The following is a 288,358-nucleotide window of genomic DNA, read 5'->3' on the forward strand; positions in this document are numbered from 1 at the left end:
TCCTCACCCCAGCTAAGGCAGATTGGACTAGGAGTAGATATTGTCCAAGCCAGACTAATTAGTTTTCATCTCTTTTATTATCATTCCTAATATAAAAACAAGACTTAAAAAAGGTTAAATCAAATGTCCAGTTTTCTATCTTGCAAGAGGCAAAACTTGGATTTGTGTCCAAGACTGTTGAACTCCAAAGCCTGCTGCCTTGCTGCACAAATACATATGCTTGGTCTTTGCAGGTGAATAGGTCAAGTTCTAGTGGACATGGCCTTGGCCTAGAGGAGGGTCTCCAGGCTGGCTTGGCATCAGAACAGACATTGCCTTTCCTCTGTGTGCCAGCTTGTGTTTACATGACCCAGGCAACAGGACCAGCGGCGTTGCATGAGCAGCTAATGCATCTGGGCAGTCATTGCGAAGGGAATGGGTTTGAGTTGTAATTATCAGAGCTGAACTCTAGACCAGGGGTCTCCAATCCCTGGGCCTCAGACCGGTACCGGTCTGCGGCCTGTTAGGAACCAGGCTGCACAGCAGGAGGTGAGTGGCGGGGTCCAGCAAAGCTTCATCTGTCGCTCCCCATCGCTTGCACTACCACGAACCATCCCCCCCATCACTCGCATTACCTCCTGAACCAACCCCCTCCCTCCCCAACCCTGTCTGTGAAAAAATTGTCTTCCACGAAACCAGTCCCTGGAACCAAAAAAGGTTGGGGACCACTGCTCTGGATGAGAGATGTACCTACAACATGTTTCTAAAAATAGCCTTGATGGTGAGCAGTTGATATGGGGAAGATATCCCTTTGGTTTTAAATTATTTTTACAACTGTAGGTAAAGCCTCAAACCCTCTAACCCCTGTGAACCTTTGTTGGATACAGGTTAGTTATCCTTGACTCAAATAAACAGCCCCCAAGTAGAAGCAGATACACAAAAACTTTTATTAAGTGGAAGTTAGACTTCATGGTAATTAACCAGTTACAAGTGCATTTAAATGCATGTGTGTGGACACCGTAGAAGTCAGAATGGTCTTCCTGAAAGTCCAGTGTTCTGGCTCAGCACGTGCCAGTGCAACCCAAGGTAGAACCATACACGCAGGAAATACAGGGCAACGATGACGTCAGACTAGATTGCAACACCATATTCATTGTTACAGCTAAGCATTACAGAACATGAAAGTCCAAAGACCAGAAGACTATTACTAAAGTGATTCTTACTACAGACCTTTACCTCTACTTAAATGCTTCCATAGGACCAACGTAGCAAATCCTCAACTCTGGGGGGACAGCACCATTTCTATATTTTATGCTTAAATGGGCCACAGAAACTGTAAACATTCAGTGGTCCTCGTGATACCCATTGCAGGTAGATGCCAGCTGTCCCCTTGGGAAAGTGCAGTTTAGTTTAACTGGTGTCAGCATTTTATATTGTAAATCTTCCATCTGAAATTTTTCTTCTCTTTCAATTAGCACCAGTTTATTTGAAATAGTTTTCCTGGTGTTAAATATTTAGGAAACATTTTTTGTTTAACCAACACACAAAGTCCCAAACAATGGAAAGCAAAAAACATTCAAAAAGTTGTTTTAGAGAACAGCAATTAGAAAAACAACATCATTTAAACATTCGACAAATCTATGTACAAGGTGCCCAAAGCTGGCAAGGAGCATGGCTGAGGAACAGTCACATAAAAGGTTTATTAACCTGAACCTCGTCAGGCTGTATTTACAGTCGGATAGGTATTCAGAAATGTAGTATCAGAACATCTGAATTTGGCTAAAAATCATATAAAAAGACACATCCCCACCCCCAATAACTTCTAAATAGGTAGCAAACATATTCAGTATAACCACAAGTACCAGGTTTAGAAGTGTGTTTTTCCATATTTTACATACAAACAGCTGAGAAACTATCTCAGTGGACACAGAAGAGATCCAGAATGGCAGAGAAACGGAGTTCTTTATTTCAACATTGCCAGATGAAGGAAAAAAATTTTTTTCATGCTGAGTAATGTAGGAAAGTACTGATTAAGGAGCAAAGATAAATTATTAGCAAAAAATGTTTCATGGAAATACAAAATCTAAAGGAGGGCTGAAGAAATGTGTGTATGTTTTATATGGACTTTCCAAAAAATACAAGTAATGATCTCCAAATAATTTTGAAAAAAAGACCAATGATTTTGCTTTGCTGGACAATATTTTTATGTCTTGTTCTTCAAAACTATATAATCCAAACCCTTTGGAGAATAGTTTTTTTCCCTTAGATTGTGACTTAAAACACAATAGACACAACCTATGCCCTATTCATCCAAGGCAATACTCATTAAACTTCATGTAGTTTTGTTTGCTTGTTAATCCAGTGTTACTAGAACAGTCACCTCTAAAAAGAACTGGGCCCATTTTCGTAACAGCCCACATTTCCCATTTCTGCTGAAGAAGTAAAATATAAACCATTTCTCCTTTATTCACCTTCATGGCTGAATTTGTATAGAGCCTGAAATTTCAATGCACTGTCTTTAAAACTATCAGCTAGAACTATATAGATGGAAGTCCTACAACCCCATCATGATATGCATTCAAGTGTGTTTTGAACAATTTTCAGTTGTGGTAAGTCTCTATGAAAAAAATTGACTTGGATTGGATACAAAATAACATTATTCTTTGAAAATGCATAGTTTGTAACTTTTTACATTCATTCACTAATATTAAAGACTTTTGTTAAGCCAGTACTTACCTCCAAATGGCGGTAAGATTGCATTTTGAAAGATCTCTAAAAATTGGAGAGCATTGCCTCATTGCTTTTGAATTAGTGCCCGATTCCGAGTTAATGCTGGTCACGTTAACACCCGCATCGTTCAGGAAGGGCTGCTTCTTCTGTCTTTCTCTTTTTTGTTTAGCAGGCACGAAAAAGCAATGCTTTCTACTCTCAGCAATTTCCAATAAATACCCCATTTTAGCTATTTTATAATTTCATTTTAATAGGTTAGATTTGGTGTAGAAAACAATTTGAAAGATGGCTTAATTCTTAAAAGTAGAATGTTTTTAAACCCTATCATGGATGAAGGACAACAGAGGTTTTGTATTGACTGTGGTTCTCTCTCTCCCCGGCTCCCTCATTTGAAAAAGATGACCGCAGGCCACTTGGCTGTTGTATTTGATGATAGTCACAAACCCTTTGGGACCTAGCGATTTTTTCTTATCCTGAGTTCTTCCTCTAAGTATATAGATTTTGATATATGAAACACTTTGGAAACTACACTAGTGTCTGGTTATTCCAGAGAGCTTATGTTTCAATGGCTGACTATCGCCCAACCATTAATTATAAAAATAGGAATTTAAGGTCATGTTGTAGGAAAATACTGATTAATGGCATTTTTAAAAAACGTGTATGATCCGCATGCCTGGGTTATTTTACACCCAGGACATTTTCAGTTATTGAAGTCACAGAATTAGTATATTTGGGGGGATATTGAGTTCTTCCCTAAAAACCTAAATCTTTTCTAAAGCTTTCTACCAGTGATCACAGAGGTTCCCCCAAACAGTCGGGATACTTTGGAAGAAGAAGCTTTGCTATCATCACAGGGCTTGGTCAAGTCACAGTCATTGCTTTCCAATTAGCAGAGTGTAGGGGAAAAGGCATAAGCAAAGCAAGCATTTGTAATCTGAAAAGTGATGCATCTTTTTTCTTTTTTTTTTGGCCGCACTGCACGGCACACAGGATCTTAGTTCTCCAACCAGGGACCAGGGATAGAGCACATGTCTCGTTGGAAGAGCAGAGTCTTAACCACTGGACCGCCAGGGAAGTACACCCCGTGATGCATCCGTTTGTTTTTTTTTTAATTTCCCTTGGGTGGGAGTAGTTTATGGATTATGCTACACTGTAGATCCCTGAGGGGTAATCCCATCTCTGGAGCCACTGGCCCCCAAAGCTCTGCCTGTTTCCTTTCTGTCTTGGCCATCTGTGCCCAAAACATGGGAAGGGGGCTCCACCAGGGTGAGAGACACGTGCTTCACAACACGAGCAGATTGGAGGAGTTTTCTCTTTGCATAAATATAAACTTAAAACAATTATACCCTGCAGGAGCCACTACCTTTTCACATAATAAAGGTCAATTCCATTTTCATGCTCTGTAATCCTGGGCAGAGGTCAGGGCCTAGAACAACGAATGTGAAGTTCTCTTCCTCTGCCCTGATCACTGCATTGGCTTTGCTCTGGAGGGGACTGGTGGGGTAGGGGACTTGGGAGGGGGGCTTTGAGTCAAAGTGAAAGGATTAGGTATCTGCCTTGTCATTCTTTATCAGTTAGTCTGACCAAATCTTTTGTGATGAGTGTGACAGGTTGTCTGCTGACCGACCTGCTCTCTGAATGATCACCGAAAACTGTTCAAATGGAAGCATTTCCCAGAAGGGAGTAGCCTCATAGACGAAGCCTAACATACCAGTCCCGGTAATATTTATTCCCTTGGACCTTAATTAAGAGTGAGAAATCAGGAACACAGAAGCAAAAATGTTTCATCCAGCACTTCTGGAAGCAAACATACATGACAGCATGGCCTCTGGCTTGGGTGGATAAAGGCAAAGAGGAGAGGGTAACATTTTACTAGTGAATTCCAGGTGGATGCCAAGATGGGAAAACAAGACTAGTAACTAGAATGGGAACTGTCCTTTCTCTCCCTTAACGCTCAATTTCTTCTTCTGAATGCTGGTTTTTCCTCTTTAGTCAGAGACGTAAAGAGAATTCAGAAGAAAATAAATGAGCCACTTTTTTTTTTTTTTTTTAAGAAAATTAGGTTCTTTAATGATAGTGCTCTTGCCTTTTTCAGAAGTTGTTACATGCTCCCCTGGCTAATTTTTCTGAATTAAAAATTTAGAGAATTGCCCCTAGTAAGTATGTAAATGTAATGGTTAATCAGACTTGAGAATTAATTTTTAACACTTTCATAATATAAGTAAAGGGGATCTTTCCTTTGGAAGCTGGCAGTTAATTATGTGGATGGTGCTCAATAGGAAGGAATATTTTTGAAAAACAAGGACTACAGTTTAAGTGTTGAATTCATAATCTCCACCTTCTTTCAAAAATCTATAGTTTTTTTTTTTTTGAGTGGTAGCTTCTTTCTTCTTCCCTAGACCTTGGGTCCTTGGAAGTCCTGCCGCTGTCATGGCATTGGTGCTTACCACTGCAAAACGGGCTTCTTTTCCAGCAGAGGAGGAAAGCTCACGGTTCCTTCCTCTAGCACTGTATTGCTTCCGAAACATAATAAAAGTATCTTTTATCGAAAAGCCTGTTAATGAAGCAGGCGATGGGCCAAAAAGGTTTAGGCCCCATGACTACACTTGTGAGGGGCTTTACCCTAAACTCAGGATGTGAAACCTGGGAGCTGATGGGAGAAGGGGAAGGTGAAATCCGTTCATGGACTGGTCAACCTTTTAACCACTCACGACGACAGAAATCTCAGGCACTGCCAGTGTTGTTGTAACTGTATTCATATTTAAACTTGACCTAACCATATTACCGGGTTGAGCTGACAGTGGTTTTCAACTTGATCATTACAAATTGTAAATCTGAGCTGTTTTCAAATTTGGGGGCATCCATATAAGTTTACATGGATAACAAATGTTGAATGCCAGTGGCAAAATAACTGTTTTCCAAGGAGTCAAAAGTTTTACTCAGAACATTGCACCAGCTAATCAACTCCTATAATTAATCACTTAGTTGGAATTTAGGGAATAGGGATCTGGTAGGTACCCTAAAGGGATAAATTCGGGGGTGATTGAGTGTGCATTTGACAATGCGAATGAGTGGGCTTTATTTCTGTGCTGAAGTACCTGGGTTGTAAGGATGGGTGAAGAACATGGGTCCCTGGGTCTTCTCAGGTCTAGAGTCATTCTGGAAGACTGAGGTCTGAGCGAGCTCTTTCACACGCTCTTTCCCTCCTCCCTCCAGGCAGTAATGGGGTCGAGTCACAGGTTGAAGACCACTTGAACCAGGTTGGCCTTGGAGGTGGTGATGGTGATCTTAAATATTCTTATTTTACACTGGGTTCTAGGGAAGGTCAAATGAAGTCATGTATCTGAAAGAGACATACTGTCTTATATATGTGAAAGGGTTAGTGATTATCCCAACACCATCAGGACTCTGGTGTAAGACACAGTCTAAAGTCACTTAGTTCATCCAAATGAAGGAAGCAACGTCTAATTTTTTTCCATGACACATTTATTCCCATTTTGTCTTTGCCCTCGGGGAAAGGTGTTAATGTTTTCTACGTGGAAAAACTCCATTTTGAGGTTACTGGACACTCTAAAATACCTAAGTACCTACCAGTTCTGAAGCAAGGATTTTGCCATGTCAGAGGTGAAACAAAGGAACTTTTATCCTGGGATGCAAACTTACGAGGCAGGATGGAGTGGGAGAGGGTGTGGAAGGGTTGGCAAGGGGCTTTGGCACAAGAAGGCAATGTGTGCTATCTTAAACTGCAGGGGCTCCTGGCTGCCTTCTCCAAAGGCACAAGGCTGTTCTTTGCCAGCCCTCATCACAGTGGTCACGGCAGTGAAAACAGTAAAGAAGTTAGGATTACAGTCATTCCATGCTTTGGGGCCTGGCCTGGGCACGCCAGGAGGCAGAGTGACAGCTGAATAATGCTTCAGTATATTTTGATCAGAGACAAGGCTAGTTTAAGGATATTGTGTTTTTGTCTTCAAGTCTTCCATGAGAATGATTTCTGGGGAGAACTGGCCTCTTTCCCTTCTTTGATTTTAGTTGCCCAGATGGTACCAATGTGTGAGTTTGTAGGGCTGATGGAAGAACTTGACCTGATGGCTCTGGAAGGTGAAATCTGCTTTTCCCAACAGTTGAAACTGGTGGCCAAAGGCTGCATCTGCCCACATACACGTTTCTCTTTGGTCTGCACACGGTTGGCCAAGAATTTGAGTTTAGCTCAAGTGTCAGGTGACATTATATTTCCAAGTCAGAAGATCTAGCAGCCCCAGGCCTGATTTCTGCATGGTTCTGATTGTCTAGAGCTGGGATCCCCCTTTAAAGGGGGTGTGTGTCCTCTGGTTCACCATGATCTCCGTCATTCTTTAGGGTCCTTCTTCTGCCTGATCTGAATCGCTCATTTACAGAATCTGCCTGTTCTTTCCAAGGCATCTGTTTAGAAAGGATTAGGAGGCTTCTATTTAAGTAGGAAGCAAGACTCATTTGGTTCAAAACCATGCAGCAATAAACACTTCTTGGGAACTTTTAATGCCAACATTAGAGATATTCCAAGAGAATGAAGATAGAGGTTTGGGCTGCTTCATCTCAGAGATGAGGCTGTATACATTTTCCCCTAACTCCATGCATTTCTAGTCCTCATGTGTGCAGATCCTAAAGCCTATTAGAAAGCAAAGTCAGAGTGACCCTCTGACCATCTTATAGGGGTTGCCCAACGGGTGTGTGACCATTCTATCCCAGCTTTTCTTTTGATGTTATCTGCATACTTGACTAATTAGTCTAGCTTTTGGATTACCAAAATCTTAGAAAGAAAAGATGCTTTCTTGCTTTAACAGTGAGTGGGCTAGAAAAAACTGTAGAGCATTATGAAATGGTTTTGGCAAAGCTCAAAATTATTTGTGCGGTTAATCAACTCTCCATGGCTGCCTTCCTTGTTTCCCGACTCTTGGGAATACAGTGACTTTCTGATCTCAGACTTGCCTGTCTGTGAATTCTTCATGTGAAAAATCAAGCACTTGTTCTGGTAAGGAATTTAAAGTTATTTAGTTAGTGCTGAGGACAAAATTATTTTAAACATCACTGATCACCTAAGAATTCTATCTTTGGGCTTACCCACCATGATTTTAGAAATTTCCATCAAATGATACTTGCTAGTTAAAAGCAGCTTTGTGGTTCTGGTTAGGTTGAGGAATAAGTCTGTCCTTGTGACAGGAATCTATCATTTTACACTAAAGAATTTACAAGTATATTTCTCCCATTGCCTATAAGCATATCTATTAACATTTTAAAGATTTAAGATACATAAGATGATTCTTGAAGTTTTTTTTTTCCCCCCAAGATACTTTGAAAACACACTGGTAAAGATAAAAGGGGTAGCTGTTGCCATCTTGATTCTCTTGTAATAATCTTCCAACTGATCTGCATTTCTACCCTTGCTGCAGAGGGTTAATTGAAAAGATATGCAGCAGAACGCTTGCTTAAAAGAGGCATAGCCCTTTGTTTGGAGAGCAGGAATTGCTTATAATATTAACACTTCCTGTCTGGTAAATTATTGTATTTTAAAAAATAAGCTACAATGTATAAAACCAAGGTCATTTCCCACAAAATGTTCATGTTCTTTGTGATTACAAAACACTGCATCTTGTAAAATATTTCCAGTTCTGTTAACTTGAGAAGTACTAATGCTTATTATAAAAGTGTCACATCTCTCAGAATTGTAGAAGCCTATGCAGTATATTTCTTGTCTTATTTGGAAAATTAAGTTATAATTACTATTGTATTTAAGATTACATTTTGACATAACACATTACCATTGTGATTCTCAGACTCACAAGAAAAGTTATAAAACATGAGATTGTCTTAAAAAAAAAAAAAGAAAAGGAACTATTTACAAAACAGGACCAGAAGTAAAATTCCCGTTTTGATTTCTGGTCCTATGATAGATACACCTTTTAAAGCATGTATATCATTGATTGGATCTGGACTTTTTCAAAGTCAGTCACAATGAGCAAACCAGTCGGTTTTAAATGCATTTTACACTTTCTTGCTCTAGTGGTGGGCATTACCTAGTGATACAATTGGTACCTAAAAGTGCTAAGCTCGTTTTATTTACTGACTTCCGGTTTGACTAGTTACAATGCAAAAGACAGAAGGAAACAGTTCCGCTCTGGAGGAATTCCCACAGGTATGGGGAACAGGGAAAGCGTGTATGCTGCTGGTTGGGTTATTTTCTTAGAGAAATGAAATTTCCAGTTGACCCGTGTGCCCAGCGCTTTCTCCAAAACGATCCACATCCTCATCCATATTCATGAATCGTGCTCTGTTTCCACTCATTTGTATGCACAAATTCTTCCCTGCGTTCATACAGGTCAGAGCTACAGTTGATGTGGTTGACAGAAATTCTACAGGGTCATGAGAAAAAGCAGCACCTTGTCCACAAAAGTCCATGGAAGTTTGCTCCTTAACCTGCTGTTAAAGTAAATTGCACGTCTTTCACGTCCCTCACCTATAGAATTCTGTGTACAGCTAATAACCAGTCATCCAACTGGCTGATTATAAAAGGGAACACCAAGGTGTCATATTCATAATTACATTCACAAACAGCCTTACATGAGTCTGTGAAAACCCACCAGGGACTGTGCTGTGGTTCAGATGTCAGCCTTAGAATGCAGGTCTAAGAAACAAAGAAACTGTTCGTTTCATAGAGCATTCCTCCACACCTCAAAATGTCGGTCCTGTCCAGTTCATGGCAATTTGTCTTGAAATGGTATCATGTTCATTAAAAAACAAACAAACAAACAAAAACTGTTCTGACCAGAAAAGATGCTGGAGATCATAAAAACCTTTCTAGTCTCAGGATCCTCCAGATCTATTTTTCACATACCCTTTAGTTTTCCCTGAGGAAAAGAATATTTTTTACAGTATTTTGCTACTATTCTCAAGGTATTCTCTCCCATATGTACACGTTCTGTCACTTTTCTCTAAACATTCACAAGTGAATGCTGCGCTTTCCTTTTCTACTGAAGTCGGATGAAGCCGGAAATGGGTTTTAGCAGTGCCGGCTAATTCAGAACCCAGGGCTGCTTTCAAGTGTGGCTTAGTGTGACACCAGCAACAGTGGACTTCAACGTAAGTGATCTTGAAATTTGATAGGGGCCATGTCAGTTTCAGAAATCTTTTGCAACATACATGTCACTATTTTTTTTAAAGTTTTGTTGGAGAGCCCAAGAACTGTAACACACATCGTATTGAAAGTTTTTATCTGCAACACAGTGATGCCTGGACAAAGAATCGTCTCATAAAGGGCACCCACCCTGTTGGTGCACGGAGCTGCTGACAGGCATGCACATTCTTGCTCAGAAACCCACTGCCCTCTTCCTGACACTGGCTTTTGCCAAACAAGGGAGAAGTCTTCCCGGCAAGTGAGGAGGAGAGCAGTCTGTGCCCACCCGAGATGCGCACGGCAGTCCTGCATCCCTGGCCTGAGTGCTTCCCGCAAAGGAGCTCTCTCCTTGCTTCAATCAGCTGCTCCCAGAGCGGGAACCTGGCAGCTCCCTCGGAGGTGCCCAGGGACAGTCACCACCAGCTGATCAGCTCTAGGATGGTGAGCCCGAGCCAGGTGTCCACAGCCCTCCTGTATCTCCTCTCTGGCTCCCCACCCACTTGCTACCTGGGTGTTTCCTCCAGGTTGTCACACTGCCTCCCATAAATTGGTTGCACATTCTCTGAGAAGAACTAAGGCTTAAAATCACTGTTCTCTGCCGTGCAGCTACCTGGAGAAGCCTGTCCATCACCAGGAAATGCCTTCTTTGGAGAGAGATGAGAAATCTTTTCTGAAGGAAAGGGTAACGGGGAGAGAAAAGTCAAGGGCTACCACATGCCTTCTTCAGAAAGACTCTGGGACCAGAACCCACTGCATTGCCGTTCCTCTTCCACAGACATGTGCCCGTGATGGGCAAGGCTTTGGTTAAGCAGCCACATGCCCTGGGGCTTCCCTTCCCACCCATACTCCCCTCCTCCTGCCAAATGAACACCGAAAAGAACGTGGTACCACAGAGAAGGCATAAAACAGGGACTTCCCTGGTGGTCCAGTGGTTAAGATTTTGCCTTCCAATGCAGGGGGTGTGGCTTCAATCCCTGGTTGGGGAGCTAAGATCCCACATGCCTTGGGGCCAAAAAACCAAAACATAAAACAGAAGCAATACTGCAACAAATTAAATAAAGACTTTAAAAATGGTCCACATCAGAAAATCTTTAAAAAAAAAAAAAAAAGAGGAGGCATAAAACAAATCTTGGACTTAATTTGGCACTTCATTTAGTTCCAAAATGTAACAAAATAGCTCTATATATTTTCTTATTTTAGCATTTATAATCAGTGCTGTATATTGCAATTTGTAGCTTTTTGGGTGGCTTAAAAGAAGTTTCATTCCTTTTCTTCAAGGCCAGGCAGGTGAAGCCTGGTAGTTCCCTAGTCATTACATGCCTTGGTACAGGGAATCAGTGTCTCTGTGCAGGAAGTACTGAGGGTCTGTGCCCACCTCAGAGCTAGAGAAGAGGACACACAGAGCCCCGGGCTGGCCAGCAGAAAGGAGCCCCGCGTGAGTGTGAGATGCAGAGAGTGTGTGTGAAGAAGGCTTTAGAAAGGAGAAGAAATCCCAAGGAAGCTGCATCCAGTTCTACCCTTTGCTTGTATCGGTGCACTGGCTAATACCCAGGTAAGGACTGAGCTTGGCTCAGCCAGGTCAGAGCCACAGAGCCTCACTCTAGGACTGCTCCACAGCTACCATCTCTCCCTCCTTGTGTCCCAAAGTTCTGGGAGTAGGGGATGGATTTAGCCCCTCATCACTTTAATCTCTTTTGATTAGTGACTTAATCCAAGGATCAAGGGCCATGGAACTTTGCTGAAGAGAAAACCCGCTGCTCCACTACTGCACCCCAACCATCACTGAAGTCCATGGTGAGCCTGCTGAAATGGCTGACCAGCCTTGGACTCACCGTGGCCACTGGGCAATCCAGCCACAGTGCAGGGCCTTCTGGACCAGGCCAGAGCATCACCTCCCAGCAGAGATGCTTGTGGGTGAAGCGACAAGACACCAGGGAGGAGAAAAGACAGGCTGGGGTAGAGGATGCAAATACGTTTCTGCACTTAAAAAACCCTTTCCTGGCTGACTTTGTTAGTATTCAAACATACATTATAGCTGGTGCTGTACTGATTGGTAATCACGATGTGATATTAACTGAAGCTCTTTCTTTGCTCTTAAAATAAGTGTTTTTAAAGAAAAAAATAAATGAAGGAGGAAAACAGGATCTCTTTCAAGGAATAATGCTTCAAATGTCATGTGAAAGTTTAAAAAATAAAGTTGCCAAAATACATGAATGCACAGATTGCAGATGTTACACTGTAGAACCTCCTTCTTTTTTCCCTTGATTATTAAAAAAAAAAAGAGGATAGCTCTTACGACTAGATGACTTCTTTCTACTCTTTCAAAAAAAAAGCATATGTACAATCTCTAAATATATTAAACTTTGCTCTGTGCAATTTCATTTAACATTCCTATGGCTGATCCTAGGCCCCCGTCCCGACACAGTGCATCCTATAAGGTGCTCTTACTTCTTTGCATAGGTATAGGAGGAATAACTTTAGCAGGGCAATCAAGAGTAGGGTAGACAGAGAATGAGCTTATTTATAGGGCTTGACAACTACTCCCCTGTCCCCGCACCACTACCACCAAGACAGACAAACAAACAAATACCACGCTAGAAAGTCTAATAAATGGAACACAGTGCAAGCCCTGGTCCTATTAAATTGAGAGATTCCTATACCAACACGCATTTTCCTTTTGGTGTTCTGTATGTTCCCTTCTGAGCAAATTCTTAATGAATAGCTCCAATATTTTGATAAGAAAAATAAAGGTTTGGACCTTCCTTTTCCCCATATAATCTTTACATTGTTCATTAACCCATCTCCCGGACATGCTAAAGCATAAAACCTATAAAAGTGCACTCAGAATGGATGTTGACCTCACATAACTTTCTGAACAGATGGGGACGTGGAGGCTGTGCTCTGCTGTGTAAATAAAGCACACCTGCCGGGATGGTCTGGCGTTCTCTACCTTTTCTGAAAACAGTCAGCGGTGGCGTTTTGAGGGAAGGAAGGCCTGATGAGCCACTGACCTGGCAACAACTGTCAGATAAGCAGTGACGAAGAGATCCGAGCTATGGCTGGCGTCGCATCCCTGAAGGAAGCTTTGAGGCTTACCCAGGTGGCAATGCGTGCCAGGTCTTGAGTGCATTGTGGCCGGGAGAGAGTGGGCCAGGCCACCCCTCAGGGAAGGCTTCCGAGGAAGACTCCCAGACGTTTCCCAACAGTGACAGCGGGATGTCCTGAACTCAGCTGGGGCTGAAGTCTGCTGGTGATGTCCATTGTCAATCTCTTTTCAAGCTTATGCCCTCCTGGGCCCTTCAAGCTAATAGCTCTACCGTGGTTCAGTTTGGGGCCATTCTTTAAAACAAAACAAACAAACAAACAAGACATAGAAAAGATACCCAGACTGCTGCCGTTTCCTGGCAACACATCATGATGTGTACTGCTCCCAGAAGTCCAATGGAGAACAGGCAAAAGACTATTCACAATGAAAACAGGTATCGCTCTTTGTACAAATGCTACTGAATAACATGTAGCTTTTTTTTTTAAGTGTCAAAAAAAAAAAAAAAACCCCAAAAACCTCAGAAACGACATTATCCAGAAAGGTTATCAAAATGGGCTTCCTTTCCAGGAAAAATGGGCTTGGTTGGTTCGATTGCTACAGAAGTCCACAGTTTTCAGAGCTAGACATACAGCAAAAAAAAAAAAAAAAAAAAAAAAAAAAAAAGTTGATTTTTGAAGGAAAAAAGTAGTTACAGCTGCTCTCGGCTGGGTTCTCAGCAAGAACAGTGAGGGTGGTGACCTTTTTTGTTTTTTGCTGCGATTTCACCAAGGTTCCCGGAAGTGCCTTCCCTGGGTTTCAAGTGTGTTTTTTTCAGAAGGAAAAGCGCTTTCCAACACCCTCAGCACAAGTCAAGGGCAGGAGGGTCTGGGCGATGATCAGGGGCCTGTGCATTAGTCAATGAACCGCTGGCAGGCCTTCTTCCAGCGGCAGGCCGTGCACCACATGTCACGGTTCTCCATGCCGTACACCTTCCGGCACTTCTTCCCCTCTCCCCGGGGCTTCCTGTAAGACAGGCCAGGAAACAGTATTCAGTGTGAGGGATTCAATGGGCATTCTTTGGAGGGCTCAAAATCCCTGGAAAAATCTAGAAAAAGTTAGGAAACGTAGTAGGGGGTCTCTCTAGGTTCAGCCATTAACCTGTGTGGGATGTGTTCACAGCCACTACACTGAACTGTTAACATTTGCTACTTATAGTACTTCCAGAACTCTTCAGCTTCTATTTGTCCATTTGTAGACGTGTCCATTTGGGCATCTCCATAACATTGAATTAAATGAGTAAATACAAGAAATACCAGTAGAAAGCATTATTCTTTCAAGTTTGTTTTTTTTTTTTTCCCAGTACGCGGGCCTCTCACTGTTGTGGCCTCTCCCGTTGCGGAGCACAGGCTCAGCGGCCATGGCTCATGGGCCCAGCCGCTCGGCGGCATGTGGGATCTTCCCGGACCGGGGCACGAACCCATGTCCTGCATGTCCAGCGGGTTGGTCCCGCTGCAATGGCAGGCGGACTCTCAACTACTGCGCCACCAGGGAAGCCCTCAAGTTTTTAAATATGTACTTTCAAATGCTCTCTTGCTTCTCAAATTTCTAGTCTTCTGGTTAAGGGAATCCTGGTGAGGTCCTCCTTGATCTGGATTAAAAACTCTATTTTGTACTTCATTTCATACAGACATTAATGCAACATGGCTTTAAAGAGACCCTGTAATCAGCATTACCTATTCTGCAAGAAAATTTACTGTAAACTGTGACCCCAGAAAAATAACAAATCTTTATCAAGAGTTAATAGATGGGGAAAATCATGGGAACAAAAGAAGGGGTGTTTCATCCATTTCAGGGGAATTTTATGAAGATTGTATCTCTGGTTTCTCTTTTCCTCGCTGTTCTATTTTTCAGTTAATTCCCTGGAGAGGAGGCGTGTGGGGTTTCAAGCAGTCATACCTTAGGCTGACCGTCCCTCTGGGTGGGGAGGACAAGACGGTGTGAGTGTGCTGTCTCTGCTCTCCTGTGCCCACCGGGTGACTGTGGGTTGGTGACACCTAGTAAGCACATGGAAAACAAAGTTAACGGGGCAGGCTCTCCTCACCATGCATTTCGTTAGCCTTTGCCACGTGGGCAGGGGTACCCAACCATCAGACACGGAGAGGCTGTGCTTCCTTCACAGAGACCACATGTTAAAATGGACGGGGTGATGCTCATGGTGGAATTTAAAGGCATCCCCCAACAGAAAAGACCCAGCAACAACGAATACTTTACAAATCTTCATGACTTCACAACATCTCTGCCTTCCCAGTTGCCCATTTTCACTTGAATATTTTAAACCTTAAAGCATATTCCTATTCCAAGCCTCATCCGTCTCTCTTTTAAAGAAGAAAAGAGGTTTAGAGAGTTCTCTGAGATTATACAGCTAGTCAGTGGCAACACACAATGTGGATCTCAGCCTTCTGTTTATTCAGTTGGATCATTCACAGCCAGTAAATAAATGGCTTCTTGCATAAGACGTCCACATGGCAGACTCTGGGGTCTGAACAGGGATAATGGCAAGAAGCAAAGATCCTGAGCAAATCAAGAATGAACGTCAACCTTGTAGTACTTACTGAGCATCCGCTATGTGCCAGGGTCACTGACAACAGCTTTACTTTCACATCTACCCCATGTGATAAGTACTCACCATTCCTAGTTTATAGATGAGGAAACCAAGCCCAGGAAGGTTAAATAACTTGCCCCAGGTCATGGAACTTGCAATGGCCAGGGCTGTACTGAGCTCTCCCTGATGCCAGAGCATGTGTTTAACCCTCTTATGCCCCACCTCTCAGTCGTAATGATGGGAGGGTCCCCTTTGTTCTCCATTCCTCTTGCATTTCTCACTTATTCTCTTTGTATCACCTGCTCACCTAGCACTAAATATCTTCCCAGCAAATGGGATTCTCAAAAGCTACACAAAGCTAATTTTATAACAAAAGATAAATGATGTTTCAAGTAAATATACAATACTTCCATACGCAAAAGAGCAAACATCTAATAAATTGATAAACTTAATCACTTAGAAGCCAACATGACCACAGAAATACCAGTATCAACCAACAGTCATGGGAACATTCCATAGAATTGATTTTCTCTAGTACAGGGACCAGTATTTTCTATTTTCTTTCAATGTAAAGGAATGTACATAAGTGTTATTTTCCTAGTCATTAATTTAAAAAAAATTAAACATGTAAGAAAAAAAAAACCTAACATTTTAAACCTTTTTTTTTTTTTTTTTTTTTTTTGTGGTACGCGGGCCTCTCACTGTTGTGGCCTCTCCCGTTGCGGAGCACAGGCTCCGGACGCGCAGGCTCAGCGGCCATGGCTCACGGGCCCAGCCGCTCCGCAGCATGTGGGATCTTCCCGGACCGGGGCACGAACCCATGTCCCCTGCATCGGCAGGTGGACTCTCAACCACTGCGTCACCAGGGAAGCCCTAAACCATTATTGCCATGAGTCTCATTTATTCTGTACCATTGGTCTTTACTTTTTGCTAAAGTTAGGTGGATTGAGGGCCAGCAGAGGTGAGTGACATACATAATTTTTTAAAAACCAAAGCTTTGGAGTTCAGTGTCTGCATTTGATGTGGATGGATATGTAGGTTCTTCCAGAAGCAGAATCCCCACCTCCCACTCCCATCCCCCATCCCATCGGGACCAGGATGCATATTAGCACAGTAGAAGGAGTGAACGCTTCAGGGTTTACTACCATTGTAGATGATCTAGAATATGCTCATATGACTTGTTTTAAGTGCTCAGGACAATGAAAAAAAAATTTTTGTTTTAAAAATTAGTGTAGAATTTGTAGAATCCCAAGAGTACCTCTTTATTCAGTCAGAGAACTGGAAATGTTTAGGTGACACGACAGTGACACTGTTTCCATTAGCCAGGGATAATGTGGAAGATTCTAAGTTTTGCAGAATTGCCATACGTCAATTTTGTGTGGGGTGATATGAGATTATAAAATGCTCTTCATTCAACAAATATTTGTTAAATACTTAGCATGCCCCAGGCACTGTTCTAGATTGTGGGGATACAGCGCTGAACAAGATAAAGTCTCTGCCCTCATGGAGCGTACATTCTAGTGGGGAGATAGACAATAAGTACAAAACAAGTAAGGGCATTTTAGTGATAAGTGCCTGAAGAAAATGAAACAGGCTACCAGGCCAAGCGTGATGGAAGGAGAGGACATATTTGTTCAGGGTGGTGAGGGAAGGCTTCTTGGGGAGGTTACCTTTGATCTACAGGGCACTCCGGGGAAAGGGGGCGGGCAAGGGCCAAGGCCTCCCAGGTGCAGAGTGCCAGTGGGGCCGGAAGACAATGCGTGGGAGGCAGGAGGAAGGCGGGAGGACAGGAGGTGGTGGGTTCAGGTCATGTCTTGGAGCTGTGATGAGGAATTTGAAGGTGATTCTAAGTGCAAGGGAAGCCAGTGGAGTGTTTTAAGAAAGTGAGACATCTGATTAATGCTTTACAAAGATCGTTCTGGCTCCTTGGAGAATGGGTTAGCAAGAGCCTGGACAGGAGCCCCGAGGACCACTGAAGAGCCTTTTGCACTGTTTCAGGAGAAAAATGTACTGGTGATTTAGATGAGAGTGTGGCAGTGGCGGGGAGAAGGGGCTGGATTCGTATCCTGTAAAGGCAGAGTCTGGGACTTGCTGATAAATGGGATATAGGACAGAAAATAAGAGGACAAATCTTTCGATGAATCAAGCATGCCTCCTAGGTCCTGGCCTGAGAGGCTGGAGGGATGGGGGTGCCACTTAACTGACATTAGAAAACTGGTGACCTCATAGGTTTAGGGGAGGAATGAGGGGCAGGTTTGGACCTACTGCAGGAAGAAACCTTCTCTACCTTCTTTATTTCTGCTAACGGCTTTCTTAAGTCTGGAGTTGAGGGCACACATGTTTTGTGTCTAGTCCTGTCTGATGGCAGCCCCTCCCGTTCTACAACAGACCTGGGTTTCTGCAGGTTGCAGCATAGTGGAAGCCAGGATCCTGTTCACACACCAGCGTGCGGCTTAGTTCTGTGGGAGGATCAATATCCTCCCGCTATCGATCGGGAGCTTTCCTGGAGAATTTTTAATAGCAAGACAATCATGTTTTGGCATCTTATGTTAGCTGGGGCTGAGGCTAGGGGGAGACGGGCATAGGCAGCCAACATTTATTCAGTGCTTGCAAATGTGAAAGGCCACTAGGTTATTTATACTCTCTTTGAATCTTCACCAAAAAGCCTGCAAACTAAGCACTATCTGCATTTTGTAGGTAAGACAGTTTAGGCTTGGAGCAGGGAACTGGCCTACATGCATCCCAGAGTTAAAAGTAGTATCAGGAATTATCAAGAGCTTGTTAAAGTACCTTCCCCTGTGTTAGCTAATTTAATCCTCATGATAAGCTCAGGATAAGCATCGCTATCACTTCCACTTTTTAGATGAGGAAATGGAGAAGTTAAGGAAGTTGCTGAGGCCACGCAGAAAGTAAATGGCGGACCCAGGATTTGAATATGGGCTGTCTGACACCAGCCGACCTTGGAACTTGGTTCTGAATGGTGTTAAAGCCCTGCTTTTTCTCTCTTCCATCCTGCCTCAAAACTGATGGCAGTATTGTGTGCCCTGGAATAAAGCCCTGGAAAACATGATTTGTCTCTTTCTCCCAGTGGCCTACACATTCCAGAGTTATTTGTTTTACATCTTAACCATTTTTTTTTTTCGCGGTACGCGGGCCTCTCACTGCTGTGGCCTCTCCCGTTGTGGAGCACAGGCTCCGGACACGCAGGCTCAGCGGCCATGGCTCACGGGCCCAGCCACTCTGCGGCATGTGGGATCTTCCTGGACTGGGGCACGAACCCGTGTCCCCTGCATTAGCAGGTGGACTCTCAAGCACTGCGCCACCAGGGAAGCCCCATCTTAACCACTTTTAAGTTCTATTTGGGGACATGCTTTATAAAGCATATAATACACTTAGAGAGAGTACTGTATGGTATTATTTCTAAATAACTAAAATGGGCTATTTGCCTGTAATTTGTCTCCTGATTAGGTGTGACCTCAGAAGAGTTTAAAGAATTCTAAATTATAGTCTGCAAAAATCGTGGCTAATTTTTCCCATATGTTGAGTATATTTGTGTTATATGAGTCAACCCCAGATACGGAGCATCCACTTTCTCTGCCCCCAGTTTTACAGTAATGGGACGTGTCACAGATAACAACACTAGGAAGTACAACATAATGTCAGCCAGTGCCAGGCATTGTGTTCAACAATGCAACGATACAAGGTGGTTGTCGTAGAGCTGAGTCGAAGGCATTGCTTGAAAGAGGTCCTATGACCGGCTAGAGGTCACGGCTTGTAAATGCCAGTCAGGACTTGCCTCACACCAGAGCATTAATACAGATGTTGTGTCCTTCTGTAAATATGTTGGAGAAATTTCTTTTCTTTGTGATTTTCTATCCCCCAAATGGGGGAAAAAAAAAGAAAAAAGCCCCTTGTCTCGGTTTTAATCTCTTCTAACAGAATATTCTGAACCCTCCATCAAAGTGTTAATAAAAAACAAACCAGCTAAAAAGCTAACAATTAAGAACTACTATTTCAGGTCTGGAGACTGTCTTTCTGGCCTGAAGCCTCTTGGAATGGCCCTTGGATAGCAGGTTGATTAGCTCTTATTTGCTTGCATGGGGTCTATTATGGACTGGATTTTGTGTCCGCTCCACCCCCCTTCACATGTTGAAGCCCTAATTCTCAGTGTGGTTGTATTTGGAAATGGGGTCTCTAAGGAAGTAATTAAAGACAAATAAGGTCCATAGGGTGGGACCCTGATCCAATAGGATTAGTGTCCTTAGATGAAGAGACACCAAAGGGCTCTCTCTCTATCTCCCTACCCCCTGAAAAGAAAAGGCCATGTGAGGACATATCAAAAAGTTGGCCCCTGACAAGACAGCAGGAGAGCCCTCACCAGGAACTGAATCAGCTAGCACACTGATCTGAGACTGCTGGCCTCCAGAACTGTGAGAAAATAAATGTGGGATGTTTAAGCCACCCAGTCTATTATGGCAGACTAACACAGGGGCCAAGAGCTCTCAGCTTTCTGCCATGAAAAGACAGGGAAAGAAATGGAGATAATTAGGGGTCATTGGGGAAAAACAGGTCAAAGAAAGCAGTAATTAACCATGGTCTTCTCCCTACCCCTATGTCCATAGCCTTGGGCTAGAAAAGACTGAAACATTACATTGGTGAATATGCGATTGACCTTCTGGGCTATACACCTCCGGGAAGAGGTCTTACCCAGGGAACTTATTAAAGCCCCAAATTCAGTAAGTCCAGTGTAGGCAAATGAATAAATAAAATTCTTTAAACCTTGGGATTTCACAGAAGGAGATTATTTCTACTTTCTAGGAAGCATACAAAAGCATCCCCTCTTCAATACCAGGTCTCAAAGACATGGGAGAAAAGGAAACCTTAAATGGGGTTGACAAACTCAGAGTACTTGCTTTGGAGTACAACAAGAAAGGTGTTCTTTAATGAGGATTTAATAAAATGGCAACTGCTCTGTTCTTCAGTTTGGATAAAGTTGAAGCCACCACTAATACTAGTACCTTATCATTTAAAACTTTTAGAGCTTCTGTCTGAAAATCCTATTACACGAATTTAGGAGGTGGGGATTCACAGGTTCTCAGAGTCAGCCTGGCTCCCTGTTTTCTAGAGGCAGGACTAGCACCCCTGGAGAATTCAGGGATGGCTGCTGGCACCCAGCCAGTGGACATATGACAGTCCTATGCCTGGGTGGTGTGGAGTTGTGAGATCCAGCCCCCTGTAGAAGGGGGCGGACAGCAAACAGCCAGTCTTTTTCTTTTCTTTTAAAAAAAGCATTGATAGAGAGTAGGGCAACATGAAGAACACTTTTAGTAGTAAGCCTCCTTGTCTTCCTTCTAGAATTAAACAAAAGCCTTCGAAAATGGCAGCTCCCTCCATCCCCTTACCTTTATTTTTAGATAGCAATGGCAAGCCTGACTGCTGAAACAGTCTAAAACCAGATAGATTGGGAACTCTCTGGCGAAAGGATAAATTAGATGCTCCCATAGGATTTTAGTGGGATACCTAGTTAACTCAGTTACTCTATGTACTTTCTGTCAAAGCTCTAGTCCAGAACATCCCTGGTAAGCAATCAAGAGCAAAATGAGGGACTCTGTCCACAGTGTCCACAGAGAGAAGAGTTTTAGAATTTCACTGTTGAAAAACCAACAAGAGGAGGTATCCTGGCTGGTACCCTACCGTGAAAGACATTTAGGAACTTTGGAGGACACGGAACTAGTGAAATGTCAGAAAGAGAAAAACAAATATCGTATATGAACGCATATATGTGGAATCTAGAAAAATGGTACAGATGAACCGGTGTGCAAGGCAGAAATAGAGACACAGATGTAGAGAACAAATGTATGGACACCAAGGGGGGAAAGTGGGGGGTGGTGGAATGAACTGGGAGATTGGGATTGACATGTATACACTAATATGTGTAAAATAGATAACTAATCAGAACGTGCTGTATAGCACAGGGAACTCCACTTCACTGTACAGTAGAAACTAACACAACATTGTAAAACAACTATACCCCAATTTAAAAAAAAACAACCACGCAGCGTGATGTCACACTATGCTTCAGAAGGAGATGATTTAATTAATAGAACAAAGGGGAAAATATTCCATTTGGGCTGGTCATAGAGGTAATTTGAAAGGACGTCTGAACTGGGCTGTTCTGTCTACACACTATACTTGTTTTTACACCAGATGAGCTCTAGGGGGATGCTCTTGAAAATTCTGCTCAAATCAAAGAAGGGAAGGAACGGAATTTAGAACAGCAGGTCTCTGTCATTCTGCGATTGTAGCTGCCTTGCTGGCTTAGGGTTGTCTCAAGTGTCCTGTCGAGAGCCACTCTGGGTCTTTTTATGTCTATCCAAAAAAAAAAAAAAAAAGTCGCCAAAAGGGCTGGTTGTTTACCTCTGACACCCACCTTAGGGGATCACTGTTCCTGCCAGAAACAAAACTAATACCTACATGTCTAAGCTATTCTTTTTCAATGTTTACTAACAGGGCATTCATCGTATTCTTGCTTTTTGAGAACTACCAGCAGTTCCACTCTTCGTGAAGGAGGCACCTTTCATAATTATTCCAGAGCCATGATCCTGTTTAAAAATCCTATTCTAGGAGTATTTTCTGGAAGCCACAAATTCTCGAATTGCTGCCAGCAGGATGCTTTTTATTGTTGACTACTCCTCTAGGGAATTTAATAAATATTCATTGACAGAGCACAGCGTAATTGACTGAGCCACTTTCATTTTTATCAGCTCCACAGGAGGCCTTGGTATTTGCTGGAAACCTCTGGGAGTTGCCAGTGGTTGCAATAAGAAGCTTTTGTGAGGTCCTTAGGGAGAGGGGTGGAGAGGAGAAAATAAGGTTAATGTCTATTATCATAAGCCACTTCCCTGAACCTTATCAGGAGTTATAAACCCCCTTGGGCATCAGCGGTATGGGGGTCTATGGATATTCTGTGATAAGCTATAAAAGACCCAATATCTTTTTAAATGAATAGTTAAAAATCAAGCACATTCATGCTGAGTTTTCAGACAGTAATCATTTACTATATCAAATCAATTCTTATATACTACTTAAACCCGATGGCATATTTCAGCACTCATTTATTTGCAAATTACCCCTCAGCATGGACTATTCAGGCTTTGGAAGAAAAAAAAGTGATTTCAATTTCTACTATTTGAACTTGCAAAATGACATACCCACAAACAATAATTTCAAAGTCAAATCTTATAAAGTTACTCATAATGATAAGTGCCATTTACGTATAGGGTCTCTTTCTTTTATGTTCAGGGTCTGAGTTCAGCTATTAATTTTATAAAGCCTTTTGGAAACATACAAATATGCCACCCACACAAAAAATCTTGATATATTTCCAACAAGTTGTTTATCAACAGATGAAACTGTCTTTTAGTTTCTAAAATTCCAGTCAAAACACCTTTTTACAAAGAAGTTGGGCCTGTCTGGACCACGAGACACCTCGCTGAGTTTACAAATATCATAAAAAAAAAAAAAAGAATTCTTCTGGCATTCCAATTTTCGTCTTTTTCTTGCATGTTTCTACAATTTGTTCTCTAAATGTACGTTTGGCTTTGACCAGATTTCTGGCTTTTTGCTTTTCTACTTACTGGAATGCCTGTGAAGGTAACTGGAGGAGACTGCCAAGAAATGCTGAAGCTGCTGCCATTGGGGGTGAACTTGGCCGATCCTGGAATGTTCACAGGGGGCGTGGCCTGTCAAATAGAAAACAGAGAAAGTTGTTGTGAAAGAACATTTCACCTCAGAGTCTTAAGCTGTCATTTCCAAAGTAGGGCCTCAGAACTAATCTCAGTTATATTAATGACTAAATTATAGTAGCAGGAAATTAAACACAGTCAAAGAGAGTAGCTAGAGATAAACTTTTTAGCTATCTAAGCAATCGAAGGTATAAAAGGAGAAAGTTTTTGACTACCGATTTCTGAAAAGAAATTTGCTTATACATACATATACCTATTTTAGGACATCTGTGATATACAATTCCTCACTATCAAGTTGGGAAGTCACTTTTTTTATGCAGTGATGGTAGATTGTAAATTACAACACTTTGGGAGGGTAATTTGGCAATACATATAAAAATTCTTAGCGTTCTGTATGTTAGCTATTCCACTTTTAGAATTTATTCTCAGGAAATGGATATAAGGATGTTCATTGAAGAACTATGTATTATATTTAACAAAACTGGAAACACGTGTCCAATAATAGGGAAAAGGGTAGATATATCATGATATAGCCACGGAGCCATTAAAAATGATGTTGAAGAATACTCATTGGCGTGGGAAAATGTTCATGAGATATTAAGTGGAAAAAACAAAGCATAGTGAAAACAGTATTACAATAGATTCCATTTTTTAAAAAAAATGAGTATACATACACACATAGAATACTTTTGAAGGACATACCAAAACTATGAACCAAGGGGCTTTCTTGTTGTTGGGACTAAGGATGGATTTTCTTTCTTTGCTTATGTTTCTAATATTTTTATGCTGAGCATTTATAATATCTGTAAACAGAAAAATCCCAATATTGTGAATATATGGTTTGGGAAGGAACTCCTAGATCCCTTAGTGTGTGTTCCAACTCTCATTATATAGATAAGCAAAATAATTTAATTAAGTTGGTTCAAGCCCACAATTTCAGACCTAAATGCAACACTGACAAACAAGAACAAAGGAATGAATAATTCTTTTGACCGCCGTTAAGAAGAGTCAGGAATGAAAGTTATTGCATCAACTAATTTAATAATTAGCTCTATTCCATTGCTCTTGAGTTGAAGTCTACTAAATAAATGGCTGAATTCTTCCTCTACAGCTTTAGTTTTTCTACTTTTATACATATAGTTGCTAGTGACAGTGGTTTTGTAACTGGCACCATTGGAAAATATTTTGGCAATACATAGCTGTTCATGTTATATCCTAAGATTCAATAATTACTCTTCTGGAAATTCAAAGAAAAAATAAAGCTACCGGCACAGAGATATCCTCTGTAGATTTACTGATGATAATTAAAAAGCTGGATAGACTAAAAAGTAGATCCCTAACAAAAGAATGATTAAAACAATTTAATGTTTTGATTTAATTGAATTTGGTTGTATATTCAGTTCTATGGAAAGTGTTTATAAAACAAGGGTGAGAGAACACAATTACAAATATGTACAGGAGATTTTTTTTCTAAAAAGTTACATAAGGTGGTTGATAATTATGGGAAAATTTTTTTTAAATTTGAGTGTATTGAAACTTTACTAAATCAACACTTAAAAGAGTTAATAATTGCTGGGGGAAAAGGAGCTTTAGCCCTGTCCTGTATTTGCAGGATTTGTCTCTAAGGTCTTATGAGACTTTGGAGTGAAGCAGAATCCCCTAGAAGGTCTGTTAAACACAGACTGCTCAGCCCCACCCTTCCTTCTGGTCCCACAGGTCTAGGGCAAACCCAAGAAATGTACATTTCTAACAAGTTTCCAGGTGATGCTGACACTGTTGATTTGGGGAACACTGACAACCACAGCTCCAGTCTGAGAGAGTTAGTTACCAATTCAGAAGGGAGTGCACTAAGTCCCAGACTGGGGTGCAGGACGAAAGTGGCACTGTGTCAGCACTTTTCAATTCTCATCTTTTCACTTATTTTACTTTTTATTTAACAGGTACTTATATCATGTGCCAGGCACCCTTCTGAGAGATTTACAGTATTAAGGATTTTAATTCTCATAACAGCGTCTCAGGGATCGGATCTTCAATCAGTACTGCAAAGTCCAAGGACCTATAGGGTTTCATCTGTGCAAGATCCTGGCTTTAAAAGGAGAAAAAGAAAAAGCCAACTCTGCTACTGGGCTCTCTTGGATGCTGTTTTTCCACTGAGTTATCCTTTACTCAAGAGGTCAGAATGCTACTGCTTTTGGTCAGGAGTAAAGTGATTACTCTCACGGCCCCTTGCCAGTCACCTGGTAAGCGTGGTCGGTGTGCACGAGGTAGAGGGTGGTGGGAGCAGAGCGGCTCAAGGGTGTCATCAATTTTGTCTCAGTTTTGGCACAAGGAGTTTCTGTTCTGCTGGAATCTGGGATGGGGAAAGTAGGAGGCGAAGCCAGGGACTGGGAGGGCGAAACCGGGGCCAGGCTGCTCAGTCCGTCTGCCACCGAGTCTGTGTTGAGCTTGATCTCAGTGTAGTAAAAGTCTTCTTCTCCATCACTGTAGTCAGACTCCCCAACACGCCTAATGCAAAAGAGAGCAAAACAATCCTACTCACCCAAGCCATTTTCTTGCCTTGAAATCTGGCACATCACATGCTGTTCCTTCTGTCTGGAATGCTTTTCCTCTGTTCTGTCTGCCTGGCAAACTCTTACCTATCCTGCAACACTCAACCGTCCACTTCCAGGGAAGCCTTCCTTGACTTCTTAAAGCAATTTATTCAATTAATCAACCAATCAATCAATTATTCAACAACAATTCATTGAGAGTCTACTATGTCCTGGCTCTTTTTTTAGAGTCCCACTATTACAGTGAACAAAACATAAATAGACTCTGCCCTGATGGAACATACAGTCTAGGGGGAGAGGCAGACAAGAAACCCATAATGGAACACATCAAAAATAATAAAATACATAGGAATAAACCTACCTAAGGAGGTAAAAGACCTGTACTCAGAAAACTGTATGACACTGATGAAAGAAACTGAAGACAACACAAACAGATGGAAAAATACACCATATTCTTGGATTGGAAGAATTAATATTGTTAAAATGACCACACTCTCCAAGGCAATCTACAGATTCAATGTAATCCCTGTCAAAATACCAATGGCATTTTTCACTGAACTAGAACAGATACTTTTAAAATTAGTATGAAAACACAGAAGACTCCAAATAGCTAAAACAATCTTCAGAAAGAACAGAGCTGGAAGAATCATGCTCCCTGACTTCAGTATAAAGCTATAGTAATCAAAATTGTATGGCACTGGCACAAAAACAGACACATAGATCAATGGAAAAGAATAGAGAGCCCAGAAATAGACTCACGCACTTGTGGTCAATTAACCTGTGACAAAGGAGGCAAGAATATACGATGGAGAAGAGGCAGTCTCTTCCATAAGTGGTGCTGGGAAAACTAGACAGCAACATGTAAAAGAATGAAATAAGAACACTCCCTGGGCTTCCCTGGTGGTGCAGTGGTTGAGAATCTGCCTGCCAATGCAGGGGACATGGGTTCGAGCCCTGGTCTGGGAAGATCCCACATGCTGCAGAGCAACTAAGTCCGTGAGCCACAACTACTGAGCCTGCATGTCTGGAGCCTGTGCTCTGCAACAAGAGAGGCCGCAATAGTGAGAGGCCCGTGCATCGCCATGAAGAGTGGCCCCCACTTGCCGCAACTAGAGAAAGCCCTCACACAGAAACGAAGACCCAACACAGCCAAAAATAAATTAAATAAATAAATAAAAATTAAAAAAAAAAGAAAAAAAAAGAACACTCCCTAACACCATATACAAAAATAAACTAAAAATGGATTAAAGACCTAAATGTAAGACATGACACCATAACACTGCTAGAGGAAAATATAGGCAGAACACTCTTTGACATAAATTGTAGCAATATTTTTTTGGATCTGTCTCCAAGCAAAGGAAATATAAGTAAAAAATAAATAAATGGGACCTAATTAAACTTGAAAACTTTTGCATAGCAAAGGAAACCACTGACAAAACAAAAAGACAACCTATTGAATGGGAGAAAATACTTGCAAGTGATATGACCGATAAGGGGTTACTATCCAAAATATATAAATAGCTCATTAACACAACCTTAAAAAAAAAACAACCCTATTAAAAAGTGGGCAGAAGATCTGAATAGAGTTTTTTCCAAAGAGGACATGAAGATGGCCAACAGGCACATGAAAAGGTGCTCAACAACACTAATCATCAGGGAAATGCAAATCAAAACCACAATGAGATATCACCTTAAACCTGTCAGAATGATTATCATCAAAAAGAACAAAAATAACAAATGTTGGTGAGAATATGGAGAAAAGGGAACACTTGTACACTGTTGGTGGGAAGGTAAATTGGTGTAGTCACTGTGGAAAATAGTATGGAGGTTTCTCAAAAAACTGAAAATAGAACTACCATATGACCCAGCAATTCCACTCCTGGGTATATATCTAAAAAAAAAACAAAACAGAAATTCAAAAAGATACATGCACCCCAATGTTCATAGCAGCATTATGTACAATTGCCAAGATATGGAAGCAACCTAAGTATCCATCAACAGATGAAGGATATAGAAGATGTGAGATACACACACACACACACACATACACACACACAGACACACACAATGGAATACTACTCAGGCATTAAAAAAGAATGAAGTTTTTGCCATTTGTAACAACATGAATGGACTTGGAGGGTATTATGCTAAGTGAAATAAGTCAGATTGAGAAAGACAAATACTGTATGATATTACTTATATATGGAATCTAAAAAATACAACAAACTAGTGAATATAACAAAAAAGAAGCAGACACAGATATAGAGAACAAACCAGTAGTTATCAGTGGGGAGAGGGGAGGGAGGAGGGGCAGTATATGGGTAGAGGATTAAGAGGTACAAACCATTATGTATAAAATAAGCTACAAGGATATATTACTGTACAATACAGGGAATATAGCCAATATTTTGTAACAACTATAAATGGAGTATAACTTTAAAAAATTGTGAATTACCAGAATGTACACCTGTAACTTATATAATATTGTACATTGACTATAACTCATAGAAACTGTAAACCCATAAGGAAATAGACATTTAATACATCAGGTAGTGATAAATCCCAGAAAGAAAAATTAAGCAGCATTAAGAGTGTCCTTAATCAGCATAAATGATGGGGGCATCATTTTAAATACTGTGTTCAGAGGAAGATTCTCCGAGGAGGTAATATTTGAGCAGACGTCTATATGAGGTGAGGGAGAAACCCATGTGGGAACCATGTGGGAAGGATGCACAGAGTCCTGGGGTGGGCCGTCTTGGCACTTTCCAAGAAGGGCAGAGAGGCAGGTGGCTGGTGCTCGGGGCACCAGGCAGAGAGTAATGAGAGAAGAGTAGCAAGGAAGCCAGAGGCAAGATCGCCCAGGGCTTTGTAGCCCTGGGGAAAGACTTGGGATTCTGTCCTGAATGTGATGGAAGCTTCTGGGGATTTTGAGGACTCTAAGTTACTTTTTATTTTTATTTATTTTTTATTTTTAAAAATGGAAGTATAGTTAATTTACAATGTTGTGTTAGTTTCAGGTGTATAGCAAAGTAATTATATATATTTTTAAATATATTATATATATATATATATATATATATATATATATAAAGCATATATATATTCTTTTTCAGACTCTTTTCCATTATAGGTTATTACAAGATATTGAGTATAGTTCCCTGTGCTATACAGTAAGTCCTTGTTGTTTATCTGTTTTATATACAGTACTGTGTATTTGTTAATCCCAAGCTCCTAATTTATCTCTCCCCAGTTCACCCCCTCTCATGCTATGCCCTTTGGTAACCATAAGTTTGTTTTCTAATGCCATCTAATGCCATTTGTAGCAACATGGATGGACTTAGAGATTTTCATATTAAGTGAAGTAAGACAGACAAAGGCAAATATCATATGCTACCACTTATATATGGAATCTAAAAATATGATACCAATGAACTTATTTACAAAACAGAAATAGACTCATAAGTTACTTTCTTTTTTTTTTTGGTGGTACGCGGGCCTCTCACTGTTGTGGCCTCTCCCGTTGCGGAGCACAGGCTCCGGACGCGCAGGCTCAGTGGCCATGGCTCACGGGCCCAGCCGCTCCACGGCATGTGGGATCTTCCCGGACCGGGGCACGAACCCGCATCCCCTGCATCGGCAGGTGGACTCTCAACCACTGCGCCACCAGGGAAGCCCCATAAGTTACTTTTTAAAAGGATCACTCTGGCAATTGTCTGGAGAGAGAATAGAGGAGAGGAGGGCAAGAGGGGTGGGAGGCCAGCGAGCCGACTGTGGAGCAGTTGACAGTGGCCGGGCAAGAGGTGGGAGGTGGAAGTGACCTGAGCTCTCAAATCGGGGAAGCATTTTGCACGTTAGGCGTTAGGACTTAATTCCAAACTGTTAGATCCTCTGAGCTCCCTGTGAGGTGCGTTCAGTTTATTTAGTTCACTTTATGTAATGACTTGGTACATTTCTGTAATTTTTTTTAAACCCCTGTCGCCTCCCGAAACTGATTCTCTAGGGCTATGTCTTGTTCATCTTTGTGTCACACCACACAGATCAGCGCATGTGGCCTACAGTAGGTGCCTATTAAATGTTGAATGAATGAACGAAGGAAGCTGATGTTATAGCAGTGATTCCCAGCATGAATTCTGGAGTCGGATCTCCTGGGTTAAAATCCTGACAGCTTCTAGCTGTGTGTGTGATTTTGGCAGCCCGCACCCTTATATAAAATGACGTAGCACAGCTGGCCCTCCGTATCTGTGGGTTCCGCAGCTGCAGGTATGGAGGCCTACTGCATACGTGCTTAGAAGTGTACCGCACACATAATAAGCACTGAGTGCGTATTAAATAAAAATAAGGCTGATGTTAAAAGGCCTCAATGTTGGGACTTCCCTGGTGGTTCAGTGGTTGAGAGTCCGTCTGCCGATGCAGGGGACATGGGTTCATGCCCTGGTCTGGGAAGATCCCACATGTCGCGGAGCGGCTGGGCCCGTGAGCCACGGCCGCTGAGCCTGCGCGTCCGGAGCCTGTGCTCCACAACGGGAGAGGCCACAACAGTGAGAGGCCCACGTACCGCAAAAAAAAAAAAAGAGTAGACCCCGCTTGCTGCAAGTAGAGAAAGCCCACAGGCAGCAACGAAGACCCAAGGCAGTCAAAAATTAATAAATAAATTTATATGTATAAAAAAAAGCCTCAATGTTTACTATCACCAGGAAAAATATCTTCTAGTACTTCCACAGTTTTTCTCCCTGAGACATGGAAAATTGTACTCTTCCACAGAAAGCTTTGCATAAAATAACTGTCGAATAAATAACATTTATTGGATTTATGAATTTCTAGGGAAATGGTGCACATCTGGCCACTTGGTTTTATGGGATAGCCTCTGCACATCTCCCTTCCCTGGGGCTTCCCCAGATTTCATGACCACATCCAGCAGGCGCAGGACACTGACTCAGAATAAACTTTTTTCCCCACTTACAATCCCTGTATAGAACTTAAAATCTCCCCTTCTCCTCGGCCTTTCTGTTTAGCCACATCGGCGGCTTCTCCCAGCCTCGTTCCGTTTCCCCTGAGGTCTCAGGCTGAGGCGTCTAGGGAGGTGTCTGCGCCGTATCAGGTCAGGCTGGGCTTGGCTTTCCTACAAGCAGAGCATGGAAGACCCCAGAGAGTGGGCTGAAGAATGTGTGCCTGTTCTATTCCTGTCCCCACTTCCTCTCCAGTAAAGGGCAGGCCGAGTTGCTACTGGCTGCCTGAGTGCCACTAATAGACACACAGGCCTGGGGGAAATTGTGTGTCCTACACGGGGATAAATCAGGATCAGCCCCTGGTGTATAAGAATGGAGTGAGACTTAAGAGAAAAACAGTGTACTTTTTATACTGGCACGGTGTGCACTGCAGCTACATCAGATGCAAGACACATATTTGGGGGTTCTGGAATGCCCCCTTCTTCCCCTAGTTCCCACAGCCAACACTCATGAAAAATGCCCCATCCTGCTACAGTCACATCATGGAGGACATGGATTAAGGCAAAGGCGGTCCCCTTCCGACCCCTACCCAGGTCCGTGACAGCTTCATATACATACAGAGCAGCCTTGGAATCCTGCTAACCCAGGCCCATGCCTGTGCGATGGCTGGCAGGGATGTGAATCCTAATTCACCAAGGCAATGTGAAGCACACAGAGTAAAAAGGGAATCCCAGGGAAGTGAATACAGCAGCTGCACGTTGAATTTCACCCACCATGAGAGCACCCCGGAAGCTCAAAGGAAAATCCTGTGATGCCATTTATAGTCTATAAATACATATATGTGGCATGTGTTTCTGTGTAGTGCTGACTAGGATTCGAATCGTTGGGCAGAGGGACTTTAAAACAAATACCCCAGGTCCTGATTATAGCTTCCAGAAGCCCTGCCTAAACCTTTAAAGAACTCTGAGCTAGTTACTCTGTGAGCTGTGCTGACAGTGAGGTTTGAGGGGAGAAGCCGCAGGATCTCCTTCTCGAAGCCTTTAGGAACAGGAGCGCATTCTGCCCCGCAGTGGTTCAGTGTGGTGTTTCCTGGAGGATGAGGTGGACCCTCAGGCTAGCGGAGCAGACACCCTTCTTTGCTGGGCCACACCCACGGCGCTTGGTGACTTTCCACGTGCTGAGCCCTGGAAGGGTCTGGCTGTGTCTCCAGCATCCCAAGCCTACAGGTTAGGGAGATAGATCTCTGCTTCTCTCCAGTCACTGAAGAGGCCAATCCACACCAATCAGCAAAATCACCTTAGAACCAGTTCTTGTTTTCTTTTTCTACCACTTTTTTTTTTTTTATGGATGATGCATTCCCTAAATTTATCCCTTGCTGGGCAAAGTGACTGTAGTGTTTATTTCTCAACACTCATCTTTTTGAAAGGGCTCCTCTGTGTCCAAGCATTTTGGGGGCTGGTCATGTATTTGGATTTGCCTTTTGCACACTGGTTATGACTTACAGCTTCTCAAGGTCTCTTCTCAGTCCCAGATCCCTGGACAAGAAAAACCCAGAGACTAAAGCACAAGGCAACTGAACTACCATTGTCCCTCTGGAGTGGCCCCCTAATCCCTGTTGCTAGAAACTTAGTTTCATCTTTCCTTAGAATGGTTTTTATATAACACAAGGAAGTGTCAGTTGTACAAATAAAGGACTTATTTCGGCAACAGAAAATGATAGAGCAGGTCATCAGGCGTCATAAGAACAGCAACAGCAGCACTGATTGTCACTGTGGTTCTTAAACGCTTCTCAGGTTATATCTGCCTTTGAGGCTCAAAGTCCATTGGGAAAAAAGTGCACATCTAATTTTACAGACAATTTCAGGGGGTTCAAGGACCCCTTACCCTACCTTACCCTACCCTACCCTACCCTAGTGGTCCATCTTTTACAAATTATTCTAACATACATTTTAGTTTTGACCCTCACACATGCCCCTGCAGGGCTGATATTATTAGCCTCATTTTCAGAAGGACCTGAGGCTCCAAGCAGTGACTTGTTTAATACACTTAGTGCAGCGGTCCCCAACCTTTTTGGCACCAGGGACCAAAGTTTCTGGAAGACAGTTTTTCCACAGAGCGGGTGGTGGAGGAGGATGGTCCAGGAGGTAATGCGAGCGATGGGGAGCGGCTGTAAATCCAGGTGAAGCTTCACTCACTTGCCCGCCGCTCATCTCCTGCTGTGCGGCCCGGTTCCTAACAGGCCACGGACTGGTACCAATCCTCGGTCCTGGGATTGGGGACCCCTGACTTAGTGAGTATATCAGGGAGGCTTTACAAATTTAAGTCCACTTTCTTTCCACTTGGCATACTGGCCTATATGATCTGCAGTGGGCATCTCCATGGTGATTAGGAAGATCAAGCTGGCTTAGTCCCTAGTCCTGTGTTCAGAATTTTTAAGGCACAGTGTGGTGTGTAATTCTGAGTGCAAGTGACCCTGGATCGAACTGATGGAGATACGCCAAGCTCTGAAGGGAGGGCTGCCTTACCCAAGATGAATGGTCCGGATGTGCTTCTGGATACCCACTGCAGTGCTCAGAACTTTCCCACAGTTTTTCCAGAGGCATTTGAACATCACCTTCATGGAGTTCTATAAATGGGAGAGAAAGTTACATTAAAATGAAAACTAACCCAACAATTTTAATTTTTTCCTTCATTAGAAAAGTAGCAGCATCCCATTCTCTTGACTGTAACTCAGCACACCATTCTAGGAAACGCCCTGGCTGGTGAGGATCTCGGTGACCTCAGAGATTTACTTGCATCCTTCGTGAATACTGAGCCCTGCTGGAACATTTAGTTCACTTTCATTAAGGTGGTCACAGTGTCATTTAGGCATTAATGACAGTGTCTAACATTCACTGAGCACTTACCATGTGCCAGGTGCTAGTCTAAGAATTTATCTCACTTAGTCCTAAAAGATGGATGCTATTATTATCACCATTTTACAGATTCATGGAAAGCTTCAGGAAAACTTGCCCTGTCTATGAGCCAGCTTCCAGCAAAGCTGAGATGTGAAGTTTGGGAGTCTGGTTCCAGGAACCACTCTCTCCACCAGGATACAGTTCCATCTTCTCTTACAAGGACCTCAGAAGTTTTCCAAAACAGTCCAGCACAGTGATTGAGAGCACCGATTCTGGACTGCCTTTCTCAAGTCCTGGTTTCCTTATTTATCAAGTAGGAACAATAGCACCTGTCTCATAAGGTTATTATGAGGATTAATTATGAGGTCATGAAAGTGAATCATTTAGCGCAATACTGACGGGAGCAATTATTCAACCAATGGCAGCTATTATGGTCTTATTATGATTATACTTCCCGGAGTGAATTTGACAGGGAGTGAGTTCTCTCCAGGGAGGGTGCTTGTCGTTGGACTGCTGTCTGTTTGCTAATTGTTTCCATGGGCACGGTGACAATCACTTCCATGTACTCACCAAGCCCCATCTCGTTTTCGCCTGGGAACAGACTAGACTTCACTTCCCAGCCTCCCTTGCAGTTAGGTGGGGTCAGGGCCAGGGGAACATGGGCAGAAGTGACGCACATTCCTTCTAAGCCTCGTCCCTAAACTACTTCTCAATGTCACCCAAGCCCGCTCTGCTGACTAGAGGTAGGGGATACCCAGGGACTTAGGGGACAGTAGAACCACTAGATCAGAGATTTTTAAATTTTCAATATTTAAAAAATGGAAGTATAGTTGATTTACAATGTTGTGTTTAGTCCTGCTGTATAACAAAGTGATTCAGTTATACATATATATATATATATATATATATACACACACACACACACACACACACACACTTTTTTTTTTTTTTTTTTTTGCGGTACGCGGGCCTCTCACTGTTGTGGCCTCTCCTGTTGCGGAGCACAGGCTCCGGACGCGCAGGCTCAGCGGCCATGGCTCACGGGCCCAGCCGCTCCGCGGCATGTGGGATCTTCCCAGACTGGGGCACGAACCCGTGTCCCCTGCATCGACAGGTGGACTCTCAACCACTGCGCCACCAGGGAGGCCCACACATTCTTTTTTTAAAATATTCTTTTCCATTATGGTTTATCACAGGATATTGAATATAGTTCCCTGTGCTATATAGTCAGACCTTGTTGTTTAGATCAGGGATTTTTAATCTTTTGTTTGCCATGAACTCTTCTGGCAGTCTGTTAAATTCCATGGACCCCTTCTTTTTTTTTTTTTTTTTTTTGCGGTACGCGGGCCTCTCACTGTTGTGGCCTCTCCCGTTGCGGAGCACACGCTCCGGACACACAGGCTCAGCGGCCATGGCTCACGGGCCCAGCCGCTCCGTGGCATGTGGGACCTTCCCGGACCGGCGCACGAACCCGTGTCCCCTGCATCGGCAGGCGGACTCTCAACCACTGTGCCACCAGGGAAGCCCCATGGACCCCTTCTTGAATAATGTTTTTTAATGTTTAAAATAAAATACATAGGATTATGAAAAACTGCAAGAGTACTGAAATAGCTATCAAAATATTTAAAAATTTTGTGAAATGGTAATATATGTACTCTTTAACCCATTAAATAACAAGATTTTTAAGTGAGTCTAGTAACTACCATAATCTCAAAGTAGTGTTAAGCATAAATGATATTTCATGATATCTGCTAAAATTGTAAGGTGATATGAAAATATCCATGATTTCTATTGTTACTAAAGTCACAGGTGGCATTAACATTATTGTGGTTTGATGTCTTCGATCATAATTGCAGGAAATGCTAAATTATAGTTAAAAGATTCATGACAATAAAGATATACTTCTTCTCCCACCCAAGTTCACAGACTCCCTGAATTCTGTCTACCCCCTTTCTGGGACCTGTGGACTCCAGGTTAAGAACCTCTGTACCAGGAGGAAGGGGCCTGGGTCCCTGAAGGATTATGTGGGGCAGAGACACCCCTTCACCACCCCCACTGACCTGATCGGATTGTGACATGAGAAGTCCTTTACGGGGTTAAGCCACTGACGTTTGGAAATGGGTTGTTTCAACCGTAAGCCTACCCTGACCAATCAACATAACAGTCATGACACCTTCCTTGAACTGACAGAATTGATGTAGCTTTGTTTACAAGTCTAGTAGGATTTCTGCCCTCAAGCCCTGTTCTAGAAAGCAATCATTTACACATTTAGAGGATGATTCATCAGCTATTATGATGGGATTAATATCCTGATCCAGCCAGCCACCCCCGCCCCCGCACCCAAGTCTTTCTCTAGGTTTCTCGATTGAAACAAGGTACCTGGCAACTTCCCGGAGTGAGGAGTATCCTGTGTGTTGGGAATGGTCACTTTCAGCGTGGCAAGTGGCACATGGCCACAGTCTGCTGGGAAAGATTAGTGACAGCAGAAGGAGCTCACACCTCCTGTGGGCTTCATGAGCCCAGTGGCCTAGGGGTCCCAGGGGCTCTGGCCAGGTGGCCATCATTCCTGACACAGCAACCTAGCCATTCCCACTGTAGCTCCCAGGCATCTCAGACAGCCTGCCTGTGCTCCCCGCTGCAATGGGCGGTACTGAGCTCTAGGAGCTGCAGCAGCGAAGAGATGGAGCAGAAGGTGAGAGGGGGATGTGAAGGGAGCTGAGAAGCAGAGACACAATTAGGAGACTTTAAAGTACATGATCCTGATGCATCGGTGTTTATTCTAAGGAGACAGTTCACAAATTTCAGGCTGCCTGATCTCCTTGAGCCACTGATCCAAACGCCTGAGATGTAAGATGGGCCAAAGGGGGAGAGTTTAAATCTTGCCCTGCCCCCCACCCCAACCCCAAGGTTCACAAAAAAGAATTCTGCTTGGTGTTTTTTATTCAAAGCATATAACAACTTAACAGTATTAATGAACAAATCCTCCCCCTAGGAGTGCTTTCTGCCCATTTTTCAAACAATGAAGCTATACTATTAAAAATTATCTTCCACTTAAGGGAATTAATGACTCAAACCAAAATTACAGGTATCTGAGAGTCCAAATATCCATCTGGAAATGAAGTCATGATAGATGAAAACACTTTCTGATTCATTCCAAGCCTTTTTGCTGATGGTATTCCTTTATTCATTAAACCAGGTAGCTATTTAGCAAGGAATATTCCAGTGACTTCTTTTCTTTCCAGAAAGAAAAGAAGCTGTTCTCCAGGAACTTAGATCCTAGTGGGAGAGAGAGAGAAATGATAATAAATGATGATTGTTTCAGGTATGGTAAGGTCACTGGAAATGGGAGTGGGCTGCGTTAGGTCAGACAAAGCCTCTAGAAAGTGACTTCTGAGCTGGGACCTGAAGGTTGGAGAAGAAGCCGGTCGTGCTATGAGCTAGAGTTTTCCAGGCAGAGGGAAGAGTTAATGCAAATGTGTGAAGATGGGGAAGAGCTTGACATATTGTAGGGCCAGAAAGGACAGTGAATTTAGAGGGAAAGGAGAGAGGCTGTGATCTGTTTGAAATAATGTGGAGAGACAAGGAGGGTCAGCTCATGCAGGGTCTTGTAGGTGAAGGTAAGGAATTTGGATTTTATTCTAAAATAAAGAAGCTACTGAAGGGGTTTAAGGAGGGGAACGACATTATATGATTTAGGCTTTAAGAAAACATCACTCTATTCTGGGGAGAGAAAAGTAAGGTCACCAGTGTGATGCTCCCACAGATCAGAGAAGAGGGTGGCTGGAAGAAGGTTTGGGCAGTGAGAATGGAGAAAAGTAGACACATTCAAGATCTATTTTGGCACTCTGTAATGGCCTATATGGGAAAAGAATCTAAAAAAGAGTGGATATATGTACACGTATAACTGATTCACCTTGCTGTACACCTGAAACTAACACAACATTGTAAATCAACTCTACTCTAATAAAAATTTTTTTAAAAAGATCAATTTTTGAGGCAGATCTAACAGTACTTGCTGTTGGGCTGCGTATGAGGAATGTTAAAAGGGGCGGTGTCAAAGATGACTTCTATAGCTTTGTGAGTTGTGGTTCTGTGTGGGATATGCTAATGTTGAGATCCCTGTTATTGATCAAGAGGAGGTGGCAAGTAGCACCATGGATCTGTGAGCCTGGAACTGAGGGGAAATCAGGGCTAGAGACGTACATTTGGAGTCAGGAGCTGAAGGATTTCTTAAAACAGATCTGGGTGAGATCATCTAGGGAAAAAAGTGCAGCTAGAGATGATGAGAAGGCCCAGGATACTGCAGCATCCAATATTTCATGTAGGAGATTGAGAAAGAGCAGCCAGAGAGAGAGAGGGTGGGGAAAGTAGTAGTAATCCAGACAGTGTGGTATGACCAGCACAAATAGAAGAAAGTGGTTTAAGAAGGGATATGTGACTTATCCAGTATCACTTGATGATTCCTACCAATTAGTCAGTTAGATCAAGTCTTTTGAAATTAATATAATAGTACTACACAACGTTTAGAGCCAAATTCATTCTACATCTTAGGAATTTTGTGGGTCAAACTGCTGATTGTTTTAGGAAATGACAATCACAGTTTTTTGTTTTGTTTGTTTGTTTGTTTTTTGCGGTACGCGGGCCTCTCACTGTTGTGCCCTCTCCATTTGCGTAGCACAGGCTCCGGATGCGCGGGCTCAGCGGCCATGGCTCACGGGCCCAGCCACTCTGCGGCATGTGGGATCTTCCTGGACTGGGGCATGAACCCGTGTCCCCTGCATCGGCAGGTGGACTCTCAACCACCGCGCCACCAGGGAAGCCCTACAGTGGTATTTTTGTGCCATAACAAGTATTATGTATAACATTCTGTTCCTAGTCCTTGCAATAATATGTCAAGCATTTACTTCTTGAATTGATTACTGAAACTTGGTACTGATTATAGAAAAATAAATGTCATTGGTATAACTCCTTTCCTTAGTTAGGAGGAAATAGCTGGTATAGAGGTATCGGATCCCCCAAATACAATGAAGCTGACCAACATCCTCTCTAAATCCCTTGGAATTTGGAGCCCTACCGATTGCAAGTGTTTGTGTGTCATCTCATCAATTACGCCCATACTTTTTTGGGCCCCTGCTAAGGGCTCCAAAGAAATCTGTTGCCCAAAGAAAATTAGGTAATGGAAATGAAGAAAAATGATCAACTTTGTTTCCTCCTTGCTTTTCTCTTTTGCCCGTGGGGTACCACACCACCCCTTCTGATTCCTTCTAGCCCTATCTACACCTTTACAAAGAGCCTCTTCATTAAACTCTTCTCAATTACCCCACTTGAGAACACCACCAGCTTCCCCCAGGACCTTGATTGAAATGGGGAAAAAGTAGGTTATAAAAGAATATAAATATTATTATATATTTGGGAGGGTATGTAATACAAATAATTACATGGTAGAAATTGCATGGTAGAAATACTGGGGAAGGGTATCTTATTTTTACATTAATTTCCAAACATAAAAATTACCCTATTTTAAATTTAAAATGAAAGTCACCCTATAACACTTGTTTGATTAATTTCTGGAGAATAAAAGTATACTAGCATGAGCACCTAACTTTAATGAAATCAAGTGACTTCTCTCTACCTAGGTGAAGAATGTTCTCCGTCGAACCAGAGGCCCCTTAAATGGTGCTTAAGTACTTTTCAAAGTCCCCTGACTACATCCAATGGAGACAAATCCTTTGTCTACAGACTATTCACTGTTATGCTAAAGGAAAGCCAGCCATGGGAGGAGGAGAACAGGGGAAAAAATAGCTAAATAAACACCCAGATTGCCACATGGATCCAAGCTTGTCCAAAGAGGCCAAACCAAGCAAAGCTGCCGGTGGAGTTGCAGCCTCCAAGTCTGAACGTGCCCATCTGTGCTTCAGTCCTGGCTTCTCCTCTCAGCTCAAATAGACGTTCACAAAGCTGGGATGTCCGAGGTAGAGAGAGGTCACTGTCGGTTGGGAAGCACAGCGTGCTAGGGTCCTCCACACATCTGCCTGATTAAGCTGAAGTTCCTGGCAGTTATAAGCAGACTCACGGAATCTCACACATGCCCAGTGTGACATTCACAGCAGCATCCAGGAAAGCTCTTTAGAACCACCCAACTTTGGCCTTGTGGGCTACGTACGATGGCTCGAAAGAACTTCCTGGGGATTCATCACTTTTGCAGCAGCTTCCAGAATGTCTCTCATACCGACTGCTTTGGGGCTATAGGTTTCCTTCTTTGGCCAAGAAAGATCTTTGACCAAGGCTTCCTTCTTCATCTTCTCTCTGCTTCCCTTTCCATGGCAAACATCCATGCTGGGTTTGAATTATTTCATACTCAGGGTACATGGAGTAGTTTCTATTTTCCTGATAGAACCCAGACTGGTACACAGGACTGACAAGATGACTGCTGAAGGTCACCTTCAGTTCCAAGAGTGCAAACACAGCTGGATTTTGGGAGTGTTATATGACACGTCCAGGGATAAGTTCAATTACAGCTATATTCCAGGAGGTACATAAGCATGACTTTGAGCATCACATGACCAGTTTACCAGACAGCTGCCTGGAGTTAGCATCAAGTTGCCTTTTCTAAGGCAACTGAGAAGATCCTGAGGTATGTTTTATTTGGCGATTGGTGTGTGTGTGTGTGTGTGTGTGTGTGTGTGTTGGGATGGGCGAGGGGTGGACACTCATACATCCAAGCTTCCCAGAGAGAAGAGGGTCCAATTATCCTGCACAGGTGAGTGTGCTGTATCACACATGCTTCCTCAGCCTGCCTTATGGGAAGCCACGCCCCTGGCAGAGGCTGTGCAACAGCTCTTTCAGAACCAACACGTCTACTCAGACCTTCAGCAGGTTCCAAAGGCTGATAAATGCTGTCCTAAAAAAATCAGTAACCGTTTAGAAGTTGTAGGGATTCCAATTCTTTTCTTTACTGGGAGAGCAGCCTTACACCTGTCACCTCACCACCTTGGGACTTTCTTTCTTTTTTTTTTTTGCGGTACGCGGGCCTCTCACTGTTGTGGCCTCTCCCGTTGCGGAGCACAGGCTCTGGACGCGCAGGCTCAGTGGCCATGGCTCACGGGCCCAGCCGCTCCGCGGCATGTGGGATCTTCCCAGACCGGGGCACGAACCCGTGTCCCCTGCATCGGCAGGCGGACTCTCAACCACTGCGCCACCAGGGAAGCCCGGGACTTTCTTTCTTTATTCGTAAAACAAGAGGACTGAACAAGATTAGTGATTTTGGATCTGTGAGGTGTGTAGGTAAATTCCAATGTATACCAAGCAGGGATTAAACCTCTCTCACCTGTACGTGCCATTTATAGATTCTGTGGTAATAAAATTTAAAAATAACAAAAAAGATTTTTGTAAATGGAATAATACAGAATGTATCCCCTTGGATCTGGCTTCTATACCTTAGCATAATTTTTTTTTGAGATTCACCCACTGTTCCTTATTTCAGCCATTAGTTGCCTTTTATTGTGGTGTAGTATTCCGTTTTATAACGTACCACAGGTTTCCAGTTTGGGGCGGCAATGAATAAAACTGCTATGAAATTTGTCTGCAAGTGTTTTTGTGGACATGCTTTCTTATCTCTTAGGTAAATACTAAGAGTGGAATTACTGGCCCATATGGTGAATATATATTTACCTTTATAAGAAAGTGCCAAACTGCTTTACAAAGTGGTTGTACCATTTTTCATTCTCAAGAGCAATGAATGAGAGTTCCTGTTGCCAACATTTGGTATTTTGTACACCAAAAAGTGCACACTGTATGATTCCATTTTCAACAGGCAAAATTAATCTCTAGTGACAGAAGTCAGGGCAGCAGCTGCCTGTCTGGGTTGGGGGGTGGCATCTGAGTGAAGAGGACACAAGGATCGCTGGCCTGGATCACAGTGGTGGTTACTCAGGTGGAGACATTAGTCAAAACTCACTGAACTATACATTTAAAGCAAGTTCATTTTATCATGTGGAAATGATACCTAAATATAGAGTAGATTTAAAATGATTTCTAAAACCACAACAAAAGTATTCCTGAAATAATAGAAATCCCTAGTCATTATATATTTTCTCGATCAGTGATTTCTAAAAGTGCATCTCACCTTTGGGGACATCTGTACATTTCCAGACATGATCAAGCGGTCCTGTAACTTGGAAAGGTTGAGCCTGGGCTTGGTGATTTGTGAAGTCTTTCGAGCTCCTGGACCACACACTGCCTGGCAGACTATTCTAAGATGCTGTCATTGAATTGCCTAGATCTCTCTTCTTTACCCTGATCCTCCCTGAGGTCAGTCAGCTCCCCGGCTCTGGCTGGCAATGCTGTGTCATCACCGTGAAACCCGTACAGTGTGACCCTGAGCTGCTTTTCTTAGCACCGCCCTCCCCAGCAGTTCTAACAGATGGGTCTATTTCTGGAGCAGCAGTTCTTCTTACAGAAGGCACTTCTCTGCTCAAAATTAGTGGGTTAGGAATTAAATCCGTGCAGAGACTGGCAACAGGCGTATTCGTGAGGGCCTTGGGGGTCTGTTTCCTTTCCGGAGCAGTCATTCACAATGTAAAGTGATTCACTGCTTTCTGATTCTGAAAGACTGAACACGGAGAATGGAGCAAATGATTAATTCTACTGTTTACTGTTTACTACTGTACAACTATGACCGAAGCAGCTTATGTGAACTGAGCTGTTTTTTCTCTGACTTGAGATTCTCTCTAGTCCACAGGTAAAGTGGTTCATGGTCAAGACACCTGTGAAATAAATGAAAATGATGAAGGCTGGAATTTCGTGATTGCCTTTGATTTGTGCTGATGTTCTGAAATGCAGAGTCCTGAGTCAGATTTCCTCACAGGGCCCTGATTTCTGCCACTGTCACTGATTCCTTCACCCCTCACCTGACATAGTCTGGTCTCTTCCATTAACCCTAAATAAGCCCAAGGCGGCTGAGATGGCCGAGGGGCTGCAGCGGCCCTGACCTGGTCAGGATGGGTCAGGTTGGAGGATGGAGGCAGGCAGCCTTCTCTCTCCACACCCACGGTTCTCAAACTCCATTCGGTCTGTTGTCAAATGGGTAAAAAGGAAAGCGAAATATTAGCAGCCAGCATTTACTGCTCACACATCCTCACAACAACTTGATCAATATGGTGCTATCATTCTCCATATTGTACAGATGAGGAAACTGAGGCTTAGAGAGGTCAAGTGATTTGCTAAGGTCACACGAGTACGGCAGCTGGGGTGCTAATTCCAGAGCCCGAACTGTTTTATCCTGTTTAGCAATGGACAAATCCAGAATCTGACTGAACCAGGAATCTGACATGGAAAGAAGCACGTTAGTAATTAGCTATCAGCCCCTCTTGATTTTCTACAGGTCGTCAGGAATTGATGGTTAATTCTTGGCCTTCCAGAGAATTGTTTTCTCCCAGACGCCCGGAGCGGCTGTATTTAGGGCCATTCCACCACCTTGTGGTCATGATGGGAACTGCACCTTCCCCGTAGTCCCAGAATCCTGGCTCGTACGACCAGGCTTTTCTCCGAGCAGCTGCGAAGTACTGTCCGTCTGAAATTCCAGAGGAAAAATTCTTCTAGAACGGGGCTTGACGCAGTTGACTGGCTGATCTCCAGAGCCGGGAGAAAGAAGCCTTTCATTTCCCCTCCTCGCACCCCCCGTACCTTGGCTGAAGGGCCTGTTAAGAGCGATGGGCGCTTCCTGCGGGAAGTCGCGCCCCCATCAGACAGCCTGGAGTTCCGCTCTCTGTCTTCAAGTTCTTTGCGAACCCTTTGCACCCCGCTCCCACCCTGCCATGTAATGTTGGCTGTAGCTGGGTCTGTTTTCTCTCCATGTTGTTTTCTTCTGGGCGGCAGAGGGAAATGTGGATTCCTTCAATTCATTTGCCTCAAGAGTTTCATCTTTGCTCTTTCAACGAAACTGATCTTATTTCTAACACATTATAAGCTACAGGATTTTGGGCAATTCACATAACCTCAGTGAGACTCTTCTGCTCAATAGGGATATGACTCGGCCAAGGATTTTTGTGATGATTAAATGACATGCTGCGTTTAAAAGCATTTTGTAAACTGTAACAAAATATGCAAATGTAGTTATTGTCGGCAATTGTTTCTTGCTTACTACTGAGAGTACGCGATAACGCCTTGTCTAGGCAATGAATCTCTCTTCCTCTTTACACAAGTGGAACAGGGATCACGGAAGAGGTGACAGTGAGGAAAAGCGATAAGGAGTTTCTGTAATGAGGAGGAAGATCAGAGTCATTGCTTCATAATCAGTATAGGGTATGCCTCCTCCCCCTTTGTTTCGGGGTCCTAAAATGTCCATTACAAAGTTGTTACATTCCAGTACATGGGGTTTTAGGGCTTGTAAGCCCTTTCTACTTATGGCTGGTCACACTTAATCTTCATGATTGTCTTGAGAGAGGTTTGATAATGCCTGTCTGCCTGTTTGACAGATTAAGAAGCTAATGATGAGAGGGATGAAGTGTTTTCCTTAAGTTCTCAGGGTAGCAAAGTTGAGTTGAGAATGTGGATCTTTTGATTTCCGATCAGGGCTCCTTCATTTACCACTTACATGTTCCCTCTTTATAATAAGGAACAGGGGCTTCCAAACTTTTTTGGCCAGGAGCCACAGTAAGAGATACATTTTGTACAGTAGACATGTAAGTGTACAACTGAACCAAAGCATCAAGAAACAGTACTTATCCTGATTATGTACATTGCACCCTATTCTGTCCTATTCATTAAAGATGTGCTGTTCACAGCTCATTAAACCAATTCACAACCCACTCGTGGATTGAGACCTGCAGTTTGGAAAATACTGATCTAGAAGGTTCTCAAACAATCCCCACAGGATACATGACCATCACAACTGCCCCTGGTCTCAAATGGATATTATGAATCTGAGGGAATGAAGAGGAAAATAAAATGAATTCAGAAGGTTTCACCAACTAGAACATATTGCCTAATGGATTAGACAATGAACTCTCAGAAATCTTTTGAAATATGATTTTTAAAACTCTAAAATAGCTGCATTACAGTTACTGTGTTTCTACCACATCGTGAGCACAGCATTTACCACTCATAATTATTATTGCCTCTTTACACATCAGTGTCCACCCACCCAACTTTCAACCTTGAAGGAAGGGGCTACGCCTTAATCTCAGGGCATTGAGCACTGTGCTTGCTGGGTGCTCAGTAAATATTGGTTCACTTAATACATTAAAAAAACTGAATTGCAACCATCCTACTTTCCTGTTACTCTCACTATTCAAAGAACCATTAAGTTCAAAAGGCAACGACTAAAGTGGCAGGGAGGTGGGTGTGATGAATTGGGTGATTGGGATTGACATGTATACACTGCTGTGTATAAAACTGATGACTAATAAGAACCTGCTGTATATAAAAAAAAGGCAATGACTTGGTCTATGTAAAATCCTCTCGTTAAAAATTAGGGACTACGAGCTTCATCCGATTGGTATTACGGCGGGCAGGGGGGAATCCAGAGGGAGAAGTCATAAAGAAAGAAGGAGGAACTTGGTTTTCACTCGTTCATGCATCCCTACTACCCCGACTCCTGCAGAGTGTGTCTGTGCCCTTCAAATAAATGCCACTAAGTAATAATTTTTTTTTTCTTTTCCCTTGGTGACTTGACTATCCCCTAATCGAGTTGAAGCCTACAGACCTTAAATACGAGTCTGACTAATGCAACCTAATTGCGATGCAAGAGTATGAATTTTGGCTCGTGGCTAGAGTAGAAAGGAAAGGCTGTGATGGGCCTTCAGCAGCGCACCTTACAAGCATCGGGGGTTCCCTGTGTTGTGAGTCCTTGCCACAAGGCTGGGCCACGCTTGATGAGAGCCAAGGCCACACACTCTGAAGGCCCCAGAGAGAAGGTCTGTGCAGCCTGAAGCAACAGAACAAGACTCCGGGTCCACGCAGCCGTCTTGCCTACGGGTTCCCACTGATAAAAGTGCCAGCCTCTCTCCCCATCTAGTCAAGCGAAGACGCAGTGTCTCCGGGGACCCACGGGTTGCCGGAACAACTCCAGGCCCCCTGCCCAATGGACTGGAGTGTAAAACAGCAACTCTTCATGCCACTGCCTCCGGGAAGGATAGCAGACTACATTAATGCCCTGTTCTCTGGGCAGAGAGAGTGCGTACACCACCGCCCCTGCTACACATGCTACGTGATGCTAAGAGAGACGCAGGGAGGGACGGTGTTGGATCAGTGCCATCTCTTTGTTTTTCTCTTTGAAATGAACTGGGGGGAAAAAAACGTTGCACTGCAATCCTCAGGGTTTTCTTTGGATTTTTGTTTGTGAATAGTCATTAATAATGAAGCTGCCAATTGCAAATTAAAAGACTAATATATAATAACAGTTTCATATTTACATGGAGTTTAAAAAAATGTTAGAATGTTTTCTTAGATAGAGCAGTAGAATTTCTTTATTCAATGAAACAGAAATGCTTTTTAAAATCGTGAGTGAACATAATGATTTAAATGTACGTGAAGAGAATGAAAAGAATATGAGTTTTTGCTTCAGCCAGACCTGGTTTGAATGGCGGCTCAGGCCCTTCCTTACCCGCAGGACAGAAGAGAGTTAAATGTATAATCTCCCTGGTCCTCAATCTCCTCCTATCAAGACAGGAAAATAATACTTACCGTACAGGACTGCTGTGAGGATTAAATAAAAGTGTAATCAATTAATTTTTAAAATCAATTAATTAGACCTATTTTTTCACTTCTAATTTAATAAATCTATAATTTGGGGTATATTACTTATATACTACATACGTTTATATGTTAGCTTTCATGTATATTTCACACCTGGTTTTATAAAAGTAAGATGCAAAATATTCTTTCCAACAACGCTTCAGGGCTCAGTGAAGCAGAAAAGAGAAAAACATATTAATTTTATTTTACAGATGAAGAAGTTAAGCGCCAGGAAGAGAGTGAGTTAATTACCAAACCAAGCCTGAAGTCCAATTTTCTGACTTCCAAATACTGGTAGGTCCCAGGTTATCTGATGTTAACTCTTAACCAGTGCAGCAACTTACAACCAGGGGAGAGGATGGGGATGGGATGGGGGGAATGCGTCCTTGGAGGAAACATATTAATATTTTAGTCGTTTCTATTTGTCTTTAGCCACGACCCTTAATTTATTTTGAAACTTCAGAGAACATTAGAGGGGAACAGAGGCTGTTCCTGTTGAAAGGGGCGTGGGTTGGAGAAGTATCGAAATCACCACCCCGGGATCAAACCCGCCCTTAGAAGGCGGAGGGAAAGCACCGTCCCGCAACTGAAACCCGAAACCAACCTTTCGTTTCCTGGGAATGGGCTCGTCAAAGAGAAGGTTGCTGGCCTCCGCCTCGTCGATGCCATCGTCCGGGGGCGCGGGGCTGCGGAAGGGCTTGAAGCTGTCGGCGGACAGCGGCGGCGACGGCGTGGACGGGTTGGACTGGTCGCTGGGGGCGCTCCAGCTCCAGTAGCCGCTGCTGCTCGTGCTGGAAGGCACGCCGCCTCCCTCCTTCCACGATCCGCTCAGGCCCTCTGTCCCGTCACACAAGCACAGCGTCAGTACCCAGTCCCGGACCCCGGGGAGCCCAGGCATGGGTCAGAGGGGAAACGGGGGCCCGGATTCCATGCCGGTGAAGGCACCTGCAGCCCACTTGGCAGTTGGCAACAGCTGCGCATGTACGTTTTACTCTACTTATACTTCAAAAAAAAAAAAAAAAAAAAGCCTCATTATAGTTTATAAACATTTATTTTAGCCACACGATAGCAGGTTTCTCTAAGAGTTTTCTGATGGGTGTTGCTTTGTGCAACACTAGTTCTTTCGGATGAGAGTGGAGATTACATAAAAACGAGGGAAAAAAAGATGTTCTGGTTCCCTAAGTTTGGGAAGACCGGCTTTATGGACTGTATCCCTAAGGGGGAAGTCATTTGCGGTATTTCCCCACACCCCACACCTCCGCATTTTAATACTATAAAAGGAATTTCTTATAGGACTGTGATTCTTGGAATACATTTATAGAAAGAGTTAGTCTAAGATTTAAGAACCTAAGAGAACGCATTTCTGATTAGTTACCTAAAGCCGTTTACCATCCTGCTTTTTATAAGAAATAATCATTCCTTACATTTGGTGTGTGTTTTACATCTTACAAAGCTTATTCACACAATCTCATGCATTCTCACACTATCTTTCAGGGTAAGGATTATCATGCCCCTTTTACAGACAAGGACCCTGAGTCACCAGGAATTGAAGTGATTTGCCATTTCACCATGATTAGTACATAACTTGGACGGGCCAGGGCCCCAAACCCTGGTATACCAGTTGGCCTTCTTTCTCCTTCAGGGCTGCAGGCCCTGTGTTGTGAGCATCCTCGCTTCTCTCTGGCAAAGCTGAGATCGTAAAAGAAGTTATTGGTAATAATTACTGACAAGATTGGTGTTGAATTTTACCTTTCCACTTGTGGGGGAAAACATAATGAAATGCTTGCTAATATAGAGAGATCTTTGCCCAGTTTGAATGTCTTCAGGGGGCTCTTTTAATCACAGAAGATTTGCTTTACTTTTCAAAATGCCCAATCTTAATTAGCATTTGTATAAATTCGACTTTCTTTTTGGATAATTTCTTCTCCATATTAATGCACATTTTGAATATATTAAAACTATATTTTAACTCCAAGGAGGAAAAAAATCCCAAAATGACTCATTAAAAAAATGCTGTTAACAACTGTGTAATTAGTAATGAAGTGAAGACAAATAGCAGACTAGCATTCATGGAAAAATTTCTCAACTACCTTCACCTAATTACAGGCTTCCAGAATATTCCACAACTTATGTCAAGCAAAAAGTTCAGTTAGATGAATGAAGTTTTAAGTTGAATAGCAGAAGTAAGTTGACCATCTCCTTAAAGCCAGGCTCTAACAGAATTACATGGTCATTTATGCAGGCTCACACCTTGACAGCAGCAACAAAACCAAAAACCAAATCAGCATCTCAGTCCCTGTAGTCTACACAGAGACTGATATACTCCCTGGACCCGAGTTGCCTCTAATAAATAAGAAAGCTCCATTCACTACAATATGAATTCAAGAGGAGCCCAGTGTAAGGCCTTAGGTAATACTACCTGGTGTGACAAACTCACGTGGCAGGCCCAGGAGGCTTATAAATATATCACAGCATAAACTTGTAAATAAGACAAGTTCATAGTGCAAGATCTGTAATCATGTGAAGTATGAGGAACTGAAATTATTTTGAGAAGAAACAATTGTTACAGTGTGGTTACACTGCTTCATGCTAATGCCAAAAGTTAATTTGTTTGTTTACCTGTGAATTACATTTCCTTTAGAAACACTATTTAGGGACCTCCCTGGTGGTCCAGTGTTTAAGAATCTGCCTTCCAATGCAAGGGACTGGGGTTCGATCCCTGGTTGAGGAACTAAGATCCCACATGCCGTGGGGCAACGAGCCCATGTGCTGCAAATACTGAGCCCATGCACTCTGGAGCCCACGCACCACAACTAGAGAGCCCACGTGCCACAACTACTGCACCCATGCACTGCAACGAAATATCCCGCGTGCCGAACTGAAGATCCCAAGTGCCACAACTAAGACCCGACGCAGCCAAATAAATATTTAAAAAACAAACACTATTTAATCAGAAGGACCATGGAATCTAGAAATATATTTTTCAGAAAATTTTTCAGAAAAAAGTCAGAACCAATTCATAATATTTTTTAGAGAGCAGCGTCTCCTTATCTTAAACATGTGTTTGCTAAAAATGCAGACAGGCATTTTGCTGAATCTCACCTTCTTTGCCGACCCACATCCTAACAAAATGATCCTTTTCCAGCACAGTAAAGGATCACAACAGTTTCCCAAAATTCACTGATATACAATCATTCTGGAGATAATTTTTATTTCTAAAGTAAAAAAAGCCTTCATTATCATAAATTGCTTCCCCTTTTTAAGAATTTCCTCCCCTTTGCAGAATAAATGAGAGATATCAGAAATTTGGGATTACTATTTGGATAGTTATTTTTTAAGTCATAATGAACACTTTCTTTATAACTATGCTAAGAAAAGTTTGTACTGAAGAAGCAAAATGTTTATTTTGAGTCTAACATTTCAATACAAAGGAATATTAAAAATGTTCTCAAATTAAAAATATTCAATGGTAAAAAGAACGGTTATATCAAAATTACTGTTTTCCCCCGAGGATTCCGTGAAATTCTGTAATTCCTTTTTCCTAGAATAGGTTTTGGGGATGACTTCACTTTTGCTTTTCCTATCATCTTTCTTTAGCAGCTTTGCCAAGCTGAGAGGGACATCAGGAGAAATCATGCTCATCTCAAGAGCACGGTGTCTACTCTGTGTGAGGAGGTGACATCACCCCAGCTTGAGGTGAATCATGACGGTGGGCACTCCTGATTTCTGGTATTGATCTGAATTCCCAGTATCTTGACCATTCTTCCCACTTACAAATGGATTGGAGTAAGTTTTGGTGAGGATTCAGTGGATGCTCCACAAATTTATTTTAACACCTCCTGCTTACAACCAGATTACGGGTGAACCCTAGCTCTAGCTCATCATTGACTAGGCTGGCTTTTGTGAGAAGGTCTTCCCTGGCTGTTAAGTTCCATCCAGCGGTCCCAGTGCATTACATTCACTGAAGTGCAATACGGCTTCTGCCATGGGCCATCCACTGTGAATGCTCTTGCCAAAGCCACCAAATTCTTCGTGAGGCAGAATTGAGTCCTTCTCATGCTTGACCTTCTGAAGCATCAGATGTCACTCCCTGAAACAAGCTTTTTCCTTGGCTTTCATGAAGTCACACTCTCCTAATCTCTGCTTCTCCAGTTACCCCTCCCTCCGCCTCTTCCTGGGTTCTTTGTCTTCCGTGATGAGAAGGGTCACCACTTCCCTCTTAGCCACCTTCTCTTCGCCCTCCACTTCTCTAAAACTCTCTCAGGGTCATTTCATCTATGCTCATGGCTTCAAAATGTTGCCTTCCAATTCCACAGCAGCCCAGACCTCTCTCTCAGGCTGCACCCAGATCCCCATCAGATGCTGCCTCTTGGATGATCCTCAGGTACTCCCCACTAAACGTGTTTCAAGCTGGACCTACCATCTTCTTCAGCAACCCCACTTCTCGCTCCAAACATTCACTAACAGATGTCTTCCTCTGCCTTTGTTCCCCATCTCAGGGAATGGGCTTCCTTGCTGAGGCACAGCAACTTCACAGAAGTCACCCTTATCACTCCTCCTCCTTCATCCTCTCTGTCCATCACCAACTCCTGTTGGTTCTGCCTTTTTCACATTTCTCAGTTATGCCCTATATGCATCCACCCTGTGACCACCAAGATTCAGGACACCCACATGTGTTTTTTTTTTGTTTATTTTTTGTTTTGGCCAGTAAATCCAATTATAACTTTCTAGCGCCTAAATCATTTAAGAGCTCTCCTATAGCCTCAGATGAATGTCCAAACTCATAACCAGGCATACATGGCCCCCTGATTTCCTGCCAGGCTCTCCAACTTCATCTCCTACTGCCCTCCTGATTTATCATATTGAATTATGCAAGTCAATATTATATCACGACTAAGAAGATCTGGAATCAGGAAGATACAATAGAATTTCAGCTCTGCTCTTTACAAGTTAATTAATCCCCAAGTGCCTCAGTTCACTCATCTGTAAAACAGTGATAACATCTCATAGAATTGTTGTGATAAATTACATGAGATAAAGCAAACTTAGCACTTGGCACATAGTAAGTGCTCAATAAATGCTAGCCATTAATACAGCTGTGATAGTCTTCCCCCGCCCCACCCACAGAGACTGTACACTACCTGGGAGTATGGACACTGTTTCACTGATGTATTCAAACCATCTATTATGGTACCTAGTAAATATATACTGAATGAAAGAACAGAGTAAGAAGCCGAGGATAATGCTTTTTCAAAATATTGAATCTTCAGAGCTCTTTGATCCAACTCCCTCTCCAACCAAACAGAAAAAAAAAAAAAAAGCTGGGGAAGTAACTTCATTAGACCAGTCTCCATTTCCCTGGGGGAAAAAGGAACACAAGTTCTCAAAGACGTGTTTTGGAAAGGTGATGGGGATCCATAAATGTGTAGTGAAAGGATGGATGCATGAATGAGATGCAGTGGGGTCTTTGGGATGATGGGGAGGAGGCTGATAGCTCTGGGGTCCACTTCTCCCGCATTTCTCCTCACTTCCTGCTGACGGGTGAGCGTTAATTGTTCACTGTGTGTGACAGGAATGGGACTCCTCAAAGAGCAGCTCTGCTCTCGGTGTCAGAGGGTCCTCCCCGTACCCCAGCCTCACCGTTCTGCCGCACAGGAGGGCTCCGAACCAAAGGGCTGGTGGACAAGCTGGTTAGTACCATCGCTGCTGTCACCTTGTCCATGTCCAGTTCCTCTGAGGATTTCCTGGAAAACAGGGAGGGGCATTGTTAACTGTGCTCATTCTGCACCTACCATGCCAAGGACCACGTGCTACCATACACATTTACTCCTTTAGCTTGTCCCAATGAAAACCCAGTGTTCTGTTAGCTTTATTGTACAGGTAAGGAAGCCGAAGTCCAGAAGTCAAAATCATATAGTATCAGGGGACTTCTGTGGCGGTCCCATGGTTAAGACGCTGCGCTTCCACCACAAGGGGCGCAGGTGCCATCCCTGGTCAGGGAACTAAGATTCCCACATGCTGCGCGGCGTGGCCAAAAAAATTAAATTTAATTTAAAAAATCTGATTTATTAAGAAAATCCTACAGTATTAGGAAGTGATGGTTTCATTCACTGGTTATTCATCTAACAGGTGTTTACTGAGAGTACAGTACTGGGCTACGCACTTCTAGGCATAGGTGATGCATGGTAAACAACACACAAGGCTGGTGGGAAGAGACACAAGGATCAGTAAACAACCAAAAAGGAACAGAATAATTTCTGATAGTGACAAGTGCTATGTAGGGCACAGACAGTTTGACATGACGATGGCTGTGGGCAGCTGCACTTATTGGGGTCAGGAAAGGTTCTCCAAGAAGGTGATGTCTGAGGTGAAGTGTGAAGGGAGGAGGGGAAGGGGAAATGCAGCAGAGACAGCTGTGTGAAGGCGAAGCAGCAGGAATCAGCACCGGATATCTCAAGAGAGACCCACTGGTGTGAGAAGGAGAGAGTGGTGCCAAGCTGGTCTTGTGGGGTCGTGTGGCCATGGAAGGTGTTTCAATTTTATTCCAGGTGCAACAGGAAGTCCCTAGAAGCCTTGAAGCAGGTCTAGTGACATAAGATGATTAATATTTTTAAGTTCATGACCCGAGCTGCTATATGGAGAGCGGATTTTAGGGAAGGCAGAATAGAAGCAGGGAGGCCAGTTAGGACATGATTGCTAGGAGCCCAGACAAGAGGAAACAGTGGCATGGACTAGGTTGGGCGCAGTAGCAGGTGGTCTGGCAGGACCGGCTGCTGTACTTGGTGTGCAGGGTGACAAGAAAGGCAGGCACCCAGGTCTTTGGCTTGAGCATTAACTAGGGCCATTGACCGAGACGGAGAGAGTGGAGGAAAACGCAGTTAGGGGTGTATAAACTCCAGTGGTCTGCTTCACAACACGCTACTAAAGGAAGGCTAGGTCAGGGGGTAGTTACCATGTGGTTAGAGTGAAGAGCCACTGAGAAGAAGAGGTTACTCTGGATCATTAATCTTGGCCAGTTAACCCCGAATAAAGGTTCATCAGATAATGGTCACCGTGAACTGCAGCCAGCTGAAGCTGATTTCAGTAAAGAAGTTAATACCGAGGCAAAAATGTATGCAGTACCTTGACGTCAGACCAATTGTACCATCTCCTGAGAGATGAACATTTCGAATAAGGGAACAGTTGAAGAAGCACCAGAGGATGAATGAGGCCTATCGACAAAGGAATTGACACTTTGACAAATGTGGCTTTCATTCACAGGTGTGCTGTACAATTTGTAAAAGCAAGGAACCCTTAGAGAAACTTGATGGCACTGCTTCACAACAACAATGGGAAAAGAGATTCCTGAATTGGAGAGAAATCAAATGGTTCCCAGTTTAGGTGGGTTGGATTAATTTCAACATGAAGTTACAAAAATTATTACAGTTTGGATCTCTGATGTTCACCATGGTGCTGAATTACTAAGCAAAGCATCCTCTTTCAATCTAAGGTACCAAAGATGGGAATCTTTGAAATTTTCTTCTATAGTTCTTCTCAAAGTAGGTTAAGCTCTCTCTTGGCCAACTGATCTATCAAAAGACAAATTACTTGTTTCAGAGAAAAATACTTCTAGAAAGCGAGCTTGAGAGCACACAGTGAAATTTATTGCACAGAAGTATTCAAGAAAATTTCATACACTTAGGGGAGAAACTACTCACTCATTTGGCATACCATTAAAGGATTTTACAGTATCCACAATTTATAAGATCCTTGTACTTGGGAGTAAAAGTGATGCCATCTCCCCCCGACCCCCAGAAATGAGGGCTCCTGAAACAGCACCAGGGAAAGAACTTAAAGCACCTTAAGGTAACTTCGAGTGTTTTATGGCTCAACCTTCCCATGTAGTCATGGTCACAGGGGGACTGAGTTACTTGGGGGCCTTGAAGGAGAAAGGCTTGCTACAGAGACTGTTCTGTAGATGGTGGGGCTCCTCTGACCGGCTGCCGGCCCACAGCCCAGCTGTCAGGATCACTCCAGGCTGGCGGGGGGCGCACCTGAACAGGCTGCGCTGCCATCTCTTCAAGGACTGAGTTACAGGAGCTGCTGACTTCTCTTTCCCACTGTCAGTCTTCTCCTTCTCCTTTGTTAACAAAAGGTGTAAGAACCTGGAAAAGAGGCCCATGAGCCTGGCACAGGGAAATGGCATGACTTTGTAGGGAGAAGGGCCCCTCGCCACCTGCCTGATCCCTAATGGGACCTGCTATACAGTCATGGTTTTCCTCTCTTGGTTTCAGGGACCTTCATTTTTCCTTCCTCAATCTGCTCTGTAGCTTCTTTGATTTTTCCCATCTAACATGCACATTTTGTTTTAGACTCACTGATAACTAACTCAAAAGCTGATTTGTGTGTTCTTTAAATATGGAGATCAATAGAGCACGTATCATTACAAAATATGCATTTTTATTTCACATTTCCAAAAGCTGACGTTTCAAAATAATTATTGCCTGTCATAGAGCAGATTTCTGATGAAGAGTAGAAAGGGGAATAAACATTAGTATAATCAGAGTGTTTCTGAATTTGGATTACCTTTAAGTTTCCCATTGGCATTGGAGTTTGCTAACAACAACAACGAATCAAAGGAATACATTGCTAATGATTCAATTAGCTTGTATTTCTCAGGAAGTATTTTTATCATGCTACATGAAACATTATCGGATGATATGGCCTTGTGCTGAGTTGTGTTTTTGTTTTTATCTTTAATTTCTTTTGGTACAGTACTATCTAATTACTGATTCATTGGTGCTGTAAATTCAAATCCTTATAATCAAACACAAATAGATGATATACAAAGTAGAGTTTGTTACACTTTGAGAGAATCGCTACAAAGGCCTTCTGGTAGATTTAGAGTTGTTGAGGCTGGAAAAAAATCACTGGAGGTGATACTACATATTCTCTCCTAATTTGACGTTGAATTTGAATCTACTGTTGAAAACCTTACTAATCACGTTTACAAAAGGTTGAGACCTTTTTCAATTCATCTTTTCTCTCAGACTTAGTTGAGTATTATGGGACTTAATAACATTTAGAATTATTTTTAAAAAATACTAATATTCATTGTTACTCTATATGTGATTTGCCCCTCAGGTTGACCTGGCTTCGATGGATGAATAGGATTTCAAGAAGGGAGAATCACATTTCAGGCAAGGAATTAGGCAAGTCCTTGTCTTGTAATCCACTTAGGAGTCCTATTTGGAGGATAGGAGATGAGAACACAGAGGCTGGGCCAGTTCATGGGGCCTCATGTGCCAGGCTAAGTGGTTTGTCATATTCTTGTAAGCACAGGGAAGCCATTGAACCTTCATGAACCTGGGGGAGAGATAGATGATCAATCTGTATTTTAGAAAAGGGTCAAAATGGAAAATGTAATGGAAAGGGAAGAAGCTAAAGGTAGGCTGTTTAGCTATTTTTAGTTAAATCATAATTCAAACCCAAAGTAATAGACTAAGAGACATCTGTTGCTCGATGAACAGATAGCATTTAGTCTTTGAGGACAGACTCCCTACATATCCGCAAAGGAGGTGTACTGGGCCTCTCTGGGAGAGGCCGTAAAGGTAATGGTGGAGAGCACAGACTTTGGAATGAGTTAGATCATGTGGCTTCAAATCCACTCTGCCATTACTAGCTTTGTGACCTTGGGTAAATTACTTAACATCTCAGAGTCTCTGTTTCTTTATTAGAAAGAGGAAGATAAAAATAGATCTGTTGAGAAGGTTAAATGAGAAACCGTATGCAAGCACAAGCACACAGCCTCACTACAGTAAGGGTTCCATGGATGTTAGCTATGATTAACCTTCAAGTTCATGAACAGGCCCATAGCACATAACCCCACAGGAAAGAGGAAAGTGTTAGGTTACTTCACTTGTTCTTCTTATTCAGCACCAACACGAGCAGTTGTTACTTTTTTTTTTTTTTTTTTTTTTGCGGTACGCGGGCCTCTCACTGTTGTGGCCTCTCCCGTTGCGGAGCACAGGCTCCAGACGTGCAGGCTCAGTGGCCATGGTTCACGGGCCTAGCCGCTCTGCGGCATGTGGGATCTTCCCGGACTGGGGCACGAACCCGTGTCCCCCGCATCGGCAGGCGGACTCTCAACCACTGCGCCACCAGGGAAGCCCTACTTTTCTTTTTTTGCGGGGGTAGTGTAGGGTGGCTTGTGCTGGTGGTGTTATTTTTCATAAAGACACAAACTTCACAAGAGTAAGAGGTGGCAACTGGCCCGGGGAAGAGCAGCTGCTGGGTCCCTCGCTAGAGCTTCACGTTGGAGCCTTGGCAAGGATACAGCTCATGACATCATGGCTCTTGAGGACGGTCCACAAGTTGCCAAAGCCTTGAGTGCCCATTTGGATTTAATTTTGAAAAACTTTCTGCTTTCAACCCTCACTCTTGCAGTAGTAGCTGTGCGCTCAGAGCTCCTTTAGTTCCTGGAAATACAGTCTCAAGAAAATTCGGCAGAGTCTCTGCCCTCCGGAGCTCTAGTCTGTTGGAGAACCAGACTTTCATCGGATACACACAAATAAATGTAAACTTACAGACGTGACAAATGCCAGGAAGGAGTGGATGGCTTCGGTGCTCCTGGCTAAGGGGAGAACTCCCGGCTCAGGGGGACTCGAAGGGGCATTGGTGTTGCCTGTCTGAGGCCGTGGGCGAGCCCCGGGCTGGGCAGTGCGAGAGTGCAGGCCAGGCTGCCGTCAAAGGAATGACAAGGCCGAGCGGGGTGGCCCTTGCACAGGTAGGGCCTGTGGAGTTGTGTAAGGCCCTTATCTTAAAGGCCCTGGGAAGCACTGAATTGCTTCAAGTGGGGTGGGGTTGGGAGAGGTCAGGTCAGCTTGGGGTGATGCTATCAGATTTGCTTTTCAAAAAGCTCACTCTGGCTGCCATGTGGAAAATGAGTTTCTGGGGTTTGACAACCGATCTTTTATCAGAAGAATTGATTGCCTGGTGACTGTGGCAGCAGGTTGCAGAAGGACATCACCTGTGACATAAAGAGGCAGTTGGGGGTGGGGTGTGCAGCATCAGGGGACACGGCCCCGGGCCTGGGGTCTCCCGCACGGGTGGGCGCTGCCGGTCTGGCCCCGAGCGCTCGGCCGTGGCCTGCGCCGAGAAGCCCGGCTATTGTTCACGCCACAAGAAGCACTTTTCTTCTTTTGATAACACTTCATGCCTGAATGCCGTCTGCTTGCAGGGTGCATACAAACACGGTCTCCCCTGGCTAACCCACCAGCTAAGAGAGAAGTGTTTTACACCCGAGAGAGCCATAAAAGACATTTATCTGCAATTAAAGCGTGGTAGTAATAAACGGAAATCAAAATGAAGAATACATTTCTTAGATTAGCACCGATCCAGTTCCTTAGCAACTACCAAAATCTGCTGTCTAGACCGAGTTCAATTACTTTTAAAACTTGTGGTAATCTTCGAACAAGGAATAAAATCTGAAAATAAAGTCTCTTTCCCTAGAGAGGCCACAGTGACATCCCCAATCTTGGAATTCTGGGAAAGCTTTTCCTGAGAGTTTGGAAAACTGGATTCAGTAACTGTTAAACGTGATTAAGCACAAAAACTTCATTTTCTTTCTAAAGGGATCTTGTAGCAAAAGTGGTCAGTGTTAATGCCTCCAATTTCATTTCAGCTGTTGTTTCCTTTAAGACTATAGGGAAGATTAGAGAAGCTGCCTCCAGTGCACTAAAGTGTCCAGCGGCCTTGATTAATAAACGAGACGGAAAAATCAGAGCAAACACATCATAACAGGTAAGGCAACATAGGCCAGTACTTCTGAAACGACCTGTGCAGAAGGATTATTTTTAAGAAATTTCTAATCTGTCATGGATCAATACTTTTGTAAAATACAAGGGAAGAAATGGGCTGTGGAAGATGCGGCCACGTTAAATTTCTATGTACATTTCTAAACTGCTGCTTCCTCTCAATTTCTGTACCCAGCTCACTGCGGGCTGGTAACGGAGTGCAGACCGGCACTGATCCATGGACTGCACGTTGAGTACGTGGAACTAGGCAATTGCCTTTTTTTTTTTTTTTCCGGTACGCGGGTCTCTCACTGTTGTGGCCTCTCCCGTTGCGGAGCACAGGCTCCGGACGCGCAGGCTCAGTGGCCATGGCTCACGGGCCCAGCCGCTCCGCGGCATGTGGGATCTTCCCGGACCAGGGCACGAACCCGTGTCCCCTGCATGGGCAGGCAGACTCTCAACCACTGCGCCACCAGGGAAGCCTGAGGCAATTGCTTTGATGTCCGTTTCACTTTGCCTGAACAGGCGGCATCCAGTCCGGCCCCTCTGTCCCCCACTTGCCGCTCTGGTCCTCTTGGGCCCCTCCCACCACCGACTTCTCTCTCTCGACCCTTGTCACTCTGCACCCTGGGCCCCGCATCCCACTGTCGATGATCCCTCACCCTCTCCCCTGTACTGTACGTGGGCTCTCCTCTGAACTTACTCCTCTCTTCCCCTGGGGTTACTTTTCCTGTCACCCCCCACTGACATCAGGAGAGGATGCTGGCTTTTGACCTGCCCCCTAGGAGCCCATCCCTCTCACCCTCATGCAAAAACTCCTGGGTTTCTGAGGCTCAGCTGTGCAGTCCTCTCTCTCTTCCTATTTTAGCCATCACCAGCCTTTCCATCAGCACCTCCCTCGCCTAATAGTCATCGAATATTTTGGCACATAAATTATAGCCATTATTTTTACCTTGCCTGGAATTACAATCTTAGGAGATCTATCGAAAGCACCCACTATCCTAACTTCTGGCCCCTTAGCCCCCAAAACATTCAGCAGAGTGCTGAACTTGAGGGAAAGACACTACAGTCAGATAGACTGAGGTTTAATCCCCAGAAACTCCATTTACTAGCTGAGTGATTTTAGGCAAATCTCGTAGCTTTGTGCAGCTTCATTCCTCATGTATAAAATGGGAATGATAATAATACTGACCTCACAGGGTTTTGGAAGAATTAAATAACATGTAAAATACCTGACATATACTAAACACTCAGTAAATAATAATAATTATTATCATTATCCTTTATCCAAACTCTTATTTCAGTGAACTTTTCTCAGGTTAAAAACCTGACTTACACCTACTGAAGTATTTATAGGTGAAATAACACGGAAACTAGGATTTGCTTTAATAAACTACAGCCTCCCTCTCCTCCATCCCCAAAAGTGATATAAGATGGGCAAAGTGTTAGTACTTGTTGAGGCTATGAGATGGGTATTGAGGGATTCATTAGACCATTCACTCTACTTCCATGTAGATTTGAAACTTCCACAAGACAAATTAAAAACAAGAACGCAAACCTGGATTTGGGCCACATTTGTTATTTCTCTCCCCAAGCCTCACACTCCCCTGCCCTCTAGCTCACACTGCCTTACCGCCACCACACCTGCTCTCCTGCCCCCAGAGACAGCCGGGCTCTTGCTTCTTCCGATTTCCCCCAGGTTACCAGCCTGCCGCTGTTTACCCCTTCCCTATGGTTGGGTCCACTAGTTGATGCCCTGGACGCATCTTTCATCAGCATCCTGGAATCCCTGGCCTTTCTAGCCTTTTGCTTCACTGGCCCAGAAGAACCAAACCCTGGTGGGATCCTCCCTGGCTGCTTTTTACTATCCTGCTGGGGCAGCCAAGTGCTGATGGAAACCACCAGAGACCCTGCTGAGTGGGTCCAGCCTCAGCATACACCCCACCGGTGCTTCTCCTCGACAGAACCTTCATCTGTCCTTGGTCAGCACACGCTCCATCTACACGCAGGATTATCCTCTATCTTCACCTCTCTCTTCAAGGTTCAACGCCTGCAAACCCATATAGCAGATACTCTTTTTTCTGCCAATACTACACTGTTTAAAAAGTTTTTAAAAAATTTTTATATAATTTTTAAAGGTTACACTCCATTTAGTTATTACAAAATATTGTCTATATTCCCCATGCTCTATAATACATCCTTGAGCCTATCTTTTTTTCCTTTTTTTTTTTTTTTTTGCAGTATGCGGGCTTCTCACTGTCGTGGCCTCTCCCGTTGCGGAGCACAGGCTCCAGACGCACAGGCTCAGCGGCCATGGCTCATGGGCCCAGCCGCTCTGCGGCATGTGGGATCTTCCCGGACCGGGACACGAACCCGCGTCCCCTGCATCGGCAGGCGGACTCTCAACCACTGCGCCACCAGGGAAGCCCTTTGAGCCTATCTTACACCCAATAGTTTGTACCTCCCACTACCCCCTGTATATTGTCCCTCCCCCCTCCCCTCTGGTAAACACTAGTTTGCTCTCCATATCTGAGTCTGCTCTTTTTTTTTCGGTTATATGCACTAGTTGTATTTTTTAGATTCTACATATAAATGATATCATACAGTATTTGTCTTTCTCTGTCTGATTTATTTCACATAGCATAATGCCCTCTAAGTCCATCCATGTTGCTGCGAATGGCAAAATCTCATTCTTTTTTATGGCTGAGTATATTCCGTCGTATACATGTACCACATCTTCTCTATCCATTCATCTCTTGATTGTCCCTTAGGTTGCTCCCCATATCTCAGCTATTGTAAATAATGCTGCTATGAACACTGGGCTTCATGTATCTTTTTGAATTAGTGTTTTTAGTAAACGGCAGATACTCTAACCTCCTACATTTTAGAGAAAATGGAGGCCTCCAGGCAGGACCTCTCTCCCACTTTGCCTCTTCACCTCCTTTCCTCAGCCTCACAGGTGGTTCAAGTGTTGCTTTTCCTGCTTGAAGCCATGCCTCCACCTGTGCCACCTTCCTCCTCCTCTTCATCCTGCCCCTTCTCCTGTGCCCCCTTTGCTTTTTCTCAGTCCACTAACATGCTTAAGGGTTTCTTCCCACCTGCGCTCAGGGACACTGAACGGGAATGGACGGGGTAGAACAGGAATGAGGACAGTGGTTGGAGAACACAAGAGACAAGAGACTCTCAAGGAGGGACAGGCTCACAGCATCAGAGGAGGTGGAGACCAAGCCCATCAGGACCAGTGGGTCCCCCGGAACTAGCAGCCGGGAAGTAGCAGAGACTTTAGCAGGAAAGGAAGTGGCATTGCTGAGGGTTGAGGAGTGAATGGTTACTAGGAGGTGAGAAATCGGAGGCAGGGATCGTAATCGACTTTTTAAAGCAGCTTGGCCATGATGGAAAGAATTTCCTGGAAGAAGTTAGAGGGTCTTTGTTTTTTCTTCAAATGAATGGAACTCTAGTCCACCGAAATGCTGACAGAAAAGAGCCAGTGGCATGGAGAGGTTGGACAGTAAGTGGACAAGGTCTTTACTGAGGCTGCCCAGAGCGGGGTCCTGGGCTCAGGTGGAATTCACTTTACACAGAAGGAGGGGCATTGGTCCCCTATAACTGGAACGACGAGAACAGAGGTGGCCTGGGCATAGGCACATGAGTAGACATGGGGCTTGGGCACTTGACGATGTCTCTTTTTGGAGCTTTCTGCTTTAATTCCTTCCTCAGAAGCAGACATGTTTCTCAGTGGGGAGTGGGGGAGGGGACCCTGGAGGGCTGAAGGTTTGACATCGCTGTTAGGGGTAATGGGACAGAAAACTGAACGGGACACCCAAAGACGGGCAGCAGGGAAGGCTCTGCTGAGGTTGGAAACCTTGATCCTCTCACGATGGTGACTGGAGGCGGGGGTGGGGGGGCTGGGAGCTGGAGAAGGGGTGCGTGGGAGCAGCTGCTGGCTTTTCCTGGGGGGACAACGAAGAGGTGTGCGAGAAAGTGGGAGGTTTTGGTAAAACTGCATTTGGAGAGAATGCCGTGCGATCTTGGCTGGCTTAGGAAATGAGTGAAGGCTGGAGGGGACCAAAAGATGGGAGAGCAAGTGGAGAGAAACCAGAGCTCTTAATGAGGTCTGAACACATGTGTGGTGGGAGCAAAAGAGAGAAAGAGCTGGAAGAACAGGAGGTTCTGAGCAGGACGGGAATACCAGAGATGGAATCCCAGAGAGAGAGAAATCCTGGGAGATGGCAGGGCCAAGGCTCAGCTGCAGGAGAAGAGGGCAGAGGTGGGGGAGGGGTGGAGGTCAGTGCGTCGTGAATGGTGAGGCCACGTATGTAATGGTCACTCATGTCATCCAGGAGAGGAAGGCTGTGAGCAGGTGGCTCAAGCTTTTACTAAAGGGTGAATGACCAGGATGTCTGGAGAGTCAAGGAAGGGGATAGGTGGAGGGCCAGCAGGAGGTTTACAAGAGGGCTCAGGCGGTAACAGCTTGCGGACAGCAGTGGCGATGCAGAGACATACGCTCTTGGGAGGTTCCCACAGCCTTCAGGATAAGGTTCAAACCCCTGTGTGGGAAGCAGGTGGCCCTCTCTAGGGGGGTCTCCCCATCTTGTCCCCATTTCAGCGCAGGTGCGCTGCAGGGCAGCTCCCCACTCGCAGCAGTTCTCCACAAGAAGACGCACCTTCCTCTCCGTACCTGTGCACAAGCTACGCCCTCTGCTTTTGGAACAAGCTTCCTCCCCTTTCCACCTGGCCTATTTCTCCCCACCCTGCCATCAGCAGCTCCGTCCCACTCCCGGGAAGCCTGCTGACACCCGCCTAGCCATGCCAGGTGCCCCGCTGTGTCGTCTGGATTGCTTGGGCTCACTCCTCCCCCGTGAATCACGACTCAGTCTGGCATCTGTTTCCAACATCTAGCATGAAACCTTGCTTAAAATAAATTTTTTTTTTTTTTTTTTTTTTTTTTGCGGTACGCGGGCCTCTCACTGTTGTGGCCTCTCCCGTTGCGGAGCACAGGCTCCGGACGTGCAGGCTCAGCGGCCATGGCTCACGGGCCCAGCCGCTCCGCGGCATGTGGGATCCTCCCGGACCGGGGCACGAACCCGCGTCCCCCGCATCGGCTGGCGGACTCTCAACCACTGCGCCACCAGGGAAACCCTAAAGTAAATTCTTGAAGGGTTTTGGGACAAACTGGCGTTCAGTAGTGGCGGTCGGCAGTGGCTGAGGGTCGGCAGCGGGCAGCACAGAAAGCAGATCGGACGAACTTCTGCAGATTTCTTCTGCCCACTCTCCCTCAGCTCATTAGACCCGGTAATGCATTCAGTTCCTCGTGTGGAAAACAATTTCTCAAAAATTCAGCTATTAAATAAATCATTCACATGAATTTTCTTTCTTTTTTTTTTAACTGGTCCTAAAAAGATGTTGGCCTATCTCTGCAGAATTGATGTGGTTCGTGTCTGGGCTCATTCTCCTGTATTCACCAAGGCTCGCAGACCCATCTGTGAACTCTGGAATGGCAGCAATAACATTATTAAATAATAAGTTCCAAATCCCCGGAAAACAGTTCCGTGTGATTAGCTGGACTTCTGGATGTGAGCAAGCTGCGGAGTGTAGCTCCGTGAAGCGTCGTGAACACCCCTGGATGGCCTTCTTGCTGGGCAGGTTTGGCGCTTTTGATTGCAGCCAACATGTTCTCCTGGGAGCCACGAGGCTGGTCTTAAATCCACGCAGTTTTCTCCGAACACAAAGCCTTCTGTGAATATGGAAGTGCCCTTCTGGGATGGCCCTTTAGGCAGCAGATGATAGAAGACCAGAGGGCACACATCAAATCCCCTCTTGTAACCTATGTGTGTGTGTGTGTGTGTGTGTGTGTGTGTGTGTGTGTGTGAGACTATGTGGGCTTACATCCTGTGTCGGTCTGTGCGTGAGTGTCTCTCTGTGTGTCTGTGAGTATCTGTGAATCTGTGTGTGTATGTGTGTGTGTATCTTTGTGTCTGTGTGGGTTGATGTCCTATGTGGTTCTGTGTGTGTGTGTTGATGTCCTATGTGGGTCTGTATGTGAATGTCTCTCTGTGTGTCTGTGAATGTGTGAGTGTATATGTGTCCTGTGTGTATATCTTCATGTCTGTGTGGGCTGATGTCCTGTGTGGGTCTGTGTGTATCGCTCTGTGTGTCTGTGAGTATCTGTGAATCTGTGTGTGTGTGTGTATATCTTCGTGTCTGTGGCTGTGTGGGTTGATGTCCTATGTGGGTCTGTGTGTGAATGTCTCTCTGTGTGTCTGCGAATGCGTAAGTGTATTTGTGTATATCTTCATGTCTCTGTGTGAATATCTCTGTGTGTCTGTGAATGTGTGTGTGTGTGTGTGTATATGTCCTGTGTGTGTGTTTATCTCCGTGTCTGTATCTGCCTGGGTTGATGTCCTGTGTGGATCAGTGTGTGTCTTTCTGTGCATCTGTGAGAGTGTGTGAGTGTGTAGCTTCGTGTCTGGGTCTGTGTGTCAGTGTCTACATGTGGACTCGTGTGCACTCTGTGCACAGGGGAGGAGATGGAGGGAGTTGCAGATGACCATGGCCCCAGACACTGTCTCCTGCCCGGGGCCTGCCGGTCTCTTTCTTCCTGGCCTCTGGAATGGCAAGGTCCTTGCTGACTCTTTACATCCCATGAAGCATCTGCCTGCTACTCAGCAATGGCCAAAGCAAGGTAGTCAGACTGTCTGGAAAGGGCTCATGGATGTTTCAGCCAGCTTCTGGTTGGGCTGCTGTGGGCCGTCAGCTGGTCAATCCCTGAGTCCTGGGAGCACCTTGTCGGGCGGGGCCTGCCCTGTGTGTAGAGGCAGTTGGGGCCCAGGCTAATGGGTTTGAAGCCCCGAGTCATTCAGGCCATCTGCGGGTTAACAGGCTGCAGGTCCAACATCACAGCTGCCCTCAAGAAGAAAACTGGAATCACAATTGCATCTCTCACTCTTACTTTGATGTCCAAGTCGGGTCATTCCGGAATTTCTGCTGGGCTTAATTATATTATTGCTCCGAGGCCTGAAATCCATTTAGGTCTCAATAATGTAAAGAACTTCTAGCTACATTTATGGTGATGAAAGTTATTTCACAAGGGCAGTTGGGAGAAAACAAATCTAGTGTTTTCTGGTTTGCCAATTAAGGGGGAAAGAGGTGATTTTTTTCTCTAGCTTTCTTTAAAAAAAATAAGGTTAAAAAAGACTGTTTCTTATTTCTGTTACTTCTCCTCTTTCATTATGGAGACATTATTATGGTGACATTACTATGGTGACATTTTTATGTTGGCAACAGGCCTAAATGTGGGCTAGGAGTGACCGCTGTTGCCATCTTACCTGTTTTTCCAAAGACAGAGGCTTATATTGTTCCCAACCAAGCCGCCCCAGCAGGCTTCCTGGGAGTGAGAGAGGGAGACCCCCCAATGGGAGAAAGCAGCTTTGGAGCTATCACTGCCCACGTACTGCAGGCACTGGGGTACCTGCCCTGCCCTCCAGGGGGCGGCTGCTCAAGCTGGGCAGAGGAGAGCTATTAGCAAGTCAATGGGCTAATCCGCTCCCCTGCTCTAGGCTAAGGGGGAATTTGGGGCTTGTTGTTATATTTTAAAATTTTGGTTTATTTCATGTTTAGCCTGTGTGGGACCTGCTTGCAGACTTCGGCTACACCTGTGGCAGGACTGGTGCCTCCACTGTCTTATGCTATAAAGAGGGGACAAACTGGTATGGGTGTAACTGAATTAACTCCTTTATAAGCTGCTCAAGTTCCAGATTTGGCTTAAAAAAAGAAAAAAATGTTATCTTTTTTTTTTCTAAACTGCATCTTCTTTCTAATGATAGCTAATATTTATTGAGCATTCCCAACGCAGATGATTTATGTACATTATTTTAAATTGTCACTTAAATTTATTGATGTTACTGCCCCATTTTACAAATGTGGAGACTTTGGTAATTTTCTAAGAGCACTTGGCCATTCTGCTAGCCCTACCTTATTCCAGTGACCCAGTGGGGTCTTCACACCCCACACTAATGCCATTTTCATGGTCTTCTTTATAACCTTGTTTTAAATTCAAGACATGCTTGTCATCTTCTATAATTGAAATGTATTTGTGAAGTTAATGCAATATCTTTTAGAATATACATTTTTTTCTGTATTACACTTAAAATTATCTTAAGATAATCCTTGAAAAGGATTTCTTTTATATACATGGGTGATTCCACATTAATGAGAACATAGAATATAAAAGTTGAAGTTGACAAAAATAGATTGAATTTAAGCTTTTTACTCCTATTTTAAAAAGTGTTTTGCTTTTAAAAAGATTCTCTATGGACTTTCTTTAAATAGAATTCTTACAATATTCTTAAAATGTTTTGAATAATTAAATTTCAGTTCAACTTATCTACCCAAATTCTAACCCCTACCCAAATAAATACCTGTTTTATACTGTTAGGTTAAACCATATGAAATTGCTGATATTCACTCTTTTTTAATGTACAAATGTGGTAGTTTCATATGATAGTTTCAAGGCTAGAAGTGAACCAGTTTATCCTCATTTTAAATTGACTGTTTCAGATCAATGAGCCAGACAGTGGTTCTCTTTCCTGAGGTATGTACTGTGGGTAATTTTATTTCTGGAGTTGGCTTTTATTGAAGATAATCTCCTGTTAATATAATTCAAACAAGCTTCAATTCAATGTCTACTATGTGCAAAGTACTGCTTTAGGCAGAATTCCTTGCCCCATACCTTGTCAATGTTCTACATGAGACACTTGGAATGTTGAGATTCTGGGAGATGAGTGGAAGCATCTACACCGCCCTCCAGAGGATCCTTATTCACACACACACACACCAACATCAGTGGCTCTGTTTCCTGTGTTCTCTCGTTTATATTTTAACCATCTTAAGGTTATATGTTTCTGTCAATACATACAGCTATTATTTGGTGACAGATCAATTCAAACTGTCAGTTAGGTATCTTGTCCCTAGAAAATGGTAATCTATCATTCTTAAAGTGTTTATAACAGTACAATCTAAGCACTATGAAACCAAACCTATTTATTGAACACCCAAAGGCTGAACAACTGCACATTTAGCTGTGTATACTCCATGTACAAGGAACATGATTTCCCCAAAGGAATAAGCAGGAGAAACTGATACAGTCAGGAACACAATGCAAAGGTTACTGCTGGACATAACAGCAGATCAGTAACATGGCTGGATGGCTACTGGCCAGGGCATATCCAGTTTCCTGTAATAAGAGGTGGATGAATACAGGTTAGTAATGCCAAACAAGGCTTAGGCTGAAGCCACGAGAAGTCTACAGTGCAGGGGAAGCAAAGCATTGTAGCTACTCTTTCACATTTCTTCTGAAAACAATATAAATGGCTTATGAGCCTAGGATGCTGGAATTAATATTTAATGTAAAGAGCATTACTGAAAACAACTGTATAGCTATCAGGTATAAATAATAATTTCCACCTCTGCTGGTAATTTTTCACTCATTTAAATTGTCATACGAGCACAGCAGCAGTTTATAGGTGCACTTACTGTAATAGCATGTTGATTAAACTATGGTGGAATTACCCATTCAATATATCTTTCAATTCTGTGCTATTATGAAGTTCTAAATATTTCACATACAAATAGGCCCCTATTAGTCAACAGCTCTGTGGTTACCTATCTGTCTTTTTTCCTTTTTTTTTGAATCATTAGGAAGGCTTAAAAATTTGCTTTTCTACATAGTTGAAATGAACCAATCATCTTATGATAAGGAATTAACATGCATTCGGACAAAGAATCTGGATTTATTTGAAATCTGATGAGAAAATGAGCCAATTAAAATGATTATAAAATTATGGAGAAAAACCCTTTCAGTATGACACGTCACTGACTTCATGGACATTTCTTTTCTCACTTGGTATGCTATTTCTACGAAGGTTCAACCAGCACAGACAGAAATAAGCACCCGCTTTCATTCGTAGGCAGGTACATCTTCTAGAAGTTCAGAGGGGTAGTAATAGCTGCTCTGTCAGTCTGAGTCCTCCCAGAAGCAGTCACCAAGACAAGAGCAGCTCTGTAAGTGACTTACTAGGGAAGATGCCTAGGAAGGGAGAGGGGGTGGGAGCTTGAGAAGGCAGGGGAGCCTGCAGGCCACCCGCCAGGTCTGACACCTGTCAGCAAGGAGTGAAGACAGAAGGACTGGCTAAGAAGTACTTTGGAGCAGTTCTAAGAAAGTCTCAGCTCAAGCTGATGGTGCCCTGAGCAGAGGCTGCCCGTTAGAGAAGCCCCGTGTCAGGCAGAATGACCCAGCTCTAGGAGCCCTGCTGTGCCGGGTCCTTGGAGAGAAGCAGCCCAGGGGGAAGCATGATCTTACCAGGTGCGGCAGATTCAAAGCAGTGGCAGCAAGAGGCTGGCCGGCAACTGTGCTCCCTGCAGCTGCAGCTCCATTTTGAAAGGAGATCTGAGTGGAGTATTTCCATGCCCTCCACAAGTACTATTTCTTTTCGGTGATTATGCAATTTAACACAGGGATCTTGTTTCTTTCAGACAAAGCTCGAAAATCCCCAGGTTGGACACCTCCCCTGAGATACATTCCTTGAGGACCAGCTGTCTACCTATGTGTTTTTCCTGACCAGGCATGGGTTATACTTGCTGTCATGGTACAGAGGAAAAAAGACAGTCAAGTTAAATAAAGCATCTGGGAGGATTTCCTGTCTCCAGAACTGTCCAAAGACCACTCTGATATTTGCCTAAAAGTTACCTTTAGTATAACTCCTCTGGATTGTGGTCCTATAGGGTCAAACCCAGGGTATAACCTACCTCCTTAAATAAATCATAATATTTAACATTTATGCAGCACTTGCTATATGCCAGCCGCTGCTCTAGGCTTTACTTTCATGAACTCCATTAATCCTCATAATAAGTCTATGAGGTCAATACTATTATTACTCCCATTTTTTTTTTTCTTTTGCTGTACACGGGCCTCTCACTGCTGTGGCCTCTCCCGTTGCGGAGCACAGGCCCTGGACGCGCAGGTTCAGCGACCATGGCTCACTGGCCCAGCCACCCCGCGGCACGCGGGATCCTCCCGGACCGGGGCACGAACCCGTGTCCCCTGCATCGGCAGGCGGACTCTCAACCACTGCGCCACCAGGGAAGCCCTATTACCCCCATTTTTAGGGATGAGGAAACTGACGCACAGAGAGGAAAGGCAAAGTAAGTGGTGGATACTGCATTCCCATCTAGGCAGTTGGACACCATCGTCTGTGTTTCTGACTGGATGTTCGTGTCCTCCCCAAATTCTTCTGTTGAAGGCCTAACCCTCGATGTGATCATATTAGGAGGCACAGGGTTTGGGAGGTAAGTAGGTTTAGAAGACGTTATGATGGTGAAGCCCCATGATGGGATTTGCGTCCTTCTAATAAGAGTAAGAGACACAAGAGCAAGAAGGCAGCTGTCTGCAAGCCAGGAAGAGGGCCCTCACCAAGAACTGAATCAGTTGGCCTCTGGATCTTGGATTTCCCAGCCTCCAGAACCGTGAGAAGTAAATGTCTGTTGTTTAAGCCACCCAGTCTCTGGTATTCTGTTAAAGCAGCCTGCAAAGGGGTTTCTGGACCCAACTCCAATGTGTAAATGTGGAGGCTTCCCCACACCAGCAAGCAATTCTCAGGTGCCAGCAGGGTGTCTGAGAATTCAACTCAATTCTGACGCTATCTACCTGGGCTAGAATCAGCATCCACAGGTAAAGGGCTCAGTCCCACAAGACCCCTCCAACTCAGGATGCCCACTGCAAGTCCAGGGAGTTACCTGTGTTTCTGACTAACCGGCTACAGACTGGAGGCTCCCATGACTCCCTCCTCGGGTTTGATTAATTTGCTAGAACAGCTCACAGAACCCAGGAAAACCCTTTCACTCACTAGATCACTGATTTATTCTACAAAGATATTAGAGGATCTGAATCAGCAGATGAAGAGACACATAGGGCAAGGTATGGGGAAAGGGCACAGAGCTTCCATGCCCTCTCCAGGTGTGACATTTTCCCCAGTTTCCACGTGTTCACCAACCTGGAAGCTCTCTGAACCCCCATTCTTCTGGGTTTTTATAGTGGTTTCATTACATAAGCACAAATGATTACATTTTGACCCTTGGTGATTCGTTCAACCTCCAGGCCCTCTCCACTCCCTAAGGACAGGGTGAGACTGAAAGTTTCAACTCTCTAATCACATAATTGGTTCACCTGGAAGCCAGCCCCCGTCCTTTGCTAGGATCCAAAAGTCATCTTTCCTGAAGCATTTTCAGGAGCTGAGGATGAGAGCCCAGATATTATTCCATTGCTCTTCCTGCTCAGGAAATTCCAAGGGTTCTGGGCATTGTGAGTCAGGAACAGTGGATGAAGACCAAATATGGAAATTGACAACAGTCCTGATGACAGTGACAGTTTTGATAGTAGCCGCGGTGGCAACAGAAGAGAATAGTGGCAAACAGCAACAGTCTCCTGGATAGTGGGACTAAATAAGAATAGAGAAATCCACTGTGAATGGCAGATCAGGTGTACACTCTGAGTCAGGAAAGAAAAATGGATATATACAGGTGCACAAGATTTTGTATATTATTTCAGTGAATCGATGGATTCCTTGAAATCGATCCATAGCCTCCAGCAGGTTAAAAACTCACCGTTTAAAGAAACTTAAGAGAGAACCTATGGAGCTCAAAATATATAACCTGTCTTTAAATGGCCCTGTGCTAAAGGGCAGAATACTAGTATAAGTATTTTATAAGAAGGAGTCCTGGGGATTGTGGAAACCACCAACTACTGAGGCTCAGATTTTTTATCTTTTATGCTGGTGAAAGTAAAAGAGGACGGCCACAGAACACTAAGCAAATGACATGACTTCTGCAAAAGCAAGTTACGCCTGATGCACCTGTTATAAATCCTTGAGGAGACGATTATGCACATGGGTAGAGGGGAGGTGGTGAAGGTAATAGTTCACAGCCCTCCATCTTCCCTACTGATGTTTAGCGATAGTATCTAGTGGGTTAGACCACACACGGCTTCCAAACCACTTCAAGTTGGCGGCAGTAATTATGCTGAAGGTAACCCCTTCAGTCTTTAAAAATGCCTTTAGTACAATTCCACCTCATGGACTATTTTTAAAAAGTGGAGTTATCAGGGGATTCAGGGAGCCTTGTTACGAACAGAGAACCAGCTTAGAGACAGGAAACAAGGTGGAAATGAATGGGTACCTCTCTGCATGGAGACATGTTAACCACGTTCCTGCGAAGCTGCTGCTTAGACCATTTTATAAATGATCCGGACGAGGGCATAGAAAAATGTTTGGATTTGCTGATGATCCTGACTTCTAGTTGATAAGGATGGATTTCAGAAGATATGTTAAGATTATGTTAAATAGACAAAAACATTGGTACATGTGAATGTGAGAAACTGCAAGGTAATAAATGCATTTAGAAAAAAAAAGTATCACAAACTTCCAGGCATATGAGATCTGAGCGATCAGTTACAACCCACAAGAGTTTCCTGGGATTAAATGATAGAATCCACTCAAAGGAAAACTATCTCGGGGTCAGCCAGTCCGACCTGTCATCTGAAGCCACAGCCACCTTCCATAGCATCCCGATCGCATGAACTCTGACCCCTTGCTCTCAGGGTGAGGAACTCCTCATGCCCAGAGGGAGCCCCTTCTTCATTCAGACAATTCAACGTTTCAGAAGTTCTCCTTCATGTTGAGGCAACGCCAGCCTTTTCCTTAGGTAGCTCAGTGTTCCAGCATAACAGAGCGCAATTCTGATTCCTCTCCCACATAAATGTCACACAAATTTGAAGAACTAGAATGTGTCCTCTGTTTTTTTCTTTTTTAAACAGGTTAAACATCCAATATGTCTTCAATGTTTTCTTCGGAACAAGTCTAAATGTCCTCATTATTGAAGCTGCTTTTCCTTTGGTGACATAGTTTTACTTTGCTCCTGTCCTATGCCCAGGACTGAATTCAGTATTTCAGGCAGGATGTGACAAGTGCTCTATGAAGGGGACCTTGTTCCAGGGGACTCCCTTTTGGATAACAGCTTTATTAAGATATAATTTATATACCACAAAATTCATGCTTTTAAAGTGTAAAATTCAGTATTTTTTGTGGTTTTTAGTATGTCTACAGAGTTATGCAGCCATTACCACTTCCAGAACATTTGCATCATCTCCCAGAGAAACCCCATACCCATTAGCAGTCACAACTTATTCCCCACACTCTGGCAACCACTAATCTTTTCTGTATAGATTTGTCTCTTCTGGACGTTTCACATAAATGGGCTCATATAACGTGATCTTTTGTGACGGCCTTTCTTCACTTAGCATACTAATATTTTCAAGCTTCATCCATGTTACAACCTGTATCAGAACTGTATTGCTGAATAATACTCCATTGTATGGATATATCAGGTTTTATTTATCCATTCATCAGCTGATAGACTTTTGCGTTGTTTCTAATTTTTGACTATAATGAATAATATTTTTATGAATATTCCTATCCAAGTGTTTGTGTGGCCATATGTTTTCAATTCTCTTTGGTATGTACTTAGCAGTGAACTTGCTGGGTCGTATGGTAACTCCATGTTTAACCTTCTGACAAAATGGAAATGACAATATGTTTTCCATACCAGCTGGACCATTTTATAATTCTACCATCAATGTATGAAGGTTCCAATCCTCCATACCCTCCCCAACACTTGTTATTATCTATATTTTTGATAATAGCCATCATAGTGGGTGTGAAATAACTTTTGATTTGCCTTGCCCTAGTGACTAATGATGTTGAACTTCTTCTTTTTTTTTTTTTTTTTTTTTTTTTTTGCGGTACGCGAGCCTCTCACTGTTGTGGCCTCTCCCGTTGCGGAGCACAGGCTAGGGACGCGCAGGCTCAGCGGCCATGGCTCATGGGCCCAGCCGCTCCGCGGCACGTGGGATCTTCCCGGACCGGGGCACGAACCCGTGTCCCCTGCATCGGCAGGCGGACTCTCCACCACTGCGCCACCAGGGAAGCCCTAAACACCTTTATGTGTGCTCAATTTCCATTTGTATACCTTCCTTGGAAAATGTCTATTTAAGTCTTTTACCCTTTTTAATTGGGTTGTCTTTTTATTATTGTGTTGTAAGAGCTTTTATAAATTCTCAATATTAGACCAGGATCAGATATATGATTTGCAAATATTTTCTCCCATTCTGTGGGCTGTCTTTTCACTTTCTTGACAGTGTCTTCTGCAGCACTAATGTTTTTAACTTTGATGAAGCCCAATGCATCTAATTTTCTTTTGTCACATGTGTTTTTGGTGTCATACCTAAGAAACCATTGCCTAACTCAAGGTCATGAACTTTACTCCTATGTTTTCCTCTAAGAGCTTCATAGTTTTACCTCTTACATTTGGTCTTTATCCATTTTGAGTTCTTCTTATTATTTTTTTTTGCAGTACGCGGACCTTTCACTGTTGTGGCCTCTCCCATTGCAGAGCACAGGCTCCGGATGTGCAAGCTCCTTGGCCATGGCTCACGGGCCCAGCCGCTCCGTGGCATGTGGGACCTTCCCGGACTGGGGCACGAACCCGTGTCCCCTGCATCGGCAGGCGGACTCTCAACCACTGCGCCACTAGGGAAGGCCTTGAGTTAATTTTTTTATATGGTTGAGGTATGGGTCTAACTTCATTCTTCTGCGTGTAGATACTCTGTCTCAGTACCATTTGTTGAAAAGACGATTCTTGAATTATCTTGGCTCCCTTGTGGAAAATCAATTGACTGCAGTGGGGGACTCATTTTCTAGTAATGATATTGGACATTTGCTTTTCATACTGTTGACTCATACTGAGTTTATTGTCAACAAATTCCTATAAGTGTTTCATAGGTATTGCTGTGCAGATGGAAATTGGGGCCCAGATGAGAGACTTCATCTCTATTGCTCTTAAATGTCACCTTTTCAGTTCAGCTGGTCATTCCACTAAGTTGAGAGCGTTGGGATGTGGAGTCTGATGTCCCTCTCAGGTTTGCATCATCTGTATCATCAGTTATTCAGCTCAGTCATGGAATATTTAATAAAGTTCTTATCAGGCAACTGGTCTAGGATGGTGAAGAAGACAAGGTACCTGCCCTCATGGAGGAGGCATAGAGAAGACGGATAACACAGAAGTAAACTAACAAGATAATTTCACATAGTGAGCTTCTTCAGTAAGGGGTCATTTAGGGGAATCTCTTTAATTTACAATTGCTTTTGGTTGCAATTATGCCTCTGCTATCATCTTAGAAGCCAGTTATGTCTAAATGCCATTGCTTAAGATTCATTTCAGAGAGTGGTGCACTTTGAGAAGGCCCTCCTTGTATCTGATGTGGATATGAAGGAGAATATCCTCTCTGGTATCACTCAGAAGGGCACATGGCAGGGATGGCTGGTCCACGAGCCTCACTCAGCAGAGTCTTGTTTCAGATTCTAGAAGAATACGCTGCAATCCTAAAATGACTCCTTCAAATCGTTATATTAGAGAGGGCCTGATAATACTGCCGCCACTTTTTCCTGGATAAATAACTAGCCGACTGGAGCTTTGGTCCAACTTTTTTCACAGGCAACCACAATACTACAAGCATATTCTTCCTCTCTGTGGAAAATACCACTTTGCAGGAAGTTTGTAGAGTCAACAGAGAATAATATTTGACTTAGGAGGAAGTCCTACTGAAGCTAATACAAATGAGATATACAGAGGGAAAACCTACTCCTAACCTCTCTCACCTCTGGGATGAAAGTCTATCAGTACTGAAGAATAACAGCCTTGTCCCTAGAGCTGAAAATAATACCTGATGCATTCAACAAATATTTGTTGAACAAGCGATGGAATCAAGGAAAATTTCTGCACGTTTCAAAACTCTGGCCTCTTCTGTAGGTTCTCGTTCATGAGACTTTTTTTTAAATTAATTTTTATTGGAGTATAGTTGATTTACAATGTTGTGTTAGTTTCTGCTGTACAGCAAAGTAATCAGTTATACATATACATATATCCACTCTTTTTTAGATTCTTTTCCCATATAGGTCATTACAGAGTATTGAGTAGAGTTCCCTGTGCTATACAGTAGGTTCTTATTAGTTATCTACCTTATATACAGTAGTGTGTATATGTAAATCCCAATTACCCAATTTATCCCTCCCCCCACCCCTTTCCCCCTTGGTAACTATAAGTTTGTTTTCTACATCTGTGACTCTATTTTTGTTTTGTAAATAAGTTCATTTGTACCATTTTTTTAGATTCCACATATAAGTGATACATATGATGTTTGTCTTTCTCTGTCTGACTTACTTCACTCAGTATGACAATCTCTAGGTCCATCCATGTCACTGAAAATGGCATTATTTCATTCTTTTTTATGGCTGAGTAATATTCCATTGTATATATGTATCACCTCTTCTTTATCCATTCATCCGTTCATGGACATTCAGGTTGTTTCCATGTCCTGGCTATTGTAAATAGTGCTGCAATGAACATGGGGGTACATGTATCTTTTCAAATTATGTTTTTCTCTGGATATATGCCCAGGAGTGGGATTGCTGGATCATATGGTAGCTCTGTGTTTAGTTTTTTAGGGAACCTCCATACTGTTCTCCATAGTGGCTGTACTAATTTACATTCCCACCAACAGTGTAGGAGGTTTCCCATGAGACTTTTTTTTTTTTTTTTTTTTCGGTACGCAGGCCTCTCACTGTTGTGGCCTCTCCCGTTGCGGAGCACAGGCTCCGGACGCGCAGGCTCAGCGGCCATGGCTCACGGGCCCAGCTGCTCCGCGGCATGTGGGATCTTCCCGGACCGGGGCACGAACCCGTGTCCCCTGCATCGGCAGGCGGACTCTCAATCACTGTGCCACCAGGGAAGACCCCCATGAGACTTTTTAAAAGTTCATCTGAGTATCAAGCTTTCTGTTTTTGTTTTTGTTTTTTCAATTTTGTTTTTAAATTCCTTCTTGATTAATGGACCACTGACTACTCCCAAGGCTCTAAGAGGGTATTAGTGACTGTCTGGGAGCTTTTGGTACCTTTAGACAATCTCTTTCCATGAGATTACTGGATGCTATGAATGGTCTCCTCTGGGCACCTTTGATCTTTTTCTTCCTGGCTTCACATATTTACATCAGCAGTTTTCTGCAAGAAAAGAGGGCTCCAGAACTCAGTTTCTCTTATCAACCACTGGTTTCCATTTGATTGATGTCATCTCATAAAGCGCAATTGTGAATAGCATACCGGTCCCACTATAGGTCACATAAAGGGGATGGCGATAGGAGGCTGATAGGGCCATGACTGTGATATTTCAGTAAGGATATATTTTGTTTAACACAAAATCTCTCTATTGCCACTGATCTTTCTTTTCTGCCATTTTGCCTCCATGCACACAAGGAGAAGTCAGATTTAATATTCATCAATTCAACGGATTCCATGGAAACAATAGTGATTTCTAAGATGAAAAAGAATTATGGATGCGTGCTGATTATACTTCCTGGCTGCAAAAACCAAAATTCTGACTCATCAAATTAAATTACTCATTAAAGTACAGGCCCAAAACGCATACCCTGCATTCAGGTACTGATGTCTATCAGGGCAGGGAATGAGATAATATCGCTAAAGAAGAATTCACTCCCCTGCTCTCAAGGGCAACAGTACAGGATGCATTTCTAGGATCACTATTAATTTATTAAGCCCACACAAGATGTGAATTAAATTTGACCTTGTCCTTTGTTTTCCATGAGACTATCTGAGATTCACGTTTTTGCGCTCCCCTAAGTGAGCATTTCATTCTTCTTCTCACGACAGGGGCACTGAGACCCCATAGGAGGGCTCTGTGGGCTTCAGAACAGGTTCCTGAGGGCACAGTATTTTGGGGACAATATCCCCAGGCAACAGCTCATTTATGGCAGTGATTTTCCTATTTGGATTAGAGTGGCACACTCCTAGGCCCTCCGTACTGTGGCTTCAGACTTCTGTTTTGGGGGGATGCGGGGTTACAGGGGAGCATAAGGCCCAAGGGAGGGGGTGAGGCCAGAGGTTCATCCATGCCCACCTTTCAGAGTCTTGCTTACAAAATTGATCTAATCCTGTATTCTCCTTACCTTCATGCACATTAGATTCCTTTGTCTAGATGCCTAGCTCCATCCCAGACTAATTAAATCAGAATCTCCAGGGTGGGCCTTGGGGCACTGACATTTTTAAAACTTCCCAGGAGACTAATGAGTGGCTTAGGTTAAGAACTCCTGAGTCTGATTCAGGGGTTAACAGATGAGGAAATCCTTGTGACAAGGGGCTGGGGACTTCTACCAACTCCTTTCAGAGGGACTCTCTTGATATCATTTAATTTCTTTCCTCTTTCATTATAAACAGGAACAGGAGCATTAAACCAAGTCACATGACATATTGGAATTATGGGAGTTTAAGTCCAAAGGCCTTGTTGGTGCTTATAGGTCAAAAAACTTTAGGATTCTCTCCAATACTTAACAGGATCCATATCCTTCTGCCAAGCCTGCTTTCTAAAATACTTCTGTCCCTTGATTGGGTCAAAGGAGATCAGATCAATTAAAAACAAAGCAGTGACTCACAGAAGACATCTTAGTTCATCTGAGACCCTCTACCCTTGGATCACCCAAAGACATCGTCCCTTACTTAGTCTTCTAACCTCTGGAGCCAAAGTATTCAAGAAGACATTTACCATCCTTAAACACGACAGCTGATACCGATTGCTCTCAGGAAACTTACTATGTCAGGACCTGATTCACAGGAGGAGTTTTGGGACAGATGTCTAATTGCATGTCCAGAAAACTTCAACTAATCCATTTTGAGTCATTTAATCTGTTTTTGTTCATAACTTAGCAATTTCAAGCAAAAGAGCTACATTTTTGGCACTGGTCTCTGTTCTGTACCCTTAAGATTGCACGTCTGTTCCTAAAATCTGAAAACAAGAAAGAACTCAAGAGACTATTCAAACTGGGATTACAATATTCATCAGTTTTATCTACTGAGGGCGCTTTATATTAAATTCTACATGGTAGGCCTGTGCTGTCAGGAACAATACCTAAGTGCCAGATCAGCGAGATTTATTACTTGCTGTTATTCACTGTCAGCTTCTTCTGATGGTTTGGTTTATCTGCCTCAGGGAAAACTAAGAAAGGCCAATTAAAACACTGCTTAAACTTTATCACACATCCATTTTTAAGTTGCAAAGGCATTCCATACTCTTTAAATAACTCCAGCAGTTAAAGACTCTCTGAATACTTTTAGCTAATGTGAAAGCCTCCTTGGCAGGGAAAGGTTTAAGCAGAAAAAATATATGTGAAATGTCTTAAGTCCAACTACAGTCCACCCATCATTCCATAATTCTTGCCTTAACAGCAGGGCTGTTACTTTTCATTGTGAGATTCAAATATCCTGTTGCACATTATAGAATTGTCTCCTTCTTTCTCATGTATTTATAGGGCTGAACTTGCATATAAATGTTTTAGAGTGCATTATGTGCATTTTTCTAGTATAATGCTTCAGAGCATGCACAAAGTTGCACATGGTAAGAACCAATGAACAACAAATTCTCAAATGAACTTGGGTTCTGGAATGTTTACAAACAGCTAAACTGTACCTGCCTTGCCTTTGTTTCCACCTTCCAATAATCCCTTGTTCTAGCCACCCCCGAAAGATTTTTCATTTGCTTATTAAAGTCAGTGTTGGGCTTCCCTGGTGGCGCAGTGGTTGGGAGTCCGCCTGCCGATGCAGGGGACACGGGTTCGTGCCCTGTTCCGGGAAGATCCCACATGACGCGGAGCGGCTGGGCCCGTGAGCCATGGCCGCTGAGCCTGTGCGTCCGGAGCCTGTGCTCCGCAACTGGAGAGGCCACAACAGTGAGAGGCCCGCGTACCGCAAAAAAAAAAAAAAGTGCACAAACCCCCAGCTTGGCTTATCTAAATCCTACCCACTCTGTAAGGTTATCTCAAATTCCATGTTCCTCAGAAAGTGACAACTGATTCCCCAGTTAGAATTAATTACTCTCTATATTATGCCCCCTGACACTTAGAACTTCTTTTATATTATTGTGATAGTTTGCAACATTCTTCCCAGCCCCTCGCTTTTCCCTGTGTCTATGCCCTTTTTGAGCTGACACTCTTTTCCCTCCTCTAGAGGTCGAGCATTCTTGCTCACCCCATTGTTTTGGGTGTGTCCGTTCTGAACCTAGGCTTCAAGGGCCATTGCAGGTTTCCATTCACCCCTGTGGCACTTCTGTCATCGCTGTGAGAAGAACACGCTCTGGCTAACTTGCTGGTCCAAAGAGCATGAGAGTCACGTGGAACAAACCTGAACTCAACCTGCAGATGGACGCCCAGCCCTACCAAATCCAGTCTAGACCAACTGACCCTCAGCCAACTTACATACAAATGAGTGAGGATATATAACCGCTGTTTCAAGCCACTGACTTCGGGGTGTTTTGCTCTTTGGTATTGCTGTGCCAACAGCTAGCTGATATAGTTTTTGTATTTCAGCTTTTCATGTACACAGGTCTGTTCCTTCCGGTAGGCAGGAGCCACCCTCTTCATCTTTGTATTCTTTAGCGACTCAGATTCTTGCACCCGGTGGGCGTTCTATACGTTGTTGCCGGTTTCAATTAGATAACAAACAATTTATTAAGGTTTAAAATCAACAGAGGGAGCTATTGGTTATGATGTCTTGATTATCATCAAAGACTACCTAGTGTGCCTCGCATGGCGGTACCAAAACAATTTAACAAGCTTCCGTGGAACGCTTCCAGGAAAGATCAAAGTAACAATAACTACTGATTAGTACACAAATAACTCTTAGTTGCCAGGCCGATAATGGCAGGGTTACTCCTTTCACAGTGTGACATAGGTCAATTATCACAAAGCTTTAAGGAGCTGGGACAAAGGAGCCACGACTTGTCTTATAAATTGCAGATTTGGGGGTCTCTGACGTGTGCTCAGAAGGGTTTCTAGCTTCCACAGATCTTTTTTGGTGGGCGTTTTCTTCCTTTTCACTAAGGATTTTGGCTAGTTCATGGCTGTTTCACTCAAAAGAGGTTTGTTTACCACTTTGTTTTTAGGAAATGTGTTAGGTGCTGAGGGCTGGGAGAAAGCAGGTCACCGTGGCAGCTGACATAAGTAGGTTACTGAGTACTTGAGCAAGGAGCCGACTCCAGACTGAGAACTGGGTCTGCCTTCCAGCGCAGACTGGCTTCCATAGAACCGACTGACTCAGGAAATCTCTTAGCTTACTTGACATGGAGGGAACTCGTACTGATGGGATGCAGTCATTGGTCGAGTATTCTATACACGCCGTCTCATTTCATCCTCACCCTAATACCATGGGAAAAGGGAACAGCTTTATTTTTTTATTTTTTCAATTTTTTTTTTTAGATTTTTTTGTTTTGATGTGGACCATTTTAAAAGTCTTTATTGAATTTGTTACAATACTGCTTCTGTTTTGTTTTTTTTTTCCTTTTTTTTTGCGGTACGTGGGCCTCTCACTGTTGTGGCCTCTCCCGTTGCGGAGCACAGGCTCCTGACCCGCAGGCTCAGCGGCCATGGCTCACGGGTCCAGCCGCTCCGCGGCATGTAGTATCCTCCCGGACCGGGGCACGAACCCGTGTCCCCTGCATGGGCAGGCGGACTCTCAACCACTGTGCCACTAGGGAAGTCCCTGCTTCTGTTTTCTGTTTTGGTTTTTTGGCCATGAGGCATATGGGATCTTAGCTCGCCGACCACGGATGGAACCCCCATCTCCTGCATTGGAAGGTGAAGTCTTAACCATTGGCCCGCCAGGGAAGTCCCAGGAAGAGCTTTAAAGATGCTAATTTATCCAAGGCTGAATGAGTATTAAACAGTAAAGCTCGGGTTTGAATTCAAGTCTGTCTGTCTGCCTCTAAAACCCATGCTCTTCCCAGGACACCACTGCCTCCCATTGTGATCCCTGGTGCCTTCTTCTATCACCAGATGTGACTCCTTGGATAGCAGCCTCAGCCCAGGTTGTCTCTGAGGTTTTCAAGCCCCCTACAAGGAGATGTATATTTCTGTGCTCCACCTTCACTGGAAATCAGCCCTTAAGTCTTTCAGACCCAGCCACCAAGCCACTTTTGGCTTTCCTTCCTTTTTCCTACCAGTTCTCAAAGTTTCACGGCCAAGATCATGCAGGTTATGAAAGAACTTCCTTTTTATACATGTTTGTACATAGGAAATGCTAAAGTATGAGGTGCATTTTCAAGACTAGTTAATAGTCTCTGTGTTGTGGCCACAGGGACTTTCTATATAAATTTCTTCCTGTATTAGTCCAGAATGTTCCACTTCAGTAGCTCAGCATGGAGGAGGCTAAGTGTCTGGGTGAGGAAAGGAGTCAGTCATTCTCCTGCTGTCTGTGGTCTTTTCCTTTCAGCCATATGTAGCAGCGGCAGTAAGAGCTGCCAAAGCCATGAGGGAGGAGGGGAACCTGCAGAAAGCTCTTCTCATTCCCCTCAATGGTAAAGTAGGAAATAGAAGGACAGTTTCCATCAGCCCTATGTTCTCATCCAGAAGGGAAAACTTAAAAGCTGGGACCAAAATCCTGCAATCAGCCATTCAAGGTTAATCAGCCACTGCCCTTTGGTTAGTCTCATCAATCTCTGTCAACCAACTAGTCAACAAGGGAGTTAGTGAAGTCATCAGTCAGTCAACCAGACAATCAGATGCTACTGGGCCAGGCAGGGGTCAGGCATTTACAACACAAAGGCTGATATTCGATGCCTCATCTTCTAGGCCCTGCCAGGGCACCTTTCACAAAGTATGTCCACTACCCATCTTGTATCAGTTTTCACGTATTTGATTGTGGCTCAGTTGCTCACACCTTCTTCTTGACTATAAGCTCTGTGAAGGACCAAGCACTTTCTTTTTTGATCCTTGTTCTATATCCAGAGCCTAACAGAGTCTGGCCTGTAGGTAATGCTTGAATAGAGATTTGCAAATTAAGTGTTAAATTTTGCAAAAACTAAATTTACTTGGAATGATGTAACTTTAAGGAAATAGAAAGAGGAGGAAGCTTGAGCTTCCTTAATATAAAAAGGAAGGAAATATGCAGATGTTACAGTCTGAATATCTTAGGCTAAATGAAGTCAGGGAATTAGGGAAGGCATGGAAGGTGGCGTAGAAGAGGAAAGAAGTGGTCTCAGATGCTTTGTATTAGAAGTTGCACTGGGGTTTGTCTGTTTAATTAAAATATATTGATATTTACAGTGTCAACCATACTCTGTGATGTGCCTAAAGGTACTCTGAGAATATTTTTTCGAAAGGCACACTAAAATGAGAGGAATAGATATCACTCTGGGCAAAAATCAGGAGGACTTGTTCAGAGTTGCAGAAAACACTTTAATATCCATTTTCACCAATAAATCACCAATGATTTATTATGCTTTTGTAACCAAACTGACTAAGCAGTTTTGGGACACTAAGAGATGCCCTGCATCATTCCTGACTTGTAGTTTCTAAAATAATAACCATAGGTTATTATTTAACATTTATGGTCCAGTGGAGAACCACTTAACATGCTTGTTCGATCAGTTAATCAAGAAAGCTTATTAAAGGGGAAAATCATAAAAGTGTTATATATGGACCTTATACATTTTATTTTTAATTCAAAATCAAGATCTCTGCGTTGAGGCTTGCTGATTAAGAACGTAGACTCTGGATCAATACTGCCTGGTTGTATCACTATTAGCTGTGTGATCTCGAGCAAGTGACTTTCTCTCCATCTGTTTCCTACCTGTAAAATGGGAATGAAAAGCTATCTACCTCGGGTTTGTTGTGAGGATTACATAATGAACACAAACAAATTAACTAGGACAGTTCCTGGCACATGGTAATCTCGTAATAAGTGTTAATTATCGTTGCATAAATCATGCATTGTATAAAATATTTTGTTGTGATTTAAAGGGAAACAAGAATGTAAGGACATTTACCAAGCAAGAGAAGTGCCTAATTTAAAGATTTTTCCAGTCTTCTATAACGTTTCGTAGCACCTAGTTTGTCATCAATTCTTAAAGCAACTTGCCTTTTTCAAAGCAATCAACTTCGTTTTTATAGAAGTGATTTGTTACTACAATCCTTAACTTGTATGTACATCTTCTACAGCTGGTCTGAGAATATATTTGCTATTGGGAAGGGTGAGTTCTTTTTGTCTGTACCCCAAAGCGCCTTCTCCCACTTTATGAAAAAAGGCAGCTTTTCATCTGTTTTCAGTGTGGTAAGACCTCCTAGGTGGCGACTCGAGTCAATTAGAAAAATTAGTGTCGGGTGTCAGAAAAAGTGAATGACTCTGTTTATTGGATTTAAAAAGTTCTTTTGCAATTCAAGTGGTTTCCAGTTCTTTGGTTTCAAGAGAACTGAAGGAGAACCTAATCAAGTTAGATCATCAAAAATAGTTTTTGATGATACAGTGCTGTGATATTTGCCACTTATCTCACTTGAAAGCAATTCAATTCATTGAGTGACACTGATATAATGAAACCCTTTTTCTTCCCATCTACCTGTGTGTACAAGTGTTTTTTGTGTTCACATTAAAAATGAAAAATGGGACTAAAAATGATGCTGAATAGTGTCTCATTATAGTAATATGTAATATTTATCCACAGATAAATATTTTTTTTTAAAATCCTGTATCTCATTAGAGATGCAGTTTTAATAAAATTTTATTTTTATATTCACTTGCTTATCAAATTTTTAGTGTGTTGTGTTGGTTAAATGTGCACTACTAATAATTTTAAGTATAGCTTATACCAGACAAAATGTTAAGTACTCAGAATCATACAGTTACACGAAATGTAAACTATTTTAACTTAAATTTATATATATATATATATATATTTTTTTTTGCAGAGAATTATGGTAGGGTGATCAATAAAAACCTTTAAAGCATAAATATATTACATTAGGATAAAGTTCTGTGGAGAAGGTGGAATGGAAACTGAGTTAAAAAGAAAAGGAACAAGTAGACTTTCTGCCAGTTAAAAAGTTTATTTGTGTATTGTGAAAAATGGATGATGGTGGAATCAAACCTCTATGGTATTTAGATTTTATTGGATATTTTAAAAGTCATGCTACAGTTTTTTAATCAAAATATCAATATTATTATTTAAATTACTAATCAAGTTAAATTAAATTCCTACTTAAATCTATTACGCACAATTTAAGACGTCAACTTTAAAATGTGTGAAGGGTGCACAGTTTTCAAAATTCTCTAAATTTTGCTCAGAATTCATGAGCAAGAAGTTTTGAAGACCATCATCCCGAGAGTAGCCTGTCAGCTTTGAGTTTTCAGTATCAGAACGAAAAACACTGGTTAATCCAGGGAGTCAGTTCAAAGACATTCTACAGTTCTAAAGTTTCAAAAGACCTTTATCATCATTACTTAGTTATTAATGAGGGAAATGCTATTTGGTGGTGACTCACACCCTGACTCTTACCAGCTTTTACACTTCCAAAGCCATTACAAGCCTTTAGGTGGAACTGTATTATATTTTGCATGTCCATAAAAATAGGGCTGCTTTGAAGATTCTTAGAAGGGATTGCTTTTAAATAATATTGTACCATCATCAATAATTATCTTGTGATTTTGGAATTTTCATTTTTTTCTCTCCCGTGTTATTCAAAGTACTTTCAATCAATCGGTCTTTAACAAAGCCTGATGAAATATGTAGGAGGTAGTCAGAAAAGGGTTAAGTGATCTTTCTATAGGAAGTCAAAGATGGTGTCAACAGAAAATCGAATAAAACCAATGACTCTTCTTATTTATAAAAACATTCTGGATATAGAATAGCAAGGCCATATTAATGACTTGCTATTCCCTTTCCAAGCTGATGTTAGGTTTGGGCTCATTCAACCATATGCAAATACATAAATATATATATATGTAAAAGACAAATACATATCTGCAAAATGGCATTCCCCAGGCCCCCTTCTAATTTAATTTTATGTACTCTCTCTGGCTGGCTTCATCCATCACCATGGCTTTAACTCTCAATAATCACTGATGATTTCCCCCAATATCTCCTGTCCAGATGTTCTAAAACTGTACTCCCGTTGTGCCCTAATGGAACCTTTGTCCAGTCAGTTGTAGAAGCCAGAAACGTGGGAGCTGTCCAGGACTTGTCCCCCCTTCTTGACCCCTTAGACCCAACTGATCCAACCTTTTGTTGATTTTACTTTAGAAATAACCCTAAAATCTGTCTCCCATTTTGACATTTCACCACCACCGCTTAATATTGGCCCTTGTCCATCCTCCCAAAACGACAGCCACTTAACCGGTCTCCCTGGTCTCCATGTCATTCAACCTATTGTCCCCAATGCCATCCAAGCAACCTCTTCAGAAGTTAAATGGAATCGTGCCATTCTAGATCTGAAAAAATTTCCAGTGTCTCTCCAATGTTTATAATTTGAATTCACGTTTCTAAGTACGTGTTATAAAGCCCTTCATCATCCGCCCACTGTCTGCTTTTACAGCGACACTCCCCAGCTTTTAGCCCTGGGTCATTCCAATCCCCTTTCTTTTCCCTGAGTACACCATGCTTGCCTTCATCCATTCCTTCAACTATTTATCCAGGGCTTCCTCTGTGCCCATCACAAGTCAATGCATGGGGTCATATGAGTGCAGACATGACCAAGTCCCTGTCCTTACAGAGGCTATATTCTGGGCTTTTTTAGTCCATTCCTTTGCATTTGTCCAGTTTTCTTCCTGGAGTGCTCATTTCCCACCCCTCACCTGTCTAGCAAACTCCTACTTTACTTTAGGACTCAGCTATTCATGAGAAGTCTTGGAAGGTTACCTGGAAACTCTCACTCACATCTACCCTTTGGATAGTCCTTCTTCAGGAGATGAACTCCAGGAGAACATGGGCTTTCCTTGTGTCGGCTGCACGCTCAGTGCCTAGAACAGTGCCTGATATATATTGGGTTTTTAATAAATATCTATCAAATACATCATACCTACCAAAATACCTATCTAGTTATGTGTTTCTACCTTGAGACCGTGAGCTGTGAGTTCCTAATGGTCAGAACTTATCTAATTTTCCTCTTTACCTCCACTGCTTATCACAGTGCCTGGTACACTGTTAGGAGTCAATAATGGTGAATATAGGCCATACAGATTTACATGAAGAAAACAAAACAAAACAAAAAAACCCAAAAGCACTGGGAAAAATGCTGTGAGGGGTTAATGTTATCTAACCTCTGGAGTGGGAAGGGAGAGTGGGGTGTAAAGGCTAAATCCCAGAACTCTAGGAATAAGACACGGTGTTTGTGTTACAAAGTGGTAAGGAGACACACATACATACGACTAGTTAAAAAATACTGGGGTGAGGGGCTTCCTTGGTGGCACAGTGGTTGAGAGTCCACCTGCCGATGCAGGGGACACGGGTTCGTGCCCTGGTCCGGGAGGATCCCACACGCCTCGGAGTGGCTGGGCCCGTGGGCCATGGCCATTGAGCCTGCATGTCTGGAGCTGGTGCTCCGCAATGGGAGAGGCCACAGCAGGGAGAGGACCGCGTACCGCAAAAAAAAAAAAAAAAAAAAAAAAAAAAATACTGGGGTGCTTCTATATGTAATTAGAGGTTCCAGCAAAATGCTGTGGTAGCAGGGTGGCACTCAGGAAGGTTACTTGGAAGAAAAGCCAGCCCTTGAAAAGTTTCCTTAGGTTAGCATCACCAGACAAAACCTGGGACTCTCAGTTAAATTTGAATTTCAGATAAACAGCAAATAACATTTTTGTATTAGTATCTCCCATGCAATACTGGGGATATACTTACACTAAAAATGTATTCATTGTTTATCTGAGATTCAAAATTAACTGGGCCTCCTGTATTTTTATTTACTAAATTTGGCAACTCTGCCTCAGGTATGTGGAATAGCTTGAGAAGAAGAGCAGGGATGGAAAAGCACAAAGAGAATGGCCAGTTGTCCAACACAGCTGGAGTCTTAGGTATATGGGGGGTGGGGGAAAGAGGACGTTATGAGGGATACTGCTAGGGAAGGAATGAGGCCAGATCACAGAGGCTTTGAGTGACCTTGACTTGTCAGAGAAGAATATGATGTCATCCTGGGAGCGTATGTTCAGCAGTGAGAGACTATATCCTTTATGAAAAATAGAGCATACACATAAATTTTTGTGGACATAACTCATGCCTCCCTGGAGATGTACTGTAACACTGATTATATGAATTTTAAACACATCAGGAGTCAAACAGAGCTTCCCCTTAAATGGAAAAAGATGTATTTTCTGAAAGTTAAATTAAATGTTTACATTTAACCAAGAATAGCTATTGGCAATCTGAACGTTAAAATACTTTCCAAATAAATTTCTACTGTATAGAGATTTACAGACACTAAATTAAGATGAAACAAGCTAGTATCTGCAGCAAAAAGAATAAATTATGATATTGTTTATACACTAAGTGTTGGTTTAAGTAAGATTTTAAAGTCATATGCTTAGATACTGAGCACATTAAAATACTGGCCGTCTGAATCACAGATATAAAATTAACGACTAAAAAATTAACACATATTCATTATTTATTTAGTCATTCTAACCAACACAGAGTCTCTTACTTTAAGACAAATCATTCAGATTAACAATCAACAAAAACAAATTAGTAATCTGTTTTGGTCCTACTGCATGAATATCAATATCTGTGTTTATTAATGTTTGAAATATAGCTCTGAAAAAGCCAAGAATTCACATATTTAGAAACGCACTGAGGAACATTTTTTTGTGATTTTTTTTAAGGTAGAAGAAAACACTTTTGAATAATTGTGGAAATTTGAATATGGACCGGACATTAGATGATAATAAGGAATTATTTTACATTGTAGGGTTAAATTAAAAATAAAATCCTTTTCTGTTAGAGGCGCACACTCAAGTATTACAGGTACAATGATATAATATCTGGGATTTGCCCTTAAAATACTCCACTTGAAAAGAAGACGTGTGGGACTTCCCTGGTGGCGCAGTGGTTAAGAATCCGCCTGCCAGTGCATGGGACACAGGTTCGATCCCTGGTCCTGGAAGATCCCACATGCCGCAGAGCACCTGTGCCCGTGTGCCACAACTACTGAGCCTGCGCTCTAGAGCCCGTAAGCCACAACTACTGAGCCTGCGTGCCACAACTGCTGAAGCCCGTGAGCCTAGAGCCTGTGCTCTGCAACAAGAGAAACCACCGCAATGAGAAGCCTGCGAACTACAGCGAAGAGTAGCCCCCTCTCTCTGCAGCTAGAGAAAGCCTGCATGCAGCAACGAAGACCCAATGCCAAAAATAAATAAATAAATAAAATTTAAAAATTGTTAAAAGAAAAAAAGAAAGGGTGGGGAGTAGATGAAACAAAGCTGCCAAAATGCTGATGATTGTTGAACTGGGGTGATGGGTATGTGAGGGGTTGAGCATATGATTCGATTTCAGTGTATGTTTGAAAATTTCTATAATAAAAGGTAAACAGGTCTTTTTCATGAATGAATAATTTCCTTGGAAGTATATCTTATAATACATTTACATCCACCTTCCAATTTATATTTTAAATATATATATTTGTACATATATATATTCTCTTGCAGTGACTAGTTAATAGAGCAGTTGAACATGTTTATCTTATTAATGATCGCTCATAATTTACTGAGTACATTCCATGGACCAGGCACTGTGCTTAGTGATTACCATGCAATATTCATTTAATGTCTGCAGCAGTCTTTTGATCTAGTCTTCACTATTATCCCCGTTTTGTAGGTGGAAAACTGAGGCTTGCAGAGGTGACAGTTCTCACTGTCCTAAAGATAGTGCATGTGTCGGTATTGAGATCCAGGCTCAGGCTACCTGACTCTAAAGTCTGTATGTTTAACCCTTCCCTATACTGCCAGGTAGATTAGCAGGAGTATAAATATACTCACAATACATATAATAACGAAAAGAAGGGGAAATGGCTCGCATGTTTCGCCCTTGCCACAGCTATGGCTCAGGGCCAGACTTGTGATCCTCTCAGATGCAGCCGGGGTTCAGCCATAGATCAAGCTGTTCTGTGAAGCAGAAAAGTGGAAAGATGCTGCTCTAGACAAAGAGAGGCAAAGACAACCAACACAAGTCTCTTCTCATTGACAACTGTTCTGCAGTTGTGTGTGTGTGTTCTTTCTAAAGTAATACAAAATGACGAAAATGCAGTTTGCCTTTTTTTGTGCCTTCTGATGCCTGATTATATTTTGCAGGACTTCACCTCCCGTTTTAAATCATTCATCACGCAGTGCCTCTTGTGTGGCGCAGGCGGCAGTGGGTGGGTGGGGCGGGCAGCAGGGAGAGGCGAGTTGGAGGACGCACATCCCGCAAGTGAGGAACCGGTACAGCTGCAGCCCCGTGAGACCCCGCCCCATGAGCTCATCCCCTGGCAGTGCAAATTAGGATGACGTAATGTTTCTGGAGAGCTCCTTCAGCCCACCACAGTGGGAGCGCTCTTGCTTCTCCTGAGCTCAGGAAAAATTAGCATCGGTATTTCTAGCTGTTCCTGAGGAAATGGCATTTTATTCAAAGGTGTCCTGGGAAACAGAACACACTGCCTGCCTTAGGATCAGCTTCTGTGCCAAAGGAAAACAGAGCTTATCAGTAAATAAGTCACTGATTACTGCCCTTATCAGACTAGGAAGGTAAGCGGCTTTCTTCAAAAACAGGGTCCAATTAAAATGGCAAGAGATAGTCTCGGTGTTTCTTTAAAGATATTTTAGCCGAAGAGTATAAAAAGAATAACCATAGCAATAATATTAAATAATAGTAATAATCATTATCATTTATTTAGCTCACTGTATACTAGGAACCGTACTAAATGTTTTATATATGTTATTTAATTTAGTCCCTATTACAACCTTACAAAGTAGGCATATCCCCCATTCCCTCCCCCCACTCACATACACACATATATACACTTGAAACATGAGCAAACTGAGGCCTGGAGAGGTAGGTAATTTGCCAAGGTCAGACAGCAGCAATTGGCAAAGCCACGGGATTCCAGTCCAAAGCCCATATTGTTAATCACTATGCTACCTTGCTCTTTAGGCCCCAGGACAGGCCCATGCATGGTACTATGTAATAACAACTCAATAAAATAGAGAAGAGAGGATTGTTTCTCCCAAGAAATCACAGGCCAAAGCTGGGGCATCTGCCATGCTTGGCATTTCTCACCTCATTAGACACCCCATCTTGTAAAGGGGAATGGCGGGGAGAGGAGTATTTATTAAGAACTTACTGTGAAATAGTAGAAAAAATATATATTCATCTCTGCCCCTGGTTCCTAGCACAGAGCTCCTAAATCCCTTGGAATTTTCTGGGTGATAGGAGTGTCTTTTGCTCTAATGGGGTAACTCCTGGTGGGCTCCTGGGTGGGCTCCGGTCACCAGAAAAACCGAGCAATGATTAGGAGCTTGAAAATTTCAACCCTACCCCCCAGTCTCCAGAGAGGGGACGGGCTGGAAACGGATTTAATAATTGATCATGCCTATGTGAAAATAAAAATCCCCCAAAGTTCAGAGAGCTTCCAGGTTCATGAACACATGGAGATACTCCTCACCCCGCCCCACACACCTTGCCCTGTGCATCTCTTCCATCTGTATCCTTTATCTGATCCTTTTATTTATTTATTTTTATATACATTCTTTTTAAAATTATTCTTTTCCATTATGGTTAATTACAGGATACTGAGTATCCATTTCATATATAAAAGCCTGCCTCTGCTGACCTCAACCTCCCACTCCATCCCTCCTCCAACCCCTTCCCCTGGTCCTTTTATAATAAACTGGTAAACAGTAGGTAAACTGTTTTCCCCAAGGACTGTGAACTGCTCTAGCAAATTCAGTGAACCCGAGGAAGCGGTTGTGGGAACCTTTGATTTGTAGCTGATTGCTTAGAAGTACAGGTAAAACCTAGATTTGTGAGTGGTGTTGGAAGTAGGGGGGCAATCTTGGGGTGACTGAGCCCCTTGCCTCACTTCAGGTGCCAGTGGAGGAGAAGCAAGAGTAGACAGAGAAGGTGGGATGAAAACTACTGAAAGGAGAGGAAATGCGATGTGGCATAATGGTTGTGTGTAGGGTTTGAGGGCCTGGAGGATTTAGGTTTGGGTACAAGCTCTACTACAAAAGTTCGGTGGCCTCGTGCAATAGACTCAAAGGCTTTGAGCCTCAGTTTTCTTATCTGTAAAATGGGGGTGATAATACACTCCTCATTGTGTTATTGTGAAGATCAAATAAGATAAAGCACAGTTCTGAACCTAGTGCTTGGTGTGCTCAGTAAAGAGCAGGGCAGGATGACTAAGGGTAGAAACCTAGAATCCCCTTCTTGGTGCTTGAAACCTGGCGTCCTCTTGGTTCGCAGAGAGTAACCATGTTTCACTGGATTAAGTGGGAACTGATCACTTTTCTGTGAATTTGGGGGAAGATTTTTTCCACCAGAAACACTTTCACTCCCAGCCCACTCTCTTCCAAGCATTTTAGTTCCAACACTGGTTGCAGTGTGGAAGCATCACCCAGTTGGCAGGTAACTGAGCACTTCAGTTCAGCTGTAGAGCTGATCACTGAGCAGAAGCGCTCTGGGGGATGCCAACGGAACACAGAATCTATACACTATGTGTGAGATTTCATTAAATCTGGGCTGATTAGGTATAATGAAATCTCACACATGGAGAATAGATTTTGATTACTACAGGAACCCCCCCAGAGCCAGGATCAAATTTCTGATCAGCCCTATAGCACAGAATCACCTGGAGGGCGACTTCTTATCTGTGCCTAAGATACCTGTCTATAAAATTATATGACCACTTCTAACACCTATTAAACTAATTAGGCAGCTTGATTTTTAACAGCACCAAAATCTGTGCCATAGGGTGCCAGAAACAGAACATTCCTGGGGAGATGCACTAAGAAAGGAACTTTAAGCTTCAGTCACATGGCGAGGAAGTAGACTTAAAAAATGTAATTCCTATGAAAGCATTTCTTCTCTTACACTTAAAGGGAGAAGTACACATACTTCCAGAAAATATTGTTTGTACACTTCATGATATCTGAAATCACGCTGTATTGGTTTAGCAATCCTTCATAATAGTTGTGGATGTAGCTATTTGTGGTCTCAGATGATAAAGCATAATAATTACCAACAGTAAAAAATGTACTTTAATTTCTAATTACAAAGGTTAGATTTATTTTCTCCAACTGTGGGAGCGTCTCCTTCCCCACTATTTTAAATTGGATGTTTACAAACAACATTACTTCTGAACTTTGCCCTGGTACAGTGAAGCTGGTGGTTTATACTAGGACGAAGTCAATCTTTGTAATGAAATTGAAAACCGTCAAACAACATGAGTTGAATGCATTACAAATTGGGAAATGAAAGGTGTAATATGGATGCCTCATACACCCAAGTTTTTTTTTTTTTCCTGTACGCGGCCTTCTCACTGTTGTGGCCCCTCCCGTTGCGGAGCACAGGCTCCGGACGCGCAGGCTCAGCGGCCATGGCTCACAGGCCCAGCTGCTCCGCGGCATGTGGGATCTTCCCGGACCGGGGCACGAACCCGTGTCCCCTGCATTGGCAGGCGGACTCTCAACCACTGCGCCATCAAGGAAGCCCTGCCCAAGTTTTTTAATTAAACTTTAAAGAAACAAATAGAATCATATAGTTTGATAACTGAAACTGACTTCTTAAGACACTTATTTTAAATGCTCTTATATTTAGAGAAAAACAAGTTCATCTGAGGATTTTTTTTGAACAAAAGAGTGGCCAGTCTAGGAGACAATGGGTTAAATCCAATCTGTTTTAAGGTAGTTGCTTCCTTATGACAGCCACCCAATTACTCGTTAAGCTGGAATGGCCATCTGTCCTTACCTGTCATGAACAAGAACCAGATTCTGTCTCAAAATGGACAGCATCCTCTAAATGGACACTCCATACCAATCCCCCCAACATTTTGGGGGCTTGATGTTAATCAATTTCTATTGTTAAATTCTTGCCATCACTTAAAATAATTGCCATTTGAAAACAACTAGTAGAAGCAAAAGTAGCAGTGTTTCTAAACAAAAGAGTCAGGTATATGTCAAGTTAACTGTTGTTGATACAGCATGGCCAAGGAATGGTGTCTGTGGTTATTCAGATACTCAGTTACCACTGTTATACACATGGTCAATTTCTAACCAACTGGATTACATGATGATGTATTGAACCCCCCAAATATAATAAATACATCATAATGTTAAAAGTGAGATTCTGATGGGATTTCAATACTTCAAAATCATTTTCATAAATTTCAACTGTCACTGCTTTCTACATGTATGAAAGTACCAGTTAGTAATAGTTGAATGCTAGATAGCTAGATAACATCAAGTTAATGAGAGTTTTATTCTTTGTCATAATGTACATTTTCCCTTTATATAGTGCTTCAGGCTGATCCAAAGGCTAATAACCAAGGACTAGGAACAATTAAGAATGAAACACAAACAATACCAGACTCTCACATCATATTAAGGCAGGACTTTTCCAAAATTATAAAAATGAACAACACATTCAAACCAGCAATAATGTTTTCAAACAGAGGCTAAAAATTTTAAGCAAAGACCAATTATATGTGCATATAGTGTGGGAGAGACAATGGTTTTGCACTTTTATCCTGCTTGGAATTCATAGGGCTTCTTGAATTTGTACCTTGATATCTTTCATCAGTTTTGGGAGATTCACAGTTGTTATCTCTTCAAATACTTCTTCTGCCTTAATCTCTCTCCTCTCCTCTGAAAATCCAATTACATGTCATATCCATACCCCCTCTTCTGGATTTTCTATTCTTTTGTTTCTTTGTATTCTATTCTGTTCACTAATTCCCTTTCCCTGTTTACTAATTCTTCTGCTGTGTCTACTCACGGTAGCCAGTTAACAAGTGGGCCCTCCAACCCCCAAAATTCTCACCATCTAGTGTTTACACCCGTGGGTAGCTTCCTCTTACGTTAGATCAGTGCTGATCTGTATGACCAGATAGGTATGACAGAATATCATAGGGTATATCAGAAGTGGTGGTATGAGACTTTTGAGGCTAGGTCATCAAAAGCATTGCATCTTCTGACTCATGCTATTGGGTTTCTAGTTCTGAGGAAAACCAGCCACCATGTCATGAGGACACTCAGGTAGTTCCTTGGAGGAGTTCACATTGAAAGGAACCAACTTCCGATCCATATGAGTGAACCCCCTCAAGATGGCTCCAGCCCCAGTTATGTCTTTAGATAACTGTCCCCCAGCCAATATCTGATGGAAACCTCATAAGAGAATTCCTGAATTTCTGACTCACAGAAACTATGAGAAAGATTAAGTGATTATTGCTGCTTTAACTTACTAAGTCTTGGGATGATTTGTTACATAGCAATAAATAGCTAATCTACCCATCAATCAAGTTTTAAAATACAGTTCTTGAATTTTTCAGTTGGTTCATTTTGTGTAGTTTCTAGTTCTCTTCTAAAATTTCCAGTCTTTTAAAAAATCTCACAGAACATATTAAGAGTATTTTTTAAAAGTCTGTGTATGCTAAATTTATTATGTGGAGCTCCATGTTTCCATTACCTTCTATTTTTCTTGTTTTTTTCATCCTTACTGTTTTATCTCCTCATGAGCCTGACTATTATTAAAATAGTGGACATGGTATGTGAAAATTTGTAGAAATAATTGGAGACCTTGATGACATTCTCTTCCTTGAGAGAGACTTGACTTTGCTATCAGCAGGTTTAGAAACTAGCAATCTGAGATCAGCTTGATTCAATTTCAAGGATTAAAAATGACTTGAAGTTGAGCTTCAGGCTCTGAGAGGATAGTCTACTTACAGTTCATTCTTACTCCTAGTGGGTAGCTATTTAGTGTCTCAATCCAAAGCCTGGGGTATTTACCAGACTCACCCCAGCTTTGGAGGGTTCTAGACTCCAGTTTTATTCCTCTATTTCATAGGGCTGTCAGGAGCCCTGGTCAGTTTCTCAGCCTTTCAGGTATGTTTTCTGGGGTCAGCAGACTTCTGAGTGAAAAAGTGGCCCCTTATGGCAGGCTCACCTCTTTAGATGTTCTTATTTTCCATGTCTTTCCCATAATTCTGCCTTGTTAGATCTCTGATGTCTCCAAGCAATTCCAAGCAAGTATATTTTGTCCAGCTTTTATTGTTTTCAGTAGGAGGACTGGCCTAAATTTTGACACTTACGAGAAGTGGAAGTTCTTGCATTGTTTTATTAGTTAATCTAGAATACAGTTACATCAGAAAACAAAAACAAAAGATGTACTTTGTTTTGCTAAGGGTCTAATAGTATTACTTCTTCAAACCACTTTCATACTATAGGAACTAGTATTCTTTTTTTTTTTTTTTTTTTTTCTTTTTGCGGTATGTGGGCCTCTCACTGTTGTGGCCTCTCCCCGTTGCAGAGCACAGGCTCCGGACGCGCAGGTCCAGCGGCCATGGCTCACGGGCCCAGCCGCTCCGCGGCATATGGGATCCTCCCAGACCGGGGCACGAACCCGTATCCCCTGCATCGGCAGGCGGACTCCCAACCACTGCGCCACCAGGGAGGCCCCGGAACTAGTATTCTTTAAATAAAGTTGTAAACAGCTGCCAATCCACTCATTTATGACAAGTCAGCTGGTCAGAACAGAATACGAAAAAAACCCTATTGATAGAAATAAACCATTTCTAGAGAATGTCAAGCAAATTCCTCCAAGGCCAAATCACTAGACAGGGAGGCCATTGCTCCTCACATTTAACCTTCAGAAAAGGGCATAGGCTCTAGTTCTGTGGAGAACCTAGTAGCCATGTTGTGAGGACACTCAATCAGCACTATGGAGAGGCCTACAGGCCACTGAGAATACTCCCCACTGTTTTCTGGATCATTACATCAGAAAGCCTACCTAAAAGTTAGTTACTGAGCAAAAGAAAGAAAGAAATGTTTCAAACACATAAGGAAATCTTATTTTTATAGTAATATGACTATTAATAACAATGTACACTTCTTGTAAGGGTCAAAATTTAGACCAACCCTCCCACTTAGAGTACTAGATGTCTAGTATAAGATCAAACAAGATAAACTAGAACTTAAAATGTCAGGTACTTTTGATTAGGAATGGAGGAAACAAATTCCTACATGTAACAATGTCATTTTAAAAGGAATATTTTAACTATGTATCACAGACGTAACCTTTTTTTCTGCTGAAATATAGTTTATCTAAAAGAGAAAGATGGACATTTACTGAAAATGTCTTTGCAAGTTTTACCACGTATTCCAACTGAATTACAGGATTTTACAAGAATTACAGGACTACAGAATCACACTCTTGATTTATAGATTTGTGACTCAAATGTTCAAAGTAGGTTATTTGGCTTTTCTTTGTTTTGTTTTGTTTAACTTTTTATTTTATATTGGAGTGCAGCAGATTAACAATGTTGTGTTAGTTTCAGGTGTACAGCAAAGTGATTCAGTTATACATATACATGTATCTATTCTTTTCCCATTTAGGTTGTTACATAATATTGAGCAGAGTTCCCTGTGCTATACAGTAGGTCCTTGTTGGTTATCCATTTTTTTTTTTTTTTTTTTTTTTTTTTTTTTTTTTTTTTTTTTGCGGTATGCGGGCCTCTCACTGTTGTGGCCTCCCCCGTTGCGGAGCACAGGCTCCGGACGCGCAGGCTCCGGACGCGCAGGCTCAGCGGCCATGGCTCACGGGCCCAGCCGCTCCGCGGCATATGGGATCCTCCCAGACCGGGGCACGAACCCGTATCCCCTGCATCGGCAGGCGGACTCTCAACCACTTGCGCCACCAGGGAGGCCCTGGTTATCCATTTTAAATATAGCAGTGTGTACATGTCAATTCCAAACTCCCTAACTATCACTTCTCCCCACCCTTCCCCCAACCCCTGCCCCGGTAACCATAAGTTCATTCTCTAAGTCTGTGAGTCTGTTTCTGTTTTGTAAATAAATTCATTTGTATCATTTCTTTTTATCAATAGATTCTTCATATAAGCAATATTATACTATATTTCTCTTTCTCTGTCTGACTTACTTCACTCAGTATGACAGTCTCTAGGTCCATCCATGTTGCTGCAAATGGCATTATTTCATTCTTTTTAATGGCTGAGTAATAGGATAGAAATATAGATCAATGGAACAGGATGTAAAGCCCAGAAATAAACCCATGCACCTATGGTCAATTAATCTATGACAAAGGAGGCAAGACTATACAATAGTGGAAAGACAGTCTCTTCAATAAATAGTGCTGGGAAAACTGGACAGCTATATGTAAAAAAATGAAATTAGAAAATTCTTTAACATCATACACAAAAATAAGCTCAAGATGGATTAAAGACCTAAATGTGAGACCGGACACTATAAAACTCTTAGAGGAAAACATAGGCAGAACACTTTCTGTCATAAATCGCAGCAATATCTTTTTCAATCCATCTCCCAGAGTAATGGAAATAAAAACAATATAAACAAAAGGGACCTAATTAAACTCAAAAGCTTTTGCACAGCAAAGGAAACCATAAACAAAATGAAAAGACAACCCACAGAATGGGAGAAAATATTTGCAAATGATGTGACCGACAAGGGATTAGTTTCCAAAAATTTACAAACAGCTCATGTGGCTTAGTATCATCAAAACAAACAGCCCAATCAAAAAATGGGCAGAAGACCTAAATAGATATTTCTCCGAAGAAGACATACAGATGGCCAAGAAGCACATGAAAAGATGCTCAACATCACTAATTCTTAGAGAAATGCAAATGAAAACTATAATGAGATATCACCTCACACCAGTCAAAATGGCTATCATCAGAAAATCGACAAACAATAAATGCTGGAGAGGGTGTGGAGAAAAGGGAACCCTCTTGCACTGTTGGTAGGAATGTAAATTGGTACAGCTACTATGGAGAACAGTATGGAGGTTCTTTAAAAAACTAAAAATAGAGCTACCATATGATCCTGCAATCCCATTAATGGGCATATACCCTGAGAAAACCATAATTCAAAAAGAGTCATGTACCACAATATTCACTGCAGCACTATTACAATAGCCAGGACATGGAAGCAACCTATATGTCCATCGACAGAGGAATGGATAAAGAAGATGTGGTACAAAGTAAATTATTTGTTGATTACATTTTTATCTCCATCACTATCTATTGATGGCTCTTGGCCACATGAAGCTGGTCCTCAGACTAAGACATACCCACTAAAGGGAGACTATTTATCTAATTAATCATCAAGTCAAGTTTCTTGATTCATCTCTACCATGTCTGAGATTTGTCTATCTCTCTAATTTTCTACTGTTTCCAAATCATCCAGCATATTGCTTACTCCGCTTACCCTCTTCTCTGTACACATCCCCCCAATTTCAATCTGTTCAAGAATGTTCAGTGACTTCCGGGTACTCAGCCTGGTCTTCAAGGCTTCAACATCATCTGGTCTTGGTCTCCTTATTCCTTATTACTTTTCAACCAAACTTCCACTTTATATAAGTAAGTCATTTCACTACTACCCACATGATGCTTATTTTTGCTTTTGTGATTCTCTTCCAGCCTAGACGCTCTCCTTTCTCCTTATTTATTCAAACTATATCCATGATCTGGTCATCAAATACCAAGGACCTAGCACGCTTACTTATTAGAACCAAATACTGCCTTCTCCTACTTACCTTCTCTATCAAATTTGATCCATGCTTGTAATACTTTTCTTTGAAATTATATTTTATTCATGGTTTAAAATGCAAAAACTTGAAGTGCATTACATACCAACTTAAATTTTGACAATGGTGTTGCAAACCTGCTGAATCAGGGGCAGAATCTTCATAATCTTCTAAAGTGCCGCCCACAAAATCTACATTCAACAAATGCCTTGAAAATATATGCAACGTAGTGTCCAAATCTAAGTAACAGACTTTCATTGGACCATAATGAGCCTGCTTAGCCCAGGAATTACCATTTGATTCACTCCTTTGCCAATGAGCTACCCAGATGACAAGATAGAAAGGTAAAAACTCATTTTGGTAGAGACCTGACTCCTGGTGGATTATTTCCTTCCCTGGGTTATGCAAGGGGATGAAATGACAAACTCTTCTATGTTAATTATAGATTCCCTATTTCGTGGCTCCGTATTTTCAGTATGAAATATGCCGACCTTTTTTTTTATCAACTAAAAGATATTTAAACGAATTTGTAATTAATTTTTTCCTAGATGCCCTAAGCAGATAATTCATATTCAGCAAATGTTTCTTTGGTACTTATGCTTGACAGAGAGAAAGAAAATATAAACAGGAAAGAAGGAATTCCAGTTCAGCACATTAACCAAGGAAAACATTAACTGTCCTTTGGAATACAATCCACAAATAGTCCATTTTGCTGCTGCAAGGTCAACAGAATTATCCTGTGGTCTCTCTGCCTAGTCGATAAACTCCTTTAGTTAAAGATTGCTTCATTCCTTTCAAAGGAGGCTGGCTATAAGATCACATGCTATTTCAGTGGACAGTTTTTAAATTTTTTTTGGTAACATTTTCCTCAATGTATAAAGCTTATTTTGATGAATTAGCAAGAAATACAACTTTAAGCTCCTAAGTTCAGAGGTCATAGAATTTTAGCAGTCCTTATTTAAATGTTACTGTTTCTATAGCAGTGGCCCTTTACCCTACCTGTCCATGAAAACTGCTACAGTAATTTTCAAAATATATTGATGTTTGAGCCCATCCAGAATTTTTCATTTAATTAATCTGGCCTAAGGCTTTGGGCCCTATGGCTTTTCTTAGTTTTGTTTTTGTTTTTTTTTTCTGTTTGTTTGTTTTGTTTTGTTTTTTGATTTTAATGTGCAGTTATGGTTAAGGATCACTGTTCTAAGTGGAGAGAAAATGGGAAGACTAGAATAACAGGGGAAGAAAAATAAGTTTCTTAACAATAAAAATAAAAACTATAATTTATTCAGTACTTATATATGTATACCAGGCAGCATGTTAACCATGTTTCATACTATAACAATTATCTATTGCTGCATAACAGACGACCCTACAGCTTAATGGCTTAAACAACAAGCATTTGTGTCTCACAGTTTCTGTGGTCAGAAATTTGGGAGTCACTTAGCTTGGTGTTCCGGTTCAAGGTTTCTCTTGAGGTTGTAGGCAAGATATCAGCCATGACGGCAGTCATCTGAAGGCCTGATTGGGGCTGGACAGCCCTTTTATAGAAAGGCTCAATGGCAAGGGGGTTGGCAGGAAAATGTAGTTGCTTCATGACTGCTGGCAGGAGGGCTCAGTTCCTTATCCGGTGGGCCTCTTCACAGAGCTGCTTGAGTGACTCCACAACATGGCAGCTGGCTTTCCCCAAAGTGAGTGATCCCAGAGAGAGCAAGGAGGAAGTCACTTGCCTTTTATGACGTAGTCTTGGAAATTACGTATCATCAATTATGCCAAATTTTATTCGCTAGAAGTGAATCACTAAATACAGTCCACTCAAGGGGAAGGCAGTCAAACTCGGGAGTTTCCAAGAATTTGTGGATATATATATATATATATACAAACACAAATTTGTTAATTATAATAATTCTGGAAGTCAGAATTTCAAAACACATCATCAGGGCTGCATTCCTCCTGGAGATGCTAGTGGAGAACACGGTTCCTTTCCTTTTCCCACTTCTAGGGGCAGCCTACGTTCCTTGGCTTGTGGCTCTTTCCTCCATCTTCAAAGCCAGCAGCCAGTGTAGCATCTTCCAGTCTCTCTCCCTACTTCCACTGTCACAGCGGCTTCTGATTGACCCTCCTGCATCCCTCTTATAAGGACCTTTATGGCTACATTGGGCCCACCCAGATATTTCAGGATAATCTCACAACTCAATATCTTTTTTTTTTTTTGCAGTATGCGGGCCTCTCACTGTTGTGGCCTCTCCCATTGCAGAGCACAGGCTCCGGACGCGCAGGCTCAGCGGCCATGGCTCACGGGCCCAGCCGCTCCGTGGCATGTGGAACCTTCCCGGACCGGGGCACAAACCCGTGTCCCCTGCATCAGCAGGCGGACTCTCAACCACTGCGTCACCTGGGAAGCCCACAACTCAATATCTTTAAATTAACGCATCTGTAAAGTCCCATTTTCAATGTAAGGTAACATATTCACATGTTTCAAGGATTAGGACATGGACATTTTGGGGGGACCATTATTCTGTCTGCCACACTAGCTAAGCTGCTGGATAGAGATACCTCCTGAAACCCATTCCAGCTGAGTCTAAACATACCAAAATATGTTAAAGTTTTGTTTTATTATACAAATAATAATGGATATGTAAGTGTAGTCTCATTGTAAAATATGCAAATATTATGATAAAACTAAGTCTTACTTCACCATCACATTTAATTTCCAGGCCCTTCCCTCCAGGTAACCATTATTATCAATGAGCACCATGTATGTTATGAGGCCTTTCTATATATTTGCATAAAATAAATGGACATATGTTTTTTAAAATTAACTTTTTATTTGGAACAATTTTCTGAATAGATCTATGGAAAAGTTGCAAAAACAATACAGAGATTTCATGTACACCCCTAGCTTCACTTACCCCTCATGTTATCATCTCACAGTACTCTGGTATGTTTGTCAAAGTTAAGAAACCAACATTAGTACATTACTATTAACTAAACTCCAGACTTTATTTGGATTTCCGACTTTTTTCATTAATGTCTCTTTTCTCTTCCAAGATCCATCCAGGATACCACATTGCATTTAGTTGCCATGTTTCCTCTGACCTGTGATGGTTTCTCAATTTTTCCAAGTTTTTCAACACCTTGACTGGTTTTAAGAGGTACTGGTCATTTATTTTGTAAAATGTCCCTCAATTTAGGTTCGTCTGACGCATTTTCTCAGGATTAGACTGTGGTTATGCGTTTTGGGAGGGATTACCACAGAGGTAAAGTGCTTTTCTCATCACACCCCTTCAGGAGGGAGATAATATCAACATGATGTCTCTCTCATCATGTCAGCCTTGATCATTTGGTTAAAGGGGTATCTACCAGGCTTCTCCACTGTAAATTTAGTATTTTTCCTTTTCCATGCTCTCTCCTTTGGAAGTGAATCACTACATCTAGCCCTTACTCAAAATGAGGGGAGTTAACGTCTACCTCCTGGAGGAGGGGTATCTACCTAAATTATTTGGGATTCTTTGTAGAGAACATTTGGGTGGACATATTTTAAAGGTGTGCACATAAAGGTGTGCACAGCTAGTAAGACCTGGCATTTAACATGAGGTTGGTTTGATTCCAGAGTCTATGTTCTTTTACTGAGCCCCTTAACCTTTGCACTACTAAGAACTTGTTTTTAGTACCATTCAAACATATTTTTAATATTCTACAAAATTCCCAAGAACTTGTTAGAAAGGGCAATACAGGGCTTGCTTGCTTATATCTTGTTGCATATTGTTTCCCTGATGTATGTCTGACTTTCTCAATCAGACTTTGAAAGCAGGGACATAGTTTTATATACTTTGTCTCCCCTGAGCACCTAATACACAGGTACTCAGGAAATACTTCCTGCCTGAAAAGAAAGTGACTCCTTTTCCTCAGTTTCCCACACTGTCTTGAGTGGCTACCAGGGGACACCAAAACTCACAGTGGTTGATCCCTTCATGTTCAGACCCAGGGCTAAGAGCCAAGATACGACAGGTTCATACCAGAATGACTGAATAGAACCTGGGGATCAGGCTAGAACTGTAGGAAAAGCCACGAATGTTAAAGTTTTCCCTCTTTCTGTTGCTACTTTAATGAGCAATTATGATGAGAGCAGATACCAATTTGGGTTATTTAACGAATGCTCAGCCCAGAGATCCACTCAGTCTATGAGTATAATTTTGGGGTTTCTATAGTAGTGCATTGTTTTCATCCCACCAAGGAATAGGAATCATGTTTCTGGGTCATACATAATAAGTCATTTTCTCCAAACCTTGAGTATTTGGGAGTCTAGATTCCAGGAAACCATTAGTCTTTCTGTCAACCTGTTTTACATGGCAGGTACCCAGATGGCTCAGGTGGGTGGGTGTCCCATACTTCGGTTTAATTGGAACACCCTGTCTCCCTGGGATGTAGAAGCAAACCTTTCCTCTGGAGAGGAAGGCAGCAAAGCTCCAATCTTCTCTCCCCATCCTTCCTGACCTTGTCCTGTTTGCTGTGTAGATGGACAAACGGAAGCAGTCCAAAGGAAGGGGCTAGCTGCGGATACGGTTAACGTGCTAACAAACTTAGGGAAGTTCATCAGATCAGTTACACTGCAAAACATTTTCCTTCTCTTCAGCCTTTTAGCAGGAAAGTATGTTCAGAAGCCATGTCTGGTTTCTCTCTCTCTCCGGGAGCAGAAGAAAAGGAGGGGGAGGTTACTTCCTCGCCTACGTCTATAGTTAAGAGACTCTCAGGTCTACATCCTTACAGACTCCAGAGAAAAAGAAAAAGCCTCCCCACCAAACAATGTGGGGTGTAAGGACTGAGCAGAATTTATAAATATGATTAAGGATGTGTCTCTATGATGTTAGTGGGTAAATATCTTTACATGTCCCACTAAGTAAATACGAACTAAAACGTGGTCTGGAAAGAGAGAAGCATGGGCCCAGGGATGTTCAGAAAAGCAGGTAGGTTTCAGAGCTGACCTAGCAGTTTGCTCAGCTGTGCTGTGCCATTCTGCACCCTCTCCGTTCTAGCGGATCTCTGAGGGCTCCTGGTAGCTCAATCAGCCCGGAGTCTCCTCTCCAGCCCATCGCTGTCAGCACAGTGAGCTGGGGAGGGCCCAGCATACTGAGGTTCCAATCTTGACCCTGTCACCTACTACCCACGTGACCTTAGCCAGGTGAATCAATCTCTCTGAATCTCAATTTCCTCGTGTGTAACATAGAGATATCAGTACCTAACTGCATAGGGTCACATGAGAGTAAACGAGATAACTAGTTAGCCCAACATATACTTATTAGCACAGTGGACGGTTCAGTATGTGACAGCTTGTATAATTATCAAAACGTCCCTTTCTTTCTTTTCTTTTTTTTTTTTTTTTTTTGCTGTATGTGGGCCTCTCACTGTTGTGGCCTCTCCCATTGTGGAGCACAGGCTCCGGACGCGCAGGCTCAGCGGCCATGGCTCACGGGCCCAGCCACTCCGTGGCATGTGGGATCTTCCCGGACTGGGGCACGAACCCATGTCCCCTGAATTGGCAGGTGGACTCTCAACCACTGCGCTACCAGGGAAGCCCAAAACGTCCCTTTTTAATGATCTTAAGACTTCAGGATAGTGAAATGTGGAAAATTAAGGAAAAAAGTTAGGAATTTTCAGGACAAAACCAAGTGAGTGGCTTCCAGGCAGCAGGATAGGGAGATCTTTCTAGACTTGAAATGAGGCTAGCCTAAACTGAGGTGTGTTGTAAGTATAAAATAAATGCTGGATTTTGAAGACTTATTTTGAAGAAAAAAAAATCTAAAACATTCCATTAATAATTTAAAAATATTGATTACATGTTGAAATGATAATGTTTTGGACATGTTGGGTTAGATAAAATAGAAATTATTAAAGTTAATTTCACTTGTTTCTTTTCACTTTTTAAAATGTGGCTACCAGAAAACTTAAAATTACATATGTGTCTTGCAATGTCTATTTTTGGACTGAGCCATTCTAGAACACTGAAATAGCATTGAGAGAAATACTTCATTGAATTATACCCTTGGCCATGTAAGAGTTAACACATCTCCCTAAGATACTGCTTGAAAGTAACTCAATTACAAGGGGTATGAAGCCAAACATGCACGAAGTGCTTATCACATCATTAAATATAGTCTCCCCTGCTGCAGTGCGTAATCACTTATGAGAGCAAAGAGCTTAGGGACTTTCAAATCACGGAAAATTTCAAATATCCATTCAAGAAATGTTCTTGTCATCCCTGCTATATTTGTCTTGATGTAATCTGGCTGCAATTTAATGCATGACATTTTTATCACAATCCACAAATGCACTCAACTGGCACAAATATACTTATTTATGCACAGAGCCAGGGAAAGGGTTATCTTTGCTTAAAATAATATGCTTAACTAAGAGACTGTCCCTTTTACTGTTGGGGAGGCTAGAGGTAATGGGCAGACACACATGAACTAACAAATATTAAATATTCACATAGCTAATTACATGGTTTATTTGAACTAGAGAATAAACAGATGCATCTCCATTTTTGATGGACCCTCAAAACTCATAGCTCCTAAACTTTTAACTTATTCCCTTGTGGTAGTAAATTGCTACAAAAAGTAATCAAAACAATACAAAACAAACAAACAAAAAGAAACAACCCCTGTATGCACTGAGGAACTCTCTTTTAACGAAATCTATGGTCAATCATTTAAGAAAAACATTTACATTTGGAATGGTTAACTTTTAAAAGGTGTAAGTAAGTTTAGAATAAAAATTGTGGTTTTATTTTTTTTTAAAGGAGACCCATCTCTTCCATTCCTATCACAGCATGTAGCATTCTGTTTCTGATTTTTCCATAATATAATTTAAGTATAGGTATCATCATCCAACATACTTAATATAAAAAATTTAAAATTCCCAAATTAATAATTAAGGAACTAAATAATTTTACTTCTTTTTGAGCCCCTGTGGAATTTTAAAGCGGTGTTAACATTATATTTTTGATGGCACCCCTTACTTCTTCAATGTTATTATCTACTGTATTAGATTTTAAAGATAATCAAGATAAAAAGAGCAATTTCAATTCAAAGAATCCCCTGAGCACAGAGGGAAATTCCTTAGTTACGGTTGATAGGGTTGTGGCAATTATGCAGCTAAGTTCCAGCACCAGAAAACTGTTCTAAAGAGAAGTCTAACTACAGATGGGCATTAAAATCTTCCAGGACAAATAACACTATGTGTTGATAATGTCCAGTATCTTAATATGTCGACCACCCATGACAGCCAAAGTTTATTTAAATAAGGGAGATACCTTAAACTTATAATATTAGTACACAGAATACTCTAAAAAATTTACATGCGGGCTTCCCTGGTGGCGCAGTGGTTGAGAGTCTGCCTGCCGATGCAGGGGACACAGGTTCGTGCCCCGGTCCGGGAAGATCCCACATGCCGCGGAGCGGCTGGGCCCGTGAGCCACGGCCGCTGAGCCTGCGCGTCCAGAGCCTGTGCTCCGCAACGGGAGAGGCCACAGCAGTGAGAGGCCCACGTACCGCAAAAAAAAAAAAAAAAAAAAAAAAAAAAAAAAAAAAAAAAAAAAATTTACATGCTATTTTGCTAGAAAGCCTGTATACGACAGCAGGAAGCATTCCTATACATAAATGTATCCATTAAAAAAATTACTTTGCAAACTTTGCGATTCCTCTTTCTGAGCATGGCCAAATTCCACAGATCAGACTACAGCTGAATAAACACTGTGCTTCAACATGAAGTGGAACATGAGCTTGGAACCAAGGAGATTCTCAAGACAGACAGAGTGTACGAATAGGAACAAGCAGGCCCTTTGGAAAGATAAGGAAAATGTCAAAATCGCCTCAGGTGCTCTTAGCTGATTAAATATATTTCTGCCAAGGGAAAGTAGATTTAATTTCCTAGTACAACTCAGACTTTCTCAGGACTCTTGTGAGGATTGCAAAACGGTGCAATCATTTTGGAGAATTGTGTGACAGTTTCTTATAAAATTAAACAAATATCTACTCTATATTTCTAGGTATTTACCCAAGAGAAATATAACCTCACACAAGAACGTTCTCAGGACACTTGGGAAGATTAAATGAGATCATGTTCGAGAAAGTGCTTTACACAGAGTCATGCACGTGCTAGGAGTTTATTAAATAATATTTTCAATCTCCTTTCATGTTTTTGGATATAACAGAGTATAGAATTTCAATAGTGCAGACTTGGGTTTATGTCCTGGCTCTGCTATTCATCTGTCATATCCATGCATCCAACCTTTTTGAGCACACCCTCTGTGCTGAGCACTCTTCTAGGTGTTGGGGATACCATACTGAATGTGATGGCCCAAGACCTTACTTTCAGGGGGTTTACATTCTAGTGCCTTGGGCAAGATGGTTACGTTTTCTGCACTTCCCTTTCCACCTGCATAATTCAATTCAGTTCAGCACCTTTGACAGACTGAGTTGGGGAACACAAGAATCAACTAAATAGAACCTGTGCTTTCAAGTATCTTACAAATCCAATGGAGGCAGCAGACAACAGAAGCAAATTCGATGGAGAGCAGTAGGTGCCGTGAGCAGGGTAAAGACTCAGTGCTGTGGGGAGGGCTCTGAACCCTGCTTGCTGGCAAGGAGACTGGCTGCAGCAGTCAGTCAGAGAAGGCTTCCTGGAGGAAGAGCATTTAAATGCAACCTGTAGAGTAAACCAGGCAAAATGTACTCACAAATCCACGACATTATTAGGAAAATAACATGAGAATATAGTTGTGAAGGCACTAATCAGTCCATAAAGTCCTTTCTAATTTAAGGCAGTCTATTTCCATTTGAAGGGCAATAGTATTAAAATGGAAAATTGGTGGATGGTCCTGAGTCCAGATTATACTCTCTCTGACAATATGTTGTCTTCCTAACACACGTGCTTAATCTGGGTTTTCCACATCTGCTTCCTCGGATCCCAACACTTCTAGCTTTCTGCTTGAAGGAATTAGGTAATTGAATAAATTGTTTATAATCATATAGGGCTAATTCTGACTTCCAGTCCAGTTTCTGGGATTTGCTAAATTTACAGTCTGTGGTGTAGTTCTGTGGTCGGCCACACTGGCCTCTAACCATGAAACAGGCTTTTGCAACAACCAAGATTCTTGATTTTCTGGAACCCATTGAGTACTTAATAATTTTTTTTCAATTTAATTGAAAGGTTCTGTTTATGGGGCTGAAATACAGTTTACACTATAAACAACCAGAACTTTAAAGTTCTTTAAACACTTTAAACACTAACTCTGCTGGAAAACTTTTGATCTGTATTTGCTGCTTTGTTTTATTTGCTACACACACCTCTGGCAAAAAAAAAAAAAAAAAAAAAATGGAAGTAGGAAGTGGGACTGGGGACAAAGCTGCAGAAAATTCCTCTTTCCAAATACTGTGGCATTAAAATGAACTTGGAAGAAGGATGTCATTAGACAAATGCAGAGTATGTTCAGTACATCCTCAATCCATGGTGTGCACTTAGACTGACCGGAGGCCTTCCTGATTGCATTAGCCATTACGATGGAAGTCACTCCAACCACACGAATCTTAAACTGTTTAAGTAGCTTTAAAAAAATGTTTAAAGCACTTCATTTCCCTCTTGGGAGGTTGCAATAATTGTTAATAAAGCAATACCTCTATTAATGGCAAAAGTGTTTATGTGAACTTTATATTCCATCTTCAGAAACAACTGTATTATAGTCCAATGCTAGAGGTGTTTTCTGGATTGTCAGAAAAAAAAGGGATTGTGATAAAAAGATGCCGCTCCCCCAAATAATGGCAAGTAGATACTCAGAGACCACCCTATGCAAAGTTTAATGGAACCCTCTTCCCAACCGGGGTATACTCGAGCCCTCTCAGGTGAACAGGAAAAGTGTTATGATGAAACAAGAAGGAAAGATTTTTTTAATTTTTTGGAAAGGACAAGCTGACCAACAATAAAAGGTGCCTGAGGCATCTGGGTCAAGTCCATCATCCAGCCCTGCCAGCCCTGGCATCAGTGCCTTACATTCACAGGCAACCATCCTTCTGACCTTAGAGGTCTCACTCTGCCCTGGAAGAATCTCACAGGCGTCCCTCATAGCCTGATGACCCAAACCAATGGTTTAGCAACACCTTCTTTTTTAAACCACTATAGAAAATCCACATCTTATTTATTTATTTATTTATTTTGCGGTACGCGGGCCTCTCACTGTTGTGGCCTCTCCCATTGTGGAGCACAGGCTCCGGACGTGCAGGCTCAGCGGCCATGGCTCACGGGCCCAGCCGCTCCGTGGCATGTGGGATCCTCCCGGACCGGGGCACAAACCCGTGTCCCCTGCATCGGCAGGCGGACTCTCAACCACTGCACCACCAGGGAAGCCCCAAAATCCACATCTTAGATGAGTGGAAATGGAAGAGGAATGGGCAATGATGGTAGGAGATGGCAGGAGAAAAAGCAACTTGTTTTTGGGTGGGAAGAGGGAAGAGTAGGAGAAAGTCCTGGAAAGAGAGAGACTGACTGGGGCAGGGGAGACTTGGCTCCGAATCAGAAAAGACAGCAAATGTTGGAAGGAAAGAAAAGAGAAAGGAAGTACACTAGTTTGAAGTTGTCTTCTTCAGCTTCTAGGCCTCCAGGAGCCAGGTCGGGCCTGGAGGGTAACACGGAGTACAGAATTTCACCTCCACCATCGTTCATTTAACAAATATGTATTCAGCACCTAACTGTCTAATCATTGTTTTTGGTGATGGGGATTCAGCAATGAACCAGCAGAAATGAAAACCCTTGTTCTCATGGAACTTAAGTTCTGTGGGAAGGTCTAAAGCAGCTGGATAGCCAGGCTCCTCTCCCGATGAGTGAGGGATGCTTTCAGTTGCCCTGCCCACAGAAGAATGCCCCCTTCTACTTCCTGAGGCCTATACCATTTTGACCATCTTCAAATGACCAACAGCCTTTACCCCCTTAGTAGATTACAATCCCTTTGAAGTCAAAGACTATATCTTTTCTTATTTTATCATTTAATGCACAAGAAGAAAATATAGAGCCTGGCCCATTTAATAAATGTGTAGTTAGGCCTTCCCTGGTGGCGCAGTGGTTGAGAGTCCGCCTGCCGATGCAGGGGACACGGGGGTCACTCAGATCCACCCAGTCTACTCCTGGGAGAGGCAACGAGTGCTGAGTGGTGTTGAACGGGGGCCGCCTATTATGCCTCATTCTCACTGGCTTGGGGTGGGGGGTCTCCTCATATTCTCAGGCAGCATTCAGTAAACATTGTCCAATAGAAAAACAATGCAAGCTGCATACGTCATTTTGAATTTTCTAGCAGTCACGTTAAAAAAAAAAAAAGAAAAGAAAAAGGAAGGGGCATCCCTGGTGGCGCAGTGGTTAAGAGTCCGCCTGCCAATGCAGGGGACGTGGGTTCGTGCCCCAGTCCAGTAAGATCCCACATGCCGCGCGGCTGGGCCCAGGAGCCATGGCCGCTGGGCCTGCGTGTCTGGAGCCTGTGCTCCGCAACGGGAGAGGCCACAACAGTGAGAGGCCCACGTACCGCAAAAAAAAAAAAAGGTAAAGGAGGAATGAACTTTAAGAATGTATTTTATTTAGCATAACATGTAAAATATTGTCATTTCAACATGTAATTAAGCTAAAAATTACTGAGATATTTTTCATCCTTTTTCCCTTACAAAGTCTTCAGAACCCACTGTGTGAGCACGTCTCAGTTCTGACCAGCTACATCTCAAAACTCAACAGCCACTGAGGCCTTTGGCAACTGTACTGGAGAGCTCAGCTCTAAGAAGTTGAGTGAAATCTCTCAGGACGTGTTGTTCAAAGATAAATTTTTGTATAAATATTAAGTTAGGAAAAATAAAGTGTTTACAAAATAATAGCTCTAATAAATTCTGTGTGGGAAACTATTTTTTGCAACACTGATTACTAACTTAATTTTGACAAAAGAATGCTGTTGTGAAACTTTTGCTCCTTTTCAGCCACTAAAATCTTAATATCTGGACACATCTGAGAAGTGGCAAAGCTGAGGAAGTTTTTAAACGTTCAGCCTGCAAGCACAATAATGATCACACTGCAGAGTGAAGTGGGCAGCAAGATGACTCTCACCGCTGGGGCATTCTGCCCTGACCAGAGGGTGATTCCACCAGCCTGCCCACTGCTCCTTTCTGGATCTTCGTTTACAGTGGCAAGACAAGAGCCCTACAAAGCGGCACAGAAACAGACTGCATCTTGGTTTCCAACCTGTGGGCCCTGATGTTTTTAGAGTCTGCCTGGACACGAACAATTGTCCCTTGACTGTATAATGTTTCATTTTCAGTCAAAAAGATTTATTGACTGCTAATTATGAGGTGGGCACTGTTTCAGGGGCTGCACGTTGTCTCCCATGTATTTGTATTATTTCCCAAATATAGATGGAAGATATTATAATGAGTAAGATAAAAATTAATGTAAAAGTATTAATGAATTACTAGTAGTTGTCTCTCCCTTGCATTTCCTGCAATTGATGGAATCTAAAAGTATGTGTGAGGGCTTCCCTGGTGGCGCAGTGGTTGAGAGTCCGCCAGCCAATGCAGGGGACACGGGTTCATGCCCCGGTCCGGGAAGATCCCACATGCCGCGGAGCAGCTGGGCCCATGAGCCGTGGCTGCTGAGCCTGCGCGTCCAGGGCTTGTGCTCCACAACGGGAGAGGCCACAACAGTGAGAGGCCCGCATAACACAAATAAATAAATAAATAAATAAAAGTATGTGTGAGGATTTGTGAAATTGCCTGATGCTAAAGTGTGGCCTTTCGGTACCACAAACGACTATTTACCGAGTTGGTCAGCATCAGATCACAGTTTCGCTCTCCTTCAAGTGGTACAGCTCATTGTCAGCCAGGGTTCTCCTGAGATGGGAACCTCCCACTGCTTCTTTGTTATTGAGTTCATGTTTCTGGTTAAGAAACACTGGTTTAGGACCAACAGCATGCTGAGATTCAGTGCTCAACGCTAATACATTCAACATAGATGATTGCATTATATAACATGTACCTGCTACTTTGCAGTACTTCCTTAGGCATAATAAGCTTTTACCAAAACCAAAATCAACGTTAATCTGCAAGCTGTCATTTTATGAACGTTGATTTTAAAAACCAAGTCAACGTTAATCTGCAAAGCTGTCATGTTATGTCCACTGCCAAGAGAAAAATGAAAAAAGCAAGGTGAGATAAAGTAAACCTTTAACAAGAAACTGGACCCAAACAGTTATCAAACCAGTTTTCTCCATTCCCTCCGGGCAATCTGATTTATAAACTGAGGTTCTAAATTATATTTTATTTAATTGCTGAGGGCAAGAGCTCGGGAGGTGTTTTTGAGCTAAGCTCTTTATTGTACTGACCTGCTCTGCTTTGGGGGGAAAACTGAAAAACAACCTTTTAAAGTTGGCACTTTCAAGCTGGTCTACTAATCCTGCTAGCTCTATTTCCTTTCAACTGCATCAAGAGTAAATAGGTAGGAAAGAGAAAAAAAAAAGCCACCCTGGAGAACAAGAGAAAAATAGTCAAGTTTCACAGCTGGCTGGTAGACAGTAGCCAGCAACACCCTCCTGTATTGCCAAGCAAACACAGGCAAAGCAACATTTTTTCTACCTCTTATAAACAATCTGTGTTTAAACAAGGCATCCACAATACCTTCTCCCCAGTCTCTAAAAGCTGGCCATTGTTACATGTTTAATTACTTGTCTCAATCCTGAAGAGTAAAGAAGCCAGCTAGGTAGTGATTGTTTGATCTACACCCCTTGGCTGGAGATGCGAGTGCAAAGCAAACCTGCCCAGGCTCATGTTTCTGTGCTCTGCAGTCAGAAGGAGAGCCCGCGTCTGGAAAGCAGCGCAGCTAAAGCAGCCCCTTCCCGCTGGAGGGTAGTGAGGAATACTCAGCACACACCAGTTGCATTCATGAGGAAACAATCTTCCTGCCCACCCAGCGCTATATTTAGAGCCATCTCTTGGCATGCAAACTTATATTTCTGGGCTTTCTGCCACTCAGACAGGAAAAAAAAAGGGGGGGGAGACAAGAAAAACTGGTTTGGTTCCAGCGCTGAACCCAAACAACAAACGTTAAATGTGGCCTTCCCCACTGATGCATTTCTCTGTCAAACATCACTCCTTCTTCAAAAGCAGTGAGTACTGGATGTGGCACTGAAGAATGCTTTTTTTCTCGTAATTCTAAGCAGTAAAATGTGTCCTACACTCTAAAGGAAGCAGTGAAGCAAATGTCTATAAAAAGGCCAGAATGTTTTGAAATTTTTTAAGTAATATCATCCAGGCTGGGATTGTCGACTTCCCCAAAGATGTGTTAGCCCCTGAACAAAGTTACATGCCAAAGCTAGCTGCAGAGCTGATGGGAAAAGAACATGCAGTGCTAAATTGCCAGGCCTCTCCAGACCTCAGATGCAGACCCAGCGAGAAACACTCCCTAGTATTCTGCTGTTTTGCCACAGGAACATCTGGCATTTGGGGCCATCTGGGTTCTTTACCAGGAAGAGAAGTGATATGGGCAGAGGCCTTGATACACACCGCCTGAGCTCGTAGCTGCAAGTCTTACCCACGCCCATTCCAAACCGTGGAATGCCAGGCCGTATGAGAAATGAGCAAGGCAAACAGCTCTCTCCAACCTAAAGGCCCTCCCTGACTTTTTTCTTCCAGTGTATTTTTTCTTACAGTCATATTAACTGAGTTAATTTCAACAACTCCTTTTGCTCAATATCCTGCCATGGCACTCACTGCCTAGAAATGTAGTAGCAGGACAGCCAAACTCGTCCATAAACGCGATGTCAAGTAGCACAGCCCTTCAGTGGTTTGAGTGAGTATTTCCTCCACGTTGGCATGTGTCATCACCTCTAATGACTTCAACAAATATACTAAAGGAAAGAATATCTGCAGCTCTGCGGCCATTCTCTCACCCTAAAATTAATATTATGACAAAAAACTAAAGTAAGTATTAAATTAAAAAAAACTCTCCCCCAAATTTCTTAAAAATACTAAGTGATACGGATGCAAAATAGGCTCACTGGACGTGAAGTATGAACCCTTCTGAAAGTTATAATTTTATATAAAACCTCTTCTAGTTTGGGATTTCGTAAGTGGACAAATGCAAAGGAAACTGACTAGCTGTCAAACAAAAAGACACTCTCAGTGCCTGGGTCTTTGGGACTGTTCACAAGGCCTCCTTCCTCCAGGCCCAGGGTGGAATTCAAGCCCTGCCCCCCTGAAGTTGGGCACGGCACATGATTTGCTTGGGTCAGAGGAATGTGAGTGGCAATGACACATGTCACCTTTCTAATACCGGTGCTCAGGCGTCTGTGCTCCCTTTCTCACTACATTCACCCGAGTCCTAGATGGACATGAAGCATAAGCCAGAAATAAACCTTTGTTATTGGAATCCAATGAGATTTGGGGGTTGCTTGTTACCACAGCAAACCGAGCCTAACTGATCAATATAGTAAATTAGTAAACGATTAATAATAATTAGCAGAAGATAATTGTGTCACAGGTCCTGGTACCAAGAAGGCACCCAAGTCCATCCTTACAAGGGCCCCCAACCCACCACAGCTTAAGATTCATAGCTAGTCAACTTCTATGATATCTCCTAGCAGCTCTATCAAAACTCAAAGCAAATAAAACACTTAAGAAAAAACAAAACAGAAAGGGTCCAGCTAAGGAAAACAGACATGAATGCTGAGAAACAAAGTGAGTCCTAGAATCTCTAAATCCAATGTTCTCAACACTGCGTGCTCATCTGGGCCCAGCTCCAAAGATTCAGATTTACTTGGTTCCGGTTAGAATCCAGGCATCTGTACTGCTTCCCAGTCTCCCCCTGTGGTCTCCCGGCTTGAGAACCATGGCTTCACATTTCTGGGCTCTGGTTATTTTCAGTCCTGGGACATTAAATATTCCAGGAAAGAAAGAAATGCACCAACAACAGTGCCATTAACTAGCATGTTCATGTTACATGAAATGCGTGTCCTTAGGTACTGAGGTTGTCACTTTTCCCGTGGTCCAGCAGCAGAACACATTCCCAATCCATGGTTCATTGGCCATCTCATACTGTTAGTATTCCATCCCTGGAGTAACCAGAAGCAGTAGTTCTAGTACCAACACTATAGTATGTGATTGTTTAACACTCAGGGAGTCAGGTGTCCCACTCTGAGCACAAGTTCAGTGTGGATTCAGGATTGGGGTGGAAAGTCAACTGGGCTAAGGGACACTACAGATATATGGGGTGTGTTAACAAGAGTATCATCAGAGCCCCTCAAAGAACATCAGAAACCCGAGTCTTTTGGATACCAGGAGAGAATATTCAAGGGCACCATACAATCTCTCTCCCCCTAAGAACATCTGAAGTCTCTTTGTACCCAGATATATGAATGCATGTGTTTCCACTGTGATGATGATACGTTATTTACCATTCACTCACTGCTTACTATGCACCAGGAATAATATTAGGTGTTTTAAAGATACGGTTTCCTTTTATCCTCACATCAACCCCATGAGGAGGTATTATTATCATTTCCATTTTAGAGACTAGGCAATTGAGACTACAAGTTTAAGTGACTTGCCCACCATCACATGGCCATGAACATCACTGAAGATCCAAGGTGTTCACAATCTGCCCCATCAGCTGGAGTAAAGCTGAGGGACAGGTGGTTTATAACAATTCTCTATTGCTCTTCCCATTGTCACAATACCCATTTCCCAGGAACTTGCTTTAATCTAAAGAACATGCCTTAATGGTAGACCATAATGCAGAATTTTGACAAATACATATGGACTAAGCCTTTCTGTTCAAATTCAAATGTATTTATTTTAAATTGAAGTTTTTGGGGGGTTTTTTTTGGTTTTTTTTTTTGCGGTAAGCGGGCCTCTCACTGTTGTGGCCTCTCCCGTTGCGGAGCACAGGCTCCGGACGCGCAGGCTCAGCGGCCATGGCTCACGGGCCCAGCCTCTCCGCGGCATGTGGGTTCTTCCCGGACCGGGGCATGAACCCGTGTCCCCTGCATCGGCAGGCGGACTCTCAACCACTGCGCCACCAGGGAAGCCCTTAAATTGAAGTTTTGATAAAGTTTGGCATCATTATACATTATTCACTCCTCTGCTTAAGGTTAAACAGTATTCAATCAATTATCCAGTGAAGATTTTAGAACCTTCTGAGTGCTAGTTACTGCAGATAGAATGGGAGCAGGAGAGACACAATCACGCCCCCCTCTGAGCTTAGAGTCCAGCTAGACACACGGGCGATTAAATAGCAAGAATCGTGTGCTAAGGGGTATGATGGGACAAGTATTAGGAAGTCTTTCAAGGTGTCCATGGAGACAAAGAAGGGTCAACTGTCCTTCCATACACTTGAAGTGCATTGGGCTTTGTTTCTTAGACCTGCAGTCAATTTAACATACACTCTCTCTGTCCAGGCTTTGTCCTTCTCTGGCGCTGTCTTATAGCTCTACCTTCAGAGCAACTGGTATCAATATCATGTTGCTTCAAGCAGCTCTTCATTTGTCATTTGAAGCATTGCTGGCTTGGGGCATAAAGGCCTTCCTGTGGTTTACTGTGGAGCAACTGCTCAGCTAGTCATCAAATTATCAGTTATCACAGGAGTAGGCAAGCAGAGCAGAGCTGCAGTAAAAGCTGGCTTTCAACTGGTTGAGTTACTAAGCATAATTTGGGCCTTTATTCTACCTTTGTTTAAGACATGAAATGTGGGAAGCACACTTCCCACCAAAAGCCCTTTGTCAAGTGTCACACTTAAGTTTTTCGGACAGAATCACAGGTCTGAGACAGACATTTTGCTGATACCCCACTCCTTATTTGCAAAAATCAACACTGGCTCTGTAGATACGTTCTGCAACTTGATTTCAGATATTAAAAAAGAAAACAACACACAATGATTTGTTTTAGGATTTGCAAGATGACCATAATTGCTAATGATAATAGCTAATATTTATTAGGCTCTTACTATATAAAAGGTACCGTTTGCTAGGTGTTTGATGCATGCCATCTCATTTAAACTTTATAAAAACCACATCAGCTCGGCACCAGCACAATACATCAATTCTAAAGCACACATGTTTTTCCATATTCTAATATGTTTGCAAACAGGGTACATCTTATAATCAATCAAGTTATATCACACTTTGAGACACACGGACTTAGAGAAAAGACTTGTGGTTGCCAAAGGGGAGGAGGGTAGGGGATGGACGGATTGGGAGTTTGGGATTAGCAGATACAAACTACTATATATAGAATGGATAAACAACAAGGTCCTACTGTAGAGCACAGGGAACTATATTCAATATCCTGTGATAAACCATAATGGAAAAGAATATGAAAAAGAATGTATATATATGTATAACTGAATCACTTTGCTGTACAGCAGAAATTAACATAGCATTATAAATCAACTATACTTTAAAGACAGTTATATCATAGTTTAATTGGTAGCAATTTTTCTTTATGAATTACACATAAAATGATGCTATATTCTAAAATCCATGGTGCCTCAGATGAAACAATTATGGTATGATTAGCCCCATTTCACAGATGAAGAAACTGAGGCTTGGAGAATTTGAGTATCTGGCTCAAGGTCACACAGCAAGTAAATGGCAGAGCAAGGATGTGACCCCAGTTTTTTCTGGCTCTGAAGTTTGTGCTCTGAACTGGTACACTATAATGCTTCCCACCCCATGGAAATACAGGCTTAATAAACATTTATTCTTTCAGCACTTAGCATCCACTATGAGTTAGCCACCAAGCTGGGAATGCTGGGGGTATAGAGATGAGTAAGACAGCTTTTCATAGGACTAACTAGGGACTGTGGGTATCTGAGCCGTTAACTAGAATGTTTAGCTTAGTACCTTTTTGATGGACTCTAGAATAATAGCAGATCTAAGCCTGGACTTCCTTTACAGGGCTATTTTTTTTTTCCACTAAGAGCTGTTTTTTCACTAGCTAAATATCTCACTCCTAGCCTTACACTGGGTGAGTACTATTTTTTTTTAAAGATATTGGGGGTAGGAGTTTATTAATTTATTTTATTTGTTTTTGCTGTGTTGGGTCTTGGTTTCTGTGCGAGGGCTTTCTCTAGTTGTGGCAAGCGGGGGCCACTCTTCATCGCGGTGCGCGGGCCTCTCACTATCGCGGCCTCTCTTGTTGCGGAGCACAGGCTCCAGACGTGCAGGTTCAGTAGCTGTGGCTCACGGGCCTAGTTGCTCTGCGGCATGTGGGATCCTCCCAGACCAGGGCTCGAACCTGTGTCCCCTGCATTAGCAGGCAGATTCTCAACCACTGTGCCACCAGGGAAGCCCTGGGTGAGTACTATTTAAATCAACATTTTGGTGTGACAGACAGATGCTGAGATGGCCGCCAATGGTCTTCCCCTCCTACTATTCACACCCTGTGTAATACCTTCCCCATGAGTGTGGGTAGGACCTGTGATTTACTTGTAACCAACAGAATATGGCAAAAGTGATGGACTGCCACCTTAGTGATTAACCTATTTAAGATTGTGAATTCCATCTTTTCAGCAGACTCTCCATTTTACTGCCTTCAGTGAAGCAAGCTGCCATACTGGGGAGGCCCACATGGCAAGAAACTGAGAGCTGCCTCTGGACAACAGCCAGCTAGGAACTGAGGTCCACAATCCAGCAACTTTAAAGGAAGTGAATCCTGACGATAACCACCTAGATGAGCTTGAGAGAGGATCCCTCCCTAACTGAGCTTCCAGATGAGACCTTAGCCCTGGCCACCACCTTAAATGCAACCTCACGGGAGAGTCCCCAAGCAGGTGGCCCAGCTAAGCTGTGCCCAGATTCCTGACCCACAGAAACTATGAGATAAAAAATGTGTGTTATTTTACACTGCCAAGTCTGTGGTCATTTGTTCTGCAGTAATAAATAACTAATACACTTGGTGAAAAGGTAAATTTCTTTGTGTCATGGAACTTTATGATGTTCTCAAATAGTTGATACCAAAATATTCCAATTGTGATTTTAATGTCTTGGTTATATCAGAAAAATAACAGCTACCACTTATTGAGCACCCACTACCACTTATTGAGCACCCACTAGGTAAATTCTAGCATGGTATTAGTGAATCAAGGGCCACATTTACCAAGCAACAGTTCATTAGTATAGTTACTGCATATACAAGAAACATTAAATATTCATTTCATTTGACAATTTTTCAAAAAGGTTAGTGGACTTTATCATTTTATTGTCTAACTACTCCCCTTCTCTTGGTAAATGTAACCTTTCCTCCTAGAAAATGCTACTTCCGCTAACTCCAGTCACGCTGTTCTAGTGGGTCTTTATCTTATCTAACTCATTTCACCGATCACAGTGACTGATCCAAGGTTGGGCACCTCATCAGCCAAGGACGGGCTAACAAGAATCTTTCTCCAAGATTTTGTTTTCATGCGAGGCAAGAGAGAGTAACGGGGGGTCCTTCTTGAGTTCTAAAGCTGTGAGAGACCAGCTTGAATTCTCAATGGCCATGCTCCCTGCAATTTGCAGGAAAGCATTCTATAGGAGGAGAGAACAGCCTGATACTCAGAAGCAGAGACAGACAGGGAGAGCCTGGTTCCTTCCAGTCCTTGCTGATGGAGTTCCCGAAGTCCAGCTGCACCCTTGCCCTTTCTCCAGGTCACAGAAACCTAACTGTACACTCACTCTGAGATCCTAGCAAGGATCCACTGAGATTCAGTCACCTCCACTGAAAAAGACTTAGGTAATACATGGATGAAGATTTTTCACTATTTCAGACTGTCCTTTCCTGATCTAAGTTACTGATGTTTTGAAATATCTGTGCCCCTCATATTTGTCTAAAAATAATTGTTCTATTACTAAATTACACCACACCCAGCTGATTGCTGTACCACAGAATGTTAAAGCGAGAGAGACATTAGGGGTTATATGGTCTGATTCCCATTTATAAAGAAGGAAACTGCACCTCAGGGTGGTGAAGCTACTTTCCAAGATAAAAGTTAGTTCATGCCAGAATTTCCTAAAACTTGACCTTCTGTACCCATTCCAGTGAGTGATGTCTATCATATAACATTACTTTGAAGAATTTATAGAGGCTTAAAGAATTTGACTTTTGTTATAAAGCTCCCTCACAAATCTGTCATCTTTCAGACTTGTAATTAGCTTGGTTAGTTAATAAATAACATAAAACTTAAGAACAGTTTATTTGATTTCACCCATAAAAGTACTCATTCCTGATTCTAACCACATGAAAAACACATGGTCACCAGCTTTCAAATTATTTAAATATAAGGAACTCTGTGTTTACTAATCTATACTCTGGTTTACTTTAACCATTTCACTTCTAGACTGTGTAATATTTGCTACACAAATAATAAGAATAATTACATTTATTTAATAATCAATAATGCTGTTTCATTTACTAATCATGTATGATTTTAAATCACGAGATACTACATATTAAAGGAAATATGAAAATACAGAAAGGCAGAAAGAAAACAATGACTCATGTCTTATGTCTGAAGTTGATATAAGCAATGACCTTGAATTATGTAATCCTTAGGCTAGTTTTTATAAACTTTTTAATACTGAGCAGTTAAAATCCAATCTCCCAAAGAAACAGACCTTAATATGTTAATCAACACCCTGGGTGTTCTCTCATAACTGTGTTTACAAAGAATTTCTCCCACTTCCCTCTACTCAGCTGTTTTGCTGCTTTCAAAATTGCCCTCTCAAGCCAGTGTCAGTAAATCACACTTCCTATGGGTTCCTTTGCTTGCAGCACAAATTTTAAGCACAATTTTTAGAATCCAGGTCTGTTAACCACCTTGAGCTTCAGAAGATACTAAACTGACTTCTCTGAGGTTTTCTTGGACAGTTTAGCTGACTTGAAGTCTCTATAACAACCCCAATGTACAGCTATATTTGGAATAGATAAACCATGCCAAAGCAAGCAGAGATTGTGGCCCAAGGGCATGTGTGATGCAACACAAGCTTTGAGTGTAGATTAGGTAGCAGCTGCAGGACAGAGTGAAGAGAAAATATTGTTTTTGAAACACTTTTCAGAAACATTCAACAAGACTGAAAACAAGCAGAAGGTAAGTGTGATTACTCAGATGTTAGAAGTAAGGCTTTAATACTGAGAAACAAACCCATGGTACAAAGCCGACAGGAGATTTCGCCTTTTTAGACTCCTTAAAAACAGAAAGCTTTATATTGTATGTCCTTTTAAGTACATCACCCATAAGTAATCACCCCCAAGAAGAAATCAAAAGGCTAAGCAGGAAAAATTAGCCTGCTTCCACCGTAGCTGGACGAGTGTAAATCACTGTAATTCACACCTTTCTCAGCTCTCCACTCGAACATCTTATCCATCATGAAAAGGTCTGTATTCACCAACAATAAGCCATGTTCTTTTCTATTTTTATTTGCTAGGTGGAGATCATAGGTTTACTTTGAGCCAACTACTTACTAATTCTCATTGGATCTCTTAAACCAACATAATATCCTCATGGAAGAAAATAGACAGTAACCTGACACCCAGTTTTCTCTGTAATTTTAACTGGATGACACAAGGTTGACATCAGAAAATAAGGGCATTTAGCATCACACACTATCCAACTCAGTTCCACCCAGTTCATACTGGCTCATGAAGGGCGATCATTAACACCTCTTGCTGACTTCGTGTTTAGAGATTGTGAGTTGGTTGAAAATGGCCAAGTAGGAGTATTTACACCAGAGAAATCAGCAAATGATGCAAATCAGGGCTTTCTTTTTCTTCTGGAGTGCTAATTATTAAACATTTACCAACAAAACACTGCTTTCATCCATTCATCCATCCATCTAACAAGTTTTTATTGAAGTCTAATGTGTGCTAGCTAGATCTTGTGATAAACTTTGAGGGTACAAAGACAACCTACAGTCTGTGCCATAAAACAGCTTATAGCTTAGTTTACTAAAATGTATGGACCAGTTAAAATTCTAGCCTATCCCATCTGAGTTAGATGGTCCTTGATGGTGCCAGAATCTTGACAGATTCTAAAAAACTCTATTAGACAATGAAATGGAATCTAAAAAAATTGCCCTTTTTTCTGAAAGTATAAAGACTAACTGTTGAAATATTTGATTTGGTGATTTTACAGTAGCATGGCACACTCACTCAGCTATTTTTTTAATTAAACTTTTATTTGGAGATAACTGTAGAGTCACATGAAGTTGTAAGAGGTAATACAGAGAGATTCCATGTATCCTTTATCCACTGTCCTTTACTACTTTATCATATTGTGCAAAACTATAGCACAATATCATTATCAGGATGTTGACACTGATACAATCAAGAAACAGAACATTTTCATCACTTCAAGGATCCCTCATGTTGACCTATTACAGCCACACCCCCTCACCTCCCACCCTGACCCTCTCCTTAACCCCCGGCAACTACTACATAGTCTAGTATTGTCATCTCAAAAATGTTAAATAAATGGAATTGTACAGTGTACATTTGGGAATTGGCTTTTTTTTTCACCCAGCATAATTCACTGGCAAGTCCTTTTTATTGCTGAGGAGTAGTCCATGGTATGGATGTTCCACAGCTTATTTAATCATTCATGTACTGAAGGTCATTTGGCTGCTTCCAGTTTTTGGCTATTATGAATAAAACTGCTATAAAACATTCATGTATAGCTTTTTGTGTCAATATAAGTCTTCATGTCTCTGGGATGAATGCCTCTTAGTACAACTGCTGGGTCATATGGTAGCTGCATGTTTAGTTTTTTGTTTGTTTGTTTAAATATTTATTTTTATTTATTTGGTTGAGCTGGGTCTTAGTTGCTGCAGGTGGGCTCCTTAGTTGCGGCTTGCTGGCTCCTTAGTTGCAGCACGTGGGCTCCTTAGTTGTGGCTTGCAGGCTCCTTGGTTGTGGCATGCGAACTCTTAGTTGCAGCATGCATGTGGGATCTAGTTCCCTGACCAGGGAACGAACCTGGGCCCCTGCACTGGGAGCACAGAGTCTTATCCACTGCACCACCAGGGAAGTCCCACATGCTTAGTTTTTTAAGAAATTGTTTTACGGAGTGGCTGCAACGTTTTACATTTCCATCTGCAAATATATGAATGATCCAGTTTCTCTGCATCTTCTCCAGCATTCAGTGTTGTCACTATTTTTTATTTTAGCCATTCTGATAGACATAGTAATATCTTATTGCAGTCTTAATTTGCATTTCCCTGATGGTTAATGATTTTGAATATCTTCCCATGTGTTTATTTGACTATCTGTATATCCTCAGTGAAACGAGGTCTATTCATGTCTTTTGCCCATGTTTTACTTTGATCACTTGGTTTTTTTCTACTGTTGAGTTCTGAAAATTTTTATATATTTTAGATATTAGCCATTTGTTGGGTATGTGGTTTGCAAATATTTTCTCCCACTCTTTAGCTTGCCTTTATATCCTTTTAACAGAGTCCTTTGCAAATAAAAGTTTTTAATTTTAATAAAGTCCAATTTACAATTTTTCTTTTATTAACTGTACTTTTCGGCCAAATCTGAGACCTCTTTGCCTAGCCCTACATTGCAAAGTTTTTCCCCTATTTTTTCTAGTTGTATATTTTACATTTAAATTCATGAGACATTTTAAGTTACTTTTTATATAAGTATGAGACTTAGGTTAAGGTCCTTTTTTTTTTTCCTTTGGATGTCCAATTGCTCCACCACTGTTTGTTGAAAATGTTATCTTTTCCTACATTGAATTGCTTTTACACCTTTATCAAAAATCAGGCATTTTTGTGTATGTCTATTTCTAGGTTCTCTATTCTGTTCTATTGATCTATGTGACTAACTCTCTGCAAATAGACACATATGGATTACTATATGATTTGAAATTTATTCTTCTACTTGATCCTTTTTTTTTCAAAATTGTTTTAGCTATTCTAGTTCCTTTGCCTTTCCATTTAATTTTAGAATACTATTATGTACAACTACAAAATATCTTGTTGGGATTTTGACAGTAATGTTAAACCTGTATCTCAATTTGGGAGGATTGATCTCTTCATTTATTCAGGTATTCTTTGATTTCTTTCATTAGTTTTGTAGTTTTTAGGACATATGTCCTATGCATGTTTTGTTAGATTTACACCTAAGTATACATTTTCTGCTTTGAGCAATTGTAAGTGATACTGTATTTTTAATTTCAGTGTCCATTGCTAGCATACAGAAATACAATTGTATGTTTATCTTGTATCCTGTGACTGCACTTAACTCACTTGTTAGTTCTAGGAGGGTTTGTGTGTGTGTGTGTGTGTGTGTGTGTGTGTGTGTGTGTGTAGATTCCTTGGAATGTACTACATAGGCAATTATGTCATCTGCAAATAAGGCCAGTTCTTTTCCTTTCCAACATGTATGTCTTTAGTTCATTTTCTTGCCATATTGCATTGGCTAGAACTTCCAGCAGTATGTGGAATAAGAGTCTTGAGAACAGACATCCTTGTCTTGTTTCCAATTTTATAGGGAAAGCAGTTTCTCACCATTAAATATAATATTAGTTGCTATTTATCAGGTTTGGGACGGTGCCTCTATTCCTATTTTTCTTAGAGTTTTTTCATGAATGAGTGCTGAATTTTGTCAAATGCTTTTTCTGCGTTGATATGATCATATGATTTTTCTTCTTTAGACTGTCAATGTGGTAGATTGCAGTGACTGATTTTCAAACATTGAATCATCCTTGCATCTCTAAAATAAATGCCATTTAGCCATAATGTAAAACTTGTTTATATATTGCTGAATTCTATATGCTAATATTGTGCTAAGGATTTTCAATTTTACATTCATGAGAGATGTTGCTTGGTAGTTTTCTATTTTTGTACCGTCTTTGTCTGGTTTTGGTATCTGGGTAATATTAACTTCAAGAGCAGAAAAGCCTATTGTATTTACACATATTTTTGCTTACCATGTGCTTTCTTCTTTCCTGATGTTTCAAGATTCCTTCATTTATTGTTTAGAGAACTTCTTTTAGCAATTATTTTAGGGTAGATCTGCTCACAGCATATTCTCTTAGTTTTCTTCCACTTAAGAATGCCTTGATTTTCAGTTCATTACTGAAGGATATTTTTGCTAAGTATTAATGCTGGGTTGATAGCTCTTTTCTTTCAAGAGATGAAATATATTGTCATTTTTTTCTTAAGGTTTTCTGCTGAGAAACCTACTGTCACTCAGGTTGTTTTTCCCCTGTAGGTAAGGAATCATTTTTCTCTGGCTGCTTCCAAGATTTGTCTCAGACAAAGAAAACTTTCAGATGTGTAATTATGGTATATCTTGATGTGACAGTTAATTGTATCTGTCAACTTGGCTAGGCCACATTACCCAGACAGTTGGTCAAATATTATTCTAGATGTTTCTGTGAAGATATTTTTCTAGATGAGATTAACATTTAAATCAGTAGACTCTGAGTAAAGCACATTAGCCTCCATAATCCTCCATAATCCTGATTGGATGGGTAGACCTTATCCAATCAGTTGAAGGCCTTAATAGAAAAAAGACTGACCTCCCCTGAGGCAGAGGAAATTCTGCCAGCAGACTGCCTTCAGACTTGAACTACAACATCAACTCTTCCCTAGGTCTACAGCCTACTGGCCTACTGTGCCAATTTTGGACCTGTCAGCCTCCACAGTCATGTGAGCTAATTCCTTAAAATAACTCTCTCCGAGAGACAGAACCAACAGGATGTGTGTGTACAGGTGTATGTGTGTATGTATTCTCTATATGTGTGTGTATTATATATACATATATATTTGTATGTGTATATATGTGTGTATTATATATATAATACACACATATATATACATGCATATAGGTTACACATATATATTTGTGTTATATACGTAAAAAAACTATATATATATATATAAATGCACACACATTCTATTAGTTCTGTATCTCTGAGAAAGAGAGAGAGAGAGATTTATTTTAAGGAATTGGCTTACATTATTGTGGACATTGTCAAGTCCAAAATATGCAAGGTAGACAGAACCAATAGGATGTGTGTGGTGGGGGGGAGGGAGGGAGAGAGAACCTTAACTAATACATTTGGCATGGGTTTTTTTAGATTTATTCTATTTGAGGTTCGGTGAGTATCTTAAAGCTGTAGGGCTAAGTCTCTTGCCAATAATGGTTTTTAGAGATTATTCAGCCTCTCTCTCTTCTCTCCTTCCAGTGATCTGATGACACAAATGCTAGATCTTTTCCTATAGTCCCATAGGTCTCTGAGGCTCTGTTCATTTCTTTTTAGCCTGTCTCCTCTCTGTTGTTCAGGCTCAGTAATTTCTATTGTTCTACCTCCCAGTTCACTAATTCTTTCCTCTGACCCCTCCAGTCTGCTCTTCTGTCCATACATTGAGCTTTTCATTTAGGTTATTGTATTTTTCAGTTCTGAAATTTCCACTTGGTTCTCTTTTATATCTTCTATGTCTTAGCTGAGGCTTTCTATTTTTCTTTTGTTTCAAGCATGTTCATAATTTTTCACTGAATCATTTTTATCATGACTGCTTTTAAATCTTTGTCAGATAATCCTAACATTGTTGTCTTGGTGTTAGCCTCTACTGATTGCCTTTTTCATTCCGTTTGAGATTTTTTTTTTTGTAGTATACGTGACTTTCAATTGAAACCTGGACATTTTTGTATTGTGTGATGAAACTCTGGATGTCATTTAACCCTTCTGTTTTAACTGGCTTTCCTTGACATGCCTCTGGCAAGGGAAGTGGGGAGGTCCTGTCTGGTTACTGCAAAGTGGAGGCAGAAATCAAGGTCCCCCAAATGGTCTGTTGGCATCTGAGGTGGAGGCTCCTGCTGGTTGGGGGTGGGAGTTCCAGTTCTCCACTTGGGCTCCACTGCGGGCGTTCATTACTGCCTAGTGGGATGAAAATCTAGGCCCCCTACTTGGTCTTCTCTGGAACACCCTGGTGGGGCCCTCATAGCTTCATGAGGGTGGAGGTCTAGACTCCCTACTGTCCTTGTGTTGGTGTGCGTTGGGCTGGGCCACAGTTTTTTCTGTGGTGTTGGGCTGAAGTTGAATGGTTATTGTCTAAAAGTTTTCTGTCTTCCTAGGTTGTCCCTTTCCTGTCTTTGGGCTAAGAGAGAGCAGGCTTTTTTGTTGTTTGTTAGAGCTTTTTTTGTCTGTGCCGTTGGCATCTCCTGTTTGCCAGCTTCTTTAGCAACAAGTCTGGGGTATATGAAGCAAAAAGAAAACCCAGGGAATTCACCCCTATTATTCCTCTGGTCCTGAGGTCTCTAGCCAGTCTGCCTTCTCTCCATTTTTCACCTTTATGTTAGTTTTATATAAAATGTCCAGAAGTTGTAGTTGTTCTTAGGAGAAGGAATAGGCAGAAGTATATTTACCCCATCTTCTGGAAAGCTGGTCTCCCACTCAGCTATTTTTTTTTTTAACTACTTTGTCACCTTAGGGATAAAAAACAAAAAACAAAACAAAACAAAAACCCCCCAAAAATAAAAACAAAAAATCCACCACTGGATCCCAACAAATCAGTTGATATTCTTGCCATAATTATGAAGCATCAAATATTTTGCTTATAAAAACATGATTTTTCTTAGATTAACTGCAAAGAATTTACTGATAATATCTGTAGAGAAGATTTGGGGTTTTGTGATCTTTGCTTCATTCTCTATTTACATGACATAGAATAGTTTTTAAATTAGAATATAAACTTCTCTACCTACAGTTAGATAAAAGCATGGATGCTAATGATTTGGGTGTCCTATCAGTCTGCCTTTCTAAATGTATAGTAGTGGCACCTGAGAAGCCACAAAAAGAGCTTGAAGGCAAAATAAATCATAAAGTTGTTTTCAACAAGTTATTTTTCAGTTTACAGAGTAGCTTGGTACACACTATACTCAGCTGTATAGGTAGACCTGTGTAGTCTGTACACAGATGGGGCCAAACCTATGGTAGGCAAAAATTTTAGAATAGTAACCCTTATTTAGTGGAATATTCCAAATATATCATTCTCTGGGAATATCTTCCCTCAGTCTGCTTGTTGATTTACTCAGAGTGTGGTAAAAATGATAGGGTGGAAAAATGAGAAAATTATACAGCAAGAGCAACAATAAAATATAGTTGTTTGAATATTTATCTTTCTGGACAATTCTAGCGTGAAATGGCAAGTGATAAAAATTTGCTCTAATATATAGATAAATGCCTATGTGGGAGATTTCATTGAATTATTTTTCTTCCTTGATTGGGGAAAAAAGATATACCTTTAGGGTAAAAACTTTGGTAAGCTGAATGAATATTTATCTTAATGATAAAGAGCAGTTCATAAAGTTGGCTTTAAAAATATCACTTGTAGGGCTTCCCTGGTGGCACAGTGGTTGAGAGTCTGCCTGCCGATGCAGGGGGACACCGGTTCGTGCCCCGGTCCAGGAGGATCCCACATGCTGCGGAGTGGCTGGGCCCTTGAGCCATGGCCACTGGGCCTGCACATCTGGAGCCTGTGCTCCACAACGGGAGAGGCCACAACAGTGAGAGGGCTGCGTATCGCAAAAAAAAAAAAAAAAAAAAAAAAAAAAAAAAAAATATATATATATATATATATATATATATAATTTGTATTATACATGTAATTTTTCAACATTTTAAAACTTCACATTTCAAAATAAGTTTTTCATGCAATCTCTATAATCATTATTTTTAATAGCTGCACAATATTCCTTTGGGCAGTATATCATAATTCACTAAATAGTCCATTATTGCTAAACATTTAACTCACTTGCAATATTTCACTTTTATAAATAATAACATGAGTGGCAAGTTTTTGTACATAGCTTTCACCCTACCCACTATTTTGGATTAGTTTCTTAAGCTAGAGCCCATGAAATAGTATTACTGAACTGATGGTATGATGATTCTTATGACTCATAATAAGAACTGCTAAATTATTTCCCAACAGACTTGAATGGCTTTGTAACACCACCAATAATGTTAAGAGAAGAGGAGCTTGTCTGCATCCTTTCCAGCAAGTCACTGCTATTGAAAAAAAGAAAGTGACTTTAGAGCTGAAATATTAATTGCTTAATTTGCAATGCTTGCATTGGCAGTTGTTTACTAGTTTTATTTCTTTTGTGAAATATCTGTGGTTGACCTTTGCCATTCATCTCCTCGGATTTGGGGATTATATTAAATCGATTTGAATGAATTCTTTATAATACTTAAAATATTAACCTGAAAATTGTTTTCCAAATCAGTCTTTAATATTTTTTAATGTAATAAGGTTTTCATTTCTATAAAGTTAAAATTTCTGATTCTTTTCTTTGTGATTTGTTCAGTTTATTCTAGGCTTAGAATGTCATTCACTATAATTCTGCTTTTCTTTTTTTTTTTTTTTTTTTTTGCGGTACACGGGCCTCTCACTGTTGTGGCCTCTCCCGTTGCGGAGCGGACTCGTAGGCCCAGCGGCCATGGCCCATGGGCCCAGCCGCTCCGCAGCACGTGGGATCTTCCTGGACCGGGGCACGAACCCGTGTCCCCTGCATCAGCAGGCAGACTCTCAACCACTGTGCCACCAGGGAAGCCCTACCTTCTTTTTTCTCTCACTCTCTCTTTCACTCTTTCTCTCCATCTCTCTCTCTCTCTCTCTCTCTCTTTAACTTTCATGACATGACATTTTTTAAAGGTCCAGGCCAGTTGTTTCACAGAATATTTTAAACTTTGGATTTCTCTGACAATTTCCACACTTGAGTATTATTTTTAATATATTTTGGAATTATTCTAAGCTCCAGTCTCATCTCTTCCTCTCTTCATGTGCAATTCTACCTTCAAAATCCTATTGGAATTTTGATCCTATTGTAATTATATAAATAAAATTTTGAAGTAGTCCAGAGAAAACTGCACTGACTCTTACAACAAATTTATGAAAAATGGGTATTTTTATATAATTTAAAAGTCTTCTTCTTCATCTTCTTTTGTAACTCAAAAAATTTAAAAATTCTTCATATAGATCACATACTTAGTAGTATTATTTTGTAACATTAGTTACATTTTTTTGCAATTGAGAATTTTTTAAAGTTATATTTTCTTACTAGTCATAAACTGGAGTCACCCTCTAACTAGAGGGCGACTGCTTTCTTCTTTTTATTGGTCTTATTTGCAGGCACTTTACTAAACTCTAGAATTACTTCTCTTAATTTCTCATTATTTAAATTTTTCTAGGTATGCAATCAAAATATCTGTTTACAATAATAATTTTATCTCTTCTTTCTCATATACATATTATCTATGTGACCAAAATTTTCTAAAACAATATTAAATATGAATATGATAGTGATCGTTCTTCTCTCTTAAAGACACTGAGAAAAGATGCTTCTAAAAGAATTCCAAAAACATTTTGAACAAAAGCAGCCTTTCTGAAAGCCAGGAATTACAATTAGTTAATAACCATACCAGTATTTTAATTTACAACTCTCCTTTGATGGACTAAATTCTTGTATTTTTTTGTTTAAACGTTTAATTTTGGATACACTTCATATGTCTAATTTAGCCGCAATCCAGCACAACACTTTTTTTCAAAGAACTTTTAAAATAAAAGTAATGCATGCACTGAGAAAATAGAAAGTATTTTGTATTACTTTGTGTCTATAATCAGATGTACGTACCTACAGACAATGCCCAGGGTGTAAGTCAAGTTGCTGACAAAACAAGTGTTAGCAGCTGCCTGGCACACGGCCATCTCCACCCCCATCCCTGCTCTACCCCGGCCCTACCTCTCCTGTCAGCACTGCTGCCCCAGAATCCCACACAAGCCACATCACCTCTCTTCCTTATGTCACCATTTTTTCTCCCTTAAAAAGATCATGTACAAGCCATGTTTTCCCTTCCAACAAACACAAAGCTTCAAAGTCATCACAAGAGGCTGTTACTCAGGGAATGAGGGCCTTCACACAGGTTCTGCTTCCACAGGCTGACACGCTTTCCTACGTACCTCACGAAAATCACTCCTCACCTCACTCAGACAAGTACTGAGAAGACTGTGCTATAAGAAATGAAGTGAAATGAGATTTAATAAAGCTTCAGTTCTTTGAAGCTTTATGTCATTGAAATAAACTAAGTTTCCTGTTGACTCTCACAAATCCCTCCCTACATTCTCACCCTACATATTCCTCTGGTTAAATTCGGTTTTCTTTCCTTATCAGCATCAAGAGTAGGAATGTTCAGGACTTCCCTGGTGGTCCAGTGGTTAAGACTTTGTGCTCCCAATGCAGGGGACATGGGTTTGATCCCTGGTCGGGGAACTAAGATCCTGCATGCTGCACGGTGCAGCCAAAAAAAAAGAGTAGGAAAGTTCATCTTCTTAGCTCTTTGTGCTGCTTTGCTTTCTTTGAATAAGTGGTATTAAACTGGTCCAGCTTTGGGTATCAGAAGGGCTAGGGGACACCACATCATCACCTGCATGACACAGGCCTAGAGGGGAGGAAAATGGACATGGACGATGGACAAGTAGGAGAAGCTGGAGTTTTTTTTTTTGAAAGTCCGTGGCAAAAGCAGCAGCTCTGGGGAAGGGGCAACATCACCAGTCAAGCACAAACAAGGTGCAGGGCAATGCAAAGGCCAATGGCAGCTCCAGGTAATGCAGTGGAGGGCAGTGGGGCATCCCTGGGAACGGAACATGTGTACAGCTCATTTCCTGAGGTCAGAGTGTTGTATGCAGAGCACAGCAGTAACTAGAAAAGTGCATCTAAGGTTGCCATTGAGGAATAAGTGATGGTCAGACAGTGTCTAGAGCTTGGACAGTGGGGATGGATGGCCTCGGTTGGAATCCTGGATCTTGTTTTGTTAGCTGTTTGATCTTAGCAACTTTCTTAACTTCTCTAGTGCTTTGGTTTCCCGTATCCAGAAAACGGTGCTAACAAATCTCATAGAGTTGTAGAGACTAAAAGAATCAACATAGGTAAAGTGTTTGGAACCAGGCTTGGGGTAGAGTAAGTGCTATATGTGCATTAGTTATTATTTCTAAAATCATTATAATCATTATTCTTTAGGCACAGAGTTTCCAGGTTGAATGAGAAACCCCATATACCAGACCTGGGCACAAACTGTGCAAACGAAGCTACTATTTTAGGGACATTGTCCCTAAAGTCTAGACAGCTTTAGTTTTCAACCAACAGACTTTCCAAATCCCAGTACAAGGCAAGAGTTGGAGAGAAAGCTGAAAATGATCTACTTGGCTATTCTTCCCTGGTTTCTGAGGGGTGAGATTCCTGCCAAGTGGCAAGATCCTCCCTGTGGATAGGTAGGGTGGGGAAAGACTGACAAATAGTATGTTTCTAAGGATACATTTTATTGCCAATGTATTACATTTTGGCTACATTATGGGTTAAACATGTTTTGTTTTGTTTTTTTATCCTTTGAAGTGACCTTAATAACTTTGCTTCCATGGGAAAAACATACATTGAATTCCATAATAAATGATTCACAAATAAGGACAATCCACTTGTTGGGGAATTTACGTATGTCTGAAAGAAGTTTAATAATATCTAAAAGGGCCTGCAATAGGATTGCTCAGTAAAATTCCAGAGAACTTTCAAAGAGCAAAATCCTGTGAAACCAGAAAGCCCAACACCAGAACCCAGTATCAGCTTAATCAGGTCCTTTCTTTATAAACGGCAGTCTCTGTATTGGGGCAGATTGATCTTGGCAATCCAACTGTATTGCCAAGTTCTATAATTATAGCAACTCCTCCAAAATGTGTTCAAAATTTGGTTCTAAGCCACAGCTCTGCCCACATTCCTTTACTACTTCTGACCATGACACCCAGAACTGATGTTTTGAAAAACACATTTTAAATCCTCTTTATAACCATGTTCATCAACTGGGCTAAAAGTCTTAAAGACCAGCCACCTTCTAAACTCATCCGGCCTCAGGGTTTGCCAGAGCTGGGCACCCCCTGCAGCCACCAGGAGTGTCCTCTACCTGGAACCCCTGTCCTACAGAAGAGCTTGTTAGATCATGGATCATGAAGCAAGTGCAGTATTCTAGGGCTATATTTAGTGGGATTTGCTACAAGGGCACTCCTCCTTATGAGTATCGCTACAAGGCTGAAAAGAAATCTATAAATTACTAGTAACTGGCGGGTATCATAGGCCCACAGTTCCTTTCCTTTTCCCAGGCACTTGTTCCCATCAAAGAACTTCAGAAAAATGAAAGTCTCTACCCTTTGGTTACTTCAGGCTCTTTGTTGTTTGGCTACAAACTAGGTTGTATGATAGAAATTACTGAAAAATGACAACCATATTTAACCACCAACTATCCATTTGATGAAAAGATACAGCACCAGAAAGAACATCGTAACAGAATTTCAAGAATACTCATATCCAGCAAAAGACAGAAAGTTGGTTTATTTATGTTGGTTCTTGCTAAAGACATGTCATACCTAGAGATGGGGTTCAAACAGAAGAACTCAGGTCGCTGTTTCTGGTCTCAGGGTTGAATTTTATCAGTTCAACTCTACAAGCATTTATTCAGTACCTACTTAGAGAAGTCCTTGTATTAGCCTCAGGAAATAGAGATAAGACGATAATGACAGCTAAATTTGCGTGCTTACTGTAGTCCAGGGACTCTACAAGGCATTTTCTCATTTTAGCCTTACAACAATCCCAGGAAGGAGTTATTATTATTACTCCCATTTATGATGAAAAAACTATAGCAAGCAGACCTTAAATAACCTGCCCAAGGATACATACTGGTAAACGACTGGAGGTCTATCAGGCAGTCTGGCTCAGAGCCCTAGTTCCCTTTTGTTTGTTTTTTTGTTTTTGCTTTTTTGCCGTACGCGGGCCTCTCACTGCTGTGGCCTCTCCCGTTGCGGAGCACAGGCTCCGGACGCGCAGGCTCAGCGGCCGTGGCTCACGGGCCCGGCCACTCCGAGGCATGTGGGATCTTCCCGGACCGGGGCATGAACCCGTGTCCCCTGCATCGGCAGGCAGACTCTCAACCACTGCGCCACCAGAGAAGCCCAGAGCACTAGTTCTTAACCACTGAGTAATACTGTCTCTCACAGTCCCTGACCTAAGGAGTTTAATCTAGAGGAAGTTTACATCTAAAGCCATGACAATGCAAGTACAGACATTATGACATAAGGCGGGATAAGGTAAATACTATAAAAGGTGCAGAGGCTCTGAGATTCACATCCAGTGAGAAGGAGCAGTGACGCTCCCATGGGGAATCAGGACCTCAAATGGACTTTAAAAGATGCTTAGGTCTTAGGCGATGCAAGGGTGGTGATGATGATGGAGGAAGAGCCAGTCTCCCAGTCTTCTAGGAGGAAGGAACAGTGTGGGTGAGTTCAGGAAGAGGGCAGGAGCAGGGAGGGAGACAGCAAATAGCACAGTGTGGCTGGAAGTTAAGGGACACGTAGGGAAGAATAGGGAGAAGGCAATGGAAAATACCGCTGGCAACATGACTGCAGAAAGCTCCTAATTCCAGGCTCAGAAATGTATCTGGAATTTTGCAAACAGTAGGACACCATTATAAACTTTTAAGTCAGGAATTCCTGTTGACAGAATGGAATCATAATGGTACTGGAGAGGGTGGGATGGAATCTTCAAGACCTGGAAACTGAATGGTTGTTGGGGGGAGGGGAGGACAATGGCACCTGTACTGGGTTGAATGGTGGAGTCCCCACAAAATACACCCATCTCCTAATCCCTGACCTTATTTGGAAAAAAATGTCTTTGTAGATGCAATTAAGTTGAGGATCTTGAGATGAGATCATCTTGGATTATCTGTGTGGGCCCTATACCCAACAATAAGTGCCCTTATAAGAGCAAGGCAGGGGAAGATTTGAGACAGAGAGAAAAGATGCAGAGAAGAAGAGGAGGCAAGGTGGCCAGGAAGGCAGAGATTGGAGTGATGAGGCCACAAGTCAAGGAATGCCAACAGCCACCAGACTCTGTTAGAGGCAAAGGATGGACTCTCCCCTGAGGCCCCCCAGAGGGAACACAGCTCTACTGGATATTTGGAACTCTGGCCTCTAGAACTGTGAGAGAATATGTTTCTGTAGTTTTAAGTCATCTGATTTGTGGTCATTTGTATGGCAGCCCTAGGAAATGAATAAAAGCATTCTTACTATAAGATAGAAAAGTCTGGAAGAGAGCAGATTTTGAGAAGTACTTAAAAACTGATCAATATGATTTACACAGTTTGTAGAAAAAATATGGCCCATAGGATAAGACAGTAAGTTGGGCAGAAAAAGCAGGGCAGAATCTCTTCCTTCCCCATATCCTACTTCATTATCATTAGTTTTGCCTTAGTGTTCATCTAGGCGTGCTATACATGAGCTTGCTTTAAAGGCACATTCTTGGACCCCATATCTCCAGATTCTGATCCCTTTGGTCAGGGGTGGGCTCAGGAATACAGTTTCAAAAGCATCCCAGGTGAGTCTGATGCAAGTGATCCTTTAACATAGAAGTCAGCAAACTTTTTCTATGAAGGGCCAGATAGTAAATATTTTAGGATTTATGGGCCATAAAGTCTCTGTTGCGAGTACCTGAATCTGCTATTGGGGTACAAAAGCAGCCACTGACAATATATAACAAATGAGAGGGTCTGCATTCCAATCAAATTTTATTATGCATACTGAACTTTGAATTTCATATAATTTTCATGTGTCATGAAATATTATTCTTTAATTTCCCCCCCCCTCAACCATTTAACAATCTAAAAAAACAAGTGGTGAGTCAGATTTGGTCCACGGGCCACAGTTTGCCAATCCCAGCTTTAACATGCTGTAGTTGGCAAACTGCTGCTTTAAATGTTAGAGCTGAGATTTTTCTAGCCAGTGGCATGTCACGAAGCAGCAGGAGAGAGAGGAGTGGTGAACATCTGATGCACCAGGATCATCCCCAGCATGCTGGCAGCCTATGCTACAGCAGCAGCCGTGATGTGCAATCACACTGAGAAAGGGTGTCACTCATGCCAACATGATCCTCCAGGCGTGCCATGGACTTAAAAATAGACTGAGGGCCATTGTACTGGAGCAGTGATGGGCAAACCCAGCGTACAGGCTGGAGCCTACATGAGAAAGCTTGGTTTCCAATGGTTTCGTTCCACCTTTCTCTCCCATTGAAGAATGTCTTGGAGAATGAAAGGGAGTAAGAGGGGTGACAGAGATGGTCCCAAGTTCACTCTAATTTTTTTTTTTTTCGGTACGTGGGCCTCTCACTGCTGTGGCCTCTCCCATTGCGGAGCACAGGCTCCGGACGCGCAGGCTCAGCGGCCATGGCTCACGGGCCCAGCCGCTCCGCGGCATGTGGGATCCTCCCGGACCGGGGCACGAACCCGTGTCCCCTGCATCGGCAGGTGGACTCTCAACCACTGCGCCACCAGGGAAGCCCCCACTCTAATTTTTAAGTCCTTTATAATTTTCAATGTGTTAAATGCAATTAGCAGCAAACGACTTTCAGTACATTTCACAATGTCGAACTGTAACCTGCCACTAAAGATATCAGAGAATTGCTACTTTGTTAGAGAAGGCAGGTTGCCTTCTCCCTTCCTGGGCGATCATCACTGCTGTCTCCTCTCTGTTCCTCTGGCTTTGAGTTAGTCCAGCTGCATAGATTTCTTTGCAAACTTCCTCTATACGGGTTGTAGACAGAAGCAAAGTAAACATAACAGAAATCCATGACCGAACCAAGATTCAGTAAGATCTCAACAGGCTGAAACTCCCGGCTCAAAATAATAAGATGAAATTTAACAAGGACAAATGTAATTGTCTGCATTTACATTTAAAGAGATTTGATTATAAAAGCACAAGTTGGAGGAGAGACTTTATGAGCAGCTGTGTGATGCACCAGTTCACAGGATAAAGGCCTCAGGGATGTTTTTAACTACAGTCTCAACAAGAGCTAGTGAGATGGGGCTGCTAAAGTACTTAATATAATTTTTGGCTGCATTAACGCAATTACAATGTCCAGATGAATACAAGAGTCCACTGTACTCTGAAGTAATCAGATGACATGTAGAGTCCTTTGGCAATGCCGGGCATTAGGTTTTAAAAGGAACAGTAAAATAAAATAGTAGGAAAGGTATTTAGTAATAGGAGTGTAAACAAAGGAGAAAGAACAAGGTAAGAGAGAAACTGAAAAATATATTTCATTGAGAATATTTGAAGGCGTTGGAGTTGTCAGCAGTGCTTTTGAGGAAGCACTTGGAAATATTTGGAAACAAAAGAAGCATCATATTTTGAAAGCTAAACTACACAATCAAAGCATAATGGGTCAAAGCCATAAATGCATAAAGTCTATACATTTGGCTCCTGGAAAGCAGACCTGAAGGTACAAGGTAGAACATAATGTGTGCTCCAGCAGAGGTGTGGCTGCCAGGAGACAGGAGCAAAAGTGAGCCACAGAAACAGACACTCGTCTTGCCCATCCTGCACTGCACAGGGAGAGAAGGCCTGTCCATCAGAGGAAGACGAGCACATTCTATTATTGGGGTTTGAAGTCATTTCACAATTTAAATCATACAACTTAAGTCTCTTCTTGTCCTTACTCCATGTTCTAGCAACCTGGTTAAGCCGGGGATAATACGACCTTGATTCAGCTTGCCTACCAGGAGAGAATGTAATACATTGCTTATTTGAAAAATTAATAAACTTTATCTTTTAGAATGGTTTTAGGCTCACAGCAAAACCAAGTGGAAAGCACAGAAAGTTCCCATATACCCTCCACCCCACCTCCTACCACATGGACAACCTCACCCACTACTGGCATCCCCTGTTACAGTGGTACATTTGTTACAATCGATGAACCTACACTGACACATCATTATCACCCAAAGTCCACAGTTTATATTAGGGTTCACTCTTGGTGTTGTACATTCCTCATGGGTTTTCACAACTGCATGATGACCCGTATGCACCCCTGTAGTAGCATACAGTACAGATTCGCTCTAAAAATCCTCCGTGCTTTGCTTATTCATCCTTCCCTTACTCTTGGAAACCACTGATCTTCTTACTGTCTCCACAGTTTTGCCTTTTCCAGAATGTCCTATAGTCAGCATCACACAGTATGTAGTAGCCTTTTCAGAATGGCTTCTTTCACTTAGTAACATGCATTTCAGGTTCCTCCATGTCTTGTCAGGGCTTGAGAGCTCATTTCTTTTTAGTGCTGAATAATATTCCATTGTCTGGATGAATCCCAGTTTATTTATCCATTCACCTACTGAACGACATCTTGGTTGCTTCCAAGGTTTGGAAATTATGAATAAAGCTGCTATAAACTTCTGTGTGCATGTTTTTGGGTGAACATAAGTTTTTCACTTCTTTGGGTAAACACCAAGGAGTGTGTTTGCTGGATCATATGGTAAGAGTGTGTTTAGTTCTGTAAGAAACTGCTCAACTGTCTTTGAAGTGGCTGTATCATTTTGCATGCCCAGCAATGAATTAGAGTTCCTGTTGCTCCGCACCCCGCCAGCATTTGGTGTCACCAGTTTCCCAGATTTTGGCCATTCTAATAGATGTGTAGTGGTATCTTATTGTTGTTTTAATTTGCAATTTCCCAATGACATATGATGTTGAATATCTCTTCGTATGCTTATTTTCCATCTATATATCTTCTTTAGTGAGGGGTCAGCTAAGGTCTTTTGCCCATTTTTAAATCGGGTTGTTTGTTTTCTTACTATTGAGTTTTAAGGGTTCTTTGTGTATTTTGGATAAAAGTCCTTTATCAGATGTGCCTTTTGCAAATATTTTCTCACAGCCTGCGGCCTGTCTTCTCATTCTCTTGTCATTGTCTTTCACAGAGCAGAAGTTTTCAATTTTAATGAGGTCCAGCTTATCAATGATCTCTTTCACGTACTATGCCTTTGATGTTGTATCTAAAAAGGCTTCACCATACCTAAGATCTTCCAGGTTTTCTCCTAGGAATCTTTTAATATTTTTTTAAAGTAAACTTTACCTTTTAGAACAATTTGAGATTTACAGAAAAATTGAAAAGATAGTACAGAGCTCCTCTAAACTCCCTCATCCAGTTTCCCCTATTACTAACTACTTACATTAGTATGATACTTTTGAAACAATTCATAAACTAGTATCGATACATTATTATTTACTGAAGTCCATAATTCTTATTCAGATTTCCTTAGTTTGTCTAATGTCCTTTCTCTTTTCTGGATCCTATCCAGGATACCAACACTAAGTACAGTCTCGTCTCCTTAGGCTCCCCTTGGCTGTGATAGTTTCTCAGACTTTCCTTGTTCTTGGTGACCTTGCAGTTTTGAGGCATACAGGTCAAGTACGTTATAGAATGTCCTCGTCTGGGATTTGTATGATGTTTTTTGCATGATTATACTGGGGTTATTGGTTTGGGGGAAGAAGACCACAGAAGTATAAAATGCCGTTTTCGTCACATCATATCAAGTGTACAATATGCATAACGTGACTTATCACTGTTGATGATGACCTTGATAACCTGGCTGAACCGTATTTGTTAGTCTTCTCCACCAATTACATTTTTTTCCTCCTTTCTATACTGTACTCTTTAGAAGGAAGTCACCTTCTGAGCAGTTTATACGGAAGGAATGGAAGAGTATATTATGCTCTATGTCCTTGAGCTGGGAGTATTTACATAAATTCTTTGGAATTCTTCTGCCGAGAGATTTGTTTAATTTCTCCCCTGTAATTTATTTATCAAATTGTTTCTCTATATAGATCGGCTCATGGATATTTATCCAATACTTTGGGTTATCATCCGACTCTGCCTTATTTTGTTGTTTAAATTGTTTCCGCTTTGGACGTTGGAAGTGCTTTCTGTTGCATCTGGGCTCTCCCATGTGTTCCTAGCAATGTGGCTTTTTGTTTGTTTCTTTTTTACTTCTTACCTTCTTGCATGATGAGAGGCTCCAGGCTCATCTTGTATATTTCTTGCCTCAGTCCTGGCATTGGTCATTTTTCCAATCCTCTGTTCCGTTTAGGAGAGAACAGTATTGAAAACCAAGGTCTGAGTGCAGAGTGCGCTTGCTGCTGCAGGAGTGTTGTTGCCTCTTGGCCATCTCAGCTGACAGAAGAAGGAAATATATGTGTGTCTACTCACTCACGTATACAGACATATCTATAACTGTGGCATCTGCATTTAAACCGCCTTCTCATGTGAGCTGCCTAGGTGCTGCGTCACATGCAATTACCTGGTCAATTCTAAAGAGATCCAGCTTCCGTGTCTGCCTGAAGCCTACTGGCCTTTACTTGAAAAAATGCCCTGCTACACACTACACCTCCCTTGCTTCAAACACCCACGGGGATTTTCAGTCTGGAGAAGAAAACATTTAGAAAGATATAATAGTTGCATTCAAATATCTGAGTAAGTGTTGCTTACAAGAGAGATCATTTGGGGTAGCTCCACAGGACAGAAACAGAACCAACCATTAAGCTTTTTATGGAAGACAATTTGAAGTTAACATTAAGAAAAAATATGTACAAATCAGAACGTTATTTTAAAAAGGAATGAGCTGGTCTTGAAAGTCATAAACTCCGTATAAATAGATGTGCTCAGAGGCTGGATCACCATCAGCTTGTCCTGGATGTTATGGTGGAGATTCTTGTACTGGGCATATACTGGACTCACTGAGAGCCATGAGTCTTAAAATAAGAGCTGCTTTGATAAAAATGGTGCTAAATTCTAAGACCAAAATCTAATCCCCAAAGATTGAGATTTATTATCAAGAAATGAATAAATAAAACTCCTGATTATTATTATACAAAAAACCCCATATTTTAGTAAGTCTCCTTTAGTTGTTAAATATGGAAGTAAAATATACTAAAGAACAGAAGAGGCTTGTTTTTATTGAATAAGTGTGACTGAAGTAGAGGTGGATAGTATGTACTTTAATTGCTAAGATTACAGCAAATATTTGAACCATTGCAATAACCTCATGCAGAGAAAAGATTTCAAGCGTTATTTTACATCTGCTGTATGCTGTGTGCTAGTTCATCTGATGAGAAGCTTCTGGGAGAGCATCCAAGGAAATCAGGTAATTCTGAACACCTTTTCCAGAAATGCTGCCAGGTTTTTTTTTCTCTTTACCTCTCCTTTTCCTCAAAAATTACACATATGGGAGCACGTGTAGGTGCAGGCACACACATACACTTTCACTCTCCTTAAGTAAGTGATAAAGATCTAATCATGTCACCAACACATCACTAGCAACCCAGATGTTCCTATTCAGGAAAAGAATAACACAAACCCGACAACAGGAGATGAAAGAGCTTCCTAAGTTAAGCTTTCAATAAACACGGCCATGGCATCATGTGGAGGGTAACTGTATTTACACAGGCACCTATGTTCTTATGAACTATGCAGGATGAAGTCGTCAGGAATTTAAATGGAAAAAAAAAAAGTACTTCAACTGAGTCAGTGAGAATGGCTGACTCACCTAATTTTCCTTCTTTTTAAATTTTTTAACAGCAAGGCAAATTTTTATTGCCTCGTGTTCATCCCTTCCCAGTATATTTTGTGGTGACAAACTCAGTTGCACTCTCCATCTTTCCAATTTCTGGGGTGCAAGGGCCACAATGGAGCTTGCGACTGAAAATGGCCCATGGGTACCACCAGTATGTTGTAAAGAGAGAAGAAAAAAATTATAAAGAAATTTATTTCTTTAAAAAATGATCTTTTAGGGCTTCCCTGGTGGCGCAGTGGTTGCGAGTCGGCCTGCCGATGCAGGGGACGCGGGTTCGTGCCCCCGTCCGTCCGGGAAGATCCCACATGCTGCGGAGCGGCTGGGCCCGTGAGCCATGGCCGCTGAGCCTGCGCGTCCGGAGCCTGTGCTCCGCAACGGGAGAGGCCACAACAGTGAGAGGCCTGCATACCGCAAAAAAAAAAAAAAAAAGATCTTTTATAAAATCTTAACTACAATATATTTTCCATCTAAAAATGCCCACTCTGTTGAAAGGAGAGAAACAGTTTCTTTGCCGTATTGTAGCCATAATGATTCAGCAGGTTCCTATTTTCCCATATTAGCAGGGATTTCAAGAATATTTGCAAATCTCAAAATCAAAACACCAGGTACTATGAATTTATGACCCATTTTATTTTTATTAATAAAATTCCATGCATGGCAATAATCAGAATTATGTACAAGTGCAGTTGACATGATTTTTAAAAAGCGTTGGAACAATTAAAGTATTTGGATACTTCTATAAACATAGAAAAAAGGAAAACCAATAGAGTAAAACTCTACTCACTCAGTTGAACCCAACTCATTTATAATTTATAAAAATCTAACAAATGCCAGTCTTGAGTTAATAACTCTTTTAAGATGATAAAGTTCATAACTTTTAGCAACAAATTATGATAGAAAAATTAAAATAATCAATGAAATAGAAGACACTGCCAGCTACCAATTCTATAATCAGTCTGTCCTTCTTTCTTACTACCAGGATGTCTGGCTTATTTGAGATGGCAATGTTTTCAGCTAAAAAATTACATTTCCCAGGCTGTGGAAGTGGCCAAGTGACAACTCTGTCCAATGAGATGTAATTGGAAGGCACAGGGTAGCCTTCAGGGAAGGGAAATTCAGGGAAAGTTGTTTAAAAGAGCAAGCTCAACTTTTCACCTTTTGCTCTCTGCCTTTCCTCTTGTCTCTGCCTGGAAAAAAGCTCAATGTTGGAAACTACAGAAAGGATCTTGAGTCTAGGAGGATGATAGCCACCTATGAAGGAAGGTGGAGAGTGAAGTCAAGAAGCAAGGGTCTCCTATGACATCCTGAGCTATTGTATAAACCATGTAGTGGTTCTATAAGATGTCTTATTACGTGAAAGGGGGAAAAACTAATTTGTTTAAGCCACTCTTAGTGAGATTTCTACTGCATGTTGCCAAACCAATTTTAACTATAAAGCTAATGCTGAGCACCCTCAAGTAATTTAAAAATACCCACTTGAAAACACCTAATAGAATAACCACTACCCAACTGTTCTCACAGCAGATCTCCTGAGGACCTCTACTCTGAAATATTGCTGGCTGAGTCTGAATAAATATGTGCTCCTGAAAGTAATGTACTGTTTTCATTAAGAATATTTTAAAATTAAAATTGTCATTGTTTGAGGGATGATGTGTGCCAAAGCATTACACAGTGAAATGCTGTGTATTTCAAGTAAAATGAAATACTGTTATGTGTGCAGTAATTAGTTTCAGTTATTGAGCTTTCCTATACAATGACACAATGCTAAACCCAAGAGAAAACATCAGTAAACATACTCCAAAAACACTCATTAGGGAGAAACCAGAATGATTCTGTGAAAGAAAATGCTGTTTCTCACAGCATTTTTTTTTTTTTTTTTTGCGGTACGCGGGCCTCTCACTGTTGTGGCCTCTCCCGTTGCGAAGCACAGGCTCCGGATGCACAGGCTCAGCGGCCATGGCTCACGGGCCCAGCCGCTCCGCGGCATGTGGGATCCTCCCGGACTGGGACACGAACCCGTGTCCCCTGCATCGGCAGGCGGACTCTCAACCACTGCACCACCAGGGAAGGCCTCATTATATTTTTTAAAAGTTCAAAATATTCTGTGCCACAAAACCATTATTTGGAATAAATATGTTTTATATATGTGCAAATATAAAGGAGTGAGTAGAATTATACATAGAAAGGTGTTAATAGTAGTTATCATCAAATCGTTGCATTAAGCGTGTTTTGGGTTTTTTGGTTGTCTTTCTTCTGCTTATCTATACTCACAAATTGTTTAAAATGACTGTGCACTGCATGATAATAAAAAGCACAATTAAACGTATGAGTAAGAGGAAAAGAACAATAAATGGGGATCATCAACAACATAGAATATCACAATAAATTAAGGAGGTTTCATTCATTCTTTTTATCGATTGCCTTCTATGTGCCACGGTGAAAACTGAGAAGAGTTATTTGACTTGATTTGGCCCGAAAGAAACAACTGGTTAACTGAGACAATGTGGCATCATCTCTTAATCAGTGGAAGAAGGGTAAGTGATTAGTTCCTACTGGCTGGATGTACTTGATGGTATATAATATAAACAAAGAAATAGAAGAATTTCAAAGAATGTTACAGAGACATCATAATTGCTACAAATGGATAGGATTACATGGACAACATATAAAACTGATGCATGGTATCAATAATAAGAAAATTGACATCAATTGGACAAAACAGAGGTAACAAAGTTACAAAACTGAGAGGAACTAGGCAGTGCAAATACAAATAGACAAGATGTGTACACACCACAGAGGAAGAGAAATGTGTTGTTGCTAAGGAAATCTTAATACTGTTTTGATTTTTTTTGGGGGGGGGGCCTGGCTGATCTCTTTCTTCAGAATACAGGTAATTTTAGGGCAGAAACTTGAGTTTCTTCCATTGTATTGGCCTTATTAAAAAATATATCCATACAGTAATCATTCAAAGTTTCATTCTAATGATAATTACGTAAGAAAAATATTAGGTCAAGTTAACTATCAAAGAAAACTGTTGTTCATTTTGTAGCTCAACATTTCAAAAATTTTTCTAGGAAACAGCTCATAAAAAAGACAACCACCCAATATAAAAATACTCTTCAGGGGCTTCCCTGGTGGTGCAGTGGTTGAGAATCTGCCTGCCAATACAGGGGACACGGGTTCGAGCCCTGGTCTGGGAAGATCCCACATGCCACGGAGCAACTGGGCCCATGAGCCACAACTACTGAGCCTGCGCAACTGGAGCCTGTGCTCCGCAACAAGCGAGGCCGCGATAGTGAGAGGCCCACTTGCCGCAACTAGAGAAAGCCCTCGCACAGAAACGAAGACCCAACACAGCCAAATAAATAAATAAAATTTATTAAAAAAAAAAAAAAAAACTTCAGGAGACAAATCAACTCTTTGGGGCAGCAAGATATCACACTGAAAAAAACTAAAAAGTTATTGTTTTATTGCATTAAAAAATTGAAGTACAGTTGATTTACAATGTTTCAGGTGTACAGCAAACTATGTACAGTTATACATACATATATATACATATATGTGTGTGTGTGTAGATATATATTCTTTTTCAAATTCTTTTCCATTATAGGTTATTATAAGATACTGAATATAGATCCCTGTGCTATACGGTAAGTCCTGTTGTTTATCTATTTTATATATAGTAGTGTGTATCTATCTGTTAATCCCAAACTCCTAATTTATCCCTCCCCCTTCTCTCCCCTTTGTCTTCTGTCTGTGAGTCTATTTCCCTTTTGTAAATAAGTTCATTTGTATCATTTTTTTAGATTCCACATATAAGTAATATCATATGATATCTGTCTTTGTCTGACTTCACTTGTAGGATAATCTCTAGGTCCATCCATGTTGCTGCAAGTGGCATTATTTCATTCTTTTTTATGGCTGAGTATAAAAAGTAATTTTAATTTCCCAACCTGTCTCCCTTATTCTCGGGGAGAAAGCTATGAACCTGAAACAACAGCTCCTAGACCAAGGAACTCAAACACTAAAACTACCAAGGTCTTTGCAAACAAATGTAGAGCTAATTACAGATTCTGCTTCTGTTTAGACACACACAAAGCTGTGTCTGGGTACAAACCAACAAGTGAATGTGAACAAGTTTTAAATAAGTGAACCATTGATGGTAAACATGTAAAATGATGAAACTGTAACTAAGGTTTAGGGTTGGAAGAAAATTTTTAGGATTATTTTCCCTGCCTGTTTTCTATGGTCCAATGAGTAGAATTCTAAGGAACTTTTTTCATGCAAGTTTATGAAAACAGCAATGAGGAACCACAGCATAAATGTATGGTACATGAAGCATCGCATGGGGACAGAAATGCAGAGGGTGAACACAGAACTGAGCAAGTCTGCGTTCAAAACCGGGAAATGAGTGACATATCTTACTTCCTGGATGTAGAGAGGATCCAGCTGTCTTTCCCCGAACCCCCAACACACACGGAGAACCTACATGAATAGCAGCCAGAGATAATAAGCTGGGACAGCCAAGAAGCACCAGCACCCCAAAATACAGACAATGCACATGAATGACCCTTGGGTTTCTGAATGAAACTTTTTCTTTCTAAAAAATGCTGTTCGCTCTGTTTAAATGGTACAGTATAAAAATGGCACTGTAACTTGTAATTTTGAGATATAAAATGTGAAACATAAAACAAGGGGTTATAAATCAGCGGGAGACCAATTAAAATACTTAGACTGTCATTCAAAAACATTCCACAGAATGTAATAAAATGAGTGGGTGGTTGGTTCTATTTTAATAACTGAAGGCTGCAGGAAGATTTTATTTCTTCAAACTATCAGCCAAATATATCCAGGACTGACTGGAACATGGAAAGCACAGTTTTACGTTATGTTAAGCTAAAAAATGAAATGTCTCAAAAGACTGCATCTGTGTTCTGATTCACAGCAAGGCTCACTTGACAATAAACTACCCTTTATGCTCGGTATTTTGTGCAGTTAATTTCATAATCAAATTATATTCAGCTGTTATTCTACCATTTCGTCATAAATATGAAAGCAACCAATGTTCCTCAATGAGGGTGGGCTGGTATTTGGGGCAAGAGAATTCCTCCTTGCGCCGGACTATTTTGCACAACCAAAACTGCCTCCTAGACATTTCCAAATGTTTCCTGAGTGGAATGGGGTTTTGTGGTAGGGATGACAATAATCACCCATCGAAAACAACTGATTTTGACTGTTGTGAAGTTTGTGTTCTTTAACTGGCATAACCATTTGCTTCTTTTTTTTTTTTTTTTTTTTTTTCTGCTATACACAGGCCTCTCACTGTTGTGGCCTCTTCCATTGCAGAGGACAGGCTCCGGACGCGCAGGCCCAGTGGCCATGGCTCACGGGCCCAGCCACTCCGCGGCATGTGGAATCTTCCCGGACTGGGGCATGAACCTATGTCCCCTGCATCGGCAGGCGGACTCTCAACCACTGCGCCACCAGGGAAGCCCCCGTTTGCTTCTTTGAAAAATGGATCCATATTTAGAAACCAAATAAAACCTGGAAATACTGTTAACATTCCAAATTGTAGGCTTCTAATAATACATATAAAATTTGCAAGGAATAATTATAATAATGCATTATGCTGAAGTATTCAATCATAAAATGTTTTAGAGTTTAATTGGATTTATCTTTTAATTTATAGGCCTGAACCATAAGGTAAAGGCTGATTTCTCCTGAAACAAGACAGTATTTAATAAGGAATCCTGATGTTTCTTGACTTTCCATGCTGGAAGGGATTTTAAGAGCTCAACTGGTCCAACTGCCTAAGACATCTGTAAAAACAGGTGATGAAGTGGAGGTTCTTATAAGCCAAGGGTATGCAATCAACAAAACGGAAGAATCCAAGTCTCTTGACTTTTAGGGGAGTTCTTTCCTTTAGTTTACAAATTTTGGGATTTCAAGACCTCATGATATTTTAAAAAATGGAAAACTAACAAGAGGTCACTAAGTTGTCCACAATTTAAAGATGAAAAACACCCTGTCATCTATCACGATGATTTCATAAAAGAAAAGCCATTCTAACACCAAAAAATGTAGCAGCTACACAAAAGACTGCCCATTAGGCTGAAAACTTCATCATGGACCAGTGTGTATAGGCTCCAGTATACCACTTGATTATTTTACCAGTTCCTTATTTCTGATCCCCATTGCAGGCATTCAGTCAATGACTACTGAGGTTTATTAGGTCTTCTTTTAAAAATGCTACTGGGATGTAACTATCAGTACGTGATCAAACTGTAAAAATTAAATATCTTACCACTGAAGAAGGCAAAGTCTAGGTATATAAAATTTCATTCTTCCTCAACAGACCAGTTGCCTGCTGTGGAAGTTTCAAGCTTGGGTATCTACCTTGTCATTTAACTAAATTATCATTGCCTTTGAAGCAGTCATCCCATGCTTTTCCTCAGCACTTCTGGCTTGTGATGTGCAGCTCTGGCGAACGTGGAAAACAAAGTGGAGCTAGGAACTCCCCACTCTCTGAAAAGACACTGCCCTGCATTCCTGAGTCTACAACCTGGGACCAACACCAACTCAATAGTAGAGTCTTTAGTGGAATCATGGGGGACCTAGCCTTGATCTAACATCTCCTCTTAGATAACACAGGAAATGTTCCTTGGGAGTAATTTCAGTTAACTAAGAGAAAGAAAGTCCCTGAGAGAAAAGGAATGAACGTTAAAACTAGAGTTTGGAATTAACATAAACACACTACTATATATAAAATAGATAACCAACAAGGGCTTACTGTATAGTACAGGAAACTATACTCAATATTTTGTAATAACCTATAAGGAAAAAGAATCTGAAAAAGAACAGGTATAGGGCTTCCCTGGTGGCGCAGTGGTTGAGAGTCCGCCTGCCGATGCAGGGGACATGGGTTCGTGCCCCGGTCCGGGAGGATCCCACATGCCGCGGAGTGGCTAGGCCCGTGAACCATGGCCGCTGAGTCTGTGTGTCCGGAGCCTGTGCTCCGCAACGGGAGAGGCCACAGCAGTGAGAGGCCCACGTACCGCAAAAAAAAAGAAAAAAAACAACAACAGGTATATATGTATGTATAACTGAATCACGTTGCTGTATACCTGAAACTAACACAACACTGTAAATCAATTTTAAAAACTTCAACTAAAAAAAAACCAAATAAAACAAAAAAAACCCTAGATACTCCATCTCTCTCCCTATAGGTTTACAAATTTTTTTCTTTGTCACTGAATTTTTAAAACTTTGTTCACTTGTTTTCAGTGTCCAAAGGTACAGGAATAAGAGAACAAAGATAGGGCCTCCCTGGTGGCGCAGTGGTTGAGAGTCCGCCTGCCGATGCAGGGGATACGGGTTCGTGCCCCGGTCTGGGAAGATCCCATATGCCGCGGAGCGGCTGGGCCCGTGAGCCATGGCCGCTGAGCCTGCGCATCCGGAGCCTGTGCTCCGCAACGGGAGAGGCCACAACAGTGAGAGGCCCGCATACCGCAAAAAAAAAAAAAGAACAAAGATAAAGTGTTCTATCCATTGAATTAAACAATCCATTTTCCAAGAGATTGATCATAATTCTAACTAGAGTAACAGTGGCCTTTTTAATATTTCCTAGAATGATCAGATTTACATGAAACTACAGCCTGCCTTTGATTTTCAGCTTTTCTCCTTTACTCTAGGATTCTCGCTGGACTACTGTGCATCTGCATGCCGCAGTGCATCACACTGGTTGCATTGATCACCCCTTAAGCTGCCACCTGCTATCTCCTCCCACCTTTGATCCTTTGCCATCAACAGTGTAGTCTTCAAACAGCACTGCTGTGTTCTAACTGCACAAACAAGTGCCCTCCTCAGTGGAAAGATACCACATTCCAGCTTGGTAAAGCAGGTGGTGTGTTTCAGAGGATGGAGCAGAAAGTGGTCTCTCTCCCTTTCAAACAAGAAGGAAGACTATTAGCAGCAGCAAATAAAGTCGTGCCCGGTGAATTTTCAGTGCTGCCTCACAAACGAAAACGTGGCAAAATCTGAAAAATCAGCTTTTAGAAAGTGTTCCAGTCCATTTTTCAAACCCAACCTCTGAGCTTTTTTTTTTAACCGATTTTCCCATCTTTCAAATAATGTGGATAGACCAGATGATTTTCAAGATGCACATACATCTTTTTGCTCCATGAGATAGAAAACCTGACATTTGTATCAACATCCTGGCATAATACAATGACCATCCCACACAGCACTACTCTAGCACATACGGTGCAGATGCCTGACACGTTTTAGAGGTATCATCCGGACGAAATAGCCTATTTCATTTCTAGCCCAGGAAGGCAGAATAAAAGGCTTGTGTTTTCGTTTTCTGTGGATAATTAGAATTTATATAATTAAAGTACTCAGAGTCTGGGAAATAAAGAGCAAGCAACAATCATATTTGGACTTTGAAGTTTCAGCTATAGACTCAGAAAAACTTAGTGTTTTTTCATTTCTGTTCTTGAAAGAAGGTTTTTTTTTTCCCCCTATTAAGGTTGGTTTCTCTGAAGCCAAATAGGACACATGAACTTTCAATAATGTAAAGACAAAACACCATAACCAAGAGTGGGAACTGTCCCTCTGCCACCAACAGATCCCTGCAAATGCAGGGAATTCTGCCAGTTTTGACTGGGGCTAAGAAAGAAGAAGACTGACACCAAGCAGAGTGATGTCCTTCACGGCAAACACCTCTGTCATTGGGTAACTTCCAGATGTGACAACTGCTACCGCGGGCCATGCTGTCATCAGCTTGATGCCCTAGACACACAAAGAAATAGTTTTGCATTTTTGCACATAGTTTCACCGTACACTGAAGGAATGGCTGAAGCAGAAGTTGCATTTTTTTTGCCATGGATGCTGGAGCAAATTTGCAAACTGGTGGATTCACGTTTGAGATCAAAGGAAGCCAACATCAGACTCAGTCAGCTCAGCTGGGCATGATTCCGAAGGAAATGCAAGCAGCTTTATAATTCCAACGTAAGAGTGCCTCCCTCTATTTACAACGGTGGTAACAGAAGGAGTGATTCAGTACATATAGAAAATGCTGAGTCCAGAAACATCAAACACATCAATGAAAAGCTGTGGAAACCTGTTCCTTACTGGATGTGTTGCCCTGGCCTCCTCCTTGTCCAGAGAGTAGGCAATAACCTTGTCCCTGGGTGGCACATTCAGGTGGGTTCAGTGGCTGCTGCTCTTTGCCACCGCTAAGTGGAGTTTGCCATGATGTGATGAATGACCAGGGAGCCCTCATGGCCAAGAGCAATGGATAAGAGCCCACTTAATCAGATTCCTACAGAACACCTATTCAGTGCGGAAAAGTGTGTAGGTTTTTTAAAAAATTGAAATATATTAATTGATGTATAACATTATGTTAATTTTAGGTATAATACTTGATGATTACACATTTGCATATATTATGAAATGATCGCCATGGTAAGTCTAGTAATCATCTATCCCCAAAGTTATTACAGTATTATTGACCATATTCCTTATACTGTATAGTACAAACCTGTGACTTATTTATTTTATAACTGGAGGTTTGTGCTTCTTAATCCCCTTCATCTATTTTCCCTACTCTCCTACCCCTCCCTTCTGGCAGCCAGGCATTTGTTCTCTGTATCTATGACTCTGTTTATGTTTTGTTTTGTTTGTTTGTTTGTTTAGATACAACATATAAGTGAGATTATGTGGTATTTGTCTTTCTCTGTCTGACATTTCACTTAGCATAATAAGTTCTAGATCCATCCATGTTGTCGCAAAAGGCAAAACTTCATTTTTTTTTAATTTTTATTTTTTTGCGGTACACGGGCCTCTCACTGTTGTGGCCTCTCCCGTTACGGAGCACAGGCTCCGGACGCGCAGGCTCAGTGGCCATGGCTCATGGGCCCAGCCGCTCCGCGGCATGTGGGATCTTCCCAGACCGGGGCACGAACCCGTGTCCCCTGCATCAGCAGGCGGACTCTCAACCATTGCGCCACCAGGGAAGCCCTCTTTTTTTTTTTAATGGCTTACAAAATTCCACTGTGTATATATGCCACATCTTCTTTATCCATTCACCGATTGATGGACACTGAGGTTGCTTCCATATGTTGGCTATTGTAAATAATGCTGCAGTAAACACTGGGGTGCACGTATCTTTTCAAATAGTGCTTTTGTTTCCTTTGGGTAAATACCCGTAAGTGGGATTGCTGGATCATACGGTAGCCTTATTTTTAACTTTTTGAGGAATCTCCATACTGTTTTCCATAGTAGCTGCACCAATTTACATTTCCACCAACAGCGCACAAGGGTTCCCTTTTCTCCACATCCTTGCCAACACTTGTCATTTTTTGTCTTTTTGATGACAGCCATTCTGACAGGTGTGAGGTACTATCTCATTGTGGTTTTGATTTGCATTTCCCTGATGATTAGTGATGTTGTGCATCTTTGCGTATGCCTGCTGGCCATCTGTATATCTTCTTAAACGTCTTTTCAGGTCCTTTGCCCATTTTTTAATTGGGTTGTTTGGGTTTGTTTGTTTTTTGATGTTGAGTTGTATGAGCTATTTGTATATTTTGGATATTAACCCGTTATCAGTTATGTTGTTTGCAAATATCTTCTCCCATTCAGTAGGTGGATTTTTGTTTTGTTTAGAGTTTCCTTTGCTATGCAAAACCTTTTTAGCATTATGTAATCACATTTCTTTAGTTTTGTTTTTGTTTCCCTTGCCTGAGGAGACAGATCCAAAAAAATATTACTAAGACTGATGTTAAAGAGCATGTTGCCTGTGTTTTCTTCTAGAAGTTTAATGGTTTCACGTCTTAGATTTAGCTCTTTAATCCATGTTGAGTTATTTTTTGTACAGAGTGTGATAAAGTAGTCCAGTCTGATTCTTTTGCACGTAGCTGTACAGTTTTCCAATACCATTATTGAAAAAGCTGTCTTTTCCCCACTGTATATCCTTACCTCCTTTGTCACGGATTAACTGTCCATAGAGTATGAGTTCTTTTGTGGGTTCTCTGTTCTGTTCCATTGAACTATGTGTCTCTTTTTGTACCAGTACCATACTGTTGTGGGGTTTTTTGTATTTTAAAAAATTCATTAATTTTTTTATTGATGTATAGTTGATTTACAATGTTGTATTAGTTTCAAGTGTTCAGCAAAGTGATTCAGTTATACATACCTACATATACACACACACACATATATATATATACACACATATATATATATATATATATATACACATATATATATACACACACACATTCTTTTTCAGATTCTTTTCCCATATAGGTTATTATAAAATATTGAGTATAGCTCCTTGTGCTATACAGTAGGTCCTTGTTGTTTATCTGTTTTATATATAGTAATGTGTATATGTTATTCCCCAAATCCTAATTTATCCATCTCCCCACCTTACCCCTTTGGCAACCATAAGTTTGTTTTCTATATCTGTGAGTCTGTTTCTGTTTTGTAAATAAGTTCATTTGTATCATTTTTAAGATTCCACATATAAGTGATACCATATGATATTTGCCTTTCTCCGACTTAGTTGTATGATAATCTCTAGGTCCAACCATGTAGCTGCAAATGGCATTATTTCATTCTTTTTTATGGCTGCGTAGCATTCCATTGTATATATACACCACATCTTCTTTATCCATTTATCTGTCAATGGACATTTAAGTTGTTTCCATGTCTTGGCTATTGTATAAATAGTGCTGGTATGAACATTGGGACTCATGTATCTTTTTGAATTATGGTTTCCTCTGGGAACATGCCCAGAAGTGGGATTGCAGGATCATACGGTAGCTCTATTTTTAGTTTTTTGAGGAACCTCCATACTGTTCTCCATAGTGGCTGTACCAATTTACATTTCCACCAACAGTGTAGGAGGGTTCCCTTTTCCCCACACTCTCTCCAGAATTTATTATTTGTAGACTTTTTGATGATGGCCATTCTGATTGGTGTGAGATAATACCTCATTGTAGTTTTGATTTGCATTTCTCTGATAATTAGCAATGTTGAGCATCTTTTCATGTGCCTTTTGACCATGTTACCATACTGTTTTGATTGGTGTAGCTTTGTAGTATATTTTGATATCAGAGCTCATGATACGACCAGCTTTTTTTTTTTTTTTCTCAAGATCACCTTGGGTATTCAGGGTCTTTTGTGTTTCCATGTAAATTTTAGAATTATTTGTTCTAATTCTGTGGAAAATGCCATTAGTATTTTCATAGGGATTGCACTGAATCTGTAGCTTGCCTTGGGGAGTATGGCCATTTTAACAATATTAATTCTTGCAATTCATGAGCAAGGTATATCTTTCCAATGTTTTTGTCATCTTCAATTTGTTTCATCAATGTCTTTTAGTTTTCCAATACAAGTCTTTCACCTCTTTGGTTAGATTTATTCCTAGGTATTTTATTCTTTTTGATGCAATTGTAAATGGGATTTTTTTTTTCATTTCTCTCTTTGATAGCTCATTGTTAGTGTACAGAAGCACAACATATTTCTTCAACTTTATTGAATTCATTTATTAGTTATAATAGTTTTTTTGGTGGTGTTAAGTTTTTCTATATATAGTATCATGTCACCTGCAAACAGTGACAGTTTTACTTCTTCCTTTCCAATTTGGATTTCTTTTATTTCTTTTTCTTCTCTGATTGCTGTGGCTAGAACTTCCAATACAATGTTGAATAAAAGTGGTGAGAGTGGACATTTTTCTCTTGCTTCTGATCTTAGAGGAAATGCTTTCATCTTTTCACCACTGAGTATGATGTTGGCTCTAGGTTTGTCATATGTGGCCTTTACTATGTTGAGGTATGCTCTTCAAGAACTCTCTTATTCCTTAAAATTATACTCTTCCCAAAGTGATCTGAAAGTTACAGCAGATTTTTTTTTGAGAATTTTACTTTATTTTGTTTAAATGGCCTACAGAGACAGGGAGAGTTATTAACTGAATGTGAAGATGGATTTGAGACAAAATACTGGTGGCAAATCACAAAAATTCATTTCTTCTTAGGTTTGTAGCAGTTTCTCTACAAATGCAAATGTTAATTTTCACTCTGTGTCATTATCTGCAGATATGTGGAAAATATGATGGCACAGTTTCGTTGTTAAGAACGAATCAAAATGGAAACGTATTAGCCCTGAAAAATAAACATGTGGGGAACACGATTCTTAAATATAGCTTTCAATGGGGCTAATGCTTTCTATGAAGGTTACGAGGCACAATACAGGCTAAATGCCATGCTCCCCATGCCCCCAGCCCTCCTTATAAATGTGGTGCAGCTGTCTGGCACTTTTGCCAGTGATAGTTCTGTATGATCATTAACGCTACCTCCTTAGTATTTGTGAAATTACATTGCATGTGCAAAGAACTGAGGTGATATTTTTGAAAACCACATGGTTAATGTATTTACCAACTGTGGTTAGAGAATACAGTTTTCCCAAAAACAGTTCACAATTACCAGTATCTAAGATTCAGTGTTGTGTTTTATTCAGTGGCTTTTGCAGAACTTGGAACAGTCTGGTCACATCCAAGTAACATTAAAGATTAGAGTTATCCTGATGTAATCAATCCCAGGGAACAAAAATGAAAGTTTCTAATGTGATTTGATGAAATCTCACCTTCTGAAGATGAAAGCCACATTTTATTTAATTTTTAGTATGCGGTCGCAAATTGGATATAGAAAATAGCAGATGACCTTATGAGGTATTATTCTTACAAAGGAGCAGTGAAATTAGGCAAATCTATCATGTGACTGAACTTGAGGGTTCATTTAGGAAAGGGGAGTTCATGCGCTCCACTGAAGAAGTGAACGTTTGCCAAATCCAGTCAAAACAAATCCTGAGTGGGTGAGAGCCATCAAAATCTTTTCATCAGGACTTCCCTCGTGGTGCAGTGGTTAAGAATCCGCCTGCCAATGCAGGCAACACAGGTTTAAGCCCTGGTCTGGGAAGATTCCACATGCCGCGGAGCAACTAAGCCCATGGGCCACAACTACTGAGCCCACATGCCACAACTACTGAAGTCCGCATACTTAGAACCCATGTTCCACAACAAAAGAAGCCACCACAATGAGAAGCGTGTGCACTGCAACAAAGAGTAGAAGCCCACGTGCAGCAACGAAGACCCAATGCAGCCAAAAATAAATAAATAAATAAATAAATAAATAAATAAAAATCTTTTCATCATTTAGGGATTAAGCTGTACAATTACAGCTCACCTCAAGAAAAGCCAATATATATAAATCAAAATGTAGGGAGGTAGTATTTATTTTAAAACAAAACTTCTTAAACTAGCAAGCACTTTTAGAATGTGTTTACATTACGATTATGTTTTGACTATTTAAATTGGTCTTTATACCATGATTCATAAACACATTTATTATGCATATGACTTTTGCTTAAAGTGTGCAGGTCTTTGTTACTACAGTTTTATTGCTCAAGGCAACTTGGATTTAGCATGTCTAAAACCAAACCCCTTCCCTCCACCCAATCTATTTTCTTTTGTATTACTTCTGAATTCTTTTTTTTAACCAGCATTACCAACCACTTTATCCATCCAGATGCCCATGCCAGAAATTCTGGAACCATCCCGAGTACTTACTAAGCTTCCCATCTGCTTTATCCCCCCAAGTTCTGTGGAATCTGCACTTCACACTCTCTTGCACACAGCCCTCTCCTGTGATGCTTCTGCACTAGTTAAAGGTTTCACAACGATCTCTCTCAGATTTCTATATCTGCCTCTTCTTCTTTCTGCCTTCGGTGTCAAAACTGATATACACATCCTCCCTACCTCCTCACCTCCACAGATACCAGAGAAGACTTTTCTGAAATGTCAGTCTAAGTTATCACTTGAATAGCTCTCCATAACCTAACAGATAAAAATCAAATTCTGAAAGTATTCCAAGTTAAGCCCAACTCTCCAGCCTTATCCCTTAACACTTCCCCACCCAGAACTCTATTTAGGGCGGGGTGGGGTGGGGTGGGGGGGAGAACATAGGTTAATATTTAAAAGAAGAATCAATAACAGTTTAAGCTAGAAACAAAGTAAACCCATTGTTCCTAGGAGTCTTTCTAAAAAATGACTTATCTGTTGCATTTCCTACTTTACAAGTAGCATGTATTCATTAACTGTTTTGTTACTATATAAAAAACCATAAGAAATGCATTAAGTGTGACGACCCACGTCCAAGCCTAAAGTCCTTGACTTGGCCTGTTAAAACTGGTAACAGTTGCTACCGTAGGGAATGTCAGAGTATCTGGTAACAAGAGGCCTTTTCAAACTCTGGAAATGAAGCTGCTTTCATATTTCTAAAAAACGAGAACTGTGGCTATATCACTTTAACCTTTCTTTTACTTAGATGAAATTTAAACATCTTCATAGTAATTATAATTGTACAAAAACATCAGTTATTCACAACTGGGATTGACTTTCCTTTTAGAAGCCATCCTGGAATTGTGCTGTACATTTTTTCCTGACCCACAGATGCTGAAATGTCTCTCTCCTTACATGGGATACTCCTTCCTCCCTCCCTAACCCTTAAGAAACACTGCCATAGAAAGCTACTATTCCACCCTATCAGTGTGAGTGAGGCATTTTCTTCACGTGTGTTGTCAGAGCAGAAAAAAAGAGAAACTACTGTCTTAGGGATAAATGATAAGCTGGACTGAAATGTATAATTAACTGATGCTTTACTCTGAACCTGCACCAATCAATAGTCGTCACTAAACATTCTGGCTACCTTATACTGATTAACTGAAATAATGATATTTGGGATATGTTGAGTTAAATAATATACAGTATTAAATTTTTTTTCACTTGTTTCTTTACCCTGTTTTTTTTAAATTAATTAATTAATTTACTTATGGCTGTGTTGGGTCTTCGTTTCTGTGCGAGGGTTTTCTCTAGTTGTGGCAAGCGGGGGCCACTCTTCATTGCAGTGCGCGGGCCTCTCACTGTCGTGGCCTCTTTTGTTGTGGAGCACAGGCTCCAGACGCGCAGGCTCAGTAATTGTGGCTCACGGGCCCAGTTGCTCCGCGGCATGTGGGATCTTCCCAGACCAGGGCTCGAACCCGTGTCCCCTGCATTGGCAGGCAGATTCTCAACCACTGTGCCACCAGGGAAGCCCTTTACCCTGTTTTTAAAGCAGCTACTGGAAATTTTTAAATTACATATATAGCTCATTAAATTTGTATTGTACAACGCTGCTCAAACATGATTCTTTTGAAATAAGTGAATGACAAACATCTTGCTTATTATTTGCCTTACTGTGATAAAAGCAAAATATAGAATTTATACTGGCAGGAGGAGGTGGGGAGTGGAAGGTAGTGGAAATCCAATTATTTCTACTACCTGATTGTTTAAATTTTGAACAGAAGTAGAGAGAAAAAAAAGATGTGTAAAATCTAAACATAAACCAATTCTTCAGAGGCAACCAGTGGCGTCGGGAAGGCAGAATAATGGCACTCCTAAGCATTCTGGAATATCCCCATATACCCAACCTGTGCAACAAAGTTAGTGGTCCACTGTAGCACAACAGAGCTACTGGTCCACCTGAAGTTTCGGGGGTTAAATTTTCTCCATTTTGCTGCCATAAACGATTTAGACAGAACAGCATTTATTAATTATCCAAAGACTCTCTGAAAGTGATGCCTGCAAATGCCTGAATGTCACAGCTTTTAAAAACTGAAGTATAGTTGATATACAATACTGGATTATTTTCATATGTTCAGCATAGTGATTCTGTTTGTTTGTTTTTTTAGGAGTATACTCCATGATAGATTATTATAAGATAATCTGCGCTATAGAGCAAATCCTTGTTGCATATCCATTTTATGTATAGTAGTTTGTATCTGTTAATCCTACACCCCTAATTTATCCCCCTCCCCTCTCCCCTTTGGTAACCATAGATTTGTTTTCTATGCCTGTGAGTCTGTTTCTGGTTTGCATATAGATTCATTTGTATTATTTTTTGGATTCCACATATAAATGATATCATATAGTATTTGTCTTTCTCTGACTTATTTCAGTAAGCATAATAAACTCTGGGTTACACTTTCAGTATTTTATTCAATACTACCCAATTGAAGCAGAGAGCATATCCTTTATTAATAGCAAAGTGACATAAATTGTTATTTTAAAAATCCATATTAATAACCAAAATTCACAGTGAAATTATAAACAGGTGGTATATTCTAGTTTGGTACTCATGTGTGCTTATAATAAAGGGATATAAAACAAAATGATTGGAAATAGGTGAATTTTAAATGTCGAGGCAAGAACATACAATGGAGAAAAGACAGCCTCTTCAATAAGTGGTGCAGGGAAAACTGGACAGCTGCATGTAAAAGAATGAAATTAGAACACTCCCTAACACCATACACAAAAATGAACTCAAAATGGATTAAAGACCTAAATGAAGGACTGGATACTATAAAACTCTTAGAGGAAAACATAGGAAAAACACTCTTTGACATAAACCACAGCAAGATCTTTTTTGACTCACCTCCTAGAGTAATGAAAACAAAAATAAACAAATGGGACCTAATGAAACTTAAAAGCTTTTGCACAGCAAAGGAAACCATGAACAAGACAAAAAGACAACCCTTAGAATGGGAGAAAATATTTGCAAATGAAGCAATGGACAAAGGATTAATCTCCAAACTATACAAACAGCTCATGGAGCTCAATATCAAAAAACAAACAACCCATTTAAAACATGGGCAGAAGACCTAAATAGACATTTCACAAAAGAAGACATACAGGTGGCCACATGAAAAGATGCTCAACATCACTAATTATTAGAGAAATGCAAATCAAAACTACAATGAAGTATCACCTTGCACCAGTCAGAATGGCCATCATCAAAAAATCTACAAACAATGAATGCTGGAGAGGGTGTGGAGAAAAGGGAACCCTTTTGCACTGTTGGTGGGAATATAAATGATACAGCCACTATGGAGAACAGTATGGAGGTTCCTTAAAAAACTAAAAATAGAACTACCATATGACCCAGCAATCCCACTACTGGGCACATACCCTGAGAAAACCATAATCAAAAGGACACATGTACCCCAATGTTCACTGCAGCACTATTTACAATAGCCAGGACATGGAAACAACCTAAATGTCCAACAACAGATGTACAGATAAAGAAGATGTGGTACATATATACAATGGAATATTACTCAACCATAAAAGGAATGAAATTGGGTCATTTGTAGAGACGTGGATGGACCTAGAGTCTGTCATACAGAGTGAAGTAAGCCAGAAAGAGAAAAACAAATATCGTATATTAACGCATATATGTGGAATCTAGAAAAATGGTACAGATGAAACTGTTTGCAGGACAGGAATAGAGAAATAGACGTAGAGAATGGACATGTGGACACAATGGGGGGAAGAGGAGGGTGGGATGAATTGGGATATTAGGTTTGACATAAATACACTACCATGTGTAAAATAGATAGCTAGTGGGAACCTACTGTATAGCACAGGGAGCTCGGTGCTCTGAGATGATGACCTAGATGGGTGGGATGGAGCGGGGAGGGACATCCAAGAGGGAGGGGATATAGGTATACATATAGCTGATTCAGTTCATTGTACAGTAGAAACTAACACAACATTGTAAAGCAGTTATACTCCAATAAAAAAAAATAAAGTCAAAACAAACAAGTGACAAGTGTGTAAAGTTTTCTCTCAAACACACACACATACACTAACTGAGCCAAATTTATGTCACAAAACACAAGCTTTCCTAAGTTATCACTAAGAAAATAAAGATAATGTCAGTCAATGCTATAGGTGCCAGTACGGGAAAGAGAGCTGCTGGTTTAGAATTGTTGGTTCTCTGACTCACCTTATTAACTTCCTTCATAATTTTTTAAATTATTTTTAAAAAATTGGAGTATAATTGCTTTACAATGTTGTGTTAGTTTCTGCTGTACAACGAATTGAATCAGTTATATGTACACATATATCCCTTCCCTCTTGGATCTCCCTCCCATCCCCCACCAACTTCCTTCATAATTTTGTAGAATATTATGAGAGTAGAGTTGTAGCATATGTGCATTTAAATTATAGAAATTCAACTATAAGCATTTGGCAGGAAGAGAGAACTCTAAAAAAACAACAGGGATTCGACTTTCTATCCATGTTGTCTCTCTCAATTCTTAACTCCGGGTCACTTGGCCTCAGACCAAATAAAGGAGTAAGTAACTTGCTCTCTAGTCTGACGCATAGCTGTGTGTAAAACACTGTGAGACAAGATGTTGTTTATGAATGTTCTGTAAGACTGCGGTCTCAAGGTTATAACTCATAACAGAGCTCCTGTCTTTCCTTAAAGGTAGGGAGGTGTCCCGAAACAGCAAAGGAGCTTCCTGTAGGGACTTTTTCTGGCCTATGGTTGCAGGAAAAATCTCTTATCCACTCACCAGACTTCTTTACACAAAGCCAAGTGCCAAGGCTGTTCCCTGAGAATCTGGTCATTTCCCATCTCTCTGAAATGATTTAAAAAAAAGGGACACTGTTAAGGAGGTTCATTCCAGTGTTGGGGCTCTGGAGGGGGGGCTGCCCCTAAATATGCCACAATGGCATATTGATAATTTTGAATTAAAGTTACTTAAGAATCGGGGATGGATGGATTGGGAGTTTGGGGTGAGCAGATGCAAACTATTATATAGAAAATGGATAAACAACAAGGTCCTACTGTAGAGCACAGGGAACTATATTCAATATCCTGTGATAAACCATAATGGAAAAGAATATGAAGAAGGATATATCCTTTTTCATATTCTTTTCCATATATATTTCTGTCTTCCTGAAAGTAGGAAATCTTGCACATGAGAGGTATACTCCTTGCATCTGCAGGTAGAAGGACACCCTTTTTGCCAGAGAGAGGGAATTCGGGGCTTAGAAGCCTATATACACAAACCTTGTTACTTATTTTATTTACCACCTCAAGCCCAAACTCTGTTTAGATTCTTCACGAATGGAGCACCTCAAGCCTAAGCTTCTTTGTCCTGTCAATTCCTCTCAAATGTATCATTTCTTTGTCTAAAAAGTATAAAAGCCCCCTGCTTTGACTACTTCTTAGGTCCCATTTCTATGAGACTTCTGTGCACATGAATTAAAAATTATTTTTTTTTTCTCTTGCTAATTTGTCTTGTGTAAATTTTAATATTAGTTCAGTCACAAAAACTCAAGAGAGGTCAAGAGGAAAATTTCCCCTACCTCAACACCAGATACCTATATTTTTTTAAAAAAGCTTTAATAATTATTCTCTGCTTTGTGGCCCCAAACATCCTTTGGAAAACATGGGCCTTGTCACAGTGTCATGGATATTTACAAGTTTTCCCCCTAGTTCACTTCTTCCTTATGTTACATTATTAATTGTTTGAAAACACAGGTAAACTAAAGGTGCTCTGATCGTCCACTGCCTGTTGTGAACTCTTGGTCAGCACTGATAGTATGCCGCCTCTCCTACCTGGTGCTTTCCCCGGGCCCCCAGTATAACTGTCTCCATAAGCAGAGGTGGGGTGTGGGTGGAAGAGCTAAGATCGTGTCTTTGTCTCAAATCTTATTCAGTCCTGGACCGTTTTCAGAGTGAGAGTTATGAGTATTATTTGCTAGAACTTCACTAAGATGCTTAGTTCAGGTGCTGTAAGAGGGTATACAAGATTTAAACTGAGGAGATATTAGAGGAGTGAAACAATCCGAGGGAAATCTTAGACTGAGTCTCATCCCCAGAGACCTATGGCTCAAGGCTGCCCCAGATTCTGCCAAGAACTAGAAGTTCATATGATAGTAAGTTGAAGAGAGAGCATAAAAATGATCAGCTTCATCAGAATCCTACCATGTCTTCTCATTCCTAGCTCAGACTTACAATGGAGAGAACATTAGAAGAGAGAACATTTCTAATCTAGAACTTCATGGTTCTTGCCTCTAGAAGTAGAAAAGAAATTAGCAAGCCTCAAATACTTTGGAACATCATGTTACATGGTTTCATACTTCTTTTATTCAAGTTGTACGTCTCTTTTACAGATGCTAATAAATGAATCTATTCATTCTTTTACTAAAAAAAAAAAAGGCGTAAATTCCACCATTCCGTTCAATGAAATTTTGAGTAGGAAGGGGGAGAATAATTGTCTTTTTTTCAATTGGTTTCCAATCTCAAGTCTTTCATAGTGGGTTCTGGACTCACAGGTGATCGAAGATGTTGTAAATAATAATTTTGTTTCTACTTAATCTTGATTTATTTGTTGACTTTAGAATCTAAATCCCCAGCAAGATGTGACTTGTTTGTGTTCTGATGGCACAATGTGTTTCATTAAGTCATAATGTCAATTATGTCAGTTCCTAGCAATTTCCTGTTTCCGTCCCTCTATCAACATGATTATACTTGTGCTTTGGGAAGATCATTTTGGCTGCTGTGTAACAAACAGACAGACTGAAGCAAGAAAACAGGAACAACAGTTACTTGCTGACCTGAATTACTAAAAGGATGGGAAGGGATGGAAGTGGAAAAAGGTTCCCTGGAGGAGACTTCCCTGGTGGCACCGTGGTTAAGAATCCACCTGCCAATGCAGGGGACATGGGTTCGAGCTCTGGTCTGGGAAGATCCCACATGCCGCGGAGCAACTAAGCCTGTGCGCCACAACTACTGAGACTGCACTCTACAGCCTGCGAGCCACAACTACTGAAGCCAGCATGCCTAGAGCCCGTGTTCCGCAACAAGAGAAGCCACCGCAATGAGAAGCCCATGCACCGCAACGAAGAGAAGCCCCTGCTCACTGCAACTAGAGAAAGCCCGCATGCAGCAACGAAGACCCAAAGCAGCCGAAAAATAAATAAATAAATAATAAAATAAATTTAAAAAAAGTTTTCCTGGAAAAGATGGTCCTCATAGCTACTTTGTGGAGATTGCTTTGGTTCTTAACAATTACATAGTATTAGTCTTTCTCCAACATGGGTAGGTACATTTATATTGCTCTCCCAAAGTGTGTGTGTGTGTGTGTGTGTGTGTGTGTGTGTGTGTGTGGTATGCGGGCCTCTCACTGCTGTGGCCTCTCCCGTTGCGGAGCACAGGCTCCGGACACGCAGGCTCAGTGGCCATGGCTCACGGGCCCAGCTGCTCCGTGGCATGTGGGATCCTCCCGGACCAGGGCACGAACCCGTGCCCCCTGCATCGGCAGGTGGACTCCCAACCACTGCGCCACCAGGGAAGCCCCCAATATATTTTTTTAAAAAGAAAATGTTCAGTGAGATAAGCTTAGAGACCTTTTAAACTTTTCCCTCTGTTCAGTAGTTTCATATTGGTTACACGGTTTGTGACCTGAAAAGTTTTTAATACATTTAAACATTAAACATTTGCTCCAGAAACTGCTATGCTTCTGGAGATTCAGAAATAATGATACCAATTTTGCCTTATCTCTCACTTAATTCCAAGTTTGACATAAAAGACTTTTCTATAAGTAATATATAGTACATACAAAGGAGAAAATGTAGAACACCACTGAAAATGGTAGCCCAAATAAGTTCACAATTTTCCATTGTCCACATAAGATATGGCTTGAAGCTCAGGTCATTTCCTAACTTTGAACTCAGAGATTAATGAGTTTCTGAAGTTCTTTCTAAACGATACAGTTCCCAGAGAGGCATTCTATAAGGAGAAGATGACTTCATTTTACCCAGCAAGTGATATATATGACATCACTATATTTTAAAACCCTGCAAAACAAACAGTGCCGTATGGTTCAATTTTTTTCCAGCAAACTAACAATCTGGAGTATTCTAATAAATTGTTGTTAGGAATATTTTTGGCCAAACTTTTCTTTTTCCCTTGTTACAACTGGTTTGCTAATAGATTTCTTTAGCTTTAGAGTTATAATTAGAAGACAGTTTCTACTTTGCGTAATCAAATTGTAATTGCTGTTTGGGTGAAATCCAACCAGTTTAAGCATCAGTACTTCCAAAAAAAACAATGTCTGGCAAAAAGAGGATAACAAATGCCATGCTCTAATGATCCAGGTTATCGAATAATGTTTTCCTAACAGTTGAGTTTTTTTTGTTTTTTAGAGTCTGGACAGCAAGTGATATTAGAATTATCAATGTATTTTAAGGCATCACAGTTGCAACTGACAATAAATTAATGTTCTCTGATAAAACACTAATGATGGTAATAAGAAACAAAAATTCACTTGGGGTCAGAAACCTCCCAGTCTTTTTTTTTTTTTTTTTTTTTTTTTTTTTTTTTTTTTTTTTTTGCTATACGCGGGCCTCTCACTGCTGTGGCCTCTCCCGTTGCGGAGCACAGGCTCCGGACACACAGGCCCCGCGGCCATGGCTCGCGGGCCCAGCCGCTCCGCGGCACGTGGGATCCTCCGGGATCGGGGCACGAACCCGCGTCCCCTGCATCGGCAGGCGGACTCCCAACCACTGCGCCACCAGGGAGGCCCACCTCCCAGTCTTAGGTCTGTCATTTGTTAAATTTGTGCTCCAGTGCCTGAATTTATTTCCAGTGCCCGGAGAATTTCCAAACACATACATCTCTTGCTTTAGAAGCCAAAAAGCTCAGTTGCAGGCCCTGGTAGAATGAATGAACATAACTGTGTTTCTAGCTGCCCACCCTCCTGTCCACTTTCTAACCGCCTCCCTAGAAACTTGTTAAGTCTTTCAGAAAACTCCATCCTTTGTTAAATCAGCCAGTCATCTTCTGCTGCTTACAACCAAGAAGCCTCACATCTACTTCAAAAATGCATCTCAAGTCTGTCCACATGTCTTCATCTCAGCTGTCACCACTCTGTGTAGTCCAGACTCTCATGACATCTGTTCTTCACTAAAGGAGTAGCTTCCTGACTAGTCTCCCTGCACCCACCTTGTCCTTCTCAAACCCCATCTACATGGAACAGTTAATGTGATCATCCCTAAATACAGAAGGAACATTAATCACTCTTCTCCATAAAATTCTTCTCATTGATCTAAATATATACTTTAAAAATCTTTAACACAATCAATATAGCTCAACATGATTTGGCTCCTGCGTGCCTCTCCAACCTCATCTCTTGCTGCTCTCCCCCATTCTCTGTGCTTCAGCCACACTGGCCTTCCTTCTTTCTTTTTTTTCTTTCTTTCTTTCTTTTTTTTTGCAGTACGCGGGCCTCTCTCTGCTGTGGCCTCTCCCATTGTGGAGCACAGGCTCCGGATGCAAAGGCTCAGCAGCCATGGCTCACGGGCCCAGCCGCTCCACGGCATGTGGGATCTTCCCGGACTGGGGCACCAACCCGTGTCCTCTGCATTGGCAGGTGGACTCTCAACCACTGCGCCACCAGGGAAGCCCTGGCCTTCTTTCTTACCTTGAGGCTTGCAGGCATACTCTCCCCTACCTGGAATACCTTCCTCTCTAGTCAGTCTGTCTAACGCCACCTCATTCTTTAGGTGTCAGCTAAAATGTACTTTCATTAAAGAGGCCTTTCCTTATGCCTCAGTCTAAAATAAGTCTTCCTACTTATGGACCTCATAATATCCTGTACATTCCATCTATTAAAATTACTATAATTTATAATTATGTATTTGTGTTGTTTAGAATCTCTCTCTCTCCTCAGTTCTACCAGGGCAGGAAATATGTCTATTTATTCTACCTTGTATTCCGGTATCTGGCACATAAAATCCACTTAAATAATAAAGATGTTGAATAAATTTTAAAAATGCACATTACTCAGTGAAAGAAGCCAATCTGAAAAAGCTGCATATTATATTATTCCAACTATAGACATTCTGAAAAAGGCAAAACTATGGAGACAGTAAAGAGATTAGTGGTTTCCAGGAGTTCAGGGTAGGGGAAGGGATCAATAAGCAGAGCACAGAGGATTTTTTAGGGCAGTGAAAATACCCTGTATGGTACTATAATGAGGGATACATGTCCTTATATATTTGTCCAAACCCATTTAATATACAACACTAACATTTAGAGAAGTAAACTTTAGGACAAAAACGATGACAGATGCTGATAACAGGAGGGGTGCTCTGCATGTGTGGGCACAGAGGGTATATGGGAAATCTCTGTAACTGCCTCTCAATTTTGTTATGAACCTAGGACTGCTCTGAAAAAGAAAATAAAGTCTTTAGAAAAATAAGGTATTGAGGAACAAATCTTAAAAAAAAAAAAAAAAAGACGGTTTCCCTGGTGGCGCAGTGGTTGAGAGTCCACCTGCCGATGCAGGGGACATGGGTTCGTGCCCCGGTCCGGGAGGATTCCACATGCCGCGGAGCAGCTGGGCTCATGAGTCATGGCCACTGAGCCTGCGTGTCTGGAGCCTGTGCTCCACAACAGGAGAGGCCACAACAGAGAGAGGCCTGCATATCGAAAAAAAAAAAAAAATTAAGATGGCGAAAAATTCTAAACATATCAGTAATTATAATGAATATAGTGAGTAAAATATCCTATTTCAAGAATATACTCTATATTTCTATTCTCTGGATTATTTTCTCAATTATAAATAATAAGATGAAAAATGTTTTGTATCTCTTACTTTTTAAAATAAAATCTAATTATAATAATCTAATATTAAAAAGAATCAACCTAACAAAATTGGGAGGTGCATATAAAGAAGTGCTTAGAAGGAGTTATAGCATTAGATGCTTATAACATAAAAGTCTACAGTTAACAGTCTAAAATTCAACCTTAAGAAACTAGAAAAAGAGGAGGAATTTAAACTCAAAATAAGCAGAAGGAAGGAAATAATAAAAGAAGAAATCAATGAAATAGAAAATGGACAAACAATAGAGAAAATCAATATATGTGAAAGCTGGCTCCTTGAGAACAGCCATAAAATTGATAAACTGCTAGTTAGACTGGTTAAAAGAAAAAAGATGACACACTGACCAATATCAGAAATGGGAGAGGGAACAGTACTGTACATACTCCGTATTTTTAAAAAAGGCAATATTATGAACAACTACATGCTAACAAATTTGACAATTTATATGTGATGGATAAACTCCTTGAAAGACACAAATTACCAAAACTGATTCAAAAAGAAACATGAAAGCTGAATAGCACTACAGTTGATCCTTGAACAACGAGGGGGTTAATCTGCGTATAATATAGTCAGCCTTCTGTTTTCACGGTTCCTCCACATCTACAGATTTAACCAACTGTGGACCATGTAGTATTACAGTATTTACTATTGAAAAGATCTGCGTATAAGTGGACCCGCACAGTTCAAACCTGTGCTGTGCAAGGGTCAACTGTATATCAATCTTAAAAATTGAATCTGTAATGAAAAACACTCCCATAAAGAAAACTCCAGGTTCAGATGGCTTTACCAGTAGACCTACCCTTTAAGGAAGAAGTAATACCAGTCCTAAAACAAATTCAGTAAACAAGGAGGAGGGAACACTTCCTAACCCATTTTATGAGGCCATCATTAAACTGATACCAAAACCACACAACAATATCCAAGTAAATAAAATGATAGGTCAGTGGATGGAAATGAATGAATCCTTAATAGAATTTTAGCAAAAATTGATCATTTGATATATAAGGGGGTTTTAGCTCAGGAATCCAAAGTTGACTCGATGGTCGAAGACTAATCAATGTAACTCGACACATTAAAATAATTGTTAAGTATGCTCATGTAGATAGATGCAATTTTTTTTACAATATTCAACATTTATTGATGATAAAAACTCTCATCAGCTAATTAGAAATGGAAGAGTACTTCCATTCTCTCATAAAAAAAGAAAACAATCCTGCAGCTATCATCATTCTTAACAGAGAAATATACTGAATGCTTTCCCCTTGAAGAACAAGATAAGGATACCCATTTTTGCCACTTATATTCAGTATTACATTGGAGGTGCAAGCCAGTGCAAAAATACAAAACATAAATGAAAGGTATACGTACCGGAGAGGAAGAGTAATGAGTTGTCTTTATTTGTAGGCAGCATGATCATTTATGTAGACCCTCCTAAAAACAAATCTACCAAAAAAGCTAAAAAACCTAATGCCTGAGTTTAGTAAGCTTTCAGTATACTTGGTCAAAATATAAATTGTATTTCTCTGTATCAGCAATGAATAACTTGAAGTTGACGTTTAAAATAATATCATTTGGTGGGGGAGTGGCCAAGACGGCAGAGCAGGAAGACCCTGAGTTCACCTCTTGCCACGGGCACACTGAAACTGCAACTATTTACAGAGCAACTATTGATGCGAATGACCAGAAGAAAAGCGGAAAAGATCTGCTACAACTAAAGATATAAAGAAGGAACCACAATGAGATGGGTAAGCAGGGCAAAGATGTGGTACAGTCAAGAGGCCATAACCCCGGGTAGGCAACCCACACATGATAGGATAATTACAACTGCAGAGGTTCTCCCCAAGGCGGAAGGGGTCCAGGCCTCACACCGGGCTCCCCAGCCTGGGTTTCCGGTACCAGCAAGACGAGCTCCCAGAACATTTGGCTTTGAAGGCCGGCAGGGCTTACTTTCAGGAGAGCCAGAGGGCTGGAGAAATAGAGACTCCACTCTTAAAGGGCACACACAAAATCTCACACATTCTGGGACCCAGAGCAGAAGCAGTAGTTTGAAAGGAGCCTGAGTCAGACCTACCTGCTGATCTTGGAGAGACTCCCTGAGAGGCAGGAGGCATCTAGAGCTCAGCGTGGGGACACAGACACTGGTAGCAGCCATTTTGAGAGCTCATTCTACCAAAAGGACATTGGGGCTGGCAAGTGTCACTTTGGAATCCTCCCTCGAGCTTGTTAGCACCAGGACCTTGCCTCACCTACCAGCCTGCAGGCACCAGTACTGGGACACCTCAGGCCAAGTAGCTAGCTGGGCAGGGATAGAGCCCCACCCATAAGCAGGCGGGCTTCTTTAAGACCCCCTGAACCCACAGCTGCCCCGGGACCCAGCCCTGTCCACCAGAGGGCCCAAGACCTGAAACTAGGCCTAGAATCCCTCAGGGTCCCACAGCCAGCCATCTCCACAGCTGGCCCTGCCCACCGGCAGGCTGATACCAACCCCTGGACTCACAGGGCCCTGTGGCCAGAGACCCCACAACCTGGCTCCACCCACTAATGGGCTGGCACTAGCCCTGGGACCAGCCTCACTCACCAGTAGACAAGGCATCAGCCCCAAGACCCTCTGGGCCCTGGACACACAGAGTAAACTTAAGAAAATAAAAATCATATCAAGAATCTTTTCTGACCCCAATGCCATAAGACTAGAAATCAACTACAAGAAAAAAACTGCAAGAACACAAACACATGAAGGCTAAATGATATGCGACTAAACAACCAATGGATCACTAAAGAAATCAAAGAAAATTTAAAAATACCTGGAGGCAAATGAAAGTGAAAACATAATGATCCCAAATCTATGGGAAGCAGCAAAAACAGTTCTAAGAGGGAAGTTTATAGTGATACAAGCCCACCTCAGGAACAAGAAAATCTCAAAGAAACAACCTAACCTTACACTTAAAGGAATTAGAAAAAGAAAAACAAACAAAACCCAAAGTTAGTAGAAGGAAAGAAATGATAAAGATCAGAGCAGAAATAAATGAAATAGAGACAAAAAAAAAAAAAGAAAAAGATCAAAAAAACTAAGAGCTGGTTCTTTGAACAGATAAACAAAACTAATAAATCTTTACTCAGACTCATCAAGAAAAAAGGAGACAGGACCCAAGTCAATAAAATCAGAAATTAAAAAGGAGAAGTTACAACTGACACCACAGAAGTACAAAAGATCGTAAAAGATTACTATGAACAATTATATGCCAATAAAATATTTGCAAATGATATATCCAACAAGGGGTTAATATCCAAAATAAACAAAGAACTCAATGAGCTCAATATCAAAAGTTACCCAACAACCCTATTAAAAATTGGGCAGAGGAACTGATTACACATTTTTCCAAAGAAGACATATAGATGGCCAACATACATATGAAAAGATGCTCAACATCAGTGATCATCAGGAAAATGCAAATCAAAACCACAATGAGATATCACTTCATACCTGTCAGAATGGCTATTATCAAAAAGGCAAGAAATAACAAGTGTTGGTGAGGATGTGGAGAAAAGGAAACCCTTGTGCAGTGTTGGTGGGAATGTAAACTGTTACAGCCACTATGGAGAACAGTATGGAAATTCCTCAAAAAATTAAATATAGAACTGCCATAAGATCCAGTAATTCCACTCCTGGGTATTTTTCCGATGAGAAAACAAACACTAATTCAAAAAGATATATGCACCCTGTGTGCATTGCAGCATTGCTTACACTAGCCAGGATATGGAAGCAACATAAGTGCCCATCAATAGACAGATGGATAAAGAAGATACCACACACACACACACACACACACACACACACACACACACACTGGAATATTACACAGCCAAAAAAAAGAATGGAATCTTGCCATTTGTGACAACGTGGATGGGCCTAGAGGGTATCATGCTAAGTGAAATAAGTCACAAAGAAAGAAAAATACTGTACAATTTCACTTATATGTAAAATCTAGAAAACAAATGAACAAACATAACAAAACAGAAATAGCTATAGATACAGAGAAAAAAACAGGTGATTGCCAGAGTAGGGCAGGGGTGAAGAGGAAAGAAATAGGTAAGAGAGAATAAGAGGTACAAACTTCCAGTTACAAAATAAATGAGTCACAGATATTCAATATGCAATGTAGGGAATATAGTCAAAAACTATGTAATGTCTTAGTATGGTGACAGATAATAACCAGACTTATCACAGTGATCATTTTGAAATGTACAGAAATATTCAATCACTCTGTCATGTAGTAAGAACTAACATTGTGCTGTAGATCAATTATACTTCAAAAACAAACTCTCTCACAGAAAAAGAGATCAGATTTGTGGTTACCCAGAGGCAGGTAGTTGGGGAGGGAGAATTAGATGAAGGCAGTCAAAAGGTACAAGCTTCCAGGTATAAGATAAATAAGTACTAGGGATGTAATGTACAACATGATAAATATAATTAACACTGTTGCATGTTATACATGAAAGTTAAAAGAGCAAACCCTAAGAGTTCTCATCCCAAGGGAAAGTAATTTTATATTTATTTAATGTATCTATATGAGATGATGGATGTTCTCTAAACTTATTGTGATAATCACTAGATTTCTAATCATTTCATGATGTAAGTCAAATCATTATGCTGTACATCTTAACTTATACAGTGCTGTATGCCAATTATATCTCAATAAAACTGGAAGAAAAAAGAGGATTACCAAAAAAATTAAATAATATTATTTAGAACAGTATCTAAAAATATAAAGTACTTACAAATTAAGTTAACAAAATAATGCAAGATCTAAGCACTGAAAACTACAAATGCTGGGCTTGCCTGGTGGCGCAGTGGTTGAGAGTCCGCCTGCCGATGGAGGGGACATGGGTTCGTGCCCCGGTCTGGGAGGATCCCACATGCCACGCAGTGGCTGGGCCTGTGAGCCATGGCCACTGAGCCTGCGCATCCAGAGCCTGTGCTCCGCAACGGGAGAGGCCACAGCAGTGAGAGGTCCACGTACCACGAAAAAAAAAAAGAAAAAAAAAAAAAACTACGAATGCTACTGAGAAGAATAAAAGAACGGGGTGAATGTAAAGACATATTCTATCTATAAATTGGAAGATTTGATGTTTTTATGATATCAATTCACCCTAAACTGGCCTATAGATTCAAATGTAATAACAATTAAAATTCCAAATTTTTGAAGGGTAGAGAATGGTTGAATATTCTAAAATCTATATGGAAATCCAGCAAACCTAGAAAGATATGTTTAAAAAAGCAGAACAAGTTTGGCATACTCATACTACCTACTATTAAGACTTACTACAGCAATCAAGAGGGACCTAGAGTCTGTCATACAGAGTGAAGTAAGTCAGAAAGAAAAAAACAAATATCATATGCTAACACACATATATATGGAATCTAAAAAAAAATGGTTCTGATGAACGTAGGGGAAGGACAGGAATAAAGACACAGACATAGAGAATGGGCTTGAGGACATGGGGAGGGGGAAGGGTAAGCTGGGATGAAGTGAGAGAGTAACACTGACATACATACACCACCAAATGTAAAACAGATAGCTAGTGGGAAGCAGCTGCAGAGCACAGGGATATCAGCTCGGTGCTTTGTGACCACCTAGAGGGGTGGGATAAGGAGGGTGGGAGGGAGATGCAAGAGGGAGGGGATACGGGGATATATGTACGCCTTAGCTGATTCACTTTGTTGTACGGCAGAAACTAACACAACACTGTAAAGCAATTATACTCCAATAAAGATGTTAAAAAAAAGAGAGACTGTAGTACTGGCATAAGGATAGACACACAGATACAGAACAGAGGAGAGTCCAGAGCTAGACACACACATATATGGTCAGTTGATTTTGAAAATGATATCCAGGTAATGCAACGGGGAAAGGATAATCTGTCCAACAATTTTAAGAATGGGATATCCATATGGGAAAATAAAAAGAAACCTCAATCCTTACCTATAACCAGGCAGAGTTAAAATGAGTAGAAAATTTCTCCTCCAAAAGTGGCTCTCCTGAGTCCTTTATGTTTTATTTTCTGGTACTTACAGGCTTTACCAACATGCCGAGTTTACCCATCAGGACAGGTCAAAACACTGAAATGAGCATTACTTGGACTTCGAAAGAATTTGGTGTTACCAACGGTATTCAGTCAGGCCAATGCACAGAAGTCTCGTGCTACTGCAATAGCTTGGCACACATCCCAAGAATTGAACAATTCCTTCCGCCTAGTTCTACACCCTACATCCCTGGAAAAATCTTTAAATTCCCTACTCTGGATTTCAAATCTTTCTTTCTTTTCCCCAAACTTCCACCACTAAACTGGGCATGTTTCATTGATTATCTGGGCCCAGGCTCATCGTCTTTTTCTAATAAGGCTAAAATACTGTCTTGGCTAACGGACCACTGAGCTCTGCCCACAGGAAATCTCTGACTGGCCTTTGTCTTTACTGACCTTGGCCTCCTATTCACTTCTTGGGCCAAACTACAGTATTGGATTCTCATTCTGGCTCAACTCTTCACAACCCCGTCTCTTTGTATTCCTGTCCTTATCCTCTTAAAGCTCATTTTCCTAACTCGCCATAGAGATCACTAAAGCTAGTATTTTCCCTGAAGATTAAAAAATACTTAAGATAACATGTTTATAATTAGTAACTCCTCATTTTCAATTCACAGTCTCTTTCTGAGGGAGCTGTTATCTTTTATAACCAGACATTATTAAATGAATAAGTGATGAAACCTTCAGAGAGAGGGATCAGTCATTTAAAGACTGCTGTCCCCACTGTTAGCACTGACACGCCTCGTACAGGTCACCTCACGCCCCACCAAATTATTCCTCCTCCATAATCTTTAAAATTGGGAAGAATTTTTTTTCCGTCAATGATAGATCTTTAGGTGCAAAGACGAACACTGCTCATTCACATGCTCTCTTACATACTCTTGTGCTCTTCCTATTTAGTTTTCTCCCCTGAAGAACCTGGAATAATTCAAGGGATATTTTGAGGACCTCACCTTATAATGCATTCACCCCTCTTGCACCACCCCCTGCCTGCCCCCCACCGGAAACAAAAAAAGAAAAAAAACACTGTTTCTTCCTGAAATCAATCAAGCAACATCCCATAGGTAAGTGGACTCTCTTGCATTAATATAACTCATGTAATGAATATAATGCAGGAGTCCCGGTGGCCTTGCGAGGCAGTCTCAGACACTTCCATCCAGCCTTCCCTCACCCCTCTCCCTCACTGGGCTCAGACCTGCACCTTAGTCGGACTCGCACCTCCTGCCTTCCCTGCCTCCACCCACCCCAGGTGTTTATCCTAATAGAACACTTGCATGTTCAATCCTATCTTGGCATTTGCTTCTCGGATGACCCAGCCTGACACATCTGGATTAATAATTTACTTAAATTTATGTTTTCCTGAAACTAGCAGCTCTTAAGTGGGTCCTCAGAAAATGGGTAAAGAAACAGGGATTTTGTAACACAGATCTCAGATACAGAGCTCCTCCTCTGTTCCATTTATCCCCATCTTGAAAAAGATACTAATAAAAGGAAATTAGCCTTTTAATTAGTTGTGTCACACTAACAACTTTCCTAACATTAAGAGGTTCTCCATTACATACAAATTCCCCCAGTTCTAATGAGAAGGGAGCAAGTTACTTGATATTAACCACTTAGGTGTCTGTCTCTCTGATAGTAAGGTCCTGGAGGGTTAGCACCCTGCCTCATTCACTGTGTTACTGAGTACTGAGTTCATAGCAGGTACTCAATAAATGTCTATTGAATGGAGATGAAATCAGTGGTGCTTAATTGCAGTGAGGTACAGCGATTAAAGGGGGGCATGGTTCTCAGAACTTTCTAGGGATATGAAAAAACATATAAAATATACCCATTGTTTTCATTACACAAACCATAGAAAACAACTTCATATTTCATCTTACAAACCACAGAAAGTGAAGTTCAACAAAAATCCTGTTAGCTACAGTGGCAATAAAGCAAAATATAAAGTGAGAAAGATTATAGAGAACTGACTTTAAACCAATGAGGAGCTCTGCACCAGTCATTCTCTCTTCACCTAAAATCGTTATCCTGCCCTTCTAAGAGCTGGCCAATACATAACGTGTGGATTTAGAAGAGTAATAAGTTGCAATAACCATGTGGCTAGATATAGCGATATAGAATATATATATGGGGTATATATAATACACGTGTATTATATATGATATACTATATAAGATATAGATATATAGGTTTACTCATACCAATATTCCCGTATACCTGTAGACTTACTCAAGCCTCATTATTTACGTACTGCCAACAGATATAACTATTTCTTCTAAAAAAAACAAAAAGAAAAATCCTGTATCCTTCTACATGTCAGGTAAAGGAGTTTCTTTAAAACAAAATATTGATCTATTTAGATGATAGTGGAAAGTTTACATTTACAAAATAACTTGATAACAGTAAAACAAAATAGAACAGAAAGAGTGGAGAGTTAGCTGAACTCCACAATTTCTGACTCCTTCATCATCACTTTAAAAAAGAGTAATTTATTTCACCAACTGTTGGCATATTTGTGATAATTAAACTCTTACTATAGCAATGAAAATAAGTGTATTAGTGGCGATCTCAAACAAAGAAGCTTTAACTAGTCTTTCCCATAATAGATTAACATATCTAAGCTATACCTTGTCATTGGGGAATTTTTGCTGCACATTAATTGGGTTTCCAATTAATTTCCCAATATTGTTTAAAGAACTCCATAATAACACTGGCTTGACTTTTAAGTGCACTCAGTGAATTTGAGAGGGAAGAAAGAATATTCCACACAACAGAGCCAGAAAAGGCAGAAAACATTTTTCTTCTTCCTCTCTTCATTATTTTCCCCAGAAACTACTGCAAGTGGGTAAAAATTAAAGAATAAAGATATACCTAAAACAACTGATGACAATTTAAAATTATGAATTCCAGGTCTTTCAACATATAAAATGGTCTAATGAAAATTTTATGTAGAGTAAGTTCTACAGAATTGCAAGTTGGCCCTAAACTATGTAATATTGGGAAGTCTAATTCTTGCCCTACAGGCTTAGGAAAAAAATAAAACCATAGCTCTTCACATTTCAAATTACATGTCATTTTACCTATGAGTCAACCAAATAACAGATATGAATTGAGGTGCCTACCAGGTTCAGGGCATGATAAGACATTTCATAATGAACCCCCAGTTAAAAGAACTAATCCTAAAGAATTCAGCATGTACTTTATATGAAAAAATGAGAAAAGCAAATAATTCCAAGTAGTTAAACAGAGGTAATGAATATACGAAAAGTTTCAATTAAAAGTTAAGGAAAATAAAGAGGCCTATAATCTTATAAAGTTTGACAAATTTGGTAGAAGAATAGAAAAATATGTATTTCTCTAGAGAAGATACTTTTGATTTCATATAAAAAGAAATGAAATTCTAATTACAAAAAGTGAATCGGTAGAAAAGGAACATTTATTCCTTTTCCAAAGATACTATTTTCCTAGTTAGCTATCAGAAACCACTCAAACAAACGCAGAACTTCTCAAACAATTGCTTATAAAGTTTCATTATAGATGGTTTTTGGTAACAAAATATATTTCACATATTAAAAATAAGCAAGTTTTCATGCTACAGCATCTCCTTTCTTTTCTTCACTCAACAAATATTTATTGAGCCCTTAATATATAATTCAACATGGTTCTAATACTAGGGCTACATCACTGAACAAGATGGACTAAAATCACAGCCAACATGGAACTTACTTTCTAGGTGAGATAAATCACAGGCAAGAAAATAAGTAAAAGGTCAAGCATGTATATTCTACTACTATTCCACTGCCATTCTGCCATAATATTGTCCTTTGGTTCAATGGCGCTGGATGTGGTTTAAATAGAATTACAATGTAATAAAAGCCTTTTAATATTTCAGATAAACCCTTTTGGCCCAGTTCTAAGCTAGATCTGTCTTAAAAGGATTACTGTGATATAAACCTGGGATCACCAAACTTTTTCTGTAATGAGTCACATATAAATATTTTAGGCTTTGAAGGCCATCTATGATCTATATCCCATATTCTACACTTTTTTTCCCTTTAAAAATGTAAAACTATTCTTATCTGGCAGGCCAAACAAAAATAGGCCAGGGGCTGAATCTGCCCTACAGCCAAAGCTCTCCAACACCTGACCAAAAGATATGAGTATCCTTGCTTTTAATTGGCTATGCTCAGTCATATATTTCATGTTTCTTTTATTTTTTATATTTATTCTTTTGCTCTTTGTTGCTCATTTGCCAAAATCTAATAAAACATTCTTTTCTAGAGCCACAGTAGTTCCAACTACTATAGCCTTAGAGTCAGTTCTGAAGAGCATGGCCACCTGCTCTATTTCACACAAGCAACAGAAAAATGTTCTTGGCAGAAAAACCTTCCTAAGTCTATACTTTAGAGAGATACGCTGGAGACTATACATGCTCTCCACTGACTTCCTGGAGCAGACACATATAAGGTCTAACGGTTCCTTACCTTGCTGGAGGAACATCAATATTGGAAGAAACAACTTTTCGTTTTTGTTCAAGGAGACAGATGGAGCGAGTGTTTTCTTTTTCATGGTCAAGGGCTCGGTTGACTTTTTTGGTGTCTGCTGTTTTCACATCCTCCTCCATGGCCAAGGGGAACAAGTGTTGATGAGACAGTTTTTTACTAGAGTCACGTTTTAAGTCCTCTGGTTGAAATGTGAAGGCCATTTCCCGCTTAATGCTCCCCACCTGTGAAATGAAATGCAAAAATTCTTAGTCACCCAAAATATCAGCTTTGCATGACTATGTGCAGATGGCCATGACAAGAGACCACAGACTATGCTGTCCCTGCTCATCTTGAAGATTTTATAGTTTAAATGGGAAAAAAGTCACACAGAAATAAAATAACTGACATTACAAAGTAATGCACAATTGATGCACCACCTGTCATAATGCAAACAAGAAGCATTGCAAGCACAAGAAAAGCCTTTCAGATGTGCAAAAACTTCGAAGCCTTGAAAGCGTGAGACTTAAAAAAATCTAAAAAATTTAAAACATTATTGTTTTCTCTTCTACAACTGAGAAAACTCAATCAAGTAAATAAATTCTTAAATATTTCATGCTGATTATGTTTAATAAAGAGAGCTACACATATAAAATCAAGTCTTATATCTTTGACTATGAATACTGATCTTAACCACACTCTTTATCTAATGAAGAATTGTTTTTTTGTTTGTTTGTTTGTTTTTGTGGTACGCGGACCTCTCACTGTTGTGGCCTCTCCCGCTGTGGAGCACAGGCTCCGGACGCACAGGCTCAGCGGCCATGGCTCACGGGCCCAGCCTCTCCGTGGCATGTGGGATCCTCGCGGACCAGGGCACGAACCCGTGTCCCCTGCATCGGCAGGCAGACTCTCAACCACTGTGCCACCAGGGAAGCCCAAGAATTGTTTTTTATCCTTTTTTTACAGCAGTTAAGATCTTAATGAAATCCTTCATTAGTATGACAATTAAAAAGTCATATTAATTTTTCTTATGATTTTTTACTAAATGCAACGGTGATTAAAGTTTAAGACAAATATGAATTTAAACCTCAAGGAATTAAAAACTGGTTATTTCAGATTTTAGGACTGTGATGACTGAAAAAGGAGACTAAAGTTAAAAAAGAAAAAGGATTTTGTAATGTGACCGGCACTGTAAATGAGGTCTGAAGTGAACTTGTTAAAAGTCCTAAGTATACAAAGAAGAACCAGACTACCTGGCAACCCAGAGCCTCACTCATCAGCAGAGTATGTTTCAAAATATGCGCATCTATAAGACATTTCACAGGTCCAGAGACGGTCTCTCCCTTTCATGAAGTCAGTGTACATAGTCAGTAAATCTTCACTCGCCCACTTAAATAGAGGATACGCTTATTTGTTTCTTTTTAATTTTAGTTAGGAGGAAAACCACAAAGCATGTGATCAAATAGATTTAGAATAATAGGAGCTAAAGCCATAAACATACAGCGTCTTCAGAATAAAATGAGAATATGTGGGCCCAGTAACAGCAGAGACTGGCAAAATATGGTATTAATGACTAGAAACTCTCAGACTAAAGGAAAACTCTCAAGTATATGTGTGTTGGGAGTCACAGGACCTGCTCACATATGTATATTCTTCCCGAGCATAGGGATGACTTGTGCCTCAGGATTGCCTTGGCTGGAATGTATCTTTCACATGAACACAGAGCCCTAAACTGAGCTCCCTGCTCTCCTTGGCCTGCACTTGTCAGGAAAAAGAGAGTATCTTCCATGGTGTTCCTGCCAGACCAAGCCCCAGCTCCACAGGACAATGGTCGGCCACCTGGGTCTACTTGCAACCCATTAAAAAGTTACCATATTTCTTAGAATGCATTAGTTAATGAAGCAAAGTAAGAGTCCAAGAAAAATGAGTGCTTTTAAGAGCTAACTGTTTAAATGACATCGATACTCAATAGAAAGGAATAAGAAAATATTTCACACTTCTAAAATGCAATAAATTTTCAATAAAAACGTAGTTTGGAAAACTGACTAATGTAATTATAAATTTTTAAAATATCCATCACTAATCACTTTCAGTGCAACTTCTTCTGCCTGGAGGTGGAAGAGAGAGGGAGGCATTTTTTCCACCTCTAGAGCAGCTCATTCCCAGCGATGTTACAACAGGAATATGCCAAACGCCAGGCATGAAAGATGAAAACAAAGGCGTGGTTTTGATGATTATAAATAGTTTCTCCCTAAGTGTCAAGTGTTACAGTAATTAAATATTTAAGTAGTCATTAGTATTAAGTTGTAGCAATAATTGACATCCATACCTCCCTTGGGGTCAACTGGACTGGTTAAATGAATTCAATCCAAAGAGAGGAGGGCTGAGGGAGAACATTACAGAAAGTTTAGCTTTTAGCTCCAAAAATTTAGGGGAAAAAGCCAGCATCTAAAGCAAATTAATACAAAGTAGAATAAACTTCCTATAGAAATGATATTATAATTGTATGTCATGCTCTTAGCTGAGACTTCATAATAAAATAAATTATGGTAATATTCAACAACGTAAGCTATAAATCTTCCATAATACATTCTAAACATAAAATTAATCTCTCAATAATAATCAGGAAATTTTAGCAATGTAATGAGTTTCAAAGACTACTTAGCCCAGACTCCTTTTTAAAAGTGGAATTAAAATGAGTTAGAAACGATCAAAGAAGAGAAAAAGTGTAGAGGTGAGCAAGAGACTTTAGATACTTTGAGTCATAGGTTCCACTGTTTGTAAGGCTGGTGGAAGGAGTGGGTGACAGGTATAGATGTTCATTATATCACTATGCTTTAAATTTATATGTATATTACATGTTCTTTTTTAAAATTTTTATTTTATTTAGTTATTTTTTGCTGCGCTGGGTCTTTGTTGCTGTGCACAGGCTTTCTCTAGTTGCAGCGAGTGGGGGATACTCTTTGTTGTGGTGCGCAGGCTTCTCATTGTGGTGGCTTCTCTTGTTGCGGAGCACAGGCTCTAGGCGCATGGGCCTCAGCAGTTGCAGCACACGGGGTCAGTAGTTATGGCACTCGGGCCCTAGAGCGCAGGCTCAGTAGCTGTGGCGCACGGGCGTAGTTGCTCCATGGCATGTGGGATCTTCCCGGACCAGGGAATCGAACCCGTGTCCCCTGCATTGGCAGGCGGATTCTTAACCACTGCGCCACCAGGGAAGTCCCTACAGTTTCTTTTTATGTTCTTTTATTCATATCAGATATTATATTTAAAAATATTTTTTAAAAGGAGAGTACACAGGAGAGAAGAGAATGGAGCAAGTATATGAAGTCAAATCTTGAGACATGGGCTCAGAAATGGCCCAGAGAAATAGGGTAGTGGCTGGGTCGGATGCTGGACAAAGGAGAATGCTCTAGGATGGGAGGTAATAGAGCACATTTGAATGCTGAGGCAGGATGGAAAGGAAGGGATGAGTGAGGGTTTGGAGGAGCAGTAAAAGGGGGCAGGGCCAGCATGCAGCCATTGCACCTCCAGCAGATCAGCCGAGGAAAGCAGCAAAAGGAAGACATAAACCCCAATTAAATTTGAACCCCTATTAGATTAGGAGAAGAAAGCAGCTAAAGGAAGATATGAGCCCATTTATACGAGATTTCCAGAAAAGGCAAATCCATAAAGACAGAAAGCAGATCGGTGATTTCCTGGGGCTGGGGTTGAGAGCAGGAACTGATTGCAAACGGGCACCGGAGAGCTTTTTGCCATGATGGAAATGTTCTGGAACCACACTGTAGTGATTTGTACAATGCTATAAATTTATCAAAAATCCCTGAACTGTATTCTTACAATGGGATGAATATTATGGCATGCAAATTATACCTCGATAGTACTGTTGATTAAAAAAAAAAAAAAAGGAGGAAAGAACCAAACCAGGAGTAACTGGTGTAGAAAATATTTTCCCCAAGAACTGCCTAGACCAGAAACTGGGAAACGGTGCCACAAAGAGGCAGCTTGACGAGGTGCTTGACAACCCAGGCTGTTGCAAGTAGCTGTGCTGTAATACCCTGTGCACAAGAAAGATCAGCTAAAATCCAGTCCCCACTCAAGCCAGGTCCCCAGGCCACTTCACCCATGGAAGAGGGACATTTTTCTAATTCATCCACCCGGAGAAGAACTTTTTGTACCTCATCTGCCTAGAGAGGGCACTCTTACTTATTTTTTTCCCAATTTGCACAATGCCCTGGTGACAAAAGGAAACCCTTCTGGTGATCTGCAGGGCCTGGGCCGAGTTAGCTTCCTTCCTTGAAGCTGATATCAATTAATGATGTGACTCACATGAGCTGATATTTTTGTTAAAAGTTGCGGAAATCTGAGAAATTTCTCTGTGAAACAGCTCAAGGGGAGGCAAAGGGTTCAACAATAGAAGACAACCAGAGAAAACAAACAAATGCCCCAAATCTAGAAGCCCTAGGTGGCAAATAATGAAGAAAAACAGCAAAACTCTTAACCAGGAATTTCGAGGAGAAAATACAAGGCAGAGGTTTAGGAATAATCTTAGTCTAGATTTTTTAAAAAGTGTCTCCTGCATGAGGAAGGGTTAATCTGACTGTATCCCACAGTGACGAGACTGTAAATTGGAAGGCAGTAGTATCTGATTCTGGTTGTCAAATTTCAAGATGGACATTGACAAATCGGAACAAACACAGCAGGGTGATCAGGATGACAAAGGATCTTATTGGGAGAAATCTGGGAATGTTTCATCTTAAAAACAGAAGGTTTGAGGCCCCCATAGCTTCTCTATGCTTCTCTAAATACGTGTTAGAGCCCTCCTGAAGAGGAATTTGAGTTCCGTGTTCCTCCGGAACCAGGATCAGTGATGCCCACTCCTGCTTCTGGCTGACCGCATTCTGACCTTATGGTTTACTCTCTCTTCCTCTTTTCTTCTCACTCTTCCACCACATTGTGAATGAAACATTTTGTATCTATAAGAAAGATTTACTACTTTTTACTTGACCGTGATTTCATGGACTCATAATCTGTTAAGCAGGTGGAATCTCAGAGACTACCTAGTCTCACATAAACACTTTATTTTTCACTATTCCTATAGAATCTGAATGTACTTTTCATTTTTTCAAATGTTCATTTATTACAAAATATATGCTGGTTGTTAAAATTTCAGTAAAAATGTGTATAAAATAAAATGGGGACAGCTTTCTATTCTTCCCCACCCTCCTCCCAACCCTGCTCATCAGGTCTAACCCCTAGAAAGAATAGCTTTTAACAATTTACTGCAAAACTTCAACTTACTTAAAAGGCATTAAATACCTATCTGTGTATATATACTGCCTGGAGTGTCTAAACATGAATGTGCTTATACTGCATGTATTGCTCTGCAATACACAATAAGTCGTGGGCATCTTTTCATGTTAGTTGTAGATGTACTATATTTAAAATTTTTGAATACTATAACATTTCACAAGATCATATTTTTTAACTCATCCCTTCCTCACAGACATTGAGGTATTTTTCAATTTTTCATCGTTAAACATAATGCCACAATGAATATCCTTGTTGTGTGTATGCATGTACCTTTATACTTGTGCAAGCCTTTCTGTAGGAAAATGTGGAGGTTAGAATTGCTGACTCAACCAACCAGAATTTTCTTTATGGGGGAACAAACTATGGAACGCCCATACAATGGACTTAACCATGAAGTCACTAAAAAGAAGGGCATTAGAATAAATCCACGATCTATTAAGAGGAACACATTTGCTCATGATCTACTAAGAGAAACGGGTAAGTTGCAGGCTAGTATGTTAGGCATGATTTCACTGCTTGTCAAAAACAAAGTAGTTTGCTAAAAAGCTACACACCTTCTGGGCCAAGAAGGTTCTTCTACTTGTTTTCTTGTATAATTAGATACACGCGTACACACATACAGACACACACACAACTTCCAAGTGGTGAGATTATGGGGGATTTTTTTTACTTTTTTAAGGTTTTCAAATTTTAAAAATTAATACAAAGAGAATTTTTTAGAGGTTCACAAAAAGTAGGAGGAATAATCCTCTGTGCTGGTCAACATATGAGGGAACCGGCACTCTCAACACCTGCTGGTGGGGATAATACATGTTGAAGGAGGACAGCATGGCAAAAGGCAGCGAATTTAATGGTGCACCCCTCTGATTTAGCAATTCTACATCTAAGGGAAAAAAATACCTAGAAAAGCACACAAGAATATTTAGCACAGAATTTCTTGTAATATTAAAAAAATGCAAATTCCCTAAACATCCATCAATAAATTTGGGGTTAAATATGAACAAATAAAATGTATAGTTAAAAACAAAGATATATTTCTTTACTTATTGAAATGGAAAGACGTTTAATACATTAATTGAAAAAAAGAAATCCAAATGAGTTTATGCAATATAATCTCGGGGAGGAGGGATGTATATATATAAAGAGGAAAACAATTCTGAAAGGACATTCCAAAATGTTAAGAATGGTTCTCCTTGGAAGCAGAATTATAGTCCAGTTTTGCTTTTTATCCTGTTTGTAATTTTTACAGTGTTCGTGTATAGTTTGGTATTTTAAAATTTATAAAGTTATTCTGTTCTAAAAAAATACACATCATTTTTACATAATTAAGTTTCTCAAGAATCTGGCATTTATATAACTAATACCTTTTTCTTCTACTAGCTTTCAGTTACTAGTATATATGCACATACTAAAGGGGAAAAATGAATTACTTAAAATGATCCATCCAACTGCACTATTACTTTCCTTGATTACCAGCACCTCTCAGCTATACTGTACTACAAGCACTACCATTGAATTCCTTCTTCCTACCCAACACAGAAGCCTTTCAATAGCACATCACAGACACACGCTTTATCCAGTGTAATTTCTTGCAAGGGGACAAAGCTTGAGCTAACTGACAAATAAAACTCAAAAATTTTATTCCAACAAACAGCTTTTGTTTTCCTAGATGAAGATAAACAGCCTAACTATAAATATGATATACTTGGGAAAATTGCAATTTTTAAAACAAGAAGTTAACAGTATCTATTTCAATCTTGAATTTCTCTAAATGGTGTCCTTTGTAAACTGGACTGAAGCTCGTCAGCTTTTCTCAATACAAAAACATCTGGTTTCCGTAGGAGGATTCTAACAGCACATCAGAAAATAGAATGGCTTCTAGCATCAGTCCACTTGCTTGATCAATCCTTCCTTCTGTCTACACTTAAGTGCCTTCCAGGCTACCTTAATCTCAATACCCTCCCCATGAATATACGGTAATAAGATGCCAAAATGCATGTGTCAACACTCACTCTTGGAAACTGTCCTTACTCATCTCAACCCAATAAGATTTGAGGAATCGGCTCTGGAGATTAACTGGATTTCCAGGAATAATCTGCAAAAAGTCAACCCATTTGCCTTCTGGGGCTTTCTGAATAGTAAGAAAGTAGTATAGAAATTCTGGAAAAGGAAATGAAATTCAGGCCACAGCAAAAACCACTCTCAGAGAGCGAGCCACGGGAGGCAAATGAATGGTCCATTTGGCCAAGCAACGCCTTAAGACTCTTCCATTCACCAGGCAACCACACAGTCCCAGCTGACAAACTATAAGAGAATTTTCCCTATTTCAGATTGTGTTTCCCCACCTTAGGATTTATTTTTTAAACTTGCTTTCAAAACACATAAATATACATATTTAGTAACAGATGACAATGACACGCCAACTACAGTGTGGAGCATGTAATCAGACTCCCAGAATTTAAAACATGCTACAAAAGAAGCAAAGGTTATATTAATAATAGGAACAATTGATTTTTAAGTTAATTTAAAATATTACTACTAAGGGTCATGCTTAAAGAAAGACCAGACTCCTGAGTCGACTGACAAAGACCATGTCCAGAAATAGTCAACAGAACTTTACTCATCACTTCAAATTGAATGCTTCAAATTTCATGCTATGTACACAGAAAAATAAGTTGGATGGCAAATCTATCCAGTCCTAATGAATAGCTGTAGTAGAAACACTTTAAAAATAATTGCTTCCAATTGCTAGCCCCTTGATTATATTATTCCCTTAGCCCTCTGAAAACAATGAAGTGGTTTTTGACTGCTTTACCCTCAAGTTTATTATTTCTCTATACCAAGACAGAGTAACTAGCTGGTGAAAATCATCCTGGTTTGCTGGTGTGATGATGGGGCGAGAAGTAAAACTCAGCACAACAGTGCTGAGACCCTCACTGTGATGGCAGCCACAAACCTACACTACCGCAGCGACCAGTGTTGTTAACGCCAGGTTTACTACAGCAAGTTTCACCTCTAATATCTTGACAGTTTAATATTCAACAAAGCATGACTTGGTTTGCCTAATGGCAGATGAGTCAGCCACACATTTAGGAAAGTTATTGCAAAAATTTTTGGAGAACGACTACTTGGCTGAAGTTTCAAGCCTTCTATTAACATGATGCAAGTGAGAACAAACTACGTTGAGTATTTTTTAAAATCCTTTCTAAAATCCTGAATGGAAATACCTATTTCTATAAAGTCCAATATTAAATTCAAGCCTGGCTAAAGTCACCTGTGTATTTTTTCCAACAAGATGTAAGGAGAGAGAGGAAATATCAATGTGGGTCTACCTCACTGGACTTAACTTTAGTATAGAGAATTTTGAACTTAATACAGTAATTAGGTATTCCATTTATTTTATATAAGACAGAGTTTAATTCAACCAATCACACCCAGTCATGTGAAAACCCTGTGGTCTTTACCTTCAGAACATATCCAGAATCCAGTCACTTCTTATCACCCCCACAGTTACCATCTTGGTCAAGCCACCATTATCTCTTGCCTGAATGTGTACAGTAGTCTCCTCCCTGGATCCCTGTCTCCTTCCTTGCCATGCCGTTCCCACCCCCCAGTTCCTTCTGAATAAAAGTAGCCTTGTCCCTTACCAACCAGAGTCAGATCATGCCCCTCCTCAGCTCAGCACCCTCCAGTGGCTCCCCATTTGACAAAGAATAAAAGCCAAGGTCCTTGCAGTGGCCTCCAAGGCCCTATTTGGTTTGGCCCCCCAGAATCCTTCTTTTCACCCTCTCCTACTTCCTGCCTCCCCTCTTACCTCTCCCTCGACCCTTGCTGGCCTTGACCAGGCCAGGCACACCCCTGCCTCAGGCCTTCTCACTGGCTGCCCCATCTCCCAGAACTGTTCTTCCTTCATATCAATACATCCACACTGCTGGCTTCCTCACCCTTTCAGCCTTTGTTCAAACATCTCTTTCTCAGTGAAGCCAACTCTGACCCTCCTATTTAAATTGCAGCGCTCATCTCCCACTCCTCATCTCCCATATTCTATTCTACGGTGGTTCTACAGCACTTATAACAAACTGTATAATTTATTATTTATTATGTTTATTGTCCAGGCTGCATTGCCAGAATCTTGCTCTACGGGGGTAGTTTTATTTTGTGTACTGATGTTTCCAGTACCTGGAAGAGTATCTGAAACAGAGGGTGCCCTCAATAAGCATTTGGGGAGTAAATAAATGAATGACTTTTTAGGTGATTATATGTGCTATAGGGTAGCACCTACTAATAAAATCTAAGGAGGATGGATGCCAAGTTCCTGGACCTGCAAAGAGTGGGGTCATGTTCCATAGAAATTTCCTAAGCTACCAAGAAGGAAATAGTGAATTGTGCTATAATTTGGAGAGGAGGTGAAAAATAATTACAGGATGGCTACTATATTACTCCTTTCCTTATCAAGTGTTGAATTTTATTTCATGGAGGATTTTATCTCCAGGAATGCAACCTTAATTGTATAATAAAATCTATAAAGAAAATAGGCTTTGCTTTACTTTTAAATTAAGGGACTCTGAACTTTCCTTCTACAAATATCACCCAGTTAATCCAGGACAAACCTGTAGAGAGATAAGGCAAAATTTCACAACCAAGTCACAGTTATAAAGTTCTATAATTTTCAAAACTCCTGGGGAGTGGAGATTCCTATAAGGGGCAGGATATGGAGCAGCCTGGTCCCCAGGGATGCCCAGAAACACTTCCCACACCTATCTGAGGCTCATAGCAAATCCAGGCCACTTATTCCCCCAATCAATTCTAACATGTATAATCAAGAATAACAATATGAAATTCAATGTCATCTTTCATTTCTTCCACATTTGGTTCATAGTAACTATTTTTGCTGGTACGATTTGGGTCCCACCTGAAGTATTTTCTTAGAAGTTTCTTTCTGAAGGAGAACAGACAGCTGTTTTGCTGAGGGACAGCTGACCTATGGAAGACTTGTCCATACCAATTGCTGTGACTGCCACATAGAGCCCACGATTGCCACTGCCCACCGCCACTGCCAGGAGGACCGGGGCCCCTGGGCGCAAAACAGGCATCACTGTCTCTGACCTTTCCTCACTGTAGTTTCGCCCCAGGGGAATCTCACAGTCTCCTCTCACTGGAACCTTCCTCTGCCCATCACACGAAACAGAGAGCTACTCTGGAGACTGTATACTTCACAGAGCCCCTTCCATGGCCTCCTACTGGAGCCCATCCCCATCTCCCTGAAGTCTCCTCTCCTCCCCTACTGAGGGTCTCTGAGCAACCTTGTCCCCCCTGGCCTGAATCCTAGGCACAAACATACACAGCAAAAAAGAAGAGATTCTTGGCAATTCAAGCAATGTGTTTGAGTTCATTTTCTTCATGGGTTTAAATGGTTGTTTGCCATTGACCTGGGAATCAAACGAGACTTTGAAACATGATTTTTCTGACCAAACCACACATTTCCCAGAAGTGGTTAGAACAGAACTTTTTGGTGAGCTGGAGAATGTAGTTCTGATACGTAGAAATTAAAGGGCAAATCACTTCTCGAAAAGGACAATGCACAATTTCTCTGGGCACAAACAGGACCAAGAAAATCCTTTCTTTCAAGAGCCTAATCTGAGAGACCAGAAACTGATGTCAATTGGCTCGGAGTGACAGCATGGGTGACCAGGTCAGGCCACGGGCATGTGAGAAAGTAGAGGAAACCAGGAAAGAGTGAGGAACACTGTGGAGAGAAATAGGAACAGAGGGCAGGAAGGTCCTCAGACAGACCAGGCGTCTGAGAGCTGCCTCATCCCCCCGCCCCCCAAGTCCTCGTCCACCCTGAGCACACTGGCTGTAGGTCGCCTCTGTGCCTGGACACCTGCATCTCCCTCCTCCTCATCAGAATCTCTGCCCCCCCCCACCTCACCCCACCTTTCTTTTTTTGCAAACCTGAGCTGGTTTCAACTTCTTGCAACAAAAAGAGTTGGACTAACTAACCCAATGCCTCGAATTCCTTTGGCAATGAGAACTATAAATGCAGCTTTTCCAGTTCATCGGTGGTTGCCACAGGCTAACACAACTTCTTTAATTTTCAGAGCAGATTAAGAAGCAGTTTTTAAGTAAAAAAGAGTTGTCAGTTGCTAAGTGTTCTTCCTTAAATATACATTTTATTTAAATACAATTTGTCATTCCTTTGAGCAGTAAACAGCAGGTGAAATTAAGAACTAAAGTTGAAAGCTGATGAATTCACATTTTAGCTTGCATGTGGCTCTTAATTCACAGACAGCCAATTACTTCTACTAGCTGCACAGATGACTAAATAAAATCTGCTAATAAATGCAGCTAGAGTGTATTCAAGAAATTAAACAGTACATATTAGAATAAATCTGTAAACCTGCTTATCATAAATTTAATTCTTTAGAATAAAGGTCCAACAGGTATATGAGAGAGAAGATGGGAACATGAGAGAGAAATACGTCCCACTTCAACACAGTCCTTCATAAGAAGGTAGATGGCTCAACGGAAGAGCTGGGCTAACCCATGACAATGAGCTTTAGGAAGACCTTAAGATAGAAAGGTGTGCTCGTGGGGTTTCAGTCTGGTCACGATCCTTCCTTCCTGCCTTGCTGGCCGTGGACTGCAGGCTTGCTTAGCCAGCTATAATAAATAAGCAAATGTGTGCCTGCCTGTGTGTGTGCATGCGTGTACATACAAATGAAAAAATACAACACACATACACACACCCACACATACCTCCTAGCAGTTCTGCTCCTGCTAGAACCCTGACTGATACAATATAAAACTTGTATAAGGTAGTCATGCTTCCCCTAGCCCTCTCCTCTAGTGGTCCAGATGCTACTTAGAGGCAGAGAACAAGCTTTGCTCAGTTTTGTATCCCAGACACCTGATGTATGCATATTTGGCACATGCAAGGTGCTTGGTAAATGTCTGCTTAACTAATGTAATTAAGTGATGAAAAGACAGCAACGGGGCCAGCCTATAAGAGCCAAAAGGAAGATTTGTAAAATCTGGAGACAGAAGTGATTCCATACTCACAATACTCTAAAGTATACAGAAGACAATAACAATAGCAAAAGTATAGTAGTAATAATAACAATAATGGCCACATTTATTAGACCCTTACTAAGTACAAGACACTGCATTAAAATTTCTCCATATACATTATTTCATTCCAGTCCCAAAAATTCCTAAGAGGAAGATCTTATTATCCAAACTTTATAGATAAGAAAACTATAGATAAGAAAACTAAAACTAAAATTACTATGTAATTGACTCGAGGTCTCACAGGTCTTTGCCTCTCATTTCTCTCTCCTCTCTACTGGATACTTCCCATCAGCAATCAAACATTCTCCAATATCCCCTATCTTTAAAAAAAGAACCCACCTTATTTTGACCTCTGATCCTGCTCAACTACTGCACCTCTGCTGTATTCCCTGTTGAAGTCGAGTTATCAATAGAGATGTGTACATGAGCTGTCTTCACTCCCTACCTCCTATTTATTCTTCAGCTTATTGTCACTGACTTCCTCCAAAACAAAAAGAAATCATGCTTTTGCTAGAGTCACAGTGAACTATACAGAGTATATCACTAAATTTAATAAATACATACTTTAAAATTTCCATTCTCTCAGTACTAAACACAGTTAGCCTCCTTGAAGCATCATCTTCTCTTGGCTTTATGATAGCAGGACCAGTGCCAATTCTTTTTTTTTTTTGAGGTACGTGGGCCTCTCACTGTTGTGGCCTCTCCCATTGCGGAGCACAGGCTCCGGACGCACAGGCTCAGCGGCCATGGCTCACGGGCGCAGCCACTCCCCGCGGCATGTGGGCTCTTCCCGGACTGGGGCACGAACCTGCGTCCCCTGCATTGGCAGGCGGACTCCCAACCGCTGCGCCACCAGGGAAGCCCCAGTACCAATTCTTATTTGCAGAGCAAGACAACAGACTCTTTAAGAACCCTGGAGAGTCAGGCTGGGCTGTTCAACAGGACAGCTGCACAGAGCCAGGAGGAAGGTCTGACCACATCCCAAGTCTGAACTAGCAGAAGTACCACACGACAACAGGTACCGAAAGCCAGAACTTCCACAACAGATGCTCCTGTAGCACCAGGAAACTTTGACACTGTGTTTTGCCAGAAGGTCGATTCTGTACATGGCTACCCCTCACTGCCTTATTTGTGCCTAGTCACATGCCTCAAGTGGGTGCATTGCTTTGACAGAACCTATGTCACACAGAATTCTAGCTGCAAGGTATCTGGGAAGTTCCAGCCACAGCAGCACAGAAAAATAATATACGAAGGGGATACAGAGGAGTTGGATGAGCCAGTGTACAGTATGGCCATGCCACCACACGTTTCCGGATTTCTTTCTTATTTTTCTTTGCAGCCTCCTCTATCTGCTACCCCCAACACATATTTTTAATCTATGTATTTTTCTCTATTTTTATTGCCACCATCATTTTTTTTTGGACTACTACAATAACTTCTGGTCTAATCTACCCACTTCTACTCTTAACTCCTCAGAATGTCATTGAGAGAATAAAATAAGAAAGAAGATTTCATAACTTTAACATACCATATAAAAATTAATGCTAATAAACTAGTGTTCTTAGTTATAGCTATTAAACTTTTAAAAACATCATTTAATTAGGCAACTACCTATGTGATACAACTTGAAGGTGCCATAAAGATTCCTGGTTGAGATATACATTCCAATGGCTAAGAATGCTAGAAATATTATCAATAGGGTTAAATCATAGGGTTAATTATATCATTAACCCAGCATCCTTGGTTAAACTATAACTAAACCAGGAAAAGGAGTCTATGTTTGCTGTGAAATCATGTACAACTGAAATCAAATCACAGTCCTGCCACTTGCTAGGTAGTTGATCTGGGGAAAGTTTATTAACCTGTCTGCACTTCCAGGTCTGGTCCTCATCTATAACAGAGGGATGACAGGTTGGTAGAAAGGATCAAAGGGAAATATCTAGTAAAGTGACTGATGCATGGTAAATAGGCATCATTTCTCTCTGGCCAATACCTTACTGAGAATTAGTTTGTGAGCGTAGTTAATATCCAGTGTGCTGGTAAGTGAAAGACAAAGTACTGTAGCAATCTGACACAGGTTTAGTGCATCAAAGGGAACACAAACATACAAAAACAGAAGGTTCCGGTGGGGGAGATGGGGCTCTGCTCAGAGAGAGCAGGGTCACCAGGGGCAGCTAGAGGTAGGTAAGGTTTCTGGGAGCCTTGAGCAGGAAACGGGCCATAAGAAAAATAGAAATAGCAAAAAAACCCAGGAAGAGATAATGAAACCCATCTCTCCCTTAAAAGTTTTTGCCTGGAGTGAGCCCAGGGGGGTGCCATCAATGTCTCTGACCATGGTCCAAATCATCCCACTTCCTGAACTCTAACCTTACTCAGGAATGCACAGGAAGTAGAATCCACAGTGGAAGATGGGCAGGAAGAGGGAAGAGGAAGTGCTCACTGATAGCACATCATCCCTTGCTTTGCTCTACATCCCAAACCTTGTTCAACAACAGTAGCAATCTTCTTCACATCAATAGGATCCTGCACGAGTCTCCCTAACAGAGACAGAGGGCAAGCCGACAAGCTAGAAAACATGCCAAATAGAGGTTTACCTTCTCACCTGCTGACATCTGCTTTCATCTTCAATTCAAGAAATGAGCAAAAAGACAACTCTACTTTGGCTGTTGCTAAAACGTATCTTGTACGTTAAAACGTATCTATGGCTGTTTACTGCTGCAAATCATATGGAAGAAATTATTTTCCACCAATTTTTAAAAAATATATTTAGCCTATGGATTAATTCAATTTATAGTTTTTTTTTAAAAAAACAGGAACTTTGTATTAGTATAAACTTTACTAAGTTAATGAAATAGGAACGGATATTCTAGGATGGTGGCATCTAATTTACCACTTTCAAAGATAGAATTTGTAGACGGTGGGATTCTGCAAGTAGTTTGACAGGCTTTGTATAATAAAATTCGCCTGATAAACACAACTATGTGGCCCTGACATCCCTAGTAGAAGAAATGAAACTTGGCTGGCAGCCAAATGATACTTATCGTAGGACCCTACACAGAACAAATGATTCATATGTCATATGTCATATGTTTATGAATGTCAAAGAGCACACATTCAGGTTTTTAAAAGTCAAACTCTTTTGTTCATATGTTAGCTATTTAAAGGATATTCTGTTAAAAAAAAGGTAATTTATGAATAAGCCACAATTTATTCTCTAGCTTCAAAAGGCAAATAAGTTGTTTACAGCCAGAAGCATGTACATTCTTCCAGGAAAACAGCAGACAAGTGATAGACACTATATAAACACCTTCTGTATCTCTGTATAACACACAATTTTAAAGTATATGTTAATACATTAATTCCCAACTAAAACATCTCTTAATTTTCTTATTTAAAGATCATTTTCCTGGAACTCTTAAAGAGGTTGTATAAAAGATTTTAAAGGGGATAAAAATTCTAAAGCTTGAATATTTATTCCAACCCACACATAAATCCATCTCCTTTTTCCTAGTAATAATAAGAAAGAAAGGTATTTTAGTAGACCTTTGAAAAGAGTGTTTGCTTGAAAAGTAGGCATTCATTTAACAAAATTTTTACTAGGTACTGTAGGCACAAGAGATAAGAGTGATAAATTCATATATACATATATTAAAAAAGTACAAAGGTCGCTATACTCATGGAGCTTGACATCAGTGGGAAGGAGGGTCAGAAATAAATGAACCACACAAACATAAATAATATTACAACTGCAACAAATGCTCTGATAGAGAAGTATATGAGCTATGAGCACATGAAAGGTGAAAAATCAGAGAGGTCTGGGAAGGCAACTCTGAGAAAGCATCTTTGTCAGTTTGTGCTACTATAACAAAAATACCATAGACTGGATGGCTTAAACAACAAACATTTATTCTTCACAGTTCTGGAGGCTGACAAGTCCAAGATCAAGTCACTGGAAGGTTTGGTACCTGGTGAGGGTTAGCTTCCTGGTTCATAGACAGCCGTGTCCTCTGTGGCAGAGAGAGAGAGTGCCGGACTTTACAAGGACATCATTTCCATCATGGGGCTCTACCCCAAGACCTCATCCAAACTGAATACCTCCCAAAGGTCCCATCTCCAAACACCATCACATTGGGTATTAGACTTCAACATATGAATTTGGGGCTGGGGGCGGGGGACACAAACACTCAGTCCGTAGCAGGAAGTGACGGTTGGACTGAGGTCTGATGAGAGGTGGACCTACCAGGTGATGGGTGGTTGTGTCAGGAAAGCGTGGCGAGCTTAAGAACTTGAAAGAGAGCCAGTAAGGCTGGAGAGCAGAGTAAAGCATGGTGTGGAGCATGAGATGAGGACACGGAGAGAGAGGGGGCTAGACCCTGTGTTAGGAGCTGAATTGCGTCCCCCCGTGCCCCAAATTCATATGTTGAAATCCGCATTCCTAGTACCTCAGAATGTAGCTGTATTTGGAGACAGGGCCTTTAAAGAGGTAATTAACACAAAATGAGGTCTTATAGGTGGGCCCCAATCCAATATGACTGGAGTCCTCCTAAGAGAAGGAGGCTGGGACAGAGAAAACATGCAGACCAAGGGATGAACACGTGAGGACACAGAGAGAAAGTGGCCATCTTCAAGCCAAGGAGAGACAAAGCTCAGAAGAAACCAAGCCTGCCAGAACCTTGATCGTGGATTTCGAGCCTCCAGAAGTGTGAGACTATAAACTTCTGTTGCCTAAGTACCAGAGTCTGTGGCATTTTGTTATGGCCGCCTTAGCAAGGAACGGTAAAGACTATGGTCTTGATCCTAAGATCATGGAATTCATGGATGGGGTTTAAACTGGGAAGAGGAAGGGTTATAGATCAGACGTGCCATTTGCTCTGGCTGCAGTGTCAAGGTGAACAGCAGAGAGGCTAAGTGGATGCAAGATATGGTAGGCTGAATAATGGCCCCCAAAGACATCCACATCCTAACCCCAGGAACCTGGGAATGTTACCTTATATGGCAAAAGTAACTCTGCAGGTGGGATTAAGGATCTTGCAATACGGTATCCTGAACTACCCAGGTGAGCCCTAAATGTAATCACAAATGTCCTTGCAAGAGGGAGGCAGAGGGAGATTTCACAGTACTCTACTGTGAGAAGGGTATGTAGCAATGGAAGCAGAGAATGGAGTAATATGCTTTGAAAACAGAACAGGAGGCAACAAAACAAGACACATAGGTGGCCACCAGAAGCCAGAAAAGGCAAGGAAACAGAATCACCCCTAGAGCCTCCAGAAGGAACCACCCCTGACAACACCTTGACTTTACCCAAGTCAGAACTGCTGTGGACCTCTGACCTCCAAATCAGCAAGAGAATACATCTGTGTTGGTTTAAGCCACTAAACTTGTGGTACAGTAACCTCTTACAATGGCAACAGAACCCTAATACGCAGGGAGATCAGCCAGGGGGCTGTAAGCGGCAGCCTAGTGGAGAGATGCTCAGATAGTGATGGCATGGATGGTGACGAGACTGACTTGAGAAATACTCAGGAAGCAAAATCAACAGGAGCGGGTGCCGGATTTGACCTGGGGGAGAAGTGAAGGAGAGGGAACCAGTGAGAAGCATTTGTGTTCTTTACTTCCCTCCTACAACCTCCAAATACGGGCAGAGCAGTGGATCTACCATTCCACTTTGGGAGTCAGGGATCTGACAAGGCATTTAAAGATCTGAAGGCAGGAAACAGAAGCTGTTTTTCTCATTTTACTTCGTCTTGGAGTTTAAATTTTAAAATGCTACCTCCAAGCTAAATATGCTATTAAAATTTTATGTGGAGACGATCAAAACCCTCGGTTTAAAAATTATTTCTGAATGTGAAATATTTCTTGACTTTGATTTCAAGAAAGCCTGGAGCCCCTGAGGTGCTTACCATAAAGATCTACAAATGGAAGCTATAGATGACCTATATTTTTCTCTTCTATTCTATTTGCTTATCATATATTTATGCTCTCCTCAATAAACTTTTAGTCTCTTAAGACCACCAAAACCTAATATACATAGAAGAACACATATGACTTCATAATATATAGCCCTACGGCACCTATGCCACACCCTTCCTTGCTTTTGTAGTGACCCTGATCCCACTGAGCTCTAGGCAAACACAGTCACCAGTAGGGCCTTCTCGATGCCAAATCTAATGCAGGTCATTTCCTGCACTTGCACTTCAATTTCCTCACACCGGAAGCTGACCCTGCTGATAAGAAGGGTCTTGGCTACACTTAGGAAGTTCAAGCACTTGATGATTAAAAGTGGTGCTGATGTGACTTGTGCTGTTTGCGTCTCTCACACTAATTGCCTAGCTTATATCAGAACAAAAAAGAGCTGGTATACTCCAATACTCTGCATTCCTCTTTTAAGGACAGAAGCACTCCACACGTCTAGACACAGACTTCTACAAACATCACCAAGAATCTGGAAGGTCTCTCAGCACTGAGAAAGGAACTATCAGTCTTAAAGATTGTGGGCTTTACTGTTAGTAAGATGATAAGAAACTATCCTCAGAATCATGAATTTAGACTTGATTATCAAGTAAGATTTTGAAGCAGAAGAGGCACAACCAAATACCCCCAAAGGAAGAACACAAAAAAAAATCTGCAAAATTTAGCAATTAGGGGCCATTTCACTCAGATGTTAATAACTCAGAATGACATAAGAGTCTCCACATTAAAACCCCAGTCTCTGATATTCCTAAGTCACCATGTTCATCCTCAGTGGGGAGGGAAGTATGTGCTTTAATTTTAGAAGATTTTTTTTTTAATTGCTAAAGTAAAATGCCTAAACCCCTAACCTCTGCGACACCAAAAACTGTGTTGTACTATTCATTTATAGTAATACTAAATAAATGAAATAAATAATGTCTTGTTGATTTCTATATTGCTGGGTTTATGTGCTGGATGTTCAAGCTTTTGAAAGACAGGACTAAGCTACCTTGGATTGTTATCAGGAAAAGCTGTTCAGGAATCATGCATGACTACATCAGCCTTTTGGTTTTGCAGAGATCTGCATCCCTACCAAGGTAATCCAGGGCCATACTGATCTTACTGAGGGACTCATTTCATTGACAACAACTTATACTCTTCACTGGTGTTTTTTAGCAGGTGCTTGTGAGTGAAACGTACATGTAGTTTTCAGCAGCAACTATTTATTTCCTAAGCAGAAATTTTAAAATATAATTGATATTTATTTTGGAGGGTACAACTAAAAAACATTCCAGACTTACTGAGTAACCCAGATTTTAAAGTAAAGAAACCTAATACACACACACACACACACACACACACACACACACACACACATTCAAGTCTTTTTTTTTTTTTTTTTTTTTTTTTTTATTTTACAAATTTAATCAGTTATACATATACATATGTTCCCATATCCCCTCCCTTTTGCGTCTCCCTCCCACCCTCCCTATCCCACCCCTCCAGGCGGTCACAAAGAACCGAGCTGATCTCCCTGTGCTATGCGGCTGCTTCCCACTAGCTATCTACCTTACGTTTGGTAGTGTATATATGTCCATGCCGCTCTTTCACTTTGTCACAGCTTACCCTTCCCCCTCCCCATATCCTCAAGTCCATGCTCTAGTAGGTCTGTGTCTTTATTCCTGTCTTACCCCTATGTTCTTGATGACATTTTTTTCTTAAATTCCATATATATGTGTCAGCATACAGTATTTGTCTTTCTCTTTCTGACTTACTTCACTCTGTATGACAGACTCTAGGTCCATCCACCTCATTACAAATAGCTCAATTGCATTTCTTTTTATGGCTGAGTAATATTCCATTGTATATATGTGCCACATCTTCTTTATCCATTCATCCGATGATGGACACTTAGGTTGTTTCCATCTCCGGGCTATTGTAAATAGGGCTGCTATGAACATTTTGGTACATGTCTCTTTTTGAATTATGGTTTTCTCAGGGTATATGCCCAGTAGTGGGATTGCTGGGTCATATGGTAGTTCTATTTGTAGTTTTTTAAGGAACCTCCATACCGTTCTCCATAGTGGCTGTACCAATTCACATTCCCACCAGCAGTGCAAGAGTGTTCCCTTTTTTCCACACCCTCTCCAGCATTTATTGTTTCTAGATTTTTTGATGATGGCCATTCTGACTGGTGTGAGATGATATCTCATTGTAGTTTTGATTTGCATTTCTCTAATGAGTAAAGATGTTGAGCATCCTTTCATGTGTTTGTTGGCAGTCTGTATATCTTCTGTGGAGAAATGTCTATTTAGGTCTTCTGCCCATTTTTGGATTGGGTTGTTTGTTTTTTTGCTATTGAGCTGCATGAGCTGCTTATAAATTTTGGAGATTAATCCTTTGTCAGTTGCTTCATTTGCAAATATTTTCTCCCATTCTGAGGGTTGTCTTTTGGTCTTGTTTATGGTTTCCTTTGCTGTGCAAAAGCTTTGAAGTTTCATTAGGTCCCATGTGTTTATTTTTGTCTTTATTTCCATTTCTCTAGGAGATGGGTCAAAAAGGATCTTGCTGTGATTTATGTCATAGAGTGTTCTGCCTATGTTTTCCTCTAGGAGTTTGATAGTGTCTGGCCTTACATTTAGGTCTTTAATCCATTTTGAGCTAATTTTTGTGTATGGTGTTAGGGAGTGATCTAATCTCATACTTTTACATGTCCCTGTCCAGTTTTCCCAGCACCACTTATTGAAGAGACTGTCCTTTCTCCACTGTACATTCCTGCCTCCTTTATCAAAGATAAGGTGACCATATGTCCGTGGGTTTATCTCTGGGCTTTCTATCCTGTTCCATTGATCTATATTTCTGTTTTTGTGCCAGTACCATACTGTCTTGATTACTGTAGCTTTGTAGTATAGTCTGAAGTCAGGGAGCCTGATTCCTCCAGCTCCATTTTTCGTTCTCAAGATTGCTTTGGCTATTCGGGGTCTTTTGTGTTTCCATACAAATTGTGAAATTTTTTGTTCTAGTTCTGTGAAAAATGCCATTGGTAGTTTGATAGGTATTGCATTGAATCTGTAGATTGCTTTGGGTAGTAGAGTCATTTTCACAATGTTGATTCTTCCAATCCAAGAACATGGTACATCTCTCCATCTATTTGTATCATCTTTAATTTCTTTCATCAGTGTCTTATAATTTTCTGCATACAGGTCTTTTGTCTCCTTAGGTAGGTTTATTCCTAGATATTTTATTCTTTTTGTTGCAATGGTAAATGGGAGTGTTTCCTTGATTTCACTTTCAGATTTTTCATCATTAGTATATAGGAATGCCAGAGATTTCTGTGCATTAATTTTGTATCCTGCAACTTTACCAAATTCATTGATTAGCTCTAGTAGTTTTCTGGTAGCATCTTTAGGATTCTCTATGTATAGTATCATGTCATCTGCAAACAGTGACAGCTTTACTTCTTCTTTTCCCATTTGGATTCCTTTTATTTCCTTTTCTTCTCTGATTGCTGTGGCTAAAACTTCCAAAACTATGTTGAATAAGAGTGGTGAGAGTGGGCAACCTTGTCTTGTTCCTGATCTTAGTGGAAATGGTTTCAGTTTTTCACCATTGAGGACGATGCTGGCTGTGGGTTTGTCATATATGGCCTTTATTATGTTGAGGAAAGTTCCCTCTATGCCTACTTTCTGCAGGGTTTTTATCATAAATGGGTGTTGAATTTTGTCAAAAGCTTTCTCTGCATCTATTGAGATGATCATATGGTTTTTCTCCTTCAACTTGTTAATATGGTGTATCACATTGATTGATTTGCGTATATTGAAGAATCCTTGCATTCCTGGAATAAACCCCACTTGATCATGGTGTATGATCCTTTTAATGTGCTGTTGGATTCTGTTTGCTAGTATTTTGTTGAGGATTTTTGCATCTATGTTCATCAGTGATATTGGCCTGTAGTTTTCTTTCTTTGTGACATCCTTGTCTGGTTTTGGTATCAAGGTGATGGTGGCCTCGTAGAATGAGTTTGGGAGTGTTCCTCCCTCTGCTATATTTTGGAAGAGTTTCAGAAGGATAGGTGTTAGCTCTTCTCTAAATGCTTGATAGAATTCGCCTGTGAAGCCATCTGGTCCTGGGCTTTTGTTTGTTGGAAGATTTTTAATCACAGTTTCAATTTCAGTGCTTGTGATTGGTCTATTCATATTTTCTATTTCTTCCTGAGTCAGTCTTGGCAGGTTGTGCATTTCTAAGAATTTGTCCATTTCTTCCAGGTTGTCCATTTTATTGGCATAGAGTTGCTTATAGTAATCTCTCATGATCTTTTGTATTTCTGCAGTGTCAGTTGTTACTTCTCCTTTTTCATTTCTAATTCTATTGATTTGAGTCTTCTCCCTTTTTTTCTTGATGAGTCTGGCTAATGGTTTATCAATTTTGTTTATCTTCTCAAAGAACCAGCTTTTAGTTTTATTGATCTTTGCTATCGTTTCCTTCATTTCTTTTTCATTTATTTCTGATCTGATTTTTATGATTTCTTTCCTTCTGCTAACTTTGGGATGTTTTTGTTCTTCTTTCTCTAATTGCTTTAGGTGCAAGGTTAGGTTGTTTATTCGAGATATTTCCTGTTTCTTAAGGTGTGATTGTATTGCCATAAACTTCCCTCTTAGAACTGCTTTTGCTGCATCCCATAGGTTTTGGGTCGTCGTGTCTCCATTGTCATTTGTTTCTAGGTATTTTTTAATTTCCTCTTTGATTTCTTCAGTGATCACTTCGTTATTAAGTAGTGTATTGTTTAGCCTCCATGTGTTTGTATGTTTTACAGCTTTTTTCCTGTAATTGATATCTAGTCTCATAGCATTGTGGTCGGAAAAGATACTTGATACAATTTCAATTTTCTTAAATTTACCAAGGCTTGATTTGTGACCCAAGATATGATCTATCCTGGAGAATGTTCCATGAGCACTTGAGAAAAATGTGTATTCTGTTGTTTTTGGATGGAATGTCCTATAAATATCAATTAAGTCCATCTTGTTTAATGTATCATTTAAAGCTTGTGTTTCCTTATTTATTTTCATTTTGGATGACCTGTCCATTGGTGAAAGTGGGGTGTTAAAGTCCCCTACTATGATTGTGTTACTGTCGATTTCTCCTTTTATGGCTGTTAATATTTCCCTTATGTATTGAGGTGCTCCTATGTTTGGTGCATAAATATTTACAATTGTTATATCTTCTTCTTGGATTGATCCCTTGATCATTATGTAGTGTCCTTCTTTGTCTCTTCTAGTTGTCTTTATTTTAAAGTCTATTTTGTCTGATATGAGAATTGCTACTCCAGCTTTCTTTTGGTTTCCATTTGCATGGAATATCTTTTTCCATCCCCTTACTTTCAGTCTGTATGTATCTCTAGGTCTGAAGTGGGTCTCTTGTAGACAGCATATATATGGGTCTTGTTTTTGTATCCATTCAGCCAGTCTGTGTCTTTTGGTGGGAGCATTTAGTCCATTTACATTTAAGGTAATTATTGATATGTATGTTCCTATTCCCATTTTCTTAATTGTTTTGGGTTCGTTATTGTAGTTCTTTTCCTTCTGTTGTGTTTCTTGCCTAGAGAAGTTCCTTTAGCATTTGTTGTAAAGCTGGTTTGGTGGTGCTGAACTCTCTCAGCTTTTGCTTGTCTGTAAAGGTTTTAATTTCTCCATCAAATCTGAATGAGATCCTTGCTGGGTAGAGTAATCTTGGTTGCAGGTTTTTCTCCTTCATCACTTTAATTATGTCCTGCCACTCCCTTCTGGCTTGTAGAGTTTCTGCTGAGAGATCAGCTGTTATCCTGATGGGGATTCCCTTGTGTGTTATTTGTTGTTTTTCCCTTGCTGCTTTTAATATGATTTCTTTGTGTTTAATTTTTGACAGTTTGATTAATATGTGTCTTGGTGTATTTCTCCTTGGATTTATTCTGTATGGGACTCTCTGTGCCTCCTGGACTTGATTAACTATTTCCTTTCCCATATTAGGGAAGTTTTCAACTATAATCTCTTCAAATATTTTCTCAGTCCCTTTCTTTTTCTCTTCTTCTTCTGGAACCCCTATAATTCGAATGTTGGTGCGTTTAATGTTGTCCCAGAGGTCTCTGAGACTGTCCTCTGTTCTTTTCATTCTTTTTTCTTTATTTTGCTGTGCAGCAGTTATTTCCACTATTTTATCTTCCACCTCACTTATCCGTTCTTCTGCCTCAGTTATTCTGCTATTGATCCCATCTAGAGTATTTTTTATTTCATTTATTGTGTTTTTAATCGATGCTTGATTCGTCTTTAGTTCTTCTAGGTCCTTGTTAACTGTTTCTTGCATTTTGTCTATTCTATTTCCAAGATGTTGGATCATCTTTACCATCATTATTCTGAATTCTTTTTCAGATAGACTGCCTATTACCTCTTCATTTGTTAGGTCTGGTGGGTTTTTATCTTGCTCCTTCTCCTGCTGTGTGTTTTTCTGTCTTCTCATTTTGCTTATGTTACTGTGTTTGGGGTCTCCTCTTTGCAGGCTGCAGGTTCGTAGTTCCCGTTGTTTTTGGTGTCTGTCCCCAGTGGCTAAGGTTGGTTTAGTGGGTTGTGTAGGCTTCTTGGTGGAGGGGACTACTGCCTGTGTTCTGGTGGATGAGGCTGGATCTTGTCTTTCTGGTGGGCAGGTCCACGTCTGGTGGTGTGTTTTGGGGTGTTTGCGGACTTTTTATGATTTGAGGCAGCCTCTCTGCTAATGGGTGGTGTTGTGTTCCTGTCTTGCTAGTTGTTTGGCATAGGGTGTCCAGCACTGTAGCTTGCTGGTCGTTGAGTGAAGCTGGGTGCTGGTGTTGAGATGGAGATCTCTGGAAGATTTTCGCCGTTTGATATTATGTGGAGCTGGGAGGTCTCTTGTGGACCAGTGTCCTGAAGTTCGCTCTCCCACCTCAGAGGCACAGCACTGACTCCTGGCTCCTCAATTTGGGATGATTTGTTGTCTATTCATGTATTCCACAGATGCAGGGTACATGAAGTTGATTGTGGAGCTTTAATCCGCTGCTTCTGAGGCTGCTGGGAGAGGTTTCCCTTTCTCTTCTTTGTTCTCACAGCTCCTGGGTCTCAGCTTTGGATTTGGCCCCGCCTCTGCGTGTAGGTCGCCGGAGGGCGTCTGTTCTTCGCTCAGACAGGACAGGGTTAAAGGAGCAGCCTCTTCGGGGACTCCGGCTCACTCAGGCCGGGCGGGAGGGAGGGGCACGGACTGCGGGGCGTGCCTGCAGCAGCAGAGGTCGGCGTGATGTTGCACCAGCCCGGGGCGCGCCGTGTGTTCTCCCAGGGAAGCCGCCCCTGTATCCCGGGACCCCGGCAGTGGCAGGCTGCACAGGCTCCCGGAAGGGCGGTGTGGACAGTGTCCTGCGCTCGCACACAGGCTTCTTGGCGGCGGCAGCAGCAGCCCCAGCGTCCCACGCCCGTCTCTGGGCTCCGCGCTTTCAGCCGCGACTCGCGCCCGTCTCTGGAGCTCCTTTACGCGGCGCTCTTAATCCCCTCTCCTCGCGCACCAGGAAACCAAGAGGGAAGAAAAAGTCTCCTGCCTCTTCGGCAGCTCCAGAGTTTTCCCGGACTCCCTCCCGGCTAGCTGTGGCACATTAGCCCCCTTCAGGCTGAGTTCTCGCCGCCAGTCCCAGTCCTCTCCCTGCGCTCTGACCGAAGCCCGAGCCTCAGCTCCAGCGCCGCCCGCCCTGGCGGGGGAGCAGACAAGCCTCTCGGGCTGGTGAGTGCCGCTCGGCACCGCTCCTCTCTGCGGGAATCTCTCTGCTTTGCCCTACCCAGGTATGTGGGGAGTTTCTTGCCTTTTGGGAGGTCTGGGGTCTTCTGCCAGCGTTCAGTAGTTGTTCTGTAGGAGTTGTTGCACGTGTAGCTGTATTTCTGGTGTATCTGTGGGGAGGAAGGTGATCTCCGCGTCTTACTCTTCCGCCATCTTACCCGGAAGTCTCACATTCAAGTCTTAATTCTCCTACTTTGAGGATACTGTTACCAGATCATTTTCAGAGTAATCAAGAGGTCTTTGGGGTTTATTGGGGAACTAAGTAGATTATCTAAAGCCAAGCAGTATGTCTTCCATGAAAAGCTAACTATAGCACTGTCAAAACTCTCAGAGAAGGAGGCATTTTCTAGGTGGTCTATTGAAGTGGTCCTGTTTTTGGTTAATAAATTCTTCTTTGGTTGGACTTAACCTGGTTTCCACTCCAGAGAAACTCAACTTGGTTTCCACTCATTCCATCTTCATTGGAGATAAAGAATAATTAGTCAGTGTCCTTTTATATTTTCAGAGCTAAAAGGACTCCAAATCTAGCTCACCAAGATCATAGGATACAAGATTAACAATGCAAGAACAATCACATTTCTATATACTGAGAACAAACACATGGAAACTGAAATTTAAAACACAGTTACACTTACAATCACTCAAAACAAAATGAAATACTTAGATATAAATCTAGCAAAAACATATACAGAATAATCTGTTTCCTGAAAATTCAAAAGCACTGCTGAAAGAAATGAAGGAAGACATAAATATATGCAGAGACATATTGAGGCAGTGGATTGGAAGACCCAACACAGTAAAGTTGTCAATATAGGTTTATCAAAATCCCAGCAAAGTTTAAAAAAAATTTTTTTTAATTTATTTATTTATGGCTGCGTTGGGTCTTCGTTGCTGCGTGTGGGCTTTCTCTAGTTGTGGCGAACGGGGGCTACTCTTTATTGTGGTGCACGGGCTTCTCATTGCAGTGGCTTCTCTTGTTGCAGAGCATGGGCTCCAGGCACACGGACTTCAGTAGTTGTGGCTCACAGGCTCTAGAGCGCAGGCTCAGTAGTTGTGGTGCATGGACTTAGTTGCTCCATGGCATGTGGGATCTTCCTGGAGCAGGGATTAAACCTGTGGTCCCCTGCATTGGCAGGCAGATTCTTAACCACTGCACCAGCAGGGAAGTCCCTACAAATTTTTTAATTGAAATATAGTTTATTTACAATGCTGTGTTAGTTTCAGGTATACAGCAAAGTGTACACCAAATTCAATGTGTACATGAATGTTCACAGTAGCTTTATACATAATAGCCCAAAACAGGAAACAAACAAAATGTCTTTCAATTAAACAAACTGTGATACATCCGTACCATGGAATACCACTCAGTAATTAAAAGGAACAAACTACTGATACATGCAACTACTTGAGGTTCGTTCAAAACCTTGGGGGCTTCCCAGGTAAAATCTGGAACTGGTCCCCATACACAGAGGGCAGGGAGAGACAGAAGAAAGAGGCAGCCACTCCAGATTGTTGGGTGGTGGTTTTAATAAGCAAGGGAACTTACACAGGAGGCTTCCCTTGGGCGACTGCAAGATGACTAAATCTCCACACACCCACCAGAATCTTAAGAGCTTGTACAGAGGCCTTAACTGGGTTCAGCCACTATCTAGTCCAGATGGTCTCAGCAACACCTTTCTCTCTTAAGGCTGCATTCTTGAAACAGCTCCTAGTGTGCAAACAGTGGGCAGAATGTACATTCCAAGGAAGGGGTGGGGGTGAGGAGCCTCCAATTGCCCAGGTCCAACTCTGGGGTCAACCAGTGGTCCCATCCTCTCAATGAACTCCTCCAACACTTGGGTGGATCACAAGGGAATTATGTTGCATGAAAAAAGCCAATCTCAAAAGGTTACAGACTATACGATTCTATTTATATAACATTCTTGACTGATAAAATTATAGATATGGAAAACAGATTAGTGGTTTCTAGGGGTTAGGGATTTAGAGGTGGGAAAGAGATAGCTGTGGCTATAAAAGGGCAACATGCCACAACTAAAGATCCCACATGCCACAAACGAAGATCCCACGTGCCGCAACTAAGACTACGCACGGCCTGAATAAATCAATCAATCAATAAATGGCAACAAGAGGGATCCTTGTGATGGGACTGCTCTGTATGTTCACTGTAGTATTGGTCACGTGAATCTACACATGTGACAATGTTGCGCACACACACAGATGCATGTAAACTGGTAAAATGTGAATAAGGTCAGTGAACTGTATCAATGTCAATTTCCTGGTTGTGACATTGCACTGGAATTATGCAAGATGGTCCCACTGGAGGCAACTGGGTGAAGTATATACAGGATCTCTCTGTATTATTTCTTAGAACTACTGTGGGTGAATTCACAATTATCTTTTAAAGCTTTTTTAAAGCTAAAAAAATGTAAAAAAGAAAAATATATAGTTTACTCCCGTTTTACAGGTGAACAAAGGAACAAGCAGTAAAGAAATTTACTCAAGATTACACTGTCATCTTTTAGTTAAGAGTTACGTCAAAAATAAGATTTAGGCCTCTGAATTTCCCACTATGCCAGAGTCCTTAACACAAATAATAAAATAAGCAATCGCTACTGTCCCACCCCATACTGGGGGATTAAAATAATAAAGGTAACTTCAAGCAGCTAAAAATGTAGTTGAGGATACATGGAATAATATTCAGGGGATAAGTGAGTACTACATTTAAGTATTATATGGTTCTATCTTAAATATAATAAGAAGAATATAATAAGAACTCAGAGAAAAAAGGTACAGACTTATATTTGTCACACAATTCTACTGCAAATCTGAACAAATTCAAGGCAAGTAACCTCATTTATATAGAATAACACGTATGAAAGAGACTTCTATTCAGATGTCCAGACTTACCTCCAAATATGTTCTATGCTTAGGATACCATGTTATAGGAAGAAGGTGGACTGCCACAGGAGATGGTAATCACCAGCTACTGGTTACCAGACACCACTGCACTACCCTGCCCCCACCCTCCTCAGTGGCAAGCCCAGCAACACAAAACATCCCAGGAAAGACACAGGTCGGTCCTTTTCTTCACAGAAATAAGCCACATACAACAAATAAGTCCAGCCCATCTGAGGTGGAATTCATTACTTCCCTCACACTTAAGATTTAAATTTACTACTATTGTAATCTGTGGCCCAAAGATGATGACAAAGGCATTACTATAATACTCAATTCCATCTTAACAGTAGAAACTTTGCAACAAAACACTAAGGAACTGGAGAGCGGTAACCTGCATAGGGGGCTGACTAAATTTGCACTGCAGTGAGTTCCAATAATGATTTGGATTTTGGTAATGATGGTGGATTTTCAGGCTCTGTTTACCTGGCTCTGAGGATGATGGACTTTTTAATTTTTATTTTTATTTATTTTTTATTAGTTTCTGCTTTATAACAGGATGATGGACTTTTAAGCTCTGAGGATGAAGATTAAAACTTTTATGATAGTTTTGTTACCATTTTAGGAGCTTGTTATATAGCTTTAAAGTTCACTGAAATGTGTTTCTTTTTAGAAATCAATTTTTCTTGCCCAATAAAATATGTGTTTTTATTGTTCCATAAGCATCACATACCAGGATTCCATTCAGTTTGTTTTGCTATGTTTCACATCAGTTTTTCCTGAAATATTTTTTTTCTGAAATATTTTTTTTTCTGAAATATTTTTTTCTGAAATATTTTTTTGCATATTCATTTTTTTGCATTCTAACATAGAAACTTCACTGTTTGCACATTGTTTTTTTTTTTCAGAATTGACAGGCTATCATAATCTTTCCACAGCTTGTTATTTCTGTATTTATAGAAACACAACTTAAAAATCATGTATAATACATGCATGGGATAAAAAGTACTTAAGCACCCCCCTCCCTCCAAAATTTAAAAAAAAAAAATCTCCCTATAACCTTGAAATGCTTCTTACATGATGGCATGTCACTGGCAAAGTCAGCAAAACTGATGCAGTCTGGCACTAAGGCCTGCCACCGTCGCCCTGTCCTTCCGCCAGGCTCCTTCCTGTCCCCTGGTCTCTGCACTTGCTCTGTGCTTCTCGCTGTTGTTTTATTTTGCTTTGCTTTTGGCCTAGAGTGTCATTCTCCTCCTTCTCACTTTACAATCTCTTTCTCAGCCTTTAGACTTAGTTCTAACATCATTTACTCCAAAGCCCTCATGGACTCCCCTGAGTAGTCATTTCCCACTTTCTGTGTGCCCAGAACACTTCTGAGCTTGTTCCTACAGAACTCAAAAGGCTGGACTGTGAATATCGCAAACATGTTTGTTTCCCCTATTTGACAGAAACACCTCAGGTGGGGACCGTGGGAAAGCGCCTGACATAAAGCAGGTGACAAACTGAGCAGGCTTGCTTCCTGATTGGCTCCAACCATTGGCCTGATGGATTAGGCTATTGTTTCATTTTTGGAAAACAGGGGCAAGTTTATTCTCATGATCTAGGAAAAAGGCATGTGCCAAGTACACAGGCTGGGACATTTTTGTTTTTTCCAGCTGACCCAGGCAGGGATCTCTCAGGACTCCCAGTTAGAAGTAAGGGCTGAGAGAGAAAAGCCCTGCTTGTTCAGAACCCTGTACGCTAGCAGCCATGTAGGGTGGGACTCACTTTTCTTGTAGGTGAATCTAGAAGGCAATACAACTCGGAAAGCAACAGCTAAGAAAGAAATCCAGTGCCCTCAGTCCATAGGGATCCTCTTGAAAAAACACTCCATGTTATATGTCCAGTGTACTCTGGACACTAAGGTTAGAATATCACCTCTTGTATCTTTAAGATCTGCACCTGGAAAGGAAGGGCAGGGAAACAACACGGGGCTTTGGTGACAAGAACCCTTAGACAACTATTGGGGAGGAATGAAATTATTTGGGGACGTACCTCCATACTGATGTACTCATGGTAAAAATAATAAGCCTACAATGTTAGTAGACTTTATGCCACATAAATCAATTTTTAATAAAGGAAGTTTCTACTGCTTTGGCTGATAAACTTTAATAATTTTTGTTGTAAATGTCTCAGAAATGTATTAGTTGCTTTCTTGCTTCTCTACCGAGCATAACAGACTTCGCTTGATGGTACAATGTTATAGAGAGGTTATTAAACTGTAACATAGAGTGATAGGCCCTCAGGAACACCTTGCCACCATGTTAAACGGATCCAGAGTTTTATAACTTTTTATTTCATAGGCTCACTTGCACAGTATTTTAAATATGGATTCCTTATGCTCCATCAACATCAGTTTTATGCTTGCTGCTCTCAGGACACTGACGGTTAATGGAGAGATGTATTCTCTTTCTGCTAATGCCCAACTTTTCATTTGCTGTGGGCCAAGAAACCACATAACCACATTTGTTGGGACTGAGTGTTCATAGTGAATAAGGCAACAGGCTGGTGCTTCTCACTGGACTGACTATTCCTAGAAAATAAATAATCATCGCTACCTTTGAGTCCTCAAAGTGCCTAGCATGGTGTTTTGTATACCATGGCCCTAAATAAATGTTTTCTGATTTGAATTAAACACATATGAGCTGTATTTTTACAGCTATTTCAGTTCCTCAGGCATTGTTAGCTTAATTTTTTTTAAGGTAGGTCACCAAGAATAGAGTTTGCCAGATAAGTGATCTCCCTATAAATGATATCATTTTGGGGGTCCAGAAGAATATACACAGCAAGGTGAAAGATGAGTGGAATTCTAGGTGATTATTAATTCCTTCTTTCTTCTTATGGGGACTTTTGAATTATCAGGACAAGTATTACTTCTATGATATGAAAAAGTTACATAAAACCAAGGATTATTTTAGCAGGTTTGTGGAAAACAGACTTTAATGAGGAGGGAATGGAAGCAAAAAGTACACAATGAGGATACTACAGGAATAAAGAGAGTAATTATTAGGGAAGAAAAAAAATGGTAGAAAAAATAAATATGAATTGGTAATAAATGAGATACAGAGAAGGAAGGTGGTAGAGGAAAATCAACAGAAAATGTACAATGGCATGCTTGCTCTTTCATTTTCTATGTATATAAACGTTGATTGAGCAACCACTCCTACTCAAGTATCTCTAATGGGGTCTGGTACCACTAACAGTGGAGAAAATCAGAATAATAGGACTTTTTGGAGGAAGGAAAGACAATGATGACGGCTTGGAAGTCACTGGGAGACAAGATAAGTATCACTAGTTCGACATGGGAAAACAGAAGACTAAGGCAAGAATGAGTCATAATGAAACATGTCAACATGAAAATCTACAAATATATGGCAGATGAGACAAAAACGGGGGGAAATTCAGAAAGAAAGGATTCAAAGTTGTTTATGAAGTCATCCTGAAATAGCCATTTAACCTCTGGCCAGGGTTGCCTCATGATTAAACTGAAATGATAGTGACTGCCAAAAACATAAGAAATACAAAAGGTACTGTATGTGAAATGATTCTAAAGAGTACAAAGCACTATAAGAGCACAAGACACAATAAATATTTTGTTGTCACAAATGCAAGGGTAAAAAGAAGGACAGGGCTTCCCTGGTGGCGCAGTGGTTGAGAGTCCGCCTGCCGATGCAGGGGACACAGGTTCATGCCCCGGTCCGGGAGGATCCCGCATGCCGCGGAGCAGCTGGGCCCGTGAGCCATGGCCGCTGAGCCTGCACGTCCGGAGCCTGTGCTCTGCAATGGGAGAGGCCACAGCAGTGAGAGGCCCGCATACCGCAAAAAAAAAAAAAAAGGACAAAAGCATGCATTTCCTATTACACGTTTACTTTAAAAAGTAAAGTCTTCTTTCCCGAGTGATATGCTCCAAGTCCTATATTTTTCTCTACTTCTACTTCCCAGCACCTTCCTGTTAACTTTGCCAACTTTTAAAAAAAGGATACACTGAAACTAGTTAGCAAAGCAAAGATTAGATGGGCTGCCTGAACAGAGCTCTCCTTTGCAACTCCCCGGCCACTATACAGCAAGAGAATATCCTTTGAGAAACTTGCCTAACTTTGATGTCGACATCATAGTCTGAAAAACTAACTTTAAAACAAGGCTTTAAAACAGCAACATTGAAATGGAATTTCTTTAAATAGCTACAACTCCATTTTTCTTCCTAGTATACTAAAAGCATGAATAACATTTGCTACTTGATCCTGGCCACTAAGCTTAAGTTTAAAATTCCGCTCCCTTTGCTTAGAATGGAAAGAAGAAAAAAAAAAGGTAGAGGGCAAGGGGGAGAATAGGAGTCAGCAAATATGAGCTAAGACTGCCTTTGCAACTTAGCAAGTTATTAACCACTGCCAGGTTTCTACATTTGTAAAATGAAAACCATAATATGAGTGTTATACTTTCACCATCCTTGCAGTTGTCATTTCATATTGTAATTATTTAATTGTTTGTCTATTTCTCCCACTAAACTGCATGTTCCACGAGGACCACATCTTTCTTATCTAACAGTATATTCTCTGCATCCTGCAAAGGGACTGGTACAGAGTAGGCACATAATGAATGCAATGTTTGGATAGTCCCAGGTAAAAGTAATAACAGAGGAAATCTATTTAATTATTAATCTATTTTCTTAATTGCGTCCTTTGATGGTCATACATATTTAAATTTGGTAACATCTAATTCATTATTTTTTTTCTTTTATAGTTAGTGCTTTCTTGTCTAAAAATTCTTCACCTACCCTGAGGTTGAAAAGATTTCTCCTCTATTTTCTTCAAGAAGTTTATAAGTTTTAGCTTTTATATTTATATATATGATTCATTTTGAAGTAATTTTTGTGTATGGTGCAAGGTAGGGATAGAGGTTTTTTCTTTTCTTTCTAGGACCATTAGTTGAAAAGATTTCTTTGGTGACTTTGTTAAGCCATATCTATGTTGGTCTGTATTTGGCCTCTCTATTCTGTTGCATGACTCTACCTTTCTATCCTGTATCACCAGCTGCACAATGTCTGGATAACTCTCACTTTATAGTAAGTCCTGAAATCCAGTAGAGTAAGTCTTGCAATTTTGTTCTTATTTTTCTATTATATATTGATATTTTGTATTTCCACAGACATGTTCTATTAGCTTGTGAATTACTACAAAAAGTCCTGCTGAGGGCTTCCCTAGTGGCCCAGTGGTTGGGAGTCCGCCTGCCGATGCAGGGGGCACAGGTTCGTGCCCCGGTGTGGGAGGATCCCATGTGCCACGGAGCGGGTGGGCCTGTGAGCCGTGGCCGCTGGGCCTGTGCTCCGCAGCGGGAGAGGCCACAGTGGTGAAGAGGCCCACGTACTGCAAAAAAAAAAAAAAAAAAAAGTCCTGCTGATATTTTCACTGGGAATGGCACTGAATCTATACATCAACTTGTGAAGAACTGACATCTTAACCATAATGAGTTTACTAATTGAACATGGTATGACAATTCATTTGTCTAGGTCTTCTTTAACTACTCCCATCACTGTCTAATAGATTTCACACATATTTTTTGTATATTTTCATTAATTTTATCCCTAAGTGTTTAGATTTTGATGCCATTATAAACATTTTTTTTTAATTTCATTTTTTCAATGCAGTACATGAAACTGATTTTTGTAAACTGACCTTGTATACTGGGACCTTACTAAGTTCACTCATCAGTTCTGGTAGTTTTGTTATTCCTTAGAATTTTCTCTGTAGATGATCATATCATCTGTACATAGAGACAGTTTTACTTTCTTTTTTTCCTAATCTTTATGCCTTTCATTTATTTTTCTTGCCTTATCACACTGGCTAAACCTCTAGCACTATGTTGAACAAAGGAGCTAGAGCATACATCCTTGTCTTGTTCCTAATATTGGTGGAGGAAATTGTCTTTTGCTGTTAAGTGTGATGTTATAGGTTTCTTATATATGCTCTTTATCAATTCGAGAATTTCCATCCACTTCTAATTTGTTGAGAGGTTTTATTTTTTTTTAAATCATGAATAGGTGTTGAACTTTGTTTTCTCTACATCTATTGACATGATCATGTGACTTTTTCCTATCTAATTAATATAGTTAATTATACCAATTGATTCTCAAGTATTTAACAAAAATTATATTCCTGGAAGAAAAAAAAGAAACTTTGGTCATAATGTATTATCCATTTTTATATGGCTAGATTTGATTTGCTAATATTTTGTTTAGTATTTTTGTATCTATGTATATTGAAATTCTATAATGTTCTTTATCTGTAATATCATTGTATGTTTTTAGTATTAGGGTTACGTTGGCCTCATAAAATTTATTGGGAATATACCATCTTCCTTTTTTTTTGGTAAAGGGTTTTGTAAGATTAGTACTACATATGTCTTCCTTAAGTATTTGATAGAGTTCATTAGTGAAGCACCCAGGCCTGGAGTTTTCCACGTGCAAAGGTTCTCAATTATAAATTCCATTTCTTTAACAGATGGTAGGTTATTCAAACATCCTGTTACTTCTGGTGGTCAGTTTTGTTAAGTTATGTTTTTCAAGGAATTTTCCCATTTCATCCAAGCTGTCAAACATACTGGCATAAAGTCCTCTACTAACATAAAGTAATATGTCCTAATTATCCTTTTAAAGTCTGTAGGTCTGTATGACATCCTCTCTTTCATTCTGGACTTTGGCGATTTGTGTTTTCTCTCTTTATAAAATCAGTATAACTAGGATTTGATCTTCTCAAAGAATCAGCTTTTGGTTTCATACATTTTCTCTATTGTTTTTTATTTCTTATTTCATTGATTTCCCACCGTATCTTTTTTTATTTCTTTCCTCTTCTTTTTCTAGCTTCTTTGGATGGCAGATTAGGTCACTGATTTAAAGCTATATATTTCCCTCTAAGCTGTGATTTAACTTCTGCAAACTTTGACAGGATGCATTTTAATTTTCACTTAAAGCTCTTTCTAATTACCATTGTGATTTCTTCTTTCTTCCAAGTGATTATTCAGAAGAATACTGATCAATTTTCATATATTTGGGGATTTTCTAGTGACCTTTTTTAAAATGATTTTTAAATTTAATTCCATTGTGGTTAAAGAATTTACTCTAATTCAATCCTTTGAAATTTACTGAGACTTGGCTTTCCCCCCAGTATATAGTATATCTCTGTAAATGTTTATTAAACAATTAAAAACAGTATTTTTCAATTATTCAGTGTAGTGTTCTATAAATGTTAATTAGGTTGACAGTATTGTTCAAATATTCTATATTCTTACATTTTCTTGCTACCAACCATCAATAATTGAGTGTAATTAAAATATTCAGCTATAATTGTAGATTTGTCTATTTCTCCCTTTGGTTCTGTAGGCTTTTGTTTCACATATTTTGAAGTTGTATTAGGTGTATAAATATTTAGGGTTTTATGTCTTCTTGATAAATCGACTCTTTTAACTTTATGAGATATTCTTCTTTATCTCTGATCATAGGTTTTAGGTTCTAGGCTAGAAAATGGCCTAGATAGGGAAGCTGTTTTCCTTTTGAAGAGGGATGTATGTCCTATGCTAAAGTATCAATAAAAAGATAAAACATTAAGACCAGGGCAATAGGTTCAAGAAGCTACTACTTTGTGTGATAGGGACTCTCTTGGGGTAGGGCAGGGTTCTTCCGTGTCTTGTCTCCTCTATGACCCACTGTTGTTACAGGGCTCTAGGAACTATCCTAAGCCACAGGTTATGATAGTAGAAAAAAGGGTGTTGGGGGACCATCTGAAGGCCTGCTGTCACTATGTTTCCCTCCCCTGCCATTCTGATCTATTACAATTTTCTTTGCTCATAACTCTCACTTGGGTCATGCTTCCCCTCAGGATGCCAAAGTACTAGCTATGTAGGAATGACATTTGTTGTGTACTTAAATCTTTTTCTTTATTTTCCTTAACATAACTCTTTTGACTTTGTATTTCTGAATACTTTATTCTGAGAGGCCCTCATTTGCATACTGTGTTCTCAGGTATAGGAGGAATCTCAGGGCTCCAGGGCTCCAGAGCAGGAATAACTTTACTCTAAAGAACGACTTTGACTTACCTCTCAACCGGATGACTGTAAATCAGCCTGAACAGGAAGGTGACACAGAGAGGTTAAAACAGGTCAGAGTTGACAAAAGGGTCTGAGTGAAGACAAAGAGTAAGGCCTGTGAGTGTGTGTGTGTGTGTGTGTGTGTAAGCACACGCACTCTTGCATGTAAAAAAATCTCAAGATAGTGTTAGGTAAGCAAGATTTTTTTTTTATTTTTTTTTTTGTGTGTGTGTGTGGTATGCGGGTCTCTCCCTGCTGTGGCCTCTCCCGTTGCGGAGCACAGGCTCCGGACGCGCAGGCTCAGTGGCCATGGCTCACGGGCCCAGCCACTCCGCGGCATGTGGGATCTTCCCGGACCGGGGCACGAACCCGTGTCCCCTGCATCAGCAGGCAGACTCTCAACCGCTGCACCACTAGGGAAGCCCCAGTAAGCAAGATTTTAAGAATGAAACTTCTGTACTCTCCCATGCTGCCTGGGATGTATGCCTGGAACAAAACTAGAATCCTTAACCTTTCAAAACTCTGTACTTCTGTGTGGCTTCCAGATGGTCCTCTAAACAAGAGCTTCTTTGTGGTTCCAGGGCCAGTGTCCCCTGCTGCAGGGGTAACAATAGTGCCCGGGGAGCTAATGGAGAAAGGAGAACTCTACTGACAAATCGGGAGAGCAGCACAGACCTACCTCTCCGAGCACTGTGTGCTGAAATATGGCAAATGTAATAGAAAACAGTGGGCGAGGTGTATCATCCTGGGTGCAGTCTTCCCAAATTGAGCTCCCTCCAGTTTCTGGATTTTGGTTCTTCAGGACATTTAGTTACACACTAATTAATTCATGTAAAGGAATGAAGAAATCTCACTAATTGCTTATAGTATAACTGCTTTCAGAAGAATTTACATCTCTTTTCTGGGAGAAGGCATCCTATTGGATGGTGTTATTAGCACTGTCAGAAAGATATGGGAAAGTAAAAGGAGCATATTTTGTCACTGTCTCACAAATAACCTCATATGGTTGATTTTAAACTTTCCTTAAAATACTGACACTACGCTGGGGACATAGACCTTTCTGTGGTCTAGGAGAGTTTTCTTTTATTTATTTATTTATCTATCTATCTATCTATCTATCTATCTATTTAACGTCTTTATTGGAGTATAATTGCTTTACAATGGTATATTCGTTTCTCGTGTATAACAAAGTGAATCAGCTATACATATACATATATTCCCGTATCTCCTCCCTCTTGCGTCTCCCTCCCACCCTCCCTATAGGAGAGTTTTCTCAAACTGTGGTTGTGGATTTTGGGGTGCTTCTAAAAAGGGTCCATCTCTGAGTCATAAATCAGACCTATTAAATCAGAATTTCTGAATATAGTAACCAGAAATCTTTATTTTAAAATAAACTGACTCAAGTGGTACACAAGCTTTGTAGGACTTCACCAGTGGCTGGTTTGGTGACTGCTATGTGATCTAGTTTGTGTAAATATAATATGTTGGTCTTTCTCATGTTGTTTTGGGGTGTTTCTTGTTTACACATTTCTTTTTGTATTGAAAGAAAAATAATCAAAGCATTTTTGTCAAAAGAGTCTGCACCAGGCCAGAAGACGTGAACTATAAGCTCAGTGCCACTTTTCACAAAGCAGGACTTCCTTGCCTATGTTCTCATGCTTCTCCTTCCCTTACTTCCTATTTTGGACAAGTTCTTCTGTCCTGAAAACTTGCCTCCTGTCCCACCTTTAGCCAAAACAAACAACAAGACACACATACATATTTAATTCTCGGGATGACTCTAAACCCTAAAAGACTTGCATAAAACCTGAATAAACTAGGAATACTTTAGCCCTCATTTCCAACCCATAGCAAGGGGCTTCCACATAGAAACTCAGAGTGGGAGACTGAGAAAGGAAAGAAAGTCTATCCAGTGCACTCAGGGACTCCTCTGCTGATGCAAGAATCTGATGTCAAAGTGAACGCAAGATCATCTAATAGGATGTAGACTGGATGTAATTCAACTCCATGTTTACTGCTGGAAACCAAAGTTTTATCTGGAATTTACAAGAAGGAAGAGAGTGGGGGAGGAGAATGAGGACCTGTCTGTGTTCTTTCTCTGATTCCTTTCCCTTTTTTCCTGAACTGCAGGAGACTAGACTCCCTAGGGCTGTGGTGACCCCGCCATTGGCGTTTATTCATTAAATGGTTGACTTTGCTGTACTGGATTTTTCTTTTCTCTCCCTCCTCTTACTGTTTTCTAACACATGTTAACCCTTCTCTCCCTCCTGCTTTCTTTTCTTCCTGAAGAAGCACAATGAATGAATAAAGACTTACTGGCACTGAAAAATAAAGTAAAACAACACAAGTATAGGTACATACAAAGCAGTACGGAGTAGTGACTACTAATGGGTACAGTGTTTCTTTTTGGGCTGACAAAATACCCCAAAATTTGATTGTGGTGATGGCTGTACAGCTCTGTGACTGTACTAGAAAACACTGACTTGTGTATTTTAAAAGGGAGCATTACATGGTATGTTACCTGAATTAAATCATAAGAAAGCTGTTGAGGGAGAGAAATAGAGAGATGGAGAATTACATCTGAAGTGTTCCAGGGCTCAGTCCTAGGCACTTTCTCTTCTCTACCTGCGCTGTAGGTATTCTCACCCAATCCCATCACTTTAAATATTGTCCATGTGCCCATGACTTCTGATTTTTATCGTTAGTTCTGTCTACCTGACATCTCCACATGGGGGTCTTACAGGCATCTCCCACTTAACATAGTTAAGACAGAACTCGATTCCCCTTTCCAACCCAAATCTTCTCTTCCTCCATGCATTCTGAGCTTAGCAACGCACAACCATCTGCAAAGTTTACTGTCTGTCTCTCCAGCTAGAATGTGAAGGGGAACCCTTCCTTTTCTCTCCTGTGTCCTTGGAGCTGACAAAGAGTAGGAGGATCTCAGTGAATAGTTGTTGAATGAAATAACCATGGGATTGAATGAAGTAGCAACCACCTGCCACACAAATTTTTTAAACAGTCAAACCATTAACTTGTCACTGAATTTAAACAAGATCTTTGAGATAACTCAATTTTAACACATAAAGATAGCCATAGTTTACAAGCAGTGAAAACTACTCATCATTTCTGTTATAGTTTTTAAAGTAAAAAGAATTTTCTCTTATAACCTCTGTACTAGATTGCAAGAACATTTCAAGTGACAAAATCAATACAGAGAGTTGAGAGACCTATTTGAATAGAACTCTCTTTTAGAATAAGAATAAAGAGGTGAAGAATATTGCTGTCACCCAACAGATGGCTAAGAGCACATTTTCAGAACCTCATAAACATCCACCAGGCATGGCAGTTCCTCTTCCCTTTCCATAAACCCTACCTTGGGTCATTTCAAACCTTCCAGTGGCTCCTCCCACACTGTCCACCTCCTCTTTCCCACTCTAAGATGCTATAGTGATCGGTGTATGCTTACATAGGCTCAGAGGTCCATTTTCCTCCTTTTTCTGAGATAATTTTTATTGCAAGTAATATCTGATGAAAACGACTATTTTTCCTTCAGATACTCTTCACATATTCATTTTTTATAAGCCGTAAGATCCTTATGCTAATATTTCTACTATTTTTCTAACATTTTGTTAAACTAGTTTTGAGTTGTAAGTATATGAACTTGTTAACTGAAACATTGTCAAAAGCTTACATTTAAAAAAAATTGTTCTTTAAGTTAAACTTTGGATCCTAACCCAAACTGATACAAATTAGTGACGTTTGTTCTTCAGCAAGCACTTGTAGCCGACTTTCAAAGAATAAATAAGCTACATGAAAGTGTTTATGACAACCTAAGAAAATCGTATTTCATGTTCTTTTAATTTAAAATGTACTGCAAAACAAAGCCCTTCTTTCCTTAAATTTCCATTGTTGCTTAGGTAACAATTCCAATTATTTTTTAAATCTGTTGGCCCCAAATGTTTTCTGAAATGTTTGACAAATATGTCATTTGGTAAAAAAAAATTCTCTCTCTATTTTTTTTTTGTCCACAGAAACTGCCCCATTCTTCTCCAACACTTATTTTCCACATCTATAACATGGAGATAAATAAATCCACCTTCCAAGATTACCAAGTTAGCTATGAGAGTCCTCTAAAAATGATAATGCATTAAACGTTGGGTAATACTGAAATAAATATTGAACAATAGCCAGTAAAGAGTCCTTACACAAGGTACTGTGTTCACAAATGCTTAACCCCTTTATTTAAAGTAGTCATACTGTTGTTGACAGAAAATGTGTCAATCCTAGTCTCCTACTGAATTTATACAATCTCTTCATTTAAACAATTGTGATACTTTCAATCTTTTTTCTTCTAGAATGTGGAAAACATATTATTAAGTATACCTGCCTGGGTATCAGCACCGTGTGTTTTTCTGCTCCCTGGGAACCTTGTAATTCTGTCATGATAGCACTTCTCATACCTCCTATCTCCTCCACTAGACCCATCATGGAGCCTGATTTACCAAGAGAAGTAGGGTTTGCTACCAGTTCTTAAATTTCACCCACAGGAATGGTATTCACGGATACACAAATGAAAATTCACCACATAAAATACTCCTTTTTTTTTTTTAGAAACTTGATACTGAAGAAATTAGCAGCTTTATGAGAAAAAATATTTCAAAGCTTGCAGGACCCACTAAAAATATTTTAACTTTTCTCTGTGTGTATGATAATTTATTTCTTTAATAATGTAGTTTTAGTAAGTTATCCCAAGTATAAGCCACTTATCCATGGATTTCCCATTTAGAAAAATAATTTTAAACCGTTATATCCCAAAATGTATCCCAAGGGAAAGACGTTCTAGAAAAAAAAAAAAAAGGCTCTGTAGCCCAATAAATATGTGAATGCCACAATCTATATTCACCTTCTTATAAATTCAAAATGGCCCTTGGCATCTATGGTCAATAACTTCTTCATAGGTATATGGGTGTTGTACTACTCATTCAATTTCCTCTCTGTTTAAAACATTTTATAACTTAAAAAAAATCTGTATCTCTCTTTTTAACTGGATTTCCCCATGCTGTTTAACCAGAGTCCATTTCTCCTCCATCTAGATTATCTCCCAATAGTAGAAGTGAGTATTTACAAGAGTTTAGAAGTAAACTTTGGGCTCTGCATCCCCATCTACCCAAAGAACAGTGAGTTCTTCACCAAACAAAAGCACAACAGGTCACAGACACCAGTGCAGAGGAGGAGGATGGAAAGGGCGAATTCACACCTCAGGGGTTCTCAGCCACATGCAAGTTAGAGGTGAAAGGGGACATCACTGTATTTCCATCGCAGGCTTCAACGACACACATAGACACATAATTCAACGTGCGTGGTTAGCCTTTTCCCGCCTGTAAGGCTACTAGCCAGGTTTTTTCCAATATAAGAGCTATAGATCTGAACAGACTGATGAGCCTGAGAGCTAGAATGTTTCTTTCCTCTTCGCACAAGTAGATAAATGACTCACAGCTTCCTGAGATGAAAGGGAAGATTCAAGCTCACCACTGATACAATGGAACACCCCAGAGTTCAGATGAATGAAGTCACTTCAGGAGGCAGCTCTCTGAAATACCTTGGTGGTGTGGAACAAGCAGGCAGCTGTAACAGTCAAAATAACTGCAGGATTTTGAAGCCTTGAACAAAGTTTTACAAAAGATTCTTTTCTGGAACCATAAAGGAGATAAATTGCCATCCATGTCTAAGTTCAGGAGGTCTGTGGGCCATATTTAATAACAATAGGCAGTGACAGAACCATATTATACCAATTTTATTTGATAACACTGAAGCACTGAGACATCAAGTTACTTGATAAGGCCATGCAACTAGCAAGTGGAGAAGCCAGAATTTGAACCCAGGGCCTGTTACCTCACATCTTGATTTACACAGAAACAGTGGGGAGGGGGGCAGATAGAGGAATCATCTGCTTTGACTCAACCATGGTCCCTCCCATCTTACTAACAAGCCCACTACACAAGTCATATTAATGGACTAAAATTATCCTGTCTGTAGGTTTTATTAAATGATATTTCAAGGCACATTGCCTTTAAAAATTGGATTTAATTTAAAATGTTGGAGCACTTCTTTTTTTCCTCTAGTGGTAACCCTTGCAAAATAATAGTACAATATTATAATCAGGAAATTGACATTGATATAATCTACCAACCTTATTCAGATGTTTCCAGTTTTACGTGTATTCACTTGTGTATGTGTGCAAGTGCATATGTATTTAGTTCTATGCAATTTTATCATATGCAGGTATGTGTATCCACCACCACAGGCAAAATACAGAATACTTCCATCACCACAAGGAGAGACCAGCCATCCCCAATTAGTTCCCATCAGTGAGGCTTTACTTTCGCTCAGCCTTCCATTATGACAAGAATGTAAGGAAAGCAAGTGTGTCACTGGAAATTGTCATGTGTAGCACGGAGACTATACACTCTTAGTCCTCATGGAGCCACGAACAGGCAGAACCCTTTTAATTTTTTGCACCTCAAGGCTCCACGGTCTTCTGCAAGATGAGATCCCCTCTTGTATGTTACTGCAAAGTTCTTACCCTAAAATTACAGACTCTCCTTCAAAACTCTAGAGTCCAGCCTATTTCCCCTATGTATAAATTATAACACTGGGTTTTCCAAATAGTATCTTCAATGAAGTGTGAGAACTTAATCACTCTAATTCCACTACACGAATCTCAGAGTTATAGTCCTTCCCACTTCATCCAGTAAATGAGAGCAACAGAAGTTATTTGCCAGATTTGGTGATCTAAACTCATCCTTTGACTAGCTATTCAGGAATGACCTCCTGGCCAGCCCATATAATCTTCTTCATATAGACTGGCTACAAATGTTTTAGGATATATATCAAAATTACATCCCAAACTGTGGTAGCCAAGCAAGGTCTCTGGGCAGATGTAACCTTGATCTTGGGGATAAAGAGGAAAAGGGGCTTTGAACTTCTTTATCGACAACCTGGCAGGGATTTGCCAGGCTGTAGGCTCCCCAGAAGTGGAAGTCGGCCTTACTGACTGCTGTTTCCCACATGCATATCAGGAACATGGCAAGTAATGGCCCATAATAAACATCTCCTGAGGGAATGACCAGAAATATGGACAGCAAACCCAAAGAAAATAATTCTTTTTTTTTTTTTTTTTTTTTTTTTTCGGTACGCAGGCCTCCCACTGTTGTGGCCTCTCCCATTGCGGAGCACAGGCTCCGGACGCACAGGCTCAGCGGCCATGACTCACAGGCCCAGCCGCTCCACGGCATGTGGGATCTTCCCAGACTGGGGCATGAACCCGTGTCCCCTGCATCGGCAGGCGGACTCTCAACCACTGCGCCACCAGGGAAGCCCAGAAAATCATTCTTATTTCAGAGATTCGACTAGGCTGGAAGGTTGGCTATAAGGGTCTCTTAAGTGTTCTCAAATATTTCAGAAAGTCTAATGGAAACTGTGCATTTACCTTAATAGAGATGGGATAGGACAATTAAAGGTCAAGTTTCCTCAGCTTTAGCAGACATTGTATCAAGCCATGGTACAAGACTGGTTGCTGTGTGCAGACCAGAAGTTCTGACTGTGCACACTGTAGTGGGCAGGGAAAGGCTCCCACTCCTCTGAAGACAGGGTAATGTGACCAGGACACGTTTACCAATGAATAGGCTCCGGGGGCTCTCAGAGGTCAAGGACATCCCTCACTAAGCTCCTCCTCTCCAAGCTCAGGTGAGGGGATTCCAGGCAGGGCTGACTTCTCGCTCTTCCTCCTTTTCTAACCCTTGTGCTATGGGGCACCGCAGGCTCAACCAGCAGTCAAATCTGGTGGAGGAGGAGAGGCCCTAGTTAAGGGCTGAGTATAAACTACGTCTTCCAGGCCAGTCTACCAGGCACACCAAGCCAGAGATGAAGGGAACTCGGTTCACAATGAAATGGGGCTCATTGGCCATTTTCTACCATCCTCTGAGCACATGTGTCCCTTGGGAACTGCACAGGGACGGGGACTGACCTGGACAGGATTCACAGAGGGTCCTGCCCACCTCCCACAGCCGGAAATGAGACCACCTCTCCCTGAGGTACTTTAAGAGGGAAGAGCATTCCAAAAATAGAAGTTGATAAGCAGTGAGTGGTAGATCACGTCAGGAAACTGTGATTTCTCTCACCACAACTCTTAACGGAGCGAACTAACTGCAGATCATTCCAGGCACAAAGCACTAACCCAGCAAGGAGGGCGAGAACTTGGGGTTTGGCAGACCAGGGTGCTAATCCTGGTCCCACCTAAGTTGCTAAGCAGCCCTAGCCAGACAAGGCGTTTCACCTTCCCTGGTCCCAGGTGTACTGAGCAGTCGAAAGAGGGTGTTGGGTTACCAGATAATCTCTGTTTCCCTTCCAAGTCTGGCAGTCGACAGTTCAGTGAATGACAACTTTGCCTGGTATCAGAAGCACATGCCTTCCCCTCGAGCCAACGCAGACCATTTGCAACACACATACTTATCAGCAAACTGGAATTCAGTGCTTGCTGCACTGGTCCCTGCCAAAGGCTTCTTAAAGCCATCTGATAGCCCAGAGACAGTCTAATAGATGTGCTAACCACCCCAAAGAGCTGGTACACATGAAAGAGATTCCTCTCCGTTAATATTTATTAACCACTGAAGGTGGGCACTTTGACATATATTATCTCACTTAAAAACCTTTCTTCTGGGCTTCCCTGGTGGCGCAGTGGTTGAGAGTCTGCCTGCTGATGCAGGGGACACGGGTTCGTGCCCCGGCCCAGGAACATCCCACATGCCGCGGAGCAGCTGGGCCCGTGAGCCATGGCCGGCTGAGCCTGCGCGTCCGGAGCCTGTGCTCCGCAACGGGAGAGGCCACAACAGTGAGAGGCCCGCGTGCCGCAAAAAAAAACAAAAAACAAAAAAAACCACCTTTCTTCCCTTGTTCTTCTCTGGTGGCGCAGTGGTTAAGAATCCGCCTGCCAATGCAGGGGACATGGGTTCGAGCCCTGGTCCAGGAAAATCTCACATGCCGCATGGAGCAACTAAGCCTGTGCACCACAGCTACTGAGCCCATGAGCCACAACTACTGAAGCCTGGGTGCCTAGAGCCCACGCTCCACAACACGAGAGCCACTGCAATGAGAAGCCCGCACACCGCAAAGAAGAGTAGCCCCCGCTCACCGAAACCAGAGAAAGCCTGCGCGCAGCAACGAAGACCCAATGCAGCCAAAATAAATAAATGTATTTTAAAAATTAAAAAAAAAAACTTTCTCCCCGGTTTTCCAATAGATGAACTCTTGATAGAACTAATAGCGGTCTTTCAGGTCTAGGTTTCTCCTAACCTTATTATGACACTACATTATCAATCCCTTCAGACTCTCCGGCTCTTGTCCATAACTAATACACGGCATCGCAGAACACAGTCCTGAGCCTAGTTATCTCAGCCTCCTACTGTTTTGCCTTCACTGAGTAGCAACTTATTTTAGAATCCTTCCTCCATTTGACAGTGTCCTTGTATTTTATTTATTTATTTTTAAATTTATTACTAAGCTCTGGTTGGAGATACTATTTACCTGGTGTTCCTCATTCAAGGGCCCAGGAGGCTATTTTTTTTGTTTTTTTGGGGGGTGTGGAATCTTACCACCGCCCATAAATATGTAAGCTTCTTCGATCAGAAATTGAAAACTGTGTAATACCAAGTTTGTCTTCTTGTCTCATTTAAAGCCCAAATTAGCAGCCATTACAGTAATCAAGCATCTCAGATACTTAGTAGCATCTATTCCTCTATTTCCTCAGCCTTCCCAAATACTCCTGGATATAAATGGGCATAAACATCACAAATAAATAGAGGGAGATTAAAAGCACAGGCTATCGATGTGAACCAGGGCTCTGCTTGTGACCATGAAGCCTCAGGTGTGCTAATTCACATCCAAGTCAGTACACTCAGCTGGAGAATCCTGATTCCCAAATCATAATTTCTCAGAAGATCCTCCTTCATAGAAAGCATTTATTTAGTGCAGTTCTTGGCTTATAAGTATTCAGCAAATATTCATTCATATTAACATCACCTTGGAACCCAAGTTGTCCTGCATTTCATTCCCATTCTTTCAATGACTTTATTGATTCCTCTTTGTTTTCTCCAATCCACTGACCCCTGACTTTTTTACCAGCCCATGGCTCCTTCCTGCCCTTACTTTTCTTAGATCCCATAGTCCATCATTACAGTCACAGCAGTGCCAACTTCGTCAACAGTGTGTTCTCTCTCTTGTCATTGCTCACCCACCTGGCTAAAGTGCATCTCTGCTGAATCCAGCTCTCTGCTTTGTCTCCAAGAGACAGTGAAGTGTAAGGCCTAATGGTCCTAGCTCTGGAGTGAGACTGCCCAGGGCTCAAAATCTTGCTTTGCCACCTAACACCTGTGTATCTTTAAGTAAACTGCTTATCACTTCAGTAAAATGAGGATGATATAATAATGCCTGACTCAGGGATATGTAATGAAGTTTAAATGAGACTGTACACTTAGACTTGCACTAGCATAGGAATTAAATAGCTTAATAAACATCAGCTAGCATTCTGTTTGTTACTATCACTCTATGCTTGAGCCAATGGAATGAAGGTGGGGAAAATCACATACCCAGACAGACTGCTTATACTGTACAAGTAGAACCACAAACATCAGATGGGCCCTTGACACTGTCTAGCAACTCTATTTGACTTCCCTGGTACACTTGCCCTCCCGCTCTCCCACAACACTACCTCCTGGCTTTAGCTCTTATCCCAAATCTCTTTTGCTCTCAGCTGATGGCCTTCCCTCCTGCTGCAGGGGGAAAACAGAAGCCATCAGGTGAATACTACTTCATCTGACCACCGTCCAATATACAACTACCCACATGTGGACTTACTTTCTTTACCTTCTCCCTAATTCAATGGAAGGAGGGTCTTTGCTTCTGTCAAAGACCAATCCCTATACTTGGCTTCCAGGTCCCCTGCCCTGTGACTTTTCTAAGGACCTTCCTCCTGAACTCATCCCTCTTTTCTCTGCATCTTCAGTTCCTCCCCAAGGTAACCCTCGATGATTCTCACCTCTTGGTATTCATGCCCTTGCATATCTCCCCCACCTTAAGTGTGGGTGGAACCCATGATTCACTTCTAACCAATAGAATATGGCAAAGATGATGGAGTACTGCTCCTGTGATTACAGTGCCTTATATGAGTCTCCATCTTGCCAGCAGACAGGGGCTAAGATTCTCCTTGCTGACTTGATGAAGTAAGAGGCCATGTTGAGGAAACCATGTAATAAAGTACTGCAGGAGTAGAGGTGGGGTGGGGGAGAGGGGCTGGGGGAGAGGGGCTCTAGGAGCTGAGGGCAGCCTACAGGTAACAGGCAGCAAGAAGCTGGATCCTCACACCTACAGATGCAAGGGAATGAATTCTGCTAACAACCTGAATTCTTCCCCAGTCAAGCCTCCCAAAGAGACCACAGCCCACCCAACATTTTGACTGCAGCCCTGTGAGACTCATCAGCAGACCCAGCCAAGCCTGGCCCTGACTCCTAACCCACATATACCGGGAGAATGGTTGTGAGCCAAAAAGTTTGTGGTACTTTGTTACACAGCAACAGAAAACAAATACACTTCCTACACACACAACAGATCATTCCCAACATGCTGTAGTCACTACATTAGAGTCTACAGTATCCTATCTTTAAAAAAATCTAAACCATATGCTCTCTCCCCCTTCTCTCTATTCTCCTTTCCAACAAGAGAGTTTTTTTTTTTTTTTTTTTTTTTTCGGTACGCGGGCCTCTCACTGTTGTGGCTTCTCCCGTTGCGGAGCACAGGCTCCGGACGCACAGGCTCAGCGGCCATGGCTCATGGGCCCAGCCGCTCCACGGCATGTGGGATCTTCCCAGACCGGGGCACGAACCCGCGTCCCCTGCATCGGCAGGCAGACTCTCAACCACTGCGCCACCAGGGAAGCCCCCAACAAGAGAGTTTTTCACTATGTCCTTTGCCTCTACTCACTGCTCAGCCCACTTGGGTCGCATCCCCGACTTCACATTCTTTGGTTACAGATACCCATATGTTCCATATTATCGAATCCAAATGAACATGTCTCTGTCCTTATCTTACTCATATCCCAGTGGTATTCAACACAGTTCATCACTCCCTACTTTTGGAACTAAATGGACTTTCCATTTTCTAGTTTTCCTTTGACATGTTTGGCTGCTGCTTCTCTATCGTCTTTGCCGGCTTCTCCTCCCACACCCAAACTTCAACAGTGCTGTGCCCCAGAGTCTGGCCCAAGGCTGTCCTCTGGCCTGCTGCACTCTCTTTCTCATCCCCAGCTTTAAATGACATCAACACATCTCCCAAATTTCTCTCTCTAGCTGTGGCCTCTCCTCTCAGCTCCACACCTTACAGCCATCCGCCTACTTGAAGTTTCCATGCCGGTGTCTACGCGACATCTTGGACTTAACATGCCCCAAACAGAAGACTTGATTTTTCTCTTTGCAAAAATCTGTTGTTCTCCCAGTTTTCCCAATCTCAGCAAATGGCACATTTGGCCAACCTTTACACTGGGGCCTCATCTTGCATTCCCTTCTTTCTGTCACCCTCCCCCCGCCACATAATCCATCAGCAAGTTATTGCAGGTGGATCTTCACAATCGATCCTGAATTTGTTCCCTCCTCTCTAACTCCACTCCTAGTCCAAAGTGCCCTCGCCTCTCATGTGGACTTCAACGATCGCCATCTAACTGGACCCCTGCTCCTCCCTGCTGTCCTCTATACTCCACACAGCATGACCTTATTAAAAATACAAACCATTTTGTATGTTTAAAACTTTCCAAAGACTTCTTACTCTACTTTAAAAAGGTCCACCAGGCTCTATGTCGCTGGCCTTTACCTGCCTCCCTGACATACCAGGCGCTCTGTCGCTGGCCTTTACCTGCCTCCCTGACATATCTCCAGCAAGTTCCAGCCATAGTCATCCTCTTCTCCCTCTTCCCACCTCAAGACTTTTGCAACTGTTATTCTGGAAAGATCTTCCCAAGTTGCACGTCTCAAATCTCAGATCAAATGTCCCCTCCTCAGAGAGGCCTTCTCCCTACAAGCTGTCTCCTTCCTCCTAGACACTGAGATATCGTTATCTCCCTCATGGCATGCATCACAATCTCAAGCGCCATGCTTATTTATTTGTCTGTTTGGTTGCTTGTTGCTCTGGCTTCTCTTGCTGGATGTGGGCATCTGGAAGGTGCTTACTGCTGTGTTCTAGAATAGTTCCTGGCACATATTAGGTGCTTGATAAATATGTGAATAAATGAATGCCTAAATATATATAAGATATTGACATTAATATATGCATTAGAATAAGATGATACTATTTTATTCATCAGAAATACCTCTTCAGATGCAGTGTCAAGACGGCTTTAAAGCAGTAAAAGATTACAAAAATTATACCTCAAACTACTCAATATATAAATTCCTGAAAAGTTATGGGCAAACCACAACAATATAAAATGAAGCCCCTTTTGAAAGAATTAAGCAGAAATTTGCTCGGAAATGTGAAAAATCTTTTTTGATAGTGTGAATGATCACACCCTAGTTCTTTTATTTTTATAGATTTGATTTCTTTTTCCTACATTGAGTTTGCTTTGAGCACGGACCATAAATTATAATCAATTTTTCTATCACAAACTGTGCAACCACTGTCCAAGCCACAAGACATCTTTTCAGTATTTCTGAACAAAAATGCTAAGGAGTCACTACTCTTGTTCCTTAATGTCACTGATGTCATGTGATTTAATTCCAAACCCAGCTATATCCTGTAGCCATACAATGCGGGCTTTTTATTAGACCACGGTAATGATGGTGGTCATGGTCTGGATTCCAACAAGCAACTGTCAAAAACTATCATCCCAAATGACTACTTGCTGAAAATTTCTCACTCCCAGAGCTGGTATTTCCAGGGTGGTCTAGGAAAGAAATCTGTGCCCAAGTCTACTCTGGGGCTATTCTAAATGCTGATGTTTAACATTTCTTTGGAACTGCAGTTTCATGCTTTGAGGAGCTGACTTTTTTCTACAAGCCCCTGAACATTTTTTTTTCATAGTCTCTAACTAGTAAGCTCATTTGTTTATGTGTTTTTCTTCCTGAAATACCAATATCTTCTGAAAACTCCTATCAATAGTTTTATCCAGTTGATTTTAAGCACCACTCTTCAGAAAAATCACTCACTCCACTGCTTCCCACTTGCTGCCCTCAAAACTTCTTAGCAACATACACTGTGCAAGAACCTCAACGTGGTTTGCTTTGGCCAATCACATGCCTGAAAGCCCAGCCAGTCAGTTGTGTAATAATAAAGCCCTTATCTCCTGAAGATACACAAACGGAAAGATCTCTCGGTGCTTCAGTACACAAGGGCCTTTGCTTGAAATCTCAGCAGAAACTCACATCTATTTTAAATGGCAAATTCCCCCCACTTTCTCTGGTTTCCTATTTTTTTCCCCATTTTCTATGTTGAGGAGGGGGGAAAAACCCCAGTGCTAAACAATGTCGAGTTTTAAGCCGCGGGTGCGGGGTGGGCGGGGCGGCATTGCCAAAAGCTGCCAGCAAAATGCATGTATACACCGGGACTTGGTTTTTTGCTGTTCTGGGTTTACCGGTTCCCTCACAGGCGCTTTTGACGGAAACTCATCCACAATTGTTCTTGGAGGCAGGAGGGGTTGAGAGATTGACAAGAGAAGCTGTTTGCTAGTTCCTATGAGCTTGTCGAGTCCTCAGAGTAAGGGGAAGGGGGCCACTCGTGCTTCCTCGGGGAGGACTACAACCTCACTGCCTCCCTACCTCGCCCGTCCCCACCGGGCGCAGACCGGCGCCTACCTCGTCCCATCGCCAAGTTCCCCGCCTCGCTCGGGAGAAGCGTCCTTTGCCCGCACCCACATCAGACAGCACGCCCGCCTCGGCCTTGGAGGAAAGTGGGAGCGGCGGCCCGGTGAAGGTGCTGGGGCCCGAGCGGTGAGCTCATCAGCCCCCTAGCTCTACCCGCGCGGCCGCCCAGGCCGCCGGACACACCCCTCCCGTCCCGGCCTCTGCGGTTCCCGGTACCGGCCTCATCCCGCTCCGCGCCGGGCCCCCGGGCCCGTCCCCTCACCGCGCAGGAGGGTCCCGCGCGCGCTAGTCCCCGCAACCCGCACGCACCTTCAATGCTCCCCGGCCCGGGCCCTTGGGGAGCTGGCGGCCGGGGCCGAGGGCCACGAAGCGCTCCTCGCCGTCCTCGTCGTCGTCGTCGCCGTCCACCACCTCGACGACCACCTCCTCGTCCTCGTCTTCCTCGTCGTCATCCTCCTCCTCCGCGCCCCCTCGGGGCTTCGCCTGCACCCGCCCGAGCCCCCTCCGCCGCCTGCTCCCGCCCTCTTCGTCCTCGTCTTCCTCCCCCAGAAGCAGCAGCACCGGAGACGAGGCGGCGGCGGCCCCGGCGGCCCGAGGGGGGCCGGTCCCGGCGCTGCGCGGCGGCGGCAGTGGCGGCCTCCAGTTCTCCGGGGCCGGGGCTGGGGCCGGCGCCGGGGCCGGGGCCGGGGCGGGGGGCGGCAGCCCGGGCAGCGCGCCTTCCCGGGTGGGCGCGGGGCCTGGCGGCTGCAGCGCGGCGTTCCCCCGGCGGCTGCCCAGGCTGGAGCGCTTGGCTAGACGCCGCGCCTGCATGCCTGACCGCGGGCTGCCTGCCGCCGCGCCGAGCCGGAGTTTGTCACCTCCCCCCTCGTCCTCCTCCTCCTCCTCTTCCTCCCCGGGCGGCCGCTGTGGTCGCAGGCGCCCGGGGCGCGGGGCTGCGGGGGGCTGCGGGGGCCGCCTCCCCGGGCCGCCGGCTGCCACTGGCTGCAGAAGCGCGGGCGCCGCCTTCGCTGGACCGGCCCGTGGGGACGCCGGCGGCCGGCGGCTACGGCGGGGCGGCGCGGCGGCCGCGGGCGGGGGTGGGTGTGAGCGAGCGGCGCGCTGCCGCCGCCGCCGCCGTCGCCGCCGCCCCGGAGCCGCGGGCCGCGCTTCGCTCCATGCGGCCGGCGATCGGGCCCGCGCGCTCCGGGCCTACAGCTGCCGTGCCCCGGCGCGAGCTGTTTGTGTTGTGTATTTTCCACTACCGCCCCCCTCTTCGCGAGCCATTCCTCGCAGCCCTCCGGTCGCCCCGCGCAGACAAAACCCGGACTGGATTTATTTTTCCATCCCACAGCCTCCGAAAATCGGGTGCTTCCGAACGGTCGGCCCAGCCGCGAGGGCCCACGCTAACCCGTGGCTGCTTATCCCCTTTGGACGGAGGAGGATCGACTTGGCTGGAAGTAGGGTTGGCGGTCAACGTCAGACTTTTGAAGGAAGAGATTTGCCGCAAGTCATTTAATGGTCTCTGCCGGGCAAGGCGACTACTCTTGAGCTTATATGAAATCGGGGAAGGTGTACCAACCCGAGATTTGGCGTTAATTCCTAACCTGAATCATCAGACTCCTTTGGATTGTTGAGGTACTGTTTCAGGACATTGCCCGCCAATCTCTCCGTCTCCTTGAACACACCATTCTAGGCCCTTCCTATTGAGCTCTCTTGGCGCTGTGCTAAGTCTTGCAGCTTTTATTTCTGCATTTTTACCTTGAGTGCCTGATTATAAGGCTAAATTTCAAGAAGCCTTCGGTTCTCACCATTCAATGTGTAGACTGCTGGCACTGTCTGGGCCTTTGGAGAAACAAACCGGGGCGAGGGTTCAAGATTACTTGAGTTTATTATTGTAAAAATTAATACGAAGTAAGATCAAGTGTGGAAACCAAACACATAACCGGTTCGCCACATAACTAATGGCACTGTCACTTTCTAAGGATTTTTAGGTGTGACAAAGAAAAGTCATTTGCTACTGTTTGGGGTTAGGCTGTATGGTAAGCCGTGTCCTTTACATTCAAATCGTAAGCCAAATTCCACCTCTGTAGCTGAGAGCTGGGGAGGATCTCACTCACCACACATTCTGGCAGGTGCCTCCATGAGGCCAGTGTAAAAAGATGACCTCACCCTCAGCTCCCTTTCATGGTAATTACTGTAAGAGATTTAACATCATGTGCCCTGTTAGACACTTGAAGGCAGCTCATTAAATGCTCACTTATGATGTCTTCCAACTGTTGAACATTTCCAGTGGGATGAGGACAAAAATTCTAAAATGAACTTTTTCTTCTTCCTGAATCAGAGTAGCTTCCTGATAGGCCTATTTCAAGTAACGACACTCTCATTATAATCATTCAGGCCCAAAATAGCGGTATCATGTTCACTCCCTTCTCTACCTTATTCCTAGAGGCAGTTGCCCACAAGTCCAATCCATTGATCTTTCTGAAATGCCTCTTGAATCCACGCCTTCCTTTCCATTCCCAAAGCTCCTACAGAATTTCATGACCACAAAAGTGAAAGTTTCTAACAAGCTTTCTACACCCAGTTTCTCAAGAACACACCCTGCCCTGACCCCCTCCAACCATCAGCACTGGATTCACCTTCCCCAAACTTCATTCAGATCAAGGCATTTTCCGGCTGAACTTTTCATTTGTCAACATTTCACTGGAGAATTCAGAGAGAGAAAAGAAAATGGTTTGAGCATTTTAAGAGATGGTTGTGTTTGATCAAAGCATGGAACAGCAGAGGTCAGCCAAGAAGTAAACTAATCAGTATCAGTGAGTGTGTGTGAAGAATGAAGGTCACTGAAATGATTTCATTTCCATTGCAAGAAATTTACCTTGGTCCATTCAAGGGATGATTTTAGAAAAAGGCAGCAGGGTCTTTCTCTGACCAGGAAGAATAAAGATCAGAGGCAAGGGGTTGGCTGATAGGTACAGGGAGGCTGGTGGAGAAGAAAGAAGGTGAGACAAGTGGGCTAATGGTTAAACACGTGGTCTCAGGAGCCAGAGTACCTGGGTCTGAATCCCGGTTCTGGATTTACCAGCTATATGCCTTTACTCACCCTCTCTGTGCCTCAGTTTCCTCATCTGTAAAATGTGGATAATAGTAGAACCTTCCTAATAGTAAAGTTGTTTTGTAGGATAATGAGTTAATATGTGTAATCATCTTAGAAGAGTGCCTGGAACAAGGAAGATCTATATAAGGGCTTGTTACATTAAATGTATTGATGGTGGTGTATAAACAAGGTATTTTGGGGGTGCTGTCAAAGAATAACAAGGTAGCTCTCTTTTAGCAAGCTCAGAACTGTCAGTGACTACAAGAACCTGCATTTAAAGCCCAACTACATCTTATCAAGGGGCTATGGGCAGGCCAAAGGTAAGCTTTTTATGTCTAAAACTGTCATAGATGATGGAAAGTAAGTGTTTTCCTGAAAACTGAGAGGAAAGACAGAGGAGTGAAATGAGTTCCTGATTGGTGTTTGTGGTTTAGTGGAAGAGGTACTAATTTACACCATTGTACTTTCTTTCAAAGTTGCTACATGTACTTTGAAATCAACTTGTTCTTTCTCTCAGGCCACCTCAGTGGAGCCCACACACATCCATTCCCTGGCTTCACTGGGCCCAAGACGCTGCCCTCTGAGCAGGAGAAAAAGACTGACCTCGATATTGGGACCACTAAGTTAAGGCTAATGTCACAAAAGAGGTTTGCTGCAAGCTGGGCGTTGAGAGAAGAGAAGGATCTAGATGGGCAGGGAGACCAGTATTATCCAGGCAAATTCAGGCCACTGCAGACCAACCTCATGAAATCAGAGCACGTATAGCAAGAAATAAACTCCAATTATCTGATTCATCAGGAATCAAGAAATATGTCAGGGCTTCCCTGGTGGCGCAGTGGTTGAGAGTCCGCCTGCCGATGCAGGGGACGCGGGTTCGTACCCTGGTCCGAGAAGATCCCACATGCCGCGGAGCGGCTGGGCCCGTGAGCCATGGCTGCTGAGCCTGCGCCTCCGGAGCCTGTGCTCCGCAACGGGAGAGGCCACAACAGTGAGAGGCCCGTGTACCAAAAAAAAAAAAAAAGAAATATGTCATTACATGGGCTCATGGAGCACTGCTCATGGCATTCATGGCTCAGAAGTCAAGAAATGTCTCGTGATGCCAGGCACAGGAGGAGGAGCCGGTGCTGTTTCCCTGTCCTCTGTTCCCCAAACATAACATATTTTTACTTCTAGTACCGGGAACAATTGTCACTGAGGATGAGGTGTGCCTCTAAGTCATGGGACACAGAAGGCACGTCTTCCAGAGAATCTGGTTTAACATCATTTAAAACACGCCACCATTCATTCAATATGTATTTATTGAGCCCTGCTAAATGCCAGGCATTGTTCTTGACAGTGGTGTGCAGCAGCGAACAAAATAACCCTCACTGGGGGGAGAGCAGACAACCACCAAAGACTATAAGTGAACTCTGTGATCGCATAGATGCCATAAGCGCTATAGAGGAAAATTAAGCAGAAGAGGGGGTAGAGAGTGCTGGAAGTTTAATATAAAGAAGTAAATATTTATATTTAATGTTTATTTAATATATTTAATTTCTTATTTGTAACTTATTATATTTATTGATAATGATCTGTAATTAAATTTATTAAAATTTATTATGTATTTCTCGAATATATAATATTTCATATTATATTTAATATAAATAAATATATTAAAACAAACCTAAGAACAGTACGGATCATAATGTAAAAGTTGACTGAAGGGCTTCCCTGGTGGCGCAGTGGTCGAGAGTCCGCCTGCCGATGAAAAGACACGGGTTCGTGCCCCAGTCCGGGAAGATCCCACATGCCGCGGAGCGGCTGGGCCCGTGAGCCATGGCCGCTGAGCCTGCACGTCCGGAGCCTGTGCTCCTCAACGGGAGAGGCCACAGCAGTGAGAGGCCCGCGTACTGCAAAAAAAAAAAAAAGGTGATTGAAACTTGCAGCAGCGGGCTGTTTCAAGCATTACAATGAACTCTATCTTTTTCCCTTGGATAGGATCAATTCTCTGCATCCTGCATGCTTTGGCTGAACAGTTTGAGAAGCACTGATGAGGAAGACAGAGGATGGGCTTTGAAATAAAGGCCACCGCACAACCATAGAGCAACTGCCTGCCTCGTGCCTGGTTTCTTCTGATCCTAAATGATTCTTAAACCTTTGAATTCTGAGCCCCAAAGATACCCAAAGCATTTTTTTTTACATGTACTAAGAAATTGTACAAAGAAAATAAGGCTCAATTTAACATTTTGTTCAATTTTTTAAAAATTCAAGAGTCAGAAAAAGAATAATCACACTCCCCAAATCATCAAGGATAACCATAACCAGGGCAGAAATATAACAAATGTCTACCCTCCCACAAGAGCTCATTTATGTCCTTGAGAACCTTAAATAGATGGATTCCTTGAGAGTGGCAGCTCCTTTCAAAAATTATTTTAAAACTAAAAGTAAAAATTTGCCCTTTAAACAAGTTATAAAAGTAAGATTAAGTTAGCTTTTCCACACTTCTGGGAAACTTAAAAAAATGATTTCAGATGATGACTGTCATCCCACCGTATGAAAAATAGATTAAGGTTTAGAGAATCACTCAGCTATTACACCCTTCAGGCTGAAAGCCTGTGTAAGTCAAGCATAAACCTCCACCCAGATAAATGTTTCTTCCATGAGCAATTAACTCAAACCCTTTTTAACAACACAATGTACCTTCTACACAGTTCTTTAAAATAGCTCCCAGAGACATGGATTTGTTTTCAATTTATTATTATTATTTTTTTTAGTGAGCATAAAACTGATAGAATTACTTCTTTTTTATGTGACACATTTGCTATTTTGGGGCGGTGTGTGTGTGTGTGTGTGTGTGTGTGTGTGTGTGTGTGTGTGTAGACGAGAGAGAGATTTTGTTTGTTTCCTGATCATTTTATTCATCTCATATTGGCACTTGAAAGGCAAGGGAAAGAACACTGGACTGGGATCCCAGAGACTTGGGTTTGAATCCGGATCTGAGGATCACTTGCCATATGAATAGTTAAGTCCCCCTGCTTGGGTTTGAATCCGGATCTGAGGATTACTTGCCATATGAATAGTTAAGTCCCCTAATCTTTTTTTTTTTTTTTTTTTTGAGGTACGCGAGCCTCTCACTGTTGTGGCATCTCCTGTTGCGGAGCACAGGCTCCGGACGCACAGGCTCAGCGGCCATGGCCCATGGGCCCAGCCGCTCCGCGGCATGTGGGATCTTCCCGGACCGGGGCACGAACCCATGTCCCCTGCATCGGCAGGCGGACTCTCAACCACTGTGCCACCAGGGAAGCCCCAGTCCCCTAATCTTGGCAGGGTTCACAACTCTAAGATGAATGAGGTGTAGTCTTGAAGGTCTTTCGACATTTGAGATCCATTATGTCAGATATGGACCCGAAGTATGATTTAAGTTTGAGATTAAGCCAAATGCTCATTATTAAAATCCACAAATGGAGTCTAACATGTATACCTACAAATGTATGTAGGATCTCATATAGACATCCCCTCTAACCCAATGTGACATACTGTATCTTAGGACTGCCATCTCTGTTCCTATCAACCTCACCCTTAATTTCATTGGCCCTCTCTGCTTTTCTGGGAATGCAAAATTATGAAACTGTGCCAACATTTGCTACCATCTTATTTTACTAGTTATCTCTTTGGTGATAAGTTGCCCTAATGACTACAAACCAAGTAGTTGCTATTTTGTATTATTTGTATGAACATCTCTTTCTATAAACTGAGGATTGCCTCCACCCAAGATGTATATTTACTTCCTACTAATGGTATTTTCATATCTCTGAAGTTTTGCTCTCATCTTTCTTTTCCTATCGCTTTTTTTCATCTAAGATCCTTCTGGTACAAGGAACTGAAATCCCCACTCACCCAAAATAAAAAAGGAGGGAAGGGATTTATCAGTTTGGATAACTCAACCACAGATGGGCCTCAGTTTGGGGAAAATTAGATTCAGGGCTTATGTGATGTGTGGTCCTCTATCTTTCTCTGTGTGTGTGTGTGTGTGTGTGTGTGTGTGTCTGTGTGTATGTGTGACTTGTTTCATTATCTGGTCAGCTAGACCCAAGTCATAGGCATCTCTGGCCATACACCTATCAGCCTTGTGACCAGGAGCAGAGGAGTTCTTTGTTGCCTGCAGTAGTTAAAGAAATCCCTGCAAAGGACCCTGGATGGCCCTCTGGGTTATGAGTCCGTGTCTGTGGCCAAGGGTGGAGTGCTGTGATTGGCAGCCTTCACCAAACCACATGGTTAAAGGGAAGAAGGATGGTTACTGTCCTGGGCAGAAAAAGAACATAAAAGGCCACCATGTCTTATAAATATAACCAATATTATCTAAAATCTGAAACGTAAAAATGAGTCAAAGGAAAAAAAACACATCTAATCTAATCTCCCTACCAAAAGACAACTACTGATATTGTTTTGGTATTTTAAAAAAATTTTTCTTTCCATGTTTTTTTTTGTTTTGTTTTTCCACCTGGTTTTATAATTTAAGCTTTTGCTCACATATGGCAATATAACTTGTAGATGGATTGTGAGCTAGTAGGAAAAAATAAATTGTGAAAATATTACAAGAAAATGTGGATGAATATTTTTATAAACCCTGGGGAATGACAGCCATTATAAACAGGATGTCAAGTCAGAGCCGTAGCAAAAGGCTGATAAATTTGACCACAAAAGAAAAAAACCTTTAAACTCTATGGCAAAAGTACCATTAAAGAGTTTTAAAAGGCAAAAGATGGTAGGTTTTCGACACAAAATCAAGGATTAATATACAGCCAAGTACAAATAATTCAGTTTTATTAAAACAATTAAATATAATATTCACCTATCAGACTGGTAGAAATGTTAAATCTTTGATAATATTCAGTGTGACTGACAGTATGGAGAAATGGGGCCTCATGGATACTGTTACAGTATTTACCATAATTCTAAAATGCACTTACCATTGGAAACCAGTGATTTCACTTCTAGCTGTGGACCCTAGAGAAATATTGGTACATGAGCACAAAGGAGCACAGAGAGGGTCCTTGTTACGGCACTGGTTTTAATAGCAGAATATTGAAAGCAGTGTAAATACTCATCAGAAGGAGAATGGTTTAAAAAGAAGCCTTTGACAACAAGGGAACCACTATGCAGCAGCTAAAAAAAGTGAGGGAGATCTCTCTGTACTAAAAGGGAAGAGGCTCAAAGTTTTAAATGGAAAAGGCAAGATGTAAAATTATATTTATACATGATCTCATTTGTGTTTAAAGCAAAATGCCACAAAGTATAATGTACACTCTACATAGTGTGATTTCAGATGGAAAAGTAGATAGATAGATGGGAAAGTGACTGAAAGTTACCTCCCAACCCTGGGAGAGGTGAACGGGATTGAGGGAAGAGGTAAAGGAGGCCTCCTACTTTCTGTATTTTTGGCTTTTTAATAAACTTGAATTTGTGTTCAAATATTATATAGGTCACTTTAAAATAAAGAGTAAAAACTCTTCATAGCATGATTTTTACTACAGAATATTCTGTCCAGCTGTTGTGCTATGATTTCACCATGTTTTGCTATTTTCAACAGGGCACTGCCAACTTTTGTACAGAAAACATTATACATCTTCTGGATTCCTTCCTTAGGATCAGAGCCAGAAGTGGAATCAGTGGTCCCAGGGTATGCACATTTTTTGGATACATTTCACTAGATGGTTTTCCAAAGGAGTTACCGAAATTGACATTCTGACAACCATGGGAAAGTGGCCGATTTTCTGCACTCTCCCTCGCTTTGATCATATCATATCTCATTCTTTCCATCTTTCCCTCTCTTTGCTACTTTGATAAATGTTCCATCAAATCTCATTTTGTTTTAATTTCTTCCTTTGATCATTAACAAAGTATTTCCCCATGTGTTCAAGTTTTATTTCCCCTTCTGCAAATTCTTTTCTTATCCTTTGCCCATATTCCTACAAGAGTCTGGGTCCTCTCCACTGGTATAAGTGCTCCACATTAAAAGTCCTCTTGTCATAGTTTTTGCAGATACTTCCCTAGCTTTGCTCTTTCTCTTTGAATTTCCTCATGTATTCTTCCCCAAAGCTTTAGATGTATCTATGGGCCTTCCTTTTTCTTTCTTTGCTGATTTTATTTACAAATTCCTATCACTGTTTTCCCCTGAGGTTTGTACTAATAACCTCTGCTAGACTTCATCCTTTGTCATTTTCCTTCAATTCTTTTTATTTATTTATTTACTTTTGCTGCAAGGCTTCATTTCAATTTTGTTTATATGTTATCCAACATACTAATTTGCGTATACTACAGAATGTGCTAATTGCTTATTCTCAAAATTAAGTTTTCAAATTTGGTCTCATTTACTTAGTATTGATTACATGCATTCCTGTCTGTATTTTAGTTAATAACTCTTGGTTAATCCTTCATTTTAATAGAATTTTTTTTTTTTTTTTTGCGGTACGCAGTCTTCTCACTGTTGTGGCCTCTCCCGATGCGGAGCACAGGCTCCGGATGCGCAGGCCCAGCAGCCATGGCTCACGGGCCCAGCTGCTCCACGGCATGTGGGATCTTCCCGGACCGGGGCACGAACCCGTGTCCCCTGCATCAGCAAGCGGACTCTCAATCACTGCGCCACCAGGGAAGCCCTATTAGAAATATTTTTTTAAGTTTAAATAATTATCATCTAAACAATAATATCTCTAATAAGTAATGTTTTTAAAAATACTAAACTTAACCTCTTTAAAGTATTTAACATTAATATAAACGTGAGCATACAAATGGTTCATCTGCTAGCACATTCTGTAAAAACGGAATTGGTCTATATCTGCGCTGTCCAATATGGTAGCCACTAGCCACATGTAGCTATGGAGCACTTGAAATGTGGCTAGTACAAATGAAAAACTAAATTTTAAATTGCATTTAATTTTCATTAAGTTTAAATAGCCGCATGTAGCTAGTGGCTATGGGATTGGATAGTGCAGGCTCAGACCGTTCAAGGGTCATTTTCTACTTTACAGATCTATTTTTAGGTGAATGTGACTGAGCTAATTAAGGAAACAAATTACACTCATGAAACTTTGCTGCAAGTCTAAAATCCAAACTGTGTTTTCTCATCTACTTACCTAATTTTAAAAACCTAATGCTTTTGAATTATTAGCTTATATTTAACAATTCTAATTTATTACTTTCATCAGGCTTCCAATTAGGCTATTTTCAGGTTAAAGGGTTGTGAGATATCAAAAGCACCTAATGTATCCCCTCTGCTTCCAGAATTATTTTTACCTACACCATTTTAGTTCCTATGTATGTTATTTTATTCTCAAGCTATTCCAAGGAAAGAAGTGCCTGAATTAACCCCAGTAACCTATTATAAGAGTCTTGAGGGCTTCCCTGGTGGCGCAGTGGTTGAGAGTCCGCCTGCCGATGCAGGGGATACGGGTTTGTGCCCCAGTCTGGGAAGATCTCACGTGCCGCGGAGCGGCTGGGCCTGTGAGCCATGGCTGCTGAGCCTGCGCGTCCGGAGCCTGTGCTCCGCAAAGGGAGAGGCCACAACAGTGAGAGGCCCGTGTACTGCAAAAAAAAAAATAATAATAATGATCTTTACTAGTTTTAAAATCTTTTCCTATGGGTTTTCAATACAGAGTCTCGGTCATGATGCCATAGTCATTTCACCCAAGTTGTTTCAGGAGGTTTTTTTTTTTCACTACTTCTATATTATTCTACTGTTAGTGATACTGTTTTCTTGATAGCTTTAAACACCTCTCTCCCATTCTCACTTCATGTTCAATTTCTTGTTCTCCATGACCTCTGTATTCCTTTTAATACCTTGAAAATCATCACTCATTCCCTATCTTCTAGAATCTAAAATCAGATATCACCCTGAGTATATGAGCTGTCACCTTTTAGAAGAGCATTCAGCTTGTGTTACTTAGGACTATAGATATTCCTGGCCGGGATTAGCTACATAATTTGTGGAGCCCAATGAAAGATAACTATGCAGGGCTCCTTGCTCAAAATGACCATAAAGTTCAAGACAGACAGCAGAGCATTAAACCAAACGTGGGATCTTCTAAGCATGGGGCCCTGGGTGACAGTCGGCAAGCGCATGAAGTGAGCCCCATTTCCAGGTTTGTCCTGTGACACTGGGAGGGGTGGCTACAATACACTTATGGTTTCTTCCACTTCCTGTTCTCCAGTTTCTTCTCTTTCCTTGGAGAGGGAGAATTCTGCGTTAGGAACTGAAAGCTATCTTGTGCTTGGGCCTGTGGGAGATTCAGAACCTAGCTGTTCTAGGAGGACTTGGGAGCTTGTTGGGGACACTGAAGAATTTTTGAGAAGAGGAGGAATGCGGTTCAATGTGCATGTTTGGAAGGTTATTCTGGCAGCAGCCCAGAACATAAACTGGAAGGGAATGGTCGTAGAGGCAGGGAGTTCTGCCTTAGTCCAGTGAGAAACAAAGACAGTTTGAACTAAAGCAGCAACAGAGGGTAAAGTGAGGAGAAGGTAGCTTTAAGAAACACACAAAACAGAAATCAACAAAACCTCTTGACCAATAGGATTGGTCAACACGAGAGAAGAAGGAACAAAGAAAAGTTGTTTGTTTCCAACTCATGGGACTAGGCTGAGCCTAGTGAGAGTCACAGTGGGTAGGGGAGCAGAGGGAAGCTGGCTTAGGGGGGAAGATAGTACCATTTGGGGAAATGTTGAGTTTGAGGTGCTCATGGGCATCCAGGGCAAGTTGTGTGATCACTTTTTGGGTATATTGACTTAGGAGCTGTGCTGGTCCTTGGCCAATTTGCCATTGGATCCATTCCTCACTCGTCCTCCAATTTGCTCTTATTGTAGGTTGTCGATCTCTGCAAGCTGTTTCTCTCAGACACTCTTTGCAGGGGCGGCTAACTGGGTTTAGCCAAAGAGAGGCATTGATGGGAGATTAGAGAGAAGAAGGCAGAAGCCAGGAAATGCCTCCCCCGTCTCTGCTCTAGGGGTGTCCTCCCGCTGGGCTCATCTCCTCCAAGGCTCCAGTTGCCCCACATAGACCAGTGGCTCCAGTTTTCACCAGATCACTAGAACCATTGGCCACGGTATGGCCCCACCTCTTCCTGTCATCCTTCCAGCCTAGGGGGTAGCAGCTTCCAGTCACTACTTTCTGGGTTGTCTCAACAACTCTTGTTTGTTTGCTCAGCCCTTCCATCACCTGGGGGGGGGGGATGAAATTTCTTACATACTAAAATTTAGAGTGTTTTCTCTTTCCCTGCTTGCATCCTGCCTGGTACAGGACTCATTAGCATATGTAGATGTTTGCTAATGTAATTGAACATGTTTTGAGATGGCAGATGAGGACTGAAAATTGCCAATTGAGTTTGGTAAGAAGTTGGTGATATTAACAAGAGCATTTTTCAGGGGACTCCTAAAAATGAAAGTCAGATTGCAGTGGATTTAAAAAATGGCTGAGAATTAAGGAAGTCATTAGTGTACATTTCAGGTTTTTATTGTTTTCTAGAAATTTAACTCTTAAAGGAAGGAGGGAAGGAGATAGGATAAAGAGGATTTTTTGAAGATGAGAAAGACTTGGATATGATTAAAATAAAATAGAAAAGAAATAGGAATTAAGAGGAGTAACTGAAGACAAAAGACCCTAAGAGCCCAGTGGATAAATGGACTGCATTGGTAGAGGGTTACTTATTTGTCTCATATGAGAGAAAGAACCTCAAGAATGATAGAGATTGCAGATATTTTTGTAGGTAGGAGGCCAGATAAGAATTTGATTTAGTTCAAACCCAAGGGCTTCTATTTTCCCTGTGCTGGTGGGTTTCCAAAGAGTGGTGGAAATCAGCACTGGTCCCTCAGGAGAACGGGAGAAATAGCAGATACAGGTCAGGGTCAAGTCATGGCATGTGGCAGGAGCAGCTGAAATTGGCTCCCACAAATGGTGTTTCCACTGTTGAACTGTGGGAAGTTCTCCAGTTTCTCTCAGAGCTGGTGTAAGAGTGAAGAAGGCAAACACATTTGACATGTGCTGTGGTTCTCCATTGACTGGCAGCATTACCTGGAAACCTATTAGATGCAAAATCTTAAGCTATGCCCTAGACCTAATGAATCAGAAAATCTGGAGGCAGGGTTTAAGAAGCCCTCCAGGTGATTCTGATACACTCTAAGGTCTGAGAACCACTGCCTAGACCATGGCCACCACGGTGCGATCTGCAGACAAGCAACTAATTTGAAATGCAGAATCTTAGCTTTCCTGCCCCCAGAATTAGAATCTGGGTTTTAACAAGATCCCCAGGTAGTTTGTAAGCATGTTTGGTTAAGAAGCACTGAACTTGGAAGTTTATGCTCTCAAGGGGTATTTATAGATTAGCCAGTGGAGTTTAAACTAAGGGGTGGCTTTTAATGGAGTAATTTCAGCTTCAGTTTAGATGGCAGGGGATATGTCACATTTGGAGGCTAAGAACCCTGCCTGACACCATATACCCACACATTTCAAATGACACCACATAGTACACGTTCTGTCTCCTGCCATGGATTACACCTGAGACCAAGATTTGAAAATATGAAACCAAATCGAACCATATGCAGCCATGAAGGCCAATTCTTTAAAAAAGGTTATTGAGTGTCTTCTGTGTGTGCCAAGGTCTTTGCTGGACTCTGAGATGCCCAGACCATTACCCAGTTACTGTACTCAGGAGCTCCCAGTCTAACGGAGGACACAGCCACGGGATCACGGGATTACAGTGCCTCTGGTAAAGACATAAGCATAGTCTACAAGGGTATTTGGGGATGATGCAGAAGGAGGAAGCCAGTCTGGGCAGGGTAGGTCAGAGAAGCCTTGTGGAATGCGGTCCGGCCGGAGCCAAGTGTTACAAGGTGAGTGGGGATCCACCAGATGATGAAGTGTCAGGAAGGACATCCCAGGGAGAGGCAGCATGGAGGCAGAGGCACAGGGACAGCACAGAAAATTCCAGAACTCCACCAGGGGATGGGAATACATGTATGGCAATGCCAGGACACATCTCATTAAAATAACTGTTCTTTTTGACGTTTCCCCTCCAAAGTCTATGTCGTCTTACTTTTGAGCACAGCTCTTTCTGTGCAGGCTTGGGGCTCAGCTGCCTGATGGGAGCCTTCAGCAGTGGAAGCAGCACTGCCTTCAATCACTTCACACAAGGACCAACGGTCCAGAGGGGCGAAATCAAGACGTGTCAGATGGTCTGCGGAGGAGCCCCTCCATCGCCACATCCTCTCCTCTTCTCAACCCGGGAACCATGATTTCGGTGCCACAGAGAAATGTGAATACTCATATCTGGAAACATTTGACAGTCTCTTTTCTCCACTCAGTGTGGCTAAGGGCACCCTAGTGTGTACCCAGGTGAGGGAATGGGTTCCTCCATAGACCATTTTCTCCTACATCCCAGCTTCATCTTCAAAATACACCTTAAATCCGACCCATTCCACCACCTCCACTGCTACCATATTGATCCTCATCTCTAAGTTGGACTACCATGCTAGATTCCTAACTAGTCTTACTGCTTTCACTTTTGTCTTCCTACAGGCAAACTTTCACATAGCAGCCAAACGGTCTTAAGTACAGAAAACACAGTACGCCTCTCTCCTATCCAAGAACCTCCAATAATTTCCCATCAGACTCAGAAGAAATAGAAACATCCTTGAAAGGCCGAGAACACCCTGTACAATCCCACCTGTCACTCACCTGCTCTCCTCTCCTTCCCCTCCGTCCACACAGCCTTCTCCATCTTTCTCGATCACACCAGACTCATGTCCATGTCAGGCTGACCACTCTTCTAGTCCCTTCTGCCAGAGTGCCCTTCCTTCAGATCTTAGCATGGCTACTGGCTCCTGCACTCCACTCAGGCATCTGCTCAAATGTCATGTCCTTAAAGAGGCCTTTCCTCACCCCCCTGCTAAAACCGCCCTCCAAATCTGATGCTTTTTTTTTTTTCTTTAGAGCACTTATTACCAGCAGCTAGAAGACAAGCTCTGTGAGGTTAAGACATCATCAATCTTGCTAGAATAGCACCTAGCATTTGTAGATGCTCAAACATTTCTTTCCTGAATTTAAAGTCATACTCAACTCTTCCATCTCCATCCCTAGAAGAACGATTATCCAGTCTAGTGAGCTGACAAACTGATTTTTGCGTCTTTTTGTGGTAAGCTTCAGTGGTTCTCAAACTTCAACCGTGCCTCAGAAGCACCCGGAGCGTTTATGAAAACACAGGTTCAAACAAACATAATGGGTTAGTAATAAGTAGGAGTTCAGATTAGTAAAACCAGTACTTAATTATACTTGGAACTTTGTATTTCTTTGAATCTCCATATAAAGTATGAACTGTGATTTAATGCTTGAGTTTTCTTTAAAATAAATTTATTTTATTTTATTTTTTAAATTCTATTTTATTTATTTATTTATTTATTTTTGCGGTACGCGGGCCTCTCACTGTTGTGGCCTCTCCCGATGCGGAGCACAGGCTCCGGACGCGCAGGCTCAGCGGCCATGGCTCACGGGCCCAGCCGCTTTGCGGTATGTGGGATCTTCCCGGACCGGGGCACGAACCCGTGACCCCCGCATCGGCAGGCAGCCTCTCAACCACTGCGTCAACAGGGAAGGCAATGAAAAAAAAACCCCACAGGTTAATGGCACACAGCCTCAAAGTCTCTGATTCCACAGATGGGGGAGGGGCTGGAAATAGCAGGAGCAAGTCACCGGATGCTGCTGGTGCTGCTGATGCAGGTACCACAGTTTCAGAACATACGAGACATCTGCGCCAAACATCCCCTCCAGCGGTGTCCCTCCTTCTCACCTGTCTCTCCCAACCCCACTACCCTTTCTGCAATTGCCAATAGCATCACAGAAAGCCAGGAGGATTTGTGCCTGGGCTTTGCTCCTCGATAGAAGGGCATCTTTGTGATACGAAGCCCAAGGCCTCCACTTCTCACTCTCCGGGTTTTGCGCTGTAGTCAGATTCTGAAAGAAGTCTGTGGGACAAAAAAAAAAAAAATACTTGTGGAACATTATGCACTCTAATTATGTCAAAATTTGTAAAGGGAATGCTTTTCACCCTCACACCCTGTCAGGCTTTAAGACAGTGCTTTCTGTGCCTTGTAGAATATGTCAGGGTCACCAGCACTTAAAGGCTGTAGTTGGCCACAGGCAATCAAACAGGGCTCTGCGGTGGAGATTGCAAGTCTAGGCATTGACTGGTTGTTTAACTTCTGACCTGTACTATTCAGAGGGAACAGGAAAGAGATTCAGTTCTTGGGCTGCAGCAAATAGACTTCTTATTTATTCCAATAGGTAATGGGGGTGGTGGTGAAGTTTCTGAAAGACACCTCATTTTAAAGATGTATGCTATGGTCTGAGTGTTCATGTCCTTCCCAAAGTTTATATGTTGAAACCTAACCCCCAAGGGGATGGTATTAGGGGGTGGGGGCTTTGGGAGGTGAATAGGTCATGAGGGCAGGATCCTCATGAATGGGATTAGTGCCCTAATAAAAGAGGCCTGAGAGAGCTCCTTCACCCTTCCTACTGTGTGAGGTTGCAATGAGAAGACCTCTGTCTATGAGGAAGTGGGTCCTCAACAGACACTGAATTTGCTGATGTCATGATCTTGCACTTTCCAGCCTGCAGAACTGTCAAAAGCAAATGTTTGCCATTTGTAAGCCACCCAATCTGTGGTACTTTGTTGTAGAAACCCAAACAGACTAAGACAGTGTGTGTGTGTGTGTGTGTGGGTGTGTGTGGGTGTGTGTGTGTTAACTTCCATTTAGATGGATCATCCTAGTACACTTCTGGTCCTATAAGAGGCTTCTATGTTTCTTCCCCACCTCAACCTTTTTCATGCACATTAAAATTTGAGTGATAATTCTGAGCCCCATTTTCCTTCTGCTTTCTCCCTTGATATTCTCCTACTACTCAGAGCAAAATTATTGAAGCTCTCTCTGAGAATACAATGATCTTGGGGGTATGCTCCATTCAACAGTTATCATCCAATAATCCCCTAGCCAGAATTTATCTGTGATGGGTTACACACACTCTTAGCAGGTCTTTGACCTCAGGAGAGAAAGTTTTGTGAAAATCGTGGGGAGGTGGGATCAGAGAAGATCTAGGGTAAAAAGAGTGGCAGACAAGGGACCCTTGTGACAGAATTGTTCTGAATCTTGACTGTTGTGGTGATCACACAAATCTACACATATGACAGAATTGCATAGAACTAACTATACATACACACACACACACACAACTGCATGTAAAACTGGTAAGATCTGAATAAGGTGTATTGTATCAATGATGATATCCTGGTTGTGATGTTATACTATTGTACTAGATGCTACCATTGGGGGAAACTGGGTGAAGGGTACACAGGATCTCTCTGTGTGATTTCTTACAACTGCATGTGAATGTACAATGATCTCAAAATAAGCATTTAAAAAAGAAGTGCTACAGAGAGGAAAGGTCTGGTTGATGTCAGAATGCAGAGTCCTGGGCAGCTGGGGCATTGAAAGGGAAGTAGGAGCCTAGAGAAAAAGAGAGGCCCCAGATGTAAAGGGAAGAGGGGCACAGACATGATGGGACATATTCCTAAGGAAAACTTCATTCTCCTCCTGTCCTTAGATTATACTACAAGGAAAATATAGTCTATCACCAAGCCATAATTTCTAGAATGATCATCCATCAGATGCTGAAGGTAATAATAATAATAGCTGACACTTACTGAGTGTTGCCAGGTGCCAGTTTCATGAGTGATCTCATTTAATCCTCTCAGTAGTCCTATGAGGTAGGTACTATTATCACATCCACATTACAGATGAGAAAATTAAGGCACTGGCAGAGCCAGGCAGAGCTAGGATCTGTCTGATTTCAGCAGCAGCATCGCCAACAATAAGTGGGTGCTCATACGTGCCAGGTATACCGTCTTAAATGCTTTTCTCTTCATAAGGAAGAATGTGCCTATCATCATACCATTATCTGTGGAAAAGTCTCCATTATACATTGGCATCAAATAACCACATTCATTTTTTGTGCGCTTTCTAAGTGCCAGCCACGTTACATAAATTATTCTGTTAAACCTTTCCAGCAAGTCCGGATGTATTATCTTCACTTTACTGATAAGAAAATGGAGGTGAAGTCTTGTCCAAAATCACACAACCAGCAGGTGCAGAAGCAGCAGCAGCCCTTGGGCGGGCAGACTCCATCCAGAGCTACCGTTCAGCCCCTGAGCTCTGCTGACTCCAACCCAGAAGCTCCAAACTCGCAATCATTTAATTGCCCCCAAAGCTAAATGCTTTTCAGTCTCCTGGTGTCCACTGAGTAGGCATGAATCTGTTTTATTTTGCCTGCTGTGTAACAGATACAGATCTTGCATATTCATTTTGCAAAGCACTCTCTGGGAACTTTCTTTGCTCTGTTACTCTATTCACGACTCACGGCTCAGACAAGTTATTGAACCATGTAAGTAAAAAGAACCTGTGGCTTGAGCACACAGCGGCAAACACGATTTAATGTTTAATAAGCATCATCACGATGATGGCAATGACATTCCGCTTTGAAGGGTTGCAGGAAGCCATCAACATCTCAAACCTATAAGCCATCAACTCCTTCAGGTTTCTCTCACCTGTGTCACTGCAGAGGACCTGATGGGGTGTGGAGGTCTTAACTGGGTATCTATCAGTCCCTTCCTTCCCCCTCCCCCCGCCCGCCCCAGTGAAAAGGATACATTCTGCTACTCTATCGCCCTATAATCACAGAGACTGTGCACACGGAGTTAGAAGGATTTGCCAGGGAAATTGCTTGCAGGCGTTAACCAGATACACTCACAGCACCTTGCCGAGGGCCCGGGGTGACAACGTGGCTTCCTCGCGAGTCGCTGGCCGCACACTTTCACTTTTCTCCTGGGGCGCCCGCCCACTCCGAGCTACTCCACGTCCTGGTTTTCCCCGGGCTCCCTCCCCGGCAACGGCTGCCTGTAAACACGCGGGGTTGAAGGCAGGGGCGTCTCGATTGGAGGAGCCCAGCCCGGCCTCCCCTCCGCCGGCTGCCGAGCTGTCAGTTACACGTACAGTGTGAGCTAGATTTTGGCGCCACAGCTGGGAGTGAGGCTTTTGTTCCATAACAAAAACAAGCGCCTGAATGGCAGGGCTGCCAGCGCCCAGCCAGACGAGGCAGGCATAAAGGAACCGCCTGGCGAATGTTCGTGACCTGTCATTAGAGACAGCCCCCCTCGCTTACCAAATGATCACGGGGAGGCAATGTGGCAAATGATGTGTGTACCCGCCACGACCTTGCTCAAGCCTCCAGGGTGAATATTGAGCACCAGGCTCTAATAAGTGGCCTGGGAGCTCAGGTGGAAACGCACCTGGGTGGTAACCAACGGAGTGCTTTCCTGCGCTTTCTGCCTCTTCTGTCCATGAACTTCTGTTTTCCCTCTGCGACTGAAAGGCTGGCCTTCTGGCTGAAACAAGTTAAATGATGGATTCATTTATGCTAGGAAGAAAAGCTAGGCATTGAATGTCGTAACGCTGTTCACCCGATCTGTGCCCTCTTGTTATAAATATATAGAGACAGTCTCTACTATATGATGTTTGTTTTTTGCTAAGTTCGAACACATCCATATCCAAATTGTTACCTACTTTGGGAAAATTCCTATGTGAAGCTCTGAATCATAAACCAGATAGATTAGGGGTGACTATTCTCATTTCAGAAAGGATTCTTCAAGTTCCAAAAGCATTTAGTAAGACTTGAGCATTCCATCCCACAACCCCTCCCAATCTCGGGGGAGGGGGGTGCGGCGGGCAGTGGGGTGAGCTCCACCTCAATGAGCCCTGCGGCTATCTAAAGTGTTACAATTGGGGGAGGGGGAAGGGTAAGCTGGGACAAAGTGAGAGAGTGGCATGGACATATATACACTACCAAATGTAAAACAGATAGCTAGTGAGAAGCAGACTCATCTCATGGGGAGATCAGCTCGGTGCTTTGTGAGCACCTAGAGGGGTGGGATAGGGAGGGTGGGAGGGAGATGCAAGAGGGAGGAGATATGGGGATATATGTATACGTATAGCTGAGTCACTTTGTTATAAAGCAGAAACTAACACACCACTGTAACGCAATTATACTCCAATAAAGATGTTAAAAAAATAAAGTGTTACAATTAAAACTTTATTCCTTCAGCTGTAGACTCAGTCTTGTTGGAATGAAGATGTTTTCGAGGACATTATGAGGTTAAAAGGTAGTCACTTACACCTCAGTGTGAATGAGTTTAATCACTTCTTCCTTGAGAGCAGGTTTTCAAGAAGGAAAGAAACTAGTTGCAGCTGAGTTCCTGAAAAGAGGCAGAGGAAGAATATGAGTGACAATGGAGGCAGAAAAAGAGAGTCCGGGTGCCTCAGAACATAGATGTTTATTGCTTCATAATTCTGGGAAAAGTCAGCTTTTTAGAGAGAGCAGTTTTTTGTTTTGTTTTGTTTTTGCAGTACGGTCCCATAGAACTTTCTGAGACAGTGGAAATGTTCTAGATCCACACTGTTCCAAAACGGTAGCCACTAGCCACATGTGGTTACTGAGCACTGAAAAGTGGTTAGTATGACTGAGGAACTGAATTTAATAGCCATGTGTGTAGCCATGGAACTAACAGCTGTCAACAGCCACGAGGCTGAGCTTGGGGGTGGCTTCTCTGCCATGAGAGCTGTGAAATGACTGCAGCCTTGTGAGCCCTGGAGCTAGAGACACCCTGAATTCGTGACCCCCAGAAAATATGAGATAACAAGTGTGTGTTGTCTAAAGTCACTACATTTTGAGGAAATTTGTTACCCAGCAATGACATTTGATTGTAATATGGTTAGGCCCATTTAAAATACATTTGTACTAGTTAGGGCATCCCTAGATCCAGAGAAACCTCCAAATATCAATGTCTGACGCAATAAAAGTTCCATTCTTTTTTTTTTGTTGTTGTTGTTTTTTGCTTGTTTTGCCGTACGCGGGCCTCTCACTATTGTGGCCTCTCCCGTTGTGGAGCACAGGCTCCGGACGCGCAGGCTCAGCGGCCATGGCTCACGGGCCCAGCCGCTCCACAGCATGTGGGATCTTCCTGGACAGGGGCACGAACCCATGTCCCCTGCCTCGGCAGGCGGACTCTCAACCACTGCGCCACCAGGGAAGCCCAAAAGTTCCATTCTTTTAACAGTCCTATGTGGGCCGTCTTCTGATGGTGATTCAGGGCCTCAGCCCCTTTTTGGTTTTGACTCTGCCATCTTTAACTTACGGCTGTTCAGGTCGCCAACCAGAAGGTGAAAACTGCAGAGTGGAGCTATGGGCTAGCTGTTTTGGTAGGGGAACAGACCTGGAGATGGCGCGTATCATTTCTGCCCGCATTCTACTTGGCCAGACCTCAGTAAAACGATCCCAGCGAGCTGTCAGTCAGACAGAAACGTAGCCTGACTCTGCGTGTGTCCAGGGTGTAGGAGAAGCAGGTTTGGGGGCTGCTGGCACATTGTGCCCCAACACACTCTCCTTTTGGGAGGTAAGCTCCTTGACAAAAACAGACCTTTTTGTGCCTTGCCAAAGCCCAGGGTCACAGAGGCAAGGCTCTCTTCGCAAATAGTGATGGTGATGAGAGAATGGGAAAGAGACTGACAGTGCTTCCCAGCCCAAGAGGGGCATTCACCAAAACTCTCAGAACGTTCTAGTCCTATAAGGGTCTATGACTCAGCCCAAAGTTAAGCAAATCAAAATTGTTTATAGGAAAGCCTGGGCAGAGTTCTGGAAATGACTATGGAAGAATCAGGAAAAGATGTCTGTGCTTGTTCAAAGGGGACTTGGGACCTATAGGGTGGGGTCTGGGGTGGAATTCCATGAGCCGAGGCATCCCTTAGATGTGATTCCAAAGGTACTGTCAAATCTACCATTTCTTCTGAGGCCAACTTGGATTTTCTGGCTGCTGCCCCCAATGTCACCATCTGTCCTAGGGTCTGTAGATAAATGAAAGAAAAGATTGGTTGGATGGATTTTCATTGTTTTAAATTGAGGAGGTATCACTCATATATTGATACTCTTAAAAATGTCACTCCTCCTTTCATCTCCCTGGGCCCTGCCATCCACCTCCCTTCACCCTAACCTGTAGCTTGTTCCCAACAAATGAGTCAGTGAAGATGGGAATGTTCATTTAACTGAGTATGTATCTGCCAACATTAAAAAAATGTTTTGGCAACCTGAAGGAGTCACATAATCAACAGAGAAAGAAAGGAAGGAAGGAAGGAAGGAAGGGAGGAAGGGAAGGAAAAGAAAGAATAAAAGAAAAGAGAAGAATGTTTGGAGCATATCCAAAGACAGGTTTCCTTGGAGTGGAGTGAATGTAGCTCAAGCTTCAGGGCTCCTCACTGATAGGTGCCCCTTCTGAGGTTGCATGCTCTCCTCCAGAGAGAAGCAAAAGAAGCAGTAGCTCTAGCACATGCCTGAGGACAAGAGTGCTGCCCTAGCCTGGGCTTCCCCTCTATATACGTAATTTTTAAGGTTCACCTATGGTGTAACATGTACCAGAACTTAGTTTCTTTTTACTGCCAAATAATAGTCCATGGTATGGATAGACCACATTTTCTTTATCCAGTCATCAATTGATGGGTATTTGGGTTCATTGTATAATCACTTTTGTGTCTATTTTGTATGTGCCCTACTGGTGGTCCAAGAGTTGTGGGTAGGGTTGACAGACTGCCAGCACTACCTTCATATCCACATGGCCTCTTGTGACAACTTGCCTCTGTCAGTTGTCAGGGAGCATTTGGACTTCATTTTTGAGCCTTGGAGAAGGCTGCACTGTGCCCAGGGTACATTAAGGCCCAGGCTTCCAGGTGTCTTCCCCAGGACCAGCCCAATGTGGGTAGGAGTATGAGGAAGAGGTGAAAGGACCTGACCAAACCTAACTACCTGCTAGGGAACTAGTTGCAGGAGCCATGCCAACTATGATCAAAGAGCTGGAGTTCTCTGAGGGCTTGTTCTAGCAAGAAGTCCTGCCTGAACAAGAAACTGGAGGAAGTTATAAATGTGGCATTCCTCATAGCTGCAAGAAATTGTTCTAAACTGTCAACCTTTTATAAAGTTTGGTCAACTATGCTAAAAGAAAGACTGGATTATCCTTCTAATTTTTCAATAGAAACACATTACAAAACTGTTTTCATATGAAGAAATAATAAAAGAGTATACAGAGAGAAGTGGTGGTGAAAGTGGAAAAGAATGTCAATATTCTTCTTCTCCATAAAAGCAAAGAAAAACCTGGCAAAAATGGTCAGAATCAACTTTTCCACAACCCTGGACATTAACTAAGGGCTTGCAGTAATTGGGAAGTGCTTATTCAAGGAAAGTGGCAAATCTCAGTAGGAACAGTGAGCTTTGTGGCATTTTATTCTAGCCTGGGACCTTCCCCACACCCCAGCTCAGAGGTAGCCTTTAAAAAACAGCCCATATTTTCAGTACTGGAGGGACAGAATGGACATTATTTGCAAAGAATTGTAATTATTTCCTTTTTATCTGGTGGCTCCATGGAAGACCAGCTCAAAACACTTGTCTTTATTTGCCCTGATTTGGAACTAGTCCAGTTCAAAAGCTACTGGGAGGGAGTGGGGCATTTGTCCAAAGCATTTAAAGGCAAATGTTTTAGCTGCTGCTGCCTGAGGCTATAGATAACAGTTGGCATAAACCACAAAGCTTGGGAGAAAAGGCTGGGAAATGAGATGTCCATAAAGGCTTTGAAAAGCTCACACATATTCCTGGGCATCTAGAATGCCCTGGATGCTCAGGAACAACATGAGAAGGCTGTAGGATCTGACCTCTGGCTGACCTTGAGGTTCTGCACCAGAGAAAGTGAAGGCTAAGGCAGAGTTGTAAACTACCAGGCTGAGTGATGAAGGCATGCCACCCACAGACACAGAGCCCCTTGGCCAAAAACTTGAAATATTCTTGGTATGAGTTATTTAAGGAAATATCTGTTTAATCATTAGCTGACTACCAATTTAACAGAAGAGTGACTTCAATGGCCATATATGACAAAGAATACAGAGTTTTCAGAATTAGTTCATAAAAGTCGTTAAATAAATAGAGAAAAATAAGTAAAATAAACAGCAAACAACAAATCTTGAAAAGAGGAGAGAACCTGATTACTAGTGTTTCCACATTATAATATACAAAATGTCCAATTTTCAACTAAAAATTATGAAGCATGCAAAGAAAAAATAATGGTGAAAACAGGAAAAGGAAGCATTAAAAGAAGCTGCCCCTGAGGAAGTCCAGACACTGGACTTACTAGTAAAAGACTTTAAATAAACTACTTGAAATATGTTCAAAGAGCTAAAGGAAACCATATCTAAAGAACTAAAGGAAAGTATCAGAATGATGTCTTATCAAATAAAGAATATCAATAAAAAGAAATTATATTTTTAAAAGAACCAAATAGAAATTCTAGAACTGAAAAGTGCAATAACTGAAATAAAAATATTTACCAGAGGAGTTCAACAGCAGGTTTGAGCAGGTAGAAGAGTTGACAACTTGCAGGCGCAAGTCAATTGAGATTATCCAGTCTGAGGAACAAAAGAAAAAAAGAATGAAGCAAAAAGTAAATAAAGTTTTAGAAACCTGTGGGGCAACATCATATGCATAATGCTAGTCCTAGGAGAGGAAAAAGAGAAAGGAGGAGAAAAGTATTTGAAGAAATAATGCTAGAAAACTAAAATTTGATGAAAAGCATTGTCTACAAATCCAAGAATCTCAATAAACTCCAAGTAGGGTAAACTCAAAGAGGTCCACAATATGTGTGGATATGTGTACATCATAATTAAACAATCAAAAGCCAAAGACAAAGAATCTTGAATGCGCAAAGGGAAAAATGACTAATCATCTACAAGTGCCCCTCAATAAGATAAATAGCTGATTTCTCATCAGAAGCCATGGAGGCTAGGAAGCAGTGGAACAAGGCATTCAAAGTGCTCAAAGAGAAAAAAAGTCAATGAAAAAGTTTATATCTGGCAAAAGTATCTTTTAAAAATGAAGAGAAGTTAAGATATTCCCAGATAAACAAAAAGAGAGTCTGTTGTTAGCAGACTTATCCTACAAGAAATGCTAAAGAAAGTCCTTTAGGCTGAAATAAAAGGACACCTAGATAGTAATTTGTAGCCATATGAAGAAATAAAGATCTCTGATAAAGATAATTACATGAGTAAATATAAAAGATGGTATGACTGTATTTTTTGTTTGAAACTACTTTTTTTCTATCTGATTTAAAGACAACTGCATAAAGCAATATTTATCGATCTATGTTAATGGGCACACAATGTATGAAGATGTAATTTGTAATAGTGACAGTGCTGAGCAGGAGAGAAGGGAAAATTGAACTATGTAGGAACAAAGATTTGGAATACTAAAATTCAGTTGATGTTAGGGACTTTCCTTGTGGTACAGTGGTTAAGAATCCACCTGCCAATGCAGGGGACACGGGTTTGAGCCCTGGTCTAGGAAGATCCCACATGCCGCAGAGCAACTAAGCCCATGCACCACAACTACTGAACCTGCGCTCTAGAGCCCGTGAGCCACAACTACTGAGCCCGTGTGCCGCAACTACTGAAGCCCATGTGCCTAGATCCTGTGCTCTGCAAAAAGACAAACCACCTCAACAAGAAGCTTGTGCAACAACAGAAGCCACAGCAATGAGAAGCTCGTGCACCACAACAAAGAGTAACCCCCACTTGCCACAACTAGAGAAAGCCTGCGTACAGCAACTAAGACTCAATGCAGCCAAAAATAAGTAAATAAATAAATTTATTTTTGAAAAATTCAGTTTATGTTACTCTAAACTAGATTGTTATAAATTAAGAGGTTTATTTTAATCCCCAGGGCAACCACTACGAAAATAATTCAAAAATACGTAGTAAAAGGAATGACCAGGGAATTAAAATGGCACCTAGAAAATATCTATTTAACATAAAAGAAAGCAGTAATAGAGGAATTGAGGGACAAAAAATATCTAAAACATATAGAAAACAAATAGCAAAATGGCAGAAGTTCTCCTTCCTTATAAGTAGTTACATTAAATGTAAATGAATTAAACTCTCTAAGAGAAAGAAATTGATAAAACGGATTTTTAAAAAGATCCAACTATATGTTGTCCTACAAAAGACACATTTTAGATTCAAAGATTACAAGTAGGTTGAAAGTAAAAGGATGGAAAAAGATATTCTGTATAAATGGTAACAAAAAGAGCTCAAGTTGCTATAGAAATATCAGACAAAATAGACTTTGTTACTAGAGCAAAGGATATTTTATAATAATAAAAGAATCAATCTATCAGAAAGATATAACAATTATAAACATACATATACCTAACAAGGGAGCTCCAAAATACTGAAACAAAAGCTAACAGAATTGAAGGAAGAAATAAACAATTCAACAGTAATTGTGGGAGACTTCCATGTCCCACTTTCAATAATGGCTACAACTAGAAAGAAGATCAGCAAGGAAATAGAAGAATTGATAGTAGCAAAGAACACAATAAAGAACATTTATGACTCAATAACAAAAGGACAAACACCCTAATTAAAAATGGGTAAAGGATCTGAATATGTATTTCTCCAAAGAAGATATGCAAATGGTCAACAAGTATACATAAAGATGCCCAACATCGTTAGTTATTAGTAAAATGCAAGTCAAAACAATAATGAGATACCACTTCACATCCACTAGGATGACTATAATGAGAAAAAAAAACACCAACAAGTGCTGAGGAAGATGTGGTGGAATTAGAACTCTTATACATTCAGGTAGGAATATAAAATGGTGTAGTTACTTCAGAAAATGGTTTGGCACTTCTTCAAAAAGTTAACAAAGAATTACCATATGACTCAGCAATTCCACTCCTAGGTATATACCCCAAATAATTGAAAATGGCTACTCAAAGAAATCCACATACACTTATGTTCATAGTAGTCCTATTTACAATAGCCAAAAGGCAGAAAAAAACCATATTTCCATCAACATATGAATGGATAAACAAATTATGATATATTCATACAATGGAATATTATTCAGCCATAAAAAGCAATTAAGTGCCAATACCTGCTACAAAACATAATCAAAGTGACAGAAACCAGACACAGATGGTCACATACAATACAATTCCATTTATGTGAAATCTCCAGAGTAGGTAAATCCATTGAGACAGAGAGTAGATTGTTGGTTGCCAGAGGTTGGGGGAGGGAGAAATGGGAAATAACTGCTTAATGTGTATGGGGTTTCCTTTGGGGGTGATAAAACTGTTCTGGAACTAGATAGAGGTGATGGTTGCACAACACTGAGAATGTATCAATACTAAATCCTACTTGAATTTCTCACTTTAAAATGGTTAATTTTATGTGATGTAAATTTCACTTCAATAAAATTTTTAAAAGATATAAAGTCCTCTACAACATGGATGAATCTTTAAACGTTATGAAAGAAGCCAGACACAAAAAACCACATACTCTATGATACCATTTATATGAAAGGTCCAGGATGGGCAAATCCATAAGGACAAAAAATAGATTAGTGTTCCCCAGGGACAGGGAGATGGGGGGATTGGGCCTGACTGCTAATAGTAACAGAGATTTGGGGGAAGTGATAGAAATAGTTTGCAATTAGATAGTGGTAATGCTTGCATGACCGTGAATAAACTAAAAACCACTAAATTGTATGCTTTCAAACAGTGAACTTTATGTTATATAACTTTTACCTCAATTTAAAAAAAGTATTCAGAGAAAAGATGTAGGGGAAAAGTGTTGTACAGGTGTGTCAGGCAGCTAATTAATAATAGTTATAATAGGGGTTTCCCTGGTGGCGCAGTGGTTGGGAGTCTGCCTGCCGATGCGGGGGACGCGGGTTCGTGCCCCGGTCCGGGAGGATCCCGCATGCCGCGGAGCGGCTGGGCCCGTGAGCCATGGCCGCTGAGCCTGCGTGTCTGGAGCCTGTGCTCCGCAACGGGAGAGGCCACGGCAGTGAGAGGCCCGCGTACCGCAAAAAAAAAAAAAAAAAGGTGACAGATAAAGACTTTCTCAGACCAACAAACACTGAGGGAATCTGTTCCCAGGAGACCTGCTTTGCAAGAAATGTTAAAAGAAGTTCTTTAGAAAGAAGGAAAATAATATGGGTCAGAAACTTGGATCTACATAAAGGAAGAGAATCAAAGGTGTAAATGAAAGTAAAATAAAAAACTTAAAAAAAAAAATAATAGTTATAATAAAGTTATGATGTCATTTTCTGAATTTTGTGGGGCTTTTCAGCTTTTCATTTGTAATTTGTTGTGATTTCTTCTCTCCTTCTAAATGAATATTCATTTTTGTACCTGTCTTGTATTTTTTTCCTAAGAGGGCTCTTAAAGTTAATTAAACTTCAGGTCCCAGAAAACCTGGATGCCACTCCTATATTAATAGGTACAGAAACTCAGCCACCCATACCTCTACAAGATTAAGGAATTCTGTCACCAAGCAAGCTGTGCAGCTTCAAGGGGACTCACTGCCAACTCCTCCACACCTCTCTGCCTCCACCCATGGGTCTTCAGTCCTCTGAGATGCCCTTCTATTCTCACCCCTTTCACTGCCACTGCCTTCATCCGGTTATTATCAGCCACATCACCTAACTGTTCTATAGTTTCACAAACCACTGCCTCCAATCATCCTCCAAACTGCTGCCAGGGAAAATCTTGTTGAAACACATATTCTCTCCTTTCTCATGTCTACCGAGAAGCCTTCCAAGGCTCTTTATCTGTAGGGTAAAGAACAAATTTCTTAACAAACAGGTCCCAGCCTGTCTTTCCAGACCCATCTCATAGTCTTTCCCTCACTAAAATGTATCTCTGCATCACAAGTCACGTCCAACTTTTCCCTGCTCTCCTAACCTCCTGTTTTCTATGTCTCCTCTTAGCTTCTGTACGGTTCTTCTCTCACCCGGGATGAACCTCCTCCTCTTCTCTTTGGGAAGTTCTTCATCTGTCTATACCCAGCTCAGGTGTTGTTTCTGCAAGGTTTCCCAACCCCCTCAGCAGCCTTTATGATCTCTCATTGTACTTATTGGTTCAGATATGTGTGCATTCTATACACTCACATGTGTTTACAAATCAGCTAAAATTTTCGACCTATTTCCCATGTGTATATGAATATACATAAAACATGCATATATATATATATTTCCTACAGAATTAGGTGTCTATCAACATACCCAAGGCAGGGAGTGTCTTACTTATTCTAAAAATGTTTTCTTCAGTAGTTACTGTATATTCTGTACACAGTATGCAGTTACCCATGTGCCAGGCACTGGTACCATGGAATAAATGCTTTTGGAATGTAATTGAATTAGACGTATCTGTGTGTGTGTGTGTGTGTGTTGCATGTGTATATAAAGATACTTTTCTTTATTTTCTTTTTTTATTTATTTTTAAATTTTTAAATTTTTTTATTTTTTTTACATCTTTATTGGAGTATAATTGCTTTACAATCGTGCGTTAGTTTCTGCCTTATAACAAAGTGAATCAGTTATACATATACATATGTTCCCATATCTCTTCCCTCTTGCGTCTCCCTCCCTCCCACCCTCCCTATCCCACCCCTCCAGGTGGTCACAAAGCACCGAGCTGAAAAGATCCTTTTCTTTAAGGACTTTAGTCACTGAATAAAGAAACAAGCACATGAGAACAATTAAGAATCTAATGAGTATAAATAAATGTCCAGTGGTCTACTGCCAACCAATTAAATGAGCACTGATGGCTCACAGAGCAGAGTGGATTGAATCATCATCATTTTCATCATCATCATCACAAGTAGGTTAAAGCTAATCAAAGGCAAACTTTCTGGAGTAGTGAGTAGTGAATAGTGCTGGTTCAGGGTAAGGAGGGAAAGTGGTTCTCCTTGGGAGGTAAAGAACTGGAAGGCTCTAACACATGGGAGAGAATTTTTAAGATTTTCAAGGGAATTCTTTGATCCCGGTGGGAAGCACTTGAGTAATTAAGCGTTTTCTTTGGATATACTGTCTTCTTGTACTGATATTAAAGACATACAGTAGACCTTCCCTGGTGGCACAGTGGTTGAGAGTCCGCCTGCCGATGCAGGGGACACGGGTTCGTGCCCCAGTCCGGGAGGGTCCCGCGTGCCGCGGAGCGGCTGGGCCCGTGAGCCATGGCCGCTGAACATGCGCGTCTGGAGCCTGTGCTCCGCAACGGGAGAGGCCACAACAGTGACAGGCCCACATACCGAAAAAAAAAAAAAAAAAAAAAGACATACAGTAACTAAGAATTTTTAAACCCCAAAATCCCATTTCGTGAGGGAGAAGGAGATGGAAACCCTGCTAGGTATACCAAGTCAATTATGGAATCAAAATAAAAAGACAGTAGGAAAGCACACTTTGTTTCCCTCTCTTCCTTATTCTTTCTCACTCTCAGATGGAGCATTATGAGAGCTTCCCAAGGGAGATGGCAGGCCATGCTCTGCCAGGGGCTCAGTGGTGGATTAGTAGAAAGTAGAGGACACTTTCCTCACCTTATTCTAATTCCCAGAAGACAATAAAAAATACCAAAAACTCATAAACAAAAAAAACCCCTCACACCCTATTTCGGTGTGTGAGAGGAAATCACCTCTCTATTGATATGCTGATGGGAAAGAAATTTGTAAGCTCTTTGCGGAAGCATGTGGCTTATTTATTATGTGTATTTTAATTTACTTTAGTGTCTTATGGTTCTCTCTGTCTCTCTCTGTGTCTCTCTGTAACAAGTGAGCTTTGGAAGGCTTGCTTGGATGCCTCTCCCCTTCCTTTCTTGCTTGTGTCCCAAAACCTGCTTGTGTTCAGAGACCCTTAGCGAGGACTGGGTTCTGTCTCAACGTGTGAAAGATGATGTATTGAGAGGAGAAGACGCTTGCTAACCTGGAAGGTCCGCTCTCTAATGGGAGAAATAAATCTAAAATCATGAGATAAGCTAAGGGAGGTATGTTGGGGACTTAACAGAAAATCTCAAACCACAGCAAAATCAGTGACGTTGATATTTTCTTTCTTCCTTCCTTCAACAAACCATTGAGTGTGTCCTCTGTGTTTGGCACTGGCCCAAGCATTTGAGCGACGCTGATGGGTGACTACACAAGGGAGGCAGACATCAAAGGATCATATAAATAAATGTAAAGTTACCACCGTGCGCTAGAGAAGAGAAGTTAGGGCTGGAGTCAGGGGTGGAGGCACATCTAGATAAAGAGGACATCACATGCCAAGGTCCTGTAGCCAGAGAGGACATGGCGAGTTGGAGAGATTAAAAGAAGGCCAGTGTGGCCATTACCAGATTTGATTAAAAAAAAAGAAAATCACTCTGGTTGCTTCATACATAGGAGCCAAAGTAGATGGAGAGAATTCTTCAGGAGGACACATGGGGCTTACAGAACACTAAGTCTGGAAGCACAGCTGGGCCTCAGGAAAGCCTGGAGCCTGGCCTGGAAAGCTTCCCTCTCTGTGTCTCTGTCTCTTTCTTTGTCTCTCTCTCTCTCTCTCCCTCACATTCTTTCCCCGCCTTCTTCACATGCCCGTTATCCTCTTTGCTGTCTCTGAATCCCAGATTGGACCTTACCTGATCTTCCAAGTTCGAAGACCCAGAGGAGACTGAATCTCATGGGGGGAGACTGAATCTCCCCCCCCCCACCCTTGTTGATTCCTTGCTGAATTGGCTGAGACTCACAACCTGGAGGGAGGAGCATGTGGGGGTATCACACGTGACTCTAGCATCTCACCCCAGAGTTCTCAGGGAAGGGGATTGGTGCGCCAGCCTCCCCATGTTTTTCACTGATGTGTAATGACACATCTACATGTTCTTACGCAGTGACCAAACACACAGATTTTTTGAACAGCCGTATGGAGTGGCAGTCTACTACCCTAAGACAGAACAGCCATCTTTCATTTGGCAACTGTATCACTTACTCAGGGCATTCCTGGGCACGATGAACTAGGCTGGAAATCTTTGCTGGGGTATCTTTCCCTGCATTGTTAGGAATGGGAAACTAGTTACATCCAGGTTTGGGGGTGAAGAAATGCCGCTGTGAGTAGAGATTATTTCGTCAGGAAACTTAACTTTGAAGGCATGGAGAGAAAACAGTCAGTAGTTAGAAGGCGGCACTGGGTTTGGGGAAGCGTTTTATGTGTCAGAGTCTTGAAAATGCTTATAGATGGAGGGGAAAGGGCCTGCTGAAAAGGAAGCTGAAGAGCGAGAGGCTCTCAGAGGGACAGAAGGGGGTGGATTCTGAAGCACAGTTGGAGACATTAATCTTCAACGAGGAAAAGAATGCATCTTCCCCTGAGATTGTAAGAATGGCAATGGGCGTAAAAAGGTTGTGTGTATGTGTAAGGAAAATGTAGAAACTTTAAACCCAGTGGTTTCCATTACTCAAGAAGAAGGCCATTTTCAAGGCTGAAGAATCGAGAAAGAGGATAGGAACTGGAGGGCAATGTTTTTATATCTGCTGTGGACATTGGAGGAATGAAACAAAGTGGAACTAATGGGGTGTTGAAACCACTGGAGAGATCATGGGTTAGTGGGGACACCTGTCAGCCATCCAGAGGTTCAAGTGCCTTGCTCATCTCAGTGTACTAACCCAGGTCAGACACACTTGACCTGGGTTAGTAGCCTGGTTTAACCAGGCTGTCTAATTCCTAGAAGCTTAGGGTTCTTTCCCAATGAGCTAAGTATTCAAGTTAATAAGTTAATAGAAAACCAATGCCAAAGGAGTATGGTGAAATCATTGAAGCTGTGGACTCTGCCAGTGGTGACCAAAGGCAGGTTTTCCAGCATCGGGAGGACGCTGTCTAGCAGTTTGGTCTTCACTGAAGACAGGACAATAGAAAATGGGCTTAAATTGCAGCAAAGTGTCAAGAAAGAATGATGTTTTGAGCGGGCTGAGAGAACAACCTGCCCTGGTGATCCTTAGGCATAAATGTACCTCAGGTGGTTCTGATTCCATGCTCAGAGGATGGCTTATTTGGATTTTTTACATTCCTTTTTAGCTCTCTGCCACAGTTTGATGTTAAGCAAAAAAATATATAGTAGTACATCCCATACAATGGAGACAGACTACTTTGTCTTTCTTTGCTTTACTTTTATCTTACTGTCGTCTCTAATGGCCACATGAGAAGTAGCTACAATATAAAAATAATCTGGACATTAAAGTAAAATAAGTCATATGTAATTATTAATTGTGTCTTAGCCCCATCAAAAAAAAAAAAAGAGAGAGAGAGAGAGATTCAAACCCCCCAGTCCTCTATCCTGCTTTGTTGGTTATCTCTAGCTTGATTAAAGGGAATGATACTCATTTGTAAATGCATTTGGCAAACTTACCCTGCTATTGTTTCCATTATTTTGCAAATTACAGACATTGAGATGAATGCTCTGTAATTTCCTAGCGTTCCCTTTATTCCTGCTTGGAAAACTGGTATTGCCCTGGCATACTTCCACTTTGCTGTTATTTCATTTGAATACAGCAAATTCTTTATTATGATTAACAAAGACTTCTGCTCCATTTCTCTTTGAATCTCAGTCTGCTCTTGGAGTTGAGTTGATTTTGAGCCCGGCTGTCTCCTTGAATCTCTCTGCTTCGCTGATCTCAAAGATGTTCAAGACAGCAGACACCCATGTATGCCTAAATGACATGTTTTTTGTGTGCTCTCCCTTTTGAATTTGTTATATGTTTAGTAATTTCACCATCGTCTGGAACTTTTTTTCTCTCCTTTCAATTGTCTGATTCTAAATGTCTCCTTCACTCATTACTTAAAAGCCTGAAACAATGCCGGCAGTTGGGTTTGGTCATCTTGCTATTTTTAAGCTTCTTTCTCTTCTCAGTTTTCAGTTTTCCTTTTTCCTCATACGTACATCTCTCAAGATTTTACAATGTTTTGTAAACAGTCTTGATACCAGGCGCTTTGGGGCATCTCAGATGGTTTTCCCTGAGCACTACACATTTCTAATCCATTCATTAATCATTGCACTGGAATCACTTTTCCCCCAAATGAGGCTCTTCCTCCTTAAATCTTGCCTGGATGTCCACCAATTTAATACCTCTGTAGCAGTCCTCACACTTAGAGAGTACTAATTAAATATTTGCCTCCTAAGATCAGTCATATTGTTACCCGAAAGCTGGGTTCACTTCTTGGTGGGTGTTGAGCCAAAAGACACAACCAAGCCAAAGATTGGGAGAAGGAAGGATGTATTGCTTGCAGCGAGTAAGGAGAACACCGAGGATTTTTCCCAAAGCAGTGTCTCTCCAAGGAGTAAAATAGGGGAAGTTTTAAGCTAAGGGTACATGCTTAAAGGGCCTTGAGCAGAGGAGAATTCAGCATAGAATTGGGGCATAGGTTGCCAAGAGTCCAAGCTTTAGTTGATTGAAGTCATGAGGGCCAGATTATTATGTATATCCCTTAGGAGGAACTAGGACTCTGTTTATCACGGAACTATTGTTTCTTGGCTGCTTTTCCTTTGTTCCTGCATTCCCTTACTTCCCTTAAGATCATTACTGAGAGCTCTTCAAGGGCAAACATTGTGGCCAGGCTTACATCACAAAATGGCTTAGGACACCATTGGCTTCTCTTATGTCAAGAAAGTCATGCCAGGCTCTCTTTCTTTGGGGAGACCTACCCTACCTGTTTACAAAATTTAGAAAAAAAGTCACATTCAGAGGGCTCTTCTAGACTACAGGGCTTGGTGGAAAATTCTGGAACCCAAACAGGTGCATGAATGTGACTTGGGGGCCCATCCCCCACGATCACATATCAACGCACCAAGTTCTTCTCTTACCCCTCTTTGCCCTCATCTCCTCTTGCCTTATTTTCCCCTCTCCTCCATGATGTCAACATCTTTGGTCACCCTTTGTTGCTTTAACTCAGTGGGCCAAATATGGGGAGGAATGTACTGAGGTGAGGGTAGTGCAGCCCCTTTATTCATATTGGGTAGGTAGCATTGTGGAAAATAAGGGTAATACGAGAAGTAATAATGTCTCACATTATTGAGGGCTTAGTATATGTCAGGCATTGTTTCATCTGCTCTACACGTTTCATCTCAGTTAATCTTCTCAACAAACCGGTGAGGTAAGTAATAGCATGGAGGTGGACCCTGAGAAATCAGAGAGGTTGAGGAACATGCCTAAAGGCCCCACAGCTAGCTCCTGAGTAGCAGGTGCAGGATTTTGAACCTGGGATGTCTGACAGCAGAGGTAGAACTACAGTCTGCCTGAGCAGAGGAAACACTCAGTGAGTTGTTAGCATTTTATGGTGATTATTATTCAGACATTTCTCTCCCATGCATTGAGCATTACTGCATATTGGGCTGTGTTTGATCCTTTCATCTTATCAACTGAAAAGAATATGCACAACGTAAGTGTTATGAGTTAAGTTTTATTTGGGGCATGATGAGGACTATAGCCGGGGAGACAGCGTCTCAGGTAGCTCTAAGGAACTGCTCCGAGCAGGCAGGCAGTGGGGAGGTCAGTTCATAGGTGATTTTGTGAAGGGGGAGACGTGCAATCAAGCACACATTTTTGCAGAATGATGCTGCTAGTTTCCTGATGTTTACTGCTAGTCACAAGGAGCAGATGTCTCCGATAATGATTTTAGTGCTTTTCTAGATACGAGGAGATGCAAGAATTTGGACTCATAAAATCTTCTTCTGAAAATATCTAACTACCTAAAGACCTGTTCTGCCAGTTTTTCCCAGAGCACAGAGGGCCTCATGCCTGATCTCCACTCTGAACTCCTTTCAGGGTGTGTTGAAGGTCATTGACTGCAGCAGCTAGTGACTGAATCCTTGTAGAGGCAGATGGCAAGTGCTCACTTTTAGCTGGCAACCTCAGTTAATTTTCACAATAACCCATGGGATTATGGTTTCCATTTTACAGTCAAGGGAACTGAATGTCAAAGGCATTCTGTAACTTGCCCAAGATTACTCAGCTTATGAGAAGGAGAGCCCCTGGGCACTCCAGGTAGCCCCAACGCCCCTTTCATTCCCCTTCAACATTTTCTTTGGAGGACATATTGAATTTTTCCTCATTAGGCTTTGGAATCTAATGAGGTCTCACGGATGGTAATAACCCGGATGTCACTGGCTGGCATTCCCACCTTCACGAGCCTGGCTCACACGCTTCTCCTCTTGCTGGGAGCTGCTCCTGCACTGTGGCGACCCTGCTACCTCCATGGGATTCCCTCCCCCATGGGGCATATTGTCCAGTGGTCCGTGGCAAACGGGGAAGAGGGAGGACTCACATCGGCCTTAGCTCAAGCAGTGCTGCTTGTGCCCTGGTGCCCTGATGTCTGGAGCTGTAGTTTCAGTGTTTTCCTAAAAATGTAAGAAAAGCTCTTTTGCTTTTCATTTACAGCCCATCTGCTGTCTGACTCAACTAGGAGTGCATGGGGACCAGGGTAGGGATCAGGGCCACATGACAGGTGCCATTCTGTATTCAGAACCATGCTCCTATCCACCAACCAAGATGTAGGCTTGTACTCAAGAGCCCCTAATTCTTTTTTCAGAAAATTCCTTTCCCCCAAACGATACGGCCTGGGTAGAGAGTAATACCTGCCTCCTACTAGTGAAGATGAGGGGCCAGAGACTCCTCTCCTGCAGCCAGGGAGTGAGCACGTGACCTCATTTGACCAATCAATGTTCTCCTCTGAAACTTTGAATCTGAGTGAGTGATACAAAGACAATAGGGGTATGGAGTCACTTGCTGAGTCTGCCCCAGTAGAAATGCTGCCTGCTGACAGGACAGCTCCTGCTGTGAGTCCTGAGGCCTGACCCTCACACTGCCCTTCATGTCTGCACTTTTCAAGCCTCTAGTTGATTCTCTGAACTGTATCCTTTCAATAAATGACCTTTTATGTAAAATAATCAGGGTGCATTTCTTTTTTTTTTTTTTTTTTTTTTTTTTTTTTTGCGGTACGCGGGCCTCTCACTGTTGTGGCCTCTCCCGTTGCGGAGCACAGGCTCCGGACGCGCAGGCTCAGCCGCCATGGCTCACGGGCCCAGCTGTTCCGCGGCATGTGGGATCTTCCCAGACCAGGGCACGAACCCGTGTCCCCTGCATCGGCAGGCGGACTCTCAACCACTGCGCCACCAGGGAAGCCCCCAGGGTGCATTTCTGTTGCACACCACTAACAAACCAGACTGAAATGCCCATGGATTTACAATGTAACTAGCAAAACAACATTTCTGTGGCCCTTTTTTCTCTTCTTTTCATTCCTCTCCCTCTTAGCTTCTCCTCTGTTCCCAAGTCCTCATGGGTCTGGTGCTGCCCTCACTGCACAGACCCCCTCATGGTGCTAATCTTACTAAGCTTCCCTCTCTAGAACCGAGAACTCTGGGTTTCCTTCTCCACTTCTTACCACAATCCACATGACAACATATTTTTTGTTTTCTTCAGCAAGGCCTGCTGTCCAGCAGGTCTTCATGGCTGTAAAGCAATACCATAAAACCATACATTTTAAATCATAGAATATTCCTGAAACAAAGCCTTATAGGAACAACATGTGTATGAGATAAAAGAGCAGTTGTTCTGGCCCACACTGAGCTTGAAAACCAGTGTTATAAGCCAAGCTACGAATACTCCTAGCTCCCCAAGAATATTCACAGCTGATGATGGCTCTGAATAGGCAGTAGAAAGCAATCTCCTCCCATCTCTGCCACTATCCCACTGTGTAGTTTTTTTTTTTTTTTGGCTTGTTTGTTTTGCTGTACGCAGGCCTCTCACTGTTGTGGCCTTGCCCGTTGCAGAGCACAGGCTCCGGATGCGCAGGCTCAGTGGCCATGGCTCACAGGACCAGCTGCTTCGCGGCATGTGGGATCTTCCCGGACTGGGGCACGAACCCGTGTGCCCTGCATCGGCAGGTGGACTCTCAACCACTGCGCCACCAGGAAGCCCCCACTGTGTAGTTTTAAAAAAATCACTGAACGCTTTTGGGTTTCACTTTTTGAGTTTGGAAAAATACGGGCATTATATTATATTTTCTTTAAGTTTCTTTGGGTACTATAATTTGCGTGTTATGTGTTCCATTCGTCTTTGCATTTTCATAGAAGACTTTTGAAAATGTCAAACTCTTGAGTTCCAAACAAATACATCATCACTATCCAGAAGTCAAGCTTTATGACAGGCTAGGAGGAGAAATAGTTTTGGTTTGCTTGGTTGGGGGTGAGAGAGAAGGGAAGGAGAAGAAAGGAGAGGTACCTCAAATTTTACTGTTCAGGCTTCCTGGCAATTGCAACTCCACAACCAATTCCTTCTCTCTAAGAAAGCAGAGAGCCTAACCCCCATACTAGCATGTTAGGAAGGGGCTCCGTGGTGTCCTTCCATATTTGGCCCAAGCGCAAGACAGCCGCTTTCCTGCTAGCCTGGTATTACTGACCAGGGTTCTTGGCCTCCCTAATCAATAGAAATTGACAAGAGGCCAGACAAGAAATTCTGGCAAGGTTTTACTGGGGCTCCTGCTGCAGCAGGCGGGGAGTGAGAACAAGCGACAAGTTCCCTTGCTCCCTCCCTGGGGCAGGGGCATGGGGGGCAGTCGGGAGGATAGGGGTGTGTCCAGGGTTGGCCAGAGGGGTATTTTAGGTTGTTTGCCCACCCCTATGGTGGTGTTGTGTGCACGGGGCATGCGCAGTACCCTGCTTTTGCTCCTGGCTCTTCAGAAGTGGCAGTTAGGTTTTTGGTCTTTTTGTATCTTGTTGTTCATAATTTGCCCCAGCTGGGCAAGCACACAGTTATTTTTAGTCCCTTATAGTTTCTTTGTATTTTGTTCTAGGAGATGGTTGTCCAGGTACAAGCACTGCAGCAAAGGGTCCCAGGTCCCGGGTCCCAGCCTGTCTCACTGGTACTTGTGTAACATTACCAATCATCACTCAAATGCAGCAATATCCACTCACCTTGGAGTCCTTTGGTTCCAAACACAGTAAGTGGAAAAAAAAAACCACCAAAAAACCAAACAAAAAAACCCACAGTAAGTGGATCCACATTTTCTCCTTGAGGAAACAAAAACCCCTGCTTGTCACGCTGCATGGAGCGGGATGATTTCTCTCCATATGGGTACATGTCTCTGTATTTCTGTTGGGGATGTATTTATATTATTACCTTAGTTACAGCTCATACCAATGAATGTTCACTATGATTACACCAGCAGTAGTTACTATATCATCTTCAACATTTACCCTAAAGCTACAATGCTTGTAAGTACTTTAAAATTCGTACCATTTACTTTCAACCTTTGTATGAAAGAAAGGTACTTTTATCTTCTTTGTAGATGAGGAAACCAAGCAATGAGAGTATCGGTAACTTTCCCAAAGTCCCACAGACTCCAGGAGGCACAGCTCGTTTATGAAGCAGTGCACATCTGTCTTAAAGCTCTCACTGTTGAAAAACACCTTGAAGGAAAAGGAGATTTTCCAGAGCTTGGGCAGATCCCCTCAGGAATTGGAGGCAGACAAGCACCTATTCGTCTCTATTCATTCAGACTCAGGGCTCTCTAAAAGCAGGAAGTGGAAGGCGTGAGGGTTTGCTACAATATTTGCAGTTCATAAGTTAGAAATAAGCAATCAACCCCTTTTCACATAGGGCACTATAATAAACACTGGCATGGTCCCTGCAATTGGTTATGCAAAGAAAACAGGAAATAAGCGCATTTTCACTGGGGTTTCAGTCCGAGGAGGGTTGGCATCTACTGACAGGCCGGGCTAGATTTTCTTGTCAATACCGTATTTACTATCCTGGTCACATGAGCAGAGAGAGGAGGGTGAGTCACAGTTAACTGACTGCTAAATTAGGAAAATGTAATCTATGTGTTTCTTTTAAATTAGATGTCCCCCAAAGCACTTTAAAGCTTTTTTTCCTCAGCAATCATAGTCACAACCTAAACAGCTAATACATTCTCAATTTGGGCTAATCTAGCTTTCTATTATAAGTAAATCAATTACCATTTTGTAGCATTCCTTTCCTATGCGAGGGCAGGATTTGGAATACACAACTTTTCGTCTACAAATGCCAAAACCCTGTAGACTTCCTGACTTTGCTTTTCTCATGCCCGCCCCTCACTACTTACCTGCAGAGCCATCGGACTACAATGCATTACTTTGCACGTTATATTGCTAGCAAACGACACTGCAGTTCTTAACCAATAAGCATCACAGATCAGCAGCTCTGCAAGGAATCTAGGGGGTCACTCGATGTGACTTCCTCACTTTATAGATAAAACTGAGACCCAGCGAGGTTTAAGCAATTTGATGAACTCAGATCTCTGGATGCCTCATTCCCCATTAAAGCCCCTTTCTCCCTGTTGCACACCTGCACTCCTGGAAAGCAACGCCACTCAGGAAACCCTGGTTTGAATGAGTGAAGTGTACGATGGTCAAAACAATCAATCAATCAATCAAACAAATAAAACAGCAGGTCCACGCACCATGCCAGCGCATCCATCCCTCAGGAGGGGTACCAGGGTAAAGTCACTGGCAGGAAGCTCTTCCATAGAAAGTAGTTCAGTTTAATCTCTTGACCTGCACTCATTTGCTTAATTTCCTTTAAAAATTTGCTGACTTGCATCAGAACCTGCTTTCTTGGTTTACCCAAACTTAGCAACGAGAGATCCGAGAGATCTGGATTTATTCAAGCATAGACACGAGATGGCCTGTTCTGAGCTTTATTTTCAGGGCATGCTGCCGCTCTTTGGAAAGCTCTGATTGGTGTTTCTCCAAATGAACAGAGCTGTGCGGAGCACTTAGTAAGCACCAAATAATTCTTGTCAGTGACGGTATTGGCCGGGATAAAGGGAGATAAATGGGAGAAGAAAGAAAGGGCGGGGGTCAGGTAATTCAGGATTGAAAAGGTGGATGAGGGAAGAAATAAGCTGAGGCTTGGGTGGCCAGGCATAAGAGATGAGCCCAGGAATTATGTAGGAGGACATGGAAGAGGTGATGCGAATGGGAAAAAAATGTATGCGTGTGTGTATTAAATGAGAGGGAGATAGAGCAACTTTTCCATTAAATTGTAAGCAATGGACTAGTTTACACAAAGCCATCTTAAAGTCAATGGCATGGTTGATACTCTGGTGAGAAGAAAGTCAATGAATTTAGTGCCACAGGCATAGCTTTGCAAGCCCTGACTTGTGAAGTAATCCATGTTTCAGTTTTAGAGAGAATGTTCACATCAAGAGGCCTCATATGTTAACATCCCTGGGTGCAATAAAGAAAGAATAGTCAGGGCACTTTGGTGAGTATTGACACATTTACCAGACAGTACAACAGATTTCAGGACATGAGGCTCTCATATTTGGTTCTACCTCTGTGGAGCAGCAGGTCTGATTATAGAGCGTTCTCAATAAGCACCTTCCAAGATGTGATTCCGGGGAAAAGAATAACAAGCCCAGTGACTGGCATTGCCACCCAAATTGGCTCTGAGGGTCCTTTAATGAAAAGATTTCCACATCTCCTCTACCCTCCTTCACCCGCCCCCCCCTCCCCCAATATTCTGGCCATGTTAGATTGGGTGTGAATTCCATAAATTGCACACAAGAAAAAACTGTAATTCTTAGGGTCAAAATGCAGAAGGGAGAAGGGGGAGGAAAGAAGGTATGAGTGGCTACAGACCCTTGGGATTCACAGCTATCTTGCTCCTTGCTTCTTGGTGCCTAGAAGCTTCTTTCTGGCAGATGCTCCCTTGAGAGGGGAAATAGAATACAGATTTGCAGAAGGTTAGGGTCCAGGAGGCTTTGATGGGTGCTCTAGGATCTGGGGAAAGATGGTATCAGCCGTGCTTGCAAGCTGTGCTTCTGTCTTGCAAGTGCGGTGGGTGGAGTTTTTATGGACAAATGTTTTGTTTCTTCCTTCCCAGGCCCTCAACTTATCCATGGATTTCTGCTTCTCCCTTCCCACCTACTAAGTGAGAATCCAGCTGGATTCCTGGATGGTTTATGAAGAAATCTTGGGAGAATGGAAGAGGGTAGACTAGATAAAAAAGGGGTCAGAGAATTGGGGGCTGAGATGGAAAGGTTGGTAGAAAGGGAGCAAGATGGGGCAAATTTCTTATCATGGCAATGCAGAGCTACACAAGAAGAAGAGGGGAGGGAAGGTGCGGTGGGCTGTGCTGGAGAGGGAATTCTGGATTTTGCAGGCTCTGCAGGAGTGTACAAAACCTGTGGATAGGGAAGAAAGGGCTTGGGGCTTCTCAGTTAGAACCTCTGAGAGAGATGAAAATAAAGATTCAAATCCTCTTAAATTGCTACTTGGCAGCTGGACTGGTCCTTTGAATATAGAGATGAGACCACAGGAGATCTGTTTATATTTGGGTTACACAATAAATGTAGAGGCTTGAATACCCTCTGGTATAAATTCTCTTTGTTCTAAGAAACCCAAATGATTCAAAGATCATTGAATGAAATAAAGATCGATGAGAAGCCAATAACTCTAAGAAGCTAAACTCTCCTGTGAGACGTTGGAAACTTGTTCTGTATGATTTAGACTGAGATGCTTAAAGGGGTTGTCTCTGCAGCAGCCCTGTTTTTCTGTGGTTCAATCAGATGGAGCTGTATCTCTGCAAATAACGTTTCTTTCACAGAAATTGCCCCCCCCCGCCCATGAACATGAGTTGAAACCTATCCATAGTTGTAGAAGCAGCCAATATCCTGGGAAGTTCCAAAGCTAAGAGATCTCTTAAAAGGACTTGAGATCCATTGATTTAGGAAGATTATATTCCAGAGGCGTTCATTCATTCAAATTCAACCAGCTGTTTCCTCCTTGCTTTCCAAATGGAATTTCAGGGAAATTGAAGGTCTTGTTATAAACTAGGTGAGAGTTTCATTTAGTCCATTTACCATGACCATAGTTACAAAGGGCTCTGCTCATTTTAAGGTAGCCATTTTGTTTCTTGTTTTCGAAAATGGATGTTTTCTAATCTAAGAAAATAAAGACAGCCCCTCAGAAAGTAACCCTCTAATTACTGCTTTCAGTCTTTCAAAAGGTTACAGTGTGGTCATCTGAGCCCCTGTTCTGGTGAAATCATCACTTCTTCAAAGATTATGTCTAGCTGTTACCTCACCCATTGTGTGATCAAAGGGATTGCTCCTGGGGTACTTGTTTAAAATGGGGGGTAGGAAGAGGGAACCACAAACAGCCCCAGATCATGGACCCTTTACAAGGCCACAGCATAACAGAATTGCCTGAGTGTAACTGAACATTCCTGTTTACGTATGAGGTAACATTTCTTAAACCTTAGCTTTAAAAACAGTCTGGGACATTAAATCTCTCAACATCCCACTGTCTCCTTCTTTAATGAACTCTGAGGAACAGCTACCAAACCAAACCAAAGCAAACCAAAGCAAACCAAACCAAACCAAAAACTGTGCTTTGAATTCCCTTCTGTTTCAAAACTTCCAAGTCAGAGGAAATTGTTTAAAATGATTTACCCCAATATAAATAAGTGTGACGGAGAGGGAAGGAAGAAAAGCTTGCCAGTTCAGTTCATGAGATCACTTTTTCTCTACTAACTGCCTGCTTTTGCTTATCTGACAAATTAGAAATACATTATTTCCTCACAGGATTTCAGACCTACTTGTAGCAGTGTTTTGAAAGAGGAAAAAGAGTCCTGTTTGCTTCCATACACAGGCCTCTTGGACTTTGGTTCCCTGAGTACGATCCTGGGTTTGGAAGCCTTCCAAGCGACAGAAAATTGGCAGGTTCCTCATCATTGATTCCTCGCTGGCTCTTCGGGGAGAAAAGGCGTTCTGCTCAGGACTTGGCCGTGTTCTTAGCTTGGCGCCCAAGCCAGTGACTCAAAGTTCAAGGAACTTGACAGACAGAGGCTGCTTGTCTGGCGAGAGATGTGAACTGGCCAGGCTGAGTCTGCCATCTCATGCCGGAACCTTCTGTGCCCTTCCAGGGAAGCTTGTTTCCAACTGGGCTCACAATGCTCTGTTCTATGGGAGAAGACCTGTGCCCATCATGGGTGGCATTGGCCCTGCATTGGGTGAAGCCTGGATCCCTCTGGTATCCTAATCCATACAGCTTCATACTGCACCACAGGAATAGTGGTACTGTGGGGTGTGTGTGTGTGTGTGTGTGTGTGTGTGTGTGTGTGTGTTTTATCCAAACAGTTAAAAAAAAAAAAAAAGACAGAAGGCTTAGACACATTTCCAGGAAACAGACTGTGTTAGTCTAGACTAGTAAAATCCAGCCAATTTAATTTCTGAATTTGTGACCATTTTTTCTTTCTTTTTTTTTAACATCTTTATTGGAGTATAATTGCTTTACAATGGTGTGTTAGTTTCTGCTTTATAACAAAGTGAATCAGTTATACATATGTCCCCATATCTCCTCCCTCTTGCGTCTCCCTCCCTCCCACCCTCCCTATCCCACCCCTCTAGGTGGTCACAAAGCACCGAGCTGATCTCCCTGTGCTATGCGGCTGCTTCCCACTAGCTATCTATTTTACGTTTGGTAGTGTATATATGGTCCATGCCATGTGACCATTATTTCTGTATTTATTTTGTATTTAACCCTCTTAAAATGAGTTAAAAATTGAGAAAAACTATGTGCACTAAGCTTTCAAATGACCAACTAATTTCAACTGCTATACTGGCATCAAGAGATTTAAAATTCCAAGGATTAGATTTATATATTATATCTATGAAAAAGAACCGTTGTGTGAATCTTTTAAAAGCCTACTTTTTTTTTAAATAGCAAAAGCAACACATGTCATTGTTGACACTTTAGAAAAAAATAAGCAAAAAGAAGAAAATTAAAATTGTGTATTCTCACTATCTAGATATAAGATTACACTGTTAGGTAAGAATCAACTTTGAGTTAGGTAGAACAAAATTCAAACTACAGGTTTAACGGTATGATTCAGAGCAATGTATGCTCTGAATGTAGTATGATTCATCTACCTTAACATTAATTTTCTCTCTGTAAAGTGAGACACCTGTGTTATAGAAGTGTTGAAAAGCTGTGGCAAAGTTTTGGGGTACAAAATAATTGCTGATTGGTAATATCTGTATTTTATCCCCTAAACTACTGATTAATTTGGTACCACCTACAGTTTCAGAACATGAGCTCCTTTATATGTCTCATGCTCCTTTCCTATATTGCTATGACATGAATTATGGCTCCAGTATTCTGGTTATTGTGTCTATTACTTATACTTATCTGGGAAAAGAAGTATACAGAACCATATTTTGTAGTGAGCAAATCTAATTTCATCATTCCATTATTTTTGGCAGTAAATGAGTTTGATGCAAGTCTGAGACCAACTTGATTTTCTTCTTTATAGGTGATTTATTTTGCCTGGTAGGTGCCTGAAGATTTTCTTCAAGTTCAGTGGTGTACTGAGAATAAACTTTGACATTGATATTCTAATTTAAATGTTTCCAGAACATGGTATTCACTTTTCATCTATAGTTTCAGTAATATCTTAAAATTCAGACAATTCTCTTGTATTATATCTTTGAATATATCTCCTATTTTGAGGTTTTTTGACTCATGTATCAATTATTCTTATATTGGATTATGTTTATCTACCGTATATATTGTCTTCTGTATAATTGTTTTGTTTTTTTTCATTTGCATTCACTGGGTCAGTAATTTAATTTTCAGCAGTTTTTATTCTGTTTTAATTTTCTTAGCTCTAAAATGTTGCTGTTTTGTCTTTCAACTTGTTTACTTCATCTAGAAATTGTCTTTTTAAAAATCTTATTGCCTTTCTTACTGATTTAATGTTGTTATTTGGTTGTGCTATAGTGAGAAGGGAGTTGAGTAATACGCTTCTGTAGCTTGAGTTAAATTTTTATCTAGATTAGATTTTTTGTCTTTTGCACACTATGATGTCTTTTTCTCCCTTTATTTTCTTCTGCTTAATGTTTTTTTAAGTTAAAATTTTTATTTTATTGTATATTTATTTTACTGTATTCTTTTATGTATTTTTAATTAACCTTTTTATTTTGAGATGATTGTAGATGCACATGCAGTTGTAAGAAATAATACTGAGAAATTTAAGTTATTCTTTGTCAGTTTCCCTCAGTAATAACATCTTGTAAAAACTGTAGTACAATATCACAACTAGGGTATTGACATTACTACAACCGATTTTATTCTGATTCTCCTGGTTTTACTTGTATAGGCATATCTCAAAACTATTTTGGGTTTGGTTCCAGACCACTGCAACAAACTGAATATTGCAGTGAAGCAAGTCACATGAATTTTTTGGTTTCTCAGTATATATAAAAGTTATGTTTATATCATACTGTAGTCTATTAAGTGTGCAATACCATTACATCTAATAAAACAATGTACATACCTCAATTTAAATATACTTTCTTGCTAAAAAATGTTAACCAACATCTGAGCCTTCAGAGGTGATGTAGGGTCTTGCCTTGAGACTGATGGCTGCTGACTAATCAGGGTGGTGATTGTTGATGGTTGGGGTGGCTGTAGCAACTTCTTAAAACAAGACAATAATGAAGTTTTCTGCGTTGGTTGATTTCATAGAAGATTTCTCTGTAGCATACAATGCTGTTTGATAGCATCTTACCCACAGTATACCTTCTTTCAAAATTGAAGTCAACCCTCTGAAAGCCTGACACTGTTTTATCAACTAAGTTTATGTAATATTCTCAATCCTTTATTGACATTTCAACAATTCACAGCATTTTCACCAGGAGTAGAGTGGTATTTCATTGTGGGTTTAATTTGCATTTCTCTGATGGTTAATGATGTTGAGCATGTTTTTATGTCCTTTTTGGCCATTTATATGTCTTTTTTTGCCCAAATATCTATTCAAATTTTTGCTCATTTTTAAATTGGGTTATTTTCTTATTATTGAGTTGTGAGTTCTTTATATATGCTAAACACAAGTCTCTTGTAATACATGATTTAAAAATAATTTCTCCAATTTTGTGAGTTGTTTTTTCCCTTTTTCAGTGGTGTTCTTTGAAGCATAAAAGTTTTTAATTTTGATGAAGTCCAATTTATCTATTTTTTGTTTTGTTGCTTGTGCTTTTGTCATATCTAAGAAATTACTGTCTAATCCAAAGTCATGAAGATTTACACCTGTGTTTTCTTCTAAGAGTTTCTGAGTTAATTTTTGTGTATGGTGTAAGTTAAGGGTCCAATTTCATTCTTTTGTATGTGAATATTCAGTTGTTCCAGCATCATTTGTTGAAAGGACTATTCTTTCCCTGTTGCACTGCCTTGGTATCCTTGCCAAAAATCAGTTGACCACAAATATGAAGGTGTTTTTTTCACCCGTGAACTCTTAGTTTTGTTCCATTGAGCTACATGTCTATTCTCATGGTAGTTGCTGATGCCTCTTCCCCGGGCCTATGTGTGTCCTGTTCCTCTTCCCTGCCACCCCAATTCACCCACATACATGACTACTTTTAGATGTCATAATTTCCCTTAGAGTCTCACTTCTGCTTCTTCTCAGGGCCTTAGATATTCTATTGCGCTCTTCTGCCTGTAATCTCTTGGGCTGCAGTCCTCCTGCAGCTCTCCCTGTGGCCGCTGCTTTCAGCCGCCTCCAGTTTGATATCCCAATTACAGCATGGTTGCTCGCAGCCCTCTGTGTCAGGCAAGACCGAAACCAGTCACTTTGGTAACCCCTAGACAAGCCTGAAGGGTGCAAACAAGTTTCACTTTTTTTCATTTCATCCTGAGAAAGGAACTGGGAATTGGGTGGCTTCCTCCTTATTTCATCACGCTGGGATGGAGATGGGGCAAGGGTGAACAAAAACACCAAAATTTCCTACCATTCTGACTGTGGCTTCTTCCTGTTTAGGGATTTGCCTTGTTGGTGTAGATCCCAACTGATGTCTACAGTTCCCACAAAAGTGCTTTGATGTGTATGTTGTTTACCTGGTGTTTCTATGGGAGAACAGTGCCTGTAGCTTCCTAGTCTGCCATCTTGCTGATGTCACTGCCCTGTTCCACCATTTTTAAGTCTCTCACAGCCAAGTGTGTTTCCTGGGCTCCAGCGACAGTGTTTCTCACCCTTGGCTGCACAACAGTTTTAAGAAAAATCCCAATGTCCAAGCCACACCCCAGACTAATTCGATCAGAACCTACAGATGTTGGATGTGGTCATCAGGATTGTTTTCTTTTTTGAGACTTTTTTTTTAAGGTGGTGAAATAAAGATAGATAAAGTTTACCATTTTATCCATTCTCCAGGGTGAAGTTCATTAATCATTCACTTAAGTACATTCATAAGTTGTGCAACTGTCAACACCATCCATATCCAGAACTTTATCATCCCAAACAGAAACTTTGTTCCTGTTGAACACTAACTCTTCTTTCCATTTTCCTCTCCAACCTGGTAACTGCTATTCTACTTTCTGTCTCTAAGAATTTTCCAATTCAAGGTACCTCACCGAAGTGGAACCATACATTTGTCCTTTCATGTCTGCCTTATTCACTTAGCATAATGTCTTCAAGTTTCATCCATGTTGTAATATATCAGAATTTCCTTACTTTTTAAGGGCGAACAATATTCCATTGTATGTATTGATATATACCACACTGCCTGTTGGTGGACACTTGGGTTGTTTTTACCTTTTGGCTATTGTGAATATACTGCTATGAACATTGGTGTATAAATATGTGTTCGAGTCTTTGCTCTCAATTCTTTTGTGTATATACCCATAAGTGGAATTGGTGGATCATATGGTAATTCTATGTTTAATATTTTGGGGCCCCTACATCAATATGCCTTAAAGTTCCCCACATGACTCCAGGGTGCAGCCCAGTTGCCTTTCATTGCCATAGAACCTTATCTGATTATTTCAGCTAAATGAAACCTCTTCCACTTCTGAGCTCAGTTAACACTTTAATGAACTTTTGTTATGACACCTGTTTATTTCTACATTATGTTATTTATATTGTTATACGTATTATTTGTGCTAGATGCTGAGTATACAGTAACAAGCACAAGCCCCCAAAACTAACTGCTTTCATGAAGCTTTCAGCATACATTATATAAATGTATGATTACAAACTGAATTATCTGCTATGAAAGAAAGAAACATGGTTCTATTGAAGGCAAATTAAAAAATAAACTGACCTAGACTGGAGGTGGGGGACAGGGAGTCTTCCCTAAGGAATAAATACTGGGGTTTAATTCTAAAAGATGAGGAGTTATGTAAGCATTTAGTGAGAAGGAAGATCATTCCAGATAAAATGAACACAGGTTTGATGGATGAAAAGGAGTTCAGTTTGTCTATAATATGGGAAACAAGGGGCCAGTGTTACACGATAAAATTGGCCATTTGCAGGGGATGGACCATCCAAGACCTTGCAGGTATTTTAATGATTTTGGTCTTTACGTAAGAGCAATAGGGAGCCATTGAAGGATTTTAAGCAATGGGGTGACAAACTTGGATTGGCATTTAGAAAAGATCATTCTGCTGGTGTGTGGAGAAGGGATTGGATGGAGTTAGAGTTGTTGTGGGGAAACCAGGTGATCACAGTGGTCCAGGTGAGAGAGACTGATTCCTTGGACTAGGGAGGTAGCAGTGGTGATGGAGAAGTGTCAGAGTTGAGAAATACTTAAGATGGATCATCCTTGATGATGGATTGGACATAAGCAGCCAGGTGAAGGCACTGTCAAGGATGATGTCTACTTTTCAGACTTTCCCAAAGCTTTGAGATTGTAACTATGCTTGATTAAACTTTGCATATCTCCTGAGTAGTCTGCACAAAACATATGTTCACTGAATAATAATCTTCAAATGAATGAATGAGTCAATAAACTAACCTTTATATTATATTAGGCACAGTCATATTAAGCAAACTACTAGTACTATCCTCTGGATCCTTTTTTTCCTACAGATGGATATTTGCATGATTATCTCAACTGAATTAAATTCAGAATTTTTCTCATTCTGCTACAGCTAGCCTTGTGCTAGGCACTGGAAATACATATATAAGTAATATATTGTCTGCCTATGGGTAGTTATAAATACAGTGGAAGAGAAGACGTACAAAGAAATAAGTTACAGCAAAATAGAATTGTAGTAATAAATGCACACTTTAATAGCAGAAGGAGTACAGAGGAGGCAGTGATGGATTTTTTTTTTCCTAAGCGAGCTAGGAAGCTTCCCAAGGCAGAAGTGGAAGTGCAATATATTCCAACCTGTGTTCTGTTTTTTTTTTAATGTACTTGGATATTTTGGGGAGTGGCAAGCTTATTGTGGTTAGAGCATGGGATACCAGGCAGACAATATTACCAGGGTGGGAAAGGAGGTGAGAAAGAGGAAGGAAGAGGAATAGTTGATCAGAAGCCTCATCATCATGACAACATAAAGACTAGGAAGAGTGAGGAGGCCAAAGCAGATTCCATGGTACATTGGCCCTCAGATATTTTTGTAAATCAAAGAATTTCATGGTCAGATAACTTTGGTAAACACGGATAACTACATCTTGGAGATTTGTAGACACATTGGTATATCAAAGGCCCTGCAGGATAGAAATTGGTTTAACTTTGTTTGATACAGTATTTCTCAGACTTATTTGACCGATGAAACCCCTCTTTGCCCATGTAACATCACAAATATTGACATTCTGCAGGACATGGCTGTTTGGAAACTGTCATATTGGGTTATAGATCAGAGATGGTTTATATGGCTTTGCTGTCATTGGGGTCAAGGTGTGGAGTGTGTTTTTGCTACTAACGAGTATGTATGGTGTAGCAATAAATCTTTTAAATGGAGCACTGAGCTGAGCATGACACGATAGAGAGCAGGGTTCAACTGTCTGCTAGCAGGAGGCAAAAGGAGAGAGCCACCAATTGAACGTTTACTAAAACACCCAAAATGCCACTTCAAGAGTAGAAAAGACAGGGCGGTGAGACCCCTAAATCCTTGTGACCCTGTAAGTAGTGGATTGTTTTATAAACACTGTGAGACATTGTTAAACTCTTGTAGTGATGGTGTCGTCATTATTACTAAGTTGTTTAGTGTTGTCTTGAACTATTACTCCTTCTGAGAGTACTGCCCACAGTTCTAACATTTGAAAGGGTTCCATGAATAGAAAAAGTTGAGACCCACTGCTGCATCCTTGTCAGTGCCTAAGGGACACCAGAGTGTCTATCCTAATTCTCAGTGGCCAGCCATTGGGTGGGGGCGGGGGGGCTCCTGTCAGATGAGCAGAGAGCTCAGTGGCTAGAGAGCATAAAGCTATTGTTTTCACATGTCCAGCATCTACCTCCCTTTCTGGTAAAACCCCCTGATTTTCCTTTCAGGAGCGGTTTCCTGAAATTTATTTTGGGTACTTGGGAGTATAAGAGCCATCTTATCCCTATGTAGTACAGCACATTACTCTCATTACTCTCTTCCTCAAGCTTCTATATTACTCTTCTGTTTATAAATTTTTTTGCTACCCAATGGCTCATGGGTTTCTCCTATGATGATTTTGTCCTAGGGAGCAAAATCTTTTTATTTTGTACAGGATCCTTCCTACAGGTCCTAGACAGTATGTGTCATATCGCTGGGACTAAAAATACAATAAATGAAAGATGACTAGATGGAGAATAGAATATGTCTTCAATTAGTTAGAGACTTGCAAAACCACTTTACTGCAATGTAAGCAATTATAGGGTACACACCAGAGGCCCCCTAACTCTTATTTTCTCTGAATGTTGATTATAGGTCTTTTCTTTCTGGCTTCTTCAGGACTTACCCATAAGTTCAGATGAGATGGCATCCAGGCAGCTTCAGTATTTTCCAAGAAAAATATAGTATTATCTTTATATTCCACTCACAGAAATTTGCTTTTGCTTTTTCTAGGGTTAAAATGTTTGGTTCACAGCCCTTAGTGTGCTTTCAACTATTTTTTATTTGATCTTCCTTTTGAAGCTCATGTAGCTCTTCCAAGTCTAGAGTAAAATAATTCATCCTTCTGTCCCTGGATTTCTTTAAAAACAAATCAAAATAAGAGACATCTTCATTCTCTAGTCCTCTCTGCTTGGAATATGGCTTGGAGCTCATCTAAGAAGATAACTTTTACCTGAGCAACTTTGGTCCCAAGATATTCATCTTTCTTTTACAATTGTAATCTGATCTAAACTCACTTTACATTTAAATTCTCTCACTTGGGTGAGTCAAGTTTATTCAAAATAATATGTACTTTTAGGTGAGCCTCATATATTGTTTCACGACATCAGATACTAACACATTAATAGAGTAGCAGGAATAGAACTCTACGAATCCATTAGGAAGTGTAAAGTGGAGAGGAAATGTAAATGAGCCCTCGATCCAATAGAATAGCTCTGATTTTCATTGTTGGGAGTGATAGAACTTGTAGAGGGAAGATGTTAGACAAGCACAATTTGTTTCAATAAAACTCCCTGGGATTTAGGAAGGGAAGACCATGACTTTATAGATGCCTGGAAATCTTGAAAGGTTTTAGTGCCAGGATGAACATAAAGTAGACACAATTGTCATCTTGGATTTTTTTTAAAGGTCTCAGAGAAGTTTGCCCTTCTCACATCTGTATTAGGGCAAAAGGAAGTACTTAATTCAGACTTGACTGTGTATGCCGGGAAAGAAAAGACTAATCCCTGACACAGAAGCTTCCCAGACCAAGATTGGATCAAGTAGGATATTAAAAGGACGTACTTTATATGAGAAAGCAGGTCATTTGTGATCCAAAGGAAAATTATAGCATAGTGGGTCCAGTAACACCTCACTGATCTAAAATCACTAAAGAAAAAGGGAAATTTCACACTGGTAAATTGTCTAGATCATATCCATTTATTCATTCATTAAAAAAATTACTAAATTCCCTGCTATATACCAGGAACTGTCCTATGTGCTAGGAATAGAGTGGTGAAGACAGTCCCTGCCCGTGTGCAGTTCACTTTCGAGTGGGAGACAGACAATTTATATAAAAGAAACAAATCAGTTTTTTTCTTATTGGCAACAATTCTTATTGAGAATGTGAACAGAGAAATAAGCTAGATCATGACTGATATGGACTGGATGTGGACTCAGTGAGGACCATCTAGGACAGTTAGAGGAAACCTCTCTGTGGAAACTGCATCTGAACCAGGGCTGAAGGATGAGAAACAGCCAGTCCTGTGAAGGTGGAAGCAGAACATTCTAGGCACAAGAACAGCAAGAGCTAAGACTTTGAGGTCGAGATTAGAATGAAGGTAAGTGTGGCTAAAGCAGAATAAAAGGAGAAAGAAAACAGGAAATTATCCATTTAAGCTCCAAATTTAGATGGACTGGTTTTCTTTTCTTTCTTTTTTTTTTCTTTTGGTCAACTTTATTGAAGTATAATTTATGCGAAACAAAATGCATGTAGTTTAAGAATAAAATTCAATCAATTTTGACATATGTATTCACTTTTGCTTACTCCAAGATCTCATAGATTTTTCTCTGAGGAGTTTCTCTTAAACTCCTTCAAGAGTTTTATAGTTTTAGCTCTTACATTTGGGTCTATGATCTACTTTGAGTTAATTTTTGCATTTATTTTAAGATAAAGGTCAATGTACATTTTTTTTTTACCCCAAAGGTATCTAGTTGTTGCATCAGTTGTTTAAAACACTATCCTTTCTCCATTGAATTATCTTGGCACCTCTGTTAAAAAAATCAACTTATCCTATATGTGTGTCTCTGTTTCCATTCTGAAACATTGATCTCTATGTCTTTCCTTTTACTAGTGCCATATTGTCTTGATTACGTAGCTTCATAGTGAGTCTTGAAATAAGGGAGTATAAATTCTCCAATTTTGCTCTTTTATCATTTATCAATTTCTACAGAAAACCTGCTGGGGTTTTGATGCATTAAATTTATAAGTCAATTTGTGGAGACCTTACATCTCAGGGATATTGAGCCTTCTGATCCATGAACATTGTATATCAATTTATTTGGTTCTTCTTTAATTTCTCTCATCAATGTTTTAAAGTTTTTGGTTTACATGTCTCATGTATTTTGTTAAATTTATTCCTAAACATTTCATTTTTTATGCTACTGTAAATGATCTTTTCTAAAAGTTTATTTTCTAATATTTTATTGCTATATATAGCAATCCTTTTGATTTCAAATATTGATCTAGTATTCCACAGCCTTGCTAAATTTACTTATTTATTGTATTAGGTTTTGTTTGTTTGAAATGGATTAGAAAATTCATTAGCTGGACATACAGTCTTATATGTTTGCAACCGAGGTTTATGGTAAGAGGCAGGCTGTGATGTTCAGGGTTCAGCACATTTGAGAACATCAGGAAGCTTTATAGAGAGGGCTGGGTGCACATGGAAACAAGAAGCCTCCTGGAAAATTCCTCATCATGAATAGCCAACTGATGAGTCATGTTTGGTTAAAGGATTATGAGTTTTTTGGAATGGAGAAACCGGTAAGAGGCAAGATCCTTATTTTCAGCAAAGACTAAAAAAGCTGTTCCACTGAAACCTTTTTTTAAAAAATTAAAGTACAAATGATTTACAATACTATATTAATTTCAGGTGTAGAACATAGTGATTTGATATTTTTATAGATTACACTCCATTTAAAGTTATAAAATATTGGGACTTCCCTGGTGGCACGGTGGTTAAGAATCTGCCTGCTAATGCAGGGGACATGGGTGCCTGTGTGGTCTAGGGCCCATGCTCCGCAACAAGAGAACAGCAATGAAGAGTAGCCTCCACTCGCTGCAACTAGAGAAAGCCCATGCCATGTGCAGCAATGAAGACCCAACACAGCAAAAAATAAATAAATAAATAAAGTTATAAAGTATTGACTATATTCCCTGTGCTGTATATTATGTCCTTGTACCTTATTTATTTTATACCTAGTAGTCTGTACCTCTTAATCCCCTTGCCCCATCTTGCCCCTCCCCTCCCCCTCTCCCCACTGGAAACCACCAGTTTGTTCTCTGTATCTGTGAGTCTGTTTCTGTTTTATTTTATTTTTTAAATGTCACATATAAGTGAAAACATACAGTATTTGTCTTTGCCTGAAAAAAGTATAATACCCTCCAGGTCCATCCATGTTGTTGCAGATATGTTGTGTGTGTTTGTGTGTGTGTATATATATATCTGCTTTATCCATTCATTTCTTGATGGACACTTATGTTGCTTCCATATCTCGGCTATTGTAAATAATGCTGCTATGAACATTGGGATACATATATATTTTCTAATTAGTGTTCTTGTTTTCTTCAAATATATATCCAGGAGTGGAATTGATGGATCACATGGTAGTTCTATTTTTGGTTTTTTGAGGGACCGCCATACTGTTTTCCATAGCATCTGTACCAATTTATATCCCCACCAACAGTGTATTAGGGTTCCCTTTCTCCACATCCTTGCCAGCATTTGTCATCTGTAGACGTTTTGTTGATAGCCATTTTGACACGTGTGAGGTGATTCTAGACTTTGTTTTAAATTCTACTTTGTCTGCTATGAGTATTGTGTCCCCAATTTTCTCTTCATTTTCATTTGCACGTAATACCTTTTTCCATCTCCTCTCTTTCAATATGTATATGAGTTTAACTCTGAAGTAAGTCTCTTGTAGGCAGTATATAGATGTCTTTTTTTTTTAATCCAATCAGCCACCCTATGCCTTTGGATTGGCACATTTAGTCTATTGACATTCATAGTGATTATTGATAGGTATGTACTTATTGCCATTTTGCTACTTGTTTTCTGCTTATTTTAGTAGTTTTTCTCTGTTCATTTCTTCTTCTCATAGTCTCTTTGCTTGTGGTTTGATGATTTTCTTTAGTGTTATGTTTGTATTCCTTTCTCTCTAGTTTTTAATGTATCTATTGTAGGTTTTTGATTTGTGGTTATCATGGAGTTTATATATGATGACCTATAGCTCTAGCTACTTGTTTTAACCTGATAGTCATTTAAGCTCAAACACATTCTAAAAGATCTACATTTTTTACTCCTCAACCTGCAACGTTTTGTGTTTTTGATGCCTTATTTTACATCTCGCAGATCTATCTCTTAACTGTTTATTGTAGTCATAGTAGATTTTACAGTATTTGTCTTTTAATCTTTGTACTAGTTTATTTAAGTGATTGATCCACTGTCTTTACTATATATTTGCCTTTACCAGTGGAATCTTTGCCTTTCTATAATTTATTTCTTGTTTTAGCTTTTTCTTTTTCACTTAAAGAAGACCCTTTAACACTTCTTGTAAGGTTGGTTTAGTATTGATGAACTCTTTTAGTCTGTGCTTTTTTGAGAAGCTCTTTATCTCCCCTTCAATTCTGAATGATAATCTTACTGGCTAGAGTATCCTAGGTTGTAAGTTTTTTCCTTTCAGCACTTTAAATATACCATGTCACTCCCTTCTGGCCTGCAAAGTTTGTGCTGAAAAATCAGCCTCATGGGAGCTTTCCTTGTATGTGACCCTGTTTTTCCTTGCTGCCTTTAAAATTCTCTCTCTAACTTTTGCCATTTTAATTATGATATGTCTTGGTTTGGGTCTCTTTGGATACATCTTGTTTGGAACTCTCTGTGCTTTCTTGTACCTGGAAAGCTGTTTCCTTCTTCAGGTTAGGGAAGTTTTCAGCTATAATTTCATTAAATATATCTTCTACCTTTTTCTCTCTCTCTCTTCTCCTTCTGGGACCCCTATAATGTGAATGTTAGTATGCTTGATGTTACCCCAAAGGTCCCTTAAGCTATCTTCTTTTTAAAAAATTTGTTTCTCTTTTTGCTCTTCTGATTGGGTGATTTTCATTATTCTGTCATCCAGATTGCTTATGCATTGTTCTGTATTACTTAATCTGCTGTTAGTTCCTTCTAGTGTATTTTTCATTTCAGTTATTGTATCCTTCATCTCATTTCTTTTTTATACTTTTTAGTTCTTTGCTGAAATTCTCACTGTGTCCATCTATTCTTTTTTCCAAGCTCAGTTAGCATTCTTATCCCTATTTCTTTGAACTCTTCATCAGGTAAGTTATTTATCTCTGTTTCATTAGGGTTTTGTTCAAGTGTTCTTTTCTTGTTTGTTCAATTGAAACACATTCCTCTGTCTTCTCAATTTGTTTACCTTTCTCTGTCTCTAGGAAATTAGGTGAAATGGTTACCTGTCCCGTTCTCGAAGGGGTGTCCTTGTGTGGAAGAATTCCTATTCAATCTGTGTGTGCCCAGTGCCTTTGATGGGAGAGCTGGCTCTGAAAAGAGCACTGGCCGTGCCTTCCCCCAGGATGTGATGGCAGCCACAGCCTTGGCAGGAGGTAGGGCTGGAGTTAGAAGGGCTAGAGCCTGAGCTGGATGTGCACCTGGGATTCTCCTAGGCTCAGTGGCAGTCATCACCCTATCGAGGGCAGGGTTGGGGCCCGAGCGGCTGGAGCAGGGGCCCTGAGGGAATTGGGTTTCTCCTGGGTAGGATGGCAGCCTCCTCCTTGGTTGGGGTCATGGCCAGGGCCCAGAGCTTGGGGCTACACTTCTCTTCTGGTTTCACATTTTCCTCAGTAAGCATGCCTTGGTTAGAGGCCGGGTCAGGGCCTGAGGGGTTGCAGCCACTACTTAGCCACTACTAAGCTGCTTTCGCTTCCTCCCAAGTGTACTCATGTACAAGTGTGCTGGCAATTGTGGGCTCAGCTCTGGAGCTGTATTTTTTTGCTTGTTTTTTTTTGTTTTTTTTTGGTTTTTTTGCTGTACGCGGGCTTCTCATTGTTGCGGCCTCTCCCATTGCGGAGCACAAGCTCCAGACACGCAGGCTCAGCGGCCATGGCTCATGGGCCCAGCTGCTCCGCGGCATGTGCGATCTCCCCTGACCGGGGCACGAACCCGTGTCCCCTGCATCGGCAGGCAGACTCTCAACCACTGCGCCACCAGGGAAGCCCTCTGGAGCTGTTTTGCTCTCTCCTGAGTGTGTGCACAGATGGGCTGCCCCACCCTGGTCAGAGGCAGGGCTGAGCTCAGGTGGCTTATTCCCTCTAAGTGTGTCGGCTCTCATGGGCAACGGCAGCCTCAGCCCTAGTGGGAGCCACACCGGAGCCAGAGGGGCTGGAGCAGGACCTGGTGGGGGAAGAAGGTGCCCTGGGGTAGGCCTAGCAAGTCGGCCAGAGCCCCGGCACTTTTCTATCTGCTGCCTCTGTGCTGTGCCTGGGAGCAAGCAAGCCTGTGCACATGTTCTTCAAGAGTGGGTCTAGGTTTCTTACAGCCCTCCGGTAGCCCCACCGGTTTTCAGGCCGGCTAAGGGGGCTCATCTTCTCACCTCCTGTCTTCATAGCTATGTTGGGAGATGAGCCCATTTGCGATTACGGAGAGGTTTTGTCAGAGTAAGAATTAAGGCAATTTCACAATCCCAGAACCTCACATTTTCTGGTCTCTTCTCCACCTCCTTGGGGAAGAGCTGCTCTGAGAGCCTGCATAGGGGACCTCCCTGTTCTCTCTGGTCATTTTAACTCCACATCCGAGACTATGCCCAGATATTTTGTTCATTCATTCATTTACTCACTCATTAATTTAAAAAAATTATTGAGAGCCCGCTAAATGCCAGGCATTGTTTTAGGTGCTGGAGATTCAGAGCCAATAAAGCAGACAAAACTATTTATTTTCATGGAGTTTATATGTTAAACCATTTCTTCAACAAACATTTGTACTGATTTCACAGTGTCACTAGGGAAAGGAGAAAATAACCACATATCATACAGGCTGATAAATGCCCCAATCTGAGGTAAGTGTAGGCTACTGTGGAATTACTGAACCTATCTTAGGGAATCAGGGAGGGCTTCCTACAGGTGGTGTCGGCCTTGGGTAGGATGAGCATGG

General features: G+C 41.5%; 1 protein-coding gene across 2 annotated transcripts; it reads right to left on the reverse strand.

The window, feature by feature from the left end:
- Positions 1 to 13,343: 13,343 nt before the first annotated feature.
- ZNF704 (zinc finger protein 704) lies at positions 13,344 to 230,470 on the reverse strand. 2 transcript variants are annotated; one of them, XM_060115851.1, is made up of 9 exons: positions 229,824 to 230,470; positions 177,469 to 177,710; positions 51,996 to 52,099; positions 46,960 to 47,192; positions 33,249 to 33,349; positions 25,466 to 25,733; positions 23,121 to 23,225; positions 14,838 to 14,935; positions 13,344 to 13,904 (listed from the first exon to the last, which is right to left on the reverse strand). In XM_060115851.1, the coding sequence occupies exons 1-9, from the start codon at positions 230,322 to 230,324 to the stop codon at positions 13,793 to 13,795; spliced, it is 1,764 nt and encodes a 587-aa protein (XP_059971834.1). In that variant the 5' UTR covers positions 230,325 to 230,470; the 3' UTR covers positions 13,344 to 13,792. The 2 variants fall into 2 exon arrangements, with proteins under 2 accessions (XP_059971834.1, XP_059971835.1); XM_060115852.1 differs by lacking the exons at positions 13,344 to 13,904; positions 14,838 to 14,935 and adding an exon at positions 21,691 to 21,852.
- Positions 230,471 to 288,358: the final 57,888 nt, after the last annotated feature.

The sequence above is a fragment of the Mesoplodon densirostris genome, chromosome 13, assembly GCF_025265405.1.
Source record: "Mesoplodon densirostris isolate mMesDen1 chromosome 13, mMesDen1 primary haplotype, whole genome shotgun sequence".
NCBI lineage: Eukaryota > Metazoa > Chordata > Mammalia > Artiodactyla > Ziphiidae > Mesoplodon > Mesoplodon densirostris.

Coding starts and splice junctions, on each gene's coding strand:
- ZNF704 (XM_060115851.1), bottom strand. CDS start 230,324: ATGCAGGCGCGGCGTCTAGCCAAGCGCTCCAGCCTGGGCAGCCGCCGG. Junction 23,226..25,465: donor ACACCGACCACGCTTACCAG/GTGACTGGCAAG, acceptor TCTATTTGACAG/GCCACGCCCCCTGTGAACAT. Junction 14,936..23,120: donor TTACCTTCACAGGCATTCCA/GTAAGTAGAAAA, acceptor TGTGCTTACTAG/GTGTCACCAACCCACAGTCA.